The 284,859-nt window shown below is 45.6% G+C and overlaps 5 protein-coding genes and 1 long non-coding RNA gene across 17 annotated transcripts; 3 read left to right on the forward strand and 3 right to left on the reverse strand.

Annotated features, from left to right (window-relative positions):
- Window positions 1–7,198: 7,198 nt before the first annotated feature.
- Window positions 7,199–129,770, forward strand: PLEKHM3 (pleckstrin homology domain containing M3). Of its 5 annotated transcripts, none has more exons than XM_027786144.2 (11): window positions 7,199–7,314; window positions 8,135–8,395; window positions 10,101–10,219; window positions 12,515–12,696; window positions 23,564–24,424; window positions 35,451–36,386; window positions 50,466–50,611; window positions 56,704–56,897; window positions 69,070–69,133; window positions 86,489–86,646; window positions 99,012–105,667. In XM_027786144.2, exons 5-11 carry the CDS (start codon window positions 23,821–23,823, stop codon window positions 99,187–99,189), a joined length of 2,280 nt encoding a protein of 759 aa, XP_027641945.1. In that variant the 5' UTR covers window positions 7,199–7,314; window positions 8,135–8,395; window positions 10,101–10,219; window positions 12,515–12,696; window positions 23,564–23,820; the 3' UTR covers window positions 99,190–105,667. The 5 variants fall into 5 exon arrangements, 4 of the variants coding, with proteins under 4 accessions (XP_027641945.1, XP_027641944.1, XP_055669089.1 ...); XM_027786143.2 differs by having other exon boundaries at window positions 8,135–8,388; XR_008748603.1 differs by lacking the exons at window positions 7,199–7,314; window positions 8,135–8,395; window positions 10,101–10,219; window positions 12,515–12,696; window positions 99,012–105,667 and adding exons at window positions 13,197–13,459; window positions 106,474–106,602; window positions 119,151–119,333; window positions 127,969–129,770.
- Window positions 121,362–125,975, forward strand: FZD5 (frizzled class receptor 5). Its single transcript, XM_005237073.3, has one exon. The coding sequence runs from the start codon at window positions 121,470–121,472 to the stop codon at window positions 123,198–123,200; it is 1,731 nt and encodes a 576-aa protein (XP_005237130.2). The 5' UTR covers window positions 121,362–121,469; the 3' UTR covers window positions 123,201–125,975.
- CCNYL1 (cyclin Y like 1) lies at window positions 129,228–163,567 on the reverse strand. The gene is made up of 10 exons (XM_055813115.1): window positions 163,068–163,567; window positions 149,592–149,666; window positions 147,480–147,514; window positions 145,748–145,848; window positions 144,217–144,252; window positions 143,468–143,519; window positions 140,778–140,897; window positions 138,529–138,695; window positions 133,837–133,999; window positions 129,228–130,972 (listed from the first exon to the last, which is right to left on the reverse strand). The coding sequence occupies exons 1-10, from the start codon at window positions 163,300–163,302 to the stop codon at window positions 130,856–130,858; spliced, it is 1,101 nt and encodes a 366-aa protein (XP_055669090.1). The 5' UTR covers window positions 163,303–163,567; the 3' UTR covers window positions 129,228–130,855.
- A 367-nt stretch (window positions 163,568–163,934) lies between these two features.
- LOC114012060 (uncharacterized) lies at window positions 163,935–175,491 on the reverse strand. 4 transcript variants are annotated; one of them, XR_008748535.1, is made up of 4 exons: window positions 175,380–175,491; window positions 172,606–174,743; window positions 170,411–170,562; window positions 163,935–169,731 (listed from the first exon to the last, which is right to left on the reverse strand). It is a non-coding gene; the product is annotated as an uncharacterized LOC114012060 (long non-coding RNA). The 4 variants fall into 4 exon arrangements; XR_008748536.1 differs by lacking the exon at window positions 175,380–175,491 and having other exon boundaries at window positions 172,606–174,473; window positions 174,603–175,145; XR_008748534.1 differs by lacking the exon at window positions 175,380–175,491 and having other exon boundaries at window positions 172,606–172,717; window positions 173,037–175,145.
- On the forward strand, window positions 175,465–178,645 carry METTL21A (methyltransferase 21A, HSPA lysine). Of its 2 annotated transcripts, none has more exons than XM_055812855.1 (3): window positions 175,465–175,857; window positions 176,988–177,091; window positions 178,080–178,373. In XM_055812855.1, exons 1-3 carry the CDS (start codon window positions 175,711–175,713, stop codon window positions 178,231–178,233), a joined length of 405 nt encoding a protein of 134 aa, XP_055668830.1. In that variant the 5' UTR covers window positions 175,465–175,710; the 3' UTR covers window positions 178,234–178,373. The 2 variants fall into 2 exon arrangements, with proteins under 2 accessions (XP_055668830.1, XP_005237094.2); XM_005237037.3 differs by having other exon boundaries at window positions 175,567–175,857; window positions 176,988–177,099; window positions 178,167–178,645.
- A 4,159-nt stretch (window positions 178,646–182,804) lies between these two features.
- Window positions 182,805–223,672, reverse strand: CREB1 (cAMP responsive element binding protein 1). 4 transcript variants are annotated; one of them, XM_055811912.1, is made up of 9 exons: window positions 223,326–223,672; window positions 205,370–205,426; window positions 204,169–204,290; window positions 200,601–200,747; window positions 198,579–198,679; window positions 195,196–195,338; window positions 193,548–193,730; window positions 191,979–192,129; window positions 182,805–189,312 (listed from the first exon to the last, which is right to left on the reverse strand). In XM_055811912.1, the coding sequence occupies exons 3-9, from the start codon at window positions 204,280–204,282 to the stop codon at window positions 189,168–189,170; spliced, it is 984 nt and encodes a 327-aa protein (XP_055667887.1). In that variant the 5' UTR covers window positions 204,283–204,290; window positions 205,370–205,426; window positions 223,326–223,672; the 3' UTR covers window positions 182,805–189,167. The 4 variants fall into 4 exon arrangements, with proteins under 4 accessions (XP_055667887.1, XP_055667888.1, XP_055667889.1 ...); XM_055811913.1 differs by lacking the exon at window positions 205,370–205,426; XM_055811914.1 differs by lacking the exons at window positions 204,169–204,290; window positions 205,370–205,426 and having other exon boundaries at window positions 223,326–223,671.
- Window positions 223,673–284,859: the final 61,187 nt, after the last annotated feature.

Here is a 284,859-nt window from a genome sequence, read left to right on the forward strand (position 1 = left end):
AAAGCATCTCAGACTACATGAAAGGAGAATCAGAGATTCCGGTACTTGCAGTGCTACTTATTCTGCAACTTGCAGCATGGAATGAAGTCTGTGACCCTCCCAGCAAGACTGCGCCAGTTTGGGTTTAGTAGAGACACGTTTTTCTTGCACTAACAGCCTCTTCAAAACTGAAACTTTGTAGTGAGTTTAAGAGGTGCTTGATCTTTGTGGAACAATGGTAGTATGAAGGAATCCTCTTTCACTGACGGACATGTGATGTATGTCAAGGACAAGGCTTTGATATCAAAGACAGGACACCAGACATGAGTGTAGAGGAGTCCTTGGGAAGTGTCACAGACAGCTGAAACCTGCAATGCCTGCCTGGACTACAGATTGTGGCTTTTTCCTGAACAGGGGAGCAGGAACTGTCTCCCTTGACTAGTGAGCACTATTGTAAAGATTGGTGTTGCTTCTACATATTATTTTGGCTTGCAGTTTTGGTCAGCACCTATGTATAGCTGCAGATCCATTTGACCTTGCCCCTCTCTTGTCAGGAGTTTTGCCTCATTCTGTTTGACACTCTTTGCTCCCTCTGTGTTTTGAGAGAATTACTCAGCTACAGAGTGAGGCTGCCTGGGACCTTGGTACAGCACAAATACTGTAGTCAGTGGAGCATACAGGCTTTAACACATTTGTGCTTGTCACCTCCCACTTCTAAAACCATTCCCAAATGCCATGAAAAAGGTGTCGGCTGCACCTCTTCTTCTTTCCCTCAGTCTGGGAAAGGAGACTTGCCAACACACTCTAGATGTAAGATCTAAACACTAGCAGGGGGACCCCTTTCCCACTCACATAATTCACTCGAGGGACACCGTTTAGGTAGTCTTGAGGAAGGGGAGCTCTTGCACAGCCAAAAGAATCCTCTGTTTTGCTCCCAAATACTACAAAATGTAAGTAATGAGTAAAGAAAAAGTGTTTTAAAAATCCAGCCTGAATACTGTGGCCTGAGATACTCTAAAGGATTATTTCACCGCACTATTATCTAAGTTCATTGTTTTCTGTTCTCCTCTTTTTATCTCCTTGGTGACAGAGCTCTTTTTTTGCAATGAGTGCTGTGGTCTCCCTCCATAGAAATCTTTACAGCCAGAATTACCATCTTGACAGCTTACACTGTTCTCCTGTGAAAGCTGATGATGAGGGTGGACTTCTGCAATTTGTACCTGCGTTTCATGGGTAAGGATGTAAAATAAGATCCTGCCTTTTCCCTTCGTAATTCTTAGGGTGCCAGTGCTTAACTGTGTGCACACAACTAACTTCAAGGACCTTTTTTTTTCTTTTTTTTTTTTTGTCAAAAATTAAGAAAAGGTGTAGAATTCCCTCATCTTACTGATACATTTGCTTTCTGTTCCTTCAGGATGGCAAAGGTACCAACTGCATTAATCCTTTTTGATGCTAGAGGGAGCTCACGGCTTGAGCAGTCAGTGAAACACGGTATCTTGGGCAATTCTTGAGGAAACAGATGGGAAGTAAAGTGGCGCTGATGACAATAATGCACCTTTTTCCATCACTGGCAAAAGTAGAAGGACTGAGTTTATCTGCTTAGGAAATTACACATGGCTTTCAGAGACACTCAGATAATGAAATGCTGTAGCTGCAATTTCTTCTGTATCCGAGCACCTCTCTGTCATGGCTGGATTTATCTTCACAGCTTCCTCTGAGGAAATAAGCCCCCTCATACCCCTGTTAGTACCTGGCAGACTAACACAGAGAGCACTCATGGCAGTGCAGCTTTTAGACTGTACCTGCCATAGTGGCTTCAGTCCAGCATCAGTCTTGTGCCTAGGCAGGGAAGCGCTGCAGTGTCTTCTTGAGAAGTCCCGATGTGCTGCATTTCTGTGCTCAGCCAGTTCTTTGAGGCACAAATGCAGACCTGTCACAATACCTTCTCGCCCACCCTAGCAAGGCTTCAGTTGGGAGAGGCTGCTGGGTGGGCAAGGCTAAGAGATGTGTATCTTGGGCTGCTCTGTGTTGTGCCCTCTCCCCAGCTGTGGCTCAGCCAGCAGCAGTCATGGAGCTGGAGAGAGGCCACGGGGCTGAGCTGTGAGTGCCCGCTGTCTCAGAGTAGGGGGAGCTGACAGCAGGCGTTTCAAGCACATTCCCATGAGATACCATTCAGCAAACAACTGTTCAGTGGGTTTGAGAGGATGAAAGGCAAATACACCTTGGACTTAAGGTCTTCTCTGAGACAGTGAAGGCTGTGGCAACCTGGTGGGCCTAAGGCATCCCAGAAGCACCTCAATAAGATGAACAGCCAGCAGCAGGCTGTAAAGAAGGTTGTTTTCTTGCTGGCCAGAGGTGAGGAACAGCTCACCAGGTGTCTGCAGAAAGCATTAGCCAGAACAGAAGATTGGGAAAGGAAGCTGACAGGATTTGTACCATGGAAGAGTCCTACTTCGAGAAGGAAGTGTAGAGAGTAAGCAGCATGATGGTATTGCTGTGTGCAGGGATTGGATGATCAGAGAAGAGAGTGCCTGCACATGCAAACAGATGTAAGCAAACACACTGCAGATGTAGATATAGAGATACATAGATATGCACAAAGGAGTATTTCAAGGGGAATTTTTGAAAGCACCCAGGAGGAAACTTGAAAGCACAAGGTAACATCCTGAAACATGTTGGTTGACTCTTTTGCCACCTCCTTGGTTTTCTGCACTCATGATCTGTCACTGTAACAAGGTGGTTGAAATTAGCCAGCAGAAGCTGCAATCTTTGGAGGCTGAAATGCAGCCACACTTGAAATAGGCTAGCTTAAATATCTTAGTTAAGGTAACTTTGCATAATCAGAGCAAATTTAATTTACATTACATCCATTTGATTACTCAGAGTTCTTGACATGTGGACTTCTAATCCTAATGAGCTACCTGTATCCTGTTTAATGATATTTCAAAAAATTCTTACTCCTTTAGAAGTAGCTCAGGTGTCGCTGTGTTGCTCAGTGAGGTTACTGAAAGCATGAGGGCAACAGTAAGTGGACGATCATATTACTTCAATGTCTGAGGCAAAGCAAAATTAACTGTTCTGCTGAGTTTTGGCAGCCAGGGCTCCGTGTTTGTTTAGGGGCAGATCTGCCCGGGAGAGGGTAGTGATGCACAGGCACACACTCCAGCAAGGGGTGCTGGTGGCTTGTGCAAACACAGGCTCTTGATAGCCACCTCCTGCACGTACAGCTGAACTGGTTTTCTTCTCACTTGGTGTATTCTAAATATGAAGTGTTTAATGCAAGATAAACAAGTGTGATACCACTGCATGAAAAGAGTGAGGTTTCTTTGACCCTTTCCAGTTTTGGGGTGAGAAGTGTTCAGTGTCATGATTTCTTTCTTTACTTGTACATCAGCGAGGAGGGAACAGTATTCTTCTGGGGGGGCTTTCAGGTGCTGTCAGGCCAGCATTAATGTAACTGGGAGCTTTTAGCCTGCTTTTCGCCATAATAGCCATGGTGGGGAAAGTACAATATACCAGATAGGAAGGGCCATAGGGACAGGTGGATATTAGATATGACACAGAACAATCACTCAAATGCAAGTCACAGTAGGGAGATTTCAGTGGAATATTACAGCCAGAAACATGCTCTCCTGCTGGAATAGATGCTGTTCAGGAAGCCATACAAGGGGGCTCTTGCAAAGGGCTGAAGATGGGAAGGTATTACAGCATGTTGACTTCATAGATATCTGGACTACAGTTTCCCTGACGTTAAGTGCTGATGATTACTAGGATTAATAGCTCAGTCTAGTTTGTGGAATAGAAGATACTGGGACATACATGTGTGCAGAGGGCTGAAGTTTTTCTCCTTGGTATCTTGTAACACAGTTGCATAAAGCTAGATTCCTTAGGCTTTGCTCATAAGGGATGTGTTAAGTACCAAAAGATGCCATTGCTTGCTCTTATAGGTGACACTGTAGAGAATCCTCTGGACAAGGCAGTCATGTTCCTTGATCACTTAAGCGGTTCATCTCCATGAACATCAAAGGCATCATTTTTATTTTGCTAGATCCCTTGTAAATTCTGTCAGCCTTCTTTTCCCCTTCTTTTTATTTATGCTCTTAACAATAGAAGTTGAAATGAAAAAGGCTGAGACTATTATAGCACATGCTATTCAGGATTTACAAAATGGTTGATTATGTTCTTGGATGTACTGTGAACACGAGTACAATGATGGCTTTATGGAGTAAAGAGGATTTTAGCTTTTAGGACAGGATTTGTATAGGAATTGTGAGCTATGGGGAAAGTATACCTGTGGGTTACATTTATGCCCTTATTCCTCATACCACAGAGAAAAAGAGCGTTAAAGCTGCTCTAACATATCTGACTGCAGCTGCACCTGAATGGCTACAGCATCAGCCAGAGACCTCAGGAATGCAGCAGCAACAAAATCTTGCTTCTTTTCCCCCTTTGCTAATTAAATTAGCATTAAGATGAAGAGTTGCTGTAGAGGAGCACAGAGGCAGACACTGAAGGTCTGGCTGTAACTTCTGAGGGGAAAACATGACCAAGTTTCTAGCAACAACAACTAGCAATAGCCAGTTGTTAGAGACATTTTTTTAAAGTAAAATCAGCAGATCACATTTGTGAAAGCTCTGGCATCTCAGACTTCTAGAAGAGATCAGTTTCAGGTGTCTCTGTCCAAACCTTTCCAGGGGAGTCGGGGCTGGAAGTCATTGCTGTATAACATCTGTTCACTGATCTCTCCAGCTTCAGTATTGTGTTCCTACAGTATTAGTTGCCCAGCAAGAGGCTCACATAGGCTATATCTATATTGTATGCAAGCAGTGCCTGTTGAGAAATCCCTGAATTGGCTCTGCACAGTTGTGCTGCTGCAGAAGGACTGACCTAGGCTGTGGGTGCAGGATGGCTGTTAGCATGGTGCCAGAAGTAGGTAAGTGCTGCACAGCACTGAGGCGTCCGTATTACAGTCCAAAGCTGGCAGGATTTGCTCTGGCTAGAGGATCTCTGTGCTGAGCTGCCTCTCATAGTACAGATATTCCTCTTGTCTGCTGTATTAAAGGCTTCACAGGGAGAGTGAGCAATCTCCTGAGGCCAGAATCAGGTCAATGCCTCTGACTGGGAAGCTGGAGAAACCGTGGACTGCACCAAAGCAGGCCACAAAAGGCCAAGAAACCGGAGGGGGACCAGGACATGGAGAAAGATGGGCCTGGAGCAAAGGCAAAACGGGGAGTTCTTAGGCAAGTAGAGCAGAGCAAAGACATGTCAGGAAATGACAGTACTGAACACTCAGCTGCATCCCTTAAGGCTGCTTATACCCCCATACCCTTGGGAGGCTGAACACTGTGCCCTGGTGATCCCAGTCTTTGGATTGTTTGGATACAGAAGCCACATCAGACTGGTCAGGATATGAGTTCATGTCTCAGTCCCCATCAGTGTAGAGTTTAAGTGTTCTCAAATGCATCCTCATAGCAACATCTCCCATTGCAAACAGGGAGATGGAGATGTGGGGACAGAAACAGCTTGCCTAAACTCACAAACGAATCCCAGGGCGTGTCTGAGGAGTAAAGGCAGAAAGTCACCACCCTTTGCCTTTAAACATTTAAATGCCTTTAAACATTTCCAAATGGGGCTGCATGGACAGGCAAAAATGTCACACAATTGCTGCTGTCCCTCCTGTTTTCATGGGGCTTTAGCCTACTTGTCTGTTAAGCAGGTGAGTACTTCTCCCCTGTACGGCTCTTGTTGGCCAGGAGGAATGAAGAGCAGAGGGCAGGTGCAGCAAGTGCCAGCTGAGGGCATTAGAGGGAAAGGTTTTTGCTAAGCTGGCAAAGCGAGACCTGTTTTGTAGAGAAAGAAGAGCTGAAAGGATATGAAGACAAAGCAGGGAAGTGACATTGAAGTAAACCGGGATGTGTTTGCAGAGATTAATAGCTGCTTCCTGTTCCATATTTCAGTGTGTCTTCTGCTTGCAGTAGTTTACAAACATACACAAATGATTTTCTGGAAAGGCATCTTTTATTTGTCCTTACTTCTATTTGTTTTCCCCTGGGTTTCAAGGCACAGGTGCAATTGAAAAAACAGCTCAAATCTACATTAATGAGCTCAAACACAATTCAGGGCACAATCCAAAACTGCACAGCTAATGCACACCTATTCATTGTTTTAGTAGGATTCATATCAGATTTTGGTTAGATAGTTTAATTAAAGTGTGACAGGATAACAGCAGCAGAGTGAACAACCTGTGAGGAATCCACTTAGTCATTGTCTGTTAACCTCAAATGCTAGTAGAATTAATACAGAAAAAAGAAGGGAAAACTAGGGAGAAAATATCCTGGTGCTAAACTATAGGTATTAAAGAGCAAATCTAAATAAAACTGACTTGACGAGGTCCAATGTAGTCATTTGCTGCTCCCTGCAGGAGCTATACCTGAAGGAGAATACACTGGACAAACACTTGCTGACAAGGCCATGGCTGTCAGACTGAAGCTTTTGCTCCAAGACCTTGCTTGCTGTGTTCCCATCTCTTTCGTACTAGATGCCTCACCTTCAACTGTACTATTCTGGGTGAAGTTCCAAGAAATAGACCCAGCAGCCTCTCATTGCCCATCCTATCTCTGTCACTGCTACGAGCTCTCCTCCCTTCTACCACAGGACCAAGTCATTTCAGCCTGCCATGCACAAGCTGATCACTGAGTTTGCCTTCATGAGGGGGTTTCTCAAAACTCCCCTTCCTTGTGATAAATCTCTTTGTCTGCCTTGACCATTCTTCCTTTCCCATGCTACAATTGCTTTTTCTGTGGTACCTTTATCTTCTAAGCCATAACCCAACTTTTTTTTATTTTTTCTTTTTACCTCTCCATTTCCCCTTGCTTTGGATATCAACAAGATCTCAATTCTCCCTTCTGAGTCGCTATTATTTTTTGTTCAACTATCACCTTCATTTACAATAAACTGCTAGTGGCAAAGAAGGATGACATTTAGACACTTACAAAGCAAAGCCAGTCAGAGGCTGGGCCGTGTGCTCCTGGTAACCCATTGCTTTATTTATCAGTGTATTAACTCCCTCATTTAGATTGCAAAATCCATAGGCAAAAGCAGTTCCTTTGTATATGTTTAATGATTATTCTTCTAAAAAGAAAAAGAGAATATGAACAGAAACTGTGATTAACATGAAGAATGAAATGCTAGGACTTATTTTCTGTTTCAGGAGTGTGGTCCTCCAGACAGTTCAAAAGAGGGAGAAGGGATACCACTGATCTCAGAACACTGCAGCAAGACTGAATCTGGAGAAAGAACTGTATCCACATTCTGCCGTGGCAAGAATGGCCTCAGGTATTGTTATTTAATTTCCCTGTGCCTCAGCATTCTGTGTGTAAAGGGTGATTGCTCTCTCTTTGACTTGCAAGGTTGTTCTGAGATGTTTTGATCCTATAGAGATGAGTCAGAGGAGCACTTATGAAAAGTTTCTTTTGTTACAAGAGATGTAGTTACTGGTGAAATGTTGAAAGGAAAAGGCCAAAATCATGAAAATTTCAAAGCTACCAAGCCCTCAGGAAAGAAGTGTGAAATCCTGTGAGGAGTCTGTTTCTTCAAACCAGAGTCTTGTGGTTTAAGCAGTGAGGAGTTCCCACATATCTTTCTTCCTCTGTTTGGGATAAAACTTTAGCACCAGGATATTTGCTTAAGTAGAGAGGGTTGGGTGGGTGCCTGTACAGAGAAGTTTGTCATTCCATACTTCAGCTGAATAAAGCCATTTCTTATAACAAAAGAGGCAGCACTGACATTGGGTGGCTACTAGTGCAGTTTCTGAAACTGGTGACATGCACGTGCACAGGTACACAGGCACACAGGTGCTGCTTTGTCTCTGCAGTCCGTGGTCTGGCTGTACCATACAACCATCCATTGGGGTGCTTCATTTGAAGGTTAGGTAGAATAGCACAATGTCCAGGGATTGGCTTCAGTAAAAGATCTGCACAAACTCGAGGAAATAATTTCCTTTTCTTGTTCTTCAGTTTCCTCATTGGCTAGAAATGAGTCGAGCAGTTCTCGGCCTTGTACCCACACCACCTTGTACTCTGTAGTTGAAAAAGGCTATATTATTCATATAGGCATGCATCGTTACAGTTCACTGTTTGAATGCTGGCTTTTGCAGAGACCTCTTGAGACATCTTGTCTACATTTCACTGTTTAAGTGACCAGCGTGCATCTGACCCTGTACTATTGCAAACTGCCTCAGAAGTTGGCCCCGTACAACTGGTGTTTGAAGGTGGGGACAGTCTAGGAGCCCCTCAGAAGGATTCTAAAATGGTCCTGACAGCGGCTTTGAAGGATCTCAGGATGGAGGTTCATGCTGGCTTTTGTGTCACGCCATCTCTCCATCACCAGAAAAGCACCCACAGCCAGAAGGTAGGAGGTATGGCCCCATGCTAGATCCCAGCCTGCCTCCTTCAGCGGTGTGGGGAGGGGAGGCTGCTCCCGTCCTGCCTTCCCAGCAGCATCTCCCAATCACAGCTGCTGGATAACGGACAGCAGCCCCAGGTTTTGCTGCGAGAACTTAATCTGCACTGTCGTCCCTCATTACTGCCACTCAGTGCCGTTGTGTCCAGCCATGAAGGGTCACAAGATGACATGAGAGAGGTCGGGCAGGGGGTGCCTGGCAAGCACCGGGAAATATGGAAAGGCTTGAAAGAGAACAGCGACCCAAACGATGCTCCCAGCGGCTCGGTGGGGATGGGGCTGAAAGCGGCTGGGTTCGCACCAAGTTTTCCCGAAGGTCACTCTGCAATATGGTAACTCCCAGCTCGGCTGTCAGTGCCCATAAAGGCAGCTCTCCTCACAGTGCGGGGGTGGGGAAGGGAAGGAGGTTTGTTTAGAAGCATTAGTGTGCCCCTCCCCCGGCCCCATTAGTGGCCCTTATTAAACCAACACAGACAAAGAGCAAAGATGCCCTCGTTAATGGAGAGTCTGCGATAATTACTCTGCTCTGCCGCTTCTTTTGGGGCCTGAATGGCCTTTGAATAATGTTTCTCTTTCTGTGGTTGCAGACAATACCCTCGCAGACTGCTTTAAGCGGTGCCAATCCCATTAGCAGAAGAATAGCAGAGCTTTGTGGTTGTGTGAGTGTGTGTGTGCTCACGGGGAGGACTGCGGGCTGGCAGTGGGAACTGGGCTACGCTGCCCACTGCTTTCGCTCGCCTCTCTTGCCCTCCACGGCCCAAGGAAGCAAAGCAGGGAAGTACTGGGTGGAACTCCATCTCAAAAACAATCCCTGTTTAAGTAACGCCTGAGCCAGGGGGCTTGCGGGAGCCGTGTTGCGGCTCGATGCAGGAGCACAGAGACGGCACATCTGCTCACCAAAGGGGAAGAAGGGAAGAGCTGGGAGGCAGAAGCCCCTCAGGACTGAAAAAGAGGAGTGCCCCAGCCTTTCCCCATGTTCCCTGGCACGGCTCTCCCCTCACACCCACACAAGACACCAAAAGGGGATGGAGGCCCAAGGGGCTCCAAAAACAGAATCCAGCTGTGCTGCTTCTTTACAGAGAAAATGAGGTGACAGGCATCCCTCTGCATCCAGTTGATTACAGAGCATGGAAATGGCTATACTGCCCAATTTCGGGAGGGTTAATTTTGTACTGCACACCCCAAGCAGGAAGCTAATTAGTGTGTTTAATAGGTAGCTATCAGCCAAACTTGGAGGAGTTGGAATAACTCTACCTGAGCCTTTCTCTTTGATCTCCCCTTCTGCATGATAAGTGAAAATAGTGTATAGCCGGGCTGGCTGCAGTGTTTAATTTAATCATCTGATGATACTTATTTTCACAAACATGAACTCAAGGAACAATTATCGGAAAGGCTTCATCTTGTGCTGAACATGCCAGCTAACGGCCTTTCTGTGAGGTAATAGCTTCTATGTAGGGAGTCAGTAATTAAAACGTGTGAAAAAAGGCCCCTTCTTCAGAGGCAGCCGGGAAAAACAGTGGGTCTAATGCTCAGCTGGTGAGAACTGGCAAGTCTGTCAATGGCCACAATAAATGAGCATTGCTCCTTCCAGCAAAGAATGTGCCCAGAGGGTTCTTGAGAGTTTCCTATTTTGAGAAAGATGTTTGAATTCTTGTCAACAGGAGCCAAACTCAGGAATACGTGGTACAATGATCTGGTCTTTGAAAGATGATTCGGCAGGACTCATGGGAGATGTTCAGATCTAAAGGAGTGCACTCGGCCCTGCAAACTCTCCCACAAGGTAAGCAGCTAAATAGGTTTCTAGTGTTAACAGATAGAACCATTTTCTCCCTCTTTCAGTGTTAACTCTCTAGACTTCCAGAACCATGTTCAAAAAGCTAAGAAAAAGCTGACATTTGAGACATTCCAAGTAGAAGGAAGATGACTTCCTTTATGTCTTCGTCATGTGGACATATAGGGTTCAATTTGTTTAATGGTATAGTTAACCACCAGATGGCTCTATGCACTCTGTTCAGTTTTGGGCCATATGTTGATGGTTGACAAGCAAGGGGGACAAAGCTGGAAGTCAAGCTGTGCGGAAAGTTCTGTTGAATAGCCACCATCATATCTTTAATCACTATATCATGCTTGAAACAGCTTGTGATTTCATGTTGGAGGATGGTGATATGCTTAAAGAATGAAAATTGCAAAATCTGGAACTTGTATTCTTAGATAGATACAGTAATAAAAATTTCCAAAGTTCAGATTTCTTCAGAATTAGAGTGTGTTATCCTGCAGCTTTGAAGGATGATGTTGGTCATTTGTTCTTTCCACTGGCACACAGGCGGCAGGAAGAGAAGTCTCTACCAAACTAGAGGAAGAAAATGTCAAGTCACCTGTTCTCATATTGAGTTGTTTTAAGCTATGGTAGAGGGATATGTGATGAATCACAGGTACAAAAATGTGATTTAGAAAGGGGGATGGAATCTCTTCCTTCTGTCAGTAAATGGTAACAGTTGTTCATTAAGTGCTTCTCAGACAGAATAGAAAATTAGAAACTTGAATGCAAACTGTTCCCTAGCAGCCAAGCATAAGAAAGATGCGCATTAATTGCATTTTGCCTATGAAATGGAAAGTGTTACCCATCCCAGTACTTTTGCAAATGGTTTCCAGCAGGTAAGAACAGAGTGAGGAATATCTAGAGCTGGGAAAAGTGCTCTTTAGAGGGCTGGGAAGGACAAAATTAAGAGACCATCATCAGCCTCTTTCACTATGTGTTCCCCCCCTTTCCTGGGGGAACACGGTGTTTCCTGCAGACCTCCACAGTGCACAAGGCAATGCTGTGAGGATGCAGGGGGCCCCTTGGTGCTTGGTGGCCCCAGGGAAGCATCTGGCAGGACATGGAGCGCTGGCAGGAGGTGCCTTTCCTCTCTCTTGCACAGCTAAGTGCTGGGAATTGCACAATGCAAACTGTTGTAATACTTGGATGTGTTTGGCAAATGAGGTCTCAAGTAACCCCATGGAACACGGTGAGTCTGTAGGAAAGAGAAGGGTGCAGGAATAGTGCCTGACTGCACTGAATGCCTGGGACTGGACTTGGCTGCTAAGACAACTGGGATTGTTTTGGGTTCATGGCACATGGTTACTGTCCTTTCAGACTTACGGCTGCCAAGTGTCTCTGGGAGGCTGTTTTTGAGCAGAAGGGTGAGCGTTCTTGAACAAGGCTCTTCTCTTCTGTCCCCTAAAATGAAATGACATCTATGCCCTCCTGCAGCCTGAAATCACTTTTCCACTACAGGTGGAAAATTATATATGAGCCACTTCCCAGAAAATTATCAAAGTATGAGCGTAACATTAAACACAGGGAATTTCTCTTCAACACAGCAGTGAAATAAGAACCAGGAAAGGGAGGGATTTTTATACTTCTCTTTGAGCGCGGTGCACACTGCCTACCTGCTCTCCTTCCCTGACATTCCTGTTCCCACAGGGGATAGACTGGTGTGCCCGGTGCCTCCCGCATGAGTGTCTTGGGCCTGGAAGGGGAACTCGTAATTCATAGTTGGCAGAGAGGCAAAGTTCTGAAGCATCGTCAGACCCAGGAGTCCTAAAGAGCCTCTTCCCCTCTGAGGAGCCCAAGAGATAAATGTCTCAGTAGCATTTGAGAAAAGGCAGGATGACAATAAATAACATGGCAAGTGATGATACTGCCTTGTCCCTGTCCCTTGAGTGATTGCAGTGTGTACTTGTGTACTGTTGAATTAGAATAAAAACATCAATCTTTGACTCTTACCCAGTGAAGAAGCCGTTCATCTTTAGGAGGAGTGCTTGAAATGTATGGTGCTCCAGTAATATATAATTTGTAAAGGCCAAGATTACATAATTTTCAGTCAGATAAACTGTTATTTTTTTTGTGCCAAAGGCTCCCATTCATCCCTACTGTCACTGAAATGAGGTAACCCATACGAACACAACTTTGTCGGTCGTGCCAGTCGCATTTCACAGTATATGCTAAGTGGTCGGTGTGTGAATATGAGAAGAAAAACTACAGATGGAAGCTAACCTAACACATGCCTTTTGTTGTGAATCCTTTTTACAGACCCAGTTCAGCGCCGCATTTTCGTGCTGTTACATCTCAGCACTGACCTTGCCGTGCTGCTTGGAGCAGCGCCGCTGGCTCCCCTGGGTTGCGGTCAGTGGAAGGCAGCGTGGTGCCCGCGTCGTGATGCACATGTGGTGCTGCGCGGAGCCTGGCTCTGTGTGCTTGACGTCAAAATTCAGGTACATCCCGAATCCACACACGTGTATTCCTTGCTGTGAGGGCGTGCTGGGTGGTGTGCCATGCTATCCATACCAATGAAAAAACTCATTTGTAATTGTCTTGTAACTTTTTGTTTTCTTTGGGTGACAGGTTGGGCTGGAGATGGTTTTGCTGCCCTGTGGGGATCTGAATTCACACGCTGCGCTGCTCCCTGCACTGCAGCCTTTGTGTCTCGCTAAGCGTGTTTGCACTTGGGATTGTTAAAAATCCATTTAGGATTTTGCATTTTCTGCCTCTCCTTAAGTCGGGTGTCAGCTCCCTGAGAATCTCGGTTGCTTTAGATGCGTGGAAAGGTGCAATTTTACCCCTTATGTGTGTGTAGGAAAACCCGAAGATTTTGCGATTATTTATTTATTTATTTATTTATTTACGAGGAAGTAAGCAGCTGGTGGGTCACTGGGACGCGGAGCTGCTCTCCCACCGTCAGTAGCTGGCGCAAGGCCGGAGGGGCCCTGGCCGCCGCTACCGCCGCCCGGCCACCTCCGCCCGGGCCTCCCCCAGCGCCGGGGCTGCCGCCTGGGCGGGCGGCGGCGGCGGCAGGAACCTTGGTGCCGCGGAGCCGTTTCCCGCGGCGGCCGGGACGGCTTTGCGGCAGGACGCGGCCCCGCCGCCCGGCAGCGAGGAGGGGCCGCGCCGTGCCGTGCCGTGCCGTGCCGTGCCCGCGGCTCCGCTCCGCGCCGGGCCTCCTGGGAGCACCGGCAGAGCGCGGCCCCGGGGCGGCAGGTAAATACTCCCTTTGGGCTGGGGTCGGTGCGCGGCTTGCAGGGTCTGCGAGGTCCCCCGGCTCCCCCGGGGCGGGCCGCCGGGCCGGGCTGGCCGCAGCCCTCACCGCGCTGCCCACCCGCCGAGCGGGTGTGCGGGCTGCGGCGCGGCCCGGGCGCGGCCCTGGCCCTGTTTGCATTTATAGCACGGACACGTCTGTGGTCATGTGCCCGTCTGGAAAGACACGTTCCCGTGCGCAGGGAAGGGCCCTGCGCTTTGGTTCGCTGCCGCTCACCACCTCGGCGGGAATGGGGGCTGCTCCCCGCCGGTAGAGTCAAACTCCAGCATGTGTAGGCACAGCGTGCAGGCATGCCTCTCTGCTGTAATAGCTCCGAGCATGACATAATGCCGTGGTCTTCTTACATTGCAGTGAAATCGCTGCTTTTACAGAAGCAAGCACCCAAACCCAGCCAGTGGAATTAGATCATCTGGAGTCAGATAGGCCCGACAGGACAGTATCTGTATGTGGGCCGTGTGTGCTAGGTGGAGTATCAGCAGAGATGCTAGAGTCGCCGGCACTGCAAGGTAAGGGAAGGGGAAGAAGCTCGAGATTAGGTTTGTGTAAGGAATCATGACTTGCGCCTGAGCTGTTCTCTGTTCTGCAAATATGCACTTACGGCCCCAATCCTGCAAAGACGTACAGACAAATCTAATGTAGGCACTGTGTAGTCCCGCTAAGGGACTACAAAAAGGCACAGTATATTAGAATAAAAGCATCTGAATCTTAGTAGGACCAATGCTCATAGATTGAAGCAACAGTAGTTTTCATCTCACAACTTTCAAGGCTGATTTATCCAAAATGAGTGAATTAAATTTGGGATTAAAAAACCTCCAGAAGTCTAAAATATGAAATGGGGCAGTACGTAGTGGAACAAAGGATGTTAGTAGTCTACAGTAGCTAGATACATCATTCCTGCAGAACTTTATCAGAGTGAAGTCACAGTATATATTAACATTTTTCATCAGGTGTTTTGAGGTTTCTGCTGAGCCTCTGCTAACCTCTTCTGTAATGAAGTTATTGTTCAGTTTAGAAAATAGCATTTGTGCTGAGTAATCACACAACTCTAGCGGTACATGTGGTTACAACCAGCCTGTGGGGTTAGCTGCTGTGGCAGGGCTGCCAGGACCTGAGGGTTTGGGTTGCTGTGGTAGTTTGTAGAACTTCAGCATTATTTGGATCACTGCTTCCTTTCCTTTCCCTGCCCCTCTTTCCCCAATTAATTTAATGCGCCAAACCACTGTGGTCCTGGCTGTTTGAAAGACAGGAGGAGGGCTTAGTTTGAGGTTTGAAATGAGTTTGTTGTTAAACACTGTATTTCCATCAATGTCAGCGTTCAACCACTAATAGTTATGGGAAACCCAGGTCTCACTGCAGAAAGGCTTGTGCTGTCCCAGCTGAGCTCTTTGAGTACCACGGTTAGAGATGAGTTGGCTGCAGTCACAGATCAGGGCTACTCATAGCTGTGTGCTGGGCAGATTTGGATGTTGAGTATATTTTCTTATGGCCACACCATGATGTCAGGGAAGAAATGTCTCACATGTTCTTGAGGGAGATGCTGTGTTTCTTACCCTCCTTCTGGTCTCTGGGGCAATTATTAAATTGCTGTTTATATTAGCTAGTGCTTCATCTAGAAAGGTCCAAAAGTATCTTCTGAGTCCTAGTTATAAGGAGATAAATGTTGACTTCTGGCAGCCCCCGGTCTGTATGTCCTTCATTTCTTAAATGCAGCCACCTCAGGGTGCAGCAGGACATGGCTGCACACAACAGCTGAAAGCTCAGCAGCCTGATTTTCAACAGTCTCTGTAAATGGGTCCTGGAGGAGCAACATTCTCAAGAACAAAATGTGCCTTTTATTTCTGTTCGGAATGCATAGGGACAAACTGAAAATACTTTAATTTCTGATCTCTTTATTTCTAAAAAAAAAAAAAAAAAGTTAAAGTTTTTAGGGGCTGTCTGTCTTTTCCCTTCAGTGTAGTTCTAGAAAGTGTGGAGTAGGGACATACTTACAATATTTCAGTTTGCATTAGCCAGAAATGTTTATTTTTTGAAAAAAAAAAAAAAAAATTTCACCTGGCATATACAAAGTTCCCCCACATCCTAGCAGGAGACAAGCTGGTACATCATGACAGATACAATTAGAAATATTAGACTGAGCCATGTTGGTTGTTGTTTCTTGAGTGTCCAGTTCAGTCGTGTTTCCTTTTGTACTGGAGGTTTGTATCACCCGTCTTGGATACTCTGTTACCTGGCAGTCTCTGTACTACTTGTGTTGAACTTGGGAGGTAACCGGCTGTTTTGTGTTGTGTGTCTGCCTTGCAGAGCGGGGAGGAGTTCTTGTAGTCATGGGAAACATGGAAAATGCAACTTGTAGAACTTCACACAAATCTGTAGACACAAAGCAAATGAACCCAAGGATAGAGGTAATTCACTCGTGTTGTTATTTGAGGCTACAGGTATGTTTAAGACAATGCGTTCGTGCCTCAGGCCAAACCACTGCAACGCTTCATTCTGTTTGTCCATGTGGACTTACTGCCTGAAGTGGGTTTGAAGTGTTTGCATCCAGAGGATCTACAGGCGCGGTGCTAGACCTCAGGAGAGCCTCTGTTCCCCTCTGCCTGATACCCTGCCTTGTAAGGTCAGCCAGCCAACAGGGAGCACGCTCAAGGGGGTAGCCAGATTTTCGTCTCGTATAACGTACAAAGGTGCCCACATGCTGACGGGTTTGGCTGGCCTGCAGCCTGCACAGTGTGTCACCATCACCTAACTCCCCTCCAGTCAGTCTGCTTTGCTTTCTGTTCATTTCCTTGCCAAGGGTCGAGTCCCAGTCCAGATACTGAGTTTTCAAATGGTTACTCACCCACGGGAAGTGATACAGCCCATGGTTACTCGGTGGTGCTCCTCAGCCAGGAGGGATGTGTGTCAGATGGCTGCAAGGCAAAGGAGTCAGTGATAAAGATCTTGGGAGAGCTGTGTGGCAGTCAGTCTCCAGAAGAGAAAAGCTTTCTGTGGTCCATCTTCCTCTGCTGGGTCCTCCTCACCCTCTGGACTCACTTTGTTCTGGCGCAGCAGGCTGTTGTGTGCTTTCCAGCTTAGAGTTTCTTACATTTTAATTACTGTTTTCAAAGTGCAGTTAAAATTAAAGGTAACATAGTCTATAAGCACTGTTTATTATTCATTACTGTGTGCTCATCACTGGATGAGGTGTTCTTTAGCTGTGGTGTGTTAGTTGCCCACATAGGGAGGATGCCTGGGGAGCCTCCTTGTTAAAGGCACTGGGTCAGATCAGAAGCTGGGGGAAACATGTGCTTCACAGAGTGAGACTCATGTATCTTTGCTAAGGGTCTGCTTCCCCTCACAGAATATGGTGTTCTACCTCCCTGGTTTCACCTCTTTCTTCATTTCATCTTTTCTCAGTTGGTTGTTTTGTTTTCTGTAGCGTGAAAGGTCACTGCTGGCTTTTAGTTTGACTATGATTGCAGGTTAATTGTACCAAGTTAATTGCAGCTGTTCCTGCTCTTTGCCTCTCCCTGGGTCTAGCAGACAGGATGTGGGAGCTCTTCTTCACTAATAAATGTTGGTGGTTGATTTCATCCTTAAGGGCAATGAGACTGTAGCAAACAGGTGGGCTTACAACATGAAAATGGTTATGCTTACATTCAGTTATCCTCTCTAGCACCTGGCCCTATAGCCAAGCATTCCTGATGAGAAAGCTTCTTTCTTCAGTTTTTGTGAGCTTTTCCTGAATATTGTCAGTGGTTTTGTGCAGGAACATTAAACAGAAGGTATTCATGTGAGACACTTTAAAACTAGTATTTTCTGAAAATTTGAAGCAATTAATTTCTCAGTTGTGTGTGTGGGGAAGAGGCTTTTGAAGAGGGGCTTTAACAATGTGATCTAAAGATAATTATTCATGCCATGCTGAACCAACCATGGACTCACATGGCAGCCTTTTTGAAATGGTGATTCCCTGTTCCATATTAAATGTTTCTTGTAGTTTTATCTTCTTTCAAGGCACAGTAAATTTCATCCAGACATTTAAATGATGGATGTGACAACCTTGTGTGCTGTGTTGCTCACTTGGTGTACACAACAGTAGGTCACCTGGAGTTTTGGAATCACTTGGGGAGAGGGCTTGCCTTGTGCTGAGGGAACAAAATACAGCCAGGATACAAGAAAATGGGATAGTTTGTACGGGGACAGTGTGCCAGCTGATGCTTGCTCCCTGGAATTGTCCTTATGAAATTCCTAGTTATCAGTTGCCTCTCCAAATTGAGTATGAGAGGCAAGCAGGAGCGTAGCTTTCAATTGCTGCTCAAAGAACTGGCCAGTGTATGTGTGGAATTCATAACTGCTAGGAGTGTGTTTTGAACCAGGACTGGTTACATATGGATGTCATGCAGCATGATGGATCTGACCGGGGACAGTGTATGCTGAGGCTTCAACCACAGCAGCTGTAATACTGTGCTTCCTGTACAATGAAGGGAGAGAGGGCTTCTGGCTGGGGAGAGAACTAGATGCCATCATGCTTTGAAAAAGCTTCTGGTTAGAACAAGATGGAGAATGTTTGCTGAGTAGGTCTTGCTGTACTGTAAATAAATAAAGCAGCATCTGCCATCTAGTTGCAGCAAGGTGATGCTGGAAAGAGGGCACTCCACAATACCTTAAGGGCCTTGTGCTGCCACTGCCAGTTCTTCAACTACTTCTGCAAGTGTTCTGCATCAGTGATGAATAGAAGTGCATAGGCAGTGGTAAAAGGCTTTGTGTGTGACAGTCAGCCATCTGTGCATCCTCATTCTTTCTTCTACCCATTCAGGTGTGCCCAGCTGATAAATATAGCTCAACTTCTTAACTAAGAGGTAACGCCTAAGTCTTCAGTTCCATAGCTTTTTTCTGGGATTCTGCGCAGCAGAGCCTGGTTTTCAGGGACTGTCACTGACCTAAGTGTGTCCCATTTAGGTTCTGGGCAATACCTGGCTGACGTGACCGATAAAGCTAGTCAGAAATCCTTGTAGCAGCAAAACCCGTAGGCTGTGATTTTTCAGAGTACCACTGGAAGACATTCAGGTCATAGGCTGAGGTTGCTCAGGCTGACAGGCGAAAAAACTCATTAGGTACTAGCTGCTCCAGCCTCAGTGGGTTGTGCTCAAAGAGGGTATACATCGATCTTTTCTTATGACCTGTTGTTCAGACCAGGCTTGTCACAGCCCATAAACTGCACTGTAGTGGTCCAGGCCTGCAACACAACAGAAATAAAGGTCCCTGAGGCTGCTTGAATTTTTTCTGCTACCAATTTGTTGCCCAATTGAAAGAACATCCCTTTCTATTTTCTTTGTTGGCATTGGAGTTTCAGCCCACAGTTGCAATGCAGCATGAGATAAGGAGAGCTGGTTCCCACAGCAGGTTCCAGAGTGCTGAGAAGGGGATAAGGCAAGCTCTCCAGTAGCTGAGGCACCCTTGTTCTCTATTTGCATACAGGTAACTTGTAAAACTCCTCTTCTGCTCTTGAGATAAAATTCTCAGAAGCACCCAAATCTTTGCCAGGAATTTGAGCCTAAGAGTCGTTAGGAATCGGTGAGACTTGGAGGACTTTTAACATTATTATCTGCCTTTTGCTATCTTTTGCTGGCCAAGAGCTCTGATTTATGCATTTCCTCCAGAACACATTGCCTGTGAACATCATTGGTTGTTCCTTTCTAATTTTCTCTCCAAATACAAGAGAAAAGAGGGATTTCCTATTTATCTGTTGTGTATCACTCATTGTTTTATACATCTCTGTTACCCGCGTACTGAAGAGGAGGTCCTGTGAGCACCAAAACCAACAAGATTGCTTATCAAGTTGTGTGATGCCTCCTATTCCACCTTCCTGCTTTCCTCCTCTGCATTGTAGCGTTTTCATATCCATCTCACACTAACCACTTGTGCTGTGGCTAATTTGGAGAGACCCATGTGGTGACACTGACCTCCATAAGGGATCAAGTTTTGCCTGCTTCCCCCTTAGCAGGAAGGTGAGTTTGGGCCTGTTTCCTGTGCATTGATGAACAACAGTTCAAGAACTGCATCTTTAAGGATACTACTGCTTTGTCACATCTAGTTGAACTTACCCATGCAGCTTGAAAGAGAGAGAAGGAGAATAAATGGCAGATAGGCAGGATGGTGGCACAAACCCTGTTTCCTTAGGAAACTAGACTGAAAGGTGCTTCTTTTATATATACTTTCTGTATGGATTGGTGAGCTAAATGGATCTCTTCAGTCACTGGTTCCTAAACTCATGCTGGCTCTAGCTTTCTCTCCTGCCTGAGCTAGAATAACAGTCCTGAACATAGTGTGTAATCTGGGGGTATGCAGTGAGTGCCTGTAGTGGTGGTGTGAATCACCTGCAAGATTGCTTCCTACCCTTGCCTTTTCTGTGCATTTTAATTTTTGCTATGCAATGCCTGGGTATTTTCCTTGTCCCGTGGGGATCCAGAAAAGAACATCAGGAAGTTAAATGATCTCTTCCAGTGTACATGCTTTGGCATTTGTCATCCATGATTTTTCTTTGCTGTCAGACTGTGCTGAAACCTAGGTTAAGTCCCTGTGGCTTCTCTAACGGAAGTAATCTTGACTAATGACTAAACTGAACTTCTGTGATTCATGTGGTGCAGGCAGCAATCCTTGCTGTTTACCTCAGCCATGTGGGTAATATGGCCACTATAAACTCATGATAGTAAAGACTTTACTCATGTTGTAAGTGCACATTAATTACCTGACCGCTGCATGTTCATGGACGAAAGCTGTATCTGCACTAGGCAGACATACAGAAAAAGCATGTTTCTCAGCTGCTGCAATCCCTGTGCCCAGCAGTTTTTGCAAAATACAGTACACCATGTTCCTTCACCTTTTTTTCGGTAAGACTAGTTCCCAGGGGCCTGAATGAGTTGTTAGGTTTGTACTTCCCATAACAAATCCCTGCTTACAGTTGCGTATAGCTTTGGCAGTCTTTAATAGTTTGGGCTGATGCTTCTCTCTTCCTCTCCTATTCACTGCCTTAGACTGACTGTCTTTGGAAAATTTCAGGTGTTTCCAAGAAACAATGCATAAGATAATATATTTTATAGTAGTTTAAAAGGAGTTCATCCTATCCTGTTGTTTGCCTTTTTTTCCCCCTTCATGTGAAGCAAGTGATTTCCGCTCGTTTCCTTCCTGGAGGCGATTCTGATGGAGCTGTTTACTGCCATATCAAAGTTTGCTTTCATTTGGCACCAGATTAGTGCAGAAGTCTGAATTAAATTTTTGTTGAGTGCCACTGTCAGAAAATGCCAAATTGTGTTTATGGAGGATATATGATCACAGAATCCCAGTGCTAGTGGGAATTACTGGCACAATTCTTTCTTTGATCCGGGGAGGTTCTTGGCAGTATAGGAAGGGATGAGCCTGCCACCATTGAGGTCACATTTCACATCTTTATTGGGCAGGAAAAACAGAATAGTTTGGAAGGTATGAGTGCTGCAATTTGTGAGCTGTGTGATGCAGGGGCCTGTCATCTTCTCATGACCTTGTGATTCAGCATCTTACTGGATGCGAGGTCAGTTTGTAGTTCGGCATCACCACACTTGGCTGCAAGACACTGCATAGCTCCTGTCTCACAGAATCCAGAGAAACATGCGGCCACATGAAGCTTCCAGCATTTAAAAATGAACCTGTTAAATGTAAGTGCCAATTTTTTCCCCCTTGCTTTCCACCTTTCCTAATGATTTAAAGTAAAGAACAGAGCAACATTGCATCTACTACCACTGAAACGCTTCAGTGGAATGTCACAAGCCCTTCTGGAGCGATTGCTGCTCCAGTCCCTTGAGTGGGAGCAAGGCTGTATTCTTTGCCAACCCCTGTGAGGCAGCATCTTTGAGTGGGCCAGCCTGTAGCTTTCACTGTTGGTGTATGATTATGTTAGTGCTGATTTTGTTCAAATGAATGCCTGTTGCAGTTTTGCAACTTCAAAATATCATTCTTGCTTTAAAGACATGTCATAGCAGGATGTAGACTAAGTGGATGGGTTGCACCACATCATATCGCTTAGCCTGTTCCTGGAGCTCCCAAGCTCTAGGGTACCAGTGAGCAGAACGTTGTTCTGGGGTTGCTGACAGGAATGAGCTTCAAGAGTGAACTCTGTGCTGCATTAAGCTGACAATGCAGATGTGCCCAGGATGTCTTTATTTCCCACTGCTGTCAACTGACACAGTTGCACAGCTTTGCCGAGGGTCTGTTCCCATACCATTCCAATTCGAAACCACTGCAGATATGTTTTCCTCAGCCCTCTGGTTGTGGTTCTGGCTCTACCTTCAATGTCTTACTCTACATTTACTTGTTGAAAGTGATCTTAGTCCTGGTTCACCATGAGGCTACTGAAGTGAATCCTTGAAGTGAGATATGGGGAAGAAGTTCTCCGTGTAAAGGCTCAAAGTTTCCAGGGTTATTGAAAGTTATTTACTTGGAGTGCGTTTGCAGAAATCATGGTCTGAACTGCTGATGTCAAACACAACTGTGTCGTGGCTGTCCAAAACTGAAGCAGGGATGGGAAGAAGCCAGCATGTCATTACAGAGGGAATTGGTTTGTGCTACAGGATTCTGTGCCCCCTTCTTGACGGGCTGCTGGCCTCCTTACTCCTTGCTATAGGAAAAGAATGCTCATTAAACAACTTTGCTAATAGAAGTTAGGCAAATAGACTGTCCTGGATTGAAAAAAAACCCCCTTAAATAGAAGTATTATCTGTGTTTGATGATGTTTAATAGATGTTTTTTCCTGCTAAGTGTAAATCTTCATGGGTCCTGGTAGCACTTCAGCAGCGTTCACAAGCTAATGAGCTGTTAATTATCAGGCCTGCGCAGGCTAATTAGTTCTGTTAAGAGTGTATTAATCTAGGTAGAGCACTGAGCTAATGCAGCTTTGCTGCTTCTAGGATTGAGCTGATGGGGTGAAAGCTGGGATGTAGATCTCTGACTTTGGGCTTTTCTGCATGTACAGACTCCAGGTACATGATTTCTCCTAGCAGCTGTTGGAGCTGTTCTCCTGCTAGCGCAAATGTCCAGTCTCCGTGTCCCAAGAACTTGCCCACATTTCTGATTTCCCTAACTGAAACATGCCTACCATGCAGTTCCCTCAAGCATGGCAGCACTGTGGATAGAACTTCAAGAGGGTGAGGTTAGAAGGCTGCAGGCTTGGTGAGACAGAAGTCAGCAATGAGACACCCTGTTATTACACTACAAGGAACAGAAACCCCCCTTCCTTCCACCTCACAGGTGTGCGCTCAGGTGGGTCAGTACAGTTCTTCAGTAGTTCTAGCCTTAAAGCCCTTTGCTATTCTTATGTTATGTCCAGTCAGTCAACAGCTTGGAAGTAAAGATCTGCAGATTTGTGATGGTGCGGGTTATGGCATGTTTTGTTTTGCTGGTAGAATGCATGGTCTTTCTGGGGCTTAGGTTGCCATGTGGTTTCATTTAGGTTCCCAGTGATACTCTAGAGGGAAACTCTTGTGTGCAGTGCTTTGCAGCAGCCTAATAGCATTGATTTATTAGGCAAATACCACAGTTCTCTTTATGCAGACAAGTAGGCCAAGTAGCTGCTGTAGAACTCATATTGGTCTCCTAAAACTGGGAGTGCAAGCAATCTGAGAGGAGGTGGCAAACTCTCTTGAGGCAGATTGGCCTATTTTACTAACCCTTCGTTTCTCAGCCTTTTCTTACAGCCTGAAGGGAGCCTGTACTAAGCATTCCCTAGGTGACTGCATTTGTGATGTTGGCAGTGCCCCTCAGTGCAGCTTTCTAAAGCTTGGTTAACAAATGGCATCCCTTTTGTTCCCTTTACCTTGTGCCCCATCATGCTGTCTCTAAGTTCCAGTTCAAGAAGTGATAATACAGAGTTCACAGAAAGTGAACAACAGAAGCCCCAAAGGGGTTCTTCATACACAACCAGCGTGGTGTCAGATGGAGAAAGTAAAATCAAGGGGACTGTGAGAGAAGTGATGTGATTAAATGTATTTACCTGGGAAAAGGCCCTTCCTGACATGATGTTTTGCTTTGTTTTACAGGTATTCTCCGTCACTATGAGCTTATTTCATAGAGAGACTGTAGCCCGATTGATCAGTGGATAGTAAGTCTCCCATCTGAAGACGGGTTGATTTGGTTCCTTTCTACCACTAAGGATTGTGGCTGGTGAATGTATTTGCCCCACCATCTCTAAGTTGATGGTGTGCCAAGGACAGATGTCAAGCATCTCCTTCTCTGGATTTCATGTGGTGTCTTCTTAACGCATTGCGACGCCTTGGCCCCACTGGCAGCGCAGGATATGGAGGCTCTTGAAGTTGATGACATTAGCCCTGCCTTGGAAGTGACTGAAGACTTTTTCAATAGTTTTGATACTAAGCTTGAAAAGATTGTGCAGCCCTCTGAGGTCTACGGTGTACAGGAGGTGCCGGAACTGGTTGGGCACGAGGTATTTGATCAGGTAACAGGGAGCAGGAATCTGAGGAATGTCGCCTCCTTAGCCAAAAGTAGCCTCTTATGGGATCACTGCAAAAATGGCCTCTTGGAAACCAAAGCTCAAACAGTATTCCCTGCCAAAGACCAGCATGTGGTGCAGAGGGGAACAGCTGCTGACAACCTTGCTTGGGCAGGGGAAGGGGAGACCGCAGCTTTTAACATCTTCAATATCTGCCAGCGGAGGAGAGACAGGCCCCGCTCAGTGAATGACATCCTGGTGCAGAATGAGGAAGCCTCCACATTCAAACCAGGGCACAACAGGTCACGCTCTGATATCAGCCATGTAAACTGGGGAATGGTCTTCACCGGCACCTCCTTGCAGCAGCCACCTGCGCCTGGTCAGGTCAATAACTGTGCTTTGCTCTCTTACCTGGCTTTAACCAAGGGAGAGGACATTCAAGGAAATACAGGTTTGTGCTGGTGCTTTATTGTTTCTGTTGGTATGAGGACTTTCCTATATGTTTTTAATATTTATCTTGAAAGAGGAGCTGCATGTTCTAAAAAAACAAGAAACAACCCCCCCAAAAAACAACTGTGAGGTGGCTCTTAAGAGGATAGAAATCAGCATGGCTTTGTTGTCAGTGATGTAGCTCTGTCTGTTTGCCTGCCTAAGGATCAGTTTTCAAACCAGTCTTGACTTCGGTTCCTTTCATGCTTTGAAAAATGAAGCTTGTTTTACTTTTTGCTTCTATTTTGTTCAGCTTGACTCAGGAAAAAAATTATGTTTTTTTATAATTTCCTTACCTGATTTTCCCAAACTATTGGGCAAATGGCAAATCCAAAAAAAGGCAGTTTTCATAAACATTGAAGAGTGGCCATCAAAAAAAGGGCATACAAAGCTTTACTGTGAGGCCTGAGATCTCTGCTCTGTTTCTTTAAGAAATGCTGGCTATTCAGTCCATAAACAATTAACAAAAACTCAGGCATGCAATTTGTGCTTGTCAATATTAAGGCATCTCTGCCAGCTTTGTATGGGGTACAGGAAGTCTTGTTATCAGATTGAAGCAGGCGTCTCCAGTGAGCCATATGAAGCGGTGTTTCAGCGAGTGATACTTTTTCCTCTTCCTTTCCCAAGCAGTACACTGGAAGAGGTTGTGTTCAGGGCTTCGGAAACACTGACCCAGTGTCTCCATCTCCATGATTTATTTTGCAGAAGCCAAAAGTGGACTGGGCACTTACTGAAAAGAAAAGCAGTTAGTTCCACAGAGATTGTTATAATCTAAATAAAGGCAAGACTTAACAAAGGAATTTAAAAACCAAAAGGTGGTAAAAGCATGTGTGTGTGTGTGTGCGCGCTTATGGTGGAATGACTCCAGTTATGAATAGGTGGCCTGTTTAGGGTTAAAACAGGTCTTTGGGGTTAGGTTTTCCAGATAAGTCAGCTATTTTGGAGCATGGAAAGCAGGTGTCTAATTTTGGTGTTTGTGGATGTGTGTGTATATATATATACGTCACAGCACGCCCAAACTATCAAGCTGCAACAAGGTCTTTTACCATCTCATACCAACATACTCTTCACGCCAGTCCCTCTGCTGCCTTCTCCTAGTCTCTCCTCATCCAGGGCACGCTCACACTCTCTGCTTCTTCCTTGGCTGCCCAACCACTTCACAGAACCAGCCACAGATGCACCTTGCCTACATGGGCCAACCCGCTGCCCCTGAAGCCAGCCCACAGCCGTATGTTATCAATATTAATTAACCCAGGTTCCTTCCTCTACAATTCCCCCCCCTTTTTTTTTCTTTTTAACAATTCATACCTCATGTATTTACCAATCATCACAAATTTCTTACAAATAAGCTTTTCATACAGTCCTCTATAATTCCTCTACATATACACATATGTATATATGCATACACGAACCTCTGGGTGGTTGTGTTATATTGTGACGTAGTTGCCATATCCCAGAGAAGGGTGCTTTTGGTTGACAAAGGCAGGTATACCTGCTGTTGTTTTTATTAGGGAGATACACTGCTTCCCACAGAGTGCAGTCTCTGTTCTGTGTCCTTCCTGTGAAAGGGATGCAGAACAGGAACGCGCCCAGAAGCCTGGAGACAGAGCTCTCGGTTTTTGTCAGTGGTGTCCTGGGTATCTCATGGGTTTAACTTAACATGTAGCACCTTCATATGCTCACAGAAACACCAATAAAATCTAGCCATTAAAGGTCAGTATGTGTCCCTGACAGTGTTTTAAGCTTAAAACTTTTTGCCCAATTTCCCCACGCAGCCCTCAGAAAAAGATGGGGGTTCTGTAACGTACACTGTTTATGATAAGAAATACCCAAGCCATTCTGTATTTAAAGACCTGTTCATGTACTTACTCAGTTAGAGTTGTTTCAGACGGCCACTGGATCCCCAGCCTGTAAGAAGCAAGTCACCAATCCAGCGGGTATGAGCAGCAGAGTCTGAGGCCAAACTGTTCTCCCTTCTGTCAGTCCAGGGCTCAGGCAACTGCAAGAGCACATTGGGGTGCACCCTAATGTGTTGCATTTCAGTGTGGGGTGAAGCAAATTACGTTCCCCCTCTCCTTTACACACAGATGCAAGACAGTGTGATGCAGCTGTTCATAAAAGGAAGCAAAATGAAAAATGGAAACGATGATGTAGGTTTTTCTTCCCCTTCTGGCAAACAAATTTTATTAGGAACTGCAGTGCTGGGACATCATTGCTTCCAGAGTCAGGGACCGCATGCTGCAGTCTTCGTCCCCTCCTTGGGTGAGAGTCTCTGTGCTTTCAGAAGCTGGGCTGTCTGCAGTGATAATCTTCCTTCCGCCCTGGCTCCCATTTAAGCTGTTTCAGTCCACTTTGCTTAGAGGCTACAGACCACAGGGAGATGCACCAACCTTCTGGAAGCCCTAAAAGGGCCTTGCTGTGTCCAGAGTCAAGTCTGTAACAGGACTTCAAACCAGTGTCTAGAACAGTTTGATAGAAAACCTGCTGTCATGTAACCATGAGAGGAAGAGAAAAGACAAGAAACGTGCTCTGTGTACAGGTGGATCTAACCGTGGGATTCCTTAAGCTTGGTTGTATCCAGGGTTCAGTCACCCCATCGCAGTGTGCACCCAAGGCGTACTGCTTTGGTAGTAGCAGTGGAGCTCAGTTGTACTTACCCAGCCCCTCAGCAGACACTTAAACTGTTTAAATGTGGTTAATCCAATGAAGATTCAAAGAAGTTCTGTGCTCTGAAAATACGCTGTTTTAACTTGTTTCCTTAACCTGTTCTGTTTAACAGCTGCACAGGTTTTAGAAGGAAGCCATGGTATTTCTTCCCTCTGTGTTTACAGGAGAGCCTGCCATAGAGTTTGCTGCTACTGTGAGCTGAGCTGAAAAGAGAAAAGCAAGAAAGTAGGTGTTGCAGATATGTGTATCTGGAACTGGTAATTGTTTTCACAAAAGACTGAAAAATGTGTTTTAAGGTTGACTGAAAGCTGCTGCAGTGATTGAAGGGGTCATAGTGGCTGCAGCCTGTGGAGACATCCTTTTCCAGGGCTTTAATACAGATGAAATGAACGCATATGAAATACTGAGAGCAACTTCAGCCACTGCTGGTCAGGCCTCATTGCTGTAGAAGGACTTCCATCTGGAGCCTGCAGAGGTCTCCCCGTCCTCCGAGGCTGGCCAAGTTGCTGCGTAGATTAACTCTTCACAGTTTTTTTTCCTTACCTTTATTCATAGTATATTTATTACTATGAGCTTATCTGTTCCTGTTGCTTGCTTTTTTATAATACAAATAAAATGAAACTGGATCCTTCCCATGTGCTGTGAAAGAAAAGGATCTGAAAAGAAGCTGTGCCTTTTGGGGCGGTATCTCCTTAGGCCTGCTGGCAGGAACAGCTAGTGTACTAAAAGTGAACGCTGTTTGTGCCGGGGAGTAGGGTCAAGAGAAACGAACGCTGTTTGTGCTAGGGAGCGGTGTCAAGGGGGAAGTGGAGCTAGCAAAGACGGAAGTTGTACGCCTATTCAAGGCAGGCTTTTGTATTTCTGGACATGTGGCCTGGGAATCAAAGGGAGAATGCTGCATCTGTAGTATTCAGCGAAAGCTTGCTTAGATCACTAAAACACAATGTGAGCAGTTATCTTTGATAGTCATGTGGATGTTTTCATTCAAACACAGCTGCTCCCAAGATTGTGGGATGCTATAGCACTTTTCCTGGGTAGCTGTTTTGTTTGCCTGCCATGCCTGTGAGCTTGGGGAACTCTACAGCTGTCATTGTGCTGAGCACCTGCACCCTGACAAACTGACTGCAGAAGGCTGGCACCTTGTGCCTCTCTCCACAGGCAGCTATGGAGGTACCCAGCCAGCCCCACTGATTCTGGCAGTATGTTCTGCCAGGAAGCTGAGCCTACCAGATGTTTGCAACGCTATGGCATGGCAGAACAGAGATATCAGAGAAAGGTGATTGCCTTAAAACTGGCCAACAGGCCCAAATTCTATGGTCTCTGATCAAGGCCAGAATTTCACCTCTTTCTTTTGACTGACTGGTTTAAAAAAACACCTATTTCCCCCCCCTCTCTTCACAATTCTTTTATCAGTCTGGGAGCCTAGCCATCATTTGGGATACTTTAAAAGTATGACCTTGTAGTCAGTTTTTGCAGGGGATGTTTCAAGAGAGGCTTGGGACTCTCTTCATATAGCTCTTGTACATATTGCATACTTTTCTAGTGTGCTTTTATGGAGGTAAGACATCTAAATTGGTGTTCATGAGCAACACGCCACTGATTCACAGGCTGGGGACTAGGAGTGATCCTTGAGGTCTGAGGAGTTGTTTTCCAGTGTTACTTTCTCTTGTTTGAGTGACTGCACAGCTGTTATGTTGGGGTGTTCTCTTTGTTTGCCAGGTATCCTCACCTTCAGCAGCAGCAGTAGTGGTGGCTGGTACTAGCTCTGCGCCTGTGATGTTGGCTCATGCAGCATTTCGGGGTACATACCAGTGTGTGGAACAGGTTTGTGGTGGTGGGTCACAGCAGCAGACAGCAGTGCCATCAGTTGTTGCTGCTGTTGTCCTGCTCAGGGAGGAGCTGCAAAGGCAGCTAGCTGGAAGGAGGAGCTGCTGCCGAGGTGGAGGTGGCCAGAGATCCTGAGAGGTGTGAAATACCAGAGGTGTGACATGCAGCCTTCACATTTTCTCTCCAGTGATGGCCAGGTAAAGCGTAGCTCCTGACCTATCTACCAGGGAGGTTTCTGAAACCTAGTTGCCATTTGTGATTTTGCAAAACACCCCTGTAATGCTGTCCTTTTTCTGTGGTATGTAGAAGCTACATAGCCAGGGCAGACCAACAGGTCATTAATTGCCACTGGGATGGCACAACATTATAGGTCTGTGGTTGTTGTGCAGAAGATAATGGTGCTGCCATTTGAGAAGCAGATGGTGCGGAAATAACACTTCTGCACCTTCCCCTCTGGAGAGCAGGAAGCCTCAAACCACTTGGAAATAATCCCAGAGGTATCAAGCCAGTTGGAGAACTGATGCCCTTTCCTGTGGCCGATTTATTTTCAGCATTTAGAAGGTAGTCAAGAAAAAGGTAGCTGTACTGCAGAGATTTGAGGCCTTTCAAGATTTGAGGAGGCAAAAATGTTATTTAAAATAGAATACGAGTTAGATGGCCTCCACTGCAGGAGTCTGTAAGTGCCAGGCACTGTCTGTGCATCTAGCAAGAGAGAGCCCCTTCTCCCAGGAGATCACAGCTTAAATATACCACACAGTAAGGGTAAGGAGGGTGAGTAAGGACAGAGGTGAGGTGCTTTGCCGAAGATCAAATGGGAATGTAATTTGGATCACCTGACTTCAACTCATCTGCCAGATGATACTTTCCACTAACTCCCCTGGCTAATTCAGGGAGTGCAGCACTTATTCCCTGCAGGCTCACTCCTGATTTCTCTTTGGGCTTGGGCACCCTCTGAGCTGGAAGGGCCCTGGGGGCTGGCAGAGAGCAGCAGCAGGGGACTAGGCTGGACAGCTGCCCCGAGTAGAGGGAAACATGACCTACTCCACTCCCTTGCCTGGGAGGGTGCAGAGTGATGAAGAGGGGAGTGCGGTGGGAGGGGATGGGAGGGGCTCACATACAGTGGATAAATTCACAGTGCAGGAGGACTACAGTAAACAGTGCTGGTGAGTTTGGTTGTGAAGCTGTTCTGGTTGCAAGGGTTATTCTTTATGGAGGTTTTTGCTCTGGAGTTACGACACTCCATAAAGCTAATGAACAGAGTTTTCATCTCCTGGGGCAGTGCTGATTGCTTCCAGTGATGTTGTGATGACTTTCATAACTGAATTTTCTGGTTAGTTGCTATCATTCCCTTAGTGATGTCAGCTAACTCTCCTAATGTGAACTGACCCTGTTTTCTTAGCTTTGGCAGTCACTTTATACCCTTTCTTCCTTCTTTTTAAACTGAATTGAATAAATATATAAAAAAAATCAGCAAATCCATCTTTCTTTGATATTCTCACTTCTTTTGCAAGTGCTGCTTGCATCTCCTAACTGGTAGTAGGTAACCGTCTCTTTGAACTCATTATACTTTTGTCTCTGCCAGAGTTGAGTCCTGTTCTGGTTTGGTCTTGCACTTTGGATCCAACCTCCTTCTCCACTCCACTGCCCTCTTGGCACAGGCACTGTGTCAGTAGGCACAGGATGCTGGTGCATCTGCTCAGCAAACAGTATGCAAGTGTTTGACTTGCTGCAGAGGAGCAAAAAGGGTCGGATGGAGTGGCTGGGCAGCTATGGACTTCAGCAGAGTTTCCTGTATGTTCCTTGTACAATGCCACATCTGAAGGGAAAATCATAACAAATAATTTGTTCAGTTCTTTATCTGTTTAGGCAATTCATTCAGTGAGGAGCTGTTTTTTCATGAACAGCTATGCATAAATCTAAAATTAAGGGTTTGCAAGTCCAACATTATCAAAGCATGTTTTCCTTTCCCTGTGTCTAAGGAAGATGAAAAAGAGTGAATGCCCTTCTGGTGGGGAGGGGTGCTGTTTCTTTATATAAATTAATGCAAACTCCTGCCTAGTTAGAAGTCCTGTTGCTGTAGTGGTCCCTTGGAAAGAAGTAGCATTGGGAGAAGCAGCCAGTTTTGGCTTGAGGACAGCCATCTGCTGGAAATTTGTGGCTAAATGTCAATGCCGTTATTACAGTACCAAGTGGAATCGGATATACATGCCTGAAAGAGCTATACCTGCAGAGCCAGATAGGAAAATAGGTGGGAAGAAAAGACCGTATTGTTAACTAGGAGGGAAATGGATATTGTGGATCTGAGTCATACTGGCTGAGGCACAGTTTGTCCCTGATGTAGCAACCCACACCAAGGACGTGACTAGCCCAACCCAGTTTGAGAGCATTTTGGGTCGCAAAGGTGTCTGCTAAGTTCTGTGGAAATCAGAGACAAGGACTATTGACAAAAACTCTGTAACTTACACTCATCTCTTTACTAAGCATTAGAGAATCCAGAGGGGACTGCCACCTCAAGAGACAACCCCCTCAGAAACAAGGCATCTCTGCTTCAGCCCTTTTCCAGGTTACTTGTTATTATTGTCATCAGAAATGCTTCAGTAGTGGAAAACAGGGGAAGTTTTCCTGCCATACCAAGAGGGGCAGCCGGTTGTTCAGGAGCATATATCTTCTGGACGTGCTGAGACAACTCCCTCTCCTGTGGTGCTGGTCGCACCAACTGACCCCAAGTGTGGAGAGCAGTGGATGTGTGCTCGGTGCGGAGTTCCTAGCCGGGACAAGTGGGCAGCTCCCAAAGGAGAGGAGAAATGTAGGGGAAGATACTGCCCTATCCCCAGCTTCTAGATCTCTCTTTGTTTCCCTCTGCCTTCTTCCCCCTCTTCCCTTGAAATTAGAACTCCAGATGGCTCAGGTGTGGGCCATTTACTGTGATTATTTCCCTTTTTTTACTCTACTTCAATTTACTCTCCCTGTCTCTGTAGGGAGCAAAAGAGATGCAGTTTCTGTTTGGAAGGTGGATGGAGCATTTGCTTTCTAAGTGGAAAGGTATTATCTGGCACTCTGCACATTGAGGAGATAAAGGAGTAGAGGGTTGTAAGGTGTGTTTGTATGTGCAGCATATGGATTCAGCCTGTTTCTGCCAACCTCTATTGCCCAGACCTAAACAATACGAAGCATTTGAATTTTAATCAAATTGGCTGCTGGTTCTGTCCCAGTTAGAGCCAGAGCCAGTGCAGCTGATTCATGGGAGCTTGAAGGGAAGTAGTGGGGTGAAGGCGGGAGAGGGGGATGCCTCTGTGAAAAGGCAGGGAGAGATAGCCTTTCTGTAACTCAACAAAAGACAAGCAAACCTGCGTGCAGATGGAGGAGTGGCTGGGGGAAGGTTACGAGTTGTCCTATTATGGAGAAGCTTGAACTGTCATCTGTACTTGATGGAAGCGAGAGAGATTGCAGTTGGAGCTGCAGAAGGGCTGCCTCCCTGATTGGATTAATAGAAAGGGAAGATGACTCTAGAATGGCTGCCCATTATCTGCACTACAAAGGGATTAGTGTGGGTTTCAGAGAAATTAATGGCTTTTGAGTTAGCGCAGAAATACTAATGAATGTCAGGGCCAGAGATGTACAGTGAACAAAATCGGTTCTCTTTTAGTGCGTGTGAGTGCATGCGTGTGTATCTATCCATTTGGGCTATGAAAGTGGTTTTTCTCTGCCATTTTGAGTTTTAGATTAGGCTTTCAGTTTTCATATTTAGCCGAAATACTCTTGAGTAGCTTATTTGTCTGCAAGGCATAGTTATATTGATTTCTTTTCCACCTTTTCAGACCTAGTGCCACAGTAGCAATTTTTAAATTGTTGTTATGATTTTAGTCATATATGCAGGAAATCTTTGTAGGTAGAGTGCTTTGAATGTGGTGTTAAGTGCAGGCTCCATTCTGAGTATGTGGGTAATGTGGGGAAGCTGAGGCTGAGCTGGCAATGCAAAACCTGAGTGCATCCTTCTTGTTAGTGTGGATGGGTGGTAGCATCCTCCCCCTGTTTTTTTAAACCCTATAAGGTTTGCATATCCACGTTAAATATATCAAACAATTAATTCTTATGTTTGTTCATTAAGTTTAACTGAAACTTGTCTGCTTAATCTTTGTAAATCCTTAAAGTTGGTCTTCACTGAAGAGCTAGACAAAGCTTTTTATTTTTACGCTTGCTGTCCTGAATCCTCCTCCTGCCCATACACGACACTCACAACCAACTATAGCAGTGCTTTCAGCCAAGGGTGGGAGCATCTCCTTAGAATGTACATTACAGCCCAGGTTCTGCTTTCTCACCAGTTGGTGTCAGAAGCCCCTTGGACAGTAACTGAGTCCCTCAAACACTCATAGTTCCTGGCCCATTAGCTGGTGGTGGGGAAGTCCCTGGCCATGTTAGCTGGGAAGCCCAGTACAGATTGGGGATGCGGTGACTTCTTTACAGGCTCTTCTTTGGCTCTTTGTTCCAAGCTTCATCAAGCTTCTATTCTGTTAGATCTGCGCTGAATGCATCCTAGGTACACTCGGAGGTGATCATGTCTAAAACTTGTTAGAGCGTGGCCTGTTAACATGAGTAGTAATTGGTTAAGCTGAGATGCTGAAAATACTTTGTGCCTCCAGCTGTCTGCCCTATGCTCTTTCAAAGGCTGTCAGCCTGAGGGCAGAAACCACTGGTGAAACAGCTCCTGTGTTGATGTGGTTTGTAACACTGCCTGTTAAGGTCAATTGATGCTGATTTTGTTTTGACCTAATTGTGCCAGGCGGTGGATGAGGAGCTGTTCCCAGGTGGCTACCTTGCTCCTGCATCAGTAATACTGTTCTCTGAGGGAGATTGTCAACCTCTTCACTTGTGTCTGTTAATTTTGTCAGTGTTTGTAAGTGAAGCAAGTGGAACTAGAAGTCAAATGGAAGCAAAAATTTGTTCCTCAGGGCTGGGTTGTTTTGGGGTCCAAGTGTTAAAGTTGGTGTTAGAGCATAATAGTGTGAATGCCACTGAATTTATACAGAGACTGACAAAAATTGTACAGAGCCACATGTCCTGCCCAAGGTGAAAATACAGTTTGCATGTATTGATGATGGTTGAAGTGGTGCAAATCAGATTGGGGCAAATCTTGCGTGGAAACCTTTTTTAAAACTCAGAAATGCTTTAGATAATTTCTTTTAAATTCCTATCACTTTGGTGCCCAGACTGACTCATATATGGCTGGTTTTCTGGGGGTGAAGAAAATTCCCCTTGAGTTTGCTTTGTGCCAAGGTTTGTGAAAGGGTCTGAAGCACCTGAAGTGCTGAGTCACTTAGATATCTGTGTGTGGGTCTGGGAAACCTCTTGCTTCTCTTTTTTGGTCATGTCTGCTGGTCCTGACCGTGATTCCCAGAAATCAGCAAAGCTCCTCTCCAGTAAATGGAGCTGTGCAAAATGTTCTGATCCCAGGTCGTGCTGAGATGTGCTGTTGCTGGTCACAGTTCTCCATTCCCCGTGTCTTAGGTAAGTCACTGCCAGGTGCGGTGCCCAGGTGCTGGCAGCGGAGCTGTTCCAGCCAGTTCCAGTGGCCTCAATGCAGGGCACAGTTGTGGGAGCCACCAGATGGGCCTCTTTGACAGATTGCATGTCAGAAAGGACAAAGCACTGCCCAGCAGTGTGAGGAGTGAGGAAAAAAGTGTGAGAAGCAGCCCAGGGTCAGAGGAGAAGGTGCTGCAGGTACTGGGGCAGGGATTCCACTGCAGGCCCTGGGGAGACAGACCGTGGTGGAGCAGGTATCTCCTTCCAGTCCCATGTGGGACCCCATGCTGGAGGAGGTGGAGATGCCCTGAAGGAACTGTGCCCATGGAGAGCTCATGCAGGAGCAGGTTTATCCTGAAGGACTGCAGCCCTTGGAGAGGACACATCCTGGAGCAGGAGAAAAGTGTGAGGAGGAAGAAAGAGCAGCAGAGAGGAACTGACCACAACCCCCCATTCTCCTTCCCCCTGGGCTGCTGGGGACAGGGGCAAGGTAGAGGGGTTGTGTGTGAAAGCATGAAGTTGAGCCTGGGACAGAGAAGGGCAGGAGGGGAAGGTGGCATTTTAGTTTGTATGTGTTTCTCACTGTGAGATCTATTTTAGTTGGCAATAGATTACTTGATAATACTGTATTCTTTTGGACTAGATTCTGGGAGACTTGCAGTGTTGTTGCTCTGTCGCTATCCAGGATAATCTTAGAAAAATTGCTTTGCTCCTTTGTCCCTCTGTTTCCCTGTCCCCTTTTTTGTGAAGTGCTTTGGTACCTCTGGGTAAAAAAATTCTGCATTCTCTTTGTCTCAGATGTGGAGTCAGTGCTTGTATTTAATAATTATAACCTATTGTGTGAAGGCTATTTCTGTGATCCTATCCTCCAGATGTATCATGTATGGGTGGGAGAGTTGCATGAGCCGGAATGACAATTCAAAATGATTATTTAAAAAAAATTAATGATAATGTTCTCGTTTTGTTTCCTCCAGAACACAAGCCAATGTTCCCAAATATTCTGAAGAAGGGATATTTAGAAATTAGAAGAGACAATGACAGCTACTGGCAAACCTGTTACGCTGAGCTCTCCCCATACAAACTGTACCTATATTGCTTGGACAGCAGTGGCAACCAGACTCTTCCCACTGTGTATCCACTCATGCTTTTTCAAAGGGTCACTGTTAGTGGTTGCATTGAAACCAAGGTGGTGGACGCTGTCTTGTCAGACAACTCACAGCTGCAGCTGAAGGCGGAGTCCTCATGGGAGGCTTTGGACTGGGGACAGAAACTGTGGGAAGTGGTGCGTGCTTCTGTGCCTGCTTTCACAAGACAGCAGGAGAAACTGGAGAATGTGCCAAAGCCTGAAAATAACAGTGACCTTTCTCAAACCAATGGATTGTTAGAGAAGCCTATGGAACTCTTCCTATCCATGAATTTGACTGAAAACACTAAAGAGTACCAAAATATTCTCAAATCAGGGACTCTTTATAGGTTAACTGTCCAGAATAACTGGAAGGCATTTACTTTTGTCTTGAACAGGTCTTACCTCATGGCATTCCAGCCGGGTAGGCTTGATGAAGATCCTCTGCTGAGCTACAATGTCGATGTGTGCCTGTCGGTCCAGACAGATACTCAGGATGGCTGTGACTCTTGCTTTCAGGTCATTTTTCCTCAAGATGTCCTCCGCCTGCGTGCAGAGACCCGTCAGAGGGCCCAGGAGTGGATGGACGCACTGAGAGCAGCAGCCAGCACTACCAGAAGTTTAACTCAGAATCCACAGGTCACACTTAGGAACAAACCTGGAGATCGGCCCTTTGGAAATGATCTTAGAAAGAGCAAGCGCCAGTCTGTGACCACCAGCTTCCTGAGCATCCTGACCACGCTGTCTCTAGAGAGGGGGCTCACAGTTCAGAGCTTCAAGTGTGCAGGTAAGCAACCAGGTTCCTGCACCCACTCCCCTTCTGCAGTAAAAGAAAATCACTTGGAAAAGCATGTTCAGTTTTAGCAGCACACAGCCGTTCCCTGCCTCTCACTATGGCTGTAGACACTTAGGTGCGTTAGCCTTTCTTTGCTGTCTGTAAGATATGGAGGAAAAGCCTATGGGGATATTCAGGGATTCACCTGGATGATGAGTAATGCTGGAATGTTAGATCCTGCACATACAGTGCTACTGAGCCAGTGCCGCCTTACAGGGTGACCGAGCTGTTTTCTTGATTCAGGACACTGGAAAGGTGGTCCAGAATCAAAGGGATTTGAATTCTGGATACGATGCAACTTTCCAACTTTGAGCGCTTCTGTTTCGTTTTATTAGTGTGTCTCCTCTGGGTCATTTTTGGAACTCATTTTCAGCTCTGAGCCTTTTGGGGAGACTCCTCAAAGCATATATGCTTCCCTGAAACACCATCATTTGGTGATATGTGTTCTGGCACTGAGGTTCAGGCGTGAGCTCTCTGCTTGGTTCTTCCCTTGAGGCAAGGGTGAAAACAACCTTCAGCCTCAGCATCTAGTTGTAAATTTCAGTTAATTTGACTGCTGATTCTAGTCCCAGGCAAGATGAGTATTTTATCCAGTTTGGGAACTAAGTGGAAATAGAGAAAGCCCAAGTAAATGCAGTTCAGTGTCCTTTTACTTAAGCAAGGGCACTTTTGTGGAGCAAATTGGGGCACCTTGTGCCTAAACTATAGTCTCTGGCTGGCTTTAGTTATGCTCACTTAGCAACTGTCAGCTGTATCAGAAACAGCTTTTCTGGAGGGTTTTCCTCTTTTGTTATGTGAACTGTCAGGGTCCTGCCTCCTCCCTGCTCTGGCCTGGCGTAGGGGTCTGGTGTGGAGGTCTCCTGTTACTCTGGAATCACGCTCAGGGTGCGTGTGTGTGAGTATGCGTGGTGTCTGTGTGGGCTCAGGACCTAGTGGCTGGCCTGAATCCCTTCCAGGGGAGACCTGAGCCCCAGAAGTACTGGGTTGCCCTCAGAACTGGCAGTGGGTTCAGCTAGGTTCATCCCTTTCTGGTAGTCATCTGCAGGTGGTGTTCCTGCTCACCTCTGCACAGTGCATGGCACCCGCCTGGTAGCTGGAGCATCGTGAAGGCTGGCCTCACTGCAATTAATGATTTGGTCACAGTATTTTGGGCCTGTGCCTGAAATCAGTTCTGTTTTTTTACCACAGGCTCTTTGTGTGACTGCATGTCAATTTTTTCAGGGAGTAATTATGTGCCAAATTATTGCTGAAACTGAAGGTGCCTATAGGTCCTGTGGTAACTGATTACCTGAACACCACTGGACAATGGTCACTTCTTACCTTTCAAGGTAGTTGTGAGAGAGAAAACTGCAGGGAGACTCTGGGAATGGATCCAGTAAGTATCCCCAAGATGGATCCAGCCCACTGTGTTACCCAGCAGACAGCCTTGTGAAACTCAAGAGGACAGCAGAATTAATGGCTGCATTTTAAGATAACATCCCAGTTGACATTAAAATTTTATTCCTTTCTCCTAATTTCTTTTAATTCAAAGCTCAGTAGAGGAAATCTTTGTAATTTTGCTTCATCCTCTGACTGAGGTGCAGGAGAGTTTCAAATGAGCATTTCTAGTGATCTCCTCAAAAATAGGATCAGGACCTGGGATGGCAACAAAATGCATGTCTTAAATGTGGACTAGGTTTTAGTCTTGCATTATGTACTATGGGAGCAGAATTCTGTGGGAAAGGGTTCATTTCCAACCCCAAACGTGGGGTCGATGCATCTGCACTCACGTATTCCCCACAGAAATATGGTACTCTGACCGTGTGAGGCTTGCGTGGAGTCTTTTCCTGATGCATGTGAGGATTCCCAGTGCTCCTGTGGTCTTCTTTTAGTTTGCAAGACTGAACACTCGTGCAGGGAAATGCAGAGTTGTGGAGTCTGTGAGAAGCTGGCCACTGGGATTCCCCGTACCTGAGGGTGGGGGTGCACAGCATTTGCTGTAGGAGTGGACACATTGCCGTCTGCCTGAGACCCTTAAAGCTGGTCTTTGAAACTGGAACTTGTAGCTGTTAGCACATCACAAAGAAATTAATAATTGTAATTATAACTGGGAGAAACTGAGGAAACTTGTGTGGCTCAGAAAAGTTTGTGCTGAGAAGACTTCGGAGGCACACCAGCAGCTGAGAGCCCTTCCTTGTGCCTTGCTCCCTGCAGGCAGTTTGTGCTGTTCCCTGGCATGGGCTGCTGTTTAACCTAAGGGGCCTGCTGTTGGTAATTACAGCTTGCAGGCATTGAGAACTGGGTTTTCCCCAGGGCTGCTGGGAGGGGTAAGCTTGGAAAAGGATGAGGAGGGGGGAGGAAGAAAAGTTTTGCTGTGAATTCTTCAGCCATTTAGTGCAAATTCCTGTAATTACCGTCTTTGTGTCCTGTCCCAATGGCGCATAATACAGCAGAAGCCTTTCCTAATTGAGACCTTACAGGAGGTACAAATCCCTCCTTTGTTCGGCCTAACAAATTAGTGCCAGAAAGTGGCAAGGTCCGAGTGGGAATCAAAGACAAGCAACACAAAGATGGAACTTAAGGCTACAGTAATAACCCTCTCTAGTCCTGCAGGGGTGGGAGGGAAGGAAAAGTAATGACCAATGAAAAATGAAGGGTTTTTTTGTTATAAATTCCCTTGACATGACAGCACCTCAGGGCTGCTTTATTTATTTAGGAAAAGTGATTAAATAGTAATACAACAGGGCAGACCATTGTCTCTCGAGCTAGCCCCCTTCCTACAGACCCCTGCTGCCTTGGCTAATTGATTGACAATGAACCTCTGATAAAAAAGGTTGTTGGGAGGACCTGATGGGGACAGGGGTTTTTTTTATTTTATTTTCTCTTTGCAGTCTTTGTGGGGTTCTCCTCCCCGATTTTTTTTCTGTTTGAAATGCCCTCTGCAACCCCCTTTCCTTCTCTCCCTCCGTAAAAGCTTTTCAAGGGACCGCTCCCAGACACACAGCTGACACTCAAAAGCAGGTAGGGAAGAATGCGAATGTCTGTGCCTCGCTATTGACAAGTTTATCTTGGAGGCTGACTAGCACTTTTCAACTCGTGATATAAGCCAGGACGGTGGTGTCAGATGTAGTTATGGGACAGGGGGAACAAACTGTTGATGCACTGGAGTCAGAAGGGCAGCTTGAAAAAAGTTTTCTTTTGCTTGATCAGCAGATGCAAAAGCTTTTCCCCACGTTTTTAACTCTTTGTCTTGCTGTGGAGGGCAGGGCATTATTTCTCCTGATTTCCAGGAAATGAGTGAATAGGCCGCTGCTTGAACAGTGGAGAGGCTTGGTTTTTGAAAACACTTTTACCTTTGCTGCCATTATTTATATTTTTGGCAGGGAAGAGCAATACATTTTGGAACATGGGGTTAACTAGCAACTGGTAGCACTGGAATGGCAGCTGCCTTGTCCTTTGTGTGTTTGTATAACTGAAGGCTTCATCTTGCTGTTGCTGGGTACAGCTGTGTTCCTGTGGGAAGTGTTTGGGGCTCTGAGCAAGAGTGGCATTTGTGAGTGTCAGTCTGCTCAGGTGAGACTTTGGAGGGACCTACCCCTTACCTTCAAATGGATATGAAGTGAAAGTTGGTTGCAAGTCCAAGCAGGTAAATATCAGGGTTTATGATTTCTAGGAGTATGTAGGAAATGACACATGCATTATGTTAGGAGGATCTGTTGGGGGGTGTGTGCTATTTTTATGTCTTTATTTCACCTGGATAAAGGAGAAATTCCCAAATAGTTCATGTTACAAATTTGAGATGATGTGGCTTCCATCAAAACATGTTTGGTAAGCGCAGCACCTTGCAGACAGTGCTTGCTGGTTGTGAGTACTCCAGTGGCTGTCCTGTCTCCCTGTTGGGCCGGCTATGGGCTGCTGGGACAAGGTGGGCATTTCTCCTGCAGGTCTGTAAGGAGCCCTCATGTCCTCAGGTGCCCTTCACTGCTGCTGTTCCCTTGGCATGTGCCTTCACGTTTCCATAGATGGGGAAGACAAACGGCCTTTGCCCTTGCCTCCTGTTTTTGCATAGCTCCTGTTCTTTTGATGTCTGACTTCCTTTTCACCTTTTATTTTTTCTCCCCCTGTCCTATATTAAAACAAACATTTCTTCAGAGAAGTCAGTTGTGTCTGCCAGGAACTCTTGTTGCTTAGACTGCAAGTCCTAATGGATGTGGGAGTTTGTGCCTTCTGCAAAATGTGCTCTACATGCTTTTATTTGCCTGTATGGTTCCTCTTGTGGGGTGCCTTCTGTCTTCATTTCCCTGCTTTCTCCATGTCTCCTCACTTGCCAGAAGGATAAATACTGCTATTAGGGCTCCACTGGCTTAGTTGGCTGAGCTGAATGAGAAGCCGAGGTTAGTAAATGGGCTATTTCCTGAGCTTGCCGCCCTGTCAAATTGAGCAGCAGGTGGAAAGCTGCTGGCTTTCAAGGAGTCATTCTGCCTCTAGTGCCGTGATCATGTGTGTAGATGGGGAACAGCCCAGCGCAACGTGCCCAGCTCGTGCAGCCTCTGCTCTAGCTCACCTAGTCTGGAACCATCCCCTACTGCAATAAACGTAAAGTTCTTTCCTTTTTTTTTTTTTTTTTTCTTCTCCCCCCCCCCCCCTTCATGAGAAGGAAGTCTTTTCCTAATAGGTTGCAAGCCAGAAAGTGTGATTTTTTTAAAAAAAAAAAAAGGGGGAAAAATTAGCCAGGTACTATGTTGACTTGTTCAGCTTCTCGAAAAGCCATATAGTTGAAACTTCTCAAATCCAGATAGTTGAAAAGCAGGGGTGCTTCGTCCCTGAGTTTAGTAAATACAGTTTGTGAACTGTCATCACACCCAGCACCTATTGGTAGCATGTCACTGAAGTAAAAATCCTAGGGGACAAATCTTAGCAAATGTAGCACAATCATAAAATACCAGAAGGTCCTTTGGAAGGTTGTCAGCACTCTTGTCACATTTTTAGTCCCAAATAACAATTGTTGTTACCTGTCCAGGGCTTTTAGGATTGTGCTTTCTAAGTGCTATATGTATTTTGTGCTTGGTTTCATTTCAATTGATCTCTTTGTTCCAAGACTTCAGCAGCTTTTTGCCTTCCCTGTATTTGAGACTCTGTGAAGTCCCCTGGGAATGTGTTTTGCACTCTAAAGGTTTTATTGTTAAGTATCTTCGCTTTAGACCACAGTCTTCTAGTTTTGTATTTGACATTCAGGCCCAGTTTCTATTGATTCCGAAGTAAAACTTCCACTGCTGACAGTGGTATTTCTAAACTCTTACTCTTTCGTAGCTAACACCAGCTGAGCAGAAAAAACATCCTCCATGTCTAAAGTAGTATTTGGAAAATACGTGTCTAAAAAAGGCCCCTGACTTGTTGGGAGGAGTCGGGGGAAGGTTTGCAGACAAGGGTGACTTGAATTTGTGTAGCACAAAGTACTTAATTTGCAGTGGACCTACCTCTGTGTTTCAAAGGTTGCTGGTCCATGGTGCTTTGCCATGTGGCATCTTGTCTGGGGAAAGATCAGACCGCATGGTATCTCTCTTACTTGCTTGAGTTGATTAAACCTGTTATCAGCGATCACAGATGAGCATGACGTGATCACAGAAGCTATTTAATCTTCACTGGTAAGGTGAGTGAGCTCTTCAATACAGCTTTAAGATGCTTTGACTAGGGGGAATGGCAGCAAGAACTATTTTTTTTGTCTGAGCTGGTAGAAGTTAGATCCCTCACCTTCCTGGGATTTGGCCGTCACCTTTGCGGTGATGTTTTCCCCTTCATAGGATTTGGTTTGGAGTTGCCCTGCTGCTGCCCAGAAGAGCAGTTTAGATGAATGCTTGGCCAGTTCAGTGCCTGTCCTGCCTGATGTGCACTTTGCAATCCTCAGTTGGTGTTTTACTGACTTCTTTGCCTCAGCCCTTCAGTCAGAACAGCTGACACAAATGTCTTGGCTGATGAATCTACATATTCCCCCTGTCAGATTTTAAGGGTGCCTGTGCTGCCTGTATGGGGATAGGTGACCCCATTGCTCTAATCTGCCTCTGTGAACAATCTGGAAGCTTTCAGTATGTTTTTTTTTTCCTTTTTCTTTTTTTCCATCACAAATAAAATATCTGTGCTTATTTCTTTTACTGTTAAGAGCTCAGTTCTGCTGTGTGTGAGTATGTCTCTACCCTCAGTGTAGGCTCTGTGTTTGTTGTTGGCTGTGCCATGTTTCTTCCTGGCTTGTGGGTGCTAGGTGTTAGTTCCTCTGCCCCCAAAGAACTCTTGGTTGCTTGGGGGATTTTTTTGGTCCATTTATTGTGTGAAGCCAGGCTTGATGAATCTTTTGGCATAAAGTTTAAAGAAGAGAATGCCAAAACCAGGGAGTCTAAATGTCCAAGTCTCGCCTTTGTTGGGATGGAAAAAGCTACTGGAGAAAAGGAAGCATTTTCAGACCCCAAAACTCTTTAACACCTCCATCTCCAGTTCTTCTCTTGAGAACCCAGAGTTTCCTCATGAGTTGTGTTACAAGAGACAGCTTTACTTGTTGGGCTAGCATCTTTTAAATCAGTCAAGCCAGCTTTTACTAATAAAGGCCTTGCCTTTACAGAAAGGCACAGGCAGGAACTAGTTGCACACCACTTTCTGCAGTTACAATTTATACCAGGTCCCTGAGCTAGTTTGGGACATACCTGTTAATTTAGTTTCCTAGGAAACAAAGCTTATGTTATAATGCTGTTTGCTCACAGTTTTGCCCCTGCCCCATAAGATTTGAATCTACCTGACTGTTTTAACAAAATTTGGAAGAGGATAAATAGCAAAGGTTTGGGAATCTTAGAGGTTTCACAGAAGCTGGCATCATAGGGAGCCCCTCTTAATGTTGCTCTGGAAAAAAACCTGTGGTGTGCACTGTGCATTTGCTCAGCATCAGAGCATCTGTGCAGGTGTGCAGCCCTGGGAGACAAATACAGAAGGAAAATGGCTGCTTTAGGTCCACTACTGGAAAACCAGGGCATTTGTGTGTGTGTTGGCAGGGTTCCCCGCCTTCTGTTACGTCCCACAGCAGTGTATCATCAGCAAAACTATTGCATGTGGATCAGGTCAGGGGAAGTGTAAAAAGTTACAGAACAAACCACAGGCCAGCTGTGAGTCTGGCCTTCTACACTGTCACTAGACTCTGATACATAAACTGTGCTGTGTAAATCTGAACAGTGCCTGTGCCCAAGGTAGTGCTGTGGTAGTGATGTGTGACCAAGAAGAAATATAGCCAAACAGCATCGGCAAAAAATACATAACCACACTTAATGCACAGTTCTTCCTCATGTTAAAAGGAGGTACCAAACCAGCTGTGTATTCAAACAGAGACAGAGCTGATTATTTGTAAGTACATTTAATAGTTGCTGTATCAAATAAGTTAAACTTAGCAAACCAGATAGCCTTCAGTGTAGGTAAATGAGTGAGCAGTGCCAGGGATAAGTGGTCTTCAAACTAACTATGGAGCAGTAATGAAAACTGAGCTAAGCAGAGACTCTCTTTGCTAAAGGACCTGGCCACAGCTGAGGACACTGGCCCCAGTGTTTGCTCAGATCACACAGGTACCTGGTACGCTCTTTGCTGTTCTCTTGTTTACCTTATCAGTATGTAAAACCGAATAGGAGTGTAATGGACAGCAAGTTGCCCATGAGACAGCAGTATGTCCTTGTAGCCAAGAAGGCCGATGGCACCCTGGGGGGCATGAGGAGGAGCGAGGCCAGCAGGGTGAGGGAGCTGATCCTCCCCCTCTGCTCTGCCCTGGTGAGGCTCATCTGGAGCGCTGTGCCCGGTGCTGGGCTCCCCGGTTCGGGAGAGACAGGGAACTGCTGCAGAGGGGCCGGCGGAGGCTACAGAGATGGTGGGGGGAGTGGGGCATCTCCCTGGTGAGGAAAGGCTGAGGGAGCTGGGCCTGTTCAGCCTGGAGAAGAGAAGGCTGAGAGGGATCTTACCAATGTACACAAATATCTTAAGGGCGAGTGTCGGGGGGATGGGGCCGGGCTCTTTTCAGCAGTGCCCAGTGACAGGACAAGGGGCAACGGGCACAAACTGCAACACAAGAAGTTCCTCCTGAATACGGGGAAGCACTTCTTTGCCCTGAGGGTGACAGAGCGCTGGGGCTGGGACAGGCTGCCCAGGGAGGCTGTGGGGTCTCCTTCTCTGGAGACGTTAAAAACCCTCCTGGATGTGATTCTGTGCAACGTGGTGCAGGTGAACCTGCAGGGGTTGGACTAAACCATCTCCAGAGGTCCCTTCCAGCTCTGACCATTCTGTGATTCTGTAATCAACTGTAGGAATGGGAGTACCATTATTAATTATGCTCAAATTACCTACTTACTCCTAGCTGGCAGACCAAGAGCTGGCCCAGAGAGTGTGTTCAGTTCCCATTCCTGACTAAGAGCTGGCGAATTACTGAATCCTGCCAATAAGTCATTCCACAGGAGCTCCTATTCCCTGCTGTCAGGCAGCGCTTCAGAGTCTCAGCAAAGCAAAGCTGAACAGGTTTCCATTGACTCAGAACGGTTAGTCCATCCTTTGGAGTCTATTTAAAAAAAAAATAAGAAGAATCTGGGAGCTGGGGAATAGTGAGCTGTTCCTTATTTCTGGAGAAGCTGATCTAAATTATAATTAAAGTGGGATTTGTACATTGCTGCCATAAATAATGTGGGATTTGTATGTTACTTAGATAAAGTCTGTAAGAAGCTCACAAAAAAGTAGGCAAGGTAAGTAAAGTGTGGGACTTTGCTTGGAGGTTTATGAGTTTTTGATTATTTCTTTAGGAAGATAATTGCTTTGGAATAAAAGTAGTGCTGGGAAAAGGACCAAGTGTAATGCACATTCAAGCCTGGATAGGCATGAGGGGAAACTGAGCTGGTTTGTTAGTGTGTTTTCCTTGTGAGTTTGAGTTTTCCTATGGTGGAGTGAATTGGAATAGGTGCAGAAACACAAGGCCAGCAGCTGAAGTAATTCTCACCTTCTCTTTCTGATTGTGCTGAGCAGCTAGAGCAATGTTGTATGTCTGATTTAACACGCTGAAAATTCATTGCTTTGGTTCTCCTGCTTAGTCTGTTTTATGGCTTTATCAAGCTGAAAGCCTTTTGAAGTCTGTGGGTCATTTTCTTCATATTGTATGTTGTTTCTAAATGAATTAGCTTCTGAGCTAATCTGTCACAGATTTAATTATGGTACACAATCACGAGGGAGTTGCTTTTTCCTGATACTAAGCAAGGAACTTCACTGAATAAGGAGACCAGTTGTGTACTTAATTCTAATTTGGTCTTCCACTTTTTCTGTTTCACTGTGGAGCTACTCCAATCTCTTCCTACTGAAAGACTGAAGAAATAGGTATATGGATAAAAAGAGTACTTGTGTGTGTGTCTTCCTTGACCGTAAGAGTATGCAACACCCTGAAAGTGGCAGAAATGGTGTTTTCCACACTTTGCAGAAGAGGAATTGTATTCCAGTGTCATGGATTCCTCCTCCATACTATCCTCACCACCATCTTAAGTCAAGGAGAGAGACTTGTTACAACAACTTTTTAACCTAATCTTCCTGTGCTTCTTGCTTCCCAAAGTCTTAGCATTTGGAGATGAGCCTCTTGATGTTGATACTCTGCTCTGCTTACAGACATGTTGAGAGAAGTTCATCTGTACTCAGCAGCACTTTCCTGCTGCTATTTTTTCTAACCCCTATTTTCTTTGCTTGATTTCAAGGCTGTTTTGTTATATTTTCTGTGATGAAAGGTTTGAGATTACTCCTTCCCTCACTTTGCTAACAGTACACCTACAGCTACACTTATTCCCTCTGTAGCTTGCTCTATAACATTATTTAGGTAGGGATGATTTGGGATACTAGGGAAATATTGCACTATTCTCCTTGCTCTACGCTCAGGGTTTGCCAGACCTTTGTACAGATGTTATAGAAATAATATTCTGTGTGAGAGCATTAGGAATAGGTGAGAGAGGCTTGGTGAAAGTTGTGCTGTTTTTTACCCCCATCTGTGGAAGGTGCTCTCTAACCACAGGGAAGTAACAGTTTTCTCTGCAAACATGGAATGGTCCCTTTCCCCACCCTTAACTATTTATTGTGTTGTGTTACTGCCTCTGAGGTGGTCAGCTACATCTGACTATCTTGCTGGGAGGGGTGCCTAACAGTTTAAAGCCAGGAATCAGTACTAGCTTTGCTTCTGGTAAACATGATGGCAGGTTTATGTACCTGACCGTCCAGGTGCCAGATTTCCAAGAGCATTAAGCCACAAGCTATTTCTTCCTTCTCTTCTTTCTCTCTCACTCTTGCTTTCTTTTTTTCCATCTTAAAAAAAAAAAAAAAGTAGCATAAGTGGTCTATGCCACAGAAATATGTTTGTCACACTACATCGCTTTGAACTGCATAACATCAAAGAAAATCAGTGCTTTGATAACTTGATTTGAAAGGATTGTAGAAATAGCCATCATTATGAGTCACAACAGATAGGAATGGAAAAGATGGTGATTTTCAAACAGCAAAGCTTGCAAGGTAAGGGAGAATGTAAGGTAGGTGCCAGTGCTCCATTCTCATCTAAAATACAGCAACCTTGCAACTGTTTTGTAGCTTTACAGAATGTGATTTTACTTGAGGATATGGAGTGAGAAATAGTCTGTGTAAAAATGTGTTTCAGAGGAACAGGAAAACAAACATGGGCTCAGAGAAGGGCTGGGATAAGGGAGAAAGCAATGATGCTGCTTGGGTAGGAACTTCTTCCACTTTCCTCTCTTTATAAAACCACCCTTCCTGAAGGCAAGGGCATCCAGGATTGCTTGCTGAGATCCTCCTCACCCCAGAGACCTTTAGTTCTTATGGGCTGGACATAGGGAGGAGGAGGTGCACTTTGGTGCTTTGTCATTCCTCTCCTGAGGAAACTCACCCCATGGACTGGAATGAGTTTCTGGGTGCAAGAAATCAGGCCTTAAAATGATGACTTCTCAACTGCAAACGTTTTAGTTTAGGATGATGGCAATTCAAATTGGAATTTAGCTTATTCTTACCTTCAGTCTAATGGATAGGAGTTAGGGTACTGAGGCAAACTAAGCAGCCTGTGGAGTGGCAAGGAGCGCACAGTGGCAGTTAGGTGAAATCAGTGTGTCCTGTCCCCATCCCCATCCGCCAGATGAGTTGAGTGTTGGCTAGCGAGGAGTGTGGATGAAGGTTTCAGTGGCATTGAGTTAGGAAACTTCAGTCTCATTCAGACACAGCTTTACCACTAGTACTTCATCAGCTGGTCCAGTCACATTGAACTGGAGAATGCTACAAGTCACTTAGCAGTCTCTGTTTCATTCGATGTGAGGTGATGGCTGTATGTAATGAAAGCTAAAGTTGGAGCCAGTTGAGGTGTAAAGACAGATGCTTCAGTGCTTTTCAGTGATAGGGAATTCAAAGGCAACAAGTGAGGAGAAAGATTCAGACTCTTCATTTCTTTTAGCAAGGCTGGCACAGAAGAATGTGCTATACTGAGGTACTGCTAACACAAACATCCTCTCTGAGGGCTTGTTCCTGTTTAGCTTGGGAAAGAGGGATGCTCTGTTTTGTAGATCTCTTCATCTTGCTCCATGAGGAGTGGGCATACTTCTGTTTCCTTTACAGAGGGGCAAGATTTACCTCTGTTGTGCTTATAAAAACACAGGCTCCATAGCAACAGTTTGAGTACCTTCTGCAAGCATGTTCCAGTGCTACTAGTCAGATTAATTTCATGTCAGCCAAACAGGACTGGTATTTCATGTCTCTTTAGCTGATCAAAACCTTTACCTTTTATGTATGAATGCATTTTAAAAATTGAAAGAATAGTTTTATATGTACTACAGGGCACTGATACTGAGCTTACTACCAAGTATGCCTGCTGACTTCAACCATAACAGCATAGTGGAGCAGTACTGCATGGAAACACTTTTAACAGACTAGTCAGGAAACTGCCTTTTTGAAAAAAATACAGAAAAAAAGAAACAGAAAAGGAAAGACAGGAAAATGCATGCTTTGCACTGAGGGAAATACGAAGTTTTTGCCTTCTTTAAGTTCTGATCCCAAGCCACAGTCATAGATCACCTGTTTTTTTGTAACACACTGCTGAATTACCTGAATTGACTTTACCCTTATAAAAGGCATACCTGCATTCTTTCTGCCCAAAAAATGTTGCTTTCCAAAAAGTTTTGCTAAGATTTACTGTACAAGAATTATTTCTATAGTGGTAATAGTTTACAGTCATAATGTCTGGGTTTTCTGCTTGATTATTAGCTAAGGTGAGATCACATTTTTGCATTATGTACGTTGAATTATACCACTTGACATACATGCTTATACTTACGCTCTGATTTTATGGATGGTAAAGGAGAAGACACTATATGAGTAGCTCTTTCATCAGCTGACCTGTTGATATATTTGCCTTTTTCAACTGCATATCCTCACTTCAGAAAAAGGGAAGGGTGAGAGAGATGGAGACAGAACAGGTTCCACACTGATTCACTTAATAGTGTGAAATCAGTGGCCAAATGGCTCTGGAGTGTGGAAGAGGAGGAAGTGAACTAATTGTGTGGTCAGGTTATTGTAATTGTTTTGATTAGAGCAGAGGGGACATGGTAGCATCAGCTAATGGGGAGAAGGAGGAGTTTGATTAATGCCTAGAGTAGTTGAACTGTAAACTCTCCTCAAGTCAGGGTAACTTCTACTGGGGAAAAAAGATGCTCTCAGTGAGAGAAGTTACATAGTTACAATAAACAAAATCAGTTATACTGACAAAAGCAGTCAGTCAGTTGACTTCTGCCTGAAAAACTCTCTTTAACCAATACTTTTGCTGTGAAAGTGATGTACAAGGATTCCGCTAATCAGCATTACTAACCAGCTCCAGTGGAGATCGTCTGAGCATACAGCACATGCTGGAGTGGGGCTCTGGTGCTAATTGTGTCTGTAGCTGTAAATGTCATACAAGGACACTAGCATTTGAAGGAAAAGCAGAAACACTGTCATGTGTGCTGTTTCAAAGAGGTGTTAATAACCATAGATATCTCACTGTATCTTATCCAAACATTTTTAGCCTCACTTCCTGAGCAGGTTGCTTAATGGGACTGTGCTGTCTGTCTTCAACCCTCCACTCTACTATTTGAACCTGTTGGTTCGTTTTAGTCACAGTTGAGAGAAAGACAGGGGTGTCAAATATGTGGAGTTTCGATGTGTTTCGTGAAAACAGGTGGTCAGGTGAAGAAGAGCTCTGCATTAGTTCTTTCCAACTAAAGCAGCAGTTTTTGAATGCATTGTTTTATCCTAGGGACTCCACACAGGAGGGCATGGGAAGACGCAAGGGATCCAGCTGTGAAAAAAGTATCAGGCAGACCTCAGACTGTGTAAGACCCAGAGTAATCCAATTGTAAGGAAAAAACCCCAACCAACCTGCAGGAAACTGAGCTGTGTCACTACTGCTAGTCAAGGACTACTCATTCTCGATGTGACTGCTGCTCACAGTTATTATTCATGGTCTGACTGTCATTTGCCTTGGCTGTGCTAATGTGGCTGAATCCTACCTGCCAAGTCAGCATCCCTTCTGGCTGTCAGCAGGAGCTGGCTTGCATTCCTCCAAGCAGCCAGTGTTGGCCTGTTCCATTGTGGGGAAAATGGGAGCTTTCTGGAGCAAGCACACAGTACTTCCGTGGTCTGTTATTTTTTGTCTAAGCTGCAGGTCATGGTTTTCAGACAGCCATGGCTTTTAAATGCCCAGTGTCTCAGAGTTGGTCTTCTCCCTTTGTTTATTAAGAAATGCTAAGTATTCTTTGACTGCTTTCTGAACTCTCTGTCATAGATGCCCAAGTTAGTTTATGCTTGTTCAGTGCTAGTTCAAGAATACTGATATCTATTCCTCTGTTTTTTAGGGAATGAGGAATGGCGCATTGGTAAAATAAATACAATTTAAAATGGTAGAATAACTACTTTTCTTACTGCATCTGAGTGTGTACCTCTGGCATGATGTACAAATCCAGACTTTTTCCTCTCACTCTTCTCTAGGCTGTCAGCGCTCCATAGGCTTGTCCAATGGGAAAGCCAAGGTGTGCAGCTACAGTGGATGGTATTACTGCAGCACCTGCCATGTGGATGACAGCTTCCTCATCCCTGCACGACTGGTTCATAATTGGGATACTTCCAAATACAAGGTAATCTCGCTGTAGGTTGGCTTGCTAGCAAGTCAGCTGAATTGCCCTTCAGATAGAAGCACAGACATGGTAACAGGTTGAAGGTTACAGGCATTAACTGCTAATACTGTCATCTTTGTCCCTCTGGCCAGAATAAGCCATGCTCTATCAACAAGACAGATGTTTTCATCACAATTTCCTTAGCCAGGCCTACGACATTCCTCCGCAAAAGTAGCCATACTCTTTCTTGGTGACATCTTTTCCGTCATTGCTTATCTGGCTGTTCAAGAGACAGGGAGGGACAGAACACTGAAGCCTTTCTTTTAACTCTAATCTTTGCAATTATTGGGCACTTGAGGAGTACCTGTTTCATGAGTGCTAGGGACTATGGATTGCCGCTGCTTGGTGATGGAGGCTCAGTTGTGGAAATGCCCCCAGGAAACAAGCGTACCCACATGTGGTGTTTGCAAGGCCCGGTATGTCCTGTCTCTTGGCACGAACATTTCAAGCACACTCGAAGTACACTGCTATAGTACTTGTTTGGACCAGACAACCAAAAGTAACACAAAGAGAAAATTCTACAGCTGTTCACTTGCCACACAAGCAGCTTTTCTAAAACTTCCGTAATCTGCTGTTTGCTGCTGCCTTGGCTGCTGGTTACTAGATAGGGTCAACTGATTACATGCCTTAAAGCATTATGCCAGCAAACACGGTAGCAGTGTTGTTTTGCTATCTTGGGGAACATACGCTGAAACAATAACAAACTCATAAGGAATCCAGACCATGCTAGAGCTTCAGACCTAGCAGCCACTGTTAGGAGAGGCTGTTTGATGTTTTGTGTCTGTGAATATTATTATTATGGGCTATTTGAGAAGGAAAAACCACGAGTACATGCCCTATTAGAGGAAAAGCAGCTCTCTTGAAGAAGAAAATTTGTCAGATGGGGAGATTATTAAAAGGTAGCCAGAGCCTGCCATCAGGAAAATGATAGTCTGGCGCCATGAAATGCAAGATTCTTTGGAGTTACGATGTTCCTACATGTGGAGACACTCCCCCCCCCCCCCCCCCTTTTTCCTAGAAGCTAGGGATAAATATTTAAGATTTCTTTCTTTGAATGCTTTTACAAAGGACTAAACTTGCTCGCCTATGGTAGTATAGTTAGACCTGATATGGGGCAAGTGGATGGTAAGGCAAAGAGCTGTCAGTAATACTGCCGTGAAAACAAACTGTTTTGTTTTCTAAACCTGCAGGGTGAAAACTGTGGTCTATGCTCAGTTTCCTGTGGTCTTGGTATAGGCAGCTGAGGCACAAAAATAAATGGGACTTTCAAGCTTAAGCATTTATTGAAGGCTTAATCTACTGTAATCTCACTTTAATAGTGAGAATTTACTAATTTGCACTTTTTGTAAACAGGCAGAACAACTGTGATGTGGCTTGGGAGCACAAGCAGATTCTGTGCAGATACCTTACCAGTCTCTGTGCCAAAGTGCTCAGAGGGGTGGATTTAAGAAAGGAACACCATCCCTTGGGCAGAGCACTGCAGCATCCCCAGCTACTAGAGCAGAGACTAAGGCAGGGAGGGAGGGTGAAGAAGACTTCATGTGCCGCAGTGGCACTGTAACAACTGAGCTATCGGTGGTTGGTTCTCTTCAGTTCCATCCCATGCATGTATAGCATTAAAATAACAAGTAGTTCTTCTTACTTTTGTGAAACCTTTGGGGTTTCCCCCTTTCTGGTCAATTCTGCATACATATGCTTTTATTTCTGTCCCTGCTATACCTCCATAGGAACTAAGCGGCACTTTTTTGAGGCAGAACACATACTGCCTGCACTTCTACATCTGCATTTCCTTTCTCCATTTAGAGGTAAGGTCTGATACTTCTTCGGAATGGTCTAAAAGGCAGCTTAGTGCTGGCTGCTGCACTTAATAGTTACAATGAAACTACATTGAATCCTTGGTAGTGTATTGATTCAACCTGCTGATTTGGCAAAGACAGATACCTTGTCCCACTTTCTTGTGGCGAACTGTGTCCAATTCTGGGCTCACCAGTTGAGGAAAGACAGGGAACTGCTGCAGAGGGGCCAGCAGAGGGCCACAGAGATGATGGGGGGAGTGGGGCATCTCCCTGGTGAGGAAAGGCTGAGGGAGCCGGGCCTGTTCAGCCTGGAGAAGAGAAGGCTGAGAGGGATCTTACCAATGTACACAAATATCTTAAGGGCGAGTGTCGGGGGGATGGGGCCGGGCTCTTTTCAGCAGTGCCCAGTGACAGGACAAGGGGCAATGGGCACAAACTGCAACACAAGAAGTTCCTCCTGAATACGAGGAAGCACTTCTTTACCCTGAGGGTGACAGCGCTGGGACAGGCTGCCCAGGGAGGCTGTGGGGTCTCCTTCTCTGGAGACATTAAAAACCCTCCTGGATGTGATTCTGTGCAACCTGCTGTAGGTGAACCTGCTTTAGCAGGGGGTTGTTGGACCGGATGATCTCCAGAGGTCCCTTCCAACCCCGAGCATTCTGTGATCTTGGGAGTAATAATTTTCTTTGGGCTCATTTTTGAAGGAAGATCACTTTGATTTGTTAGCATTTCACCTCCTGTGATTGGCCAGCATGCCCACAGAAAGCTGTGCAGCAGCATTCCAAAATGAAGCTAAACAACAAAGCTTCTCCTAAATGCACAGCCCTGCCCCTCACAGGTACCTCAGCAATGCCTGCAAGTGGAGCTTCTCCGGTGGGGGTATTTGCTCCTGGCAAGACTCATAGCATACCCCAGAGAGGTCCTGCAGGAAATAAGCACATACCACATTTGATGGTCAGAACTGAAACAAGGCTTCAGTTTTCAAAAGCTTGTGTTTCACACAGCCTGAAACATGCCTGTCAGTCCACCAAATGGAAGCAAAGTGAATTAAGAGTTTGACAGCCTGCACTTTTTCCTGCCTGCTGCCTTTTCCCTGCATCTGCAGGGGTTTCTGGGGTCTGTCCTGCCTGTCTCTGGCACAGCAAGCAACAATAGGTACTCTACAATGTGAGCTTTTATCATGGTACAGTGTAATTGAACATGTTACATTTCTTTTCTGTTTCATGGACTCCTAGATATTTGAGCAGCTGTGGTAAACTTTCCTCAGTTAAGTAAGTTTTGCAAATGGAGAGGTTCTTGTCCACTTTTGGCAAGACGAGTCATGAAAAAACAGAAGCAGTAGAAATCTGTGGGATTGTGTCTTCCCATACCCAGGATCTTGAAAAACAACAATGCACTTAACACCTGAAAGCACATGGGTAGGAAAAGAAAAATCCCCTTGACTGCAATAAAAGCTTTTTGAAAGGACTTGGCAGTTAGGCAGGCATGTTTCTTCTGTCATAACTGAAGCAGCAGTTAAGTCCCCCAGTTCGCTTTTTTTTTTTTCTCCTGTCTTACTACTGTTCTCATACTTGTGTTTTTCTCGTGTTTGTGTGAAGGGAAAAGAAAAGAGGCAATCTTGTGAACACCCTTCCCCTTTCCTTTACTTAGACCAACTGTTTTCTCCATTTGCACGCAAAAACCAGTAAGTATTGCACTCTGGTTCAGGTGGCTTCCAGCTTGTGCAAAATGCCAGACAAACACAGAAGGAAAGGAACTCCTTGTGCCAGAAGGCTTCAAGGGAGGCTGACTTCTGATAGATTGAATTCTGAACTGTTAGGTTTTCAGCCTCTAAAAAAGAAAGGTCTGGAAATGTTAGCATCCGTCCTTGTATGACATTTCAAGCTAAAACCCTGTTGCACTTTGCATCTTCTCACTCCTTCTGGCTTGTTTAATAGGATTGTCTAATCTGTCCAGTGAAACTGGGGGACTGTGAGTACCCTAGTACATGTACTAGATTGTTGGCTGGTAGCAAGCTGAATTGTTATGGCTGCCTGACCCTTCTCATTATAAGACTGCTTCTTGTAACTTTGCTATGGTTGGCAATGTGAGTTAATGTTTTACGTGACTTGTGTGCCTGTGTCAGGCATGCAGAGTGAACCGACACCTTCCTGTCAGCCAGTGATGCTGGGCGAAGCTACTTTTCCTGCAGGTACATTGTATTGGCAAGGAGAGAGAAAGGTTTGCTTTGCTCCTCTCTCCTTAAAGGCTGCATTTACCATGCAGTGCCAGAGCTGCACAGTAATACTTTGGCATCATAGTGCACATGTATTGCAGATTCACTCAGGTGACCTCAATTCTGGCATTCTTTTGTTTCTATACTCTTAATGTTGTAGTCCCAGGAGGGTTGTCCTATACAGGGTATAAGTGTCCACAGGTGTGAGTGTAGTACTATAGAGTAATCGTCCTCTGGTTCCTGAGGCAGCAGGGCAGGTGGATGAGGAACCCATCGCTTTGGCAGGGATTTAAAGCAAGGATGTAAGACTACAAAGACATCACCTCCCACCAGGTCCTCCTGGTGGGAGGTGCTAGTCACTGTACCAAGTATTCGTGTGCCTCCTAGGGAATCAACGAATATGTGGCTTAATTTGCACATCGGTGGAAGAGGAATAATATTTACTATAGATACAGCGTTGTCAGGGGATTGCTGAGATATTACCGCTGAATAGTTTAATGATTGTAAAAACAGGTTGTTTAACTGTAGTCTCTTTTGTGCGCTGCAGTTAGCATGTCTAATAAAACATCAACATTGCTAGTGTTAGAAAACTTGACATATTTGCAGTTTGTAGAGTTTTGTTCTACAAAATCCAAGTTGCCTGTGTTGCTCCTCACACAGCATGTTACCTGTGCTTCCATTCAGTAGCACAGTTCCTTGTATGTGCATTATTAAAAAAAAAAAAAGGAGGGGTGTGGGGAGAAAAAAAGAGAAATGAGTGAGGTATTTAATACAGGTAGGTGAGATATTGAATACAGCTTCAGGGCATGGGAAACCTGTGGAGTTATGGTGTGCTGTATTTAAAATTACATGCTGTGTTACCTGTGTAGTTATTGGTGGGAAGGCTGGCTTTTGCATTATTTCTTATATTTTTATTGTGCATCGTGGAAAGGTTACACTTGGAGCTCGCTTTCCCTGCAAGTACCTAGTGACTTCTGTAACTTGTGCTGGTTTCAGAAGTGGTGCTATTTGTAAGGATGTATATTGCTTTTCCCTTCTTCCTACCTTAATGCACCGGAAGGGAAATAACATCCTAAATCTCAAGAGGCTATGGTGTGCCCTTCTCCCTTTGTTAGCCTAATTCATGCCTCCCTCAACTCAGTGTAAACACTGATTTAAAGGTCCAGGAGGACTAATTGAATTGTGGAAGGAATAGCATTTCTATAGCACAGTTTCAAGTGATTTCCAGCTCATTTCAGATAATCCCATCTTCTCTTTTCCAGCTGTGATAAAATGCAGAAATAAGGAATGAGAGGGAATTTGGCCTTCTCACCTCAGAAACAGGAGTGTCTTTTCTAGTGGGAACAAAAGTCCCATTACTTTGTCTAGGTTACAGTACCTCTTTGCAGGTGGGGGTATAACACAGCACAAATTTCTCACAGATGAAACACTGGGAGTAAGCAATACCAGTAAAATTCAACTTTATTTATCTGTATTTTTAAAAAAAACACAACAGTTTGATAGATGTGTTTCTGATTATTTTCTTTTTATATAATTTTAACCATATTTGCTGAGCATGAAACAAATGGGAGCAATACTCTACACTGGAGTTCTGTACCCTGGGATAGTACAATGTGATTGGATTTGCAGTGTTTATGTTTCCTTTTATAATGTTGTGCTTTGGCACGTAGCTAATCACTTGCTTCTTGCCAAAAAGAAAACAGCAAACAGAAAAATATTAACAGGGAATAAACTTGGTAATCAGTGTTTAGACTTGAAAAACATGTAGTAAGGATGTTAGCCTGCAGTGAAAACATGTGTGGCTGCAGATACCGCTGTACTTTGGGTAAGTAAGTAATTATCTCATACACTCAACTTGGATGGGCATGATGAAGTTTGACTTGGCTATAAGTAGAGACAGCTGGATCTCTCTCAGCTCTGTCTTCATTTGTAATTGGTAACAGAGTAAGTTTTCAGATGCAGAGAATAGCTCACATCACAGAGGGAAAGATTGCTTAGGAAGAGCTGGGAGGAAAGCCTAGCTAAACTGCTTTATTTTTCAGGTGTCAAAGCAAGCCAAAGAGTTCCTGGAATATGTTTATGAGGAGCCATTGATTGATATCCAGCAGGAAAACCCCATGTTGTACAAGCATGCTGAACCTCTGGCAACTGTTGTCCGCCTGAGACAGCAGCTAAAATCTCTCCGAGCCTATTTGTTCAGCTGCAGAGCAGCAGTGGCTGAAGATCTGCGTAGAAGGTAAGAACCACAAGGATGTAGTTTCCTTGTCACATTGCTTTTCTCTTTTTTTTTTTTTTGTCACAATCTGCTTCTGAAGGTGTGACCTTATTGTGCTTGTATCTTGTGTCTGACTTCCCTGGGCAGCTGGGTTGTCTGCTTCCAGAGAAAATGGTTTTATAGGGTTTGAATACCTGAAATTGTTCTTGGCAACTATTAGCCCAGGGGTCACACATTGTGGTAAGCATCTTTTATTCTTCCTCAGTCCTCAGGCTTCCTGGCTGTGCGTGAGTATTTTCAGTCAGGTGTAATAACTTATGCTCCCTGCCATGGCATCACAGTGTGGTAGTCACTGTTGGGACCTTTGAAACACCTCACTGTATGGCAAAGCATGAGAGAGGCCAGAGCCACCCACCTGTCCAGCACTTCTGCCCTCTTCTGTGACATGATCTCACACAAAGGCAGGGGCCAGATGTAGTCCACTGGTATGTGACCCAGCATATGATTTATGACACCAGAGCAATTGTGCTCTTGCTCAGCCACTATCCTTTCCATCCATGACATGGCTGCGCTGAGCATTTTGTTTATTGGAAAATACATGATTACAGCACAGCAGAAGATGTTTCATATAAAACAGTAGTTTTATTAAAAATGAACTTCATTTTAAAAGGGCTGTATCTTAAGTCTATCCAGCTGCTGCTGCATTTTTCTAACAAGCTAAAAATGAATAATCTTGAAACCATCAAACCACAGTTGTGACCTTAAAAAAGCCAAGTTACTTTTGTTGTGGATCTCCTCAAGAGAGGGGGAGATGTCTGTGCCCATGCTGTACTGTGAGGTGAGTGGCTTCAGGCAGACGCAGCTGACCTATGGTAAATGCATCTGTAAGCATTTGTATACCCAAGTTTGTACGTAAGACAAGACTGCAAATAGGAAAGCCTCTGCTTTGAAATTATGAGCTGCCAAAGGGCAAGAAAGCAAGTGGTAACAGTGCCTGTATTTTGAGCATGGTGGTTTTAGGGATGGGGGACCTGAATTCTCTGGGAGGGAGAGGAGGCTTGCACTAGTGCCTTTATCCCAGGTAAGGAGTGAGACAGTATGCTATTTGGTATATAACCTATGTCACTGCTTTGATGAATTACCTCTTAACAACTAAGAGAAGGATACAGCAGCAGGTTTCTGGAGAGCACTACTGAGTTCTTGTGGCAGGGACATTGTGTGTTACTATGAGTTTGTGTCTTACTATCCAGTTCCTGTTATTTGATAGGGCAGGTTACAGCATTTTAAAAACTGGGATTATTTTTCTTCTGTTCTAGAGGATGGTATTATCTTGCAGAGCTTTTTTGCTGTTCAGCTACAATAACTTTTCCTGCACCATCCTCTTCAATTGCAATAAAACTAGAAGGGGAATAAGGTTTGTGAAGGCTGCTGTTCAGAATAAATGGCAGAAAAGAAATTATGCTTTCTGATTAATGCTGAAGAAAAGAACACCCTGATTAAGATAGACAGGAGGAGGCACAAGACTGAATGGACTTGGGTAAGAAAGTGAAAGAAGAGAGATCAAAGGAGGCCTAAGTAGAGAAATGAATGGACTAGAGACAAAGGATGAGGGAAAGCCAGGAGAAGGAGGAGATTCAAAGAGAGAAGGGATCTCAGGAAATTAAGAGTTAATGAAGAAAACAGGACAAAAGGGGAGCCCCAAAACCTGCTTCCAAAAAGGACAGATGACAAGTGCTGAGAAAATGGAGAGAAGAGAGAATGGAGAAAATTTAGCACAGAAATGTGTGCCATGGTCTTCTCTTGGGGCAGGGAGGAGAGAGGAAAACCTGCCTGTATCAAAATGAAACACCCAGAATGGCAGAAGGGGAAACTGGGAAGTAGTCCAATGGTCCGTTTTCTTATCCATGAGTTCCTTCATACTGTCTTCAAGTAAAGCTCTCTGTGGTGGAGAGGAGGACCCCAGCCCAAGAAGAGTTTGGTTTTGTACTAGGGGAAGGATCTCCAGTTTGGTAGGACTTGTTAAAAGGGCTGTGAAAGCCACTGAAGGAATGTACAAAACACATCTTAGATTCTAGCTCCTTCTTGGTCTGTGAAGGCTCTGTCAGGGTGGGTTTGGTGCTCAGTTGTGCCCTCATATCTCCTCTAAGAAGTCTGCAGAGATGGAAAGGAGGCAAAGTTCTTTTCCCAGGATTTATTCCTTGCTCAAAACAGTCCCAATGGCTTTGTTTTCTGCATCTGTTATCCCCGGTGCAGACATTCACTGTCAATGTGATTGCTTTATAGATCACAGCTGAAAATTAAACAAAGAAAATACGTGATTTAAATTTCCCTTTGGCTCATCACGTGGGCAAGTTACAAAAAAAGGAGGAGTTAAAACAGTACAGTGAGACAGCATTCCTAAATTTAGTACTGTTTGCTAGTTAGAAATGAAAGACTGGGGGAGAGAATCTGGTTATCAGTCCTGCTCTAAAAACATTCTTTTTTCTGCTTGGTCTTTACCTTAGTATGTGAATGACTATTAATCACAAGAAAGTGAACACTGCATCTTGAAGACCTGTCAGACCCATATAAACAGACTGAAACAAACTGTTAATATTGCTGTCTAGGGAGAACTAAAAACAGTCTGATTAATTGTATTGGCACCTTGCTGCCTTTGGGACACTGATAGAGCCTGCCTTATTAGGGAAAAGCAGATCACTCTGAGATTTCTTTTATTAATGCTATTTGCATTATCATCATCTTTAAATCTATACCTTGCCCTTGAACCCAGATCACAAAATGAAGATGGGAATGAAGTTGGAAACTGTTGGTGTCCTCTGGGAAGACAAAACTGTTTACAGTGCTTGCAAGTCACTTTTTCTGAAGAATTCCAGATGGCTATAAACCAGGTTAGCTCAGGATCCAGTTGGCATAAATGTGGAAATGTTATTTATAATGCTTCGTGTGCATGGATTAGGTACTTGGGAACTTTGAAACTTGGCATCTAGCAGAGAACTCAGGGCTGAACCACATTGTGAACTTTGAAGAAGAAAGTGACTAAGTAGAAAGAGAGGAATTAAAAAGGAAGGAAGAAAGGAAAAGAAGTGGAAGAAATCCTGAAAGTAGCTAGAAAGCTTACAATAAAAGTGGTCTTCATCAGTTATAATGATTTATTCTCACCTATTGCTCCACTGGATTCTAAGTTCTTTTTATATTTGCAAGGAACTCCAACACGGCTGGGAGGAGAAATAAGGCCCTCCACCTGTGCGAATCAGCAGCATTCCTCTGCCATTAGCCAGCTGAGACTCCGAGCCTGTTGCTGAGCTCCCTGTTTTACCAGGGACCTTGTTACGCCCAATTTGCTGTGGCTGTCACCTCAGTATTGCAACAGACATAATTTGCCTCAGATGTCTTTACTCAACAAGTTCTTGCTTGTTTTGGTTGCCTTGCTTGTGTGGACAGGATTCAGGCAGAAATATACAAGACCAAAACCTAGAGCCAACTTAACATTAGTGCAAGTGGAGCTGTACAGGTCCCACCAAGACCTGCAGATTAGGGATGATGAATGAATGGCACAGACAAGCAGGATGGAGCCAGTAAAACTGATAGCTGGGAAAGAGTGAGAATCTCCAAGTCCATTAAATAATGAGGTTATTCTGTAAATCTGCAAGTTTTATTCTGGTTTTGCTTTTTTCCTTTTATCTCTAGACGTAAGACAGACTAACAGTGTGTCCATATGCCACAGCCTGTTTTCCTCTGTTCTTGTCATGGTTGAAGGCTTTTCAGGTCAAGGAACTGTCAGAATGATTTTTTGAGCAATCTTCAGGCACCTCCATATCTACTCTAGGGTAGGCTAACCCAAGTCAGCCTTGGAACTCTCTCTGGGCTCTCTTCTCTCTCAGCAGCTATACACCTAAACTTGGAGTTCAGGTGTTGCTAGCTCAGATATTTTAGACAGATGGCAGTGACACAAGGTAAATGTTCTGCAGCACATTCCCCTATACATTAGTGCTCATTGCAGTGCCCTCACTCTTTAAGTAAATCTTCTGAATGGTGGTGAGAAATTATATGGAAAAACTTCCATCTTGTTACTCATCTCTGTTGTCTGCCAGCTCCAGAACAGCAATACATGAATTTTACCCTAGCAAAACACCAGTGCTGCATACATTACTTAGCATCTTACAGGAAGACCAAATTAGAGCTTGCTGTTGCAGCAGGAGGTTGAACGTACACCTCCAGTGCCACAGATGTATGGTCCTGGCTGAGCCTGGCAGTCTGTCAGCATGATGCAAAACAAGCCTGAGGCTGCACCTGGAACACCGTGTTCAGTTTTGGGCTCCTCACTTCAAGAAAGACATTGAGGTGCTGGACCATGTCCAGGGACAGGCAACAAAGCTGGTGAGGGGTCTGGAGCACAAGTCGTATGAGGAGCAGCTGAGGGAACTGGGGTTGTTCAGCCTGGAGAGGAGGAGGCTCAGGGGGAACCTTACTGCTCTCTACAGCTACCTACAAGGAGGTCGTAGGCAGGTGGGGGTCGGTCTCTTCTCCTAAGTAACAAGTGATAGGGGAAGAGGAAACAGCCTCAAGTTACAGCAGGAAATGTTGAGATTGGATACTAGGAAAATTTTTTTCACTGAAAGGGTGTTCAAGCATTGAAACAGCTGCCCAGGAATCCTTGCAATTGCTTAAAAAACACACAGATGTGTTGCTTAGGGACATGGTTTAGTGATGGACCTGGCAGTGCTGGGTTAATGGTTGGACCTGATGTGTCTTTTCCAACCTGAATGATTCTAAGCCCAAATTCAGTTAACGCCGAACAACAGAGTCCTGTCATTGCCTACAGTGTGGGGCCTTAGGCATACCACTTCTGACACAGGAGCAGATGACTTTCAAAATATTTGTGTGGCAACTGGGGAGCCTGTCTAAACACATCACAGGAATCCTGATTGATCTTATGCAATCACTATACCACCAAATACCTCACGTATGTGAAGCTGGGACTATGTCATCTTTCAGACCAAGGACAAGAGAAGGTCATTAAGTCACGCTCAGACTGTCAAAGGAGACTGTTTCCTCCATTTTCTTAGCAATGCGTAGGCCATTTGGAAAGTGGAAAATCCTAAAGTGGGAGAACAAAGACATATCTCGTGAAAGCAGTAGACTGCAAAAAGAAAGTTTAAGCAGGAAAGGAACAGAAGGGTGTGGATTCATAGCACCCAGGGCTCTGAGTTAATGGCAAGACCAAGAGAAGAAGATTTGTTGCACAGGTGATTGGAAAGACTGTGAGAGAGAAACTCATTCAAAGAGGGTATCTGGCTATCCCGAGAGGATCCGGTGTTAAGACCAAACAACAACCTAAAGTGATGAAAGGTGAGAAAATAAATGCAGAGATGGCACGAGCCATTTGTTGTTTTATATAGATGCTGCATGTGTGTAGTCATTGCGGTAGCTGAAATAAAGCATGCCTGTTGATGGGGCTCTTAGAAACAGACCACCTCTTTGCACCAGCTCTTGTGTCTTTTTGAAGAAGTAGCTGTGTATGCAGGGTCCTTGCAAGTTAGCATCCTAAAAAGCGTTTGGCTAAGGCTCTAGGGGATGGAGTTAAGGTGGACTTTGAGCTTTCATTCCAACTAGGGATAACAAACCGAGCTGGAGCAGCAAGACCTGTGCCAGAGCAGCCAGGGTGGAGGCAGTGCTGCTGTCTGTTCAAGCCAAGGGATGGTTAAAAGCACAAGCCAGTGTTCTACCATGGTAAACATCCAGCTGAGGAGCATGCCAGGGTATATACAATACATTTTCCAGAGGACGGGTGGGTCTTTCAGTTCATGTTAGCATTTTCTGGTCTAGGAGCACACTTGCATCTTCTTGTCAAATAGATCAGTAATACTGGACATCTTTCAAAATGGTGGTTTCCATTCACTTTTTGAGACTAGATTGCTTTAAAAAAACATAATGATTTAAAAAGACGTTCCCATTAGATCTAGACACGATGTTAAATCTGACTTGTGCCATTTTTATCACTGTGTTTTTATATCAGAACTTCCAGCAGCAAACTGCAAGGGTTCAGAAGTGCCTGACAAAAAGAGAGCATTTTCTTACTCTTCACTTCAAGTTATAAGCTGTTTTGATTTCAAAATGAAACTGTGTGCCTCTAATTCTCTGCATCCTGCTTTTAGTAACAGCGGTACTTGATTCCTGAGTTTGATATGTAGTAATTCTTGTCTTTCACAATGTTACCGTAACCTTGCTCAAGTAACCACAGAGGAGAGTTAATGTGTACTGCATTTTAGCTGAAAGTTTATGTCCTCGTTCAGGATTGCTGGTGGATGATAAGAGTAACTGTTTTAACATAGGGGTGCTCATGGGGAATTTCATAACAACATGAAACAGTAACTTACCTGGACACGCTTGCTAATAATTCTAGCACTTAATGCGGACTGAGAATATGTGGGAATGTCTGCTCCTAGAACATAACCAGAAGAGTGTTTGTACCTCACGAATGTGAAATGGTTTACAAAAGCTTTTTTAGCCAAACCCATAGAATTAGAAAAAAATCACTAATGTGGTATAATACCACATGAATTAAATAAGTAGCGTTTTGGTTTAATTCGTTAATTTATTACTACTTTTTTGACTTCCAAGTTGTTGGGTTTCCCAAGGCTCAACTTACTCGAGTAACTTACTTCTGCTGGAAAGTTGGGGTTCTCCTCGCCCAACATACTTCTGTTGATTTCCAAGGAAATACAAAATCAAAAGCTTGACTAAAACTATAAGAATGAGCAACACTGGAAAAAATCCTACCTTTCCCCCTCGCCTCTGGTGCTGTTATCTACCTTAAATTAACAGATTCCGTGTCAAATGAATTGCAAGAGAAAACTTAGGAAGAGATGTTATGTACCCTGCTACATATATTTGGGGTAGCTGGCAGTTTGCTGATCCCCCTCCATACTTTTAAAATCAAGTAGTAACTCAGAAAGATGTGAGCTCCTGTCAGTGGGATCAGAGATCCTCTTGCCCTGTGTCTAGGGGGCGGAATAACTGTGGGAGCAGCAGTAAGCAGCATGCGCTTGCCTTCCAGCTGCTTTAGTTTGCAGCGTGGTGCAGTAGTGTAAAAGTAAATTGGTGGTGGTGTAAGTCACGGTGCCAGGGTATGAACTGTGCCGGTGCCTGGGTACCTGTGGTGCTGTGCCAGCTGTGGGTGTAGCAGCTTCCTCAGAGGGGTGGAGAGGACGTGTGAGTGTGGCTGCGTGTTAGACTGGTGCATCTGCGTCTCCCGTGAGTCAGAGCTCAGTCATACAATTCTCAGCCTGGTCAAACAAGACACTCCTGGCTGGCACATGAAATCGCGGTGCCAGCTTCCCCTCCCCGCTCCCCTCCCGTCCTAGGTTTCAACAGGCGTTTTGGTACAAAAGAGACTTGGTTGTGCCCACCTGCCAGCTAACTTGGTTTCTTTTGATTGCGCTGTAAAAAGAAGAGTTCGCTCTGCTTATCACGTTTGTACTTTGGTTATAGTGTCAGGCTTGGGCAGATTAATTGGTTGTAGCTTTAGCAGAGCTGTCAGGGTATTTAACCCATTGGAGAAAAATTACCTGAGCTGATGATGAACAGGCTTTAAATGCAGAGCAATTACTTAGTGCTAACAAAGCACCATGACTACGCACTTTGTCCACATGCAAAAAGCAAAGTCTTATCGGTGGTTCTGTTTGCAGGAGGACACTAAAAGATAACCTTTGTTTGTGCAAATACTTACTTGATAAGATCACCCGAAAGGGGATGAAATTTCTGGTTCTGTCTTGCCTGAAGGTTATGCTTCAAAGTATCAAACAAAAAGAAATAATAATCACAAACCAAGAATGCTCAGTTCTCTCTTTTAGGTGGACTGAAAGTCTCTGATGGTGAGTTTCTTCCCTGCTTGCACTGATTGCTTTATTTCTAGCACATAACAATAAAGCAATTTAGAGACCTTTAACCAACAGGACTTTGGATTTCATTGTTCACAGGAACTGGCAAAGCTGGAGGACTGGTTAGCATTGAACTTGGTTTGTTCATTGCAGGCTTAACCCTGACTGGTAGCCAGGGTTTATAGTACAGAAGCCCTGTGACTCACAACTGTTCTGTTTTGCATCGATGTTGAAACTGGTTTGGGAGTTTCCAAACTGTGAAAGCTTAGGAGGTGCTTTTAGTGGACATGCACTCGATACCATTCGCCTCTCAAGGGTCACAGGTCACATTCTGAGGCAGCAGAGGTTTGCGTTTTTACTGTGATGAGTCTTAACATCTTGTGTTTGACCTCTGTCTAGCTTGCTCCAGGTTTTTTCTGTGTTAAGATCTGACTGAAAGGACACTGTTTATTGAATGGTTTTAATAGAACAACTTTAAATAAAAAATCCAATTTGTTGTAACGCATCAATTGAAAGATTTACAAAACTGACGTCTTTCATTTTGCTTTCAAATAACTTATTAGAGATTTCCCATTTGGTGTTTGTAAAGGACCTTTATATCAAGGGAAAAATAAAATGCAAGCAGATGTTTTGGTCTTTTTGGATTAAGGCCTTCTATTAACCCAAGCACGCTCAAAGATCCATCTCGTGCAGAAAGTAAATATGTGTTTTCTAGTGAAATGTTTCTAAGTGTAGTTGTCTTAACCTGTTCTGTGGTCTGTGTCAGATTTGTAGGTATGACTGTGATTTTAGGTTGATTTGGTTGCCACGTAGTACTTCTTTGTCTGGACACTAACGCAACGGCATGGTGTTTGTGTGAGCCCATCTCGCCTGCTGAACTCTACTGACTTTGGCTTCCTTTGACCAATTTCAGTTGCAGTTGACAGAGGGCTGGAGATGGCAAAGCCATTACCTTTCTACTAATTATGCGAGAGGAAGTGTCTGGGCTGAGAAGTAAGAGGTGCTAAATTCATCCTGTGTGCCCCCTACTGAAAAATACTTTATATAAAGCCACCACCTTATTAGGTTCAAAGAACCTGTGCAGACAAGCAAGCTATTGGAAACCAGCTGTCATTCATTTTCTTGCTTGGTCTGTGTGGATTTCCTGCCCCAACTGATTTGCTTGCATTTTATCATGAGATTTTTAGAAAATGTGTTTGAATTTGACGTTCTGGTGCTGCTTATATTTTTGTTCCTCATCCAGTGACAACACTGGCAATAATGTATTTGAGAGGTGGCTTCACAAGTTACATTCAGGTAGCTGTTAAGTTTCATTTTTCCTTTCCAAATGGGACTAATAGAAGTTTTCTGGAGGTGATCTTAATTGCAGACATGCAGCACAGCAAGATGTGATTTTGAAACAGCTGCTCAGCTCACCACAGGTGTGGTGAAGGTGCATCATTTATATTTTAAGTGATCAGGGACTGAGCTGCCTACTTGAAGGTGATTTCAGTGATCTCCTACTCATGGACCTGTGTGCTCTCCACCTTTGGTGATGTGGGCAGGTGGCAAAGGGAGTGTTTTGCATCTCCACACGTATTGGGAGTCATACAGGAACTGGTCCGGTTGCTTAATAAGGAATTTGTAAATGCTGTTGAATGTGGGAGCTCTGTCTGCTCAGCTTTTTTCTCTTGCCCATCACAACCAAATTGTGGTTTTTTGAGTCAGTAGGAGGACTGCAAATCTGAAGCTGGACCATCCTTACTTACTGAGGGTTTTTTAATGTGTAGAGTTTCTATAGCAATAGAAATAAGCACTCCTGTCACTTGAGTGCCTGGTATGTGCATGTATATATGTGTCTTGCATAAGACTGGGAGGGCAGTGCCTGCTTCTGTTCCTGGAAATAGATTTGGAAGGAAGGGAGGAGTAGTGTTGGGTGCTGGCTCTGCAGGGCTGCTGCTGCAAGCTAACATACCTCAGGGAGGGGGACAGGTACAGGGAAAGAATAACTGTCGCCAGGACTTGTGCTGGCTGACACCACCTGATAAAGGAGGTCCCTCGATCATGAGTTTGCTTTTCATCTGCACACTTTTTATTAGGGGTTAGAACTTGCAGGAAATAAAATGCAATCCTTGAAGGCAGGGGAACATGATGTTAGTCATCGATATTAGTCATTGACAGTTTCTGCCTTATGGGTTATTCAGGTTATTTCCTGAAAAAGGAAATCTTTGATTAGCTAGTTATTTTCCTTAGCACTGCTGTAAGGGCATCAGCAAATAATACAGTTCCTAGCAAAGCTACCACACTGCTTAGTGCCTGCCTGTGTGATCGGGAGGAGTAATGGGGAAATTTTAATGGAAGAAATTGTATCAGAACTGAAAAATACTAATGGCTTCAAAATGCTGTTCAGAGTTGACTCCTTAGCAATCATTTTTAATAAATCATGTATGTGCAAATGAGGAATCCCAATGTCATATATTGTCTAATACCTGGAATTTGATTGTTTTCTAGTGGTCTTTAACATTGTGCCAAATGTATTACAAAGGTGTGATACAGCAGAGCCACTGAAACATGGTCACTTCTAATAGGAGCAGTGGTGTAGCCTACATAACTCAAAGCGGAAAATGCAGTATCCCAGTGAGACTGCAGCTGAGAATTAGGTGGGTAGAGCATACATGCTTGTTGAGTCAGAAGGAGCAAGGACACAGTCCTGCTCCAGAAGAGTGCCGTCAGATGGCAGTGCCCAGTTGTCAGTGCCTTGCTTGCAGGACTCTTCCCCTCCCACACCAGTAAAACTTAGATTTTTTTTTTTTCCAAACATACAAAAGGAGTATGAGACTTTGTACCACTCACCTTAATTGCAGTGAAAAGGCCAAGTCCCTGGAACACAGCTTTGAAAGCATCAGTTTAAGGTAGTTGTTTAAGACAACTGATGGACTAAAATGAAGAGAGGTACTTCCGTTATTTCTTAGATTCAGTGTTCTGTTAAAGGTTGCAGTTGGTGCTGTTATCCCTGCTGACCTGTGTTTTAGCTAATTACGTTGTCGTAGTTTCTAAAAATCTCTTTGAGTTGCTGTGTACTTTTTCATGAGTCTCATATCATGACCATGTAAGTTCACATCATCCTTTCAGTACCTTTTGGTTTTCTGAACATGTCCAGTGGTCTTTCTGTTCACTGCCGTTCAGTTCCACCATTATAAACCAGTCTTTGCCAGAGCTTTGTTCAAGCATTTAGTAATGTCAAGAATTTGATTTCTGTATTGCGTTAAAATTACATGATTGTAATGTAGGAACTGAGTTCACAATTTCTTCTCTAAGCAACAGGTAGTGTAAAATAGTTGCACCTCTTCAGATATTTGGTTGTGTTTTTTGCAGGAGTGATGCGATTCTCCACTCATCATGATGCCTTTGTGTGGTGTGACATTTGTTCTGTGTAGATAGAAAATAAAGCTGGTCAGCTAGTTGTTTCTCTGTGTGTGCACACAAAGATAGACATTTTAATTAGATGCACTTTTCGTCTTCCTGACATCTTTATGGCAGATTCGTAGGTTTTCATAAACTTTTCTTGCTAATATCTGCTTACTTTACAAGGTTCATTTTTCTCTAATGTTACTTTAACCTAGGTTTTCATTTTACTTCAAGTCACTTTAATTAGGACATCTCTTCTCTGTTCAGGTTTCTGTAATTTAGCTTTACTGAACAGGTCTGTCAGTGGATAATCAATGGTCTTGCCTGAAACCTTGGTTTATGTAAGGAAAATATACCTTTCTCAAATAAGTCATTATAAAATCTATACCAATCTATATATTTCTGTATGCAAAAGGGAACTGATGTCAGTCAGCTTTGCTGGAAGAAAAGTATCTGGAAAAAATGTATCTGCATGACATTTTCCCCAATATAGTTATTTCAGTTACGAAACCATAAATCACATCTGAAATTAACTCTTATAGCTTTCTAGCAGACCAGGAATCTTGTACTAAAAAACCTAAGAAATACTTCTGATGCGTAGTTTGAGTTACTTGGTTTTGTTACCGGATTAATTGTTTGAAGAAACACCTTCTGTCCTCAGGATGAGCTTTCAATAGCTTTAAATGTCATGGTACATGCTTACCTGATAGTTAGAGAATGACACTGGCACAGCATTCGTTCTTATTATGGAACTGTGTGCCCGTGAGGAATGCTGTAAAAGTAGCTGGTTCTTACAGGGTGACATAATTCCAGTTTCTGACAAGCTCTGTCTCTAGCGTCATTATTCTGCAGTCTTGGTGGGGAGAGGAAATCTTTTGAGTTTCCCCATCAAAAAGGCGTGACACACACTTTTTTCTCTTTTCCAGGATCTTTCCCAGAGAGTATCTTCTCCAGCAAATCCATCTTTATTCCCTTGCAGACCTTCAGCAGGTAAGTTTCTTTAACTTACACATCAAGCTTGTTCTCGTCTTCAGTGCTAACTGTACAGTCCCCCTTTTAGCTAGTAGTAGCATAAATAGCTTTACTTCCAAGCCATCTCTGTGATTTATAGTTTAATGTAAAAAGAGGTTAAATGGGGCATTAGTTAGGGTTGAGAGAGAGAAAGCCAAGAGCATCGGTGTTGAAATGGAGCTGGAAAGAGGCTGCAGAAGAAAAACGTAGTCTGCAGAGAGAACTTTGCTGTGAGGAGTTTTTCATCTGATCAATGAAGGCTCATCTAAGGCTCAGCGTACAAGTGACAAGTAGTATTTATTTCTTTGCTTGAAGGAATAGTTATTCAGGAATTTATGAGTTTGTACAGTCCTTAGGGCAACACACTTATTTACAAAATCTGCTAGGCAGTACCATAAGAGGGGGGGAAAAAAATACAAATAAAACAACAGAAAAAACTCAGCAAGCCTGCCGTACAGAGTTAAGCCATGCAATGTTACTATGGCAGATGTGACCACAGAAGAGGTAATATACCAGCAAAACATGTCCTTGCATTCATACTGATTGAACTAAACAAGCACCTTGCAGTACATCTGCCCGAACAGCAGAATTTTATTACGTACCAGATTGAACAAGAAGAAATTGGCAAAAAGAGCTGAAAAGAGAGGACAGGGAATATAAGGTGAATGTGCTGCACCACTCGGATGCACAATGGAGGGAGCAGTGAGTAAGATGTGCTAGCTGACCTGGGCATGTCTGTGTTTGCACTCTGATGCCATTGTCAGTGATGTGTAAAACACGTTATTTTAAGTTTATTCCACTGATGTTTCCCTTGTTTGGTGGTGCCTTTTCTGCAGGATAATGGGTCGCATAGTCAGTTATGGGTGTTTACACATTTAAGTTGAGGTAGTTCAGGTTCAGATGTCCCTCAGAGCTGGAGACTACAGAACTGCAGGAAACACGGAAGTCACAGGGTAGAAATGATTCCATATATAAAATAGAAAGGCCAGTCATCTGAGGTCTAAACCTGTTTGCACATCTTTTCAGCATGTTCTGCTATCTCATCTTTAATAATCAAGCCATTAAAAAAGCAAGCTACTTAACTCCAGAGCTGCAGTCTCCCTGGTGGGCCTGTCTGTTAGCCCCAGTGCTTTGTAAGCTGCTTAATCAGTTCCTAACATTGGTAGTAGATATTTTAGAAGCAATCAGCAGCTTATCAAGCACCCTGTGGGAGGGAGGGAGGCTAGAAGTCACAATTCATCCATTGATTTAGCAGTTTGCTTTCGCACGTTTCTTTGTGTTTGTGTTTGCAAGACACCTTTTCTTCCCTTGAGAGCCTCAGCCCCAAACTTATCATATTGAGAGGCTATATAGTTTCATTACTATTTCTGCTGGGGTGGGTTAAATTGCATTTACCTTTTAATCTAGTTATATCCTTGTTGTCAGCCTGGAGAGGCTTTTCCACATTTCAGAGGTTCCAAGTTTGAACTCGGATTGCCTGTTTCTGTCGAAACGGAGCCGAAGTGGAAAGGGCTTCATTGAGAAAAAGAACCCAACCACCAGAGAAACGCTAATACCCTTACAGCTCCCACCTCCCCCGTGGTTTGCCCCTTACCACTGCTTTCTCCCGATTGCTCATCATTTTCTACCAACCTGCAATTTGGGTGGTTTTTAATCCTAAAAGTTTCCCCTCCTTTTGATTCCTCTGCAGCCTATTTCCTCATATCCATGGGCTGCTGTATCCTGCTGTCCACTGTATCCTGCTGTCATGTAGATTGCATGTGTTTGGGGAATTAACTAAAAGGTTTATTAAAGATTAATGGAAAGATAAGGCATGGTGAGTGAATTAGAAAAGCAGAGAGGGGTAATCTGCAGATATAAGCAACCTTTACCCTGGTTAGTCCCAGCTCAATTCTGATTTGTTTCCTAGCCAAGTTCTCTTTAAAGGTGCTGAAAAAACATGGGTCATTTCCTACCAAGCAGGTGAGTTTCAAAAATGTGGTATGAAAGTCTGTTCTTGGGTGCAAAAAGGCTGAAATGCCTGTTTGCTGGTAGATGAAGAAGCATATAATACTATTGTAAAATGAAACCCAATTTGAATCTATTTCTAAGCTTCACAGAGCTCCATGCCTAGACCTTATGGATGTGGCAGAGTACATACTTGAGCTATCTGATGGTCTGGGGATGGATCAGTTTGGATAGGGCTCTAATGGGAAGACCTTAACTGTGAAGTTAAAAGCAGAGCGGAAGAATTTGAAAAAAATGGCCTTAATCTTGGAAACTCACCACATCATGGTGAGGTGGTGGTTTTGCTAGTTCTTCACAGATGCTTGTAGTACAGATGTGAGTAGGTCTGACCTTTAACCAAAGAGGCAGCAAGTGATCATCTTTACTTGTATGTGCATGCTTGTTTAAAATAAACACAAACGCACACACGTACCCCAGCAAGGTTTCACTGCAGACCAGGGACCCAGGGACTACAGTAAAGTTTACAGCAGGTCTGTCGATGGGCATTCCTGTTGGGTACGTATTCACAGAATCCTCTTGTTGCAGTTGTTGGAGGTGTTTAGCAGATAAGATAACTGATCAGGTGCATTCAGATTTAGGAAACAGAAACCCAAAGTGTGACAGCTTGCCTGTTCTCCCCTATTGTCTTCAATGGCTTTCCTTTTCGACCCTCCCTGGTGTCATCTACTCAGGCAGTAACCTGCCCTGTGTCACCCGTAGCACCATGCGTCTCTGTTAGCCATTTTATCCAGGGCTATTCCAATCAATTAAAGCTTTAAAGAGGAAGACCTCCGGTTGTTAGGAAGCCAGTATTCACTCCTGAAATTGCTGGTTTTAGCAGACGTAGTACACTGGAAAAATGGATTACTTTTATTTATGTGCAGTATGGTCCCTGATGATGCAGTCACAGTCCGGGGCAGCTTCACCCTAAACTTACTGGACTTATGAACTCTGCTCCCTGCAGGCATTACTAATGGACGTATCACTGGTTTTATGGACAAGTGGACACAGTTCATGCAAGTTGGAGTTAAAACCTGTCCATTCATTTTGTGTGACTATGGGGCTGCTTTTGTTGAGACTAACAGTTTTTACACTGTTAAACATTGATTTGGACAGAAACAGACTCAGACAAGACTCTTGCATTTCTTAGGAAAAGTAATTCTTGTTGTTTACATTAGAATCCATATTAATGGGAGCTTTTAAAGTAAAAGACTTGAGGAAGCTATTGTGATGAGTTCAGAATTCAGATGCTTAATCCACACAGAGTTAACTAATGTCTTGCCTGTTTTTTGTGTTAAATAGGAAGATACACAATTGTACGTAGATTATTGTAGTGATGGTCTTTACGGTGGAAACACTGTTAATCATCTCAATTATTTCATCCTGGTTATACTACCCCTAAAAGATATGTTAAAATAGAAAGGATCCACGTAACAGCAGAGATGACTGGATGTCAGGGATGTAAATTGTGAGTGAGGTACGAGATTTAAAAAGATGATGATTTGAAGACTTGTTTACACGGGAACACTTGGGGTAAAAAAACTGAAGTGACAAGATATGGGAATCTAAAATGATGAGTTGAATTACATTGAATCACTGTGTAAACACTGTTATTCAAAATATAAGCAGCTTTCATTTGGTTTATCTCCATTTACTTTGGAAGCAAAGTGAGCTAAATTGTATTAAGGCCATTTTCATTCTGAATGTGTATGTCCAACAGGGATTTAATGTAGTATAATTTATCTATTTTTACATTGTAGATAAACCAATCCATTAAAATGTAATTAAAACATCCATTTACTTCAGATCAACTTTCCTGACTATCTACCTGTAGATGAACCTACAAACAATGCGAAGAACAGTGGAGAGAAAGGATGAACAGGAGAGACCTATTCTCACAATAATATAGCGTAGGTCATACAGTGACTATGATGTGCATAAAAATCCTTAACTGAAATGCTGCTTTGCAGAGCACACAGTGAGCATGAGGAACTTAATGCCGTAGTAATATTGCTGAGGCCAGAAGTTTATCATCTTTGAGAGGATTAAATATCCATAATGAGAATGTCCACAGTTACACTATGGTAGATAAAGAGATTTTAAGGTTACAGAATAGACATATTGTTTATGGAGCGGATTAGGAAGATGTCTTCCCTATTGACAGATCAATGATTTCATCTTCCTCTGACATATACAGTACTGATCACAGTGTCTGATAGCATTTCGCACTAGATGAACAGCTGGATCTAACAGAAGCATTCCCAATAGGAAACTCCTAATGTTTCTGTTCAGGAGAAACTTTACAATGTTTTGTGCATGTAAAGTCCCCTAACAAAAATGTGGGGAATAAAAATGAACTTTCATGAAACAGAAGTTGTACTTAATTTGAGCCTAGTATATTGTTAAAGCAGGATTAGGAAGCCTTAGGAGAACAAAGAAATTGATAGGTGTTGCTCACTTTTCCAGGCTTTTAACCCATTTCGTACTATCATAATACCTCATTTTCTTTGGATTTTCCCTTTATTTTCCTAGAGTGAGGTGGAGGAGATTGGAGGTGCTCTTTCTAGGTTTTTGTATGTCCAGAATTTTAGGTTGATTTAGACAAGTTGTTTAATAAGTCCCAAACATAGCAAAGACAACAAGGACATGTGGACTTTTTTTTGCTCTTTACTTGCTGGTGTTTTCAGAAGTAAAACTTCTTTTCTGATCACTCAGTCCTCGTACAATTACTGAGAAATGCTTAGCTTAGATGTATAATGTACAGCCTAATGACTTCCAAGCCCATCAGTGGTGGTGTCCTTGTCCAGCAGCTCCTTTTTGTTGACACGTAAAAAGGATGGGATGTGGCATCCAACCCACATGCCTGTGCTGGTGAAAGATGGTTGTGTGCATGTGGCTATATTGAGTGACAAAACTGGGGTTTGGCTTACATGCTTTGCACTTGCTCTAGTTCTAGAAGTGTTACTGGGGTAGATGCGTGACAAACACCCCCCACCCCACTCCCTGCTCTTAATGGATATAGCCACAGCTGTAAAAGCATTAGCCCAAACTCAGTGATACCAATGAGGAGGTCGATTGCTCTCGTTTGCTTCATTCAGTGATTCAATATAAACTGTATCAGCTTAAACTTTTATTTACCAAAGGGGTTTACCCTTGTAGCTGTACCAGCAGATCCTTTAAGTTTAGGCAAGCCCTTTTTTGGCTTGAGGTGCAGGAGGTAGCAAATGAGAAGGAGAATGTGCTTTTTGGCAGGCCTGGCTGTGCTGAGATGGCTGAAGATTTGTCTGTCGCAGTTCTCTGTGGGAGTTCACCATGCTCAACAAGGGCAGCAAAATGCCAGGCACAGCTGTGCCGTAGCTGCCACGCTTCAGAGTTCAGTACCATAGTGAAAACATTGATTTATTCCCCAGCCTCACAAGCAAGAGTTGACACGGTATGTGTGACAGAGATGCAAGTCCTCCAGTGCGTCACTACCAGTATTCAGCTGACCATGGGTTGGAAGATGTTGCTCAGACTAGAGCTGGTTTAAAACAGTGGTGGGTTTTAACTGCCATGTCATGTCAGGGGCAGCCGCTGCTCCTAAGTATTGGGGAGGAGGTAGACAGAAACAGATGGTTGTGTGGGGAGGCGAGAGATCTACACATCGTTAATTTGCATGGTGGTCCAGTTCTTATCCTCAGGCACATGAGATCTGGACTCTTTCCCGCTCTGCTGCAGGCTTTCTCTGACACGGGACAAATAATTTTTAATGGGATTAAGGTAAAATGGGTCCTACTTTACTATGCATATGTTTAAAGTAGTCATCCTAAGCACAATTGAGTTCAAAAGGGGGAAGCCCAGCACTTTGGAGGGCTAGTCTGTCTGACCTATTTTAAATATGTTGTGTAATTACAGTACACTAAGATTTTGAGGCATTTAGATAATTCTGTGCTTGAACTGTGTAAACATGTATCTTGGACCCTAATGACATGATGCTAATAGCCATCTTTATGCCCTTCTTTTACAACCTGTGCCTGCTTGACTGTGGTAACTGTATTAGCAGAAGAGTAGTCCTAGAATGGGAGAAGCACAGTATATGCATTTCCTTAAATATTAAAAGTTCTGATAGCAAAAGATCAATTAAGCAGCTGGTATACTTTCCTGTGGCTATGGCTCCTTTATCACTCATTTCTGTCACTCCCTGGAGTTTGCTAGCACTGAGCTGTCTGTCAGCAGAACAGGAAACTTCAGGTTAGCTGATATTTCAGGTGTGTGTATAACTCCCTGAAGTGCTGACAGCTCTGCTTACAATTAGTGGTAATGGCAACGATCTTACTGGTGTTTCCTTTTTACCACAGCTTCACTGGGGAAGGGAGTTGCTGTCATTCAGAATGGCTCGTGGTCAGGCAGAGAGCGTGGCAGAGCTGGCCAGGCTCGTGGGTGAAGACCTGGCCAGGAGCATTTTGGCAAGTGGCAGCCAGGAAGACAAGTTCATCTGAGTTAGGTGTGTTAAAGTCTTGGAGACAAAGTGTGGTGATACAGCAAGATTGTTAATAGATATTTTTAAGAGCAGAACTGGTTTTTTGCACTGCTTGAAACCAGAGTTTTCAACAGGGCTTATTAAATACGTGTGGTGCTTTTCCATGTGAATGTATAATCGAGGCTGCTTGGGGTTAAGTGTGGCTTTTTAGAACGAAACTGTTTAAAACAACGCATCAGTGGTGCCAGAGGCTTGCAGGAGCTTCTAAGATGAGAGGTCCAGAGATATTTTAATTTTTTCAGCCCCTGAAAGAGGCAGTAGCAATAGAAGCTACCCCTTCTCTAGTCCTTTGTGCTAACCAGGTTTCTTCTGTTCTTTTTTGGCTGTGCGGAATGGAGGTCAGGCTTAGCAGTGTGGAAGATAGGGCTCTAACCTCGTACTTCACGTAAAATGTCTATTCAGGAGAGGCAGCTGGGCATATCTCAAGGAATAACATCCCAAGAAACCATATTTACCGAGAAACCAAAATACTGTCTCAGGGGTACCTGCTTGGATGAGAGAAGAACATTTCTTTTTTAGAGACTTTTTTGAAATACACTTTGTACTCGCAGAGTAACCCTAGCCATTTTCTTGGTATGTTGCTGTCTTGTTCTAAAATCCTTCAGAGGACTCCTCCTTAAAATGCCCTGATCCAGTCCTGTGCAAGACAGGAAATTTTCAAATTTTGTGATATCACCGTGAAATAACAACTTACGCAGTGGGCGTGTAGAGTCAGTTATCTCTGCATGCAATTGCCTGCTTAATCTTAAAAAAAAAAGACGCACATATATTAGCTCATATACTCTCTGCCTGAATGCATATTGTGTATTTGCTTGTGTGTATAGAGTCCCGTATGTTTTTAAGCTACGGCAAGCGCTTTCTGTTCTCTACCAGCCAAATTCCTGGTATTTTTTCAAGCTTGTTTGATTAAAACAGCCTTTAACCTTTGCTTGAATACCTGTTTCTTAAAACAACCTATAACTCATCCCTGCAACAGGATTAGGAGAACTTGGGGTGTGACAAAATTGACATGCAGCTGCCTTGGAAACCTTGGGGGAAGGAGAAAGGCGGTAAGGTGATTGAAACACAGTGAGTGTGAAGGCAGAAGTTGTAGGGCTGGAGCCTTGTTGCAGGGCTTGCTGGGGAGCTGGCACGAGTGATTTCCAGGCGTGTTTTTTATACTGAGACAATTCCATCTCTTTCTCACTTGTGTCAGCTTGCACCCAGAGATGTGCTGAAATTTCAGGCTCTTCTTCCTTTCCAAGGGAGGAGTGGGGGAGGGCTCGGAGAGACCTTGTCAGCCTCTCTGCCTCCTGCTGTAAATTCACTTGGGCTGTCAACAGTTTGTTCCTCTCCCCCAGCCAAGGTAAAACTCCATCTTCACCTTGCCCCCTGCCTATACGTGCTTGTCACAGATTAGCAGCATTTGCTGCTGACCTTGTTTTGTTTTTCCTCCTCTTCCCAGTGCCTGTTATAGTTAGTAGCTAATTTGTGGAATATCACTTTAGTACCAAATTAAAGTGCAACATGTTGAGTGGTCTGGTTTGGAGGGACCGCAAACAGCTCTGCTGTCAGTGTGGTCTGCCTGGTGCAAAGAAGCCAAAGGGAGCTTGTGATTTCTGTTTATTCAAATTCTCACTCATTTCTCATTTAGTTTGATTTATTTGGTGGGTGGTTTTGTGGGTTTTTTTGTTCTTTGCAATGTTTATCGCCGGGTTTCCTTTCAGGTTGTTCTCTGCCCTGGGTGAGTGATGAGTTAGCACAGCACAGTGTGTGGCTGTGTGATGTTGCTTTGCCTTGTGTCAAGGCCAGCGATGGCAAAATGGTGGCATGTATGTCAGAGCCAGTGCCTTGTGCTGATGTCAGCAGTGGATGAGTGGAGTCCCTAGCCTCACCTACTCCTGTCCACCCTGCTGCCACCCATACCATGAGCTGAACAGGCCTTTGGAACAGCCAGGGACCTGCAAAGGCTGTGAAGGGAAGAGGAGAGAGAGAGAGGATGGGGTGGTGTCACCCTTACTGTCTGGAGCTGGGGTTGTGGCCCATAGCATGGCTGTAGCAACAAAAAATGGGGCTCTTCTTGAAGTTACTGCTGTGTTCTTTTTTAATTTGTTTTACGGCAGTGCACAGTGACTGTGTGTGCATACAAATATTAAGAAATTATTCTTGCCTTAAGTCACTTGCAATTTAAATAAACAAGACAGGCAACCTGAAAGAGATGACTGGGAGTCAAAATGGAGCAAGGAAAGCTGACTGGACCAGTATATTACACAAAAGACGGGGCAGAGCTGAGATCTGATATCTACCTCCCTGGGGCTTTTACTGCATGATCATCCTGCCTCGTTCCATTTCCCTTTCCTCTGAACTAAAGATTAATTGTGCATTGAAATCATAACAAGGATTCACGGTGTTAGGAATCTGGTGAACGGAAGGGGAAAAAATCCTCAAGGAAATTAGCAGTCCATGAGCATTGTCTGTTCCCTAGAAATAAATGACTAGGAACTTCCCAGCCAGGGGAATGTGTTTTCCCTTTCTTTGCAGCTTGCATTATCCTTAGCTAAGCATATTGTGGCATGCTTGTCTCCATGTCCATGTTTTCATCACAGAAATCCTGACCCTGCTGAAATCTCTCACAGGGCAGAGATTCCATTTACCCTTTGCGCTTTAATGCCCAATTTCCATGCTTAAGGGATGTGGAAAACACTTGCTTATTCTCCACTTAGCAAACAGGTAAAGGCAACCATTGTAGCTTTCCTGCATCCTAATCTGTTCTTACTCTTCCCAGTTTGTGACAGTGATCGCTTGTGACAGAGAACAGAATGCATCAGAAAACGCATTCTGAAACAGGTTGCACAATGTAAGGATGGGAGGTAGAGTGTGAAACAAAGGTAGTTGACTGGAGCAAAAGAGGTCTGAGGCAGGAGTTAGGAACACCTTTCCAGCCATTTTGAGTGCTGGAGCATTGTGGTATCTCTGTGGTGAGAAGTTTTTAAGCAAGTCAGTCATCTGACGGCTGTGCCGCAGGGAGAGGAGTAAACTGGAGGTTTCTAGAGGTGTTTTTTCTAGCCTTATTTTCTTATATCATTGGTAGTTCTTTCAAAAGCATATTTCTCATCTGTCCTGGAGGTGAAGAAAGATTGCTGAGCGTTTAGTCCTCCTCCACAAAGTTTCCAGCAGTGGAATTTGGAGGGCAGTGAGCACAGTGGTGAATCCAAGCAGATCTGTTCAGGAGATTTGCCCTTTCATTCTGTCCAGGAAGTATGCTCTCTGTGGTACTCCGAAGTCTAGGCAAAGCTGGAGCTTTCCTCTGAGCTTCTTAGCAAAAGGCTTGGTTCAGACCAGCTGTTTCTGGAGAGGTAGAAAGAAAACAACCAGGAAGAAGAAGAAACCTTGTCTTTAGAGGATGGTGGAAGGCTGTGCACGATTATTGACTGCTCCTTCAAATAACTTCCTTCTGCCAGACGTGCTTGTGACACTAATGCCACTAATTAAAGTACTTTCTATCCCTTCAATGTATATAATTGGTGGTGGTGAATGAGCTTCATGTCTACCACCCCTTCAATTTTCTCAGTGCCTCTTGGTCTTTTCATGTCTCTTCTGCATTGCGTCAGTGCCTGCTGGCAGATTCTGTCTGTGTCTGTCTCTGAGAGAGAGCCAAGTGTGGGTCTGGCCTTGAGAAATAATCATAAATTGTGTTCTGTCAGGAGGAGAGGCCGGGACAATCCAGTTGAGATTTGAACCTGTAATTCAAGGTGTTTTAGGGATTTCATATCACTTAACCCATCCCCTCCAGGCATCACTTGTGTCTGACATGTAAATCAGACTGGAGGAATAAGTGAAACAGATCGCTCCGTGCTCCAGAAGGCTACGAAGGAAACCTGTGTCTTTAAAGAGAGTGCCTTCTAATAAATGTTATCTGCAGAGAAATACACCAGCCCCTACATAGGTAGTTAATGTTACTGCTTCAGTGTTGGCTTATAAAACAACTTTATCACCTCTGTGATGATAATGATTAACAAGCTGATTTACAAGGGTGGGGTCACAAAGCCATTTTGCAAATTTAGCTTGTCTCACAGTGGCCCTGATACAGAATCTGAGTTTTACAGTATTTTCACCACTTTACCTGGAATACGTAACCCTGGTGCGGGGGTTCTTAAAGCAGAACGGTAGCAACAGATAATCTATGAGGATGATAACCAGGGTTTCCTCCTGTGCTTCTGGTAAGGAGGAAATCACAGGTCCAGGACTGAGGATTCAGGAGAGTTGAGGACATTTCTAGCTCCCTTCTCAGTGTTTATTCCTTGGTCACTTAGACACAGTAAAGTGATGGGGTTCCTGGGCACGCTGTTACATGATGCCTGTGGTTGTTGGCTGTCCCTTGTGCCAGAGCTGGCAAAATATACAGATGTAGGTAGATTGCCTTCTTTTAGATTCTGGAGAGTTTCTCTTAAAATATTCTTCATCTGTTGATTCTCCATTCTCTTGGATCTTAATATAAGAAAAAATTATTTTTTAACAGCTTCTGTTCTTCCTTTTGTTATCATATGTTGGAAATTACTCAGACTAGTGAATTTAATCTAAATTATTTTAATGCCGAAACCCTTGATGTTGTTTAACATACCATGACACTTTTCAGAATTTGGACTTCTTAACCTTGGCAGAGGTTAAGAATCGAGCAGAACAGTGTATCTGAAAGCTCAGCAAACTGTATTCCCTTTACCGCCTGTCTGGACAGTCCTCATGTAGGTGATCAAAGGTATTTATGATCTCCATGCTATGTAAACATCTACTGCACTTTCAGAAGTTGGTAAAAATGTGCAGACAGAGCAGGAGACTTGATGGCCCTCACTCAGATTCACCATATAGACTCCTGCGGGGATGGAGGTCTTACTCTTTACCTTTTACTTGTTAGCTAGCATTGCTGATAGGAGCCCTGCCCTCAAAACAAACACTCGCTGCCCTGAGAAATGTCTGAAAACTGTACTGTTTTTTCCTCTCCTGTCCAGAAAGTTCATCATGTCTGATAGATGTCAGTGTTGATTTATGTGGTCACGATGCAAAAGTTAGGTATTTCTGTGGACGTGGTCTAATAGGTGGGTGGAAGGCTATGGAGGTGTTACTTGAAGCAATAGTGGATTACAGCTGACTCATTTTTCCTTCTGTTTCTATGCATTCCCCCTCTAGTTACCCCCAAAGCCCTTGTAATATTACCTCTTTGGGAATGACATAGTCTGAGTTTAGAGAGGACTTACATACTTACCTTGTGTCATCAATATTTGATTGCTTTTCATTGACAGTCAGAGGCTTCTGTTATGTCTTTTCTGATTTGAACAACTGTCAGGGACTGGAACAAACTCTTAACTAATTTTGTATTAGGGCTTTTTATGCCTTTTTTTTTTTTTTGGTCTTGTTCTGTTTTCCAAACAGAAAATTATCACAAGCCATTGATTTAGGTTACCATCTCTCTGGGTTAGAACTCCCAACAGAGATGAGAAGTTCTGCCACTGTTACCTTGGCCACCTTTCTGGTTTGGCTTTTAGTATGAAAACATACATATTACAACACTGCTGTCCCGTGAGACCAGTTTGTGCAACCCTCCTTCATGCTGGCAAGTATGTTCACATACAAGGAGTCTTTGTTGACTGAAAAGGGAAGACAAAGTGGCTTGACTTCTCTCTGCTGTGTGTAATGGGCTGGGGTTTTGAACCCCTTGTCTTGTGCTGCATGGGAGAAGGAGGTTTAGGGGCCAGGGCTAGGGCTGGGGAATGGGGGACCTTCAGAGGTGGGCTTCTACTAGCATTCTGCTTAGCCTGGGCAGCTTGGAAGAGGGATGGAGTCAGTACAGAGCTGTAGCACAGTGTGTTGGAGGTGAGGGGACTGCCTCTCCTCTGGTGCAGGACAGCATCGTGGGCTCAGAAATGTGTCATGAAGGTAGGGCACAGGGATACCGGTGAGAGTCCCCTGGGCAACACGTGCTGCTCCTGGAAGTTGTCTACGGGCAATGACCTGTTGTGCATACAGTGGGCCACTAAGGAGGATTCGCCTGTGGAAGGTGCTGTGATCTATGGCCTTTCCAGTTCTTGCTCTCCAGAGGCAGCTGGCTCTGAAAAGATCACTTTAAGAGAGTGAGGGAACTATGAGTAACTTCCAGTTTTTGGACAGCAGGATCAAGAAACCTCTGGGGGCCAGCAGCCCTCCTGACAAGTAGTTAAACTTTGACTGGTCACATATTGCCTTCATGATCATATTAATGTGATGTATCCAAAGAGTTTTCAACTTGTACCATAGCCCCTGCTGCCTTCCATCTTCTGTCTTCCTGCTGAATCAGGAAAAACATAGCCCAGTGCATGTGCTTTGTGTCTTCCCACCACCCAAGGCTCTTGCAGTGGTTGCCAGCATTGGCTTCTTTGCTAGCGTTTGGCAGTCCCCACGTTTCCCGCCCCCCCCCTCAGTCATACAGAGCATAATTGTTTTGTTAGATTTATATTTGCTGCCTAACTGAACAGTAGCACAAAGATATACAGAGAAGAAAATTTTATTTACCTTTACTCATAACTTTCACTTGTATGAAAAGCCTCTATTGTAGAAATCGTCTAAAATAGTTGTCCCGGCACCTCTTTGGCATGTGTTCAGATTGTGTGTATACGCTTTAGTTTCTCCCACTGCTGCAGACAAGGCTCTGCCTTCCCCTCTTGCTTGCCAATACACCTCAGCTTTCCCAAGCTGGGTGCAGGAGGCTGGGCAGCAGGGTGGGTTGCTGCCCTTGCTGGCTTTCCTGGCTTCTCCTCTCCCCTTCCTGGCACTTGCAGCTGTGCGCTGGCCGGAGGGATGCTCTCTGGATTATGGGCACGGAGGCTTCTCCATAACGCAGATTGTCCCATTTAGGGTGGGAGATAGTGGCAGTTAGTGTAAAAAGCAATGCTTGTTTTGTGGGTTTAAATAGTAAGTGCTTTGAGGGCAGGGCCTGCCTTTTATGTGTGTACATGTGGGTGTGTATTTTTATACAGTTCCTAATGCGAGACACACAGTTAGCAGCAGCAGTATGCAAAGCCATGGCTTTCTGTCCTGTGGTAGCTTAGAGAAGTCTTTTATCCAGACCCATAGAAGTGGACAGTGATTCTGATGTGAATTGCTGGGGCTATTGAGAGACACAGCTTGCTTTGGGTCTCCAAAGACAACTATCTGCCTCCCGTCGCCACCAGGCAGCATAGCCTAGTATGCTCCAGGTACAGCAGTGGTAAGCTAACTGTAAGAACATGGCCCGTGTCCAGAATCCTTTTGGGATGGGATGCTTGACCAATTCAGGAAGAGAAAGCTGCATTCCACCCTCCATCAGTTGATGACTAGGGTGCCATCATCAGTCGCCTTTCACCCTTAATATGGGGTGACAAAACGCTTGCACTACAAAGAATTCAATTAGAAAGCAGACCTTGCTCTTCATGTGTGCTGTAGGTAGGAGAGAATCTGAACTCAGAAAAATTTTAATTTAAGCTTGATGGGGTTTTTTGGTTGGTTTTTTTTTTTGGTTGGTGGGGTTTTTTTTAAGAGGCACAAATATATTTTTAAGCCTTTCTGGGTGCATGTTGAGGCTGTATTATGTTACAGGGATACATCAATGGTGAAATTTTTGGTTTCTGTTCCTTTGGCATACTCTTAACTTAATTTTCTGCTAAATTTCCACATTTCTTATGAAATGTGATGGACTGTCCTGCAACTTGTACTGTGTGATTTCACTGTTTCTCTGTTTTGTGAACTTACTTTGTAAGCAAGTAGAAATGTCCTTAGGAAAGGTTCAGGTCAAAGCTTAGGAGTGACTCCAGCAGTGAGAACAGATGTGTGCTGGGTTAGGCTGCACTGGGGGCTGTGGAGTCTCCATCTCTAAAAGGCTTTAGCAACAGATACAGCTGTAAAGAACGACACAGGTGTTACTGGCTCTGCCAAGGCTGCCTCTTCAGGTGTTGTCATCATTGTCCTGATTTGCCCCGATGTCTGGATAATGAATTACATTTGTTTAACACACTTCTACGTTTTAATCACTTGTGTTTCCTTGAAACTCAAAATCAGATTCCAGCATCAACTGGGAGAGCATCCTGGGACTCTGCCATAGTGGTTCTGGGATGTCTAAACTGACTGACCCTGCATCTCTGGCTGTTACAAGAGAGTGCTTAGTCACAGGAGAAGTTCTGACACCTTTGATTATATGTCCTATGCTTCTTTTCCCAGGCCGTAAAACACTCACTGTGGAAGTGTTATCATGAAACTCCTCTTGGGGACAGCAAGTAGAAATCTTCTTTTTGCTTGCCAGGATAAATGGAGATGAGGATTTTATTCTTGCTAACTACAAACACAAATGAGAGAAGGCTGCAGGCAAAAGTCATGTCCTGTGCGCAGCCTTGAGGTCTCTGATGAAACAAAATGACACAAAATTTACAGATGCTAAAAACAGTGATAACATCAGTTTGATGTTGCATTTTGTCTTCCTGCTATAATGCAGTAAAATGGCCTGTAATTCATGTTGCAAAATTGGCATGCATGGCTCTTTGAAGATACCATCTTCATTGTACGTCTGCAGTGGCCAGAGTTACAAGCCAACCCACTACAGTGCTACAACAAGCCGTACAAATAAATAAATAGGGACAAGTAACACCAGCTCCTCAGGGGCAGCTGCCCACTCTCAATCTGTCTTGCTTAGGTTGTGAGCTCTTCAGCATAGGGAAACTTTTGTGCCCTGTACAGACTTAAATTCGCCCCTGGTGCTTAGGAAGGTAATATATTATGTTAATTTTATTTATTACATTATATAAAATGTGATTTTAATTCAGAGATTTAACTTTTAAGTCCTTGCTGATAGTGACATTAGTACAGACTTAAAAGTGTTACTTTGCAGCTCTGTTGTCAGACTGGCATTTTAAGTTGAGCTCTTGCAGTCTGTCAGAGGTGGTTGCTGTAGCATGAAAATGCTTTGGAAAATATGTATGTATATTGTGGGTTATTTATTATCTTTGTATGTGTATTTCATCTGTAACTGCTAAATGGCTTTTTGGAGGGTGATTGTAGCTGTGTCACTAGCTGAGTGGCTTCACTGTTTCTTTCCTCCTGATTATTGAGTACTGTCAGCTCTTGTGTCTCTGCCCTGCTCCCAACTTGTTTGGCTTTCAGACCCTCTGTAACTCTGGAGTCTGCAAGCAGAAAGTTTCTCCCTTTAAAATGAAAAACAAAACACAGCCTAGGGGAGCTAAACTAACTTCTGACCATCTGTTAGAAGGTTAGTAACATCATTACCTTGAACTATACCTTCATTTCATATTTCATGCAGCAGCTTCTCTGCATTGTTTATGTTCTAGTTGAAGGGGATCTTCCTATACCAGGATGCAATAGGAACGTCATTTTTCCTCTAACATGAGCAGATGTCCTATCTGCAGTACTAGCAATAACATTGCCGCTTCCTGTTGTTGCAGATGTTGGTAGCCGGCTGGAGCTGAAAGCGAAAGAGAGGGCACATTTCAGCTCATGCATTCAATGCCATCAATGCTATCTATGCACCTCCTTTTCCACATGTACTCTTCAGCAGCCTGTCTCGGCTAGCAGGCAGGAAGTTGCCCTGGAACACAAATTTATTTCCTTTCTACTTTACATAGGGGAGGAGTGCTTCCAGTATCTCTGTTGTTCTTCTCTCCCTTGACCTTTGGTTTCTCTAGATTGGTTTACATTAAACCCAAATCACAAGTGGTATGTTACGGTGTTTAGGGAAGGGATGCCTGAAGCGAATCTGGCACACAGTTAAGTACGAATCTCCTCCCTTTTAGGATTCAGGGCACAGCCCTGTGCAAGTCCTCCTCAATCAGCAATTATGGCATTCTTTTTCCTTTTTATAGAGGTCACTATCAAATCCCATGACACATTTTTATCACTAATCTGGCAGGCTGCCATTCAGACCACAGGAAGCTCTGGAGAGAAGAATATACACTTAGGGCCTTATTCCATCTTCATTATTCCCTACACCAGCAGAATTCCTTAAAGTCTCTGGAAGTTTGATCTGAATGGAAACTATTTTGCCTGAATAGCACCCCTTATGGAGGCATTGTCACCGAGTCAGAAATTTAGATGAGTGTTGTGGCTAGCAGTTTAATCTATACTGCATGGCTGTTTTTTCACAACAGTACAGGGAGTGCTAATCACTTCTAATGGTCTAGCAGGATTGTCTGGCAGCGAGGGACTTCTCGATTTTGAGAGCTGGACACTGAAGGAAAAAACCCCAGTTCCTATTCAAGACTTTATCTGAGAATTTATTCATTTTGGCAATGAGGGGAATATTGTATTTTAATGGTTTTCAATGGGAAACACAACCTCACTAAAGGAGGAAAACCAGGGTTCCATTCACACAAAATACGCAAAAAAACCTTGCACTTTGGAAGAAAAGGAACAAAGACAAAGCTTTGATTTGTGCATAAAAAATAACAAGTGAAAATCATAAATGTAAGGCAGTATCTATAACTATCAGATGATAATATGGGAGGCTTAAACTCTTTTCTGATCTGCTTTTTTGTGCCTTAGTAAATGAATGCATTGTTGTACTTAAAATTACTACTAATCTTGTATGTTACTGCCATATAGAGACTTACAGAGAGATAGTAACTTAGTTTTTACATTTACATCATTGTCAATTCATTGGCTACTATTATCACTTGTGATTTCATGGAGCTGTAATTGCTGAGATGTAACTTTTCAGTTGTTTTAACCAGCAGCACTTAGCTGCATTTCTGTATTAATAAATACTGTCTCCGTCCTTCAGGGAGTTCTAGTCTTTCGGGGTTTTTTTGAGTTCATTCAATATTGTCTTCTCGTTTCAGGTTATTGAAGGAAAACTGGCTCCTTTCTTGGGGAAGGTGATCAAGTTTGCCACCTCTCATGTATACAGCTGTAGCCTTTGTAGTCAAAAGGGCTTCATCTGTGAGATTTGCAACAATGGAGAAATACTTTACCCCTTTGAGGACATGTCTACAAGCAGGTACTGTAATGTCAGTCTTACATTTGACTTGCATATCATATTCTTGCGGATTCTCAGCCTTGTATGCTCTTACTTAAATAACTAGGGACTGGATCTCACCCATGCACATTTCTGGGCAGCTACACTAGATTACAGGTCCAGGGAGGCCACCACAAGCAGACTTGGAAATAGATGGGAAGAGCTACTTCCCAAACTCTGTAAATCTCAGAACAGCTGTTCAGAAAGGGAAGAGTCCCCAGCAGCATCACACTGTGATTTATCCAAAGCTCCTCTGAGTTTGAAAGGTGTCTTGAAAAGCCAGATGAATTCTCTGGGGTGATCACAGACATCTTTCTGGACGTCACTGAGCCCATGATGTGCTGGGATTGTCCATTATAAAAAAAATAACCATCTATTCTGAAGTGTTTTCCCCATGAAATGTTATGGCTAGTTCTCTGTTTTTCTGTGTGCATACTCCTCTGTTGCCTGTGTGTACAAGATTTTATTTTTTTTTAAATGACTTTGCTTTTCTCAGGTGGCTACATAATAAGTATAAGCATATGCCAGTCCTAAGCTAAACAAAAGAACATTTCATATTATATGGAGTACTGGATGCCAGATCAGGGACAGGAGTTGCATGGAAAACCTAGTAGCAAAATGCAGGAAACCAGAGCAGACTTGGCAACACAGAAGTGTTACTGCTGTTTTTCAGAAATGTCTTGGATTTTGAATAAAGGAGATTTTAAAAATATTTTCTTTTAACTCAACAGAAAGACAGTATGTCTGACAGCACAGCCTTCCTCCTTAGAAAAGTACTTTTTTGGCTGTTTCAAATACAGTAATTTTAATTTGTTCTCCAAAGTGTTCCATTGAAGGGGAAAAAAAATGAAGAGCCACCTTTGGAAACAATCAGGACCAGCCTGTTAAAAGGGCTTCATTAAGAATCTGATTCCCTTGCATGCACAAAGATGTTAAATTACAAGCAACCAGGGACTAGTCTTTGGGGATTTTCAGCCTGACCTATTTCAAAGGCTGTTTGTGCATTCTTTCTCCAGACTTTCATTCTAAAAGATGCATTGACAAAGAGGTGGACATAAGCTAAACAAGGTGTGCAGCTGAGCTCTATAAATGGCTTTCAAGAAAGAATGTACCTAGGGTGCATGGTGAGATAGGCTGAGTTAAAAAGAGAAAGACTAAGATGACATAAAACATACAATGTCTGTTGAGGCTGTGTAAGAGGTGACTGAAGATATTCCTGAAAGATTGATGAGAAGGTGTAAGAGCATTTGGGAAGACAGGTTTACTTGAAATCTGTGTGCATTTGATTTGTCTGGGGGATTTTTGGTCACAAAACCATTGTTGGATGTATATTGTTCCCCCGCCCTTCAGCTGAGATCAGGCATACCTCGCAATTACAGAGTTTAAAACCTTCTGGAATCAAGTAGTATTTGTCAGCAGTTCAGTGAAAGCCAAAAGAAGCTGCTCTGGCTCCTCATTTTATGTGAATTAGAAACCAGAAGGACTTCTGTTCATGTTTTACAAATGTGAAGTTGTGGTTGATGTCATGCCAAAGACAGTGGTCTTTGCTAATGATTTTAATTAGAACACGATCAACATGAGAGGTCCTCCAATATTTTTCCTTTTAACTTTGTCAGAGGTCGTTCTGCTTACTCCTTTTGTACTCCTTATCACTAAATCTTGCTTTTATCCCCAGAATTTTCCATTTCCCTTCCTAGTTAGTTTTCTCATCTCATTACTGCTCATGTGTGTGCATGTACCTCTGAAACTAACCAGATTATTTCAGTTCCGTATTTTTGCTCTTGTCCACCTTCAGACTGTAGGCAAGTCATGCCAACAGAGGAGCTCTTATATGTTTTACTGTGCAGCTTCATCAGCTGCAAAGCAGTGAGGGAGAAGGCAGGCTAGAGGGGGTTTGTGTTTTTTCCGTCTCTTACAGTTGAGAGATTTCTGAGGTAGGTGTGCTGACCACTACAGCGACAAGGGTAAGCTGAGGTGAAATAATGTACAGAGTAACCTGTGGCAGATGGACTGGCAAGTCACGAAACGTTCGTGTGAAGACTTGCAATTACACCTGAAATTTCTGATGACGTGTTCAGCTTTCCCTGTTTGTTAAGTGTCATACAGAGCTCTGAGTGAACAGTTAGCTGAGATTTGGGATTTAGTTGTACTGTTCTGAGTCCACAGTGTGCAGTGAGAATTGACTACAGTTCACTTTCACCATCCTGGTTTTCTGGAGTTGGTGTCTACAACATAATATTCACATTTTATACTCAGTACTGGACTGTCAGGTACCTTGGCTGTAGCTGCTGAGTTTGGGAGGGAGGAGCAGCTGAGCTCTGAAGACCATGTTTTCCTTCTTGCTTTTGAATGTTGCTCATTGGCTTTTGAGCATGCTACTAATTCTGCCAGCAAATTGTGCTGTTAGGTTAGAAATATTCAAAAGTGGGTGTATGACAGCTTTTGCAAACTTCATCTCTCTGTTGAAATGTTTGAAAAGTGGTCTGTTTGCATGTGTGTGGGTGGTGGTGGGGTGTGTTGAGCTGGCATTTGTTTTTCTGGCTACCTCCCTGACCTTTCTTGCTCTTTGGAAAGAAGAGTGACAGCTGTCAGAGGGCACAATTCCGAGGTGATTCTCAGCTGGCTGTTACTTTTCCATCTTCATGGTCTCTTAGGACAGCTTTGAGGTGAAGAGATTGTTTCTCTCTAAAACATTCTCAGCAGTTTCTGGAGCAATCTTCAGTAGGAATTCATGAAGGATGGATCTTCTTTGGATAGATACAGCTGAGAGAAAAGCAGGGCCCCTCTCGAGGGCTGGAGTTTCTCTTTGGTCAGGTTATTTGCTTGAGAATCATTTTTGTCAGTCCTTGAGCAAACAGAGTGAATACCTGGGTTATGCACTCCTCAGGGTTTGAATACACATATATTACATACCCTTCTCTCACTAATCAGCATGACACATTCCTTTGTTGGCAAACGGTTCCAAAACAAACACAATCAGTTCACTTAATTAGCGGGTCTGTGGGCTGTGCTTGGCAGGCTCTTTACATCCTGCTGAACAATACAGCACAACCGTTTTCTGCCTTGAGTGTAAGAGTGGGCTCACAAAGTCATAAGCTTTCTAATGATATTTCCTTTCTGTGGCTTTTCTTGGGAGGTGGCCATTCTGCACAGAGCGTAATGAAAGCTGTGATTCAGTAGTTAAACAATTTCTAAAAATTGTCCCATCCTTTTGGGTGCCTCTTCCAGTCAGTCTGATTCCTCTGCCCCCCATTTCCCTCTTTTCTGTCTTCACCATATTTATATAACAATTCATCAGGATTCTTTCTAAATGTCACAATTTCAGCATCTTTTTGAAGGCCTTTAAATAATGAGGACTATATTTAAATCCTCCTGAGTTAATTGCAGTTTCATGGAGCAAATTGCCAGCTAACGTAAATTTGCACAGCTCTGCCTTTGCTGGAGCTCTGGCAACTTAACCTGAGCATCTACCTCCTGTTTTATTTATTGGACCAAATTCGCCCTGGGCTTAAATTTAGTAAATAATCATACAAAATTACCCTATTATATCACTAATTTTATTTTTACAACTGTTGTGAAATATTTAAATATCCCTGGTTATGAATTGACTTGTTAGACCTATTCTTGTCCATTTGTTAGCAGCCAGGCTATGCTCTTCAAGTTATTCTGATATTGCTTATTTTTCATTACCATGGTGAAAAGTTTTTATTCCTTTCTCCTAAAATTAAAAACAAACAAACAACAGAGGTGAAAAGAAAATTCCCGTGTAGTGATACTGCTGTCTGTAGCATGTGGTTGTGTTTGTTCTATAACCTAGAACAATATTTAACAAGTTTTAAAACTTAAGCAATAATGAGGAAAAATACCATTGGAACAATAATAGATTATTCATTAGAAAGAGTTTTGTGACCAGTTAGATAATTAAGTAATTATAGCTGTGTTTAAGATTGATATATGCTACCCAGTTAATAAAGTTTTGGTCTTGCCTGTGTGTCAGCATCCTAGGGACTCCTTTCACAGGCAGTTTGTTGTGTTTTGCTGGTAAAGCTACTTACTTGTGATTTAGTCAATTCGTTGCCTTTTATGTGGTGACTGTCGATGTATGTGAACCCTGGAGAGTTGCTCTTTTGTGTTCATATGCATTTATCAAGGCTAATCTGTTTTCACTTTGCAAAGTTAATTTGTTCTACAGATCAGTTAAGGCATGTAGACCTTTTAAGATACAAACCAGAAGACCCAATTTTAAAAATAGATGTGCCACAGAACAGGCTTGACTATATCAATCAGCTTGGATGCCTCTATAATCTTCGGCCACCATCCTGATAAGACCTATGAATGTACTTAACTTTACACATAGCAAGAAGTCTTACTAAAGGCTCTGAGGCAGCGCTTAGCTCTATGCGCGTGCCGAAGTCTTTGCAAGATTACAGCTCACTGTGTTATGGATGTTGTGTCACTGGACAAAACCAGCTATTTGATACTTTGGGAGAATGTTAAAGATAGATATTAGGTGGAGAGACTGAAATACGTAGTGCAGAGCATTTCCAGGAATTACCTTGGCACAGGTCAAAGGCATCACTCAAAGTACATTGTTTTCCCTCTTGCTCTGATAAGTTCATTTTATACTAGACATCCGTTTCCCAAGCCCAGTTTACCTGAGCTGTGCTAGAAGTTTAGTACTTAATTTTTGAAAGAGCTTAGCTTATCGGGTGTTGATAGTTGGTTCAAAGCACCCTGAAGTGATCTGCTCAGCACTTTCTTTAAAGAAACTTACTAAGTAGGTGTTAGGTTCTCTCGATAATTTAATTTCATCTGAATCTGTCAAAACTGGTCAAAATCTTCTGGCCCAGATCTTCTGATTTTTGTCTGTGCAGGCTAGTGCAGTAGTGTTACCTAGAACACATAAAAAGAAAGAGATAAAATATACTGGCTTTTTCATCAAGCATTGTATTTTAGAACTGAATTAGCTTTATAGGTTGTTTTTATCTGCTTCATTTCAGAGTGGTATTAACTAGAATATTCATGGTAAAGGCAGATTCCTATTTCAAGTAGGAAGGTCTCTGCAGTGCTGCCTTGTACTGCTGGCTGAACGAGGCAGCCGTCTCGCTTCCAGTTTCTTCTTTGCAGCTCTCTGCTCAGCCTTCTTCCTCACTTTAGATATTTCCAACTTGCCAGTCAAGACCTCTTAGTTCTTCCTTCTCCTTCCTCATGCAAATTCCCCTTCTAAGACAGACTTAGCCTATAAAAGCCAACACTGCCAGCTCTAAGCACTCAGAAATTCTACGATTACCTTAAGAATCTTTTTGTTTCTGTACTTACTTTATTTTTTTAAATGTTAAGCTGTTTTTTTCCATCTTGGGTCCATATAGGCATGTCTTCAACGCTATGGCAGAGCTCTGAAGTCCAGATGCCTTTACCTTTCTGTTTTAATAAATGTAATCACAGGATTTCCAGACTTGAGACTTACAGAAAAAAGCAAAATTGTAAACTCATGCAGTCAAATGACAACAGTTGAGGGCAGTATGTTAATATTACTGTTAATAATATGCCTTAATCTTTGCTTTTAGGTCTTCAACCACTACTTTGTGAATACAGTTAATTAATAATAAGACAGGTGGAGGGGCGAAGTCCAGTTCATGCTGTTGCAGCTAGCAGAGGCAGAGGATATGTGTCTGAGCAATGTAAACACTTGAATATCTGTGGCATCTCAGCCTCACCAGTGGTTTGCGAGTAGCGGATCTGCCAGGGCTCTTCCCCTTTCCAAAGTAACCTAGCTCCACTCACTACAGTGTAATCATGAGTTTCAGATCAAATTTTTTAATACTGATTTTAGTATTTATATATTTATATATATAAAAATAGAATATATTTAGTATTATATTGTGAACTGCTGTGTACAGGCCACGTTACATGGCTTGGGATCTCTGAACATAGACAACTTGCGAGGTGCAGTGCTGAGGTTGACAGTCAGTCCTTAGTTCTGCTGGAGGCAAGTATGAAAATATACATAGATAAGTGTAGCATAAATCCCTGCAGCCGAAGCTGGGGGGAAGCTGAGGACATGCATCCCTCCTTAATCAGGAGCGACAGAGCTCTGTGAAGAGGGGTCTGGGAGCTGCAAGATCCCTTGGCTCCTGCTTGACCCCACTGCTGTGCTCCGGTGTGGTAATTCAGCCTGCGTACACAACCGTCACAGGAGGAGGATAGCAGGTGGTTAAATCAAGCTGTTCTTGTTCAACCCTGGCCTGTAATGAATTGTTCTCTGAGCACCCAAACTAAAGCCCTGCTCTGTGATTTCTCTGGGTCTAGCAATGGAGGAGCTGATACTGAGGCTCCCCCCGCCACTGGTGGAGCACTGGGGGTTTTCTCTCCCTTCCCGTGAGCAGCCCTCTTTTCCCCTCATTTGTGAGGCTTTAATATCGCTGACCACTTTGCACATCTGTTGGCTGCAGTCCACCTCAGCAGTGGGTGCTGGCACAACAGGACTTGGGGCAAGAGATGGCTCAGACGAAGAGGCACCCAGTAGCAAGCCCTGGGTGGCTGAGCCAGGATAGAGGCTTATTCATTCATCCTCCCCACCCTGCCTGGGGTGCTTCTCTAGCAGCTCAGTCTAACCCATGCTGGGTAAAAAGGAGCAGAGCCTGGGCTGGCAGTTTTCATGCAGGGACACCAGATAGTGTGTCCTTTGGCTACCCCGGGTGGCATTAGTAGAGCAGCAGTGGTAGCGTTGGTCACAGACATCAGGCTGTGTTTGGGCTTGTCCCCTAGAGGTGCAAACCATGGGTGATCTACCTGGTGAGTCCCATCAGCGCAGGCTGGCAGTTGCTGTACAACCCTTGCTAGCTGCCGCCTGTAACCAGCTCACCCCTCAGCTCAGTTCCCCCAGCACACAAGCTGGGCTGTTACAGTTGTTATTTCTGCTGTTTGTGTACCCTCAGGGGCCAGGACCCAACCATGCCATTGTAAATGAGGAGCAACTTCAAGCTGTGCTGGCATGTCAAGGGTAACCCCCATCTGATGAGCAGGTATAAGGAAAGGAAGACTCTGATTATGTTTTGAATCACTGCTGGCTCCCTGAACACTGAATTAATCATTTAGAGGGAATTTCAGATGTAAAGATTTGAGGGGCTGGATATTGAGCACTGTTCTGGTTTTGTTTGGCCTGGGTTTTTTTTTTCCTCTTCAGAGGCAAATTTTTCAAAAGCAAGTCTGAAGTATTAACAGTTTTTAAGTACGGTGTTTAAAAAAACCTACTGTATCTGGTAAAGACCGTGTGGCATACAAGGCATTGTCTTAACAAGCTCCTTCTAGGGACAAATCATTGTCATATTAGTGCCAACTTTCTTCCATTCATCTACTACATGGGCGTCCCTCCCTAGGCAGGTTCCTTGCTTTGGTTCCTAGGCAACTGTAATAATAATGCTGCACGTGTGTGTCAAGCATTGATTGCCCTTGGGGCTTTTTTTGTGTTGTAAGTGAACACAGGCTAGTCCATTTTCCTTGTCTTTGTGTTCTGCTAGTCTCTAAGAGTTTTGAAGGGCACATCTGTGATATTCACAGCTGAACAATTCAGAAATACTTGCAGACATGCACATGTGCATAGCATGGGAAGGTGATCATGCTGGAATCCCTAGGCAAGGCTTACTTCAGCTGCTGTGGTTTGCTCTTTGGGGTTTTTTGATAGCCAAGTTACAGGTGGCTTGGTATTTTGGATGCTTGGTGAATGTATAGCATCACCTAAAGAAAACATAACAAACAACCATGTTTTATCTTGGGTTTACTCTGCATGGAGGGAAAGAAAAAACCCCGAAGAGTTCTAGTCGATGAAGGGTTCAGCCCTAAATCAAATCCTTACTGAAATTCCCTTCAACGGACTACTCATTTGAGCAAATGTGTGCAAGGTCTGGTAAAAAGGAAGTGGTTTTTTTAAATGAAAAAATGAAACTCAGCATATAAAATTGTAAGAGAAAGGATGGTGGGTGAATATGGCACTGAGTGAGACAGGGGAGCTCTGTGCCCCTCTCAGCTTTTCTAAGAGCTTCTGGCTGACCTTGAGCAAGTGAGTTCATCTTTTTTCCCATTTGTGAGGTGGGAATGGTGGTATACCTGTCATCCACCACTTGTTCATTTTGGGGACAAACAGTATAACCATGACTTGTTAGATTCCCTGCCTGGTGGTTGGAAGCTGGCTGGGTACAGCCCATGTGTGTGGTACTGAAGCTGTCCTAGTACACCCTGCTAGTCCCAGTGGCTTCATCCCAACATGGTCACGCTGGTCAGTCTGTCAACATGTGAGGTACCTAGGAGACAAATAAAACTGTCTTTTAGGTGACATCCTGGACCACCAGTTGATCATCCCTGGTTTATTTTGTCTACTTAAGGTGGAAGGTCTTTGAGGCCTCTTTGTTGTTACACCCTCTCTTTGGGCATCTGCTCTTACCCGTGGCACCTAAACGGTGGTGCAGTACAGAAGAGAAATACAAGTTGTCAGTTGGTTGTGCAGAATCTAGAATTACTTGAGCCATAAGCCTGTGAAATACACTTGGGAAGCATGAAAAAGAATTTGCCAGAATTTACAATTTACCAAATGCTGGTATGTATGTGTTTCAAATGCTCAGACTTAATGGGAGACACTAACATCGGCACTTCCTCAGCATACAAGGAATGATTTTTATGCTTTTAATGTAGACAGGCTTTTCTTTTGTAACTAGTAATAATAAGAACATTGTAGTGCCTGGCTGGCTGTGGAGAGCTTTGCCCTTTCTTGCACTTTCCAGTGTAATAGAAATTATTCAGAGAATTGAATAATTCTCTGCATTTTTGTTACTCTGGTGTTCAAACAAGTAAAACATCCTTAAAACACTCCCTATAGTCTCAACAGAAATAGAGTTAATCAGGAAAGAAAAAAAGGGAGAAAACACTGAACCGGAGAGGAAGCTATTTCAGATGCCTTCTTAGAAGGCTGAAAGTCTGTGTGAAAACAACATGCAATGTTCACCAATTCTTCAAATAATGTTTGAAAAATAGCAAGATGCTGTTAATGTGCAGTATCGCAATGTTATTCATTAAAGAAGGAAACATGAAAGGCCTGAATGGCTGTGGGCTCATCAGCTTATTATCAGTGGTGTATAGAAGTCTCACAAAAGATGCAGGGACTTTTTGGCCTCTAACCAAAGAAGAAGTCAGAATTCAGATATAGTACCTGAACTGTGAATTACCTATGACAACAACAAGGGTTAAGGAAAAGATAGCCGAGTGTAGTGAACTATTACATGGACCTTTTTTAGACCCGTGAAATGTATTTTTTCTCCAGAGAAATAAAAGCAGTTTGGAATACTGAGGCTTGAAAACAATAGTAAAGAAAAACTGTGAAACTCACATATGGAGATAAAATTACATGTCAGGATTAAATACACAGCAGTCTGTTCATAATATTCCATGAAGGAATATGATTTTGGTGGGGTTTTTGGTATCACATCTCTGGTAACATTCTAAATATAATGGAAAATTTCTTGCAGTGACATTAAGAATGGTCAACCAGTTGACATTTCCAGGGTCTGTTAAGAATGACTGTGTTTGACATGATGAAAAGCAAAGCTGTAGAAGGCTTGGAGTAGTATAGCTCCATCACTTCAAAGGGAGTAACTTACCACTTGCACAAAGGCAGAGCAAAATCAGCATTGCTCCCCTGGGCTGGTGACTGAGTTTCTTTAGCAATGAGGGTTGCAAGCATGTGGTGAAGGCTGACACAGGTATCCTCTCTACCTGTCCTTACGGGGAGCAAGAGGCAGCTTTGTTCTCCAGCTTGGAGCACTGTTCTTCCAGGCTGTGTTTTGTTGTCATCTGCACCCTGCAGATGGGGCTGAGAAGTATATCAGCCTTCACTGGAGAAGGCAGAAAATAGGTCTTCAGAGTGGCAGGCAGGCAGAGGTGGTGGCACCAGAATGGACTGGCAGTGGTCACAGTGGCTGCCAGTTCAGTGCACTGTGAGACCTGGAGCTGGCTGTTCGTGCTGCCTCTGGTTAGTGCCCGACAGTGTGGGGTCCTGGTCAGAGCTTCAGCTGTTGCACTAGCTCTTATAATTAACAGCACAGACGTTTCTTCTTGCTCTTTTTGTTCTGAGCAGTGTGAGAAAACTTTGTTAATTCTGCTGCTAAGCTTATTTCTGAAAAATGAATCCACATTAATTTAAACACCATCAATCTTACTTTTTTCTGTGCTGATGGCCTTTGACTGGAGAAGGCAGGTGTGCTGGCTCCTCTCTCATCCTGCTCCATCAATTTCAGCAACAATTTCTGAGAGGTTTTGTCACCACCATGCACGCTGTGGAGAAATATTGAGCGAGTGTAGGGAGTGGCAGTGCAAGAGCGCAAAATTACACTCCTCATCAATCATTCCCTCTAGCAGCGTCCAGGGCACTGCAAATTGCTGACTAACAAGGGAGAATTAGCTTGATAAAATCGCCATTAGTGTCAGTTCAGAATGATGTAAAGTTTTAAAGACATTGCTATCCTTTCTTTCTCTCCCTCATCCATTAGTGTGTCTGTTCTTGGAGATCCCAATCCAGCAAAGCACGTAAGCACATACTTAATTATAGGCAGATCAGTAATCCCAAGGAAATCACTGGGATATGAGTCTTAAGCATGTGTTTATGTGCTTCACTGGATCAGGGCCATAACACACACTCTGAGTACAGAAATGATAAATATCTGTGTCAGCCAGTTTCTTGATTCAAAACCAGATTTAGACTTACTAGTGGGACTTAAAAATATGATGATCAAGTTTTATTGCAAGAGAGCATAGATGTTAGTAGATATACAACATTATACTTAGTTTTACCAGTTTATGCTAGCTAGAAATGTGTCCCTCTAAAATTCTGCATAGCCTTCTCAAAGCCCTGCAGTTACTAAAATCTAGACCATGGTTGGGCTTTTGCATAAAACTTAAAGTGCAGCTACACCAGGAACAGGATCGGGAGTATTTTAAAAGTTACGGGTGAGATGCAGATGCAACCTAATATAACAGGTTGTGTTAGCTTATGGACTTCTCTCAGTACTGCCAGACAGCATGCCAGGTACTACAGTTTGCCTTAGGGCTTCTCAGTGTTTGGGGTTTATTTCTTCATGTTTTCAATTTTTCTTCACAGTCTTGAGGACAAGAATCTTGTTTCCGAGAGGGAAAAAAAACCACACAAAAAAAGCTTAAAGCAAACAGACAAAACCCCACTAATGATAACAATGGGTACTTGGATTCTTATATAGTCATTTGACTACAATAGCTGCAAAAAAGGAAAAAAGCAAGGCATTTCAAGACCCCCCAGAATCACTAGGGTGACCAATGCCCCTCATTTGTATTACAGAATTGCTTTAAATTTTGGTGTTTTGTTGCTTTCATTATTTGATTATCCCACTGGAATCTAAGACTTTGCACGTCTTTCATCCTTTTTATTTTTTTCATCTGGTTACAAAGCTGTAGTGACTTAACTCATCATTACAGACAGTTACGTGCGTTGAAAGGCTGAGAATATCCAACTGTTTAGTTGTAGCCCGCTCCATGATCACCAGATGTTTCATTGCTCCACAGCCATCTGGAACTGCTGGGGCTTGATCTGCTGTGACATTACATCCATTGCCTCAGAGTGCCCCAAAAGTAATCTAGTCATCTTGTTTGAGCATTTGATTTTTTTGAAGTCATAATATCACATTTGAGAACAGAATAGCACAGCTTTGAATGCCAGGAGCTGTAATTGTGTTGATCTAGTCTGATCTTCCACAGGACGCAGAGCAGAAAATATCGCATACCTCTGGTTCATATTTTGCTTTGTGGAATGACTTCTTCTCCTGCTGTTGAAGTGGACTGTACTTTACTCTTTCCAGAACAGCTGACCACTGGAACTTCAATCGGGAAAATGTCATATCTTGGCTGTTACAGACGCTGGAATATTCTTAATGGAAATGAATATTGTTGCTCTTCATTTACAAACCAAAGCAGCAAACTTGTCTTTCATAAAACAAAATTGATGTCTATTCCGTGATAGACCTGAATACTAGTTAATAAGAAGATAAGTGTTAATCCTTCTAAAAATTTCTGTCTGAAGTGCTGGGCCAGATTCTCAGCAACTAACTGCAAATGGATGCAAGTCAATTTTTGTGGTCCTGAGCAGCTTTAAACCAGCAGAGGTGTGGGCAAGACGGTGTCTTTTGCAACTCCACTCTTTTGAAACATAATGCTCTTTGAGCTACCAGAACTGTCTGAAGGAATGTCCACTGCCCACAATCCATGTGAAGTCCATTGCATGCTCTGGTCCTATTTTGTCATTCAATTTTGACACTAATTTGTGTTTGCAGGTGTGAAAGCTGTGGTGCTGTCTTCCACTCTGAGTGTAAAGTGAAGGCTGTGCCATGCCCCAGGTGTGTCCGTAAAGAATTGCAGAAGAAGCAGAAATCCTTCTGGAGGCGACTGAATATGGATGAAAACTTCGAAGAGTCTTGCAACATGTTTGAGTTGTCTTATCAGAACACATGAATTTCTTAAGGCAGTAGCCAGTCTGAAGAGAATCCCTTTCCCAGCTGCCAGTTCAAGCAGCTTCTCAGCTTAGCCAGGCAGAAGTCTTTTTGCAAAATATTATCTGACCTTCTTCATCTGTGAATAGCAGCTGCCAAAGTGGCCATAAAGCCTTGATGGCTTTGAAATACCAATGGCTGAACTGCATTTTGCGTTGAAGTCCAGCCTCTAGCTGTCATACAAAATGTGGTTTACTTGAAATGCTTTAGGTCTAGCTAATTAGGCACCCAACTTTTTCTTTTCCACCTCTGGAGAAGATTTTTCATCAAGGCAGTAAATACTTGCTGCCCTGACCACATTATTTTTTATGTTGTTCATTTAGAATTGATGAATCATCTACTTATTTATGTGTATTATTTATTTATTATTAGCCTCGGCAGAGGTTCTGGTGAGGTGTTTCACAGAACCCAACAGGGCAGGAATGATTTTAAACCCACCTGCTCCTGATGTGAACACATGGTTCCATTTCCTCGTGTTTCCAGAGAACTGTTTTTAAAGGATCAGTGCATTTACCTGTCACTTCTCCTTGAGGAAAGAAGAGTATCTCCCATCAAACCTTATTTGGGGTGCTTGCAAACATAAGATGCAGAATAATGTTTCAGCTCTGTTTATATATTTATAACCACCCCAGTGAATTATTCCATATGCAGATAAGCAGGGGACTTGCTACTGTTTATGTTCAGGCTGGGTATATCGGTTAAGCTCTGTCACTGAAGTCCGCTGAGTTTTACACTGGTTATTCTCGACCTGTGTGAGGCCACATCCTCATCTCCAGTAACATGTTGTTTTCTGACTTCCTGCTAGTCTCGTGTTTTAAGACATTTTAAGTGTCCACATTGGTTTTGTTTTTATTTCATGAAGTTTACTTTAAATGTTTCTCTAACCTGAACCTGTTAGACTGATAGCCAGGAAAGTGGTCTTGCCCACGTTGGTGAGAAAATGCCTCCAAAACTGTGAAACACTAGTCTGCTGTGTTCATCTGCAACTTGTGTCCTGTGTTCTCTGCGAGCACTAAGGGATTTTATACTTCTGTAGTGACTTCCATGGTGGAAAGCGAAGTTCCTCAAGATACGATTCTGCTCCACACACCTGGAACACAGGGAAGTATTAAACATGGTGAATTACATATATTGTGAAAGGGGAGTACATGATGGATTTAACTGAGGAGATGTGTCATCACTGGCGGTGTGTTTAATTCATTTTGGCTTCGTCTCCGGTAAGCACTTAAGAGATTGTCCCTCCAGCCCACATTCTTAACTCTTTTCTCCAGACCCTGCAGTAATATGTGTACTACATAGATATGAAAGTGTTCACATATATATACACACAGACACACACATACACCTATGTACAGAAAGCAAATATTGTTTCAGGAGAAAAAAGCCAGTTGCATGTGTATTTTTCCTCTCCTCTCACATAGGTTTATGAAAATGCAAAATACTGATCTTGGCTTCCTATATAATCTGCAGGCTGTTGTATTCAAGGCAGAAAGCAGTCTTGGTCATTGAAGCGCCTCACTAATTGCTGAAGTATTTTAAATAAAAGAACAGGAATACGTCATGCTTATGTTAAAAGGTAGAATGCTACAATGAATTGCCTTGTACTGGAGTGTAAGTGGTTACCTTTCCTAGCTTCCAGTCAAGGAAAGTAGCTTAATCTGAGCTTTCTTGATTTTGAGTGCAACTACTGTCTCTCTCTATACATATTTATATAAAAGCATGTTTATATCTGTATACATTAGACAACCAGTGCCTTTCTTTTCCAGAAGTCCTTCTCTCAGTGGGATTCTTTGGAAGGAAGTGAGGGTTTTTCCATGTTCTTGGCAAAGTAGTATAGGGATTCCCATATTTAATAAACCTAGTGAATCATGCACCTTTGTCACTTCCCCTACATGGCAGTGTCTGTCTCAGCTCACTATTCCTCATGTGAAAAGCGTTGCTTTTGGCTATCATCCTTAAAGATGTGATGTTCCTTGCAAGTCCATTCCCACGTGAAGAATTCCCTGCATGTTCACAATGCAAACACTAGGGAAGTATTGTGGAATTAGTCATGCAAACAGGAACTGCAGTGGTACTGGCTGAATGAACAGTATGCTCCTGGGGTTTTCAGCATGCGTTACTACTAGTCCTGTGGCAAAGCCAGTAGTTCTGAAACTGTCAGAATCTAGCAGGTACTATTTTAACTTAGATCTAGACATAATGGTAGACCATTAAAGAAAAAAGGGCGGTGTTCTTCATATCATCATGCTCTGGTGTTTAAGATCCCTTACAATGCTGGTCATGTCCAGCTCAGTTTAGAGAACGCTGCTTATGTGCACTGTCAAAAACCCTACGGAGTCAGGGAATCAAGGTTTAGACATTGCAAACTACGACTTTGACAGATGTCCTGATCTCCGAAGTACCAGTCGTGTGTGGGTAGTTAGATATCCTAGCTGATTCTGGAATAACAACATAGACAGCATTGGAGTTACTCTGGGTTTGTGCAGGTATTACAGAGCAGTTTCTTTGCTGATGGAGAGGAGAGGGGGAAAAGAAAAAAAAGAAGGAAAAAAAAAAAAAAGAGTATGATGTCAGTAAAACTACTGGAATAATTAGTCATGGGTCTGGAACCACTACCATTACTAACGGCAAAGAGCAGAAGGGTGTTGTTACAATATACTGGCAGCACCCAAAGCTTTATGTAAAAGAATGCTGTACAATACAGGTCAAACTCACTTCTTTAAAATCCAATGTTGTGGTAAAAAAGCCAGTTTCTAAAATGGATACATGTTCATTTCTACTTTGGAAAAGTAATACAGCTTTTCACAGTAGCTATAGGAGCAGACTGTGATGTGGAAGATGCTTTCCTCTCAGGGATGCCTAGCTCCTGTTCAAAAAAAGTTACTCTGTATGAACAGTTAAGATAAAGTCTTCTGTCGCTGCCTTTCGTAAGCATAATGAAAGGCTTGAGCCTCGCCTCAGAAGGTGCCGATGCAGTAGGAACAAGCCCTATTCATTTTTCAGGACTGCAAGGCAAAAGAGTAAACTGAAACTATTGCTCACATTACTAGCTCAGAAGACCCAAGTCTAACAGGACAGTTTTCCTGCAAGAGCCATCTGCTAGAAGGGGACTCAGTCTGGGGTCCTGTAGAGACGGTCTGGGTGTCAGACAGCACTGTACCCCTGGGTGGTTGCCTCTGCTGTACTGACAGTGCTGTATGCTGGTCCCCATTTAGATTCTTTTCCCAACCTGCAGCCCATAGCCTGCACATGGCTCTGCTCTGCAGACTTCTGGGTGGGCATCGGCTGGCAAAGTACCTGCGGTCTTTCCGGATTGCACAGCTCTCTCCACCCCCCATCCCCAGGTGAAGTTACATCTTGTCCTACCCACACATGCAATAAATTTTAACAACAGCTTTTAATTGTGCATCAGGAATAAAATGTGCTGTTTGTCTCCTTCACAGAGGAGGTGCTTTCATAGCTGATGGGGGAGGGATTGATCTGTACATCCGGGTACTGCTTTTGCTTGTACAGAACTTGTAATCGGTGTAGAAGTAGGGTACTTCACCGCAATGGACTATAGCCTAACTCTACAACTACTTAGAAATGTCTCATCTCAGTTTAGTTAGATACATATTGTTTTAATCTAGGACACTGTAGCGATCCTTATTCAAGTCTCTTTTCCTCTTTACCATGACCCTGTAGCTTTCCTTTAATGGGAAGAAAGACCTACCTAGGGGATGGAAATTGCACTTCTTTTTTATATTACCAACCTATAAAAGAGGAATTTGGCTCTCTTACGTAGAAATCTTTTTATTGCTTTTTTGGGCCTGTCTTAGGTGATAAAAAATGATGGGTTTGTGATGAGACACAACATTGTGGCTGGCACATACCAATATGAGCTCATTGCTGGGATGATAGGAATTGGCAGCTGTGAGGCTTTCCTAGGTAAGTGGGAGAAGGTACTTTTTGGTGAGGAACTGGTTTTTCACAATACTCCACAAGCTCTCGTGGCCCTGTTAGGAGTAAATCATCAGGGTACCTCTAGGGCTCCTCTTGTCAAAGCTTCTCTTAATATCAGGATACTGTGTGTATTATAATGGATTGATGATAATGTCCTGAAGACTTTAAAAAAAAAAAAAAAAAAAGCAGGGGGTATTTATTAAACAATGAAGTGGGGAAGCTGCACACTTGTATTATGCTTTTTCCCTGTAGCAGCAGAAGCCACTGAGTTTCCCAGGCTTCCCAAGGTCACGGCCTGGATTGCAACTGACTGTTGGTCTGTAGAAAAGAAATGTAATTGAGTAATCACCATAATCTTCTCTCTATTTTCCTGCTGCAAGCCAGTCCACCCTCTCTCTCTCACTGCCCCTTCCCTGTCTTTGCTCACAGTGCTGAGCCTACAGCTGGACTTTGAGCTTCATAGCTCATGGCGTTGCTTTTGAACCAGTCGAGTCTGATCATTCTCTCCTTTGTAATTTGCCCTCCAGTTTTCCCTTCCCAGTAGGAGTGCCTTACAGTACTGTATATTAGTGTCTATCTTCCTGGTTTGGATTTCCTGATTGAATCTGCTGTTCGATTAACTTGTAGGCTTGAACTGAAACTCTCCTGTGGCTGCGCATGCTCTTTTGCAGAGGCAGCTGAGTAAATTGGTTTGCTTGTTCTCCCTTCATGAAGTGAGCTCTACAGGCTGCATGTACCAGCTCTGAAGACACCAAGCGACATGGAAACCCCTCACTTTTGCTCAATTTGGTGCCTTAAATTTTCAAAAGTGAAGTATTTTGTCAGGAATGCTCTGCCGTGATGCAGTGTGTTTGGCATTGGAGCTCGAAACCCTTGCTCATGGAGTTTCTGTCTTGCTAAGAGGGGTGACCATAAAATGTGTTTACTGTCTATGCTTTGAGAGGGAAATATGAGAAAGGGTGGCATGGAGATTGTGTTGGGTTTTATTACCTATATTTTGGAGACTAGCTGGGCTTCTTTTCAGCCAGAAATGTGATGGTGCTTATGTGAGACCTTCAGGACCTGCGCATATGCAATAATGGCAAGCACTAGGCATTAAAATAGGGTTGGGTCACATGCAATTGTGCTCCTTCTGGGACCGCTGGCCCAGACCGCGCCGCATGGCAAGGGCCTCCCATAGGCACCCCCTACCCGCATGCACAGCGGGGTCCAGCGCTGAGGAGTGAGGGCATTTCCTCAAAGCTTCATTTTGATGCAGCCTGGTTCCCTGAAGGTTAACCTAGTGAGCGTCTGGTCAGCCTCACCTTGGAGAGAGGGTTAACCTACTTAAATTTTAGCATTATTTGCTAAAGTATGTGGCTAACTCTTCCAGTATGTATCAGCCCTGAACACGTGTCCATACTGACTGTGATCTTTTAAGTCCACGTTTGACACCAGTAGCAGGATCCCATTTGACATGGCAGTGCTGTTGCTGCATTTTAGCAGTGTTGTGAGGAGACAGCCCGGATGGTAATGTGCAAAGTCCTCCTTTATTTGAAAACCCTGGTGTGCACACACTGGCTTGGGTCATATCTTAAAATGCCAACTTCGTCCAAATTCCTTAGGGTGGCTGCTAATCCCAGTCACAGAGATGCCACTTGTGGGCAGCATCCGAGAAGTCCAGGCCTGGAAAGCTGTCAGCTCTCTAGGAGCAAAGTCTATTAGGCCTCATCTAATTGCACAAATGTCAGCGGCTCATTTATTTATTTGTGTCTAACGCACATGTTAAACCAGTATAAATCCTTGAATACACAGCGTTGTTTTGGTGGAAAAAGAAATCGTTACATTTTGCTGATGCACTTGTCTACAAAGTTGATCTTACTTAAACTGAAGTGTACTTTGGGCCTGATTTTTAATGGCATTGACACGTGTGACATCTGGTTAGCTTATACAGTCCCTTCTATACTTGAGCTAAGCAAGAGTAAGAACTAATGAGCAAAACATGTCTTTGAAGAGTTTTAAGTGATAAAGGCAGCTTCCAAATCAACTTTAGTTCAGCCAAGGCAGGTAGAAGCCGGGCACGGGCAGCAGAGCGCAGTGGCTGGTGCTGGCCCTGGCAGCCTGGGCGTTCCTTCCTGCCAGAGCACCAGCTCACCTGCAGCATTTGTGATGGATTTAGCATCACTGGCAGCGCACCCTGAGTTTTTGGAAAACCATTACATGTGGTGCCACTATTAACCTATTGGCAACATCATTATGTGTGTTTCATTGTTCTTGTGTTTACATTGTTTGGTTGGTTTTTTACTCTTGACAAGGATTTTTTTAAATTATCTGCAACTACTAGGCAATAGCCTTAATTTATTATTGATGTGTAATAATGCTATAATTTAAATTCAGTGAGTTGAATTGCTTGTCGACACTTGAGCGGGGTTTATTTGGGTTCACTTGTGATGGCATTAGTGCACCAGTCCCTCCCTCGTGTATAAAGGCAACTCTCAATAAACACTAAAAAAATGTTACTCGTCCTTTTTGATTTGCCTTCTGGTGGGTACTGCACCACGGGTAGGACAAGCTTTGAAAGAGTGCTAGTTTCCTGCTGGTGAAAGTCTTCCAAATCCAAGCAAATTATGATATTTACAGTTCCTGAGTCTGAGCTGGGAGGTCTTTGGAAATACGGTTAGTGACTGCATCAAGCTTTGTGGGTTTGGATTCCCAGTTAAATCTCTTGTGTTTCTTGAAAGCCACGGATACCTGAATTTTTAATGGTGCTGACCCCCAACAGCTTCCAGGGGAGCTTACTGGGAGCTGTTGTTGTTGGGCACCTCTGGATACAGGGCTCCTGGGAGGCACATGGGAGGCACAGGGAGGCAGCTCCCCACTGCGTGGCTGTCACATGGACCTCTGCCAGAAGGGTCCAAGCTCAAGGCCTGGAATCCCAAGTAAGGGAGGCATCTCCCAGCTGGACTGAAGGGACCACTGAAGGGCTGGAAGGGCAGGGGTTTGCCCATGTTGTAAGGGCTGTCTGACTAGCGGGTGTTGAGCAGGCATGATTCCTGCTCTTCTGGGCTGCTTCTTCCAGTGCACCAGCTGAGGAGCTTCCACAGCTCCAGGGAGCTGTGGATTTGGTGACTGTAAGGATCACAGTGCTGAGCTGTGGTGGAGCTCATGGACCTAAACCCCCGGCTTGAGGGCCCCCAGAGAAATCCACACCTAGCCCCATGCTCTTGTGGCTTTCAAGGAGAAAGACACATGCCTTTCCTCACTGTCTTGCCCCTCCTCAGAAAGACCAGAAGTCCACCAGGAATGTCAATCCTCTCTCCTGCAGGAACCTTTGGACTTCATCCCTGTGATGAAATCAGCTACAAGCAAGGAGTTAATATATGACAGGGACCACACAAGCTGCACAAGAAAACCACGTGCAAGACCTTCTCTTCCTTCTTATTTGCTTTACAAGGTGAGCAAATTCTGTTATGACAGGTCCTCCCCCTTTCACTGCCACATCCCATCCTCACTTCACCCTGTTAGAGATGGTGGGAAAAAGCATCGGCACAGAGCAGAGACCGTGGGGCCTAGGGAGCCCTGGGAGAAGCACTTTGGTTGGGATTTTTTCTGTCCTCTGGTGGCTGTATTTACAACCTCTTCTCTCCTCCTTGCCCCTTCCCAGCCTCCCTGCTGTGCTCTGTTACAGTGTATGAACCCTCACTGAAATGAGCTGCTGAAAGGACATCCTCCAGTAGCTGTCATGGGCAGCTTGGGGCTGGAGTCTCAAGCAGTATTTCTTTTGGTTCCAGTCAGGAACTAAAGTGGTGGGATTTTTCTCCCTGTTGTACATTGTCATTACGTGAAAGCTGTACCCTCCAGTGAGGTGTAGCTCTGCCAATAAAACCTTTCATTGGCAGCTCTGTTCTCCTGCACATGCACCCCCAAAAGCCATGCTTTTTGGGTTATGTTAACCATTTCTGTTAATTTATTAGCTAGCTTTTCACGCAGCAGGCCACAGAAAATACCAGTCAGACCATGAATTGCATTGTCCCCTCCAGGTCCCTTGGGAAACAGTGGCAAAGTGGCATTCATTTCTGATGCTGAGCAAGGGACACAGACTGGCCACCTTGTGCTCTTCATGGTTGATACTCCTCATGCTGGTGGGGCAAAACAGTGTTTTATAACCATATAAGCTTATGTGTTTGGGGATATTAGATCATGGGCAAATCTTATAACCCCTTAGGTCCAACAGCCAGTCTGTTGGATTTTGTACTTACATTTTCTTGTTGCATGTTAAATGCCTTACAATACATTGAGCCAGAAGAGCTGATCACCGCCTATGGCCAAGTCCCATGAGTGGTATTATGGTTCATGTTGCCTAAGCCTGCTAAGACAAGCTCCAGCACTTCTCTTAAAAGGTCAGGACAGTTCCTTTTTAAAAAGTTACCTTTCTAGCTCTTAGACCAAAATTAACTTTGCTTTAATATGGGGAGGTGGCCGGTTTTCTAAAAGGTGGCAGAACTGGAATGCAGCTCTTCTTCTGGGAATAAGTGACAGTGTCCTCAAGCTTGTGAAGTCCTGAGGACACTGTCTAAAATAAATGAAATGGTACAAGCTCCTTGTCCAGAACTATTCTCTAGGCTGGCTGAAGGAAGTAATTTTTTTTTTCTTTCGACTTTTCCATAACATGTATGATACAATCCCAATTACGCTACAGTAATAGATTAACTCAATTGAAGCTAGCTTCCTCCTCCTTTCCTTAGGGACAGAGAGGGACCTTCCAGGTCTGAGGCTTACCATACTTTTTCAGTGAAAGGCATGCTGAGGGCAAACAAAAATATTCTGGGAGTGTGTGTACATAGCTCTGGACTGTCTTTTTGAAATAGTTCTTGTTTAACTAAATACTCTCCCAACTAGTGGTCCCATCTAGAGGCCTGATTATTACCACTATGAGAAGGTGGTGAAAAGCATCTCAGATAATCAGGTGTCACAAGTAAAACCAGACAAAGCCTCCAAGGCAGGCAGGAGTAAATTCCAACCGTTTTCAGCATAGACAAATTGGCACTGAGGCTGTAAACTTGCTCAGAAGTCAGTCTGCCGTTTATAGTAAGTGACTTTTGATTTTCTGTAATTGAGCTCAAGGCATTAGCCTCAGATATTAAAAATGAAGTTGTGAGGCTCATCTGGAAAGCAGAGAAGTCAGATAAGAGCTGGTGTTAAGGCCTGAACTTTCATTGACTTGAAAGTTTCCAGGTGTTTATCATGTAGGTACAATATAGTGTATTTAGCAGGGAATAAGAAGGAAATGTTAGCAAAGTTAAGTATTGTTTAAAAAGAAGAAAATGAAGTCACTGAGTCTGCGTAAGAAAGCAATAGAGTAATCAGTGTGCATGGAGCAGCTCAGTCCAAAGTACTTTCCTAGCACTAAAGATTATAAATTAATCTCATTTGTGACTGATGCTGCAGGCAGGTACCTAAAGTGCAACAACTAAGTCATGAAACATGATGAGTGTCTAGTGGCTCTCCACTGACTTGGTGTCTTGCCTTGCAAGTAATCCTGATTTCTGAGAGCAGGGGGTACAGACTCACACAGGACCAAGGTTAGAGTGGAAAAACAGACCCAGCACCATTCTGTCTTCAGACACAATTGCTTGTGACACTGGTGGATGTTGTTTGTTGTGTACACATTGCAAAACGTCCTGTTCTGGCTTGGACTCTGCACTTCTGAAGAGTGCTCGTCTCTGATTTAACAGACAGCGTGATCGATCCTTCAAGCAGGTTCAAGCTCAGCTAACTCCAATGGAAGCTGCAGTTTGTGAAAGAACCAGAGCTGGGCTCTCAGTGTTTAGAGACATGAGCTGTAGCAGTGTGTAAGATCGGCCGATTCCTTGTAAAATGCGTGTGCATCTAGCGCAGACTTAACCCTGGGTGATAACAGGTAAAAGAGGGCGAAGGCATAATAAAATGTGGGTCTCTACTGTAGGTATTTACACAGTATTGACATTGTTAGCTGTGCTTAGAGATTTATGTCAAGTGTAACTGTACTGTCATAAAACAATAAAGTACTTCTGTGAAGGGCTTAGGGCAAAGGGGAGGCAGAGAAGTCTCACTATATAAGGCCCTCCTCCAGCACCCCTGGTAATCCATGGGAATGTTTCCATAGCTGTCAGCAGGAGCTGTGTGGAGGCCTGCTAGGGGAGGGCAAGCAGAAGCAGCACGTTTACTATGTTTAGAGTAGGTAACTAGTGATTTTGTCTTGGGGGAGATATTGCCACCACCAAAATTTAGGAGCCTAACACAGATGACAAGTCCACCTTGCAGTCAGCAGAGAGATGAGGGTTCCTCCCAGGCAGCAGGGATATATCTGAACTGTATTGTCCTCTGGTGTTTCATAGAAATGCTGACAAGGGCCCATAAAAGCTGAGAGAAGACATTAAGAAAAATTCTGGGCTCAGGGTGGTCGTGAGGTGAAAAGAGCAAGAGCCCAGTGTCCCAGGGTTTCTGCACAGTGTACCCTGGGCTCGGCACACTTTCAGCTCTAGGCTGTTGCAGCTTCACTTCTCACACTGGGCTCACAGTAGGCTTCCCCTCAACATTTTGGCTGCAGGACCAGACTTTGCAGCTGAGCTCAGTGTTTATATGTAGTGGACGAAACTGAAATGCCAGTCCCAATCAGTCAGAGCACCAGGGAGTTTAGATCCAGGCACAGTGCCTGCCTGTCCATGGCTCTGTGGCTCCTTTGTCCTCAGTTTGTCCTCCATGCTCATTGTCTCTGGTCTTCATGAGGTTATGGCAAGATTTCTTCTCCAAGCCAAGCCGATACATGGGACCTGCTAGTCTTGCTGCAGAGAGGTATTGCTCTTCCACTAGAGGTGATTCCTATGTAGTTGTTCCCTGGTTAGATGACACTGCATGGGAGGGTGTTTTCCTGCTTCTTTCCAGACGCAGGAGGTAATTATTTTCCATCAAAGCATTTAGCAGAAGTATTCCCCACCGTAGCAGTCCCACAGCGGTCCTGCCATGGATAGAGAGTTGCCTGCTTCCTGACCCTGCTCTGGACAATGCTGCTCAGAAATCAGCCAGCTTCAAAAAAAAAGAAGCATCTCTGTGGAGAAGAGACATTTCAGAGCCCTTCGTAAATCCAAGCGTTGCTGCCAGCCTGGCTTGCTTTGCTTTTCGTGTCAGGAACCAGAGTGCTCCACACCTGCTGGTCTTCGCTGTTCTCTGCGGGAGCTGATATGGGCTGTTTGGAAAACAGGTGGGTAGGTGTTGAGCGCTTCAGTGTTTGATTCCATGTCTCTCAGCTGTCTGAAATAATTTTGAGCCTAGGCAACTGGATGAGCCTTCCATACTTCCTTCCCAGAAGCGTTGCCTATGCCGTTTCCTGTCCCAGGCTGGATCTTAAAAGCTGATGAGTAGAGCTGAAATCTGTCCCTCACTTGTCAGATACATCAGCCTCTAAACTCCAGGGGTAACTTCACACTGGGGCAGCCCTCACAGTGCATGAGCTCACTCCAGCCCATGTGTGAGACTGGGTTGGTCCCTCCCTCTGAGTCCTGGGAGGTGTCACAGTGGCAATAAACAGCCTCATTCCCATGTCATCTGTTGTCCCTTTCAGTCCTCCAGTCCTCCGCTCAGCTGGTGCTGGAGATGTGGCCCAGTGTGTTCCCCTACTCCCAACAGCACCGCAGGCTCCTACTCCACAGGACCGCCACTGTAGGATACCCTGTCCTTGCGCCCCACTATCCTTGTGCAGAAAAAGGGTATTTTAAGCTCAGTTCAATAAGAGGTGAGCACTTTCTCTTGCATCTGTACCCAGAGCAGAGTGCCACAGCACCAGCATCCCCTTGGGCTTTGTGTGTGATCTTTTCCCATGAAATCTCAGTGGTGTCCTCATCACATGAGCTCTTCAGCCTCTGGGATGGTGAGACAGCTTGGGAGATTGAGATGATCCTTTCAGTTTGCACATCTCTTGCTCTGCATAGCCAGCCGTTAAAACTATTCACTTTACCCTTCTGTGTAGGAATTTGTGGGGGACCTTGGAGCAGATCGCTAGGGACTGGCAGGGGCTTGCGTGCAGAAGAGATGTGGAGCAGAGTGTGTTTCTTGCTTCTCGCACTGCGCTTCTTTTTATTGACCTGCCTTGCTGATTGGAAAAGACCCATGTCCCCCCCACAGCCCCCTCTTCCTCCCCAGCCGCACAATTGTCACTGCCAATTAGTGCATTGTTAGGGCACACAATGGCGCTGTGGCCACTGGAATGGGCTGCTTTTGTGCATCTCCAGTCGGCTGTAGGGGCAGTCAAGATTCATTTAGGGCCTTACACAACATGGACAGAAAATACTATCAGAAAAGCAAAAGGGGGAAAGAAAAAGGGAGGGGGGGAGAGAGAGGCAGCAAGAGGAGGAGGGGGTGAAGCCTGCTATTCAGGGGTTAGCCCAGCCGCATGAAAGGCCCAAGAAGCAGTGCCACATTGAAGACGCCCCTTGGAACACAAAAAGGAACCAGGGCTTAATAGTAATTAGTGGGCAAACTGCAAAGAGCGCGGTGGCTCGCCAGTGAATTGTTCCTGCACTTGCTGCCACCGCTGCCCCTTCCCCCTTCCCTCCGTCTCTGGCCGGGAGGGGAGCAGCTCCGGGGTGGGAATTAGCAGCCCTCTGCTACCCACCACGCTCCGGGGAGGCCTCATCTAGCTCTTTTTGTGGCAGGTAAATTGGATTTCATTCTCTAAAGCTTGTAGCCGATTACAGGAGGTACTTTGCAGCCAGAGCAGGGCACAGGGATATGGTTTTGGGGCCAGCACTGTACCTGTGCCAAGGACCTGTAAAGCAGCCCGGTCCCTTTTGGCAGCCCGGCACGGTTTGCCTCACGGCTAGGCTGCATTTGCCCATGGCCTGTCCCTCTTCCCCCGGCAGAGCCTTGGGGGTCACTGCTGTGGTTCCCTTCTGCTTCCGTTGTTCCCCTCTTTGCTCATAACACAATCAACTGTACAGGTTTTTATGATCTGTTTAGGGAGAAGCCTGATAGCAGCTTTGTCAGATTAGAAGCTGTGAGGAATCTGCTCAGGCTGAAGACCAAACCTTGCCCTTGCTTCTCCACGGAAGACTGCACAGCGCAAAGAGCGCTTGCATCCACCCCTTTGCCCTCATTTCTGTGCCAGCTGTCAGTCATGCTAAGGCCTTCATTGGTATGTACAGAGTTTCTTAAAGCACGTTTTGGCCCAGCACCGCTGGGGCTTGTCTTGGGTAGTTGCATGAGTGTGCAGCAGAGTACATTTAATCTCTACTTCTGTGGAGATCAGCTTGTTGCTGTTATCAGGCTCAGCTCAGCTCCTGAACTGCTCGTACTAGGTTTAGTAAGGAGCTCCTGTGCCCAGCAGAGTTAGCTGGGTCTCAGGAATATGCCACGTTAAAAGGTCCATAAGGCAGGTTTGACGTCACATAAATGTGCTTAAGTAATGAGGAGAAATTCAGGGCGTCTTAGCCCAAATGGAAAGTACACAGAGACACAAAATTATGAATCATTCCTTTTACGTTGTCAGGGAATCTAATTAAAATCTGTGGAAGAAAGCTGCAGGGCCTGGTGGTTAGTTTGCTGGCTCTTCTCAGCTAATGGATGTGCATTTCAGCTATCCTTGGATACAGGGGTGCTGGAACAGGTGCTGATCTCAAGCACAACCACACACAACGCCACAAACTTAGACTGGGCTCTTGTGGATTCAGCTCAGTACAAATCAGACCAGACACCAACTGATCAAATTTAGTAGTCTCTGCTGGAAACGTTTGCAAACATGAAAGCGATACACGCACATGCACACACACACATACGGTTCTGAACCACCGTCTCTCTTCTGCTAGAGACTGAAAATACCTTCTCATTTCCTCTGTTAGCTACAGGTGCAGCAGAGAGTTCCTCTAAGATACACGGGCAAGCTTAGGAAATGCAGTTGCTGCTCCAGTACCAGTCTTTTTCCACCACCTGGAAGCCACAGCTGCTCTGTATATCTATATAAAATACATTTGATTGTATTAGAACAGCGACAATAAGATTCACAACCAAGACTTTTGGTCTGTCCAGAATCCCATCACGGGTTTCACACGAGGCTGAGGGCAGCACAGCGGGCATCAAGGGCTCGGCTGGCGTTGCTGGGATGGCTCCCACAATGCAAACACCATCAGGGAGCTCACGGCGTACGTGTCTCACAGATAGAGCTAGTTGAAGGCGCTGTCTCACAACACAGAACGTGTCTGTCTCTCACCAGCCACAACACATCCTCTCTCTACTAATTAGCAACATCCCTGGCAGAGCCTCAGCTGAAAGGATTACGCTCTGTTCTCACCTTGCCCTCTCCCTTCCTCCCCCAAAGAGGAATGTTTAGTCCTGTCGGGATGCAGCCTGGCTGGCCCAGGTAAGGGGTCGGCCCGTGCCCCTCCAGACAGCCCCTCTACCAGCAACAGATTTTGTCCCCGGGACAATCAGTCTGGCCCTGAGTGACGGCCACACAGCATCGCATCCCTGCAGCGTAGTGCCGGGGGTTGTCAGCCTAATGTGCTCTAGTGGAACGGAAACAGAGAGCAGCATCTGCAGCAGGAGCCAGAATAGTCTTTTTCCAGCTCAGGAGGGAAGGGTTGATTTCCCAGCTCTGTGTGGCCAGAAGGGCGAGTCACAGAACTGCAAAAGCATGGAGAGTTGCCTGTCCTTTCTCCCATTTTTGGGGTTCCTTGGCTGCTGGGCCCAAGAGCTCTTTGTACAGCAGGTACATTCAGCACCTAGCACAGTGAGAGGCAAATAATGATGTCGCGTGGTGGAAACTTGCACAGCAGTTTCTCTGAGTGCACCCAGTGGGGTCCTGCCTGCCTCGTGACAGAGTAACAGCTGGGGGTCTGGCAGTGCCAGCCTGTGGGAGGCATGGAGAAGGGCTCAGCCGCTCCCTTGTCCCAAATAGCGGAATGGTTAATTTCATCAGCATAAGGGAAATACATAGTGAATTCTGCTGCAGCTGAACAGACTTCTCTAAGCAAAAAGCTGAACCAAGCTACTCCACCATTTTCATGCCGTAAGGAAGGTGGTGGCCTGTGTGAACCCCATCTTTGCAGTGGTTATGCTGCCTTTTTTGTCAGCTTGTTGCTTATATAAAATCTATTTGATTGTGTCAGTTTGGTAAAAAAAGCCTGTAAGAGGACTGCACAACCTGGTCATCAAAGACTTTTGACAACCCTGTGCTAGCACTTGTGGAAGGATTGAAAATACTTCGGAGCACTTTCTTGCATCCCCAGGGTGAATCCCAAGCAGGGTAACATCGTGTGCTGCATGGTGCTGCACATGGTAGTGAGCTACAGGATTTAGAGAATGAATTCCTTCTTTTGCCCAGCAAATCTCTTGATGTGCTCCAATTCTGTAACACTAGTCCCTGCTAAAGCTGTTGCCATTTAAGATTGAGCTCTGTGGGTCACTTGCATGTATTAATTTTTCACATCTAACTAATGCCTAAATGTGAACGTTGTTAGCGACATCCTTTCCAAAATCACTTTGACCTGTGTATTACGTTACCCCGTGAATGACTTGCAGAAGGAAGTAATCAAAACATGTATAGTTCCAGCTAGTGCTAATTGCCTTTTCATCTGTTTCTGTCCCTTTTTACTTGTGTCCAATAAATGTTGATAAGGCAGGGATTTAAATCTGTACTTCAACATAATTTGGTTCATTTAATGGGAATGACATGACTCACTAAGGCTTAGCTCCAAATATTCCTCCAGCCCTGTGTCAAGCACTTCAAGGATGTCAGAAGCAGATATGGAGAATCTGAAGTGCCTGGTCTTAGCAAGAATGCCTGAAAGGTCAGGGAGGGGACGTTGTTTCAGGAGGTGTCTCCTGAAAGGCCTGGGTACGTACTGGTTCAGGAAAACACGTGTATTGCATATGAACTTTCCAAGGGTACCGCAGATGAGTATGCATACAGGATAAAACTTGCAAATGTGTGATTTTTGATTGCCTCTGATCTTGGGTGGGCAATGTGGCGTGTTATAAAGGAGGGCCTGTAGCAATGTCTGGAAATAAAGATCTCTTAAGATTTCCTCAAGAGGTCCAAAATTGCTGCATCTGGAAAATTTTGATCACAGCATCTTGAGAGGTTAGTGAAGAAATGCAAAGTGGTTTATGCCTTTGAAACCTATTTTGACTGTATGAAACCTCATATTTTCAGAAAAGGTGAGACTGAACTTGAGCTATTCTGAATGCAGACTGAAGTCACTCCTAACAGCAACAGTTGTTATCATATGTTTTTCACCAAGTGACAGAATTTTAAGCCCAGGAGAGACCAGCCATATCCACAGATGTTCATACCAACAGCAGAAGGCCAGGAGAGAGCAGCCATAACCGCAGGTGTTCATCCCAATAGCCATTTCTTTGTAAGGTGCGGATTTAGCAGACAGCAAGTTTCTTGGGAACATTTCTATTGACTGACCAATTCTCTCTGAAAGCCAGGCAGGATCTAAGGGACAAGTGCTCACTGGGCTGTTTCCTGGCTGAATTCTGCCCAATTTCCCAGCAAGCTCCTGGCACCCCAGGACCTCCCCCATCCTGTGCTCCCACAGCATTCCCAGGCAGGGGGCTTCTAGGACTTCATGTTGTGACAGGAAAGCTCCTAGCTTTTCCTGATGCTGCAGAATTTCTCAGAAGTACGGGCAGCTCACCCTGTTTGGCACAAACTGGTTTGTTGTACATTGGGTTTTAATGTTGGGATTTTCCACAAAACAGAAATCGCAAGTTTCAGCCAGCTTCCGTCCAGGCTGCCGAACTGTTTTCTCCAGGGGATCTTGCCCATTGGCGGTTACAAACTTGCCTTCTAACTCCAAAGTATTTGCTATGTTTTCAGCCAGAGGTTCCTCTAACCTGTCTCTCCCTTTGCTGCATTAGAAAATGGCTTAGTGCTTTTGTCCCCAGAAATAAAGGACTGCAGCTGTAATGGATATTATTTTAATGTTGGTGTAAACCAAGCAAATAGAAACAAGCTTCCAAAGGTTGTGACCTGAGGCAGGGCAGGGAAAGCATTGTGCCAAAGCTGAACTGCTTGGAGTAGTTTTACCCTGAAGGTGTCTTACAGCTAAGGAGAGGGCAGGAAAGGGAAATTCCTGTTAAGAGATGGCACTGATCAGAACAGCATTGGTCTGAAGATACGCAGTAATTAGTCTATATTATTATTATTTCATAGAGACATTTGATAGCTCCCATGTATGAGTTGGGGTTTTGTTTTATTCACGTGGTCAGAGTCAAAGCTGGTGTAAGCCAGCACTGACCTTGGCCAGGCAGTGCAGCTGTGCTCCTTCGTGCCTGCTGAGGAGCCTGGCCAGGGGTCAGGCTACAGGGAAGAGGTGATGGTCCCACCTCACATGCACACGGAGGGTTTATGGTGGAAACCACAGCTTCACGGCTGTTAAGGTCACCTTTGCTGGACATTCAGTTCAGACAAGGCAAAACTTGGATGGTTCATGGGAAATGCCCTGCTCTCTCAGCTGGGAAATGGCCTGAGTGCTCAGACCACTGGAGTGGCAAGCACTGGCCCCTTGGTCATGAAAATACCTCAGATTTCATGCTTCAAGGTTGATCATTTGGCAGCTTTCCTGAGAGCTCAGTTCACTTACAGCTGTAAGCATACAAATGCATGTGTGGTATAATCACCCTGCTTGGAAATCCCAGTGGAGCAAAGTATTTAACTCTGAAAAATACTTGGGAGTAAATTCTTTGCAATGTATAGAGCAGCAAGCATTTCAGAAGCAATCTAACTGTGTATTTAAACAGTCATTACTACCTTCTGGGCAAATAACACGTTTTGAAAATGGTCTCTATACACAATAGACGCTAACAGAATAAATCCTAATTGCTCTGAAGGACCCATTAGGCTCTATCAGGTCAATACATGGTGGAGGTTTTTGAAAGTCACTCACCCTGTTGTTACATAAGCCACAACTTGAAAGTCCATAAATAAGTATTTGCCCAATGAAGAGTGAGGGCTTTGCCAGGGCCATACTAATTTATCATGTCAACTTAACTATGGGGACTGGTCGTTTTTTGCCAAGGGCCCATGTGTAAAAAAAAAAAAAAAAAAAAAAAAAGTTAAAAGCACGACATGATGTGTTTCAAAAACTGCATATCTGAAAAGTTTCAGGCTGCACTATGCCCCCCAACAAAGTCAAATTGAAGTTCACTGCTACCTCCTCATCTCAGCATTTTGTGAATCACAGCAAGATTTAACGGTCAGCTGCAGCTGTGGTGCTGATGGCCAGGCGGTGGCATGGCAGGACCCTTCCTCACCCCCACCGACCCTCCTGTGCCTTTGAACTGGGGCCCTGACCCTGCTTCTGCCTTCTGCGTGCTGCAGTGGTGGCACCTTGGGACAGGAGCACCCCTTCGGAGTACCAACTGTGCCTCACAGAAGGGATCCCAGTGCCTGGGGAGACTAATGCAAACTAATTATGTAGATTTTACGTTCATTTGTATGTACAGATATTGTTAAGTAATTATTGGTGGGTCTGGGAAGATGAGTTTCAAATGCAGCCGCTCTTCCTGGTTTTACTTTAGTCTTACTTACCTGAACATCTGGTAGCAGTTTACAAACTGTGGTGCTTGTGTCAAGTGTTGCTGAAGGCTCTGGCACTGTTAGAAATCGTGTTTTGCATTAATTCACTCAGAAGCCGTCTAGTTCCATGTAGGTTTTTGAAGATAACTACGGTTTGGCATGGTTTTATTTTCCTGTGATGGGTCAAGGTGCGTAATTGTACAGGCCGATGTAAAAGCAAACAGTATTGATGTAGGTTAGGATTTTCAAGAGAATTTCAACAAGGCATCCATGGTAAAAAGCATCCAACTGATTTAAATTGGAATTCCTGTCCCCAGCCCACTGCTTTTAAATCATTTGGGCACATGAGAAAATGTTTCCCCCTGCTGCAGTTTCACTTCGGTAGGATTCAGGTGCCAGGGTCCCTTCTGCACGTGCTGGCAGTGGTTGTCATTCTGCTCTGCCTGCTGGCAAAGGGCTCAGAGCCCCTCCCCCCCAGTCTCCCTACCTGCTGGGTCTTTTCTGCCTGCGGGGCAGCAAGGACCTTGGTCTCTTACTTCAGAGCCTTCCTCCAGGTCCAGTTACCACCATCAGTCTTGGTGCACAGGTGTGCGGTGCTGGCAGCCTGCAGCCTTGCAGCTTTTGGGTGGGAAGGCAAATGCTTGGCACAGGTGGAGGCGGACAGCGCGCCCGTCCTGGTGCAGCATGCAGCCATGTCCAGTGCGTAAGGGAAACATCAGTCTCCTTTTTATACCAGTACACGGGGTCTGCTGTGCTGGAGCTGCCTGGGGGCCGCATCGTGATAGCGAGCATGACAGCAGTCTATCTCTGCAACCACGGCAGGCAGTAACGCACAGCCTTGCCAGTCTTGTGCTGCTGCAAACCACTTTGTGGTCCCCAGCACCCCCTCAGTCAAACTGTTTGTAATCAGGGGTCACTGATAATTTGAGCAGAGCCTGAGCTAGCACAGCCTCCAGCTGGTGACTGGCAGGCTGCCCACCAGCACCAGGAGCCCACTGTCACCTGTGCTGGGCCCCCACCGCTCCCTTCCTGGGAGCCAGACACTTTGTCAGTGGTGCAGACAAAGCCAGGATTTGCCGCTGGAAGAAGGGTCGAGGGCCAGGGATGGCGTGCTGGTCCTACAACAAGAGGGGCAGGAGGTTCCTGCCCTGCTTTGGTACAGGCAAAGCCAAGAGCGAGATCAGTACTCCCCCGGCTTTGTCCCTGCCCAGAGCCTGGGCTGAAAAGCTCTTTGCAAAAGTCTGCTGAATAGTCTAACAAGGGCAAGGGCAACAGCTAGTCTTTACAAAGGAAGCTCACTTAGTCCTTTTCTAAAGTCTTTTAAAAGTCACAGTATCCTTCACAAAGGCAATTTTTTCCAGGTAAACAGTACAGGCTGACAATAAAGCAGTGACAGAACCAAATACAGAAATATTTACCATGTTGTTACTTTATTCTTCTACCAGGAACTGCAGCATCCCAGCTGAAAATGCCTCAACAGGTGGAAGTTATGTCCATGAGGACACATATATTGTCAACACCTGCCCATCTCTTCTGGGATGGAGCCACCGGCAGGGACTGGTTGGGCTGTTAAGCAGATCTGTCTGCCATGGTGGAGCTTTACGAACACCTCTGCATATGGATTAAAGGTAAAATGATTTCCTAATAATTTGTAGAGTTTTTTAACAACAATAGCAAGTTCTTAGGGGTGGGAAACACTTTCTCTTTTTTCTCCAGGGTTTGGCACGGTAGGTTTTGTGCAGGCACAGCTTCTGTCACTAATAGTGCTGGATGCACATAAAGCACTGTACTCTCATACTGTACTGTAGAGATGAATAACAAGCTGTTCTGGTTGCTCTGCTACATATTCATAAAAAACAAAAAGGAAACAGAAGCACAGAGCAAGCCAACAGATGTCTACCTGGCTCTTAATTGGATTTTATGTGTCCCCAGCGTAGCAAATAGAGCATTATTTACAGCCAGGCTCTAAGAATTAGATACATCTGGAGGAGTGGTGAAACCTGAACCAGACTATGGGAGTTGGTAGGTTAACTGAAATGAAGAGCTGCCCCATTTTCCCCTTCTTATCTTCTCCCTTCCCACCTATGTACTGGTTCTCCGTTGTGTGTTGAATCAAACCAAGATACTGCCCAAGGGAATGCTTATAAAAATGAAAAATGCCAGCAAAAAAGGAGAATTTCTAGTCTTGTGGAGCTTCATCAGCATTTTCTAATTGTACAGCAATGATGATAATAAAAAGGCTGCCCTCTGCTCTCAGCTATAATTTGGATAATCAACTGAAAGCCGTAATGAAACTGTCTGTGATTGCTTTCTGCTGGACTGCTAGTTCACAGAAGCTCATTGTTGGGCAGAATTAAAAGTTATGACTCCTGCTACAGGGATACACCACTGTGTTCCAAAGGAACATGTGACTTTGTAATTCTCTTCTGTATGGCTTTATTACAGGCAAACCTTGCATAAAGCAAAGAGGTATAGAGAGTTAAGCTTTTGTTTCTTTGCCTGTTTTCTAGAAAGTTGTTCAGTGTCAGAGCTGGCAGTACCAGATAGCGTGTGCGCCTGGCCGGGGGCACTTGCAGGCACATCGGATTTGGGGTGGTCTCTGGCCTTAGGGTGCATGTGGCCTTGGGGCACGCTGCCCGCAGCACAGGAGCCGCAGGGCAGCAGGCGAGGGCAAGGCGGGAGCCAAGCCGTGCTACGGGTCGCGCTTTGGGTCGTTGCCCCAAGGGCCGCGGGTGCGGCGAGGGGCAGTTCGGGTGTGTGAGGTGCTGGGCACAGGCGCTCGCCAGCGCCAGGCCGCAGAGCGACCGTGCCGGGCCGCGGCTGCGCCTTGGCTAGTCGGGCCGGTGCTGGAGGCGAGTGCCGCGGCCCTGGCCGCCCTTCCACCCGCGCCCCGGGCGGCGCAGGGCTGGGGAGCCGCCTGCCTCCCGGGCCGGAGCGAGAGCGCTGCCGCAGCGGGCCTGGCCCCAGCTCCTCGCCGCGCCCCGGGCGCCACCCGGGCTGGGCGCTCAGATCCGCGCTGCCGAGCCCGGGCGGCCGAGCGCAGCCGCGACCGGACCCGCCCGCCCCGGGGCGCTGGGACGGGACCGCGGCCCCGGGCAAGCGCCGGCCTCGCTCGTTCGCGCGGCGCCCGGCGGGAGAGAGGGGGCGGCGGGCGGGCCGGCCGGGGCCCCTCCCGCGGAGGCTCAGTTGGCCGGGAGCGCCGCCCTGCCCGGCGGCCGCGGAGCTGGCAGCGGCGGGAGGTGCTGCCGCCACCCCTGTGCCGGGGCCGGGGCCCGGCTGCCGGAGCAGGGCGGCCGCGGGGCGGGACCCCTGCCCGCCCCAGGGTCGCCCCCTTTGCCCCGCACGCCGTTGCGTCCCGCGGGGGGCCGGAGGAGGAGGGGTGCGAAGCGGCGGCCGCCCTGTCCCGCTCTGCTCTTCCCGCCGCCGCCGGGGGGCCGGGGGCCGGCACGGCGTGGGCCGCGGTTCGGCGCCGCCGTCCCTTCTCGCCGGGCCGGAGCCGCCCCCGGCAGGCGGGGCGCCGCCTGGCTCGGCCGAGGGGCGGCCGCGGGGAGCCCCGGCGGGGGCGGGGCTGAGGGCGGGGCGCAGGCGGGGGGCGGGCCGGGGGCGGGGCGCGGGCGCGGCGCGGCGGGAGAGCGCCCGCCCGCCCCAGAGCGCAGGTGGCGGCGGCGGCGGCGGTCCCGGTCCCGGCGGGCCCCCGCTCCCGGCGCGGCGGCGGTGGCGGCGGGCGCCCGGGGCATGCGGCAGCGGTAGGACGCGCGGCGGCGATGGGCGGCCGGGGGCTGCCGGTGCCGCTGCTGCTGGGGCTGCCGCTGCTGCTGGGGCTGCCGGCGGCGGGGCGCGCCGCTTCCAAGGCGCTGGTGTGCCAGGAGATCACGGTGCCGATGTGCAAGGGCATCGGCTACAACCTCACCTACATGCCCAACCAGTTCAACCACGACACGCAGGATGAGGCCGGGCTGGAGGTGCACCAGTTCTGGCCGCTGGTGGAGATCCAGTGCTCCCCGGACCTGCGCTTCTTCCTCTGCAGCATGTACACCCCCATCTGCCTGCCCGACTACACCAAGCCGCTGCCCCCCTGCCGCTCTGTCTGCGAGCGGGCCAAGGCGGGCTGCTCGCCCATCATGCAGCAGTATGGCTTCGCCTGGCCCGAGAGGATGAGCTGCGATAGCCTGCCGGTGCTGGGGGACACCGAGGTGCTCTGCATGGGTTACAACCGCACGGAAGCCACCACCCTGCCGCCTTTCTTTGGGAAGCCCACACGCCCTGCCAGGGACGCAGCCAAAAACCTGACGCCGCTCGATGGGCAGCGCCCCTCCGGGCTGGACTGCGGCCGGACTTGCAAGTGCAAAGCGCCCCTTATCCCCATCTCCAAGGAGTCTCATCCGCTGTACAACCGCGTCCGGACTGGGCAGGTACCCAACTGCGCCATCCCCTGCTACCAGCCCTACTTCACCCAGGACGAGAAGACCTTCGCCACCTTCTGGATCGGCCTCTGGTCCATCCTCTGCTTCATCTCCACCTCCACCACCGTCGCCACCTTCCTCATCGACATGGAGCGCTTCAAGTACCCTGAGCGCCCCATCATCTTTCTTTCTGCTTGCTACCTCTTCGTCTCCGTGGGCTACATTGTGCGGCTGGTGGCAGGGCACGCCAACGTGGCTTGCAACCCAGAGCACCACCACATCCACTATGAGACCACGGGCCCGGCTCTCTGCACGGTGGTTTTCCTTCTCCTCTACTTCTTTGGCATGGCCAGCTCCATCTGGTGGGTCATCCTGTCCCTCACCTGGTTCCTGGCAGCCGGCATGAAGTGGGGCAACGAGGCCATTGCTAGCTACGCGCAGTACTTCCACCTGGCCGCTTGGCTTATCCCCAGTGCCAAATCCATCGCTGTACTGGCGCTCAGCTCTGTGGACGGTGACCCAGTGGCCGGGGTCTGTTATGTGGGCAACCAGAGCCTGGAGAACCTGCGGGGCTTTGTGCTGGCACCACTGGTGGTTTACCTCTTCACCGGCAGCCTCTTCCTGCTGGCCGGCTTCATCTCGCTCTTTCGCATCCGCAGTGTGATCAAGCAGGGCGGCACCAAGACCGACAAGCTGGAGAAGCTGATGATCCGCATCGGCATCTTCACCGTGCTCTACACCGTGCCTGCCACAATCGTCATCGCCTGCTACATCTACGAGCAGCACAACCGGGAGGCGTGGGAGCAGGCACAGAACTGCTCCTGCCCGGGGGACCCCCACCGCCCCAAGCCTGACTACGCTGTCTTCATGCTCAAGTACTTCATGTGCCTTGTGGTGGGCATCACCTCTGGCGTCTGGATCTGGTCTGGCAAGACACTCGAGTCCTGGAGGCGCTTCACAGCCCGCTGCTGCCGGGCCAGGAAGCCTGCGGGTGCCTCCATGTACGGCGAGACCAGCCCGGCACTGGCGGGCAGGACGGTGCTGCCCAGCATGGCCTCCTACCACAAGCAGGTCCCGCTGTCCCATGTGTGACCGGAGGGAGCCTCGGTGACCCCAGCCACAGGGAGGAGAGGGTTGCAAAGACCCTGGGCCACAGAAGAAGGGGTGGCAGCTGGGCCACCCCCAGCATCCTCAGCCCCACTGTGGTGGTGCTGCCCGGGACTGAGCATGTGTGCCCATTGGGGTATGGAGCGGCCGCAGCCCCAGGCAGGGCAGGGAGAGGTGCTGCCAACAATGTGGGAGCAGAGAGACAGGGATGCCTGGAGCCTGGCAATACTGTGTGTGCTCCATTTGGGGTCCCACACCCTGTTTGGGGTCCTAGGGTGCTGCTGCCTGCAGGCCAGTCAGGTGGCAGGTAGCCTGTGAGCTCTGATTTGTGTCCTACGATGAGCCTCTGGGCAGGTTCTGCTGGTGCCAGGGTGAAGGGGAGAGCTGCAGCAGGTAGGGTGGGTGGTGGCCCCCAATCCCGGCTAGTACTCCGGCACTGCCACCGAGCCACTTGCTGGAGCCCACGGGGTGCGAGGGAGCTGGGGAGAGCTGGCAGCTGGGGCTCCCTCCCTGCCGTGCTGCACCTGAGCCCCTGGGCACAGCTACGTGTTGCGGGGGACAGGGCTGGGGGCCCCCAGATGTGACGCTGCTGCTGGCCCCACTCGGATGGCAGCCCGCTGAGCCGCGGGGAGGGAGCTGCGTGGGCCAGGGGCTTCGTGGGCAGCAGCAGTGTGGGAGGAACGGGCTGCAGAGGGGAACGGCCACCCAGCCCTCGAGGCAGGCAGGGAGAGGGTCCCAGCTGTCCTCAGCACAGGCGGGGACTAGGTAACCCCAGAGGTCCCCCCTCTCCCCTGGGCAGCACGTGCTGCTCTCCCCGGGCAGGGGGCTGAGCAGAGGCCGGTGCTGGTGGGGCTCAGTTCTGCGGTGCTGACGCCTGGGTCTGTGCATGGGCAGCTGCTCCACTGCCCACCCCGGAGAGCCTGGGGGCTGCGCGGGTGACGAGGCTGCCGTCCCAGCGCGGGGTTCACAAGGAGCCCTGGGCACCGCTGGCAGTGGCAGCGACAGCGCTGGGAACGGGTCGATGCTGCTCTGCACCTCTTGCCTCTGCAGCCTGGTGAGCTGCTTACGTCTGCCTTGCGCCGTGCAGGTTACCTGGGGTGAGATGGGCAGCCCCGGCACTGCCTGCCAGCCTGCTGGCTGCGGCACAGCGTGGCACAACCAGGGCTAAAAGGGTGGTTGCACAACTGCAGCAGGTAGTGTGGGCATGGGGGGGGCGGTGGTTCTGTGCCAGGCAGCAGTCTGTCTCTCCTGGGGAGTGGCTGGATATTCCAGCTATCCAGCTTCAACACTTCTTGCTGCTTTTTTCAAAGCTGTGCCTCTGTCGGAGATAGTGTGGGATTTGCAGGATTTGAGAGTGAGCAGTTAATTTAGGAAAACTTAGCAGAACGCTCGTACTGCCTTTCCTCCAGCTTCCCAAGCCTTTTCCCTTCCCTGTGTCAGACAGCAGCAGCGCACCGACAGAACCGGTGCCTGGCATTAAGCGGTGGTGACAGCTGGGTTTCAATAAGTAGAATGATGCTGAGAAGGGGGGTGGCTGTTGTCAACTTCATGGAACGCAGCAAGGGCAAGGGGCTCCGGCTGTGGCACAGGGTGGCGAGAGGTGGCTTGTGAAAGCACCCGCGCTTGGTTTTGGTTTTTTTGGGGTTTTTTGGGGTTTTTTTTCCCCTTTCCCCTGCCCTAAGTGGTGATCCACCCAGCCATTACTTGAGTCATTTTTTTTGCCTGCCTTCAAGTGTGGCACCGTGACCCAGCTGCTCAAGCGCTGGAGAACAGCTGCTGGCTTTGCTCCCACTGGACTGCAAGGATCCCAGGTTGTTCTCAACACCCTTGGACCACTTCAGTCAAGAAGGTTTCCACCTCGTTTTAAAACCAAATCCAGGGAAGCGGGGCAATGCTCGAGAGGCACATGTACTGATAAAGCTACTCCCAAGGTACCACATGAGTGTCTGGGGGGTTCCGGGCAGAGCAGCAGTGCAGGGGATGAGGGCTCGGCAGGGGCTGCCCAGCCGCACAGACCAGCACTCTTGCGACAGAGCGCTCGCTCCCTCCCTCCAGCGTGTTTGCTGTACTTCATTGTGGACAGAATTGCACCGTGTTGTGTTACAAACTGTGAATAGTTGTATTATAGCCCAGGTTGTACATACAGAAGCCGTAGTGACCTTTGATATGGGTTTGGGACAGGTGTGTTCTCGGCAGCAGGGCAGGTCAGGTGCAGAGATGCTGTGGGCAGTCTTGGGTTATGATCCGGGGTGTTAAATAACTCCAGCCTGCCCAATCTATGCCTTGCTGGACTCCTCTCTTTCTATAGTGCCTTTTGTAGATACAGCTAAACACACATCATGCAATACAATGAACAAAACCATGTCAAAGGTGGTGTTTTGTTGTTTTTGTTTTTTTCCAAAGTGCAACTGACTGTGTAAAGCCTTTTTTTTTTTTTTGTAAAAAAAAAAATATCCAAGATTAGCTACAAATCATTGCCTATTGAAAAATGCAAGAGCGTTTTCAGCTTTGATCTAATGGTAGGTTAATACAATCAACGTGTTTGAGCCTGGCTTCTCAGCAACAGGTGGCAGGAGGGGGAAGGCGCCGTTGCTGGGTGCCCTGTATGCTGTAGCCAATTTACATGTTGGGTTTTGCCTCTTCCGTTACTGATGCTGTTCAACATTGTTTAAATAACTGTACTATATTTTGTGAAAAGCTGAAGAAATTTTATTCAAAGAGAAGTATCAAGATTAGTTATTTATGAGGACAAAAACCACCCCCCCCGTGTGTTGTTTTCTTTGCTTCTGCTTCTGTTAGAATATTAATTACCGTAAAAACTTAATTGCGGGAGGACGGGGAGGCATGTGCAGGGGGGCAGTGCAGAGCTCTAGCTCCCTAGGGATCGTGGGGGACCAGCGAGTTCTGCATGGCGCCGGAATAGCATTTCTGTGTGCACGAGCCCACATGGCGCTGCCCTCGGCATGGGGATGCCACACTGTGGCCCAGCCCAGCACGGTGCTGCGTGCCATGGCCCATGTGCATGCAGCCTCTGTGCTGAGCTGGGTTTAATCCTCAGGGGCTGCCGTGCCGCACGCTGCTGCCCGTGTGCCCGTGACCTCTCTGACAGCGTGTCTCCTTGTCAGGCCAAGGTCGTGCCTTGCTCGTAGAAGGGGGTTAACTATCAACTTTTATTGGTGTTCTGCAGCTTGCGCAGTACCAGTCCCTTGCCCTGTGCTGGAACTGGGCCCTGAAGAAGTGCCCTTTGATACTTTTGAGGCTGAGCAGGTGACAGCTCTTAGCCAAGCAGGACACTGCACGCAGATTTGAGTGTCCCTGTTGCCATCTGCTGTGAGCTCGCTCATGCTGGGAGGAGCACGTAGTTGAGGAAGGACAGCAGGGGGTTAAGGCTGGCTCCATGGTGACTAATGGTGCAGGACTCTGCTATCTAGTTAGGTGTGTAGGCACACACTGGGACCCACTAGATAGGATCTCCTACCTGGAAGCAGTATTCCAGCACCCAGAGATAAACCTGACAGCTGCACTGACTGACTCACCTGATTCCTCAGTGCTGGGTGATCCCCCCCATGCTGTCAGGGGCCACCCCACGTGCAGGGCAGCGGTTATGGGCTATGGAGGGGACATGTGCCATCTCAGCATGAGGCTCTTGCTGATGGAGCTGAGGACACTTGCCGCCTGCCTCTGGAAGCAACTCCAGCACCTCGCTGGCAGCCTTGTTGCCATCCTCGCCCCTCAGCAAGCTGCTGTGTCCTCGGCTCCGCAGTAAGTAGGAGCTGAGCAGAACTGCTGCCCACTGCCTACCTGGAGCTGCTGTTTTGGAGTAAGGGAACTACTCATGCTGCTCCATGTCCCGTTTGGGCAGCTTAGGCCATCCTCGAGGTAGTCACTGGCTGCCTGGGGGTTGAACAGTGCAACTGCAGCTGTTTCAGGCTGGGTGGCATGGGGACAGTGTCTGACAGCATGGGGACCATATGGCTTCTCAAACAGGTTTTAATATCACAGAGCAGAAGCCGAAGTGGTTGCGTCACCCTAAAAAAAATGCCTTGTCCACAGAGGCAGCCTGAGACTTTTCTAATCCTATGCCAAACAAGCCCGTGTTCAGCCAGGTAAATACTCTCTCCCTGGCTAGTCAGCGAGGGGCTGGGGGGTGTGGGTTAGTAAGTGCGCTGCAGTCACGTTGGCAGCACCCTGTGTGTAATTCACTGTATCCTGTCAAGCAGCTTACTTCGTGCAAGTGTAGTTTTCCCAGGTAACGTTATGGAAAGCCAGCCCTACCTAATGCTGCTGCGCTGTGGGAAATGCCCGTGCAGAGTGGGGGCAGCAGCCTGCCCGGGGCTGAGCTCTGAACACACCAGCTCACCCTGCCCCGCGCATGCCGGCCAACCCCCTCCGCAACCTCTTGCCTCAACTGCTTTTCTGTCCCCTTCGCTTGCTCAGGTTATGTTTGACGCCCTATGCTCTTATCCAGAAGCACCAGCCTTGACATTTATTCCATCCCTGGAGTGCCTGTCCTCTTAACTGCCAAACCCACGCTGAAGTAGTTCTCATAAAATTTCCTTAGAAACAAAATACACAGTCCCTGTACACAGAGGGAAGGGGCTGCTGGAGGCCAAGGGCATCACGTAGCTCACAGACAGGTCCCTGGTGGCTTCCTGCCCCTGCTGACCGCTGACACACGGTGCTCGCGTTGTTCTTGGTGGTGCTCGCCTTACTCTTGCTGGGCTGTAACATTAGCTATTGTCTCTGCAAACAGTATTTACTGCCAGATGGGGCATGCTGCCCTGGAGCTGAATGCAGGCAGAGGTCGCCTCAACATCGATTAACTAGGATTCAGCTGCCGGGTTAAGAGACACAAGGTACGCTGAGCCTGTAGCTGGTTGCTCTTCCCTGGGAGCAGAGGTAGGTAACAATCTCGGTAATTACAATACTCAAGCTATGATTGTAATTTTTCTTTTGCCTTTTTGAGAGAAGTGCTGCTAATGTATAAATACTACTGAGAGTTACAGGGAATCTCCCCCTCCCCCAGTTCATCTTCCGGCAGAACCACCTAAATATAATTTCTTCCAAAACGTTATCGCCGCTCATCCCTTCAGAAGGGAGCTGTATCTTTTTTATTGTTTACTTAAGAAATCCACTAGCTGTGTTTTCCAGAATCCAACTCTTTCAGGGGAGCCAGAACATTGAATTAAACGGAATTGCTCTTTTTTTCTCTCCTTTAAGAAGTTGAGCCCTGCTTAGCATCTGCTGAACAGATCAAAATCCTATTGACAATGTGCTCTGGGCTATGCTACAGTAAAACTAAAGCCAGTTAAGGCTGGGGACAAAATTAAGTTCAGAGCAGCAGTCTCCTGCAGGATGCACTGCAGAAGCAGCCATCAGCTTGAGCTGTCACTCTCCTGCCATCCAGGCCAGCAGCAAAAGCCTCTATCTCATTTGGCAAAAGAGGTAAATGACTGCCCCATGCCAGCCCACAGCGAAATGCATCAGACCCATCACACAAAGCTGAGGGCGCCTGGCAGTGCAAAGGGAAGAAAAGCTCTTTAGCAATTAGGTCAGGAGTCAATCCTGGAGTTGGTCGCTTGTAGCTTCCGATTTAGTGCTCCTCAAGGGAGGGCTCAAAAACCATAAAATCGCCTCCAGTGAGACTGGTCCTACTTAAAGGACATTTCAGTGCAAAGAAACTGTCAGTGATAGTCCTTTGAGCAGCCCCAGTCAAATTCTAAATCCAAATGCTGTGGGAATAGCCAGGCAGCTCCGCAGGTCCCTACCCCACCTTCAGCTGAAGCCGTGCCCCTGCCCCAGCCACCGACCGAGCGGCTCTCTGTCGCAGCTGCCCCCTGACTCTGCTGCTGGCTCCCCAGACATTCACAAGTCACCGATAAAATGAAGGCGAGGGGCCTTAATGCACACCACTGGGGGTTTTTCACACTTGAGAGGAGCTGCCCAGCACCAGATACTCATGATGGGGAATTAAATCAGACAGCTGTACAGAACACACAATTCACCTTTAACTTTAATTAAAATAGAGTTTATTAGCTTTTCTTTTAATACAAACATGAGAAAGGAAAACCACCTGAAGATGTAGCATTGTTTTCAAAATTGAATTGTGATCAATACCTGAAGTGCCAAGTTCCATGGATTTGGGAGCCAGGGGCTGACACGTTTGCATACCGCAAAAGGCTGTATGCATCATTTTAACAGCTGAGCGCAGCCGAACTGATGGCTACGCTCAGAGCGCCCCACTCGCAAAGGCATATGGACTGGCTGTTCAGTGTAAGTGTCTGGGCCTTGGCTGGAAAAGGAAGTGCACAAAACCCGCGCCGTTCGGGGGGAGGTCTGCTCCTAGGACAAACCGCCTAGAATCTATTTGGATCCAAGAAGGGAAGATACCACAAAGACTTGTAACAGGAATAGTCTAATAATACTTATCCTGTTTAGAGTTCAGTTTCAGAGCCTGAAAGTAAGCTCCATTCCAAAGTCTCAGAAAGAACAAAACCCAAGCTTGTAGAGCAGTTGCACAAGGTAAAATTCACTTTGCAAAGAAAAAAAAAAACACCTGGGTTTTGTAGAAAGCTTTTTGATAATTTTCAATTGAACACAATATTTGTCAATCTACCTTGTCAGGTAGCCCAGGATTCTCAAAACTCATTACTGTCTCATTATGAATGTAAATCCCTCCCAGGAAACAAAAACCCCAAGGAAGCCAGATGGATGCACAATATCAGCTTTAGGAACTCTACTGTATATAGCACAAGAGATCTGCAGTAGAACTCAGAGAAGCAGTGCTGCACACATGCCATTCACCACTGGATCGCTACACTGTTGGGGATGGTGATGATGTTTCCAGACCAACTTTCTCATTCAATGCCTCAGAAAAATATACAGATTGCATCTCTTCCAGAGCAATATAAGTATTAGAAAATGAGAGAAGCACCATAACTCACAAGAAATGCAGCATGGACCCTATACATTTTAACAATACATAAAACCGTGTCTCTGCCCCCAGTCAAAACATTCAAAGTCTTTTGACAATCTCTACTGAGTGGAGTTGTGGGCGCAGAGTTGGAATTCCTTCCTGCTGGGCAGCTTCTTGGTTATGAACAGATCACCAATAATAGCAGCTTTTAGTAGCCAAACCAGGGAAAAGCCGTCAACACGTGTCTATGCTACTGTTTTCAGCTCCAGAGTGGCTTTATACTTTTAAGAGTCCCATGTTCTGTTTTGTTTTTGTTAACACTGCATTGACCCGAAATACATATGCAGCGAGACTCTGGATGACAGGGGAGAGGAGGGAAGAACATTGTAACTATAGTCACGTGGTTAGTGTTTAAATTCTAAAATTGAAAACTACTTATTATTAAAAACCTCAAGAGTTCACAGCTATAGGCCTACATAGTAAGCAAACATCTGTGGGGGAGAGAAGGAGAGAAGTTTGTTTTTGCACCTCTGGATACATTAGAAGGAGGAGAGAGTTGATGTGACAAAGGTCTTGTCTTTTGCACCAAGTATGCTCCTCGAGCTCTGGGCTCTCTCCTCCTCGTGCTGGAAGACACCATCACCTCTGGCTTGTGCGCGTGGAGTGGTGGTATTCCTCCAATTCATATGGATGCTGGTTCGTGGTGCTGCACCCTTCTCTCTCCTCAGGAGAGGATGGCATTAGAACGGCGGATGCCAACTAAGTTATCAGCACTGAAAGATCGTCTCATAGCAGCTTTTGACAAGTCTTTGTATTTGTCTTCACACAGCCGGGAGATAGCCTGGATACCATGTTGAGATACAAAATGAAAAGTACGCGTTAGAAAAGCCTGAACGTTCCAAGGAAGCATTTACAAGCGTAATGCCAACAGCGCAGCTGCTCTGCAGCAGTGACGCCACTAGCTTTTTTACCTAGAAAGATAGTAAATAAGAACTACTTTGGAGGGAAAATATTAAAGGGGTCTGTCCCCATGCTAACAGCAACGCCACCCGTCAGGAAGGAGGACATGAAGAAGGTGAGTGGTTTCCATATCCAAGTATCTTTGTTCTTTTACCAGTCCCACCATCTAATGGAGGACTTGGACCCATTTCAGATGTATGAGTTTGTGGAAGTTATGTTCAAAATTGCACCTAGTAGTTAGGTCTGGTGCACACAGCAGCACAAAAAATTTATTTTAACAGTAGAAAAATGCACGCAGCCATTTCTATGAGAGAAAAGGTGTCCCTTGGACACCTTGCCCTCAGCCACAAAGTGCAAGCAGGCCTAGGAAACGAAGTTCTACTAGGATGTCTGTTTGACCTTTACCTTCTCTACACCTTTTTGCCCCCAACATGTCCTTCCTGGGATCACTCACATGATCAGGTTCCTAAAGAGGTCCAAGAAGGAAGGGCAGCCCACTGCTGGATGGCACGGCAATGCCCATGGCACTTTAATACAGCTATTCAATATCAGCACATGTGGGCAACTTAGTATTTAACTGCTTTTTCATGCATTTATTGGCCTGCCTCTGCTCTGCTGATCTAGCTAGTCAAGCAGCCTTTATTCTGGTGCAGCTATTCCAGTAATAAGCCTAATTATTTAAATCCTACTAACACACGATTGTCTAGAAAACAGTGTGTCCTCCCCTGCAACACCTATTGCTGACTGGAGCCTTCAGGCATTATCAACGCAAATAAATAAGGATACCTGTAATAAAAGGCTGAACTGAATTTCAGTCCTGAACATTTACTTCCATTAATAATTTACCACCTATCACCAGATGATCTTTCGGAGTCCTGTGCTCAGCTACAAGCCTACACCTTCCCTTTAAGGCAGCACCCATTCAGCACAGCCCAGTGTTCTGGAAGTTCAAAAGGTGAAAAGCACTCTGAGCATGAATAAACTTCTAAGTGTATTTTAAAATAATTATTTACATTTATTTCTGCCGACCTTCTGGAAGCATGCATTTGGCTCAAAAGTGGCATTCTTTGAGACACTGGCTGCATGAGCTCCTGGTGCAAGACCAGACAGACTCTCCATCCTGTTTTAACACTAGCACATCAATCATAAAGCAACCTGTGTTGACGTATTTAGCCCCAGTCACCCATATGGTGTAAATCAGTTTTCAGTCCCTGGAATACTAATTTGCTGCTTCATACAGGCTCCTGTCAACTGCTCCATGTGCTTCTAACCAAAACGTAGAATTAAATATTTTAGCGAATGGTTTAAATATTTATCATGTTTTAGAATTAAATCCAAAATGTCCTATATACATGCATTAGTAAGTGCATTATGGCAAATCACATACTGTACTGAAAATTACTCTGGTTTTAAATACCAAGCCCCCAAATACTAGCAAAGAACAAACAAACCAGGCTCACAACCTGTAAATCATCTACTTATGCCAGGGCACTGAGCAGTTCAGTAAACAATTTCCTGTGGAATATGAACTGCCCTACAACCACATTTACAATTAGTGACAGTATTAGGCTAAAGTGCAAGTAACAAGGGTGAGACAAAGCAGAAAAGTTGCATTGCTTAACTTTAAATAGTGGAATTCATACGCGTATCATACCTGTCATTCCAAAGGACCAGGAAGGATCCCACTTATTCCCAAAGTTCAGCCACTTCTGGGATGAAATAGAAAACCCCACCCTGGCACTTGGCAGAATTATTGGGGATGGGCAACAGAACACTATAAGCCAAGGATACCGTAGCACCCGCTCTCTGAAAGGCGCTACGGTACCGGTGTACACAGGGCCTGCAGTAATGCCTTTGTTGAAAGGTCAACAAAACAACATGCAGAGTCATCAATTAAACCTGGACAGATGAAAGGTTGCATTGAGCCAACAAGAAGTTTTGCCTGGGAACCCAGGTAATTTAGGTATTTTTCAAAATGTCTTATGTATCTCCAGCAACTAGGAAGACCGACTCCACAAAAGTTCCGAGTTATTTTAAAACGAGCCTTCATACCAGAGGCGGCTGCAGGGACTCACAGGGGGGCTGCTCTCCTATTGAGCAGAAAGGGCCAGTAATCTGTATTTACACTCATCTGGGCATTCTAAAGGACTCCTAAGAAGCGGCTATACCAGAAGTTTATCTTAAAGCAGCGTTTCTCTGGGAAGGTGAGGTTCTAAAAGTTGTGAAAAGAAACATTACTATTGCTGCAGCTGTCCCCAGACAAATGGTTTGTTACACCATGACAGCAGTAAGAGTGCTTCCCCCAAATCTGAAAGCAGCTGTGCGGTGGGATGCAGTGGGAAACCTTCAGCTGGTAGTATTTAGAAAGGTCCAAGTGTGACTGTCTCTAGGTGCTTGGAATACAGACTGTGGCCAGGGAAGGACAGACAATCCATTACATATGACACTAATCCTTTCAATCTTAAGCAGCCTAGCTGAGCTACAGTTCCCAAAATAACTTCCATTTTATTTTGTGATCTGTTAGACTTCCGTAATCTCTGTCCCTTCCTTTCCTTGGAATACTAGCTTAGCCTAGGCATGGTTTTAGAAGTGCTAACTGTAGTTATAAAGGGGTTAAATTACCCCATAATACACTAATCTAAAAGCTTTTTAGTTTTCCTAACCACCACTTAACATGATTAGCAACAGATGCTCTTACTACAGGTACAGGCACAGTCCCCTGCTCAGCCAGTCTCAGACCATTACCTCCAGTTTCTGTGCTCTCTCTTTACTGAGAGGCTCCAGCAGAAAGCTCAGGTTATTGTCATCTGCTAGGGAGCGAAGATCGAAGTAGTATTTGGCGTAAACACTGGCAGGAACATTGATATTAAACTGCAGTAGCTCCAAGAAGTGTCTTTCCATCTCGTTCCTAGGAGGCATAAGGGACAGAAGACAAAGGAAAAAAAAGATTGTTTTAGCTGGCTGAAAGCACTGAAGAGACCTTAAGCCTGTTTTTAAAAGCAGCAACTTGGAAACAGTCATCCAGAGCTCTGTATTACTGGGTTTGAGAGACGGGTCCTTCGCCAGTGCTCAAAACAAGGTGCAGCTTTTGAGTCCTGGCACCTCCAGCTCGGAGGGGACGGTAGCACGCCCTGCCGCGCACTCGCCGGGCCGACCGGGGAGGTTCATTCTTCAGAGTTCCATTAGTGCAGCTGTACAATTCATGCGCCATTCTCACTCTGTACGGCCCCACACTATAGTGATCAGATGAAAGGAATGATGTATGCTGTTTATTAGCTCTGAAGAACTTGCAGACATTTTCACCGGGCTGATAACAGGAAGGGGGTTTATTGAAGTAGAGGCGGACTAACAAAAGGAGTAGGCAGATCACCACGGCAACAAATGGATCTATGAAGAGCTGCTGCTATTATCTCACAGAAAAAAGCCTCTTGAAGCAACATGGATTCATCTCCAATAAATAAATAAATAAGCAGCATTAGGTGGGAGATGGAATTCTCTCCTCAATAGCATTAGGCAGGATAACAAAGTACTATGTCAAAGGGCACTGTCCAGTTTTTACTCGCTCGTCTAATTTCACCGGGCAAAACGTTTGGAGGAGAGTAAGGAGAGCACTGTGACATGAAAAAGGCTGCTTCAGCTACTGTACCATGGTCAGCTAAATCAGAGATGTTCTACAGAGGACAAACAATGCTTTACAAATTAACCTATAATAAACTGGTGGTACCCAAACCAAGCAATTCAGTTCAACACTAACTCAACGATTGTTCCTACCGGTAGCTGACTTGTCTCAACAGAACTGAGCAGCTGTATGGGCCAAGTGTGAATACACCAGAAAGTAAGCTGCACAAATTCAGTACCAAGGCTGTTCTTGCTTTTGGGGGGCTTTTGAAATTGATGTTTTACCTATCAGGGGGTGGTGGTGGTGGGATATAAATCAAGGAATCATCTAGGTTGTATCCTGTGTTGGATGGCAGGTCTCAGTATGAATAGCAGCTTTGTGCTTCTTTCTAGCATAGTGGACTTGAGTGTCATTGAACCTAGTGCCAAAATTAATTTCCTGTTCATATGGTCATAAGCCTATAGAAATGTAAATCAGATAATGTTTTGATGATCAGCTGATCAGAGCTTGATTTACCCTGTGAATAAATGCTCTTCACTGCCCCTTTTGTACTCACTAGGCTAATACATTTTAATTCTGTAAAAATACAATTCTTCATTGGATTAACAAGTCTATTAACGGTGGTTTAAAACCTGGGAAAGGATAATGCCTGTGTGTTTTCTGTGCCTTATTTACAAATATAGGTAGCCAAAAGAACGAACAGCATGTGTCCCCTTACAAGCAATCATAGCAAGATTAGCAGCTGCACAGTTAATTTTTCAGTGATTATGGATTCACTCTCATCAAAACAAGCAAGTTTTGACAAAGGATGACTCCCAAATACCAATTTAATTTCCTTTGATTTTTTCCCCATTAGAAATAAGTAAAACAAAACCAGACACCCCCCAAAAGCCAAAACAAAACCCCCTTTCAGTAAAAAAACCCGCCTTTGCTTTGGTCAAATAAGAAAGGGCTTGTGATAGAAAAAAACAAGACGAACACTTTAACCTATGTTGAGTAGGAAGAAGCTAAGGCAAATGAACTCATCTGCTAGTGACAAGGCCTGGATCGCGTATCCTTTAACAAACTTTAACCCACTGGCAGTTTCTGTGAGAACCGCACGGCTCGCACCGCTCACAGAGCTGTGAGGTGGCGCTGCCAAGCAAGTGTCTTTGAGCAGTAAGGACAGCGTGTTTGGTGGGGACGAGGTGCACCTACCCTGCCTTCTGGAGAGGTGTCTGGCTCGTACACATACACACACACACAGATTTGCAAATTGGGTGAACTAAACCAGACAGAAAACCTTTTGCCAGTTCCAGCGTGGTGTAACTCTTATGCTTGGTTTGCAGTGGCTCAACAAGAGTATCCATCAGGTTAGCAAGAGCATTCCAGGTATGTAGAGCCAGGAGGAAAATTCACAGGAAGTTCACAAACAAAACGTGCCACCAGTCCTTGTGGACAAGCCTTTACTGCACAGGAATGGCCCGCCCAGGGAGCGATACCCAGTACAGCCCTGCCGAGCAATCTTCAGCTGGGAAGCTGCTGGGGTTTGGGGTGGATTTTTTGGCAGTGTTGCAAAGTCCCCAGCACTAGAATGCAGACAGGCCTGAAATCCTTTGCCAGTTGTTTCCTCGCAGTAACACCTGTATTCTAATACCATCAAATGACTAGTTTAAAAAACTACTGAAACTACTAAGGCTGACAATTAACTGTAGTACCAACTATTAATTGAAAGTAGACTTAAAAACGGAAACCTCAGTTTTGCTGAGTCTTTTAAGCAGTTTTCCAAGGTCCTGATCATGGTGATGTTACCCAGCCCAGGAGCAGCGAGGTCTGCCCAAATGCAGCACTGCAGGGCCTGGGAGGACAGCCCCGGGCCACAGTCAGAAAGGGGTTGTACAACTTCTGCCCATACCTAAATTCAAAAGTCGAAGTCATTTCAAATGAGATAGGATTACAAATATCCCGTCTTCAAATTGGAGGGAAAAATAAGCCTAAATTCAGTCTATTTTCCTTACCACCATCACTGCTTTGAAAATCTAAGTACTGACAGCTTCAGGAGACCCAGCACTGGCAATACAGAATAAACATCCTGCTTGTTACGGATACTTTCAGTGCTATCAATTTGATTTGTCCCAAATAGGGCTAGAAGAGGAGACATCAAAAAGAGCAAGATGTACACTCCAGCACTCCTAGCATTGCTGACCCCACTTCAGCCATCTCATAGTTATGCCTCAAGTATGTTCCTCAGAGAGATGAGCACTCTGAGCCAGGCTGAGTGAAGATGTACATTGTATAAAATCACTAATTATGCTTTCCTGAAAGCAGAGCTGGCACAGCCCTGCATTTGGAGACAAAGAACTCCCAGGCAAGGGGTGTGTATGAAACACGGTACTATGCTTGCTGTTTGTGGTGTGACATAACTTTTGTAACAAAAACTGGTTTGGGGCAGACAACTCCCCCATTTTCAGAAATTCCAACCCCCACCTAGAAGGAAGAAAACTGGACATTCCTCCTCCTAAAGAGTCCCAGATAAATAATTACTTACTGTATTTTAAACATTAGCTTTAGGCTGAATCCAGGGAAGAGCGCTGGGGGCAAGAAGAGAGTCTCTACACGGGTAGCCTCTCAGTGCTGCGTGCAAACCTCTGCCACCTCAGTCTGCTCCACTACTAGGACTGATGGTTACTGCACAGGCCTGGACACGTGCTCGGTTACAGCACAGCAGCATGATAAAACTCAAACACACACAAAACACGTCATGAAGCTTATTAAGGCCAGAAAACCTGGCTTGGTATTAAGCTAGCCTTCTGGCATTTCTACCGCTGTGATAATAAGAGAAATAGGGGGACAAGCTAGCAAATAGAATTAAAACAATAACGTTGACATCTCAAAGGTGTTGGAGATGATAGAACTTTGCAAGAAGGAATTTAACAGAAAGTCTAATGGGCCAAATCCACTCCACATAAACACGCCTCCAGCCTGTAGTACGAGCCTGGAGCCACAAGGATGAACATCCTCCGAAACTGCAGGGCTTAAAGCTGAGTGCACCAATCAAAAAACAGCAGATTCAAAGAACTTCTGAAAAACTAAAATCTACATCTGAGACAAGACTAGGTACAAGGAACAGCCTTACAGAAACAAGCAGTAGTAAAATGGAGGAGTTTGTTCTCAGCACTGTAGACAAGTCTAAGAATTCACCCAAAGAGGATGAGCTGTAGCAGCAGCTGGATGTAACACATGCAACCACAGGTACCAACACAAACACCACCTGTCTGCCAGCCGCAGTGGCTAGGAATTCAAACCTTGGGATATATTTAGGCCTTAAGCGGATACAAATGCAGACACATAAGTCACAAGTTACAGCTTACCTTGCAATTTTTCAAATTCTAAAACAGAAAAGGTAGGGAACAAATTTAGTTCACTTGGTTTTTTTCTTCCCAAAAAGACTTTTGATAAGACTATAAATTGGGCACTTGCGTTACACCAAATCAAAAAGTTAATGGAAACAAGAAGCCAGTCCCATGGTTCATCACTGGGGGAAAGAAAGTAAAGAAAACTAACTTTGAAGTTACTCACCCAAGTCATTAGAAATATTAATACAGATTTGTCTCAAAGTAGGATTATCCAAAGTTTCCTAGGTTAAAAAACAGAACGAGGCTGGACACCAGATATACATCATATACATATACCATCGCACCAGACAGACATTTTGTCAGTGTGATCACAAAGACTGCTGTTCCAAAAAACAAACCAAACAAAAAAATCCAAACAAACAAAAAAAGACACCACACAAAACACACCCCACCACTGTAGATTAGCCAAACCATGCAACTTACATGTCCTCAACAGTAATGTCCTTCAGTATTTGGCAATAATCCACATTCCACACAGCCTGATCATCCCAGACTTTAGAAGCCAGCAGAATAGCTCCTAGGACTATCCTCTTCCAGTTACTAGGGCATATGTCAATCTCTGCATAGGTTAAAAGCCTTTCCAAATAAACCTACAAAAAGAAAAAAACCAAACCAATTTTATATGTGTAATTAAGACCAGGAGCCAAGTTCTGAGCAGCAAGCCTGCCATTCCAATATGACTGTTTTATCCCATTACCGCTAAGTGTGTCAAAGTAAGTATTGGTGATTACTGTTTACGCTTTAGAATCCAAGCTGTCAGGAGTTACAGGTTCCAGGTTTTTTGTTATAGCACAAGACCTATAACACCAAGGTATACAATAAAGACACTGGAGAATCAGTTTTGAGCAGCGAGCACTGCTGTTTCAGGGAGACACTGCTAGAGTTCTTTCCATCAACGAGTCCAGGCAGTCACTGACAGGTTCTCATGAGGGCTTGTCTGGGACAGCACATCACTCAGCATCATGCGAGCCTTTCATCACCGTTAGGGTTCAGCACTTGTAGCCTAACAGGAAGCCTTCAGCACTTCCTGCACATCACCTGCAATGTGATCTCTACTCACAGGACAATGTTGTGTTAATTGCCATCTTTCCACAGTGAAAGGCGTTATACTGCTATTTCTGCTTCACTCTGTGAACAGACTTCAGTCCTTCACCTACAACAGTGTCATCCTCTGCTTTTACCTACATCACCAGCTGCTGAGATAGTGAGATACCCTTGTCCAAAGCGTGTCTTGGTCTTTTACTCATTTCTCCCATGTAATCTCCAAGCAGCCCAAAGATGTTGAATCGGTCTCTTCCTTAAAAGTTTTCTATTTCACACTCCTATAATAATTCACATACGAAGTAAGCTGCACTTTCAAATTTGAATATAGATTGTTTTTAATGTTCTAGTCCCTCAATTAAGTCCAAGGTCCTAATGAAACCTCAGAAACTAGTGGGTGCAGGAAGCCATTGTACAGGTCTAAGGGCAGGATCACGTCTTTATTACTAGGGTCTCCCCACATTTTCTTCCCATCCTGTGCTTGTAGCCGTCAAGCAGACTGAAGGTGTTCCTATTATAACAGAGCCATCTAGTGGTAAAATCCGCTTAAAAACCTCTCTTTTTTTAACTACTTCAGCGACTAGGATCGCCCAGGGTTAGCGATCATCTTTGTCTGTCAAAATTACCTGCATGTCTTTGGAAAAGCAAAAACCTCAAACTACTTGCAGAGTTTCAACAGCTCTAACTATCTGGCCTTTTTAATTATTTCCTTATTAAAGAGAGTCTTTCAAGCTCAGTTTGCTTAATTACCACATTGTCTTTTGGTGAGAGTTCTCTTCTGTACTCCTTTCAAACTGTTTTTCAGCAAGAAGCCACAACGAAGACTGAAATCTAGTATGCAACAAAGTGCAGTTTAAAAGATTGTCTAATGGCGCAGTTATATCGGTTGTGGGTTTTCTTTCCTTTCCTGTACATATACATATGCATATATGTGTGTGTGCACATGGTATCATCATCACTTTTTTATATCCATCTTGCTTTCTGAAATCAAACAACAAACTGTAATGAGATTATTTTCTTACTGTTGTTCTTCTGTTCCAAATACATAATGTTCCATGTCACCTGGGGAAAAGTTGTAGCCTCTTTGGTTTAATGAAAGTTTCATAGAAAGGCAGCAATGATTGGAGGACATAATAGTGAGAAAGTTCATCTCCTGGAGTTCCTACAGTATTGATCCTCAACCACTTAGGCGGTGTTACTTGCACTGTTCTGGCTAATGTGAACCCAAAACTTCCCACTTTCCCCTCCACACAACTGAAATGGAAGATGTCTTCATGTCCGATCTTATTATACCCCACTGTTTACAGCATCCGGCTGTTCTGCCTTTCTCAAACTTCTTCAGAGAGTTACATATTATGAAACAAAGAGAGTTTGACTGATAATTATCTAATTAAGCATTACATATTCATATGTAGAAAAGGTAAGTTCCTTTTTAGTTATCCACTTTGTGACTACTTAGAAATCTTCTCTAATGAACTCACTTGTACAGGGTCTTCATTATTAACAAGGTTTAATGAGATACTGTAACTATTTTAATGTCAGTTCAGCCCAGTTCATTCATTGAGGGAAGGGGAAAAAAAAGGGAAAAAAATTTTGAAAGCTGAAGTTTCAGTAATCAGGCCATCTCTTACCAGTGTCACTATTGCACATTCAGCTGTCAGTTGTGCAGCACTGAAGAGCGTCCGAACAAACCGGTAGATGTGCTTGTGATCAGGGTCATGCTTGTAGTAGTCATCTGGAACTTCCTCCCGCTGAAAGAAAGTTCTTTGAATTACTGAAAATCTGTCTTACTTAATACAGACTTTAAAGAACAGCCACACATGGTTGTTTCTTCTCACCGAGCAGAAGTGCATACAACCCTTCCCTGTCACAGAGACAGAACAAAATTACATACTGAAAGAAGGAAGCAGCCTTGCAAAATTACGAATATTCCAAACAAACGCAATAGCTTAACTGGTATCTTTGTTTTGAACACTGTTGGATCGGTAAGGCTAACGGGAAAGAGCATGAACTACCATCATTATTACAGGTGCTAACTGTTGTCCACCCAACATTTTATAGACTAAAAGAGATTTTAAAAAAAGGTTTCTCCCTACAAGAAAAATCAGATACATACAGATCAGAGAAACACTGGCTTTTCAAAAGGGAAAATTAAGAGACTTCACGAGATTCCCCTTCCAGCTGAGGAAGAGCTGAAAAACTCAGGTCAGTAATTCTGTCACGGGTAGAACTGGAAGGTAACTTACGTTACACTGGCCTCATAGGACTTGTTCTTGAGAGATTCCAGAAAGACAAAAAAGCTAACGAACAACTAGATTTAAGTTTGGCAGGATGCTAACTATTTCTAGACACAAGGGAGAAGAAAAGCTTAGAAATAAACAGTCTGTAAAAGAAATCCTAAAATAAGCATTTGAAAATTCTGACCATGTCCCCCCAAGACATTCTGATATTCAGCACTCTTCCTGGAGGGATGAGTTCCAACTTTACACACTGGTTCTGCAAGACCGATATTGAATAGGTTTCTGTCCACAGTCCAAGCTAGACCTATAGTACAGTAAAGATACCAGATGAGAACAGCATAGCTGCTTGGCATTAACGAAGCAGTCATAATGGAAGCAAAGCAGCAAGCATTTTCATGTGGTCCTGTAGCTTAAAGCAGCCAGGTGGCCGTGTCAAGTACAATGAAGGGGAAGTGAACTCTGTATTCTCCACACAGCCAGTGGAGGTTACCTCTTCCAGGTGGGCAGGCAACATTAAGAGTAACATGAGCAGGACTCCCCTTGTGTAATTCCTGCAGTACGAGCAGTACAAAAGCACATCTGGAAGTACATTTCTGCTCACTGGAACTGAGGAGGAAAGGACTGAGACTGGTACGTATGACTGAGCCTGCAATGCTGCTAACTAAGTTTGTTACTTCTGCTGTTAGGGTCAGTAGAGCCTGGATTTGGACTCCTTGTGACTGAATCTTTAGAAGACAAGGTGTTCAGAGACCTCTTCCAGCAAATTAACCTTTATCAAGGAACAGTAGGTACCTAGCCAAAACCCCACTGCTATTGATACTAACAAGCCATTTGTGTCTTTCCACTCAGAAGTATGACATACAGCCATTAGTGTATTTCTGTCTGTATACTGCAGTAAAACAGAAGAAACCTTTAAGTGTTCCCTAAAGGGCACAATGATTCTCCTCTATTCATACACATTAACTAGGAGGTAGGCTATATGAAAGGATCAAAAGATGTCAGGTTGCCAAATAAAGAAAAGAAATTGTCTGATGAAGTGGAATTCATCTTACATAAATCATTTTCAGTGTAAAACAACTGATTCAGGTAGTTAAATCAGCAGAAAAGTCTGGTCCAAAACTGAAGTGCCATCATCCATACAAGAAATCTTCTGTATAGCTCTTCTCCTGAAGTTCATTATTTTTATGGACTAAAGGATTGTATTTATTCAAGTGTACAAAAAAAAGTAGCACAATGGGTCATGTTTAGGGATGAAACTCTAAAAAAACCTTAAAATACTTAATTGTTTATTAAAAACTGTTTATTAACAAGCCAAATCTGCAAGACAGATGAAGCTGCATTCACTCAGGTAAGTCCCAGAGCAAACTCAACTTTTAAAGCCACTAGAGCTTTGCTAAATTTACTTCAAATGAAAAGTAACACATTTCAAATGAAAAACAAAGGGAGTGATTCTGTAGGACAGTCATTAAGCTCAAACTGGACATAAAAAGCACACACTCCACTCCTGAGCTTGCCTTTGCCTAAAAAGATGTACCAGGACAGTCATGTTACAATCACATGCTGAAAACTCCTAGCTGTTACTGCAAGCAGCATTAAGCACATCGGCTTTAAAATGTGCTTTTCAGGTTTTTTTAAAAGACCAAACACACTGTCTCGTGCTTTGTGTGACACTTCATGTATTATGTTCTCCTGTTTGTAGCCATTGAAAAGGTTAGGCACATACCTACTAACTATGTTTTCCTAAATAAATAGGAAAGACTTTTAAGGTAATGTTAAAGAGGGGAAGACAGACAAAGTTCAGATATGAAATATGCAAGGATCAGCACATGCTTGCTTTCTATTTGGATTCAAAGCATAGAAAACCAAACATACTTTGCAACATGCAGAAAGACTGGGTTCTGTTCACGATCTAGCTGATAGCGAAAGTCCAGAGGAGACCGTTTACACTGTATGTTATATGTAAGATACAATTTAAAATCAATTTTCTTGTGACCTGCTGCTAAGATATTTTTATGATTTATACAATACAAACCAAGATGTTAAACTCTCTTCAATTCAGAGAATCAAAAAGTTACACTTACTGTGAGAGGATGAGATTTTTCATCAAAAATATCCAATGATCTGTCGGAATCTCTACAAAGTAAAATTCTCTGGTTTAGCAAAAGGAGTTAGTTGCTAATGCTGTGCTCCACTAAAAAGTACTATTCATTAAAAAGAATAAACGCACATATTTTATAGTTCAGCTTTTCCTAGAATATGGTATGAAGTTATATTGTATTTTCCCAAAGCATTTAATGATGAGATCTTACAACTGAGTATTAAAGCTAAACCAATAATAGCTATCCATGTTCTCATATTATGCTTAGTACAGTTCTCCCTTAAAATGTGAAACCATCTCATTAATAGCGTTTATTTCAAAAAGGCAACTGTAATTTTGAAGCATATGCTGCAACTAGCTGTCATGGCAAGGGTTATTTGTACATGGGACAGAGTGTTCCTTCAACCATCAAAAATAATCTGTTCCTCTGTATTCAGGTAAAGCTAAACAAAGTCCAAAGGCTGACTTGCGATGAGTTAAGTGTATTTTCCTTACTCCCTCTTTTGAATTTTTATGCTTCGCTCTCAATGAAGCACATGCCATTGGACAGTGGTATTACTGACCTTCCACATCATCTTCAGAGAGGGTACAAGGAGGAAGCAGATACAGCATAAACTTCCAGATTTTTCAGCTCCTTTAAGTTATCCTAGCTGTTACTGAAGTGACCAAGATCATATCCTTGGCTCAAAAAGAAAGTTGTTATATTTCAGAAAGAAGAGAAAGTTCACTCACCTGTTCTTTATATGGTAGAATATTGCTAATGTTACACTAAAAAAAGAGAAGAATAAAAAGAAAGACTTAATAAAGCATATTCTGTGAACACTCTTCCACTACAAAAGCTGTTGTTCAGGGCAAGATGTTCAGAATCCATTACGTACTGGCTTCCTCTCACGTTCTCAAGTACTCTGTCTCATTTCTAATGTTTACCTGCCTGAAGATAAACTGGCCAAAGCAAATTTGCTACCCAAACTACTTTGACAATCATTGTACAGATACTTTTGCCACAAAATGTTATGCTGCATTTTAAACTCACACTTTCATTGCCTAATTAGGTGACATTTATTGCAAATGTGGACTATTCACAACTAAAATACAATAAAAGTTCTACTTGATGTCACATACGCTGTTGTAGATATTCTGCTATTTTAACTCTGTATCTCTGGCTGTCTTAATTTAGGACCTGTCTTCCAAAAAAAGAAAGAGAATATTAATGAAGATTATGTTATACTAGCATAATCCAAGAAGGGGAGAACAGATCTCAGTCTCCGCTCAGTCAAGTAAGGCAATAGATTTCATATTGACACTCATCTACGATGGCCAAATTTCAGATCCTTTACTGGCAGTGACAACAGGAACGCTGCCATTACAGGAATTCATCACAGGCAAGCTCTGATCTGTTGCCAGCTGTACACCACTTCAAAATGGCACAAGCACTGTCTTTTAGGTTCTTTCTTCTCTAGAAAAGGAGGGACATGCCAGATACCTTTGTTTGAAACCAAATTTGAAAGCGACAGGTTAACTTGGACATTTCCAAACTCTACTAAACTGTTAAAGCAGTAAAGTCTTCTGGGCCTGAAGCTACTTTGCCTTCCGTTCCCTTCAAGCACAGTAAAACACTCTTCTCCGTTCTCGGCTGGTATCATCGACAAGCAAAAAACTGTCTGTGTGGTGCCCAGAACAACAGGTCAAGTAGCCATTTCCATTGGAGAACCAAGACAACTAAAAAATTATCAAACTCTCCTACCTGAAATAACAAGACGAAGTGGAAAGCCTAGAACCAAACCGCAAGCCAGCAACATGTGTTATCCACGACTAGAGGGCAGACTGATACCACTGCAAGCAGCAACCAGTCCTGCAAACTTCTCCTGCAACTCCATACGAAGTCCATTTCAAGTTTTCCCAGATGGAGTTTCTGGATTTGGCTTTCAGTGTGAAGCCTTTGAGCTCCCCACCCCAACACACATCTTTAAACCCAAAATGCTGACACGCTTCGCTGCCTCAGATTCTCAAGTGCACAATGGCAACTACTTTGAGCTACAACAGTATATTAGCTCTGTAATGGGAAAAAACCAAAATGCAGCTCACTTCTGCAGTCATAATTAGCCAGACCTCTACACCCCTTCCACGACCACCCTGAATAAGCAGTGCTGTGCTCCTCCCATTCAAGTCTGTAACTGGTGTTGTAACAGACAAGACCACCACAAAATCCCAAATAAACCCTGCAATGCTGCTCAGCCTCTTGTTGATGACAAATGGTTCTTACCACTTTATTGTGCTTCTAAGGTTGGGTTGACTGACGGTGCTGTCATCTATAAATATTGTTGAGCAGGAGCTGTATTTTTTCGTAAGCTGCCCAGGAGAAACCTTTGGGGGGGGGGAAGAACAGAAAAAAATTCAAAGAAGAGGGATTCTGTAAGTTTTGGTTTACCACACTGAATCCTGGCTTTACTCAAGTAGTTACTGCAGAGGAGGTCTTTGTAGATGAGTGCTCCTGCTATGTAAGCTGCCCTATAGCTATCAAGTTCCTGAGGATACCCTTTGTGTACGATAAGTTTATAAATCATCCCTTGTAATATACAACGTGATGGTTTTAGGTAGGTAATTTTCAGCAGAAATAGCTGCAGGTAAAGCAGCAAGTCCTCTGATTTGCTTAGTTCTCTTCCATTCCGTTCTTGCCAGTTCAGGTCTCAGTCTTCCCTCTCTGTGATGTACTTTATTACTGTGACTCCATAATAATCTTGTCCTTTCTTTTACATCCTATACCTTTACATTTTCTGGTTATTCAATATCACTGCCTGCAGAGAAAATTTTGCATTTGGGGTTTTGTCTTGTTATATTTCAGAAAAAAAGAAGCCTCTTCCTGACGTTGCTCATTTCTCCCATGTATTGTTTAGCATCTGGAAATAAAAGTGTTACTATTATCCTTACTTTTACTCTTTAGAGCTAGCAGTATGTTCCATGATCTCTCCTAATCCTGTAGACTTGATGAGCTAGGACATCATAATTGAGGGAAGAGTTTTAATCAAGCAATTCAGGATTCATTAGTTTTTGCCAGAATCTTTTTAAATGCCTTGTCTAAAAACTTGAAAGTCTTCCATATGACAGTGTTGGCACCCTTCACCATGCAATGGCTGCCCGGGAATATCTCCCATTCCAGCTGAAGTTTGCCAGCAAAAATAATCCAATCATGCTTCAGCTTGCTGCTGGCAGACTGAAGCTGGAATAGAGTGAGTGAAAGAAAAAGTGAAGAAAAAGAAAGAGCAAAAAAGAACCACCCCCCATAATCATACTAAATACAACAGACTTGAAGTATCATTCTCTTACCAGTAACTTATCAGTAGACACTTCACTATACAGTATTTTTTAAGCTTTGTATTAGTAACTTCCATTCTTAGCTTCACTAATCAATGATTTTTTATCCACTTATTAATGACACTACATCTTTTCTGTATTTTTTTTTTGTTAAGTGAGGGGTCAAAACCAACTAATATTTGGAGAAGAAGCTTAGAGCGTATTTTCAGATTGTAAAACTAATGGACTATCACTTGTTTCTCATGCTGCTGCTGCTGTTTGCTCATCATTCCCTTTTCATGCTGGATACATTTCTTACAGTAAGTCCTGCAGTGATGCTCAAACAGCAAGTCATTTAAGACTTATCTCCACTGATAAGTTAAGCCAGTTTTATTTCTATTTAAAAAAAAACGTAGTGAGATTGACTTATGTTTTCTCCTCTACTGCTCTGAAAACTCAAAACTGTTACAAGAAAAAATCCGTTCTTATGCTTTTTGACATCAGCCATTCTATACTCTGCCATACTGTGCCTGTTTATTTTTTTTTAAAGACAGGCAATGATAATTCAGGGGCTTTTTGCTAAGGAGGGTTTGGAACATGTGTAGGACTATACACCTAGCACTACTACAGTTGTCTCTTGAATTTGTCTGTGTCCTAATATGCTTGTATTATCTATATAGCACAGTAGGAATTTGTTTACTTACGTGATTGATGTGGTTACTCTTCCTCTTCTCTCGCACTAGAAAGAAGGAGAGAACGTGAACTGGAAGTTTTCTAAAATACAATTCCAATTTATGTTCAATAAAGTCATTCTATTAACCTAGTCTTCTGAAGCACGTAAGTATTAAAGGTTTCAAATTTGACTTTAGATGTCTGGAAAATTAGTTGGAGGAAAAAAAACACTGAGTTTTATCAAGCTAGTAAACTACATATTACTTCCAACTATCCACATACACATTTAGGAACTGCTTCTACTCATCACACTAATGGGAAAACATCTCAGCTTTTAAAAGATGCTGTGCATCACAAAAAAATGGATGATTTCAGATAGTTCAAATGTCCAACATCCAACAGCAACCACTTAGCAATCAGAAGTAAAAACATCACACACTGAACCTGCCAAAGACACACAAGGAGGAAGCTCACTTCCCAGCACTACCTATGTGTTCTCTCTCCTCCTATTAAGTATCTTTTTACCTTCTGCAGAAGATGCTGGCACAAGCCATGCCTATTTATCGTATAGCTGCAACCATGTTGTTTGATCATTTTAAACTACATCAGCCTTTCAACAAAGGTTGCAAGGTTTAACTTCCAGCTGTAAGGGTAGCAGTAAAATAGTGCTGTTAGAGGAGAGCTGAGAGTTGCATACATGCAGAAAGCTGTACAAACGTGATCAGCCTGGACAGGTGACTTCTCCAAAGTTTTGACTTCAGAACATTACCACTTGTTAGCAGGACACAGTCTCTAATGTATTTAGAAAAATTAACAATTGGAAGAGATTATCCACATTTTTTTTGGTCTTTTTGCATAAATCAAAACTTGTCATCCTGATAATATATCAATAAAAGAACTTAAAGATATTAATTCTACTAGTTCTATGGAGGGTTAACCAAAGAAGATCCAGTGAAATTCGAAAATAAATTATTATGCCTGACTTGTCCATAAAAACACCCTCTAAAAATCAATTCATCCAGCTAATACAAACTTCAGAGAATAGTTTAGTAGTTGTTATGTCACCTAGCAGACCATTCTTCCATATGAACACGGGTGTATACATTACATTAAATTTGAAGAATACCAAATCATGTTTTAAAAGCAATACTACCCCCAAGATGGATGTCCATGTAGTTTGAATGTTACTTGCAGCAAGGCTGAAAGGCTGCACAGCGAAGCTGCACTATGAGCTATGCACAAGAACTATGTCAACTTACTAACTGCAACTTCAGCAGTGGTCACCTAACAGGCGTTTGAAATGTGCAGGTCAGATCCTCTGTTTGAGGACTGGCCTTGGAGGCATCAACAAAAGAGACTTACACTTCCTTGGTATCATCGCTTTGGGAGAATCATGCTAGTGCTTGTTTCCACTGCTCACAGGTCATCTGAGCATTGCAAAGTTGATACAACTGACAATTTTACTTCTTGCCATAAGACTCTGAATAGCAGGACTGCAACTGACAGATCTGTCAAAATAATTCTACTTTTCCGTGATAAAGCTATGCCAAGGTAGAAGACACATGGCAGCTTTCCATCAACACATCCAATCTCAAGTGCAACACTGTTTTAGAAAAAACAGCGAAGAAAAAACTTCTTCCAACAAGAACCAACTATAAAAGGAACAGAAGCATTTTTAAAAGAATATCTGAAAACCCTTTTTAGTTGCAACTTCAAAATTTACCATTGTCAGAATTCTTTTCTATTTGTACAATATGGAAACGCCTCCACTTTTTAACAAGCTATAGTATTGTTCACAATTGACTTGATTAAGTAAGCAAGGGATCTGCAAAGAAACATCCTTTAACTTTTTTTTAAAATACTTTTTAATTTAATTTGAAACAGTCCTTGGTCATAAAAAAAGCCCACCACTGCTTGAAGCTTGAACTAACACTCGTGAAGAAAGGCATGCTGCTTCAGACTATTGGGATCCAGACTCTGAAATCTCCTGGTATTTGAGCATTTCTGTGTAAACATGCAAATTATTAATTTCTATGCTTTGAAAGAATTGAAGCAATTTAAGTGTTCCCAAGCTGTATAATTAAAATAGTTATTTTTCCAGGTTTCCTCCTGCCTTTTTTTAAAATGGAAAAAATTTAGCTTACCATCTGTTTGAGACTTGCTCAGGAAAATTGTGCTTGCTCTGGGATGATCAGATGGATTAGATTCCAAGGCTAAATCTGAAACAGAAAGGACAAAAAAAGGAGACACCTTTAACAGAAGATGATTACTTGATTACTGCAACAATTCCCACCCAGCCTTAACAAGCTCAAGCACAGTGATGGAGACAAGACCAGAATGGGCTGCCTCTCTAAAGCAAACCCTTACTTTTGCCATGATAAATAAAAACCTGACATCTTCCTTTCTGGGGAAAAAAAAACAAACACAAAAACAAACAAACAAACAAAAAAAGCCTGTGGACTTATTCCTATTGCCATGAAGCTCTGAAGTAGCTTATAGTTTCCATCAACACAAAATCTGGAAAAGGAGATCTTAGAAAACAAAAAACATCTTCAAAAGTCAGTACACACTCCTGCATGCTAGGGTAGCTGGATGTGGAGCCTGTGCTCAGTAGAGGGCAGAAAGCTAGAACTTTATCAAGAGCATAATTTAAAACAAAACAAAACAAAAACACACAGACAGAAAGAAAAAAAAGAAGAAAAAAAGAGGACGCTGCTGATCTTTCACTCTATGCTTTAGGTACCCAATATGGCAGGAAACAATCTCTGCGGTCTTATAAAAGGACCTAATAAGTAACTTTTACAGTGCTGATAAATACCAAAACATGGGTCTTACACTATTCTATTATTTTGGAATTTCAAGAAAAACTCTCTACAACTAGTATGTAATTATTGAAGAACAAAATGACTGCTTTAATCCTTTGCCACAATGAACAAGTGATGACATTAATGAGGATGTTATTACCCCCTTAGATTAAGATGGGACTGATTACTAAAAAGTTTGTTGATGAAACTGTAAACATCACGATGAAATTTTGAGCTGCATTAGCTCTGACAGAAGAAACAGCTGTTCTGAGGAAGTCACACTACAGACACACTGACTTAAGCAAACTTACGAACAGAACAATCTGTGATCCTGTACATCCTGGAAAGAGCAAATTTGCATTCTGATCTTCCTGCGTGCTACTTACGCCACGCTAACCACAAAAGCATGCAAGCTCACAAACTTGCACATTAGTGTTTAAGGTGCTACAGCAATGCAGTTGCCACACCCTTAAGAATCACCATCAACTTTTAATTAAAACAAAACAAAACCCCATAAACTTAAGAGAATTTTATGCACTCAACCAATAGAACTCTGGTTAAATAGTAGCCGAAGTACGCACAAACTGTCTTGGTGCTGGAAATCTTAACTATGCAAATGTTTTGTGCTGCACCTAACTCACAGTACAGCCACAGCCCTCATGCGTTGGCGAGTGGACGTAATTGCAGAAGTGTGTGTGTCCCCAAGACGTCCCATTCCAGATTCCCACTGGTACACAACACTGGTATCCAGACCTCTGTTTTCCAAGTACTTGGTGTACAACATAACTGGCCTTAGACAAACGCTACTGCTCAAACACTGGTCCAGGATGCAGAACACTGTAATTTTGAATCTGTACTGTGTAAGGTAGCCAACATCTATCTAGAAAAACTGTTCAGTTGTTCACGTTTGCCCCCTCTCAAAAACGGCCAGTCAGCTATGAAAGCAGACCATCTCAAGCAGTTTTTAAAAGCTAACCTACAAAACCAGTATTTCTGTTTTCACCTTACCGTGCTCATTCATGGTACACAGTGAACAGATACCTGAATTTAATCATGTAGTTCTAGTCTGAGTAGTCCTGGTTTAGAAACCCTAGAATGGAATTCGTGTTACAGCTCATACCTGAGGTACCACAAAGACGCATTTGATTCTGGAAAAAAACAAATCAGCATGCAGTAGTATGCCATACTGGCACATTTTAAATATTTGTATAAATATTTATATATTGTATAAATATTGTACAAACGTATATAAATATGTTTGTAACGTCTCAACAAAATAGTGTTAACTGTTGTTTCAAATTTGTCCACAATGTTGACAAGTTCTGATTTAGCAAAAAAACCACCAACCAAACCACCCAACAAACTTTGACAAAGACCAAGGAATTCACTAATAATGGCAAATATTAAACAACTTTTTAGATTTGAGAAAGGAGTGATTAAGAAATGGCAATATTTTACTGGTCTGACAAATAAGTACATCAACAGGCAGAACAAGACTAAAATATGCAGATCTAAAATAGTGATTAGCAAGTTAGGATGCAAACAGAGCAAACTACTCAGAATTTATTCACTTACAGTTCAGCAGCAACTTTTAGAACGAGTCAGTCAGGTTAGAAGTGACCTCAGGAAGCCTCCCATACAACCTCTTCTCTGAAAACAGGGTCAGCTATGAGGTATAATTACGCTGCTGAAGGCTTTATCCAGCCGAGTCTTTAAAACCTCCAATAAGGGTCCACAGAACCCGATCACCTTTCCCACCGAGGGGGGACTAATGCCTACGAGGCTACGGGGCTCGCTCCGTAGGGAAGAGCATGTAGGCCTGTAGGAGACTTGTCTGATATTCAGGGGGAGGCAGCACGGGCAAAGACAAGCACAGGCCAACAGAAGGAAAGGGGCTGCTGACTTCATTAACTCCTAACACAGTGCTTTCCGTTTCTCCTTGTTCAATTTCATTGGGTTCCTGTTGGCCCAGCCCTCCAGCCCACCTAGGCCCCCCTGGACAAGCAGTCTCCAGCGTACTGACTGTTGCCCTGTTGGGTGTCATCTGCAATTTGGGCACACTCCATTGCCTCCTCCAGGTCACCGACAAATTAACGTTAGACAGGTGCTTTTCTCCCCAAGGAAGAGACAGTACGGGATAATGCCCATCCTGCCCTCACCCTCTAAAAAAAAAATAAAATACACCAAAATCTTGACTTCCCCAAGGTTTTGATTTACTTTGCAATGATATGACTTGCTAAAGCCCACTTCTTACAGTTTCTGCCTTTTCTTGTGCTCTGCTAGTCCCTATATCCACGCTGCTTAGACATTCGAAATCAGGTCTAGGGCTAAAAGCACTACAAGAGTTAAAACACCTGCACTGCAAATGCAGCCAACTCTCATCCCAGACAAGAAGGGTCTAAGACCTGCAGCACTGCAGGATGCACAAAGGCACACAATACTGACATGGCCACGCAAGTCAAACTTGTCCCCCTGAACCCAAGTAGACCCACACATCTGAGGAGAGGAAAAACAGTGAAGTCCACAGTGCCTCTGCCAGACACAAGATGCTTTCTGCTGGACAAAGTCCCGTGTATCAGTACTCATAGCACACTAATCCACAGATTATACAACCAGAGTTACGGTACTAATGAAGTCTAAGACACATTGTGCAGGCCCCAGTAAAAAACCCCACAAAAAGTGATCAAGACTAATTGTAGCTAGGTTTCTTAGCCCAGAATAACGTGGCATTAGCAGAAACAGTACATCTGCTTTTGTCTTGCAAGACACTGCAAGGAAAGAAAGATGCATTTAGTAGCCCACTTCACTGTAGCTTTCCTCTTCTAAGCAGCCAGAGAATTTTAACCGTCTCTTCTGTGCTGTTCTCCCTGGACAATGCTTTTTCCCAAGCAATGGAAAAATCAGTCACACAATTTGCTCTTTCTAAACTGCCAGCATTGCTCATGAAATACCAAAAAGCAACAGCAATACAGCTAATGAAGGAAGCATAAGGCAAGAGGCAGGTAAGGATGTGAAAAGAGGCAAAATGTGACGGGAAACACGGCTAAAGGAAAGCCAGCGGAAGAGATAAATCTGCCTGCAAACAATCTGACTCACAACCAAGCATAACTCTTAATACTTCATCCTGGTAGAACTTGTAAGTCCAAACCCAAGATACCTAGCCCTGAAAATAAGGGTCTTGATTAGGATCTACATCACAAGATGCATGACAAAAAGCTCAAGCTTCACAGAAAGTTAAAAGAAAAAGAAAGAAACATGATATGCCACAAGATGAACGAAATAACGAGAATTAAAACATGCAGAAACAAGAATGAGAAATGAGAGAAGCAACAAGAAGATACAAAGAGCAAGAAAACAACTCCAAAAGATTTTTGTTCTAGAGGCTATTGACTCAATAGAAGTCAAAACACATTTTCTGTTGGACCCTCACACTTAGTGATGAAGAGGTGAGAAGGGAAGATTTCCACCAGAAATTAAGCCTGCGGGAACAGCGCAGTAACACTGCCACGCTACAACAGCCCTCCACCTCTCCGAGAGCTACATATTAAACACAGCTTTTCCCTTTATTTCGCTGCATCTCTCAGTGCCGTTTACTCACGTGGCACTACCAAGCTTGTCTGATCAACCCTGTCTCCAACTGGAGCACAGAGAAGCCTGAACTTGCTTCCCCCTCTCAGCATTCTCATTTTAAAGAATCCCTTGCAGCTTGCTTGCCCTTCAGACAATCTCAGCTACCTCTGCTACTGCTGTGTGCTCAGCGCGCTGGTAAGAGCATGTGGTCCCCCACAGGGCAGATCACATTACTTCTAAAAGCAAACCTCTGCCCCTAGCTCAAGCTCTTACGTCCTTCCCTCAACACAAAATCCGCATTAAGACTTTACTTTTATTCATCTATGCCATATAAGAATGCGTGTGGGTATTATGCATTTATAATGCTACCTATTTATCTACTGTTTTACACCCCTCCACGAGTGATTTCTAACGATTAAGAACACATGTTACACACTGCATCACACTACATATATCATTTCACGAATAAAGCTGACAGTCAAAGATGTCACTGTTATTAAGTAGCAGCCCTTTGAAAACTTCACTACTTTAGAACACTCTGTTATTGCGGTCCCTTTGTTCATTTTAGCCACATCCTCTGCTTTACTAGACAGCAGTAACATTTGGATACACCACATATTTAAAGCATTAAAACATTATATCATCTCTTTGCCATAAATAGTTTCTTCCCTTGCTCACTGGGTTACCAGCTTTGATTAATGTTTGAGTCTCCCTTGTATTTCATTAGCTTACAGTGTGGAAGATGCAAGTTGCTTAAAAGCTCCCAATAAAGATTTAAAAATTAAAAGAAATTAGACTAACAAATTTGCCAATGCATTTCAGAAATGTTATTCCTAACAATAACTTCATATAAAATTATTTGTCCTTTAAATTATGCTATCCTATTTCTACTACCAAAAACTTTCCTAAAAGTTACAACTCTGGTTTCCAAATTCAACCTGCTTCATTTCCTCCTCACCAGCCACAGTGAGCGCACCACAGCACCCAGCACACAGGTTGTTCTCCATTTGCCTTCTCCTGTTATGTCCCCAGTTACACACGGGTTAGTCTATCCTTTAAACACACCATGGGTGGCTCCTTCCCCAAATTTGGACAGAATGAAAGAACTTTGATCTCCTGATTATTCACCTTTAACAATTTACATCTCTTCCATAATGGGATGGACTCAAAAGATACAAAACTTGCTCCGTTTTCCTAACTAAAACAAGCAAATCTGAATACATAAAGGTGTATAAATATATACCTATATATACACATAATTAAGTGCTTTCAAACACAACCAGTTCTCAGAAAGGAACCCTATTTTGAGGGAGAATCTTGGTGAAAAGTGTCTTGACCAACACTTGCATATGCATAGGCCCCTTAAAAACACTCTAGCTCCACAGGGGAAATGAACTCTTTATACAGAGAGAAAACCAACTAAACCCAGCCCACACAGGTGGCCTTTGTTCACACAAAGAGGGACTATTTAGGTTGAAAGAGACCTCTTGAGATCACCTAAATCCAACCCCTGCTCCAGCAGGGCCAGCTAGCGCAGTGTGTCCAGGACTCTCTCCGTCAGGTTTTGACTGTCTCCTCAGACAGAGACTTCACAAGCTCTGTGGGTGGGCAACCTGTGCCAGTGTTTGACCACTCTCATTGTTAAATGATTATTTCTAAAGATCGTGACTTTACACAATACACACAGAAAGCTAGTTAAGATCTGTCAGTTGTTCTTTATAGCGCTACTTTGAGAACACAGCAATATCATTACCAATACCTGGCACATATCTAAGCGGACTATGATGTTTCAGAAGGCTGCAGAAATTACTTCAATATACAACAAGCTCTCTTAATTAAAAGGGAATTATTTGTTCTTTTACACCACACTCCTAAGTTGTGCTGGTGCAACAAGAAACTGACACAGTAAGCATTTCAGATAGAAAGCAGAAGTGTAAACCATCTATTAAATACTGTGGGCTAGACAGGGTTTAAGTTCTATATTAATTTCTACAGTTTAGGAAAATCAATACAATATTAGTGTTCTTGCATTTCTTAAAAGTGTAGGAGAATCCACACCACTATCATTGACCTCCACAACAAATCCCAACATGATCTTGTTGCACTTGGTTCACAGGCCCTGTTGGGGAAACACGACAGATCTGTTCCACCGCACACAACAGCTAGCCTTTTTGGGACTGAACAAGGTCAAGTGGGCTTCTGTGGCTTTCATGATGTACCTGCCAGGGTTAGAATCCCTTCTACACATTTTAGCTAGACTGAACAGCAGGATGTCAGGAGTGCCCCAAATTCCACAGTGAAGGCAAGGACCAGTTATAAGGGAAGAGAACTAGGTGCCCCTACAATTTTATCTTGGAACTAGAAGGAAAACAGCAGTTCACAAGATAGACTTTTAAAGTAACAAACGTTTCTGTGCTGCATTTAACATAGGACCTTTTAAAAAGGTAAGAGAAAGAACTGGTCCCATGCTGTCCACTTTTTATTCCCCACATAGACCTTCACACAGAACACAATTCACTACCATCAGAAGCTAAAGCAGAACTCCACGGCTCTAATTTTTTAGTTAAGCCAAAAAAAAATTTTCTAACACGTTACATATCAACCAAATCTTATAATCCCAGATCGATGCTGATAACTGCAAGTGTAAGGAAAGCCTTTCCCATAACTCCTCACATGCGCTCTGCCTTACTTATCACAAGACATGGTTCAGAAAGAAAAACAGGTGAGTACCATAAATTTCAGTCTCATCTAGTGTCTGCAGGTAACCAAAATAAGATGCACTGTACTGTGTGCAAGGTGTCATATGCCACCTGATGGGATGGCATATGTTGTGGTTTTTCTGCTCTTCCAATTGTTTGCATTAATGCAAACTTGAAATCAAGTTTGAGCTTTTATGAAAGTTAACAGTGTCATCAAGTTTTGTGCCATTTTAGGCATAAGTTCAAACACAGTGGCTTTGTGTGTTCCCAGCTTACCTGCAGTTTGTTCTATAAAAGAAAAATAACTATCTGCATAACAAAACATGTTCAACCGTTTTAAAGATTTTTTTTTTTTATGTCTTTGAGAGACAATAATTAGAGTCTGCTTGGCATGTTTGATGACTTTTCACACTGGAAAAAACCCAACCACCATGTTTGATTCCTGCAATGATGCAAGACCCTTTCAGAACTCCAAGTTGTGTTCTGTTGCTCCAGAAGCAAAGCCGCTTTTTATTTATTTATTTTTTTAAAAACGACACAGCTCAAACATGCAGAACGCTACCTGGTTGACAGTGGGATTTTTGTGTAAGTTGTTAAGGTAACCCTGATATTTGCATCACCTGCAAGTATGATCTTCAGTTTTACTCATCTGGCTTTACTACACATTTAAATAAATAGTGCCAAGCTTTTTAAGCCAGTTGCGTACTTGTTTGTCCCTTCAAGTCAAAACATTGAGAGTTTTCCTCTTTAAACATTACTTTTCTAGTGAGTGAAATAAAAGTGGGCATTCAAACTCCAGCTGTAATGAAGAAAACCCAAAGAGAACAGAAATCTCAAGATGAGCTAATTGGCAAGGATCTACAGATCCACGGCTGGGGTTCTTAATGTTTGGTAGAATTTTCCTCCTGCATCTCAGAGTCACTTCTTCCTGTATGTGGAAGAAATGTTGTTAGAAACCTTCATTTAATATATAATGCAAATCTGGGAGGAGTAGGTTTTTGTGTTTTGTTGGCTTGTGCAAGAGTTTGTTCCCCTGTTAGTCAGCTTTTCAGTATGACCTCACCGCCCTGATCACACTCGAGAGCAGATACTTCTAGCCACAAAAATTCTATTGCTTTACAACATCTACCCTGACAGGTAGGGGAGGGAAGAGCAATTCTCCTAAAGCAAGCCAGAAAAGGAAAGGACCCTAGAGATAAGTTACATGGAAACAGTAAAAAAAAAAAAAAAAAAAAAAAAAGTCAAGATGAAAAAATTCAGTTTCCTTAGTTCCACAAGTTTCATCAAACCGCTCAGGTTAGCCATATTATTTCCTTTCAGTTATTTCCCATTTTATGAAAATCTCAAGTTGTCATAGCTGTTGTACTGAACGTCTGAAGAAACACTCACCAAAACAAATCTGTTTCCCTCCATGTGAGCTTCATGTATATATGTTCCATATCAACTGTTCTTAAAAACCCAAGGCTTACACAAACTTGCTCACTGCAGAAGTCTCCAAAATTCAGTGAAGAGAGAAAAGGATAGAGGATTCCCTAGCTGTCAGCAGTACCCAAGCATAAGAACAGAAATACAGATATTGTACTATGGCAATGATTTCTTTTATTTCCACTTCCCAAATTTTTAGATCAATTTCATCATTGTTTCTAAACGACTTAGTGATTCTGTCATTTCCACTACAGGCACTTCAAAGATCATTTCATAAAGGCCCTGACACTAGGCATCTTAAGCCAACAACATGGTAGAGTCAATTCCTTCACGTTTGGTCACGATCACGTATTATTTGTAGCTGCTACAAATACCTTTCTAATTCCTAGCCAGTTATAGGAAAAGAGATATTGAGAGTTCTGGGAAAGAGCAGCGAGGGTAAGTTCAGTGAGAGACTCTGCAAATACAAGGAAAAAAACGAGGAGGAGCACCAGAAAAGGGACATCAGTTGATTTTCACCCCCAATTTCATGTTTGACTAACTAGACTACGGTATTTGCCAGCCTATGCAGCCACAGATCTTCCAACAGAGAGGCACAAAAAACAGCATGAGATGGTTAAGCTTTTCCTGTGCTGAAAACCGTTGGCATCAAAAAGCTGACTCCTTGCATCAAAGTGTTAATCTATTATTATTATTATTTAACTTACTAACATTTTAACCAGGATTTTTTTTTAAAAAAAAACCAAAAACGGGAGAAAAAAACACCTCCACCCACATGCCTGAAGTAAGCTGACATTATGTAAGAGAGGAGCAAATGAACAGTATTTAGACCTTCTGCAAGGAGGTTCATAGACAACCAGCTGGTGAAATCAGATCACAAATACCTGTTTGTATTCAACACTGTTTAGTAACTGCGGCATGCAGGCAACTTGAAGCTTGCCCCTTTCAGCATGGCACAGCCTCTAGAGAGCCAGGGGGCTGCTGAAGAAAGAAAATCAGACACACAGGTGCTTGAAGAGTTATTCTAGACACTAGTCTGCCTGAGCCTGTTCAGGTAAATCTCACTGCATTCTCTATTAACTCTCCTCTTCAAAATCCCCTTCCATTTGGCCTCCCATCTACCCTCTGTGTGATGACTGTATCCCACCCAGCACCTCTCCTGATCCCATCTGCTGTTCTCTCTCATGCCTGATTGTCTCTTCCCTTGTCATTCTTCACCACCCACCCACCCTCAAGTTCTCCAGGTAAAGGTACCAGGTCATTTTGTCCCACCAGTTCAGCAGGTCAACAATTTTCCCCTTGGCTCATGTGAACCTGGCAAACCTCTGCCAAAACTGCTGAACTCAGTACACAACAGAGGTGGAGGGAGATAATGTTCTCAAGTACAAGCGAGAAAAATCTGCCAAGCGAGGCCTTGTTCTAGTTTTATCCAAGGATCAAAGAACTTATGAAAAATTAGATCTATGTTTAAACATCGGGATCTGGCAAGAAAGTGTCAGCCACAGGAAGTTCTCCCCCAAATAACTAAAAAAAAAAAAAAAAAAAAAATTAGAGTAAAAAAGAAGCCCAAAATAAAAATGAGCAAGCACTCATCGTGGGCGTGGGGGTGGGTGATGACTGGGACACACAACACCCAAACAAAAAATCCAAGGAAAAAACAACCCCATCGTCCCCCAGTAATCAACGCAGCCCATATGGCACATTAGGATCAAAGAGCTGCCATTTCTACAACTAGGTAGGAAAGCCTTTTTGGTCAATTCAAACTGCTTCAGACTACTGCTTGCATGCCGAGAGAAGAAACACAATGCTCAGCTAAGCAGTCAACTAGCAGCTTTAGGTTCATTTTAGCTTTCAATATTTAACATTAACAGTAGGCATGAACCTATGTGGAAGAAATTATCATTTTCAATGTTATGTTTATTCCCATTTACTTAATACAACCCGGCTTAGCATATCAAACCACAAATGCAGGCTTATTTCTCACTCTGAAAAAGCACGCACTGAACAGGTTATGGCTTAGGATCTTGAGAACCACAAAACACAAAGTCATCCTTTAAATTCCCTCTTAGCAGTGGATCTGACAATCCCTTCCCATTTGAATTAACTTTTGCTGAAACATTACACTTTCAGTTTCACAGCATGTTTTATCTCCATCCCACTTACCACTGCTTTTTTGTCTTACATAAACACCACTTCATAATCTCCCCATTTTAAGAAAGTGAGATTTTTCTGGTTTAATTCTGATCTGATACAGACAATCTAAGCAGTGCTGACCAGAAAGCAGTACCCCTGTTAAGTAGTGTGCTGGAGAAGCTATAGAATAATCCTCATCTAACAGCATAGACCTGCGAGAACCACATTCCACTTGCTACAAAAAAAGAGGAAGGCAAAACAATATGAAGCACAAAGTTGGTAACTTCTGCGTTCCTGATACAACCTAAACATTCAATTTTAGCAAAACAAGTGCAAAAGTATTAAGATAGACTTAAGAACAACAAAAACACTTAGACAGAAATTTAAGGAATGGGGAGCATCTCCATCACATTTGGATGCTAGCTTTCTGATATATTTAGCTGTGTTCTTAGAAACTCCTAGAACTGAGCAGCATGGAACAAAAATAGCCAAGATGATCTTGACTTCCCCCCCCCCCCCAGCTTTCTCTCTTTTCCCCCCTGCCAAAGCATTCAAGAAAAGGCCAGTCAGTAGATTCCCAGACTTCTGTTACTGACAAAACTGGCATCTTAGCTAACCTATGATATTACACATTAATAGATTTTGGAAGTAATATTTATCCCTCAAATGAAACTGCTGGACTACTTACCACTATAGCAACGAACTAACGCTCTGTAGTAGTCCCAGCACAGAAGCATGTAGGCTGCCTGCATGGTTTAGGTATGCTGACAGCCTTTATAACCTAGAGTTAAGAGGGGTAAGCATAGCTATCTGGTATATGCAAGTGCTGCGTTTACAGATTTATTATTTTCACGGAAGGTCTTAAACAGCAGTATCACTTAAAATTTCATTGTCGTATCTGTTTCATAACACTTGATTTCAGACTTCACAAATAATGCTTTACGTTTTGAAGTTAACTACTTTTTCAATCCTACCCAGGTAGTGCTTTATAATTTTCAAAAATGCACACGAGAAGTTTTACTTCTAATATTGACCATCCAGAGCTGCATCATCATAAAGATATCAAACTTCAATACTTTTTGCAGCCCCAGTCATACCAATCTGAAAACTTGGTATATAGACAAATAGCATCTATCATTTGTAGCAGACCTACTTCCGAGGGCACGCAACAGTGAACGACATACCACTGTAAAATGGATCTTTAAGATCACCTAATTATGCAATTCTAATTATTAGGATTACCTCCTGCCTCAAGACTAAAGTGTCCATAGCCACAAAAGTAACATTTGTTATAGACAGCTACCATCTTATCCTCAGACACTTTCACTCGTGTCTGCAAATTCAAAAAATTAAATACTTCCCTACTTCAAGGCCGGTTCCGACATTTGGATGAATTCACAACTAAGCCCAGTTACTTAGCACTGCTGACATGATCACATACTAAAGATCCAAACAAATACAACCCTTATTCCTGAGCAGATTTATTTAGCTTAGGCATTTTTCCTTGGCTTATTAGAAACTTTAGAGAGTTTAGCTCCTCCTCCCTTAACGAGTCTGGGAGAGCTGAGAGATTTCTCTATTATCTTCCCACAAACATTTTTATTTCTCCTAGATGGCAAATATAATTTCTCCTACTGCAGAACTGCATAGTTGTCTCAAAGGAGATCCAAAGGGCTGGCTGTTCCATCTCGCTTCTGTAACAGCTGCACCATATGGTGCTGTGCAAAACCATGCAAGTTTAATAATTTCATTTCTGAAGGTTTCCCCACACTCTCCTGCAGCTAGTTTCTCGCTGACAGCCATTTTTTTTCCCTTAAGACGAGTACGGAGGGTCAGCGATAATTGTTACTGTGTGCACTGTACATAAAAGATGTCAGACAGTTTATCTTTTGTCGACTGAATGTATTTCATATAGGTGTGGTTATAATTAGGAGGAGGAATAGCAAGGCGTTTGTTAATTAAACTAAGTTTTGAACATCATAAGCTATTACCCCGTGCTGCATGCTTACGGTGTCAAGCGAACACCCAGAGCGGAGCACCCCTAACCTGGCAGACGTTGTCTCGGTAACCCTCACCGCAGCACAAACCTGCAAGCTCTTCCTAGGCATGCCTGGGAAGGAGACGCGTTACAGAGGGGTCCGTGACACCAGTGCTCCAGGTGTAACTGGAAGGAATCGGAACAGCAAACACCTACTTTCCCATGAGCTCAAGGAACGCAAATCAGGCACACGCCAAGAGCTAGGCGAAGGGACCTCGGTGGAACGAGCCCGCAGCTATAACCCAACACCCTGCACTGGCAGATGACAAGTTACCCACGTCCAGCCACAATGATGTCATATGCACACGATCTTTGTAATTCCTAATTCCCCGATTCCCCACACACCCTCTTCCTTCCTCCTGTTCAACAGACTGGATATGCACCAGCTTCTGCGAACCGCCCGGACGCTACGACCGAGTCACGGCTCCATCGTTACGGAGAAACGCGCAGCCGGGCTCGCGCCTCGGCCGGGCGCCCGGGGGCTCCCCCCGACCCCCCTCCGCAGCGGGCCGGGAGCGGCCAGCGGGGCACTCCCGGGCAGGGCACCCGGCCGCCCCCCCCGCCCTCGGCCGGTTACTCGTGAAGCGGCCGCGCCGGCCCCGCGGCTCGTCCCTCGGGGTGCCGGACCCCCGCCTGGCGGCGGCGCGGCCGCGGGGAGCCCGGGGCTGTCAGGGCCGTGAGAGCCGCGGGGAACTTTGCCGGGAGGCGGCAGGCCAGGCCCCCCGGGGCTCGCACGCTGCCCCCGCCGCCGGGACAAAGGGGGCGCGCTGCGGGCGGCGAGGCGCCGCGCCCCGGGTTGCCGGTGTCCCCCGCCCCCGGGCGCCCACCCGCCGCGGAGCGGGGCGGCGGCACCACGGAGGCAGCCGCCGGCGGGGCGGGGGTGCGGTGCCCGGCGCTCCCCGCCGCCCGCCCGCCGGGCCCCGGCGCTCGCCCCCCGCCGCCGCCGCTCACCATCCGGGAACTCCCGGTCGCTGATGTGCTGGAGGTGGGGGCCGCCGCCGCCGGGATCCGAGTCCCCCGACTCGGCCTCCGCCGATCCCGAGCCGGCGCCGCCGCCGCCCGCCGCCGCCTGGTACGCGTCCGCCCAGCGGTCGGGCCCCGGAGCTGCCCCGGCGCCGCCGCCGCGGGCCCGGCTGAGCTTGGGGCTGGCGTCCGGGGATACGCAGCAGGTGACGGTGTTGCCCATGGAGCCCGGAGCTCCCCCGCCGGGCCCCGGCTACGCGGCTGCCGGGCTGGGGCGGGGGAGGGGGAGCCGAGGCGCCGGGCGGAGGGCGGGAGGGAGGGACGGAGGGCGGGAGGAGGGCGGGGCGCGCCTCAGCGCCGCATCACCGTCGCCTCCGCCTCCGCCCCGGCCGGGCGCGGCCCCCGCCCGCCCCAACGGCCGCGCGAGCCCCGCCGCCGCCTCCTGCGCGCGGCGAGCAACGGACCTCGCGCGAGCGGGCCCCTTCCCCCGGGCCGGGGGAGGGGCGGGGGGAGGGGCGGCTCCGCCTCGCTCCCACCCAATCGCCTCCCGCCGGGACGCCGCGTGACGCGGCTCCGCCAATGGGCGCGGGGATCGTCACGCGGCGCCCGCCGCGCCCTTCCGGGCCCGCCCCTATCCTGCCCCGTGCGCACACGCACACGCAGCGCCGGCCGCGCCCCCGCCCCGCCCCCTGGCGGGGCCACGCGCCTGCCCCGCCCGCGGCGCGCCTGGCTCCCGCGGCCCGGCCGCGCACGTGCTGCCGCCGCGCTGCCGCCGCCGCCGTAGTTGTAATAGTGCGATCGTAAAAAACCGACTGTGCAGTGACAGAAAGCAATAAATCGAGTAACCGGGTAATAGGCTCATGTATTAGCCAATGGCAGTGTTGTCTCACCTTACCGGGGGTTTGAAAGGCCGCTGGGCGCTTGGCTGGGCCGGCGGTCACAGCGGCCGCCCAGGACCCCTGTGGCCGGTGCTGGTGACTTTGCAGTGAGGCCCCTCGAGCAGCTGGGAGCAAGCGAGGCCGTGTCCAGCTGCTGGCTGACAGCCTGCCGCTCGCCGTGGTGCAGGGCCGGTGCGCGTGGCCGGGCAGGAAGCGTTACACGTGGCCGCCGGCATCCCCAGGGGTTCTGCCTCGCTGTGTTGGAGGTCTGCGGCAGCTGTGTGTTCCCATGGTGTGTGTGTCTCAGCTACCTGCGAGGCTTCTCAGAGGGCTGGAACGCTCAAACACACTCCAGGGAACGATGGATTAGGGGGCAAGGCACCCACAGCAACCAGGGGCCCCGATAAGAACGAGCGTACCCCGTCCTGCGGTGGGTCGTCACCTCACCGCCCCTACAGAACTTCAGCCCTGGCCCCTGATGAGAAGACGGCTCTGCAGAAACCTTAAGAACATACAGAAGTATTACTGAAGGCTGCCATCGTGCTGGCAGTTATTCCGGACGTAGGTGGGCTCAGGGGGTTACTCCATTTTGTGGGACAAATCCCAGCGTCTCTCCCACGTGGTCAGGGACCACAGACAGTTTTCAGGCAGAACCGCCCCTTGCTTCTTCGGCAACAGCAAGTCACAGATACTGCATTTCTAGAATCTGTACAACGTAATCCCAGGCACAAAAAAGGGGAGGGGGGGACTAAACGATTTATAGTCTTATATGAGGATTATGCCCTCACACTGATGAATTATACTTGTTCACTTGCCAGCAAGTTCTCTAAACTGTGTTAGTGAAGCCTTTTCGCAGCCCGCTGACGATTTGTAAGGCTTTGCTACTCCCGGCCTCGCCGTGGGTTACAGGAGCGCCTCACCGAGGCTTTGATTTTGGTGCTTTTGGAACCACTTCAGCCCCACATCCCTCCACAGCTGCTGTGCTCTGCTGGGAAAGACGCAGGACAGCAGGTCGTAGTCCCAGGTCTAGGAAGGATGGGGACTAAACCACCAGGTGGGACAGGAGACTTGCCCAAGCCAGGGAGGGGAAAAAGCGTCTTCTTGCAAAAGAGCCGTTCAGAAACTGGAGTTTTCTTCACTCTCTTGTTGTATCCACTGATGTTTGGCGAGGATAGTGAGGGAAGAGAAGAAAGCTGGAGGAAAAGCTGGTGTGGTTTAGTGAAGCAATTAATTCTCGAGCAAGAATAACAGCTGGCTTGCATCTGTGCTATTTAATATTGCAGCCAGAGTAACTCACCCTCTTACACCAGAAAAGCAATACCCTTACTCATTTGCACCTGGATGTCTCTATTTTAAGAAGTGGCGGCAGCTGGGTGAGCTGCTCCCCTGCTGCGCTGCTGGCCCGTCCAGCAGCTCATGGCTGACGGAGGTGACCGTGCTCCACCTGGAGCGCGGGTAGGGCCAGGGGCAAATCCGCACACCTCAGCCAGGCAGCCACAGCGCCAAATGTGTTTCTTAAACCTTATCTATCCTGCTCCTTGCAGCCGTGCCAGCACGTGTGGTGGGGCTGCCCAGCTTTGGTGGAGGGAGATACAACCGCAGCAAGTGCCTGTTGGGATCCCAGCAGCAAGCTGGGACCTCTGCTAAGTCTGGGCTTCGGAGCAGCCTCGGGGAGCCCTTTGCCAAAGCTGCGGGTTTGGGGGGTGGAAAATCCTTGTTCAAGGGTGAAGAAGAAGTAAGCAACAGTGATTCACTAGGCAGCTGAGCACGGGGACCCAGTTGTTGAGGGCAACAGCCAAAACCCCACGTACTTGTCCTGTTATAGGAAAAATGCTGGGAGCTTGGAGTGGCTGGAGTACGTGACGTGTCTCACTGCTATTTGGGCGTGAAGGTTTTGGTTCCTCTGCCTGCCAGAGGCTGGATTTTCCCGTGGGTCTCATACTTGTTCTCAGTGTGTAATGCCGCAAAGGGGAAGAGACGAGGGCTGTTCTTCCCCCACACTAGCGCTGCTGTAGAGTATCAGGATTTATACAAGCATACAGAGGGAGGAAAGAAACCAGTAGTCTGTTTCCCTGTGTAGCCTTATTCATGTAGGTCTTAAGCAAGAGGAAGCTCACTTTAATCCCTGGAAATCACAGAAAGAGCAAACTGCCCTACCACCCCATCGTTCCAGGAGAATTTAAGCTTCCGCTTCCACATACCTCGGTATGCCAGTAAAGAGTATTTTTCTGTATCTGTGCGTGTTTCCCTGTAGCTGCAGTAATGAAGAATATTAATTTCCCCCCTCCATTTTGGCAAAGTAACTCCTGAAATCTTAATACAGAACTGATTTATCAGGATAATATGACTAAACCTGTTGCTGTGTGTATTTTCTGCAGAACCAGGAATCCTGTTAATAGATACAGCCTGAGCAACACCCTGCAGAGATGAAACACATTATCTTTCATTTATGCAGCTTAGCACTCCATTGACTTACTGCTATAGCAATATACTGAGTACCATCTATCACGATTTATTACCGGTCCTGGTTCTCCTCCTATTTTCTGTCTTGTCTTTCTACTGTTTTGCTTGATTTACCCCAGTGAATCATCAGGCAGTTTCCATTATAAAAAAATCAATTACTTTGATGTACAATGGGCAGCACGTATCTAGTTCCACATTTTGCATGATATGTAGGCATTTTGGATGGCAGATCTTGGCAATAATGAATGCGTAAGCTGAAAATAGCTTACTACGAACCACTGAGGTTCAACCCCTTTTTCTCCTGCTCTGGGAAGAGAGGTCTGTGCCATGGGACGCCGAGTTACTGCCTGTTCTCTCTCAGCAGGGCATCCAGCGGGCTGTAACTCTCGCTCACGCACAGACACCAAACACCATGGTTTTACTGTTTTCCACCCTGCTTGAAGTGTTTCCCACTGGTTGCAGCGTTCATCCCCCCACCTGGTTTCAGGGCTGTCCTGGTTCACCAGGGCTGTGGCCAGGGTAGGGCAATTCCCAGTGCAGATGGCGGTGCAGGAGGGCGAGTCAGTGTTATTGAGCTCTCCTGATTACAGGGCTGGCCCATAAAGATTAGCGAGTCCTATTGCAGAGTAGCAATAATGATGTCCCAGGTAATGGGGGAGAATTGCTGCTATTCCCAGGGAGTAGCTGAGGCCAGTCCCACTGATAGCAGCGTGCCATTTCTGCACCTCACTTGGGAAGGACACTCCAGCTTCAAGGTGTACCGGCTGAAAACCACCATCAAGGAGAGGCTGGCAAGTTGATGGAAATGGGGTTTATCGGTGTATTTGCTTGCTTGCTTCAAGCCAGAGGCAGACACTTGGGCAGAAGCCTGATGACGAGCTACAGCCTAATCTGAACGGGGCTCACACCTGCGTGTTTGCAGAAAAACTTCAAACAAATCGGAAAGAACTTGTGTCACCCTCTGCACTGGGCAAGCACTTCTTAAAATGGTGAAAGCTTTTTCTTATGGGATGAGAAAACAGTTTATTGCTCAGCTGTAAGTGCATGCAGTATTAGTAGTTTGGATTAGTGCTGAGCATTCATGCTCAATTTACCTCTTAGGAATTACATTTAGTTTCATTTCAACGCTGCCTGAGCGCAGCATTCAGCCAGGATAACTCAGGCAAGGAGGGCACAGACCAAAGTTCTGGAATTCAGGCAGGTGTGAGCCCCAAATTAAGGCATTCTGGGTTTTTTTTTTTGTTTTCTCTTCTCCTGTTTCAGTTGCGTGCCTAGCAGGTTTCAGTTGCTCATTACAGCAAAGAAGGACCAGCTCTCAGCGCTGTCCTGAAGGTTGGTACATAAAAATAAAGTGCCCTGATGTGCTTGCCAGGCTCTGAGCACAGAGCAGGGTGATGCAGCAGGAACTGTGACTGCACTACAGCTAGAGGCCATGTGCTGTGCCTAGCTCAGCTCGGGGAGAGCATCCCCTCTTCTGCCTGGCAGCTACTCCCCGCCGAGACAGCCATGCCTTAATGTGAAAAAGGCAAACCTTTCCTGGTGAGTGGGTTACAGCAGGTTTTCTTGCAAGGTGTCTCCCAGCTGAGCCACGATGGGCAGACCAGGGATTTGCAGTGCCCAGAGCACGGATGGATACTGTCGGGGCAGGGACACAGGCCCTATAGCTGCCAGGGGTGAGATGCACCTCTCTAGAAACCAAGGACAGAAGTAACTTCAGCAGGGTCCCTCAGTCTGTTCCTTAAAAGCACACTGCATCTTTCTGCCAAGGAATAGAGAGGAACAGAGCAGCTTTTGACTTGTTTTGACATTGTCGGTTTGTTCTCCTCGCCCAACCCCGAATCTTGGTTTTATGAAGATAAAAAGTAATTCTCTTGCATTAGTGTTCACAAAGAAAATGTGACCTAAATGTAACCTACAAAGGAATAGCTCAAGGGTACTGACTGCCGAATGGATTCCTGCAGGTGTTAATGCCAGCACGGATGGGAGTTTATAAATGTGACACTTAATGTCACTATTCCCTAAAGAGTCCAAGTTTGTTTTACAGGCCATCATTCCTCCACCAAGTGACAGCTCCTGTTTAACTTTTAATAATGCATGGTGGGGAGAGAGTACGTTTGCTTTAATTTTCACTAAAGGGAAGGCAACTTTGCAAAATGTGGGAAAGGAATCCTAATTTAAGCCCTCTAGGGAAGTTGCTCTAATCACCAGGAGAACTCCACACAGCCTTTAAGGCAGGCAAGGCGGGGTCCTGAAACAAAACCTAATTCAGATCGAGATGACAGCCAAAGGAGGAGCAGTTTATATTCCCAAGATCGGGAGATGAGAAAGTCCTATGATTTATCCTGAAAATACAAAGGGCCAGATTCACTCCTGATGTGAGTCCAATGAGGTCAAAGGATCTGCACCAGTGAGGAAGGTAGCCTGACAACTGCTGAATGCAGCTTCTGAGCTGTAAGCTTAACTGTATGTATAATTATTTGCAGGGTGCATAATAAATGAAGACTGCTAGGCTTGACAGGACTAATATTAGTGCTACCAGCTGTGTTTTGGCTTGTGGGCTTATAGAGGAAGGTAATTCGCTTTACTTGGCCCATTTGCCCCATATATGTGAGCCGCTGTCTGCTTGTGTTCAAAGGAACTCCACTTCTCAGACAAGTCTTTACACTTCCTGCCATGGTTACTTGTAGGTAGAGTTGTGCATGTTTTTATTTAACTCCCTCTCTGAAAGCTTAGTGCTTGCGTTCATAACCACACGACCCTGTAGTCCTTTGCTTCATGATGCAAAACCAGGCTTCCCTTCATCTGCGAGCAGCAGTATCCCTGAGAGGAGACATCTGAAACCATAGTTACCAGCTCCTATCTCAGTAACAACTTTTGAAAAATTCCTAATCCAAGGGTATGTTCTTGCCCACACCAACTGCAACAAGAAGCTGAGTCTCTCCTAAAATGCTTGACATTAAATTGTAGGCTTCTCCGTAAGCCATCCAGCTTCACAGTCACCACCAGTCCCAGAAACACAGAAAGGCTCCTTGCAAACCTCGGTTGTGCTTCACTGGGCCAAGGGTCTCAAATCCTGTAAATTCTGCTGTTATCTTCACCTTGACTTAGTACTGCACATGCCTTTCCAAGGCCATGTGCCTCCTTGCTTGTCTGCAGGGCGATAAACAGCAGCTCTGGGATGTGTTTTGTTCAATTTCTCCCTTCTTAGAAAGTGTCCCAGCTGCAGGAGGCGTGCTTTCTGATCTTACTCTCAAGCAGTCCACGGATAACTTGGAGAAGAGCCAGGACACTGTCTTTTCCTGGAAATGTAGCTGCAGGAAGAATGAATCACCAGGTTGAACCTGTATAACCAACTGAAAACAAAAGCTCAGACTTCTGTGTCTCACTGTTGCAAATAATGGGGGGAAAAATAGGCATCCTGTTTTGAAGTCCACTACCAGCTGACAGGACAAAAATACTGCATGCGTGATTGTCTTTTGAAGCTGACAAGTAACATAAGACTATGGCCATTTAAGGGGAAAAGCCTGAAGCAAAACAGCAGTCAAGGAAAGAGAAAATTCCAGTGGTCTGGGGGGAAAAAAAGTAACTGGAGAGGTTGTTCAGAACACACAAGGTGGATTTTTAGTAGCTCTAAATTTTCACGCTTTTAAATTTTCCTTACCACCCTTGGCTGGTGGTGAATATGTGCAAACCAAGGCCAGGAGACTGTGTTTCATAGCATAAGGACAGACTTCAGTGCTGGTATCATTGATTAAATCTTTTTGTCTCTGCAGCAACCTAAGATGTCATTACAGGCAATGCAGAGGCTTCTTGGCTAGCACGCAAGCATCTGGAGCACTGCAGGGATACCAACAGCACGCCCATACGGGAGTTAATGTTTCTTTACCGTAGCTTCTTTTTTCTGGTCCTACTTTCATTTTGTCTTAAGGTAAAATAAAACCAGCTTCACAGTTATCAAAGGCTCAGATAGAGTTAATGGAGACTTAGTACCTGATAAGAGAATTCAAGATGTGCTCAAGCCAAGGAAGATGGAGGTCTGCAAAGCTGTACTTTGTGTGCTCTGGGGCAGAGGGCTGGCAGTACTGTTTTGATGTCCCAAGTGTTAGAAATAGCTGTTACTGCGGGTCATGGATACAAATTTCCTATGAGGAAAAGGAAAAGGCTTTCCAGTATTTTAACACAAACGTTAACATGGATGTGTGACTTCATCCAGAAAAGTCAAATTGCATGCATAAGCCCTGCAAGTAAGTTTGTTTAGGGCAAACTTCTGAAGGTTTTAATTCCAACCCTGGGCCACCAAGGCCTGGAATGTGGCTTTGAGGAGCCCTTCCTGTTAGCTTTAAGGCACTTGAAATTGCTTAGTCTTGACTCTTTCTTCTTCTCCATTGTCTGAAGGATTTTCTTTCCATGGAGTGAAGAAGAGAAACACTGCCAATACCATTACAAGTAACACTAAAATCCCCACATTTTTCCTAATCTTGGATTCTTCTTGGTCTTAAAAGGGTAACCTCTGCACTGAGGCAGATGCTTCTGCATCTATGTGAATGCTATAGCTGTTGTCTCCCTGTCCATATAATTGTTTTTAGATTGTTATGAATTAGCTGTTGTTAACTAGTTTTAAGTTAATACAGTGCCTTGCTTGCATTCTAATTTCCTCTTCGATTACATAATACTGTACCTATAGAGCACAGCAGAAATGTGGCCACCTAACGTGAAGCCTCTAGATCCATGCTCAGACCTCATAAAAAGGATCTTTTTTTGCAGCATTTCCCCCCGCCCCACTATCCCACATGCCAGACACACATTACCCTGGCCTACAACCGTCAGGCAGCTGCAGCGAGCACAGAAGCTGCTGGCAGAGGAGGGAAATCACAGCACTGCTCTGCCATTTCCCCACCACAGCCCTGCCTGCGCTCACAGGAGCACTGCTGGAGCAGCCCTTCCCAGCGTGCGCCGATGCCTGCTGGCATGTCAGTCTCACTCAGGTGGGTTCGGGGCTCTCCCATCACAAGATCCAACATGTGGCATCTCATGGCCTGGAAGTCCAGAAGCTGGAGCTGTGGGTAAGGCTGTAAGTCTGTGAACATCTGCAAGTGCAGTGGAAGTGGAGGAGGTTTCCAGCAAATGAAGCGCAGCTGGAACTGCAGTGGTTGCTTGCGAAGAAGAGCTTACTCACTTTGCTTTTTGTTCCTTAATTAAAACTTCAGAATAATGTCAGCTTTCAGACCTGCAAGGACTTTGAGAGATCAGTCACATAATGCCGCTAAATGCTAAGTGATCTTTCTGTAACGGCATTATAATAAATGTGGTGATTATGTTTGACAGTTTATCAAGATGTGAGGTTGAAGGCGTGAATGTAGTATTATTGATGGGAACTATTCCCCCTTCAGAGGGTCCAGCAACTTCAGCTCAAGCACTTATGAAATTATACATCTTCATATTTTTGATCATTACTTCCATTGCTTAATGTAACTCTCTGTGTAAAGGAAATGACATGCTAGATCAGACTATACACTTATTTCAATATTTAACTTTTTTTGCAAGGACCTTGCTGAAGCAGCAAGTTAAAAGGTCTACTGATAATCCGTCAGCTTCTGCAGAAACTTAAGTTTTTATTTTTAATTCACCCCATTGATTTCAAAGATGATCCAGATCAGTTCAAGCTGAGGCTATCTTGATTCTGCAACTGCAAGCTGTCAGCAGCCAAATTAATCTCTGGTTTATTCCCTTTGTATTTAACAGCAAGTGGTTCACCGCCCTATCTATCTCACGGGTGTGGAGAATCTGGAAGCTACTGGTGAAGATGAAAATGTAAAAATTTTAAAATAATTTCACTGTTAGTCACTTGAACGGCCACGGATACATAGGGAGAAAGGCTGCTCTATTTTCTGGGTTTTCCTCCAAGCTTTGCGTTAGTTCATGTTTGTTTGGTTGATGAAAGCTCTTGGCAAAATAGGTATCTGTCCAAACTTTACTTCAAAGGCAGTTTTTGTATTTCAGTGGAATGAGAACCAGAAGTAGCTGCTATTTATTTAGAGAGGAAAGGATTAAACATGTACGACCAGAAGTTTCTACACAAATGTAGAACAGAACCATTTGGAATAAGGCGTTGCTGTCAGAGGGTTATCAACAACACAGGCTTCTAGATAGAGTTTTAAAAAAAATCAGATTGTTTCTATTTATACCTGCCTTTGCCTTGGTAACCAGAGACTGCGTGAGGGCTGCAGTGTTTTCCCCACATCATGGGTGGCTCCAAAATCCATGCGCAGCCATGCGGCACATGCAGCGTCTGCAGAACTATCAAAAGAACTGTCACTTTCATTTTAAATATTAAGCGGGAAAGAGAAGATTTCAGTAAGGAAGGTATATTAGTATAGCTTCAAAATAATTGGTAGTAATTTCTGCCTCATCTACTTGATTCTTTGATCTTCTAAGTATTACAAGGACCATTGCTCTTGAACAATTTTTCTTAATTACCCCAAGCAGCTCACCTGCATCTGAGGTAGGAGGATTTACTTATAATTGGACACATTTTGCCTGCTCTATCAAGTAGTTGAATGAGATAAGAATGGACTTCAGTCAGTGTTTCTTTATACTTTAACTCATTCTTGCTTACCTTAAAATCAGCTATTTCCTACTTTGCAAGTTTATCTGTAGCTTAGGTGTCCTAGCTTTCTGCAGTATTTAGAAGCTGAACCAGGCTACATTCTTGCGACTTTACTGTTGTGCTAAGCTCCAGCCCTGCTGGGAGAAAAAGCATTTCAGTTCTGGGCAGCTGTTTTAGCCAGAATCCTTTGTTGTTGCGTTTTCCTTATCTTTTTACTGTCAGGAAGAGTGGAAGAAACCAAGTTTCCTTCTCTGCTGCTATAACGCCCAGGTATTGTATCTTCGTAGAAACGGGATATGGAAAGAGAAAAAGGTAAGTATAGGCTTAGAATGAATACGGGGAATCAGGGCCCTTACTGAATTTCTGGTGGACTCACTTCCCTTTTAATAGCTTCACTCTCCAGTTACGATCTGGAAAGTAATTTCTGATCTCCTATTTAGGCTCATGGAAGTCAGAGCCAAAGTAACATCAGGGAGGAAGAAGGGGAAGTACTTCTGGGAAGCAGAGCAGGAATGGTAGAGAACCTGCTGGGCTCCAAAGACATTCAGGGATATCTGACTTAAAAAACAATGTTCTCGGGATAAAAGCACTTGCTGCATTATCATCTTTGGGAACAAATGTATGAATTTTCACATACAGTCTTTTTCCACTCTGGTTGCTATTCAGCCAGACCCATGGTCTTATGAAATACTGCAGGGGAAGAAAAGTGATCTAGGGGAGGGAAAAAGGAGGCAGCTGGGAGCACTGGAGCCCTGCCACACTCCTCCATGTGTTGGTTGGAGATCCCAGGGCTGGCATGTGTTGTGGGAGGTGGAGGCAAAAGCTTTGTGCCATTTGGGAGTTTCCCTCCATTTGCCTGATGATGCAGTTTAGGCACAGCATTAAGCGATTCAAAAACTCATCCAAGCAGAGTTCTCATTTCAAGTGTAATCACTCTCATTGCTTTTCCCACACTGCCTATATAAATACTTGAAAAAAATAATTGAGGTAATAGCACAAGTAGTTTCAACCTCTCGAAGGCAGGAGTAATGGCAAGGGACCAGTACTTTAGGACATAAAACCACAGTAAGCTGAATCATCGTACCCGCTCTGGCACATTTTTGAGGAGAAGTCTGAGTTGCCATAAGACAAGTATGAACTGGTTTGGAGCAAGTGAAATTCTGGTTTCCATTCCCCTAAAGTAGCAGAACCCTAAAAACAGGCTTTAGTTCCTGCTACCCCTGTGCAGCCTGTAACGCTTCTCCACAAAGACTTTCGTGACTCTTGAGCCACTGTTGAAATCAACAGCTTTCAGACGTACCTACATTCGCTTTTGCCTGCCAGCCAGATTTGCTGCTCCTGGTGGGAGAGTGGGGATGTTTTCTGGAGCCGGTTAAGCTCCCCAACTCTGAGGGCCAGCCTTGCCCTGTTCATGGTGACACTGGGCGCTGCCAAGCTGCACAGGCACTGGAGATGGGTGCAGAGAAGGCATGCTGCTCGCCTTCCCCGCTCCCCTGAGCGTGGCCCTTTGCACACTCAGTCCTTCCCAGGGGCTGAGGAGCATGGCTGGAGGTCCTGCGCCTTTTTGTGGAGTACCTGCGGCTGTGCCTCCAGGCAGCCAGAGCGCAAGCGCAGCCAGGACGCTTCCCCAGCTTTCCCGTGGCCTTTAGCAGTCTTTGGAGCAAGTTCAAGTAACTGGAGATGGAGACACACAAAGGAGAAGCGCACTGTGTTGTTCTGCCAAACAAGAGATTAAACAGGGCCAAAGGTGAGGAGAAGCCCATGCACAAACAGCGCCGTGGGAGCGCTGCACCACACCACCAGCCCAGAGCCGCTGTGGCTTCCCCGTCCCAGCCAGGGCTCTGAGCGAGCCGCACAAGCAGCGCAGCGTCCCCGCGGTGGGTGCCCCGCTGCCGGGGCTGCTCCCAGGCCGGCGGCAGGCGCCTGCGGAGGCCATGTCCGGCGGGCTGGACAAGTGCCTTTGCGCTGAGTTCCAGAAGCGCCTGGAACAGACGCCATGAGCCAGAGGCACGGAGAGGCCGCGCCGCAGCCGGCACCGTCCCACAGGGCGTCTCGCACCCCGCTCTGGAAACGGAGAAGCCCCCGGCCCCAGCGGGAGCCGCGCAGGGCCACTGCCCGCCGGGATGCCCCCTGCCCGCCGGGGCCGGCCGCAGGCACCGTCCTCAGGCACGGTCCTCGCTCGGCCTGCGGCTTCCCGGTGCCGTACGCCCGCGGCCAGCCCCCGGTGGCCGCCACCAGCCGCGGGCCGCCGGCACCGCCCCGCAGCCAGCCGTGCCTGGCGTCCCGCCTTGCGCCCCCCGCCCCTCTGCCGCGGCTGAGGGACAGGAGCGCCCCGCTGAGCCCCGGCCTCACCACTCTTCACCCGGGGTTTTCTGGCCCCGGCGCCCTAACCCAGCCGGGCGCCCCCCGGGCGGGCGGCCCCGGCCTGCCACGCGTGGAGCGGCGGGGCGGGCCTGGCGGCGAGGGGCCGGGCCCAGGCGCTGCGGGAGCCGGGCCCTTCCCGCCGGCGGCCGCGGGCCTCCCCCTGCCCTCGGCCCGGCCCGGGGCGGCGCGGCGGCGGGCAGGCGGCGCTGGGGAGGGCCCTGCCCGCCGGGCGCGGAGGCCGCGGGAGCGGTGAGGCCGCGGGGCTGTGGCTGCGGCCGCCGGGCCCCGCCGCGCCTCGGAGGCGGTCGCCGCCGGCGGGATGGCCCTTGTGCCCTACGAGGAGGGAGCTGGCTGGGGAGCGCGGCAGCTGCACAGCCCCTCGGCCACCCACCGCTTCGCCAGCCGCACCATCCGCCTCAGGCAGGACTGGCGGCGGCTGGGGGTGGCGGCCGTGGTCTGGGATGCGGTAGGTGGCGGCGCCGGGCGGGGTGTTCCGTGCTTGGTGTCCTCGGGTGGCACTTGCCCGAGCTTCCAGAGTCACCTGAGAAACTATTTAGCATTGAGTTGCCAAGGGAAGGCTTTTTTCCTGTAAGGTTGGGTTTTTTTTTGTGTGGGTTTTTTTGTTTGTTTGCTTTTATAATAAAAAAAGTTAAACTCTTAACTTACCTTTGATTTCCCTCATAAGAGATCCTGGAGGACTTGCAAGGGAAAGGGGCCACCTTAAACTCTGCACGGCCAGTGCCGAACACAGGCCATACCCTAGAGAACTCGCAGAGCTCTCACCGTTTCCGACCTGACACGCTTCAGAGCACGCCCGGCCCTGCTGCCTGTGGTGCTAAGGGCTGCTGGCAGCATTTCACTTGTCCTGGGGATGAGGATCCTGCCAGCCAAGGGGGTCTGTGGCGGGCCTGAGGTGGTGGGGTGGGCACAGTACCACTGCAGGAATCCAAGGCCATCCCATCGGTCTGCATTGGCTCACACACAGATGGCACTTTTGCCGCTAGTTTTGAAGAACAAGTGTTGCAATTTTAGCAAACTCCTCAAATGAACTGCTGCATCAGCTCTGACAGATCTTGCTATGGAGAGAGCTCCTGATCAAGACTTCTGTAGAATGTAACACATTACATACAATCAGATAAACGTGTTATCACTTTGCTTTCTGTATGTCCTTCCTGACAGCATGCCAGCCTTGTGCAGAAGCCTTTTGAAATACCACACAAGATACTATGAAACCTTATCCTGGACTTTTGCAATACTGTGATCGTTCATCAGTGTTTGACACCTCCCAGCTTTTCCTTTCCAAATGCAACTCCTTCTGCCTCATGTTAGTTTTGGGGATTCATGAAGCAGTGTTACTACAGCTGAGTTGTGGCCTCCGTGGTACTTTTTTCCTTTTGCCTGCAAGAGTCTTCCATAAAACTCATAAAAAGACCGCATGTGCACACAGGAGGCAGAGAAGGGCTGAACAAAGACTTGGTGCAGACCTGAAGTGCCTGACCCTTCCCATAACCTTCTCTCTCAGTGTAAATCAGAAATCTTGTGTTCAGTATGACTGAAATGAGCCCTGTGCTTAATTGCCTTTGTCTCTTGGTTTAGGCTGTTGTCCTGTGTACTTATCTGGAGATGGGAGGCATCGATGTCAGGGATCGGTCTGTGATTGAGCTGGGAGCTGGAACCGGATTGGTGGGAATAGTGGCCACGTTATTAGGTAAGGGCCTCTTTTGTTTGCTTGTTTAAAGTGGTTTACAACTGTAGTAAAACTAGCACTTTTACATCCACATGCCTGGTATAGAAGTTAGCACCAAAGCTACATATGTGAACTGTGATGTTTCCTGTCTGAGTCATCTTCCTTTCTTGTTAGACTTGAGAGCCTGCTGCGTTATTTATTGTAGTGATGGTGCCACTGCAGTTTACTTTATGACGGGACCCTGTTAAGGCTGACGCCTGTTACCATGGTACTCAGCTCAGCACCATTCAGTCCTGCAGCTATTCTCCCCCAAGGAGCAACTGCTGTGCTTGCCATCTTCCACTTCTCCTCATACACAGCACAGATAAAAGCTACAGACAGAAATCACTTTCTGAGCTTGTGTAGGCCTTGTTAGCCTATCTTGCAGACAGGGAAGCCAGAGTCTGGAGAAATGAAGTGATTTGCCTGTGATCTGTCTGTGGCTGAAGCAGGGATTGTTGAATTTGTTGAATATGTTGAATTTGTGCTAACTGTCCCAGGTTAACTTTGTAATTCAAAGCTCTAGTGGCTGTGGAAGGTGTCTAGTGTCTACTGAAATAATAAAACCAAAGCAGTTTGAGAAAATACAATCATGCCATGCAAAATCACACAGGCATAACTTTTGCTGTGAAAGAGGCTTTCTAGCTGCCTCTCTTCTACTGAAGAAATAGGGAATTTGAGCAGGTTAGTTCTAACAATCCATGTAACTTATTCTGTTGTCACCTGTGGAAAGGCAGAAAGTAACTCCTCTAATTTCATGCACTAAGAAAAAGCTCTGGAAAACACTTTCTGTTTCCCACCCAACTTAATCTTCATGTGGAGTACACTTTATATTCTTAAGTGACTGGTGAAGGGTGGGATGTATATAGATAGTGGGCTTTTTACTTGTTTAGTCCTTTTGTTTGTTTGTTTTAAATCAGGCAGCTCAGGGGAGTTGTTAATGTTTGACAGGAACTGAGGAGCCTGCTTGACTTAGAGCATTGTATTCCAAATGCTGTATTTATGGACACTGACTATTTGTCTAAGACATATACTCCTGTACCGCTTAGGTGCTCATGTTACCATCACAGACAGGGCGGCAGCACTGGAGTTTCTGGAGTCAAATGTACAGGCTAACTTACCCTCTGAACTACGTCCGAGAGCTGTGGTGAAGGAGCTGACCTGGGGAAAAGACCTGGCTAACTTCCCTCCAGGAACGTTTGACTTCATCCTGGGTGCAGACATCGTTTATCTGGAAGAAACCTTTGCAGAACTGCTTCAGACGCTGGAGCACCTGTGCTCAGCTCAAACTGTGATTCTTCTTTCCTGTCGTATCCGCTATGAACGGGATCACAAGTTCTTAAAGATGCTGAGAAGCCGTTTCTCTGTATATGAGGTCCACTATGATTCCAGTAAAGATGTTCATATCTACAAAGCACAGCAGGGTAGTTGCAAGGATGACTTTTGACTCTATGCTTTGTTAGTAAACCACTGATGCTGTTCAGTCCTCCCCTTGTTTTACTCAATACACTTGTTCCTAAGCATATAATTGCAGTTGTGTTATTTCACTGGCTTCTTATTGTGATGATCTTGTCTGATCACTTGGTCTGATACAGCAAGCATTGTACTTAAGTTCTGCATATTGAACCCCTGCCTCATTTCTCAGTAGAGTTGTATAGGGTCTTCCACTGACTTTTTATCAAATATCATTTTTGAAACTGATTTAATTTGCAGAAATCTCAAGGCATCAAAAATGTCATCAAAAGGTCTGTTGTTTAAAATCAAACCACGCTTAAATTTCTGTGGGAAACTTAAAAGTAGATTAGAGTGGTGGTTTTTTTTCCCCTTATCACATCCTTAACTTCAGAAAAGTAAAAGTGGATGAAATATAAGCTAAGACTCCAGCTTTAAATGCTTTAACTCTTCATGCCTTCTGCATCTTAAAAGTTGTGGTAAAAGAAGCTACTTAAAGGGCAAACCAACAAAGGCAGGTGCTATAAAGTTGTCCTGTTGCCATCACTGCTGAATTGAAGAGGCATAGGGAAACAGAACAAGATCTGGGCTTGGGGTGGGATGGGGTGTAGGTTCAGAATCAATACTGCAGTGTAAGCCAACTTACAAGTCAGTGGTGTTTTTACCTGACTTGCAAGCGTGGAGGCTATGCCTGCAGTACCGATGCAGTCGTGGTTTTTGGGCTGTCCCTAACAAGGTAACTTTCCCTTGCACAGATAGGGGCTCCCTGGAGCAGATACACATGTACATTTGCCACCAGGGAAAGTGCAACAAGGAGACTCAAACTGTTCCTTAAATATCAAAACAGTCCTTGTCTCTCACAGTACTACTTTCTGCCTTTGTGGCTCACTCCGAGAGCTGTTATTTGGGAGAGGAGGGTACTGCCACAAAGTCTTTGTAGCTGCGTGAGTACTTATTCTCATCTTACTTGGGACCTGAGGCCAGTGTCTAGATTTCAGCATGCTCTCTGTGCACAGTAGTGGTTAGACGCTGTTCTAAGTAACTGAATTCATACCTTGAGCTTGTAAAAACAACTCTGGGTATTTATCCCATGAGATCCTAAGTGAAAAATGCTGCAGCCTGGAATCTGGCTCGCACCAGCAGCAGCCTTCCTTCTCTTTCTAGTGGTGGAAGAATGAAACTGGTGAAAACAATGTGATAACAGAAGACAGCTATGCTTCTAAATGCAGGAATTGCTGTAGTACTTTTTTTTGGTGGATGTGGAACTTTTTTTTTCTTTAAACAACTTACAAAGCCCCAGGTCAGGTTCAGGCTCTAGGTGTGTGCATGTCATTGGCACTGGCAACAGGAAACACCAGCAGCTGCTTCAGCTCATGGATGTTAAGAGTTCTTTTTTACTTCTGCTTCCATCAAACTTCCTAACAAACTTTCCATGTGTCTTTTCCAAGATGCATGGGGTACACGGTCCAGAAGTGATGTGCAGGCTGTAATCTGGAAACGACACATTTATCACTACAGCTCTCATGAAGGAGGCCCGAAGGTCTTGTGCCTCATGCCTGGTGCGCCTCTTGTGTGTTTTCAGCTCAGTTCCTTGCTTGGCTCTGGACTCGGCCTGAGAGTTGCTGCTCTAAAACGCTTGCTTACAACAGTATCCTCAGAAGCCACATGGTGTCACTAAAACAGTACTTAGGCAGCTGGCTGGGAATTTGCAGTCTGAAACGAGAGCTGAAGTCTCTTTGAGGGAAGGAAGACAGCACCTTTAGTTAAAAAACAGAACACAGTGTGAGCTTTAACGTGCTAGACATGGCTTTTTCTGTCCTATGAACTGGGTGAACAACGGTTGAAAAAAAATTAGGAGTAGGACTTTCTCTACAGTCTAGTTTTTGCAGTATGGCTGTAAATTCTCACCACTCCTCTTCCTTTTCCTCCCCACTGGTGTTCCCTTGTCTCTGAGCTTGGCTGTGGTCACTGTATGTTAGGCTACTCCAGGGCTGGAGCTGGCAGAACGCAGTGTGCTGGTGGTTGGGCTTGTGAGCGCGTGTGACTTGGTCCGTGGGGAGAACCTGCTACCTGGCTGTCCTCAGCCCTTGCAAGAGGCTGCAGCTTGCAGTACTGACAGCCTTAGCAGCTTGCACTGTTGTCAGTAGGAACATGCTTAAAAAGCCTGCTTAAACAGCACAGAATAAAGCCCGGTGTAATATAGACTAAAGCCTAGTGCAGAAACCTAGGCACTTTTAAGAAGGGGGCTTTGCTCCAGGCCTTGCTTTGATGATAGGGAAAGTTTTGTACTTTTAAAACAAATCAGTTTAATTGCACTTAATGGTTTAGCAGCTTTCAGCATCTGTTTTCCCATTGCTGCTGTTACAGCCCATAGCGTTCCTCTGAGAGCAGGCACCTGCTAGAAGAGACCAGGCTTGGCTTCTTTTGCTGTGTTGCTGTTGCAGCAAGCCGTATGCTAGCCTGGAGGGTATGTTTGAAGGCTGAAGCAAATGCTACTGCTCCTAAGTAAATACTTGTGGCAAAAAGCGTGAGGTGACACCAGCAGCTCAGGTGAGTGCCTTGCCCCTGACCTGCAGAGCTGAGTTCTGGGTGGCCCCTCCCCACCTCAGCAAGTGGCAAACCCTCAAGGGGGACACCTTTTCCTCCGACTGCTGTTGGGGTGCGGGCGCTCCTTTAGATTTATGAGACCAGACCCAGGAATATTGTGCTTAGTCCACCACTACAAGCACATTTGTTCTGGTTGCTCTTTAAACTAGTGTTCAGGGGCAGGCATCAACCATGAGAACGTAACTGCTGAAACCTGCAGCCCATTCCTGCTGGGTAGCACTAACAGGGAGATGTTGGGAGTGAACCATACCTCCACGATGACACCTGTGAACTCTGGTGTCTGGAGCCTTTGGTCCCAGGTGAGCTTCTGCTCTAGTATGAGATGAAGCACGGTAGTGCTTCAGCAGCTGCTTGGCAGTTACGCTGACACCCTGCCCAAGTGCTTTCTGTCACCCTGTTCATCTCAGCACTGGAGCAGTCGGTGTGATTCTCCTTGGAGTGGTTCCATTGCATTGGTCCTGTTTTGTAACAGATGATGTGAACTCAGCTGTAGGGAGGATGTGTTTGGGCATGGGTCCCCGAGTAGTGGGGCAATGCATAAATTGTCTCTTGAGAAATAAAATACCCTAGGGAGAGGATCCAAGTCACAGGGAAGTGACCAGATAAGACATGAACATGCTGTGAGATTGTGAAACCATCCCTGAAACATGCCACTCTGCAAGGGAACAAACTTTTCTAAAATGTCATTGCAGCTAAAGTCATGTTTGATTAAGACACAGGGTATGAAATTCAGCTCTGCATCTTAGGGACAAAGAGCTTCAAGGTGCAGCAGTGTCAGAAGAATCAGGTTTGCCAGCTGACCTACTGACTGCACAGGGACCTGTGCTACCAAATTCTTTTCCGTGCAAAATTCAAGCCAAACTGCATTTTTGTCTCACAGACTAACCCCTGTTTGGGATTCTCCCTCATTACCGAGATGCAGATTTTTCTGAGCAATACGTGAATGGCATTATGAAAGCGCTCAGCTGTGAAAACCACAAAATCCCAGCCATAATGAGCTGACCTTACTGCTTCCCCTTCATTTCACTGGAGGTGTGTTTACCTCAGCGCTGAATTTGTTCTTCTGGCTTCCATCCCGGTGTTTGGATCCAGCCTTGCAGATTACATAATAGGGTTGTGATCCTTGCAGTGTTTGCTGCCTTCTGTTCTGCTCTGTTATTAACATCCGTAGTACATGGTTTACAGGAATGCTTAGAAGTGAGAAAGCATATTTAAACTGCAAAAGGGAAAAGTCTTTCACACATTATTGAACAAGAGAACTAACTGCCACCAGAATGGGTCCTGAAAAGCAGGTTTAAAAAAATTAGAAGTGGAAGAAAAACTTTGTTTTTCAGGACTTAACCTCTCCCTAATCTAATTCACTTTAATTAAGATTAAAAAAGCCTTCCCTTTGGGGAAAACATCTCATGAATACTTACAGCAGGCCACAGATCATGAGAGGACACCATAGTCTGCTTAAAATACACCTTTTCCCATATTCCTATCTAGCTACCATCTGCCACTAAATTAGTGTAAATGGAACATCCTGCTTAAAAAAGAGACTTTGTAGAGTTTTTAAAAGCATGTTTATGTGACTGCACATAAATGTTTGTGTAAAAAGGGAGTTATGACAGTTTATACCACAAAGGTTACAGTAAGAAAAATCACTTCTTTATGACAGTAATTCACAAATTCACAAGAATCACTTTAATATACAAAGCAATTACTACCATTCTGAAACACAAAGCAGCTAATATGTACATAGTGTTAATAAAATGCATTATAACCCAGTACAATTTTTTTTTAAAACACAGAAAAAGCACAAAAAAATAAGTAAAAAAAACCCAAAACACAACGGGGATGTTTCTAGATTTTTTGGGAGATGTTCTCCCCCAATAATGGATTTTCGTTTAGTCTTTTAACTTCCACAAGTATGTGGGAGTCGAGCTCAAATACCCTGTTCTGTGCTGACATGGTTTGGGTAAAGAATCAGAAATGCAGATGAGGTGAACTTTCTCTTTCCAGCTTACATTACAAAGGGAGAATAATAACCCTTGTTCTGGAAGCTTCCCTGAAAAACGTTGTCCCAGAACAATTTCAAATTATAAATCCAGACTAGAACCAACTCAGTTTTCAAGTGAACAACCAATCTGTGGACAAGTCTGTGGAAGGGTTGGCTGTCAACTAACCCGTCTTCTTGCCCTGTTCCCCATCCCATCCCTAGAAGCCCATACAAGCAGCACCATTTCAGATCTCATACAAACTTGAAGTTCTAGAATTTTTTAAAATTAATGTTTTAATATAAATAAATGTCATTACACACACACAAAATGGAGTGGCACCTGGATAAAACACAACTTGTGGAGAGCATCTGAACATCCCTAGTTCTTAAAAGCGGCCATTTCCAGAAAGCTAACTGGCTCGAGGCCTTCCTTCCCCACGCTCTCGCTCAGCTATCCCCTAATTTAAAGAAATACATAGACAAGGCCGAGACTGCATGAACCAACTGCTCCGGAGTCGTGAGTACAGTACTGGGTCAGCTTATGAACTGCGCCAGCCGTGGGTCACGACAGCCTGCCCCTGGCCCTCTCCCTGCCAGCACACAGCTCCTGAGCACAGCTGGCTTCTGCCTCTGGCTGGCGACAGCGTGACCTGAACCCATCACGCCGCAAGCCACAAACTGCACTTGCGGCACCAGAACGCGAACAGGTCACCCTTTTCAATCTGTGCTACACAAACTAGCCCAAGCAAGTCTGTTTGCGGGCCAGAACTGAAATACTTAAAAAAAAACAACAACATTCCAAGGCAAAACACTTGAAATTCAAACCCTCTTTACCAACTGGATCTGGTCCCTTTTCCCCAAAGATGTAGATTTAAGCCATATCCATCCACAGACCTGAACCTGTCACAAGCACACAGCAGACTGGATTTCAGCACCCCGTTTCTCTCCATCAGTCTGGCTTCTCCCAGACCAACTGAGGTTCATGATACATTCAGGTTTCTGCAAAATCAGTGTCTTTTACAGCTAGCAAATCCAAAAGCTCAGGGAAATGAGTTCCCAGGCACAGTACAGAGAACCATCAATGTACTGTATGCTTTTAAAACCTGCCCACAGTGACAGATTCCAGGGCTATAGCTAAATTATCATTGTTCCTGCAAAAGAAAGGTGGTTGTGCTTTTTTTTTACCTTTTAAAGCAGGGTGACACATTGTCAATGTACCTTTCCTTCCTGGTGTCAAAGAACTGGAAAACCTTCTGATTTATTTTCTTGGAATGCAGCTTTTACAGTCTGCAGCCAAATCTTAAATTAAGAAAAGGGAAATCAAGCAGCTGAAAAATAGTTTAGCTTTCCTCCCAAATTAACCTCCCTTTCCCCACTTGGGATCACTGAACTAGTTCTATTCTAAAAATAATTTCACATCCATCCTGTAATACTGCTCTGAGACACCACACAACTTTAATTCTTTCCAGTCTTCAGTACTGCCAGTTCAGATCTCCTGCCATTTTGAAGTAACGCCTGCTGGACGCCAGGTGCTAATCAGCAAGTTAAATTTGCGACGGAGTCAACTGCTGTGAGGAGTGAATTGTGTGCAGGCAGCAGGATTACAACAATTGTCTCAGGAAGCTTCTCAAGCAAACCCAATTGCTCTTAATTTGTTTTGTTCTGCATGTTTTTTTTTTTTAAAAGTGCACATTTTAATTAAACATTTACAAAGAATATAGTGTAACAAAAATAAATACATGACCTTTTGGTTAGATCATTGGCAAATGTTACATCACTAACCAGCTTCAGGGTGAAAAAATGACAATAAAAATAGGGTCTTGGAAAACCAATGAAATCCGCTATGAATCATCATAGATCTGCAACCACTGATACTGAGCCTGCTTTGATGGGGAGACCTGTCTTCACTTCAACCCAGAAAAAGCACTGGCTGTCTGTCATAAATTAAAAAAACATAAAATAAAAAAGCAGTGGCCAGTTTTTGCTAACAGATGCCTACCTGCAGCTGCAGTCTACTGGAAGCCCAGATTTAAAAAAACAACTGTAGTACAAATTTAGATCAGAAACTATCAGGGCTGTTTTTCCTTATTAAATCTAACTTTTTTTTTTTTCCTGAGCCTCTTCATGATTCTAAACACCCCACCAGTTTTCTGATCTACGTACAAGTACCAGAGAAGACAGTGGTCTACAACGCAAATGCCAACTACAGAACAGCCAGAACCTACAGGTGTCTGTACAGTCCTGATGAGCATGACAGGCTAAAATTGTGCTTTCAGATTACAAGCGATGGTGCTGGCAACTACCTGATGCTGGTGAAATCACTGCTTAAATAAAGATGCATCACCACTACCCCAGGAGGAAAACAGAAGTCTTATCAGTGGTTCCTTTAGAAAATAACACCTTAACAACCACTCCAATTGTTTTGCCTTTGATATATAGCTGCCGAAGAGAAAAAGCACAAAAGTGAATTATTCTAGGTGGTGGTGGTTGTTGTAAAACAACTGTTTACATAATTTCAAAAATCTCCATCAATAAAAAAAAAACCCCACAAAATCAAACCTCTACAAAAGCCATGAAAGATGAAATAAAATTCTTGAAAATGGATAACTGAGAAACAGCACAAAACAAATCAGTAATAAGCACTAGAATAATGCAGCCCAGAACTACTGGGGTGGGGGGAAGCTTTCACACACACGCACGCATCCACACACACCCAGACACACACAGACAAGTAAAAATTTTTTCTGACCTCCATATACTATAATACTCAGCATTCCTGACTTAAAAGCTCTCAGAGCTGTAGATTATATACTGTGTGTATATATATATATGTACATATATTATACATATGTATTTTCCAAGAATATCTAAATTAAAAGAGCACCTCTGACAATATCTTAACTGCCTGATCGGTGCTGTTGTTTTGCAAAATAATGACATTACAAAAATTATATTTCAAATCAATTCTTGTTTATTATGAACATAATGGATCTAGCCCTTTCTAACCCTCTCTTCAGGTCAAACAGGCTATCAATTCTTGAAAACTCACAACCGTGAGATATAAAACTAACCCTCCCTCCCCCCTGCCAGCATAATTTTCGTCCTAGTTCCAAACGTCCTTAGTTTATAGAAGCTGATTACCCCAACCTCACTACTTGGTAAATAACATACGAATGGATTCCTGTGTCATACTCTTTCCCTTTTTGGGTCAATATGAATGGTAAAGCATGTATGGGAAACCCTAGCCAGCCCTGTACTTGGTCCAATACATTTTTAATTATTGTCATTTCAGATTTCCATTAAGTCCCTAAATCCTCAGTGCAGCATAAATAAAAATAAAAGATTCTTGCAGATCCCTATGTACTTTAAAATAACGTTCTTAGTGAAACATTAGTTGCTAATGAGGTCTAGATTAATAACGCTACAGACTACTTGCAGACCATGCACAGACAAACCAGCAACACAGTTCTCTCACTGCCACACAAATTTGCACCAACCCTGTTTTAGAAGAATCCCATCCAGGTACCAGTTTAAGCTTCCTGGTCCATTCAGCTCCCAGGCTTTGTGCTGAGTGACTCTCAGCAAGCGCTGGACAGTGCTCATTACCCACTAGAAAGAGCTCTCAGAACACAATTAGCCCCATTCAGGTTCACTGCAAAAACTCAAGTTTTTGCAGATAGGTGGTTCTACAAAAGAAACAGCCTTAATGTAGGAATGTACAGCCTTTGCCGTGTTTCTCAAAGCTGGGGGAACCATTCCGTGTAACTGTAAATGAGGCTATCATGAGCTTCATGTTTTACAAGAATGACTCCTGTGTTGTCAACAGTTCTACTCTAGCACTAGTTCTGAAAACTGGTTACCATTGTATTTGTATTCTCTGACCTTTAAGAATCAGACGATAAAAGCATCGCTGAGAATTTAGGGTCTTCTTTAAATTTGCACTGCTAAACTAATAAATTCATCTTCCAATAAATAAAACATGAAAATCAATTCTCTATGGCAGATAAAAATAGCCCATTAATAAACCCCCTCAAAACGTGTGAAAATGAATTCTTTCGTAATTCTGATACTTCTGTTCTCTTCTTGAAATACAAATGTAATTTGAAATTATTGACAGATTTAATAATAACGCTCTAAGTTTAACCCTGCTCCTTTTAAAGTCTCTTGGAAACTGAATGCCCTCTCAAATGAGAAAACTAAAACTTTTAATACTGCTTAACTGTTTGAGACTCAACTGCCCCGAGACTTCAAAATGTTCCTCTTGTAACGTCACATTGATTGTATAACCTTTTAGAAGCTCATGTTTGAAATTTATCTTAAAAACAGATAAGAGTGAATGGGAAAAAAAAAATTAGCTAATACTTTGCTGCGCAAGGCATTAGTACAGACCAGAGCCTTATTCATATGTCTATATATGAAAGTTTGACCAGAAGCACAAAGTAAACTCACTCCATTGAATGACCCAAGTTAATGTATCAAGAGACTGGCTCCAGAGGGCCAGTAAACAAACTGCACATGATACTTTTTAACACATGCTTTTTGACAACTTCTTGACATTCTTTTTTGGTTCTTTTTAAGCATGATTCTTTTGAAGTCCTAATGCTTAGCACAGAGTTGTTTTTAAACACAAACTACCTTTTTTTAACAATGTAAATCTGGGAAAGATCACATTTCCTCAGCGCACACAAAAAATCTGATCTTGCAAACATCTGAGGCACATGAGTAATTCTACTCACAGGAATAAATTACTTGGTAAATCTGACCCTTTACATGAAAAAATCCTCCAAATAAATTAAGACTTTAGCTAGCCTGGCCAGGTTCAACTAATACTGTCCCTTGCAAAGCAGAAACTGGAGTATTTATGTTTGAAGTCCTCTTCAATGTTTGAGGTTGTCCTGGTAGTTTTCATACTGCAATTCAATTTATGTATAGAAGGCAGCCTCAAAGTTTGAAAAAGAATCTAGCAAACCAGGCTGATGTTTTCATTGGGTACAGTAATTTCCATTACATAGACAGTGGTAGGGAAACAGAAATAACCTCATTGCTTGAGAGCACGTGGGACACAGACTATAGTATCATCAGGGAGTATGTATGTGGAGTTGGCCACGCTTCAACTGCTTAGTTGTTCTGCACACAAATTGGTAGTGCTTTCATGTTACCCTTGCTCACTATGCGACCGTTTTTGAAATGTCACTATTGTACCTTTTTTATTCTGAATTCCTTTCCCATCCAAATACCATTTCCCAACGAGTATCTTATGAAGCTGATGTTTGCTTTTTGTGCATTCAGAATGCTGAGCACACTTGCACACATAAGCTTCAAGAAGCAACAACTGACCAGTGAAGCTCATTTCAATGCATTTGTTTCTGAGGTATGGAGAAGTTTTCACTAGCCTAGGAGGGTTTAGCACAGATTACAGATCAAAACCCCTCCTGGGCTAGTTTGAAAAAGGTATGTTATCTCCACACCAAGAACGTGACTGTGAAGCGCTGTTCATTTGGCATTCTGCTTAGCCGTGTATTTTTATAGTTCATAATGAATATGTGAAACCAATTTGGCAACCATTGCTTCTTCATTGCACCATGCATGCTCCACGTATGTGGCCCACAGTTCTCCGGACCAAGAGGCTGGGGTGGTTCTGTCTCTAAGGCAATGGAAAGAGCTCAGCACAAATTCTTGAAATCATTACAGAAGGACCCTCCCCACAGTAACTTCCCAAGGGACCACTGTTACTCCTTGAAGAGGATGGGGAGACAAGAAAGAAGCCTGTTCTTCTTCACGCTGAGATCAATGATGAAAATAATCTTGTAGGGGGAGAAGTGGAGGCAAGTACTTGAACATTCACAGTTTGATGCAAAGCACAGATGAAGTATATTCTGTAGTTGCTTCAGGCAGTTTTGCGCATAGAAAAAAAGAAATGTTTAGAAAATAAAAAGTTTATTTTGTCTTTCTGGGTATAGCCAGAACCAGTCTCTATCCCACCTGGACAAGTGAAAATGGGAATCCAAAATTAATCTGATTTGTGGCAGTAAAGGTCCTTAAGTGCTTTCAACTCCTCAATCAGTGTCTTGTTTTGGTTTTCAAGCACAGCCACTCGATTTTCTAGACATTTCACATACTCCTTTTTCTTCCTGCGACATTCACGTGCTGCCTCTCTGCAAAGCAAAAAAGGCCATTCAAATCCAGAACGATCACTTGCAGACATGGGCTACTTAACTGTTCAGGTCAAATCTTTACCTAGTACTGCCATTTTTAGAATATGTAGGTATCGAAGCTGTACTTTGAGCATTCATGTATTTGCTCTTAAGCAATACTTTCAATTTATTAATAATGCTTGCATCACTGCAATAATATAAACAACTCAGAAAAATCACAAAATAAACAGTCACTAGCAACCACATCATTCTTTAGTCCTTGTCTGCTGTGCCAAGAGCATGGCAGTATTAATGTGCTGAAGCAGATCTGAAGACAGTTAAACTTCTAAGGCTTGCTTGTAAAGACCGAGCTGCCTGTAAGTAACTTGGTAACATACAAACACCATCAATGAAAAATACCTGAAACATGTTACTACGCTGCTGAGCATCCTGATGGCAGTAACACCAAGGCAGAAGCTATCCTGCGCAGCAGCAGTAATGGTACGAATGTGCAAAGTAAGCACAAGGCTAAATGTTGCAGGTGGATGGGAGTTCAGGCAGAGGGCTCTCCTGCAATGCAGCTTGTCAAAGCAGCACACCACAGACACGTGTAAGTAATGCACACGCTTGTTTGCCCAGGCCTTTAAGCACAAAGCAGAGCAGCTTCGAAAGGAGAGCTGAAGTGTCTCTTCATTGCAAATACTACACATATTGGTGATACAATCAGTGTTCTGGGAAATGAGAGGACAAAACTGAACTCAGTTCCTTTGCTTATCAGATATGCAGTAGTTGTAGTACTAGGTAAAAAAGAATGTCTGTTCCAGGACTTACCTAGTAAGAAGACTCTAAAAGTAGTTTTTTAAATCCATCCCACAAACGAGAGAGGATGAAGAAAACCTAGTTTGTAAACCCTGAAAGGACTCAGGTATCCATTTGTCACTCCTACAAATACAATTTCACATGCTTGCTACACCTCAGTGGGCCATGTGCAGTATTAAGAATTTAATGAATTCTGGGCTGTTACTTGTATCACCAAACTATTAAGTACTACTGGATCAGGAAGTGCCTTCCGCTGAAAATTACAAACCTGTCTTCTTGGGTGACAACTTTTTCTTTCTTTTTGTGATTTTGTGCCAGCCTGGGCAGTATATTAAGCCACCGCAAGTCTGCGTGCCTTAGTTATTCATTATGAACAGCTCCAGCTATACTGAATTACAAGAGAGCTTTTAAAATGTAAAATTTACACAGAAAATTTGCACAATAATATCTATGAATATTTACGCTATAATCCTCCAGTAAGTACACCTCACCATCTGCCTGCCTCTATCCCTTTCCCTGCTTTGCTATGGAGCCTAGATTTGAAATATCTATTAAGCAGGCAGGCTAGAAGCACCACATGCAACATGATACTGTTGAAAAAGCTGTCAATTTAACTCAAGTGGGGGTAATTCCCCATTGTTTTTCTTGGCTTTCCCAAACACAAAAGCTTTCTTTTACTGGAATAAGACTGCTGACTAAATGAGGGGATTCAGAACGCCAATTAATTTTCTTCTCAAATGCAGAGCCTGAAAGGGTGACATCTACTATTCACTGACATCAGAAAAATATATAAAAAGGGAGATGGGTGACATTCTATACAAAAACCTTTTTAAAAAGTGAAGTCAGCTGTTCAGCATTATTTACTTCATTAAATAAATTTACTCCTCAGATAAGCATTGGGTCTGCTCATGTAACTTTCTACTGTGTTCACAGCTCAGCCATCTACAGAAGATCAATGCACCTGTACAACGTAACAGTTTTTTCAGACTGACAGATAAGTAAAGGGTGCTTTCATGGGGCTCCCCCTGCTCAGACGGGAGGGAAGCGCTGCTGCTGCTCTCCCAGTGCCGCAGTGTAACGTAATGCACAGGCTCCCATCTGTGGCCTGGGGATGGAGTTCAAACTTGGTGTGATGGGTCAGCTCAGGCCCACCCCTTCCCCCGCCCACAGCAGTAGGCTTAAGGAACATCACGCCCAACTTCTCTCTGCTGCTCCCTTCCCTCACTGCCTCCACCAAGTCCCACCTCAGCAGGCTTGGCTGTTCCTCCTCACACACTAAATCCTACAGGGTCAAGTCTACCCCCCACCTCCTCTCTCAGTTCCTCTGCTGCCACTACTGGCTCCACAAGAACTCAAAAGGAGTAGCTGCTCATTTGGCCTTTCCTTGAGTCTTTCTGTCTCTGGAGGATAAAACCCAAAGGGCAAGCAGCTAAAGAGAACAAGTGAGACAATCAAGAAAGCACTTGTAAAGAGCGCAGGTGGGCCAGCAGCAAGGAGAATACATGCAGAAGGCTAAGGTAAAGAATCCGGGAAATGAAACTACACAAATGTATTAACTGAAAAAAATCAACTCACCTTGGTGTTTGCAAGAACATACCTACAGTCATACAAGTCTCTCACCAATTACTTTTCTCCTTACGGCAACAAATTCATACACCTCACAGAATGAGTCTGACACCTTTACTTAAGGTTTCATAGTCACAATACATGGCATTAGCAGATGTGCTTCTTTGCTTTGCATCTTTAAACAAAGGCAAATTCTACAGAAGCATTTCATAACATGACTAAGAAAGATCAGGATTCTTAGTGCTTAACACTCTAGTCCTATGCAGAGCTGACTGGAAAAAAAATTATCTAAATATACATGCCTGTTCTTCATTAGACGCACTTCCCTCTTCCGTGCGGCCTCTTCTGCTGGCTGGGTTGGAAGTGCTGGGGATGACGCCATGACTACGCCTGGTGCAATGGTGCTGGTAGGGGCCGTGCGAATCTGGTAGGTCTGCACATCTCCTGAGGCAGCTGAAAGACACAGGGGAACATGATGTCACTCTGATGACAGCAACATTAAATGTGGTGCAAAAAGCACCTTGTCGTCTAGCTAACTATGTACTCTGGGGTACAGTACCGGAGGGATGACCATCATCTGGGTCATCACTGCTGTCTCAGTCTTAGTTTATTAACGTATGCAAGGTTTGGGGCATTCCTGTTGAAGGAGTCTTCACTTGCGCTTGATAACTGGATTTTGTCTTGCTGTATTGCTATGCTTCTTTCTCCCTTAGTATCTTCCTTTTTACTTCCCTGTTTTTTGGGCAGCTTTAAGAAGACGAAGGATGGGGCAGACAGTTATTTCTAGCTATGCTCCAAATGTTGGTCTACAAAAGGAGAAACTGCATGTTTAAGTATTTGGTACAGAAAAAAGGGTGTAGAAAAGTAGCATTTACTCCAACAAGAGAGAGACAGCGCAAACTAGACACTCAACTTCACTGCTTCTCTAGAATGAACAAGGTCTTGGTTTCTTTTGTTTGTTTGTTGTAATCTAGAAGTGTGTTATATTTGCCTGAGCTCATAAGAAAATATAGTGCCACCTAAAGAAATCACACATCCTTAAGAACACTAAACCCAGAAGATCAATGCAACAATAGTATTTTTCTCGACTGTAGTTTCACTGATGCCCAGAGACCTCTTCGCTGGGTTAACTTTCAAATAACCTGCTTTACAATCATAAAAGCAGGGGTACACTTTTCTGTTATTTTTCATAATTTTTAATACCCCCCTCCCATTTTTGATAAACCAAAATATGTATTTTAATACAATAACCCCCCCCCAACTTACTTAGTCAAAGTAGCCCTGCTTGCTCTAAGTGGAGGGCTAAGACCAAACGATCTCTTAAGGCACTTCCCTAAATTACTTTATGGTTCTAAGACTCAATGATTAAGTACTTGGTGACTAGTTACAAAAGCTGCAATAGGGAGAAATTATGACTTGCAATTGAAAGGAGGGAAAAATTACTAATAAAGAGTCCTGAAAGAATCAAACAACCCTCCTCCCTAACTTTAATGCTTCGCTTTAAATTTACTGTTGTTGCAGATGACTATCTAGGAGAACTCAGAACTCTGAAGTAGTATCAGCTTTTGCAGAACATACCAATAAAAAAAATCATGTGGACAAAATACAGGAAATATAGCATTGAAAACCAAAAATCAATATATTGTTTTAAGAAGTAAGCCCAAAATACCCACAGTTTTATCAATCTGAAAGGAAAGGCTCTCAGAAAATGCAACAAATAGCTTTGTCCAGAATTTCCTTTAATCATTTTGGAGACTTATTTGTGCCAAATCTGTTAATTGCTTCCTGACACATTTGAAGGAGTTAGGTTTGCAGCTTATATCTGCACGGAGAAAATGTTATACAGAATGACTGTTTGTGATGTTTCTCACCTTGTACAACAACTTGATTGCTGGGTACAAGTATCTGTTGTCCATCTGTGGTCTGTGCATATTGTAAAATGGTGGTGCCAGGTTGGGTTGCAGCTGCGTTGGTCATAGTCAATGTCTGGAGACCTTGTACTCCATCTGTGCCGTTGTTAGACAACTGTATTGCTCCTCCTTGGGTAATAGCAACTGAAGACGAAAAAAATGGAGACAGCATTTTAGACACTAATTTACTCATTAACTTACAGTATTAAACCTAGGTATGGAAGAATACTGATCTCAGTTAAATCCCTTGAGCCCTTATACACCCTCAAATCAGACACGTGACTTTAGTGTACATTAAAGAAATCATGCTTTCAAAGTAAGTTTTCAAGTTTTCATGAGACCCATTGCAGGGGGGGCAGGTGGGTGGCAAAAACCACAGCCTAAAACACAATTTAGTTTCTCTGATAAAACAGCGTCACACAGAAGAACTACCATCCTCCCCCAGGAATACTTTTTGTTAGTTAAGATTTTCTTCTTGGTTGGTTTAGATCTTTTCCTCAGTCCCTTCTTTTTTCTTCTCATCTGAAATTCCTCTCCTCTTCCATGCTTTATGCCCTTCAGTCTCCTCTGCTGCTATTGCTATCCATCTTGTGTTTCACTTTCTTCTTGCTTTGGCTTTTTTTTCTTCTGATTGTATCCCCCCTTCTCTACAACTTCCTCAGCACCTTCCTAGCAGTGTTTTCATTCATAAAGGTCCAGTATCACACTTTTTTTTCCTTCAAGCGGTCTTACTTTGCTGGATATTTTTCCTTTCCTCAATCCTGCCATCCAGGTGAACTGAGACATCACCCCTCATTTGTGATTCCACAGAATTTCACTGTGTTCCTATATACAGACACATCAGAATCTCAAGTATCTGCACAAGCAGTTATTTTACAGTTATGGCAGGAAAGCAGAGTTAACGACATCAGTTTGTTACCTAAAATTAGGTAAGATATTAGGCAAAGTGGCCGAGTAGTAACCAGAGATACAAAATTTTCAAGAGATGTTAATAGAAAGATGTAAACAAGTAGTCCTTTCTCATTTTTGTATATTTAATACTGTGTGTGTTTGTGTGAGACAGCATGTGAATTCTAGCTTTACTGCTGTATACTCAATCCTTTAAATCAAAGGACTACATCTATAAAATCTTATGAATAAAGAAAACATGGACACATATATTTATTACGCATTTTACATAAGGTTGATGAAGTTCTTATTTTTTCAGGACTTTCTAAAAACGTATTTGCAGACTGTAATATTTTCTCTATTGATGAGGTTACAATTTTGTGAATCAGCATTAATAATCTGCCAGGAAAAAAAGAAACTTCTGTATTACCTCATCTGGTTCCTGAAGTGAAAAAGTTTATAACAGCATTATGGTTAGTTTATATTTTGCCTCAGGATGCATTAGCTGCACTAACTGGCAAGCAGTCCCAGGAATGTTAATTGAACACTTCAAATACTTACAATAAGAATGTGTTTAAAAGGCATGGTTATCAAACAGTCAAATTAAAGTAATCTTATTTTCATCTCCTGCTTTGTCCTAGTCCAAACAGTTACAGAAACAATAGTTCTTCATCTTCTCATCCCCACTTACTAGCACCACTGAGAAATTCAGACTACATACTGTACTGCCCACTGCTGGTTTGGTAAATGGGAGTTGGCACCGTAACAGTGGCGATGGCAGGTGCTGCTGTTTCCTCTTCAGACTTTTCTTCTTCAATCCTTGGCACTCCTGGGGCGTCTGAGGACAAGTCATTCAAAATTTTTCTGGCAAAGACAGTGTGTTGTAGAGATTTTAATAAAAATCGAGAAAAAAAAAAAAAGTCTATTTGATACATAATGCTGGATAAAACTGAAAAGTGCAGTAAGCCAGCAAGGAAAATATGGGTGCAGAATAAAAAACTCGCACTATCTTCAAACTCTTATTGGAGAGGATTGTTCAAAGTGCCATGCACAGACGGGCAAGGGAGCCAGTACAGAACAGCTGTGCTTATCAAAACACAAGATACAGGTGCTTCTCAACAGGTTCTTCTCAATGCAAGATACAGCTATTACAACCTTCCCTTTTTCTTAAAAACATGTTTCTTTCTCTCTCATCCATTTTTACTTGTTTCCTGCTTTTAGCCACATGAAGATTTGAAGAAAGCAAAGTATGTAAAAACCTGTCTCCTCACTTACATTAGGGGAACTGCTCCATCTCAGAGACCATAAAGACCTCAGCCAGACAGCTGAGTATAAAGGCAGACAGCACAAATGCTTGTAAAGAGCAACCAGCTTATAACGTAACACCTGCCCAGGAGGCAACACTGAGTGCTTGAGTAAAGTCACAGTTACATTTACAGGTGCCCTGCCTGAGAAAGCTGTGAGATTAGCATGGGTAAAGGAAAGAACAGTTCGTTTAATTACTTCCATGGGTTAATTATCCAAAGCCAAAACTAACATCACGGCTACAGGTCCCCACTGAACATGACTGTAAGACTGACCACAGCAGTTACTGCAATCAGCATCGTTTAGACCAAACACTGTCCCTCAGAAGACTGTCAAGCTCTTTTCACTGCTGGCTTAGTCTGTCACTGCAAAACACTACTTAGAACAACATTTTTTGTAATTCTGTGTTTTCCTGTGGACTCTCATTGCAACTCAAAGTGTGAAGCAAACACAGCTGTAGACCCCAAGCTCCAAGACAATACTCATTTCTTAAATAAGGCTCCTAAAGCTTTGGGAGCCAGAACATCTGTATGGTGCTGTTTGGGGAGAGCAGTCACTCTGCTGAGCAACTTGACAAACAGAGCTTTGCTGTTGCTGTTTTGATTCTGTGTGCATGCAAGAACCCCGGCATGTGAGGAGCAGCTGAGGGAACTGAGGCTGTTTATTCCGGAGAAAAGGAAGCTCAGGAGGGACCTTGAGGAGGCTCAGGGGAGACGTTATTGTTCTCTCCAACTACCTGACAGGAGGCTGTAGGCAGGTGGGGTCAGTCTCTTCTTCCAGATAACAAGCAACAGGGCAAGAGGAAACAGCCTCAAGTACACCAGGGGAGGTTGAGATTGGATATTAGGGAAAAACTGTTCACGGAAAGGGTGATCAAGCATTGGAACAGCTGTCCAGGGAGGTGGTAGAATCATCATCCCTGGGGGTGTTTAAAAAACATGTAGACGTGGTGCTTAGGGATGTGGTTTAGTGATGGACTTGGCAGTCCTGGATTAACAGTTGGACTTGATGATCTCAAAGGCCTTTTCCAACCTACATGATTCTATGATTGCACAAGCCCTTCACTGTGCCAAGCACTACTTGGACAAATAAAAAATTCCCATCCAGAGAGTGTGCAACCTAGGTGCTAGACCAAAAAATCTGGAGGACAGAACAGCTGAAAATATGGACAGAGCAGGGAGGATGAGGAACAAAACCGAAGCAGCTCAAGATACAAAAGAAGAAACCACAGCTCATCACTTTTTAAGCTCATGTCAGATACGATCTGGTGGTTAAAACCTATCCTTGCCATCATAAAGATGGATTTAAGATAGGAGGTAAGGTGGCAGCTTTACAAATATAGGAGCTATGAACTGACATGGAGAACATCAAAGTGGAGTTTCTGAGGAAGAGATACAGCTTTCAGTTCTGTGAACTTGTCTGCACCTATCTTGCCTCTGTAAGCAGTTACAGCAGGTTGAATAATGCCGACCAGGAATTCACTAAACACATCAGTATGGCTCAGCCTTTCTGACATGACCCCTACACAGGCCCAGAGTCTGAGCTACGTATACAGGTTTTACAATTACAATGTTTTGCTGAGTTAACAGGATCTGCTTTGAGGACAGAGGCTGTGGTGTGGCAACAGTGCATGCAAAGGAGTCCACTCAATGAGAAATGAGCATGCACAAGTACCCTCTTCTTAATTTTGCTGCTTGGTTACTTAGCTCTGTTGTCTCATGATAAACATGTACAGTAAAAGCAAGTGTCTCACTGGTGAAGCAGACTGCAAGAAAGTCTGTGGCAGCCTTGAAGTCAGCAACACTGCTCCTCACAAATAAAAGCATCTTCCCAGATCTATTATGGCTAGGGTTCTTCAACAGTGATTTTGACTATCTTCAGCAGAACGGCCTTGAAGGCTGCTGGAGAAGGTAAAAAATAATCTGCAAGTACTAAAAAAAACCCCGTTGAGATATGCTCAGGCCTACAGTCTCCCTCTGTATAAGGCTATGCTCATAAAGAAAAAAGGAGTGTCTGAGTTTTCTGAAGCAGGAGGAATGCACAGGTCGCTTAAAATCTGATGAACTCCAGAGCTGTTCCTTAATACTATTTAGCATGTATTAAGAATGAAAAGTGAGATTTAGTACAGCCAGGAAAAGATGTACAAGGGCTTAATTAATAAAGTAACATATGACTAACACCATGTGAAGGGGCATACCTCAGTTGCTCTTACCGCAGAAGTACTTGCCATGACAACTAAAGGTACTAGATGCCTATCACTACATTCAACTCCTACCCTGACTAGTTAAACTGTAAACACAACCAATTTTGCTCAAGCAGAAATTCTCTCTGAGCCACAGAACACCACGTGTTTATTGAAAATCTCACAGGAGAAAGGAATTAAGTTTTATTGCTGCTAGCATTTCAACAATAATGAAAAACAACACAGTTGATTTTTTGCAGAATACCAATTATATAGAAGCCACTTTCTTGCAAAGCTTCAGTGTCTCCCATGTATTAAGTATCCATTAAAGCTATCTCCAAGGCACCTAGCACAATAATACTGCAATGTTTCACAAATATGGCACTCAGCTTATCCTCAGCTCACTTCGGTCTTAACAAAGTGTAACAGCTGAGGTTTCTTCCTCCTCCTCCTCCTATCTGGTTCTCTCTTTACATCCTATTCCATGGGAAGTCATCGTAGAAGAGAGATTTCAGTTAAACGGTAAATCTAAAAATAACTATACAATCACACTGTCTCCCTCCCCATGTGAAGAACCCACCCATCAAGCAAAATGCTTCTGCTTTTAACCTCCATACCTGTAGGAGGGTCGTCTGGAAAGTATTTCTCTTCGTTTCTGTGAGTCTGTGACACTGTCTACTGATTCCTGTGAATCTTCACTTTCTGCTATAGTGGAGATCTGTAAATAAGAACAGCAATAAAACTTAACAAGACACTTCCAATGTCTTTATTTTCAGGAAATGCTGACATCCTGTGAAACACGCTACAACCCAAGTATTCTACAGTGCTTCTGCCTAAGCAATGAACAGAAAGGGCAGGCTGTTTAGTAACAGATCCAGTGAAGAATGATCATGGTGAGTTATCTACCTGTGAGAATGTCCTTTATAATTTAAATACTCCAATAAGAAAATATAAACAGTAGTTCTACACACTTTTTGCTTTCCACGATCCCCTGTTTCCACTCATTTTAAGAAAACAAAGATTTTTTTTTTTTTAAGTAAAATTTAGGGAGAGAATAACTAAAACCAAACTAAGATAGAAACATTCAGAAACTAACAAAATAGTGAAGCTGAGAAACAGCAGTTTGTAAGTAATTAGGTATAGAGAGACTGCCTTTTGGCAGGAAGGGGGGATTGTCAGAAAAATGTCATACGTGATGATGCTAAGAAAAGACAAAGGTTTATGAAGGAAAACGGAAATGTTTACATCAATCATATTTGAATAATTTTAGATTTGAAGTGTGCCAAAAATTTTAAAACATCTCCAATACATAAAAGCAGAGACTGTTTTCCTAAAGACTATAGTCACATATGTGACAAATACACAAAAGCTAACAATAGTTAGTGAATCGTAAAATGCCTGTGTGAGAAACATAGCTCACAGCCTGACATTTTATGCACTGTAGGGAAGATTCCTAAAGGCTCAAAAAGCTGGCTGGTGCCCAAATGTCACAGTTACCAGATAGGGGGCCTGAACATGTCCAGGGCTGACTGTGAACTACCAGGTTTTCAATATCCAAACAGGCTGGCTTTGCACTGAGCCAGGTGAATTCCACGCATGGTTTCATTGTCAGTCTTCCACCTCTGGGCTAGTAACTTGCTCATCTCCAATGAACTAAAACTCTAAACTTTTGATTCCAGTAGCTGAGGAGGGTAGAGCCTGCCACAAACTCAGCACTAAAGCTGACAAGGAGTAAACAAAGATGATTATCAGAATGGCCTAGTTTTAAATTATGCATGCTTTAGTATTTTTTAAAATAATATCCAGCTAAGTATCTGTATCAAATGTCTACTTTTAATGTTTACATTTTAAATTAAACTTTTGAGTTCAGTGCAATAAGAGCAAAGAAATGAGGTACAGTCCTTGCCCTGTGTAGCTGCTGTATGCCAAGCAATTTCTCTTTCTGCGTTCAGTAACACTGAGCTTAAAGTGGTTCAAAAAACCCAAAAGTTACAGGTTTCAAAGGTTTCAGACTACTTGTCTTCAAGCTACCTCATCATATCACATTACCTGTCTTACTTTACAGAAGAGAAAATGATAAAGCTTTACAAAGCAAACAATATTCAACAGGCAAATTTTAAAACCATTTTTATGAGAGGACTGATAGGTTTATTTTAAGGACTATTAATGTACAGACATCTGTTCTATAAACCAATGCAAATATTTTCTCAATAGCAAAGACTCTCATCCCAGAATATCAGTCTCATTACTGATTAAAGATTACATTATAAAAAAAGAAATCTTTTTTGTTGACTTCAGAACAGCATGAACTCTTACTCAATAAAGATGTATGAAAATATAGAAGAGAGAAAAAGTAGAGTAATACTGTAAGAAAAACCATGAAGCTGTTAAACTCACCAACAACATTCTAGCCGGAGATGAAACTCAGCAATGTTTGAAAGTGAAAAGTGGTTAAACCAGAACAGGAAAAAAAAAACAGTCACAGAGTAGCAAATACTGTACAGATTTTGCCTTCAACATGCTCTTAAAGTTTATATAAGCAAAATCACAATCCAGGACACAAACACATTAGAAACCAGTGAACTGGCAGGACTATCACAAGGCCCAATTCACATATGAGGAATTTCTTCAGTCAGTACCTGAACTGTCTGGACCTGTGGAGACTGAATAACTGACGGCTGGGCAGCCTGAATTACTCCATGCACTTGAACTGTCTGCCCATTGGGCAGCTGAACTAAGGTCACCGTGGGTGCAGAAGACGTTGCGTGAGCTGCTGGCATAGATACCTGCAAAGAAGAGACAGTGAGCGTAAATTAGGTTATTGCAAAATCTTATTTCACTACCAAGAACGCTTTCTGGTGAAAGAATTAAGTCTCTTCTAGAGCCCAATTAGATGACCCAAATGTTACAGTGTAATACAAAACCCCCTGACCTGCCTAAGCCCAACATCTGACCTACTTTACAAATTAATCTAATGCAGAATTTCTGCAGGCTCAAAACATTGCTTGTAAAACCACTGACAAGAATGAGAAAAACACAACTACCTCTATTTTGAGGTAACCTAATAAAAACACATTATTACCTTTCGCCTACTTCAGTTAGATACTGATAGGACTTGGGTGTACTCCTACGGACGCTGCTGAGTCAAAGGCAGAAACATATGGGAGTGCAGCTATTTTTGTTCTCACTCAAGAAAATGCGAAGTGTTTGCCAGATGTAAGAAGTTAAATTTTTTAGGGAGCCATAGCTTTCAGACTTTCTAGACACAAACCGTATTAAGTAGCTGGCACAGTCCATTTAAGTGAGGAAAACTGACCATGTCTTCAGACACAAAACTTGTGGGTTTGCAGTGAAAACAAATGGTTTGTAGGCAGTTACTGTGATTCAGTGTAACGGGTCAACAGAAACCCTAGCCTTAAAGTTATTTCTGAGGAAAAATTGCCCACATTTTAAACCTTCAGTTCCTAAATGACTTTGTTTCTCCAGCATAGGCCTGGAGGCATAGTGGCTATGCCAACAGGGAAACGCTGAAGACTGCAGCACAGTTGGTACCACTGCATACATAGCCACGCATGTTCTGCGCAGGGGCTCCGAGGACAGCGACATCCATACTGAGCTGTTCAAATCACGCAGAGAAGGCTCACTCTGGCAAGTCACAAGAACTATTATGGGCGGCTAAAGGATGCTAGGTGGCTGGGCAGGTGCCCCAGTGTGCATCCAGAACGCAGCAGCTGTACGATGACACGATGCATGTGTTCGTGGCTGGGGGGCTCCTGACAGGTAGGAGGGTGCCAGGGCTGCTGCACCTGTGTACATGGCCCTCCGTCTGCACCTGACTTGCACCATCATAGCCCTCAGGGGAGGACTGCAGGCAAGTGTGAGCTGCTCTGGCAGACCTTAGGCAGGTCTTCTAGACACCCAGCTTCTGAAAATTTAACAATCCTCTGGTGTTCAACGGCATTTTCAAGAAATTTGATCCATGTAGCTACAATGCCAGAAGGGGCTGCACTGCTGTCCTATCTAATCTCAAAGAGCGTCTGTGTACTGGACGCAGAAGTAAATCCTCTGCTGTCCCTGTGAGCACGTGGTTCTCAGAAAGCTGCAATAGCTGATCTCTGAATTTCCATAAACATCCACTGCTTACAAGGGAACCTTGCTTAACAACAAAAATAAAGGGAATTACATGTAGACCTCTCTCCTCCACATATGTCTCTCCCAAATCCACAAATCTGTGTTTGCCTTTACCTTCCTTTTTCAGGAAAACAGCTGCAGCATTACACGGTGGTACTTAACTCACATCTGAGAGAAACCCGGGCTGAGATTAACATGCGCGCACTTCCCTCTGGCAAATGATATTCCTTTACCAAGCAACCTTTTTAATAATGCATGTCTGACTAAACAGTCCCTGGCAATGACAGCAAAGCTGATCAACTGGAGGCCACTCTGTGGTCGGATTAAGCCAACAGCAGAGTGTAACTTCCGCAGATGTCTCTGACTCATACCTTGTGGAACTGGAACGAGTTTCCTTTTGACTCTGAAAACTACCCTGAACTCAGTAAAAATGCAGCAATTAAACTAAGCTTACAAGAGGGGTGACCTTACAAGAGATAATGAAAGAACTAAATTGACATAATTAGTTATTTAGATTTGTCTAAGCCTCCGAGGACACTCCCTAATGCCAAACACTGCCACTTCATGTATCAAAAATATCGTAATAATGTAACACCAATGTGAACAAGGCAAAGAATTATGTTTAGACTGTTACATCAGCTTCACAAGGAATATAAAGCCAGGGGAACAGCTAAGGTGCAAATAATACAGTGAATGACAACAGAGGAAATCAGGAAAAACATAACATCATTCTTTGTGGTTCACATGGATTTTAACCATAGCTGTACAGATTTTTCTTACTTGGAAAAATTCTCATTCGAGTACCAGGGTAATTTTGCCCGAGTAAACTGCATTCAACCCACTACATACTTGTAAATTCAGCTGCCTGGAGGTTAGTATGTTAACACAAGAATTTAAAACATTCTTGCTTCTCTGGACTAAATCTTAATGCATAGCAAGCGAGAAGCAGTTTACTGGTTTTGCAAGAGTAATAAACTACTTCCACCCAGTTCACACTGAAGTGTTATTCGCACCACCTACATCCTGTGCCTAAGTTAGACAGTGAGAACACTGCCCAAAGAGGCAAGCTGGTGCAGGGCAGCTGGTGGCCTGTAAATTCACACTACAGCTTCACTCAACAAAATCACCCTGTGCATTTTAACAGCTCCAACCCCTATACTATCACTTGAATGGAAGTATAATAGCTCTGGTTTACCGAAAGGTGCAATGACTTTAATAATTTATAAAATGCTAAGTGATTTAACACTTGTGCCACTTACAAGACACTCAATTCCCCAAACTCCCGAGATATAAAAAACCTGTTTGTTCTTAGTGGACTGCAAACAGTTTTAAAATTAAATGGTTACAGAAGAGAGATGAACAAATTCTGTACTCATTTACACAATGGAGTTGCTTCTGCCAACCATCACTGTATCCAGGAATGAAACCAGGTTCCAAAATTAGAGATGTAGCTGGGATTGCATTTCTTGTCTCTCCAAAATAACTGGAGGATAATAAACGATCTACTACTGTCTCTCTAAACAGCCAACAATTCTGTGAAATTCTGGTGACAACAGGATAACATGAGCTGTCAAATGCCAGCTTGTTCCACTTGATTATAATGTTTATAATACTAATCCTTTCTGGTAAGATGCTGTATTTGCTGCATTATTTATCTATATTTTTGGTTTCTTCTCTTCAGAATTAAACTGACTGCTATAGACAAGTTTCTAACAAAAAGCATAACAGCAAAACAATCCAGTCAATATGAAAAAGACAGTAAATTACATGTTTTGAAAAAAATACCTTTCAGTGTATGGTTGTGGTAAAGAATGCTAGAAATATTTTCATTCATTATTCTATTAACATTACAGTTTACACACATACAGTTCTTCAGGACTAAAACCAGCCTAGTGTGATGGGAAGTTAAAAATCTCTACTGCTTTAAAAATGTGAAGACAAATATTAAAGGAACTATACATTGCACCTGTTTCAGAATCATATCAATGGAACCTTCTCTCAGGCCCATGAGCAGACATTAACCCTTTTAAAAAAATTATCCAATAGGTAAAACTATTACACCGTATGATTTTATACCTGGGCTAACGTTGCAATCTGTGGTTGTGCCTGTACTGTCATCTGTTGGGTTTCTGCCTCTGTAACGGCTGCATCTCCACTCTGCTGGTTCTCTGCTCCAGATTCCATGGTCATTTAGTTACCTACAATCACAATATTTGTCGTAAGTCTGGGTTGGTATGCAAGTCCATTATTCTTGGTGGATCTGGTAGCAATCACTGCAGCTGAGTTCCCATTACTACATACTGTTTTCATTTGCTTATTAAACTGTTGCCAAACTATTAGCATTCAGGCAAATGTTTTTCATGCCAGGTGTCTGCCTCTCAGGTTGATTTTTCTGTGTGTAATGTTTCTGAAAAACAGGCCCAGTCTCCTCCAATAATGAGATCAGAAAAAATGCATTTTGCTCATCTTAAAAAAATTGCTTGAGCAATCGGACTATGATGATCTAGTACCCCCGGAATTTGGAATAACAACCGGCAGTCTGTCAGGAAGGGTGCTCCTTCAGTGCCAAGGTGACAAGATGCCCTGCTACAGCCCTCCCTCTCCCCCGCAACTGCAGTTTGCAGATAACCAATAGCAATTGCTTCTGTGTTGGGCATTTAGTTTTCAGTCTTCTTCTGTCTGAACTAAATATGCAACATCTCCATGCAAATTCTTTCCACAACCAGACTGTGTACAGCCCTATGTCACAGCAACTTAGTCTTCTCTACTCAGCAGTTTTAAAGTCAGTATACGTAAATGATGGAAGCCATTTCTACTTGAACCTTACTGCAAATAGATGTTTTTGTATTTAGAGGTACATAGTAGTTTGTCATGACCTAGGTTTTCTATCATATATAGCTCCTAATACACTTATATTTCTAAGCAATAACTGAGCAAGCTGAGATCACCATAACACAAAACTCTATAAAAAAAGAGGTTGCATAACTTCCAAAACCATGCATGTAGGCAGAGTGCAATGAATGTTAAATCCTGCACTGATCTGCAAAAATTACTTTTCAGATCTTCTCTAAATACTGGTATGGAAAGATTTAATATATAAAAAATTACTTCAAAATACAAGGAAATGCTCCCAATGGTGATACAGCAATACCATTGTATTATACAGAACTCCAAATATCAAATACTAAGAATGTCCATAGCCACAATATTTATTCTGTGTCCCACCCTGTGCTGCCCAACCTACTCAGGCCTCTGGCTACCCTAGGGCAGCACATACCTGTCTTCAGCGCTGGAGCAAAACAACCAGTAAAGCATTTCTGCTTTGGGGAAGAGCCTGCAGGCAGAGGATGCTCAGATCAGAAGAAAGGTGGAAAGAAGGAGAAATGCGCCTCTCCTTGCTAAACTTCACTGCCACCACCACCACCACCCCCACCACCCCCCCCCCTCGCCCCTCCCCGGGAAAAGACTTAGAAGTGTCAATACAGGTGGTAGTACCATGACCACATTCAAGACATTTCATTTTAAACACAAAGTCAGGGAAACTTCCATTTCGGTGCAGACTATACTACAGTATTACAGGAAACAGAATACTCTTTGGAGATGTGTTGCCTAAAGCAGTAGAGTCACACTTCAATCCAGAGTATAATGTGGAATTCTGTCTTACAGTAAACGATCACTAATCAAAAAAAGATAAAACAGCATTTCAAAGCAGTAGCTGCATCTCACGTCAAAAGAAAGCAAGTCAATATATACAAATCAAAGTCCGTATGTTTAGTATTGAAAGTCACTGTTCAAATGAGCGTGTGTGTGTGTGAACAGTGAAATGTTTAAGTACCAAATATTTAGTTCCAACACAATTTTAAAAATTCTTAGGAAATGAAAAGAAGGAAAAGAATTAAACCTGATTTTCCTTAAAAACAGTGACATACAATTTAGAAATTTTTGGAAAAAGTAATTAAAATTCCTCTAAGCACCTGGGATTTTGTTATGCCTCTCCCTGTTGCCATGATTTTTGTCCCACATAAACTAGGTATTAGTCTGACAAATGCTCACAGATAAACAATACTCTACCTCTATGCATATACTGGTAAACTGGCCATGAAAGAAATTAATTGTAAACTCACTGCATTTTAAGTAGTCTAGATGTTACTATTTTTATAAGAGTTTCAAGAACAGCCTGCGTCCCCCCCTTCTTTCCTACTGTACCAAATCTCTGTGCTGCATTTCATCTCCCAGAAAGCACAAAAGAAAACCCATGCACTATTACTATTTGCAATATATATTACCAAACAGTTCTTAAAGACTTCATTAATGACAGCAGTTTAAGTGGCTTTCTATCAGAACTTTAACACACCAGTTGTACTGTAACAGTCTTAGTCTCCTATTATACATCAAATTTTTGAGCATTCCACATTTTCACAAGTGCAAACTACAAACCAGACTACTGTAGGTTTCTTCGATTTTTATAATTTTTAAAGAGATATCTGGTTTTATCACTTTTTTGCAACTATCAGCCAGTTTGGTCGAAGGTAAGAAAATCAACAACTTTTTCCCAATTCCGATGCATGTATCATGGTGACTCCAGCCAAAACACTACCTCATCGGAACCATTTGAGGAGCAGATCTTTCGCAACATCTCCCAGCCAAGTATCTGAAAAGAACTTTAAAAACAATTCCCCAGCTACAAATTCGAGTATGTTTCAAAACTAATAATGCTTTTGTTTGCTGATAGAAACCATTACTCCAGTATGGAGTCAGTTGCTATACAAATGGAATTAGAGATAGATGAAATGTGCAAGTGAGAAGTCTCTTGAATCAGGTATTTAGCAATGTTTGCAAAGGTAGATGTTGCCAAATTCCTGCTGATAAATGCAGTATTTTCCTAGGAAGACTTTCCAATTCTCTCACACGCTATTCAGCAAAGGACCTCTGGTTTTACAAGCTTGGTTTACACACTTGCATCATCTTTTGCATATCCAATCAGCAAAAACATTAGCATTTTGGGGTGCTCCCTCCTCTACAGCACCAAAATGTCGGCAATCAAATTCTTAACGTGACTTGCAAACACCTAAAGGGAACCTCCTCATAATGTACAGTAAGCACCAAACAATGCAGGAAGCTGCCTGCAAGATTTACACCTTAACACATGCAGTTTAAATGAGTGTCCAACATTACTTGTAGTTTTTGGATAAGCTCTTAGTCTCGTGTTATTCACAAGTTCTAAGTACTCTTGAATTTGGTTCCATTTACCTTGCACTTACAGATCACATTATTTGTATTCTAACACCTTCACTACTACCTTTTACGGTAACTTGTGAGGAAAAGAAAGAATCAATTTTTTAGCATCACAACATCATATTCCAGATACAATGATTACTACATTGTTTTATTTTTAACTTTAACAGTACAGTATGATTAAGATTGCCAAGATATATAAGAGCAGGCACCTAGAACATAAATACTTAGTAAATTGTGTGTTCAGATTAAGACCAGGATGGCTGAAATTAAGGCTGTCAATTCCTATTAGTTCTTGTAATTTACAATGTAACAGATGAAATGATGTTTGGTTTGAAACCTTAACCTCCCCACACCTACAAATGAATGCCAATCTTTCTACCTCCTTTCTAAGCTCTCATATACCCCTAGACTAGACAAACTTCGCTGACCAGTACCGCTGTGGGTCCTCAAGCCCACCCCACCGCACCATCCTTTTGCTCCTCCTGCCCTGTTCACAGTGGCCCACCCTGCTCCCAGGCACTGATTTCCCTGGCAGCCACCACACCTCGACATCTCGAAGGGAAGCAGGGATCTGAAAGTGTCCCAGTGGGGAACATGTGTCCAAGGCAGGGAGCGCATACAGGAGCAGAGGGAGCACACCTTCTTCTCATCCCTCCCTGCTTCCAGGTTACTTTCCATCTTGTCAGGAGAGTACCTGTACTCCCACTTTGAGGAAAAATAAATAACTGCTGTAGGTCATCTTGAACCAAGTATTCTAAATGAAACTAACTGAACAGTTAGCTGTTAACAACCAGAGTTGGAAAACCAGAGTATGCTTGCCTAAAGCAACTCGGCTATGAACTCTGAACACAGGTTAAGAGAGCTGATGAGATCACCTGGTTAGAGATGGTTTAACTCATGACTTCTATGTAATACACATTTTTCTTTATTAGTTCAAAGCAGCTATTATTATACTTACTAATACTTTCTTAATAATGTGCTTACTAATGATTTGAAACTCTGAAGGTGAAAAGCCAAAAAGCTAAACATTCAGCTGACACCCAGTAATTTGTTTTAGCCAAATCAGGACTGGGAGAAAGAAGTTCAGTGGAAGACAACTAACTATACTAGCTCAATTTACACCATGATAGCTGAAGACAGATGCTAATAAACACAAACAGTTGCAGATTGCAGGGAAATGGAACGGCACACTGTAGAAAAATCTGAATAAATCTGTCTTGTTAGTTGTGTAAACTTGGAAAGGGGGCCTGGGCATTACTACAGATAGTTCACTTCAGATTTCTGCTTAACATGCATCCATGGTAAGAAAAGCTGAAGTGGTACACTGCAACAGTAATAAGAGACAGGGTAATGTTTAAAAATTTTGTTTGTATAGATGGACCCTATACATCAGCTGGATGACAGTACAGACATTAGGAGCCATCTTCAAAATGAGTTCTGTGGAACCTGGGTGTGCAGAGAAAGCAAAAATTTGGGGCAATGAAAATCTGCTGTATGAAGAGACCAGATAGAAATACAATACTTACTCCAAAGAGAAAAATGCTTCAAACAATAAAAAATAATTTATATTGGTAACAGGGTATGTAAACTTGAAACATTCACTGTCTGATTATAAGAACAGCAAAGATGAAAGGTGACAAATTTAAAAGTATGAAAATGAAAACTTACAAATATGTATTAAATATTATGAAAACTGATACTTTATGTACTGCAAAATAGAGCACTGATGCTGCTGCTGCTAAGCAAGTTATCAGGATTCAAACAGGTGTTAAGACATGCACATGGATAACAATACCCAAGAATATCCCAAATTATGGTTATTTCATACCAAAAAAAGTGCAGATCTGAAAGGAAGACAAATCATCATGAGTCAGGATTTAAATCAATCTCTAATCCTTAAAAACGCAAATGAATGCCCCAAAGCTTTCTGTGCTTTTCAGTCGTACAGCTGGCACAGTAAAACATACTACCTCTCCCTGCAAGCCTTCCTTTTCTGTCTTTAGTGATATGGTGACAATTCAGTTATCAGTTAATGCTTACACTGACAGTTATTGGCCATACAACATAACTACACCTTGAGGCAACACAGTTCGCTTTACACCTCAGACGTACTGCCACAGCCCGCTCACAAGCGAGCACAGCTTTACCAAGTGACACACTTTAAAGTCTCCTTCTCTTCCATAGCTAGATACAAATTCTGGTTTTATTTTATTGAATTACACACCCAGGTTTTGAAGAACAACATGACAGCCTCCAAAAACAGTGCAGAGCAGAGACCCAACAAACTTACGCCCACCTGGAGACCAACTTGTGCAACATCCTCAGACATTCACCAGCCGTCACCTGCAGCCACATCAGGTTCCCGATCCAGTTCAATACTCAGCCACCCAGCTGCTTATGGCAGCGAAGGACTGGGGCAGCAAGGGGGCTGAGGGAAGGGAAATGGAGGCAATGCCTGCTTCTCAAGCCCTGTATTCGGCTTTATTCATAGCAGGCATGCCAGTACAATTGTGCAGGAAGCAAATACAGCTCCACGGTCCAAAGTTCCAGGAATCTGACTCACTCTATATTTACTACGTGTGGCTTTATAAAGCCACAGATCCACCATGAAAGGACTGAAAGGGTCATCAAACCCCACTCGTGTGCTATTATTTGTTTTCACCTTTCCAGTGTAAGTACCGAGAACATTCACATGAAATCTGAAACATTTCCACTGTTACCTTGTAGCATCTGCAGCCCTTTCAGCTGCAGCTCAACAGCCACTTTATGAACTCCATTCAATGGCTGCCAGACTGAAAACATTGAGCGAAAAATAATTTTATTTACAGCTAACACATGGGACTTCAAATAACCAGTAATAAATGCTCAAAAGGACAAGACAGGCCCATAATTATCTCTCTCTGTCGCTAACGACTACAGTGGGTTGGCACAGGAGCTGCAATTTATGTCAGAGCTTCTCTGTCATCCCAAGCTGGCACTGCCCCTGCCGCTGCACCCTGGGTATTTGCTCCTCCTGCCCTCTCCTCCGGGTGACAGGACTGTGCATCACACTGTGAACACAACCTACGTTTGCTGCTTTGTCTTAAATCTACCTTTTACCACTTCTCTGAACGAGTCACCACATAGACACTCAATGATCATGCCAGCTTCTGGGTCACGGCTGGGCAAGGGCCTGGCAAACCGAGTGGAAGTGGAAGTAAAAGAATGGCCTCGACAACCAACTCCACTGAAAACATCAAAAATGGGGAAGAGTATTTGCAGAGATTATTTGCATTCACACACAGCAATCTGCCAGGCAAACCGAAGAATAAAAAGCTGGAAAAATTCTTCTTGTCACTGAAGTTGAAGTATTTGATCTTGAACTTCCAAGAAAAACTGAATCTCACTGTAAAGAGATCTTGCACAAAGCAGAATCAGACCATCACCTGAGTGTAATACCTCTAGTCCCACTTCTGTCTCCACCAAGATGACACTCTGAGAAGTTTCTGACAACTCTTTGCTGACTGAATACATGGTGTAACAGCCAATGCAAGAAAGGCAAATGATGTAGTATTTTCATACAGATCACAGAAGAAATGCAACCAGGAGCCTTGATTATGTGTGAGAAACTTTTCTGGCTCATGACTTTTCCAACAAAACTTCTAGTGCAGTTGTAGCTGTACTTCCAAAGTCAGTGAAAATTTCTCATACTTAACAGATTCAGGTATGTAAATGACTAAAGTACCGGAACAAATCAGTTGTGTTGCATGCTCAATCTCCCTTTCACTAAAGAAAAAGCAGTAGCACATTTTAAAACAAGGGCTGAAGACCAAACACCTGATCTCACAGCTACAGCAGGGAGCACCCAAATCAGTGATCATGTCTAGATACTGTCTTCTGTTAGCGTAACACAAGAAAGCTGATATTTATCACGTAGATGGTGAATCAGTATGCACAGGTAAGGTGTGCAAGTGAAAGTTGCTTATAAACACTTCACTGATTGATTTTTCTGATTTGACTCCACGCTCTTGCCATTTTACTAGTATCTAGTGTTTCTGCCCTCAAGCTTTTTAAGAGATTGTGACAACAATTAACTACAAATTATTTCTTGCATCACAGATTCTATGAACAAATACAAGAGCATCCAAAAAGTACTTGCTACACGCACATTATTTAAATCATGTTTAATCTATGCTGCCTTTTCTTGCTCAATATAGAATTAAGGAACCTAACTGAACTACAACCTTTCCTTTTGAGACTGTGAACTGGGCACTAAAAGTAAAGGTGAAGCCAGCTTAGAAAGAACAAAACTACTTATTTTAATTCTACTGATAATATGTATTTACAAACCCCACCTTTTCCCTAACTTTATCTAATAGTTGGGATAGGTCTTATGTGAATACACCAGTTCTGCAAAGGGGCTGAGTGGATAGACCAGAGGAATCATCTCCTAAGGCGTTAACAATGAAAAGCAAACAAATGCCTCTCCACTGTCTTACCCCCTTCCATTCAGAAATTCCCCCAAAATACTGTCAGACTTCACTTAGACAAAACAAAATGTCAAAACAAATCCAGGAAAGGTTATAAAATCATTGGGTAACTACTACTATGATTACTGAAAACCGATTCTATAAATACATTCTAATTATAAATGCTCTGTCTTCATACTGAATGCACTTACAGTATTAAAAGACTAATTCACATACTTTACACCTGTGATCCTTAACATAGGACAGAATTATTGTAACTACTTATAAACACCTGTAGTGAATACGTGTAGTAAAACCCAGACCAAAACAAAAAAGCTGAAAGATATCTGCAAACTGAATTTGAGAGAAACCAGGTATTTTAAGGATGTCCTGGGCAGTATCTACAATCAGTTCACGAGGACTTAATGAGAACTTGCTCATTTCTGAGAATTCAGCACATTTTGTAGTTCTTACACACTTGTTGCCAATACCATATTTATGCACAGTATTTACATACAAAGTGACCACACTTTACTACAGCTTACCATCTGTTCTCCAACATTATTTTTAGAACATAAAAAGCACCTAGTTTTCAATCTATGCTGATTTCTTGCAACTCCTAGTAACTGTAGAAAGAAGTTTTCCTTTCACGAAAATGAAACCATGTGAAATTGTCAAAATAAGTGCCTCTCTTCTCCACGTATCTGCTGAAAGCACTGCGGCTCACTTTGCAATGTGTAGCTGCTGGTTACTTAACAAAAATTATCAGAACAGCATATCTGAACAGTGTAATTTGTGTGCAGACATCTTAAACACCACATAAAATACAGGCAGCAAATGATTTTTCATAATGGCAACCGGGAGCTAACGTTCCCACTGATACACGATGAACTCCAGAAACAAGCTCTTTGCAGTTGGAACAGGCCTAGCAAATAATCAGCATAGCCACACATGACGAGGTTTAATTTTTGGCCCTTGTCAAACTCCCCTTTTGCTTTTGACTTAAACAGCAGCAAGTGGAGAACTGAGGAATGAATGACTGCATGAGACCTGAAGCTGACCTCTCAGCACAACTGACTGCACTGACATGAAGCCAGCCACTTCTCATACTTGCACTTCTAACTTCAATGCTAAACTGTGACTACACACTAGTCTGATGGCAGTATTTAATAAAATAGGAAGATATGATTACATCGGTACTAAGATTAGTGAAGTATCTTTGTCTGTCTGTCTGTTTGTCTGTTTCTCCAAAAGAGGAGCCCCTGTGATGCTGCTAGGTGCTGCAGTTCACCAGCAGTGTTGACTTCTGCAAACAGCAGGTACCTCACGCTGCAAGGTGGGGACGACACCTGCTCAGCCTGTGGTGAAAGCTTGCTGGACATGAACCAGCACTCATCTAAAAGCCATGGGGTGTATTAACGCAGCCTGAACCTAAGTGATGCAAGTACAGCAATGGGTACGATAAACATCTCTGTTCTGCTCATGAGGCCCTGTGCCCAAGCTGGTACACCCTACCTCTTAGTACAGGTAGTTAGCTTGGGCTCAGCGCCATGCTAAAGCAGCGACATGACCCCTGTGTAAGAAGGTAGGTTGAACCTGGCTGGCACAGTGAGCAAATGAGAAACAGTGCTCTGGTGCCACCCAGCTATCTACGTATGCCAAATAATTTATCCTGCTGCGCTGGTCAACAAGCAGAGCCTTTTGGGCCACCTCCTTTCATAACAAACACTGGCTTGTGAAGGTGTTCAAGCAGAAGAACTAAGGCAGTCCAGAGTGACAGAAAGGAGAGCTGATTCTGCAAGCAGACAGAGACCTTCTCCTTCTTCAGTGACAAGAAGAAAATGGGAGATGATGGTGGAAAAGAGGACTGTGTCCCTACCACCAATGGAAGTGTTCGGAGCAGAAAATTATGCCAAGTTAGCCAGGTTAAGACCCATCTAAGAAGGTGCGTATTTTCCTTTTTTCCACTAGGTAGACCTGTCAGGACTTGAGGTTTCCACTTTACCTGCCACAGCAATTCAGACAGATCATACTTGTTCTCCTCCACATGAGTTTCTGCCTCTTACTGTCTTTCACTGCCCCATCATTCATTCTGGCAGAATAAGAACCACCTAAATGCTGCAAGACGTATTTGACAATGGCTTGACATGTTCTAAGGATCTCTGTCCACATGACAAGCAACCTTTAAACATCCCACGTCAGAGGCATCAGCTGGAGGAACTGCTGCAATCCCAAACCTCTGGCAGCATGCAACTCTGTAGGGAGAGACTCTACAAATACTCATATTTAAAAAAAATTGCTAACTCTGAGGTGGGGAAACTACTAAAACTTGTTCTCAGCAAACTGCAGGAGCCATGACTAACTGCTCAACAGAGCCGGTCTCATAGAAAGAGTGAAGTAGGACTATGATGTTGTTAAGATGAAGGTATTTTTCAAAAGTGTCTCCTGCATAGGATTTGCTCTATATATGTGGTACAGATTCATGCAGTCTTGATCACTGGGTACATGACAAATGCTTAAGTGAACAAAGCTAAAGCTACTCTGAAATTATATAGAAGATTATCCAGCTCTCTTTTGGTGCTCAGAGCAAATCAGGAACAACTTATTAAAACCTAAAAACAACTGCATTACACAGATTCACATCAGTCTGGTTAACCTGAGTGCTCCAAGCCCAAGGGACAAGAATACAACATACAGTAATCTTACACCTGTAACAGAGAAAGGAATTACCTCCATACAGGTGTTTCCTTAATTGTAACAATTTAAATTACCTACCAGGTATGATTTAATGGAAGCACATGCAGGAATGTGCTAAAGACAGATAAGCATATAAGCATGTTTATTATTACCTGAGATCTTTCTATTCCAAAATAATGTTTCCACAGTCTCTGTTAATTTTACAGTGTGAAAATATTAACAGATGCATCACATTTATCAGAACAGCATAAGAATAGACTGAAGGTTCTTAAAGATTACACTGATTAAAGATGACACTCTAATGCATTATGAATTAAAAATATATTCTGAAATTTAATTTTCTGGAAAGTCCCAGAAATTCAGGGGACTCTCCCATGAATAAAGTAAATGTTTCCTTTTCCATTCTATAAAGAGGAGGCTAACTGTCAGGAGGTAAAGTTTTCTGTTTGGTCAAATTAGATATCTGAATGTCATCATCCATTTGGTTTGTTCATGTAAAAATTAAAAAAAAAAAGCCTGAGATTTAAACACTGTGGGTCACCTCAGCAAAATACTGCAGATCAAAAAGGGTCTGACGCTGGAATCCCAAAGTGATACAGTTCACACTTGTTTTTATACCATTCTTCTGTTTCAGAAAGCTACCAAATCAGTTAAGAAATTCAGGATAGGCATGGAGTTTCAGGTATTATTAGCAGCGTAGTTAAACTTGACAAGAGAATTTTAGGTAGAATTTGTGTCTGTGCTGAGATTCTGTCTGTCGGTGAGAAGGGACAGCTCCACTGCTAGCATTTCTAACCCACCTCTGAATGACAGTGACTAAAGGATTAATTAATTAAAAAATGCCATTTCATGTATTTACGCTGCAAGCTTTATAGGCATAAACTATTAAAACAAACATTGTTCATTCTGTTTGATGCTTGGAACATACGTAGTATTTTTAGAGTTCAACCCATAGTATAAGAGCTCGAAGTTATATAACTTGGTAAACATTGGAAATTCTTAATTAAAAAAACCTCAACACTTCTAGTGAGTTCAGAAAGAAACCACAACAAAATAGATGTTTCAGATCAATACTTTCACTGTTTTATTGATTATCTTTAGAAATGGTCATCTGAAAGTAAGATAGACTGAACTATTTATACAAAGCTGACATTTACCACTTATAAAGTCAAATGCCTGAAATTCAAAATAACCTGTATCTGTACAAACAACATATTTCTGTTATGGTTTAATCGCTTTGTTTCTTTCTTAACAGGCAATATAGACTATTTTTTTGCTTCAACTGTCTCAAGTAAGTGAAAACCTTTGAATTTTTTCTGCAGTTGGGAGTGCTACCGTAGAGTATGCCCAGGTATGCACAAGAAAAACGGCACTTCCTTACAAACCTTGCCCTTGTCCAACTCTTGAATGCATCCTATTCACAAAATTTATTGCAACATTAAACCCAAAAGATTTGAGGCTTAAGCCACAGCTCAGACTTAGATATATTTTATATCCTAAAATTGCTCTGGCTTTACTGGTCATATTGAAATCACTGTTGCTTGGCCAATTAGTCTTGAAGCAACAGCAGGCACATCTTGCTTAACACACCAAAATTAAATCTATGACTAGCCCTCTCCCTAAAAACCAACTGAAACAGAAGTTTGTAGTAAATGCTACAAATTTTGTAGTAAAATAATTTTGACTAATGTTACCAACTGAGTGGATTCTGATTTATTTTCATGTATTTTCATATTTGTCTGGACAGTGCAGGAGAGCTTCTTAAATGAGAAAGACCTCTCATATACCTGCCAGGCAGACCTACTCTGCATAAGTATCACCTCCAGCACAATTTATCTTGGTTCTCAAATACTTAATCGGAGTTTAAGACCTGCATTACCTGTGGGCAACACACCTGTCTCCATGGAACAGAGATGTGACTTGCTGGTAACACTGAAGGGCAGAATGATGACCCTGAATAAGCAACGGGAGCCAGTGATGAACCAGAAACAGCCAGAGAAAGAAACAGAATCCATGTTTTGCATCAGTGTGTTGCACACAAAAGAAACCCCCCATTTTGCCCACTGCAGCTACAGTCTTACAAGCATTTCTGCTGGCAGCACTGCCAGCTCAGGCTCTGCTTTTCTCTGGATTCCCTCTTACGCATACCTTTACAGCTGCCTCTGAGGCTGTGCAGTAAATGGGACTGTGCAACTAATTTGCCCTACAGATAGACCAGAAAAGACAACTTATTTTTATCCTGGACCAGTTCTCTGATCCAGTTCATGTCACTGCCTCACAGACAACCATACTGATGCTACTGGCACAGGAGCTGGAACAGGGAAGGTGGAGCAGAGCCTACCCTGCTGCAGCCAGGCCCGCCAATGAAAGCAAGGTAGATCAAATCATGGGGTACAAGTGTCATAAGACTGTGGGAAGTTAACAAAGATGCTGAAGAAAAGAAAACATCTATATTCTGTGATTTGATTATGATGATTTGATTTGATGATGACTCCACTTAAAGAGTGGGAGGCTGGAAACAGGATGATTCTTTTTTACAGAGTCAACATTAGCTTTCTGAGGATTGGGCAGAGAGATGCATTTTTCAAACAGCCATATCGCTGACAAAGCAGTTGTCTGCAGCAGGTAACATACTTCTTCCTCTACCCATCCCAGGATAATGTGCATTGATTATACACTCCAAATTTTCATGCTAGTAGTTTCAGCCACAATTATTATTTTAAAATCAGGAAGACAGGCCTGTTTACAGTTTACAGTAAAAGGGAAACTAACACGAGCTCACCACCCACACGCCTTGGGCCAACTGACAGCATTTCCACCACCGGGTTGGATCTGGACCCCTTCTGGAGCTTCATTTTTCAACTTGGGCTTGGTTAAAGAAATGTTACGTATAATTCTCCCCACCTGACAAGGCTTCTCATAAAGAAAAGGACCCAGGAGTTACACTGATCCAACCTCTTGAGAGGACCCAAACCTGCCTCTGGTAAGGAGTAGCCAATTTAATCACACAGCTGTCACCAGGTTTTCAAGAGGGAAACTTCCCCTCCCTGGTTTTTTTTTTCCTTCAACTGAGACACTGTGTTCTAGCTTTCCCAGCTGTGACAAACTGATGTGGCTCTCATCACCATGGACAGAGCCTTTCTCTTCCTTCTTTCACTGTGGATCATGGATGCGCTGCAGTTCCCCAAGATGGGTTTGATGACCCAGCTTTTTGATGCTGAAGGAAGTTGCGTCCCCCTCCACCCTCTCCATATACTCCCCCCGCGAACTTGCACCAGTGCTGGTGCTTACAGCATCTCAATCACCAACCAATTCAGCTCACTCACAGAGGAGACAACTAACCTAACAAAAAAGCACAGTTTTCTCCTGGGTTAGTGATTTGAACTGGCTCATTAGACCTTACATACAATCAACACTACAGCCAATGTAAGGGATGGCTGAATACCATACAGCCAGGAGGAGGCCAGCAGGAAGGGGTATGATGTCTGTCTCCTGAGAGACACACACGGTTTACCAGCTCAGATGAAACCACAGCAACAGACTTGTTCTGTTGGTATTATGCTGCGGCATTAGTACACAGTGCCCTTTTCCACATCTTCCCTCCCTTGGTATCACCCAGAATTTTCCTATCAGCACAAGAGAGAAAGATTTGGACGACCTTCACGAAGACAGGCAGGGGTCCTACTTTTACAGTAACACCCTAGGCTTTCTTTTTTAAGAGAAAGCTCTCTGCAATCTACAAAGGCATAAATTTACAAACCCTGCTCATATTGCATGTCACTTGGAGGAATGGACAGGCACCAGCAGAGTCTGAGGCCGGGCCAGCTACAGAGAGCCAGAAGAAGAGTCATCAGAAAAAGGCAAGAAAATAATGTTTGCCATCCATTATTCCATGGGGTATGAAAGATAAGCTAAATGAGAAAAGATTTTACATTCAAGCCCTAGGAAAGGTGCAAGGGAAAGCAAAATTCAATTGATACTGCAACAGCAGTAGTGAACAAGAGAAAAGTAAGGGTAGCACCTATCAGAAAAGTGCATGCTATTATTGGAACCAAAATGTCACAGGAGGCTGCAGAGTTGCTGGAGAAATGATTAAGAAGTTGTGGCAAAAAGCTGCAGAGAACAGCAACAGGAGGTTAGAAGTTAGAACAAAACACATGAGAACAGGACTGAGGAAATGAACATGACAGACGTTAAAAAAAAAACACACAAAAGGTATTTAAGCCAAGTAAATAAGTAGCACAATGAACAGTATGTATACATGATATTAAAGTTTGGGAAAGGCTGCTGCTCATGTTCATTTGCTCCCATTTAGCGCACATGAAAACTTAAACTTAGCTAAATGATCCAGGGCTGCAGCAAGAAGAACCACAACAGGACCTATGTCATCCAGCTTAGTTATAAACACAGCGATAATTTAATTTTTTTTTACGTAGGCTGCATTTTCTTGTTTAGCAGCACTGCTGTTTGAGCTGCCCTCATCTTTCTGCTCATTCCAGCCCCATTCCTTCCCCTGATTATGCTGGTACAGCTACTGTGCAGCCATGCAGCAACCAGGGGAGGGAATGATCCAGGTGACAAATAATCAGGCTCCCCAGCCCTCACCCTGCTGGACTGTTTCCCGTCAGGCCTGCCATGCAGTAGCCCAAACATCTGTACTGGTGCAATGGAGAAGACATGAACAAATCACCAGACATGGAGTATGCTTCAGCCAATATTACTGTCAAAAAAAGGTGTGTGGCACTATGGTTTCAGTCCATCAGGCAGTAGACAAACTTCAGAAATTCTTGGATTTCTCAGGTTAGGTTGGGGTTTTTCTTGAGTCTGCTCAAGAAAAGAACCTGATCTTTCCTAAGTTTAGAAAGCTATCTGAAAAAGTTTCTGCCAAAAGAGGAAAATATGACCCAGCTTTACAGTTCTTCTAAATGAAGGGAAAAAAAAATTGCCAATAACCTCACTGACCAAACAAGCTATCACTGGAACAACACTTAGAGGATCAGAGATTTTTACAATCACTTGAACTCTCCCCTCCAACGTGTGAAAACATCAAGGGCAGACATTTTTTTCAGCTTCCTGCATGAAGGTAGCTTCAAAATAGTTCATTATAATGCTTCCTGCAGCTCTGCCTAAAGTAGCTAGCACAGTCTCATGTCAGAGATTGACTGAAATGCAATGAAAACCAAAACAGCAACTGTCAGGACTCTCCTGTCTTTCAAAATACTTTTCCATCTTTCACCTAATGGCCTTGATTTATGACAAACATCAAATCTCACAATACTCTCAGGAGAAAAAAAAGGTATGCTTATTATCTTAAGCAGTAAAAGAAACACTGTACCTATGCACTTTGCTCAAAATCACTGACCTAACAAGCATCAGTGCTGCTTTAAACTTGTATGTATGTTTATGTTTTACATATATATAAAACATATACCTTGATCCAAATAGGAACACACTTCCTCCAAATTTCTACCCTCTTTCCTTTACGTGGTTCCTCCACCACCTAGTTTCCTATTCTGTCCACTTTGCATGGGATATTCTAAATCCAGCACTGCCAGAGAAAAACAGGAGCAGCACAGAATGAGAAAACCCTTGTCTGTTTTCAAATGCTTTTTTACCTAGAAGACCAACTAGACCCCGGCACATCTTCATCTCCTGTACAGCTGAAAGGCTATTTTAGAAACATGGAAAAATGGAAGGTGCCGTATTTGTTCTCACTCACCTTCTTAATTGCGGTACAACCAAGCAATCTAAAAATTGTGAAGAAGAAAAGAGTTATCAATGCCTTCATGCTGAGTGGTGTACAAAGGTAACTGCAGATTGCTCAGGTTTTCATAAGTACCATGAAATATGATCACACAGACTGCAGATGAGGCAACACAATTTTTGATTCAGAGAAGAATCACTGCCTTGTCACGAAACTAACTGTACGCAGGTAGGGCACCAGAGGGCTCAAACTGAATTCAGCAGGGTTGTTCCTGTGGATGAGGATTGCTGTCATGTCCCATGAAAGTAACCTTAGATTAGCGGCAGAAAGCTAGCACGGCCTTCTCACTGCACAAAAGCCTTGAGAAGTGTGACATGAGTAACTGATCTCGACTTGCTTCCAGAGATCCCAAAATAGAGGTGAAGTGTGAATATCCCATTTGTTTCAAAAGGGTGTCATCAGAAACCCCTCGTCAGGACCTTGTCTGCTATCAAAATCTGCACCTACAGAGCTGTTGCTGCACTTCGGCAAGAAGAGGTCATTTGCTTCTTACTGCAGCAGAACAGCTACTTTCCAGAATATGATCAGCTACTACAGAGTATTTTATATTTGACATCAGTACCAGCAATAGCTACGCTGGTGTAGGCTTCCAGGAAATAGATAGATTGATGACTTGACAGTCTAAATGAGATGCTTCTAAATTTTCTGTATCAGCAGACCCCTCTCCCCTTTCAGACCTTCGGTTTGTTGGTTTTTGCGTTTTTTTTTCACCCAGTGTAGCAGACACCCTTATGGCCGGAAGTATAGAAGGGAAAAAAAAAATATAGAGATCAGCTGCAGACAATTTACTGCACATTTAGACACAAAGCTGAGAGTACTAATCTAAAAACTGATGTTCTATCAATGAAACTTAAGCATTAAAAATGATTACACTCTTCTTTCCTACATGCAAATATTTCATTTTGGGTCACCTGTAAGTGATGCTTAGCAAATACACAACCACCTCCCTGTTCCCTTTTCTCTCTGATCTGTGAGGATACATAGCTGGTAAGGAAATAGAACTGTATCAGAAAATACGGATCTGAAAGTCTTCCCCTCTATTATGAAATAGAATAAAATAAAATGCTGTGTTTTAAAGCTACAAAAAACATGCAAGAATTTACTGTCATTTTTGTATTTAAAATAAAGTGCATATTCCATTGAACCAAGAATGAATGAAATACACCAACTACTACACTCTCTTTAATCACTAATAGCAGCTACATTGCTTACTGAAGTCCTCAGATGCCTATTAATCAACTACAACTTTAGAAAACCTCTTCTCATGTTGGTATTACTCTGAAGTGATGTGGAGCACCTTTGGCCTTTACTTCAAAAGAACTGGTGGAAGTGTCAGAAAATGGAAATTCACATACAAGGAAGGACAGGCCTATCTACACATGTGAATCACAAATATACGTCTTGAATAAAAACTTATGTCAGTGACTTCACACTTTAAAAAAAACAACACATTTGTTGATACAGGGAAAGGGAACAAGTAGAATCTCAAGATTCCTGTATTCTGAAATAGTGTTCAGTGGTCACAAGGGACTGAACAGAGATATCCGATATTCCTAAGTAAGTCTCTAGTCCTTTATTTAAGAAATAGGAAACTTGCTTCTAACCGCAGGGCTGGGGCTGGGGAGGGGGGGGAAATATTCATGACAGGTGTTATTCCAGCAGCAGATTACGTGCAGACACTTCAACATTTAAGAGGGAGAACAAAATAAAATTAAGAAAAGCCCCCAGCTTTCTGGGAAGAAAAGTCATATGGCCAACGAAATTTTGGTATCCTTCCACACGTTCGAGAGGTGCTAACAATCTTTGGTTAAAAGGTTTTTTAAGACTGCCACATCGTTTTTACTTATTACTATACCCAAAAAAGCAGATATGCAGGTTCTGACAGTAGAAATGAAGCCAAAACAACGGCTTCTCTCCTAGGCAATGGAAGGGGGAAAAAAAGCCCCACGGCTGCGGCAGGACCAGGCCGGTGGAAGCCGGCAGCCGAGCTGACATTTGCTGCTAAAGCCGGGATAGAGGTCAAATCCTGCCGGCTGCGCAGCACCCGGGAGCCCGTGCAAGACCGGCAAAAGTAAATCCCAAACCGAGATTTACCAGCCGCGGCCGGGCTCGAGCTCACCGTGGGTTAAAAATACCGCCGGGAAAGCAGCAAGGCTGCTGGGGTCGGCACCGCCGTTCCCGGTAAGTGCACCGGGCTGAAGGCGCTCCCCTCCGAGCGGCCGGCGGAGCGCGGCGTGGCTGACCGGGCGCCCCGGCCCCTCCGCAGCCGCCCGGCGCGGCGGCCCTGCCCCGCGCTGCAAATGAAAGCAAACCACCAGACCGAGCGCCGGCCCGAGCGTCCATGCAGATTTTATTAAAAACTTCTCGTTACAGAGCCTGGGAGCGTGTTACAGAGCCTAGGAGCGCCCCACGCACTCGCTTCCACCACGGCAAGAGTCTGTTTATTTATTTATACAGCGCATTCGGGTCACCGGGGAAGCGAAACCGGCCGGGCGCGGAGCGGCGGGCGCGGGGGGCCGGGGCGGCCCCGCAGGAGGGCTGCCCGCCCGCCCCGCCGCCGCGGCGGCCGGCCCCGGAGCCCGGTGGGGCCGCGCCGGCCGGGAGGCCGCGCCCGGGGCCGCCGCCGAGCCAGGCGGGCAGCGTCGGGGGGAGGCCGCGGGGCGCACACGGAGGGCGGCGCGGGGAGGGGGCGCGGGTGGGTGCCGGCCACCCCCCGCCTCCGCCGCTCCCCCCTCGTCGTCTTCCTCCGCCGCCTCCTCCTGGGGCCGGGGGGCGCGATCCCCCTTCCCCGCCGCGGTGAGCGCCGCCGCTGGCTGCCGCCAGAGTCGCCGCCGCCGCCGCCCGGCCGTGGCGGCCGCCGCCGCCGCCGGGGCCGGCTCCCATCCGCCATTATCCTTTGTTCGCGGCGCGGCGGCGGCGGGGATGTTGCAGGGCTCGGCTCCATCTTTAAAGCGGGCGCCCCTCCCGCGGGCGGTGCAAGGCCGGGCCCCCGCGTCCTGCCGCCCGGCGGCTCCCCTGGTCCCCGCCGGGCTCCATTTCCTTCCCTCCCCCCCGCCCCTGTTTGCTGGGCGCCTTCCTCCTCTTACCGGTTACCAGGCTGCTCCGTCACTGCTTTCGTTCGCGCCTAGGATCTCGCCGCAGTTTTATTCTCTCCCCCACGTAACACACCGCGTCAAACTACACCTCCGCCGCGTCACTCACACACACACAGGCGCTCCCAGCCCGGCGACAGGCAGGCAGCGGCCGACTGAGGAGCGCCAGCCAGGGAGCAAGCGCCGAGCGCGCCGCGGCCCGCACGGAAAACGCCGAGCGCTCACGGAAAACGCCGAGCGCCCGGCAGGCGGCGGGAACGGCCGAGCGCGCGGCCGGCCCCCGCGGAAAGAGCCGAGCGACCGCGGAAACGAACGAAGCGCCCCGGAGGGGCGGCGGAAAGAGCCGAGCGGCCCCGCGAAGGCGCGAACGGCGTTTCCGCCCGGGGCGGCCCGCGCGGAAAGCACCGAGCAGGGCTGCGGGGGGGCGCGCGCTCCCGCCGGGCGCGGCAGCCGAGCCGAGGAGGCCGGAAAGCCGCGAGCGCTCACGGAAATGGCTGAGCCGCGCGGGAGGCCGAGCGCGGGCCCGTCTGCCCCAGGGACGCCCCCCGCCCCGGGGGCGCCGGCCCTTCCGAGCTCGCCGTGCGCGTCCGGGCGCACGGACTGGCACCCCGGGAGACGTGCCGCCCTCCCGGGTCCCCTCCCCGGGTGCCCCGCTGCCGGGCCGCCTGGGGAAGGGGGCTTCCTCAGGCCCCCGGTTCCCACCCCTCGAGCCAAGCGTCCCTGGTCTTCGCAGGCCCAACATGGTGGGTGACAAGCCATCCTGCCCTTCCTCGCTGCCTTCCGGCAGCCGGGCATCCCCACCACCCCCTCCCTACGGGGGGAAGCGCTCATCTCCTTCAGGTGGCTCCTCCAAACCTTCCTCCATTGCCTGGTTTTCCCTCCGGGGCTCGACTCCGGTCCTGCGCCCGGCCCTTGCTGGCCCTGCGACCAGCCCTGGCAGCCCAGAACCAGACCCGGGGTGCCTGCTGCTCCATCGCCACGCAAGTATCCCTGTGACATCCCGCAGCCCTGAGCAACAGGCCTCCACCAGCGCTGAGGGGACAAGCCTGCATTGGCACTGACGCTGTAACACCGGCGTTTTCGGAGCGGCTGTGGCCGAGGCGGCAGGCTGCACCATGGCGCCGGCCCCATGCCTCGCCACCTCTCCGCAGGGACAGGTGTCACGGCCGGGAAGGGGATGAGATGCGGGTTTGTATCTCATCATTGAAGAGGAGCAGCTGCATTCTGTGGCCCTTGACCCCATCGGCAGTGCCCGTGTGGTGTCTGTCGCTGGGGATTTTGGACGCTGGGTAGGTGGACTTTTCCTAGTGGAGGTTTTTCAGCATTGATGCTGCCGTGGAGCTGCAGCGGGGCCAGGCCAGCCCCGGCTCCGCCGCTTCCCACACACACACAGGTGATCACATCCACCTGACCATCCACCCTGAAGAATGAACTGCTGGAACTACAACCAGATAAAAACTATAGAAAGCCTTGGAGAAGCTACTTTTCGTTTCACAAAACCTCAAGATGGCACTACACAACAAGATTTGAAGCTCCAAATGTGGTTCGTCTTTGCAGCCACATGGCACAGCCACCCAGCGATCCTACCTGCTGCCAGGCCACCGTGCAGTCCGGTGATACTGGTGTGTGGTTTACATTAGTTTTCCTCTTGTCAAGCCCTGTTTTCTCAAGAAGGTCGAACTGATTTTACTCACTCTGAGTTTCATCTGTTATCCTATATCCTAAATCTGGGTTCTTCACCCGGTGTGCAAGAGCTGATGCACATGGAGCCAATATGCTTGTTTAATGGCAGGCCTGGACGGAGGTGGGTACTAGGAGGTAACCCTGCAAAGCCAGCACACCTCCTAACGCACAGTAAAACTTCTTGTACACTTTGAACAATTGTTTACAATTATCTTTAGTTTAGGCACACTTCATTTTCATCATTTCTTACAAGCCTCCTCTCCACGTAAAGGTACACAGGGCATGTTCTGTGGGGAGAGGGCTTTGTTGGTAGGGGGCTTGCTTTGCTCCAGGGTGGATCTTTTAGTATGCTAGTTAGGATAGTTCACACATAGCTCAAACAATTTTTTGTTTAGTCTCTTAACCGTTTGGTTCTCCTTGAGCTTAGCTTGATAACTCTTAACTTGATGTATTTATGGTGTCTCTCCTTCTCCCAAAGCTGTGTTCTGTTAACTGTTGGTATTCTTTCTTTTTTTTTTTCTTCACTATAGATTTTTACATTTTTTCACTCTCTCTTTCTTTTTAAAGTAAATACTTCTTACATCAAATCCCCCATTTGTGATGGTATAAGGGAATAATTTGTATTTTTCCCTTATATTAGTCTCATCTTTTCATAAATTGGTTCACACAAGATCAAACAACATCTCTGTGTACATTGAATTAATACATATATACTTGTCATATATTAGAACTCTTGCAATCACGATGCGTATCACTTTATCCATGAACTTAAATGACCTAAGAGGTCAGCCATTTCTACGTTTCAACAAAGCCAAGAGAAGTGTCATTCTTTTGTATCTCATGTAAAATTTTAGGGTTTTTTCAAATCTCGTTAAGGTCGGTAGATATTCTATCCCTTCGGTACACATACACTCCCCTTAGATGCTAACAGCATGTCAGTCTAATTTACCTGCTCCTTTTGGGGCTGGGAGATCTGGGGTAGTTACTTCCCATCCCTGTTCTTCTATCCTTTGGCTTGTATTAAAGGACATAATGCTCCATAATTCTCCCCAAGATACATTAGAAAGGTATTCCTCTTTCCAAGGCTTCTGGGAAGTGTGTGCAGATCCAGCAATTGGTTCTGTTTGCTGTATGTATTGTTACCTGTACTAGTTAAAAAATGCCTACTTTTCTCCCAAAGGTCTTTAATGGCTGCTTCTCCCAGGTCCTATCACTATAAATAAGCAAAGGATAGCAATTTGTAGTACCATTTCTCATTGCAAGAAAATTAATATTTTTCTGGATGCACTCTACTGCTACTACTACTACTACTACTACTACTACTATTCTTTTTTATGTTGTATTACTATTATTAGCATGCAATAATACAAAATTAATCCTTAAGCGCGATCTAATTCAAGACATGGTTTTCCAGAATCCTTTGTGGAGCTCACCCAAATACAGTAAATTTTAATGTACAGTCCCCAGTTTGTTCAGTGGTCCACTGTTTTGTTATAGGTGCTTTTTTCCTCTGGGTGTAAGGTATCCAGGAGTTGACTTCTCATTTCACTACTCTGTAGACAGTCATTAAAACAGTATATGTTTCCTTACCCTTTTCTTTTAGTGGTTCATTTTTCCAACTTTTGAGGTGAACCAAATCTGCTGGTTGAAACTGATGTACTGGTGAATCTGAAGGCAAAGGAGCTCTTTGATTTACTTATCTATTTAAGGAGGGTGGCAGAGAGATTAAGCATCTCCTTAATATTTCTTCACCTTTAATATGCATTTGGCCCTCTTTTGTAGTTAGGCTATTAATTGGATATGCTTTCCCATACAAAATTTCAAATGGGCTTACCCCTTTCTTTGTTCTAGGGGCAATCCTAATTCTCCTCAGGCCACAGGTAATACCTCAATCCATTTCATATGAATTTCCTGGCACGATTTTGTTATTTGTCTCTTATTTGTTTGATTCATCCTTTCTATTTTCCTGCTAGATTGTGGTCTCTAAGGGGTGTGCAAATCCCATTTAAACTGGAGGAATTTGAACACTCCTTGGACTATCTCTGCGACAAAATGAAGTCCGTTATCAGAGGACAATCCTTGTGGAATCCCAAATCTAGGAATTATTTCTTTTACTATTACCTTAGTGACTTCTCTTGCCCGATTGGTATGGCAAAGGAAAGCTTCTGGCCGTCCTGAAAAGGTACCTACTGAAAGAAGCAACTACTTATACTGATTACACCTCATTAACTCAGAAAAATCTATTTGCCAGTGTTCCCCAGGAGCAACTCTTCTTTCCACACCTCCTGCTGGTGGTTGCTTTTGGATTTTAAGATTATTCATACAGCATGTCTGACACTTCTTCACAGTGATGTCCGCAAGGGTCTGCATTTTGGTGATACTGCATATCTTTTGATACTGGCTACTAAGGCTTCTGTTCCCAAATGGGTTTCATTATGCATTTTCTGCATGTTTCTCCATCATTCTTATTGATATTAATATTTGATGGTCAGGTATCACCCACCATCCTTCGGAATTTTTGGAACATTTTAGTATTTCAGCCAATTTATCTTCCTTTTCTGTATACTCTGGTAACTCCAAACCCATTTTTCTTTTGGGTATCGGTGCTCCTAGTCTTGACTCATTTATTGATTCCCTTCTTGCTGCTGCATCTGCTTATCTGTTTCCCAAGATTAGGTTCTTGTTCTGTCAGGGGCAATAGGGTAGCAGGGTTCAGGGAGATTACTGTTTTAAGATTAGTGTCATCTTGTTCAAGCAACTCTGCTTGGTATCTCACTAGTTGACTAGGATAGATCCAGAGATGTTCTTTCTGTTCTAGAATGGCTGTTACTGCATGGGGCACTAGGACAGTTATTGGTTGTTCTAAAGTTGGTTTTCAGTTATCAGTGTTGTGGCAGCTACAGCTCTAGGCAAGCAGGCCAGCCTTTACTTACTTCATTTAATTGTTTAGAAAAGTAAGCGACAATCACCAGGCAGCTGAGTTAACACTCCCAATGCTAACTGCTGTCTTTCATGTACATAGAGTTGAAAAGGCTTATTCATGTTAGGTAAGCCTAAAGCTGGAGCTTCCATCAATTTTCTTTTTATTTCATATTGAAGTAAAGTAATATCGGGGTATTTACCTTGCCATGGCTCCAGCTCCTTTGCCAATACATTACCAAACAGAGCGGGGCTGTTCTTGACACCTTGCGGGATCATGGTCCGGCATAACTGCACTTTTCTTCTGGTGCTTGGGTTCTCCCATTCAAAGGCAGAGAGAGTTTGACTCTGCTCAGCAACAGGTATGCAGAAGAAAGCATCTTTCAGATCCAGAACTGTGAAATAAACATGTCTTTTTTATTGTGGCTACAAGCATATATGGATTTGGCACCACAGGATGAACATCCACAGTGATCCCGTCTATTTCCCTTAAATCTTGGACCAGCCCGTACTCATGAGTCTTGGGCTTCTTTACAGGTTAAATATGGGAGTATTAGTCAGACTGGAATTCTCGCAACAGTCCATGTTCTAGGAAGGTGTAATTATTGGTTCCAACCCTTTCATAGCTTCCATTTTGATAGGGCATTTATTGTCTTTTCCTTACCGATTTTACCTCAGGTTTCAACTCAGTTTCAATAGGAGACATATTATTTGCTCTTCCTGATTTCTTAGATGCCCAAACCATGGGAATTACTGCATTCAGTACCCCGTCCAGGATGTTGTCCTCAGGCTCCTCAAAAGTTTTATCTGTCAGCAAGCAAATTTGTGCTTTCCATGCCTCATCAGGTGGGATGTGGACCTGTACAGAATTTTCAGAGAAAGTTATGTGAGCGTTCCGTTTGCATAATAATTCTCATCCTAGTAGAGGGAGGGGGGATTCTGGCATATACAGAAATTTATGAGTTAATTTAGGATTTCCAATTGTGCATTCCATAGGTTTTAAGAAAGGCTGTATTGCTTGTTTTCCTGTTGCCCCAACAATTGGGATTGTCACTTTACTTAAAGGCCCTTTACAACTAGTAATTACAGAATAAGTTGCTCCGCTATCTAAGCCAATGGACTTTCTTTAGGACCCTGTTTTCCAAAAGCTAGTACATTCCGTGAGTTTTCCCGACAAGAGCTGACAGATTGCTTCCAGTTCCATAAATCAGAGGTAGCAAACGGCGCATGTACAAAAACTGGTAAGCCCTTCACCCCCACTGCTTGTCTCAGATCAGGCCTGCTGGAAGCAGGACTAAAGTTTTCGTCACCCATCTGGATTTTTGGTTTTCTCTTTTTCCTTTTTCTTTTTTTTTTTTCTTTTTTTTCCTTCTTTTCAGAAGTATCTGATGATTTTTCCTGGATTTGTACCATATAGGGATAGGACTGTGGGCACCAGCAAGTGTACATCATCTGGTTCCTCCCCCCCTACAATATACAGTCCCATTCTTTTTGCCTCCACATGCACTCTCTTTTCTAGCACATACAGCATGAACACATCTCCCCTCACTTTACACTTTTTCTGAATACATGGGTCTCTATATGAAGGCATCAGTATAAAGCACCTCATTCCACTGCCCCAACTGGCAACAAAACAGCATCAGTTGTAATACAGTATTAAATTGTAAAGACCCCTTTTCTGGCTACTGTTCACCATCACCCAATTTATAATTTGGCCTCTAGTTGTTACAACAGCATTGTCAGTTTTCTTTAGTTAAGGGTTCCCCTCCAAACTTATTCCAGTGTTTCAGGATGCATCCCAGAGGAGCGCACAAGGAAACTTCTTTGGAAGTAGCCATACCCATATTACACTTAATTCCGCTTAACCCAAAGTTTCATATGCTCAGCTCTGATCCTCTCTGTCAGCAAAGACAAGGTATTTACCCCTTTCCTTGTCACACGTCTGTGTGTTGAAACTTACAACCTTTAATCCTACTGCTGCAAACATTCTGAGCACGACTTAGGCAGAGGAATAATAGCGGCTGCTTACCAATTCCACGATCCTGTCCCCCCCATAAAAATATCTCTAAGGGTGTTGCACCTTTGAGCTGCCTACCACCCCACAGCTGAGATGGGCCAGAGGAGTCCCCAATCAACAGGGTGGTGCATGCTGGAGTCCTGCTTGGTCCATGTTCTGCTGGTCAGGGATGGCAGGATGATCCGGGCAAGGCCTTATGGCAGTCCCATCCAGGTGGCCAAAACTCTTATCCCAAATCCAGGTTCTTCACCCAGTGTGCAAGAGCCGATGCACAGCATCAGTGTGCAAGAGCCGAGATGCTTGTTTAATGGCAGGCCTGGGCAGAGGTGGAACACATAGCTGAACTTCTCGTACACTTCAAACAATTGTTTACAATTACGTGTAGACTTAATTCTCACTGGTTCTTACAAGCCTCGTCTCCATTTAAAGGTACAGTGTCCTTTTTTTTCACTGCGCATGTTCTGTGGGGAGGGGGCTTTGTTGGTTGGGGGCTCTCTTTGCTCGAGGGTGGATCTTTTAGTATGCTAATTAGCATAGTTCACATATAGTTCAAATAATTTTCTGTTTAGTCTCATTAACCATTTGGTTCTCCTTGAGCTTATCTTGCTGTGTCCCAGCTTGACATATTTATGGTGTCTATTCCTTCTCCCAAGGCCATGTTTTGTTAACTGTTTATAAGGATTTAACTAACATCCTCTGTTTTCCGATTCTTTTCTTGTTTTTCACTATAGATATTTAGATTTTTTCCCTTCCTTTTTTAAAGTAAATAATTCTTATATCATAACTCCATCAAAAATTACAAAAGACAGTGAGCAATTCTGGGTTTACTTTGCCTTTGATTTTGTTGATTACAGTTATTCTAAAATAAACTGAAACAATCCACCTTTGATGCTTTTTAGAAAAAAAGGCAGCTGAAGTTAAACAGATAAAATGTTGTTTTATTGACGACACATACTATGGCTTGGGCCGCAGCACATTTTCTGCTTCTGCTGTGCTTTTTCCCTCTGTCCTGATTGTGGACAGAAGTTCCAAGGTTGCAGCACAGCGTAGCCTTGGGAGCTACCCTCCTCATGCCTGCTTCTCCCCCTGGGTGTTATGGACCTGTGCTGTGCCTTTGGCTCATGCCCAATCCTGTCTGCAGTGTACAGCTGACATAATTTTTGGAAATTATTTTTTCTTTTTAGAGTCTGCTAGGATATGTGAGCTCGACCCACTAAATAAGTCATTTGCAACCCCTATTGGGAGCAGAATTTTTCTGCCATTTAAAGCTTCTGAGACAGGTGAGAAATCTAAAATCAGTGTTTCTAATTTGGTCTATTCATTGATAGCGAATGGAAATACTTCCACTCCAAATTACTGGTAGACATGCGAAAGGCTTGTCTCACAATCATGCCCTTCTCATTTCATTCCAGTACTGAGGTAGCAGGTTGTTTCTGACAGTTTTGATATTTGAACTCTAGACCCATTGCACAGCAGTTTGATATTTTAATGTGTGTGTCATAAAGTGTCTTCTATGCATTTTGTTACAAAATCAGATTAGGTAATTAAAAAATACGATTTAATTCAGCTAAACCATGGACATTTTGCTGTGTGGATTTTAAAGTTTTCTAAAACTCCTGCTTTTCAAGGAGGGGTTCCGAGATCGAAGTGTAAGGATTCAGCCTTTGTGCTATTCTTAGGAGGTGTAAACTACTTTCTGTGAGAAAATATTTATAATGAGCAGAACAAATGTAGCTATCTGAGTGTCTCCTGTTTGAGTCATGGATTTCTTTACCTTTTTTGCCATCCTTCTCTTTCCCTTTGTGTTAATATTTGTGTTGCATCAGCTTCTTTTATCCCCCAAATGACCATAATCGCATACATTCTCCACCTGTGCATGTTTCCCAGAACTGTATTGCTCACCCTTGTTCAGCAAATCTGAAGAATCACAGCAATAAGCCTTTAAGGGAATAAACTCTTTGTCCTCAAAAAGCAACTAAAATGCTCTAACCAGATCTCAGCAAATGGCTCCTACCAGAAACCTGGGCAACACTTGCAACCTGAGTGATGAGGGTGCTGCTGGTGGTACTGAATTACCTGGTCCCCCAGACCAGCCAGGACTGCCCTTAGGTAGCTAGGTGCCTCCTTGCATGGCTCTGATCCTGCTGCCCATTTAGGGCTAGTACTGTGGCTCTCTGCTGATTCTTGCCAGCCCTGCTCTCACTCACAGCTCTCTGGCCAGCTCCTTAGCACTTCTCTGAAAGTCTGGCAGATCACTGATGAGTTTGCAAAGGGCATCTTGCGGTGGTGGGTACTTCTCTGCCAGCCAGCGTAGGCTCCCCATATAACAGACAACTCAAGAGAGCAATTTATCTCTCAGACTAAAACAGATGCCTCGGATAGGCCAGATGCCTGAAGCGATTTGAGATTACACCCAATGTTGCGTGTCTTTGGTATCTTCATCTCTTGCCCCATTGCTGAGGTTTAGACCGTACACAGATGGGAGCTGGATTCATCCCTAATTCATGCTGGCACAGTGGCAGGGCTGGGTGAACATCTCATACACAACTGCTGTGAAACCTTCTGAGCAGCTGCTTTGTACATTCCTCCTTCCTTTACAGGTTTTACGGGTTTTCTTGGTTTGGTTTGGTTTGGTTTGGTTTTTTTGCCTCACATTACATCTGAGCAAAATCGGGACAAAGCAAAACTGGAACTTCTTTGGGAGTGAGACTGAAGGTCTGCGCTGCAAAGCCTCTTTCCCTCACTGACATCTACATGTTCCTTTCACTGTTGCCTCTTGAGGAATCTGTGGAAAATGGGATAGTAATGATGTGCCAATTACCCACAAAGTCCAACAGGGAGAGCCTGACTTGGGGAGTGAACTGAATGCTCAGCAGTTTTCTTCTTCATCAGTAAAAGTTTGCTTGATGATGAGTGAAACCAGCAAGATTAATTACTTTTTCTTACAATTAAGCCTCAGAGGCAAATTCATTAGCTTTGCAGCTTCCAGGTTGGTTACCCTGGGCAGTGGACTCCTTGCATACAGCATTGCAGGTTGATTGCCCACGGCCCAGGGCTCATAGAGGCTAACGGGTAACTTATAGATCAAGAAAGATTCACGCTTGGCTGTAAGGCGTGGCAGAGCCACAATGCATACGAAGCACTCTGGAGCAGTGGACACTGCTGACACTGGTAGCATGCACAATAATATTTATTGTGGAAACACAGACAGACATGCATTTTCGGCTTACACACAGCTGTAAAGACAGCAACACAAAAGTGTTTTTTACAGCCACCTCTGGGAATGATTTATGACAAAATAATCTTTCAGCATCAAACGCTCACTGACACTTTCTAGAGCACCAGTGTGGTCTTGCAGTGCAGGGACACAGAGGGTGTGTGTGACATTAAGCACAAGTATTGCTGGGGAGAAAAGAAGGCAGGGTCTGCTCTGGGGCTTTACAGCTACTGTCACTAATGGGTATTCCCCCAAGGAAAGAGAGTATTTGCAAATAATAAATGTGGAAGGGGGCAGATTGATTACGTAGACAGTTAGTAAAGTATCCAGCACTTTTCAGTGGAAGGAGTATTGCATTGCACTTTCTATTCTATACAAATAGAGCAACTGATTTAAAAGCAGATGTAGTGGAAGGTAGGGGTGTCACCATACCCCTGTGATGGGTGGCCATTCGGTAGCACAGGCAAAGCACTGAACTGATTATCACTTTCTGAGGAGAAGACGAAGATGAAGAGGTGTTACGCTGAAACCCAATGAGAAAGGCATGTCAGTCCTCCATTTCAGTCTCTACTTCTGAGACAGATGGAGGCTCAACTTCAAACTCTTGTACAAAGCAGTCTTTTGTCATTTCATATCCTCCCAGGACCAACTGAAACTGCTTACTCATCAGGATAAGGAGAAACCCCTACAGGTTTAATATCTGCCACAGAGAACAAGATTCACTGGACTCCCTGAGCACTTTGTTAGAGAAGTAGTTCTAAATTCACAGTTAACTCAGAACAAAGTAACCAAAAATAGAAATGGTTTTTCAACATCATCCCACTTAAAGTTAATGAACTGCAGCTCAGGTCTGCCCTCACTGCTCTTGGACATTCATCATTGCTAAAAGTAATAAATCTTCCTGGCCAAATACAGGCTTTACAAGCAGGCAGATTGCATGCTCAATTAGTCTAAGGAAATTGGTCACTTTGCTTAACCCCTGCTGTTTGAAATATGGAGCCCCGCTGCCGTACCATCCCGCTGGAGCAGGATCCGTTTCTTCCATTGAAGGAGCAGCCAGGGAGGGGAAATCCTCTGTTCCGAGCATGCCGTGCCTCACCTTGTGTGGAGCAGAGGAGCTTCCCGGCTCACAGGCTGCCACAGCAGGATTTGCCTGCTCCGGCCGGCGTAGCAATTAATTTCTGATCCCCAAACACTTCTAGTTACATTCTCTGCTAAATAACTCAATTATCAAATTGAATTGAATTATCAAATATCATCCCCCCCAGAAGCAGAAGGGATATTTCAAGGGCAGGAGCGCAGGAGTAGATGAACACAACTAGCTTTTTAATGCTGTGTGCTGTGTTTTCTAAGCCTAGCCAGTAAAATAAATCTTCTGGCTCCCCGAGCACGCTAGCAAGCTCAGCCTAGCCCACTGTCTGAACAACTCCGTGCAGACTGGGGAGAAGCCTAGGCTTTCTCTTCAGTCCATGAAAAATGCCTCTTGAAAGTAATTTTCTTGCCACTATAGCTTCACTTTTCTTTGTCTTCCTCATGAAGTTGGATTTCTTCTCACTTTGCTTGACTCCTGCTTAACCCTTGCTTAACCATTTCTGGGTTTGGTTACTTTGTTCTGAGTTAACTGTGAATTTAGATCAAATTCTCCACACAGTGTCTTCTCATCACAGAGATACCCTGGCTCACATAGTTCCAGTGCCTTCTGGGGGGCCCCACTCTTTATCCAAAGATAAATGATTGTGTTCCCACTAAACTCCCTTCCTGCCGGGCTGCCTCCTTTGTCCCTACCTCTGTCCCCTCCATGACTTGGCGAAGGTGTGACAGCCTCAGCGCTGCAGTGCAAGCTCAGCTGCGGCTTCTCAGACTCACTCCTCTGTGCTTCTTTCCCTGCTTTGGGATTGACAGATGATGGCCCTGCAGAAGCTTGGTTATTGCTGTTATTCCAACTTATGGCAAGTTCCTCGTGTGCCAGATGTCAGCAAAACTGCTCTGGGCTGAGCCTCTAAAGGTTACACAAGCTTTGAAGTGCATCTTGTGTTTTCACGTGACAGACTGTCACACAGAAGGGACAACTAAAATGAATTGCTGACCAGGGAGGGGCTTAGACATACCATAAATACCTGGTTATGCTCCAAATGATGGTGACCTTTTTTCTTCTCTGTTAAACTCTTATCACATACCTCAGAAACCTTCTGTTGTTTTAAAAGTTACAAAAAGTGATGACTGATACTATTAGAGCTCATTAAAGTAGCAGACATGGCAAATACAATATGAATGGGATACTGACCTGGCGTAGATAGGTGCTGCAAGTACACCCGGGATCCTGCATGCCATGAAGCAACTGCTGTCATGAGGCCACATCGGCCCTACGTGTTAGGGAGAAGGAGTGTGGGCTTCCCAGTAACCCACCAGTGGGAGAGCTTTTCCTTTCAAATGGGAATGGGATGTCACCTGCCGCACATGAAGGAAAAAGCTGTTGGATGAGGCACAGTGGAAGTCAAAGCTGAAACAAAAACCCAAACCCAACCCAGTAACTGCTGTCAGAATGAATTGGGGGGCAGGGGGGGAAATGGTTAGGGAATAATTATTGGAAAAACCCTTGGCTTTGGCCCTGAGTGCCCACATTTCAGCTGAGGGTGGCTGCTAGGGCCATTTTTGTCTACATTCTACATTGCTCTGGTAAATACCCCCTTTCTATCAGCACAGCCTGCTGGTTTCGAGTCAGTTCCTATCATATAGAAAGTATTATTTAGACTGACTTTCATACCTCAAAAAAATGAATCCTACACCTCCCTAGCTGCCTTTCCTCCATGCAAGAATCTAGAAAACACTAATCTGGTGAATAATTTTGGTGGTGGCAGAAAGAGGAGAGCCTGCGTGTGGTGCTCAGTTTCAGGGTCACTATCTCACTGTCTTGGTTTAACAAATGTCTGCGTATGTTCAACAGCTCCAAATTTTAGCACATCCGTTTACTATGAAGTCAGGTTGCAGGAGTTGTGGGGAGGAGGGGGAGGTTGTTTGGAACAGAAAAAACAGTGGAAACTCTTAAAAAGTAGCACAGGTCAATCTGAAGCAAAATGCAGACAAGAAAGAGGGTGGGTGGAAGAGAGGAACGATTACCATTAGCCTTCTTTGGTTTCTATCACAGGCGTGTGCTATCCATTACTAATTTAGCTGCATGAGGGAGCCACGATTTCTTTAAAACATGCCAGGACTCCGGTCTGTCTCTCAGCCTGTAATATCATCCAAACAACAAATTGGGTCCCAGCTGGGCTGTGTTTATCAGCTTAAAAAGAACTGATTTTCTTTTCCCCAGTCAGGAGGAAAGCGTTGTCTGACAGCACGAACCAAGATCAATGCTCTGTCTCAAACTCCCTGCAAATGAGCAATTTCAACCATTTGGCTGTCCAGGTATGGATTTTGGCCCTGCAGGCTTTAACTGTGCCCTGTAACTGGTGACACATCCCCACCGTCCATCCCCATCATCGATCCTCATCCCCATTGTCCATCCCACCTGCAGGGTCCTTCATCACTTTTTATCCACCACCACCACCACCTGCACAACTAATTAGACTTTGACCTCTCTGCCCAGATGCACTAGCTTAAGGGAAAATGACTCTATGCTGATTTGAATCACACTTAAACCTTGTTTCAAATAACTAGGTTTAGCTTTTTTTGTACTTGTTCTTGCCTGTTGTCTTTCAGATTGGTTTTCATGGCCTGCTAACTATTAAAGCACAGTGATTTGTACAATACTTCCACTAGCCTTGCTATTATGTGTAGGTAAGAATGAGATACTGTATCTAATCACAAGTATTTATTTATCCAATTATATAACATATTTACTTGTGTGGCTATATAACATATAATTTAATTTGTTCTATGAAAATAGTGAGCCTTCCTTACTAGATTTGTGTCAAACCATCTGAACATAAATTGGAATTCAAATAAAAAATCACATTACTTTAAAGTATTCTTATTTAACTATTGATAAAATAGCTCAGATGGGCACAGTGCAAATGACAGTAAAATTGGCGTTTACAACAGACCTATTAGACAGAAGGGAATTGGACTGAGAAAAACAAATCGATTTTTTTCTACACCATGCCTGATATAAAAACTGTGCATAAAGAAGGGATCTAGTCATTTAAAAAATCTTGGTCAGTTAATTGGGGAACAAATGTTTGCTTTCTCCCTCTGTCTCTCTCCCTGGGGGGGATGTCCCGGGGGAAGGTGAGGGCTGCGGTGGGAAGTGACCTCCAGCCCTCCCCAAGGCTCCTGTCTGACCTGGTGCCCCCTCTTTGGTATTATGGCCCTCAGTCCCACTGAAGTGACCCCCACACGCCACTGCTGGGAACATGCTCAGCAGCATTTTCAGTGTTGCCCAGGGTCTCCTGATGCTGCAATGTGCACCCGCCTTGTTGGCTGCTCCCAGCGAGCCCCAGTGAGCTGCTGCTGAGGGCTGGGGAAACAGCCCTGGGACCGTCTGCATGAAAGTCTGCACAAGAAATTAGTGTTTGAAGAGCAGTTCCTCATCTGCAGCTTAAAGCATCCTTTTTTTTGGAAAGCCCCTGTTCTTACAGCCGTGGAAGTGGACGCTCCCCTCCTGTTCTGCTGTTCCCCCTAACCCCGAGGGCTACAGATGTGCCATGTTTCCGACCCACAGCCATGACCAGCAGCCCCAGGATGCTCATGGTTCCCAGACAAGGCAGCAGCCCATGGTAAAGCTTTCTGCAGGCAGCTGGCTGGCCTGCGCCGTCCTCTCTGTGGGTTTGTATCCGCTGGATGATTTTTGGGTTGGAGAGCAGCGAGCTTCATGGCGTGCTCCCCCTGGCCGGGCAGCAGGCAGCCCGCACACACGAGCTGTGACGCTGGCCCTGCCCGCAGGAAAACGGGCAGCTATTGACTGCAGATCTCTTTGGCAAGATAACTAAAAGGATAGGGAAAAGGCAAAGCCAAGCATTTGGCTGAGTTTAGGCTCTTCTGTGCCTTTTCAAGCACAATAAAATTAACAGTATTGTCTCTGTGTGTGTGCTAGCACTTGTGGAAGGCTAATGGTGCCAAAACAGCAAAAGAAAACAAGAACAGGTTTGGGAAGACAGCAGGGTGTTATCCATAGAAGAGAAGATTTGTGATTTAATTTGAATAGCATCATGCCGGAAAGACTCTGCCCTGGATGAAGAGCAAGTTACCATGAGAGAGGAACTCTCCTGCCCATTTCTATCTGTAGGAAGAGATTAAGGATGACAGCGGCAAGGATGCTGTGGGAGACCAGCCCATGGGGACCTGAGGCTGCTTAGCGTAATTTCCTCACTTTTATCTGGCTTTGGACATGGGTGATCTATAGCCCTCCACCCATCAGACCTATCTCAATCTGCCAAATACATTCAGCTCTTCTGGCAGCATAAGCAAGCAGATAAAACCAATGGTAAGACCCATGGCAACAGTTTGCTTTCATTCACGGATGCTTTTAGCAGAGAAGGAACAAACTGGACACTGTCTATCCAGGTTTCTCACTGAAATTTGGAGTTTTCAGTCAACCACATCTGGATGAATCTGCATTTCTTCAAAACAGAAACGCAGTAGGAGCTTTGCAGTTTGCGAAGCCATAGACAGATATGATCTCCCTCCTGATGTCTCCCACCGCAGATTCTCATGGCTGACATGAGACCCACCCTGAGTTACAGCAGTTTTTGTGCTCCTGAGCACCAGATTTCATCCTCCTCTCATTCTCTGGGCTTGCCTTTACCGCCACTTCCATTGTGGCTATAACATCAACATGTCAAACAAGAAGGTGGGATAAATATCTCAAAGCTGCTTTTGGCTTCAAGGCTTGGCAGCCCTTACGATTACTGTGATTTGTGTGGAACGGGAGGGGTCATGAGCTATACAGTGAGAGTGCAACGCAACACAGCACAATTTCAGTGCCAAATTTTCATGGGCTGGCTGACACAAATATCTCAGCAAGGCAGAAGGGTGAGAGCCACAGAAACCCAAAAATGCAAGAGAAAGCACCATGATACAGCACTAACTCCTGTTTAACAGAAACATGCTGTTTCTGTAAGCACAGCACTGGAGCTTTATTAGAGGGTGCCAACCCCAGTCCAGCAGGAATAACCTCGAGTTAAACAGCTGTGAAGTCCAGATAACCTGGGGTTAGCTTCATCTGCAGAGGGTGCCGGGCTGGATGCCGGTTACTTAACCAAGTTCAAATTCAGATGACGGTGTCTGCTCTGTTACGCCAGCTCACTTGAACTACCCCATGACAGACACTGTGAGGGGGAAGGAATGTTCTTCCCAGCACTGATTTCTTTGCACTGGATCCCCGCTTGCTAAGGATGCCTCACCCAGGTATGCAGCCATGAGCCTGTCAGCGCTTTGGAGCGGTGTCTGCCATGCCTACGGCAGCTCAGCTGCCAAAAATCCTGATAATAGTGTTCTTTGATCATTTCTTTCCCCATCATTCCTCTCACGTCATCTCTGCAGGGAGGCATCTCAAGTGATGAAAGGTTTGTAGGGAGAGGTGATATTTCTGATCTGAATAAAGCATGCAGTTGGAAAAACGGGGTGGACTTCGGGCCAGGCCCTTCTCCATGCTGCTGTGCAGCGTGGGACAGGGGTGGCTGCTGCGATGCCTGCAGAACACCAGCAGTGCCGAAACTTCTACTGCTTTTACTGCAGCAGCAGGTCCGATGGAGGGTATCACCTTTCCCTGCAGATCTGGTCTTGCTTTTGGGAGGGCAGGAGTGGGGTTGCATGGCAAGGTTTTGGTACTGGGGGAGCTGCAGAGGTGGCTCCTGTGAGAAACTGCTAGAAGCTTCGCCCGTGTCCAGTGGAGCCACTGCCAGCTGGCCTCAAGACGGTGGGCCACAGTGGGCCGAGGCCGAGCCCATCAGTGACGGTGGTAGCACCTCTGGAATAATGTATTTAAGAAGGGGTAAAAGGACCCTGCTGTGCAACAGCAGCCAGGAGAGAGAGTGAGACTGTGTGAGAGCAACGGCCCTGCAGCCCCCCAGGTCAGTGCAGAAGGAGGGGCAGGAGGGGCTCCAGGTGCCAGAGCAGAGATTCCCCTGCAGCCCCTGGTGAAGCCCACCTAAGGCAGGCTGTCCCCCTGCAGCCCAGGGAGGTCCACGGTGGAGCAGATACCCACCTGCTGCCCAAGGAGGACCCCACACCAGAGCAAGTGGATGCCCGAAGGAGGCTGTGATCCCGTGGGAAGCCCATGCTGGAGCAGGCTCCTGGCAGGACCCATGAACCCATGAGGAGAGGAGCCCAGGCTGGAGCAGATTTGCTGGTGAGACTTGTGACTCCTCGGGGGACCCACGCTGGAGCAGTCTGTTCCTGAGGGGCTGCACCCTGTGGAAAGAACATGTGGAAAGGGCCACACTGGAGCAGTTTGTGGAGGATTGTCTCCCATGGAAGGGACCACACGCTGGAGCAAGGGGAGAATGTGAGGAGGAAGGAGCAGCAGAAACAACATGGGATGGACTGACCACAGTCCCCATTCCCTGTCCCCTCTGCTGCTCAGTGGGGAGGAGGCAGAGAAATAGGGAGTGAAGCTGAGCCCAGAAAGAAGGGAGAGGTGGGGGGAAGGTTTGGTTTTATTTCTCGTTACTCTACTCTGATTTGATTGGAAATAAATTAAACTGATTTCCCCAAGTCGAGTCTGTTTTGCCCATGATGGTAAATGGTGAATGATCTCCCTGTCCTTATTCTGAGCCATGAGCTTTTCGTCGTATTTTTCTCCCCCGTCCAGCTGAGGAGGGGAATGATAGAGTGGCTTGCTGGGCACCTGGTGTCCAGCTAGGGTCAACCCATCACAGAAAGACAGAGCCCAGGCAGAGGCAGGACCCTGCTTCCCCGGCCCTTCCCACAGCCACCCCCATTCCTAGGCTGGAGGAGCCTGGCTGGGGGCTCGGGGGGCCGGGGCACACCTTCTGCTGGGGGCTCTGTGCCTGGGCACTCTGCCCTGCTCCCCCTTGAAACACCCACGGGAATGCCATGCCCAGTGCTGAGCTGCCACCCTGCTGGGGCACTAGCATGATCTCCCCTCCCAGCACCACAAGACAGCTTCTGGGAGAACAAGATTGTTATTTTGTTTTCTCCTTTTAAATCTTCCAAACAAGACCTTATGTGCAACCTAAGCAAAAGTCCTGAAGCTGCAGCTAGCAGAGAAAAGAGCTGTAATGACTGTGGATGTTTAATGGCAGATTGTAAATGACTGGTGATGTGTCAGCTGGAGGTCTTCAGCAGAGCAAGACTTGATCTCGATGGGTAGCTGCCACCCATTATCTGCAATGAAATAAATGGAAATACTTCTGTGTCTTTGCTTGATGCCTTTTTTATGTTCCAGGTTTGGAGATTTTCCTTGTTCCTGTGAAGCAGACTGTGCTGACAAAAAGGAGAATGGCTTGCAGCCGGCCTCTGTGAGGTGCCCCAAGCTGCTAGCGCAGCCTGAATGCCCCCAGGCTGCTTTCGGGGCTTGGTCTCACTGGGTGCCTGCTGCCCTGCTTCCACTGCAGTCAGGAAAGGTGAGACCCTAAAGACAGAGGAAAGCTCCTTCACCTCTTGCGCCTTCCTAACTAACTCCCTGTGCAGACGGTACTGTCCCGGGGGATAGCGCTGGCCGATGGTCTGCTTCAGCCAAACACGGGTACTGGCAACAGCATCTGCTGCAGCCTCGGTCAGACCAAGTCATCTCTGTTCCCTTTATTTGCCTTCCTACCTGGGACCTTATCCACCAAGATTTGTGCCCATTAAAGAAAAGAGTAATTTCTTACTGTGTGTTTCCTCTTACACAGTCTGTGGAGTCACACAAACAGTGCGTTTTCTGACCAGGTCAAGAAAAAAGATGTAGTTCAGATCAGCCCAGATCGTTTGGCTGGTACAGACCCTCATGGCTTAGAGTTATTTCACCCTTTCTAAAAAAAACCCATCAATGTCCAATGCTACAACAAAAAAATCTGTTTTGAAGAAAACCAAAAATATTTTGGTGCTTTCCCATTTGCTCTGTCACTGTGAATCCTCTATAAGAATCCTGCGAACATCTTGGGACTTTTAACACTTATTTCTTGGGTGCTGATTTTGGGATGGTGTTAGCCCGGCGCTCCCTGGCTCGGCCACCAGTGCCTGCTCCTGGCACATTGCTGGGCGCTCTTCCCGGGCACAGCCAGGGTGGGATCTGCCCGTGGGAGGTTTTGAGGGGCTGTGGGTTACCCCAGCCCGGCTGCCCCTGCGCAGCCCCGCGCACATGCATTATCAGGGCAGAGCTGAAGATGGCAGCAGGAATTTGGTTTCCCTTCCCGTATTTTGTCTCCTTGGAAGCACATCTGCGAGAGGGGCTGCTGCGGAGTGCGAATGGGGCTGTGAAACGGGTTTAATTATGCCGCTCATGGGGTCACTGTGGAGAAAGATGAACTTTTCTCCTCTTGCATTTAACCCTATTTCATGCATAAAGAACACTGAAGAAACCCAGAGATCTCCGTGTGGGTCTTGAACAAAAGGTGAGGCCTTTTGTTGGGATCCTCCACCTGGTGTGGGGACCGCAGGCTGTACCCACAGTCCCACTAGCTGCCGGCTTGCCTGCGCTCCCGGCCAGGGTGACATCTCCATGCTGCCTCTGATGGCTTTTGGGAATGGACACCACGCAGGTTTGCAGTGCACAGCTAGAAAAAGAAAAATAATTTTGAGATGAATACGCATTTTGCATGCCAGATGCCTGGCTTACAGGGGCTGATTGCTGAGAGGCTGGCTGCGGGTGGCTGGGGAGGGGGCACTGCCAAGAGCCCCGTGTGCTGGGGGTTTGCCCGCTCTACCAAAGGGGGGTCGTGGCATGAGATCTGCCTGTTTGATAGCAGCAGGCAAGGGAGGGATGCCTGGTGCTCTGCCAAGTATGCAGTCGTGAGCACTTGACTCTCAAGCCAACGAGAGAGAGGCCAAGGAAGACAGCAGGAACTTTATTCTGCATCTTAATTTATAGATGTTTCCTTAATCCTCTCACAGACCTCATCTGTTTGAGAAATCAGGTTCATATGTCATCTGTAATGTCTCCTTCCAGACAGATAGCACCACAGCATCTGCAATTTCCATAAGTGTGTTGCACTTTGAAGACAGAGATACACGGGACACTTCAGCATAGCTTTTAAGTGCCGCAGGATTTGCCTCATCAACATGAAGGTCTATTCGTTGTTCAGTGCACAGCAGTATTAGTTTCAAGTCGCTCAGATGCATCAAGAGCAGAAGAGCCCATTGCCCTGGCAAGCCACTGTCAGCTGATGCATTGCCCAGATCCTCATTTAGAAGGCAGGAATTGAGAGGAGGCCTCAAAAAAAGAAAAAAAAAAGCCAAAAAAAAAAAAAAGCCCAAAAAAGTACAACCCTATAAACTTTACATAATTTCCTAGGTTTCATTCATTTTGCTGTAATTTTACACACGTCTTCACATTAAGTGCTTATATTGTCAGAGGAGCACTCAGGATAAGTAATGTCACTCAGTGAGTCACAAATGGAAGTCATGTCGGCTGGCATTGCAAAATGGATCTATAACTGGCTTTTTGTCCCTCAATTTGAGATGGTCTAATTCGATTTCTGTGATTTACGGCTATGAGGAGGATGCTCACTGTCCTCCTGGTCCCTCTGTGTGCTTGGGCTCGACGCCTTCCCCTCTTCTGACTACCCGGGGGTTGGCCGGTGATTAGTCTTTGCGAGGGTGGTGCACGTATGTCCTGCCGAAACCAATTTGTGTACCAGTAAGTGGAAGAAGGAATATTTTTACCTGTCCTTGCTGACATCCCAGGATAACAAGTATCATTCATGCCAGTCCTGAATTCAGAGATCATGGTGAAACTGCATTTGTAAGAAAAATGAGCGAGGCGTTTGGGATGAGTTATGGAGACCTGCGAGAATTTACCACTGCGACACGGAGCTGCCGGTGACAGCGGCCGTGCCTGGTGCCAGCTGCTTGAAGGGCTCCTCTCTGCATGTTTATTTACTCACTGTAGCTCTGACACAAAACCTCCCGCATTGGTGGGTTTCCATGGGTTGCAGTGGGCTTCGGATGGAAGCTGTGACACATAAAAATAAATTGTCTATAAAATCACACCAGCTACTACTTGGGCAAGGAAAGAATCGGTGCTTAATGTACTATGTCTGATTTAGCAAAAGAGGTGTTGCCTCTCAGTATCAAATACGATTGAGATAACCACGCACGTGTGGCAGAGGGCCAACACATTCATCCTTGTGGACCTGGTGTGTTCAGGTCCCCGCAGCCCGGTGGGGCTCGCCTGCTCTCACTGGCAGTAGAGAGGCAGCGGTCGCTGATGAACCCTTGTGGACCTGAAAGCTGAGGCTCTTCCCAGCTCACCCCAACTAGAAGTCAGAGCATCATCAAAGTACGAAACCCGCTGGCTTTAACAGCAAATGCTCCCCCATGCCTGAGCCTGTCACCGCACCGTCCCTTCCTCTGGAGCGAAGCGGCAAGCCCCCGGCTCCCAGGCTGGGTGGCCATCGCAGGGCTGAGTGGTGGCCACTGGTGGGCTGTGTGTTGGTCTGGTGTGCGGGCAGGGGGGCCAGCTGCAGGCTGTGTGTCAGTCTGGTGTGTGCAGGGGGGCCAGCCGCAGGCAGGCGGGAGCTCTGCTCGCCTGGGCACGTCTGTAAGTTGCACACAGCTACAGGCATGCACAGGCGTGCAGGCACGCACCGCTCCACCAGCCTGACCCCAGCTGACAGCATGGTGGGAGCAAATCCTCCTGCTGATCTAGAGCTTCTCTTCGCCCTCTCTGGTGCTGCCCTGCCGTAGGGTGCGGGTATGAGCTGCTGTGGGGTCCCAGCGGTGGCAGTTTTGGCATGCAAGGAGCTCCTAGAGCTGCCAGGGTGGAAGGCGCCCTATGAAAGAACAGATGATCACCCCTCATCTTGCTCAGCTCACAGACGCTCGGGTCACTAGTTCCGTGAACAGCCCCAGGCAAGCTCCGTCCTGACCTTGTGAGCCACGATTTTGGGAAGAAAACACCGAGCAAAATCTGTGCACCCTGTGCCCTGGCCACCCATCGGGCCCCCGTGCCATGCTCCCCTAAAAGCTGAGAAAAACTTACTACTGGCTGCCAGCTTGGCAGGACAGCCAGACTCCTGCCATGACCCTGGTGGGTCGCTCGTGGCTTCCCAGCACCCTCTTGCCTTGCTGCATCATTCTCAAGTCATGAATATATGTATTAACTCCAGAATTGTCTTAAGCAAACATTTATCTTGCAAAGCAATGGCCGTTGTTAAAGACTCCGGGGATGGATGTTTAGGAAAACGAGCCCATTTGAGTGCGGTGCTGGAAATGAGGATGTTCTCAATAATTTTTTCCTCAGGTTAACAGTTTCCAAATAAGCAGGTGAAATGGTCTGAGGTGATTAAAGCAATAGAGAAGATTAGTTTTGTTATATATAATCACCTTTGCTTCTCTTTTATGTGTGGAGTGATTTTCTCAGCAGGATGTGTTATCTATTTTAGGGAACGCTAGCCTTTTTCCTTTTTACCTTTTTAAAAAATGTAAATCAGCTTTTTAATCTTTTTGTGTCGATTTGATAGACGGCAATAGCAACTCTGTTTGGTAGTAGTTTCCCCCTTCCCCAAGTACTTCTTTGCCTTTAATTGCCTTAATTGTTCTAATTTGAATAAATCTGGGATCACACCTTGGCTTGTGGAAATTTGTGGAGGACCTGCAGTGTCCTGCCAGGAGCCGCTCCTGCAGACCCCTGTCAGCTCCAGGCAGCCAGAGGGTACAAAAGCCGGAGCTCCTCTCGGATGGGTTACGGCTTCACCTCAGCTCTGTTTCACTCCTGCTCCTGCAGGGAGTGGGCACCTCCTCCTTCCCCCTGGCTGTCCCCATCTTCTCAAAGAGATGAAGTTTTGTGTTGAATGAGGCAACTCCCAGAATACACGTGTGGGTTTTTTCATCAATAAAACTTTTTCCAGAGGTAGATGCGGTGCTGGGACTCTCACTTCTGCAGGATTTCCTCTCCCTGTGCCCTAGAGGAACTCACTGATTTAAAATCCTTATTTTAAGTGGTGCAAAGCAGCAGCAGCCTCTTTCAACAGCACTTGGCTCCGCTGCCCTCAGCCCTCTCCCCACCTTGGGGGTAGGACGCGGCTGCCTGTACGGGGCCACTCCTGTCCAAACCCCTGCACTGCCGGCTGTCTCAAGGACCTGTGGATGCGGAGCTGCCGCTCCCCTTCGGATTACAGCCAGAAAGAAGGAAAAGTTGTAATTTGGCATCCTCATGCATTTTATTGGTGAGCCGAGATAATTTCACCCTGGTAAAATACGTCTCTCCAACAATCCCCGAGCCTCAGTGGGGCATCCTTGCTGAAAGACACAATGTAGAGAAATGCCTCCATCAATATGGGATGCGTTCATGATGGCACATGAGCTGATACAGCCTGTCAGGTACACGACAGGGTGGAGAAGAACCTGAGAAATTATTTCATATAGACCACTTGGAAAACAGTCCCTGGAGCAGCCCGGATGAGAAGGGCTCCCTTGGGAGAGCTGGGTAAAGAATATTCATCTGTCAGGGATGTCTTGAGGAGAAGGTGGAGATGGCCCCAGCCCTAACAGAGGGACCTGCGGACAGGGATGTATCCCTACGTGTGGGATGCTGCCCACACTGGGAAGCTCCGAAATCAAGGAAGAGGTAGAGAGGGAATTTATTTCCAAGGAAATTGTGCCCAGAAGGCACAGGGCAGCCCAGCAAGTCGGTCATCCTCACTCATCCCAACCCAAGAGCTGCCAGGGTGGAGGGGGGATGCTCTTTTGATTAAGCTGCCACAGAGGCACTTGCCAGCTCTGGGGTCACTGCCTGCTTTTATAGAAAAGTTAAGTGTTATTGGGAAATAAAGAAGGAAAATGCTAGATGATTATCAGGGAGGAAAAAAGGTTACAGTAAAAAAGGGAATTAAGAGGAGAATAACAAGTTGACCATTATTAGGGAGGGAGATGCAAAGAGATAAGGGGTGGGGGTGGGGGAACAAACATCTAGTACAGTATATTAGACTTCAGCGCGGATGTAAGTATAAAATGCTCCACAAGTCCTGTAATTGAGAAAATCCATCAAATGTCCTGACAGCTGTTCCAGCATTTCCAGAAGCGATAAAACTTGAATTTATTTCACTTCTGGAAAGGGGGCAGTATCACCTTCTGGCGGCTTTAATGAAATGCCATAAAATTTGAGGAAAAACTGTGCTGTAAAGTAATAAAAAAGGGCAGTCAGCAGTGGGTTGTTTGCTGAAATGCTGTTGGAGGGGCTGCGGCAGGGCTGACCTGCCCCAAGAGCCACGGCACCCACCGCGCAGCCCCAGCCCCAGCCCCGCGGCTGGCGTGCCCGCAGGCGGCCAGGGCAGAGCCGGCACGGCGGGGGCTTGGCCCGGGCTGGGGGGCACGGAGCCCACGGGGCATCCAGCCCGTGCCAAGGCGCAGGCAGGGCTGTAGGAGACCTGGAAGAGGCTCATGCGGCTCCCACGCGCAGCCAGCCCGTGCTGGCACCCCTGCTCGGAGCAGAGGGCTGCAAAGTGTGGCCACCGAGGATATGGTTTTAATTTGGGTTTTTTTGTTTAACTGTAGCGTTGGGTGACAGGAGGAAAGGTCATCACTGCAGAATGTCTCCCCTCACGCGGGAGCTGCTAAGCGGTGAGCTTGTTTTCCTATTTAATTTGTTAATTGAAACTAAATTTGTAATACAACATTTAACTTATTCCAGACTCTGTAATTTAGCCCTAATTTGTTGGCAGGAGAGCATACCTTTCGCATACATTTTTCTTTCTGGCTCACCGTCATCTCTCACATAATTGCTGAGACGGTTTCCTTCCATTGCCTAATTTTGTGTAAATGCCGCAGGCACCCTGGGATCCAGCATTACTACCCCCAGCTGGCAAATATTATGGATCTAGGTAATATGTTTAAACAAGAGTGGGAGGAGACATCTAAAAATAGAAGAGAGGGAAGGAGCGGCACTGGCCGTGAGCGGGGAGCCCCCTCCTCCCCCCCGCTGCTGGCAGGTGCTGGGAGCTGGGGTTACTGGTGACACCTCGCTTCCCCGGAGTGACACAAGGGGAAAGCGGCCGTGAAAGCAGTGCAAGGGCCACCAGTTTGCTCCCAATTAGTGCTTAGTAATGTGAACTCCTCCGTGCCAGACAAAAAGCTTGGGGTGAGGCCACAGGGACGATGTGGCTAACACGTGTCCCAGCCACCACAACCAGTAGGACACTCCGTAACGCTGGTCTGGGCTCCATCACCCCCAGTGCCGCTGACTGTGGCTGTGGCCGCTGCTGCATTTCTGCCAGCATCGCTCGCTCTCGGACACCTCCTGTGATTGATGACCTTTTTTGGGAGTAACTGGGACAGCTGTACAGGGTGAGAAGTCCATACTTTGGTCCGACTGCGGTTTCCAGCAGCTTGGCTGGAGGATGAACTACGGGAGTCACGTGGGAGTGGGAGACTGCAGGAGGGGGCTCAAAGCGAGGAAGCATCTAATGGCCAGAGTGCACGAGGGGGGGCTGCTCGTGCTTTGCAGCACGCCAAATGCTCCCCACTGCCAACCAGAAAATAAAGGAAGACAAAAAAGGATGGTCTGTGAAAGGACTGTGAAATTCCTAAGCGGGCTTGTCTTTTCACACACACCGGTGCATACTGGCCAGATCAGAGAGGCTGAGCCCTGCTGATAACCTGCGTGCTTTATTCCGTGTTCTCTCCGCTGCTTGCAGAGGTGTTGAAATGAGCAAGGGAAACAACAGCTCCAGCCCACAACGAGAATCCCGACGGGCGACAGGCAGCCCATGGCCCCAGCTCTCTCGCCGCGCACTAAAAGCCGCGCACTGTGTGAGGGGGACCAGGGCTGGCCCACGGCATCCGACCGGGCGTCACAGCTGCTGCCTGGATTGCTCGTGGAGAAGAGCTGTTTCCACAATAAGTACTCCGAGGCAGCCCATGACTTCCCGCGGGAGTTATTTGAGTGTAAGGGGGGATTTCTCCAGACTTCCGTGACGGTGCATTAGGGGCTGATAATAAAACACCCTTGGGCGTGAGCGGGGCAGAGCTCACCCCCTTCGGCGAGGGACGGCGCTGGCGTGGCACCGCACCAGGGGAAAATCTGGCTCCTGCCCAGCCGTGGGAAGGATCCTTCTGATTAACCCAAAGTCCAGATTTCTGCGTGAAGGTTCCCATGGCAACCGGGCTGCAAAGATTAAATATTTAAAAATATGGAAGCGATGCTGGCGTGCGAAGCAAATGCAAGAACTTTGGGACAAGCGGCATCTCCGTGCTCCATCCATGCGGCTGGGTTGTGGCCCACGCTGGTGTTTTGCAGCCCTGCCACTACCACCAAGGCTTCCACAGGCTGGGAGCAGCCTCCCTGCCCATCACCCTGCCTGCTGGCATCTGTGGGACATTTCTCCCCTTTCCACATGATTTTCCACAACAGAAACTGCAGGGCATGAGGCTGGCCACTCCTGGCAATTGCTCCTGTGGCTACCAGTACTCCTTAGCAAACGAGTGGGTGGGGAATGCAGTTTAAGTGAAAACCGAACGTTCCCCAGGCCAATGCCCAGTGAAATGTTATTTGTGGAGAACTTCAAAGCCATTCCCAGTAATGTGGGGTGGGGGGAGCCAACCAAAGAGCACTGCTGTTCATTTTACAACTGCTGGAAAGTGCAGTTTAGTGAAAAGCAAATGCTCTGTGGGAAGCGATCACTTTAATAATATTTTGATGGAAAGTTTTGAATCCACTAGACATGAGTAATCTGTTTTGACCTCCTTCTTTTGCTTCTGACATGCTGCTTTACCTGAAGTGCATCGCTCTGGTGGCGCTGGCACTGCTCGCTGCAGTAAGCTCACTCCAGCTCCAGCGGTACCCATCCTACAGCAAACCAAAAAAATACCGCTTACAGCAATGCAGGATCTTCACCAGGATTGCACATTTCAAGCTTAAGGTGGTCACCTCTTTTCCCACCCATCATAATTGGTTGGTACAGCGACTGAGTAATAGCAGTAATACTAAAGAAAGGTGGTGCCGGCATCCGGGCATCCGCAGAGAGGTACAGATGGCCTCTCCAGACACAGCGGAGCTTTAACGGCATCACAGTTTCAGCTCCCATCTCTGGAAAAGAGATATCTAATTTCTGAAATCACTGGAAAGTTAGGGAAGTTGAGTTTTTAATGGCACCCACCATACCTATATCCATGTTTAACATTTCAGCCTTGTCTCTAAGGTAAAGTGAGGCTCATTAGAGCCCTTTTCTAATTAGCTGCTGCAAACAGATTTTCTTTTATAAATGCCTGAATGTAAAGTTATTTGTGTACCTAATTTCTTTTTTATGTTACATTTATTTTTAAGTGTAATTCACTACGGCTTAACATTTGTAATTCTTGCAGGGGCATTACAACCAACGATGCACATTTATTACAACCCCTTCAATTGCTACATTTTATTTCCATATGCTTTTGAATTGCTATTGAGCTTGTTTTGTGTTCTTCCCATCGTTAAAGTGTATTTTTTTATTGTACATAAATGGTAAATAATTGATACCTGCCATATGGTGCTAATCATCCTGCCAGCCCTATGTCTCCACCCTGTCCTTTCATTCTTTGCTAACTCTCCCCCATCAGCTTCTCTCCTTTCTTTCCCAGTTTTCTCCACAACTTCACCCCTTTGCACTCCAGAGGTGCGCTTGCAGTGATGCAGTGCTGAGAAACGCACTGCCCTTCACCTCCACTCAGCCCAAACCCTCCTCTTCCTCCCTGACACCTTTCAGGGGAGGTGATCTGCCCGGGAATGCTCATCCTGCCCCCTCTCCCCAAGGCCCCCTCATCCCCACAGTCCCATCACCCCACTCATCCCAACTGGTCCTATCACCCAGGGACCAGAGCCCACTCTGCCCCAACACCTCTGGGCTTTGCTGCACGACTCCTGCTGTGCCTTGTTACTCTTGCAAGGGCAGCACCCTTGCCAGCTTTTCCTCCTGTGTTAGCAGTGTGTACAGACATACGAGATACGAACACTGAGCCGCAGGGCTGAGCTTCTCTCAGTATAGACTGTGCTGGAAAAAAGTAGCCAGGGCATTACGGTAGTTAATGGCAGCAAACCTCAAGTGCTGGCAGCTCCAGAGAGAAGCAATGAGCTAGAAGCCACGGTGACATGACCACCTCCTGCCCTGTCAGGGAACAAAACAGAGTCCCTCCAACCCCTGAGGTTGCTCAGCAGTGAGTTACGTGGGCTACATAGGCTAAAAAACACATTTGCAAGTATCTGGTTGCCAAAGCCAAAGCAGGGAAAGCCCGGAGCTCCCTACAACCAGAGCAGGCTTTCCATGAGCACAGAAATGTCTTTCTCTTAGCCTGAATTAAATCTTTCTAGACATAAAAAAACCACCCTTGGAGACAGATCCTTGGGATGGAGAATTTCTGTCTAAATGGTTAAAAGGTCAGGTTGCTGAACTGTGAGTGACCAAAAGCAAGGTTTTGTAATGGGAAGTGCTGGGGAACATTAGTAGCCAGCATTATTACCAGTCCAGCCAACAATAAAAGCTTGTGCTGCGCAGATATGTGACCATCCGTGCTGAGCTAATTGTTGATAAAATCCTCGGAGTTATAATTAGCCCCGGTGGGACTCCTCATGCTGCTAAACTGAAGCGCATGCCCCCCTGTTTGCAGGGGGGAGCTGCAGGGCAGGGTGGTGGCCCAGCGTCCCCAGGGCGCAGGGTGGGACCGGTTGGTGCAGACCCTGTGGGGCAGCACCAGCCTTGGAGGAGGGGAGGATGGGGATGCTTGGCAGGGTTGGGAATAAACGAGCCAGGGCTTCACTCTGTCCCCTCTTTCCCACCTTTCCACGTGATGGCCAAAATGGGCTGTTATATGACAGTTTTGCCATTCTGCCCTTGCCAGAGCACAAGCCCTCCCACTGCCTTTAGAGCCTGCAGGACAAGGTTCTGGGATGCTGTGCCGGTCCATCTGCCCATCTGTCTGTCCTGAGAGCACTGTATGCTGGGCACAGCTGTGCAACTGCTCCTCTCTGCTCTGGGCAGCATCGTGGATGCAGATGTGTGGCTACATGTGGTGCCCAACCCCTCCAGCAGCCCTGGCACAGCCCTGGCAGTGTCCCTGGGGATGGAGCAGCCATGGCCTCAGTTCCCCGGTGGGGCAGGTACCAATGGCACTTCTGTGGATGATGGGCTTTTTGCCTCTCCCTCCATGCATACGTGTGGGCAAGCTGGGCTGATCTCCCTGCAAAACCAAAGTCTGCACGGCCGTGGCAGGTGCCAGCCTGGGGGAGCACCAGGGGATGGGGCTCTGCGGTGGCAAAGAGGGGCAGCAAAGGAGACATGGGTGGGAGGGAGGAGGTGCGAGGAGAGCAGTGGGATGTGGCAGAAGAAGGGGACAAAGGTGCGGAAGGTGTGTGTGCCAGTGCTGGGGCTCAGGTAACCCGAGTTCTGCGAAGGGGAGGTTGCTGCTGGCCGTGGGTCGGAGGCAGTGATGTTTGCCTCTGAATATTGATGAAAGATAGTTCTAGGAGATGGGAATTAGCTGAAGGCTAAAGGCATCCCTCCTGATGGACTGATGTCTGCAGCGTGTTTAGTAATGAACCCGAGCTCCCTTCCCTACGGCCTGTGTTGTAGTGCACAGGGAACAGCCCTACTGGATGTGCCTTGAGCAACTAATTCCCAGAGAGATGCAGATGGCCTTTGCTCTGTCCTGAAACCCCCTTTTTGGCAATCTTGCTTCACCGGGGGACTCACTGATCAATAATTAAAACAAGGGATAATTAAAAACTCATGAAAACCTTCTCTGAGACCCCAAAGTGAAATATATCAGCTTCTCCACTAGCTACACTGCTTGTCCTGATTTTGCAACTCTCCCAAGCATGGTGATCCGACCGTGACATCTTGCTGCTGCGGAAAGCCGGAGATGACAGCCTCTGGGAGCAGCAGTCGCCAGCAGCTCCCTCTGGGGCTCTGATGCATTTCCAGCATCGGTTGCATCATTTGCAGTGTGGCTGCATGCAGGGGTGTGCTCACGTGTGTGCTTGCCAGCTTTTGTTTGGAAGACAGGGCAGTTTTAGCTACTGGCATCCAGCAGAAACTGGAGGCCCTGGGTCCCCTTGCAGCTGAGCAAAGCACCCCCCAGATATGAGCAAGTAAATGTGACCGTAAGAGTTCAAAGTCTACTGAAATCCCACCATGAGGGAGGAAGACTAAAGGTGTTTTACCTGTTTGCTGCCAGGTAAAAGGTGACTGTTGTAAGAATTGAACCTGTGAGCTGGGCGGTTTTTTGTGCATTAATAAATCTAGGGGTGATAATAAAATGGCAGTTTTCCTACAGAAAACACAAACTTTTCCCAGGCACCTAAATGTTAAAACACGTCGAGCAGACTTTGAACCTGGAGTGCCGCCCGCTCCCTCTGGCAAAGCTGAGCCCCTCTGCCTAGGGACACTTTCCTGGGTACATTCAGGCCTCTGAAACACTCCAGCTAAATGGCATTTGTTAGCTTGAGGGAATGTCTTTAGAGAAAAAAGCAGTGTGCTGGAACCAGGTGCCACCAACGTGTGATTAATAGCGAGTGGTGGGGTCTGCACTCGCCAGTGGGGGGACAGAAATGCTCTTTCCCTCCCAGATGTCTTTGGCACAAGCCTTGGCAGCTCTTTCTAAGCTTTTCCTGAAAACTAGCTGTCTTGTGGGACTAAAAACCGCTGCTGCATCAACAGCTGCGCTTAGGGGAGCAGGTGAGACGCAGCCCTGACATTTCCAGTCTGTCCAAGCAAGACAGCTCCTGACCTTAGCTTTGCCTGGATGCTAATGCTGCCACCAGACCACATACCCCACATCCCCCGGCACACAGGGGAGCAAGATGCAGGGCAAGGGGGCTTCCACCCTCCTCCATCCACCTGGCCACAAGCCCACCCCCGCAGGTCCCTGCCATGGGAACCCGGGTCCCCGGGGACACATCTGTGCTGCCCTGCAGCCTCCGCATCCCTGCAGGCCACGAGCATCCGAGGAGATGGCTGCTGCTGCCAAGGCTGTCAGTGCCCAGAGCTGGCACCGCGGCCGTAGACGCGTCCAAATCCTCCCACGCTGCCAGCAAGGCGGCGAGGCTGGCAGCGGTACCCGCCGGCTTCGTGCGCGCCGCCACGGCGTTCGCGGGGGAAGAGCCTGGTGGCTCCCAGGCCTGAAATTTCTCACTCGTGTCTGATGGGCTAATTATTATTGATTGACATTTTTGGAGTTTTCAGGGCACTTTGGGGGAAGAGCAGAGTGTGGGAAGAGGAATATGTTGACAACTTTTTCACATAATCCTTTCCAGCCCCCTCATTTTTCAGTCAGCCATGGAACGTATCCAAATATCTGGGATTTTAATGAAATTAAAAGCAAGCAGACCCAAAAAACCTTTGAAAAGCACAAGAAAAAACAAATGGCAGTTTCCCTCCTCTCCAGCCCCTGTGCCACATGGTGGGGATGGACATCCGAGGGGGCCTGGTGGTGATGCGGGGAGGCTGCCTTGGCCCTTGCTCCTGGCCCCACACCAGGGCAGCTCTCCCAGCCCCGTGGTGCCCTGTGGCCAACCTGCTTGGGTGGTCAAGTGGCATTTGGTGTGAGCACCTTCCCCTCCCTCCATGGCCTGCTACCAGGTCCTGCAAGAAGGAGCATTTATATGACTGTCCTCTGCGCACACCAAGAGATGCACGGCATCCTCAGTCCTTTTACAAGGGAGGGTAGTGGTGGTTTTGGTCCAGCATCCCTATGCACTGAGCTGTCTTAAGCAAGGTTTTGAGAGCCACAGCTGCTGGTGTGTATTTATCCTAAGCCCTGAGTGAAACCCCACTGGGAGCTGCACCTCAGCACATGCTGTTCAGGATCCCCAGAAGGCTTCAAGCAGGTTTATTGCAGGAAAAAAAAAGCTCTTTGTATTAATAAGTAACAATCTACTTTAGCTTAACTGAACCGAAGCAAGCAATTTGTATTGCACGTGCTATAACGATGCAGATAAAAGTGGTTACAAGGGACAAATGATTGCATACTGGATGCATGAGCATCGACACGTGCTACATCTACCTCAGCGGCTCTAAATGCATTCGCACAAGTTTAACCGTCGCTGCTGGAGGTAACTCTCAGATTATATTGTGTACAATGCAAATCAGTGTACAGTAAATACCTAATTAGCAAGCTGGATTTTAAAGTGGCATCAAATTTTCCTTGGAAATGGCAACCCAAACTGCCTGCGTGGCTGGGAGGCATCACTGCACCCTCACTGCCACGACTGCTGGTGCTGGGCAGAGCCGGCACGGCAATATCTCCGAAAGCCGCTCCCACTGCATGTTAATACTGCTAAGGTACAATCCAGACACAGCTGGAGCTCTGGCTCCTACGAGATATTCAAACCTCAGCCTGCAAACACATACTCTTTGTATTTTCCCCGGGCAGCTTGCTTAGCCTTTAGGCTTCCTGGGTTTTGAATTGACTCTGCCTTTTGAGTGGGAGTTTTAAGAAAAAAAACCCAGCAGGTTGAAAGCAAAGGACCCGGCTGTGCTGACTAACCATTTTGATTTAAGGCGAATGTGGGAAATACCACGGGGAGAAGCGAAGCCTCCGCTTTGTGAGCGGCGCATCGGCAGTCAGCAGCGCCCGCTTAAAATGGATCCCAATACCTGCCGTCCTCAGTTTAAGATTATTAATGTTACTTAACCTAAACAAGACCGGACAGGAGGATTTTCCCCCAGCATGGATTAGTAAGTCAGGAGAAAAACGAAATTCAGCAGAAATCCTCTTAGTAATTTTTATCAGGGGTAGATTTTCACATCTGAATCTCAGCTGCCAATTTGCATGGATAATCTCAGATTAGCTTTACTCTGCCGTTCACTTATTTGTTCCCCCCTCCTAAATAAGCACACTTTTGCAGTGACAAAGGAGACAAACAATTCTTTAGGAGAACGGCTGTGACACCTAAATAATAATGTTAAGAAAGTCCATCTAAAAACGAGCAGCTCGGCACTTTTGGCTCCCCCCTCCTCACCATGCATTATTCATAGTAGACAACAGGACCGAATGTGTACGCTCCCTGTGCAATTACCAGGAGAACATATTCAAAGACATATGCTAGTGCTTCTTAGTGAAAGGAGATGTGCAAGCACCCATTATTTACTAGGCACTGTTACAAAATCTGCAAGTTTGACTCCAAGGTTGCAGCTTAATTGACTCCCCCTGGTAGCTCTTGTCATCCATCTAATTCAAGCCACGCAAAAGCCTGGCTGTTGTTTTGTGTGCGTAAAATACACTGGCTGCTTTGGCACATGCTGGTGAAAAAAATGTGGTTTGCATCAATTAACCTTTTTTCTAGCAAGGAGAGTGGCTGAATGACAGGGCATCTGAGAAGTATGTGAAACTTCAGCACTTCACTCAAAGCAAATCATCACTGAGGTCGTCTGTGTTATCATCATGGCTGCCTTTGGCCCTGCTCCTCCTGAGCACAGAAGCCTCGATAAGGATCATCTGCTCAGTTTATTGCCTTCTTGATCTAATAAATATATTTCCTGTGAGAAAACCCTTCTGTGGGATTTATTTAAATCAGCCTCCCAAAATTCATCTCTGCAAACTTCCTTCCTCTTCCTCCCACACTGGTTTTCTCTGCGTGCCATAAGCTGTAAGGATCCGTGCAGTGATTCCTTTCTGTATCCCCTTCCCAGGCAGGCAGTAACCTCTGTGCACATGGAAATAATTTTCCTCTGATCACCCAGACCAGTCTAGCTCTTCTCCCCAACATGCATCCCCTGGCAACGCGTGCCCCTTTAGAAATGACGCACAGAGGGGCGGTGGGATAGAGGCACCACCAAAAGCACCAGAGCAGGGTACCTTACTCTGTCCCCTGTCACAGCCCAGATGAAGAGACGTGCAGTCATTTATTGTCAGCAGAGGTGTTTGACACGGGTTGTACAACCACTGCCGGAACAAAGAGCCATGAGAGGGAGGGGGAGGCTGGCAGATAACTAATGGGGGTAAAAGTCACCTCCCCCAGTGCCTCAAAGCTTTGGTTTGCGGGCTCTGAACGTTCCCAGGAAGCTGCCCCATGCCCCAGGGCTGCCGTGGGTGGGGGTGAGGGCTGCACCCCACCGGGCACCAGACCCCTCCTGCCCCAGCTGGCGATGGGGGGGTGACCAGTCAGCGATGCCCGGGCACAGGCACAGCCTGTCCCGAAGCGCATTGCTTTGGCACTGACCCACCAGCTGGGCAGGAGCTTGCGGGGCGTGGGTGGGTTGATATTAATAAACAGGGATGGCAAAACTTCCCTGGTAGGGGACTGGTGCTGACAGGCATCACTGAAACGAAAGAGAGCAGCCAAGTTATTGTAGGGCAGCTGCCTGTGCTGGGTGCTGGTGTGCTTTAGGCAGCTACTCCAGCCGGGAAAGGGCTCTGCAGCAGCGCAAGGATCAGACCTGACCGGGATGGGCTTTCCCATGTGCCGCTGAGGGATGTGCCGTGGCATCTCGAGGCTGGGAGCTGCAGCAGGGCCAGCAGCAAAGCGCACCATGTTTCACTGCTGCACCTTGCCGTAATTTACCCACAGCTTGTCTCCCCTTTGTCCCCCTGTTCAGTCTCACACCAAATGGAGTTTCCCCCAGGGCTGCCGTCTGCCAGGGAAGCCGTTCGCTGGTGGTGCCATCCCTGGTGGTGCCATCCACTGGCGATGCCAGTGCGGCAGAGGCCAGGCAGCACACAGCACCTGGCTGTCTCCACGCAGGACTCTGGAAAAAAGCAGCAGCAGACGATGTGCTGAGGATGTGCGGGCATGGGAATGCAGCACCTCTTTCCTTTCCAAGTGGGAATGCCCCAAGAAAAGAAGGTCAACAGTCATACCAAGGTTTGGGATGACAGTATCATACTGTTCCCTAACTAGTCAAATAAACATAAGAATCTGTATGGAAGCGCTCATCCTAATTTTGAATAAGTACAAGATCAATTAATTAGGCATGTTTTGGAGAACTTGTGTGAAATATATACACTTTTTTTACGCAGCCCTGTTCTGCAGCTCTTTGGGAGGTACAGCATCGCTTCCAGCTTGCCTAGACTGGGAGGAGCGACAGAAGTGACGATCTGGTGGGCTTTCCACGTAAATCCTTAATGTAGATGTGCTGCAGCACCGCAAAAGGGAATTGACTTCACTGCAAATGAAGGAAGGCCTTAAGTGCTTTGTTGAACAGCAGCCGAGCTCTTTGGTAATGAACAACAGTGACAAAAGAAATAAAGAAGCAAGCCGTGATAGCCTGATGTGGTTGCAGTGGAGTAGCTGTTCCGACGGTTGCTGGCGTGTGAGATGACAAGTGAATACAATCTATCTCTGCACATTGCTGCAGTCTTTCACCAGAGGCTACTTTAAAAACCTTGAAGACTTGGCAATTAAGAGGACCTCTAATTGAAACAGAACAACACTAGCATTTTAATTGCCATGCGGCTCCCCTCCAGAGCATCGTGGTCTAGCAGAAATCCAAGATTTCTACAAGCAGGTTTAAAAACAGGTTTTTCAAATCTTACAGAAGCCACACCATGCATGTACTTTGCCTCAAGAGTGGTTTGTGTCCATGGGGAAGGGATTAATTACTTCACAACACCAGGGCCACAGGTAGGGGTAGAAAAGACATGCTGCTGCAACGGGTGACACTTGCCCTGGAAACTGTCACGCTGGAGTACATGGAAACCAACTCCAAGCGGTGGGCAATTTAAAATGCATTAACATGCTCTGAAGCCCAGAGCTGAGCCTTCTTAAAACAAACCACTGGGTGCTAATGATTAGTGGCTGGACAGGGGCAGGGAAAACCCACCGGTGTTGCACAAACTGGGATGATGTTGCTCTGATGTGCCCTGTGGAGGTGTTGCAGAAGTTCAAGTTGTATCAAAGAACTGAACAGAACCAGTGTTCGGATATTCCTCCCCATTACCCTTCGGTTCGGTGGCACCGACACAGAGGTCGTCAAGGAAGGGGCATTCATTTCTCCTACAGCTGGGAAGATGCTTAGGGTGATAGTAAATGGGATTACAGCAGCAGCCTCACTCCAGCACAGAGCAACAGTAACACTGCGTGGACATGGACCCTTCGAGGGAAGGAGGGAGATGCTGGGCGTGCTGGGAGCCGTGGCAGCATCCCCTGTGGTGGGTGCCAGGGCCCGTGCTGGGCAGGAGCTGCTGGCATATGCATGTTGTAATATATTAATACACTTTTATAATTCCTTTCATTTCTGAGAGTCCCAAGACATGCCACAGCAGATAATCCTGCTGATTAGCCAAATCAAAGCTTTGTGAGCAAAACCTGCACACTATTCAGGGAGCTGCACAATATGAAATCGATGTATTGAAAAAGCACTCTCCACGGCAAGTGCTGCTCGTTCACAGCCCCCGTCCACTTCCCATTTCAAGGTAAGTGACATCGAAAGAATGGTCGTGGTGTTGTTTTCCATTGCTAATTATCTGCTGGTCCTGGACTGGATGGCACTCGAGACATAAAAGATGCCATCTCTTTCCCAGGGAGATGAGAACCAATGCACAGAGGGAAAACCAAGGCCAGGAGACGAAGTTTCTGCTGCGCAGTCTGTGCCAGACACCAAACCTGGGCTGAAGCTGCAAATGGGTTTTAGGAACAAGTCTGCAAAAAATGGTGAGCAGGTGCCTGGCACGCGCAGGAGAGGAAACACAGAACAACGGATGAAGAATAAAGTTTTTTTCCTCTACCCAAAGCAGTATCCGGAATCTTAATCTAAAATCTGAAGCCAAACCCCATGCTGGGAGCTTGGGGTTCACCCCTTATTTTTGCAGAAAATCCCAACATCAGGTGCTCCCGCCTGCAGTTGGTTTCCACTGCATGTTTCAAAACCAGGTCCTGGTCCTGCTCGAGGGGAAGCAGGCAGCAAGGGCGATGCCGGGGGAGCAGCATCCCCAGGCAGGACCCCTGACAGCCTCCCCTTTTCAGCACTCAGGGAGGGACACCACTAGCACCCTTGTTTTCATCCCCCTGGCCCTGGCAGCACCGCAGCAGCCTGATGCTCTGCCGTGGGCAGGGCTACCTACCTATTAGATAATTGACCGTATCCCCTGCCAAGGCAGGAGGCAGTCTCCTGACAGAGGCTGTAACAGATATTAAACGTACTGCTCTTGATCTCAGCAAAAAAAGGCCACTGGAGTAATTTTTTTTTAACCCGCTAAGTAAAAGCTTTCTAGCTAATATTAATAGGTTTTATCTGATGGAAATGGTACATTCATCATAGAAGGGCTTTTCTTTTTTTTTTCTCTCCCATTAAACTTTCGAAGAAATGTTTTAATTTTTTTAAGCTGTCATTGATTTTTTTTGTAAGCAAAAATGGACATGTTCAAGCAGAAAAAAAATCCATTTCATTGCAAACCAATCTTCATTTAGGAAAAGATTTCAACATACAATTTCCAATTTGGTGTCATCGCATCCTCCTTGTCCCACTATTACGCAGGTCAAATTACACAGGAGATTGATAAAAGTACAAAAAACTTGTTTTAGCGGTAATTGGAACTTTTATATTTATTTCCAGACAGTTTTGCCTTGCCGCTTTCCTCTTTTTCCATCAGCCCAAGAGACTAACAGCCCTAGGTAGCCGCATGTTCATGCCAAGCCCATCCCAGGGAGGTTTGTCCCTCTCCCTATTCCCATTTCTAAACGACCTTCTCAACCAGACACGGAGTAAGACCCACATTCAGGTCAGCAGGCACCAGCACCAGCACCACGGGTGACAGCCAGCAAGTAATGCCCCTGTTAAAACCAGTCCCCTTGCTGAAATGCTCCTTGTCCCATGCTCCCAAGAGCCTTGGTGCCCTCAGCTCCCACCTGCCCGGCCGGGGTTGTGCAAGGTGAGGAGTGGGACAGGGGGCAGTGGGCAACAGACCTCCAGCAGGGTCCTGCTCTCTCCAGCATGGAAACACGGGGTCACCAGCATGGCAAGCTGCTCTGTTTGCCCAGATAATGTCACCTGCCAGGCTTTCGGACATTGCAACAGCCCCTTGGTGCCAGTAAATACTGGCATTGCCAGCGCTGCCAACACTGCACCTTTGAGCCCCGCGTGCCTTGTGGCCTCATTAGCCCCAAATTACGTACATCCAGGGCCATGCACCAGCCAGCTACCCCCTGCCAGCTCAGCACCTCTACCTGCAGCCTCGGGTGTATTTTGCAGTTGTCTCCGTTTGGTACAAACTGAAGGAAAAGAGGGAAAAGGTGAAAAGCAAGGAAACGGTCTCCCGCATTGTTCTGTCTCCAAAGGAGGGAGGGAAGCTGCTGCTACAGCCCGCAGGGGCACCGTCTGCCGTGAGTCAGCAACCAGCCAGATTTACTGCCAATTGATTAAATTAACATTTGTTATAAGCCAGGGAAGGGAGGAAGGGGGGGGGAGAAATCCTCTTCACAGCTCTTGAATTATTTATGCCCTGGAAGCCTCCATGCGGTGCTCAGGGCAGGCAGCAGCGACTCAAGGGTGGTACAGGGTGTGCAAGATGCACCGCTCCAGAAGGCATTTTCCTCACTTTCTTTTGGCTATTAGCTCTGTCTTCGCAATAAAGGCGTAACGGATGGTAGTAAAGCACCGCTGTACTTCTGATGCCCTCCAATAAGTCTTCGCTGACTGGTGCAGGAGCAAGGGCAGGTTTACGTGGACAGGGGCAGGCAGGACTGGCTTTGCTCTGCTCCCCTGGCAGGGAGCCAGGAACGGGAAAAAAAAAAAACCAAACCAAGTTGAATTCCCACCAATTAGATGTGATATTTTTTTCCTAGGTGCTGATAATGAATCTGGATGGAGTCAGCTGGATGCTCTTAGATCTCAGCGAAACCTGCTCCCACGTGCAGTGCATGTGATGCGAGGCGCTCGGTTTGGGACTGGGCTCGTGTCGCTCCACAGGGGCTGTCTGGGCTCAGCGTGTGCCTGGCGGGGACAGGCAGAAAACGTGGTGGCACTGCTGAGAGACATGTTACATGGGCAACGCCGGAGTGGGCTGGACCTGCCAGGAGAAAACATCCACGCAAATCTGGGTACACAAGTTGCCAAGCCAGTGAGGAGCGGGAGCTTTCGTTCTTGTGGCTCACGTTAGGTTTTGGAGGCAGCCAGCCCTGATGCAAGACCACAGCCTTGACCACGGTGGCCATCTATCTGCAGAGTTGGCAGCTGGCCCAAGTGACAAATAAGGCAACTCTTCCCTTTCTCCTACAGCCCCATATCCTCACGCAAACACCGTCAGGATGCGTTCCCTTTCCGCTGGCTGACCTGCTGTATGGGGATGATGCCATCAGCCCCTCAAGCCCCCGTGGAGTGACAGGTGAGAAGTGCACTCCCTGCAGGGATGGGGACACACGGGGGGACAGGATAGCAGAGGAAGGAAAGGAAAAGCCACCAAGGTGCGAGGGCAGCAGCAGGGGTGACCCCAGGAGCAGTGCCACCCCCTGTCCTCACCAAGCCTTCCCGAAGCCCAGCCATTGTGCCTTCACAGGGTCTCACCCCACAGCCCGTGCTGGCACATGGGGGCTCCCTGGCCCCCCATAGCTCTGCACAGTGTCCCCCACCCTCCTGAGCCCCAGGCTGCCGTGCAGCTCCCTGGCATCAGCAGGGCAGCCAGCGCGCCTGTACTAGGGAATAAATTTAGGTATTTAAATTTCTCGTTACAGTCTGCCATCAAATATTCATAGTAATAGATAAACGAGGAGAGGAGGGGCAAGCCTATTGCACAAGGGCTGAAAAGGGAAATAACTTTTTACAACCAGCCAATTAAGTTATAAATCCGGATACATCCAGGATTTATTTAACACGAGCTCTGGATGAGAGCATGCTGCAGTCGCTGGGGGAAGCTGCAGCTGCGAGCAAGGGCAGGAGGTGTGCAGTTTGTCCAGCCCTGGAACGAGAGCTGGAGGAGGTGGTAAGAGGAGTGGGTGGTCAATGAGGAGGGGACCCTGGTGTTGGGGGTATGGGAAGAAGTCAGCAAGGAAATCGAGGAAAGGCCCCCCCGCACCACCTGTGAGGGGATACAGGAGTGCATGGCGGGGGGGGTGGCAGCAGGGCTGATGCCCAGTGAGCCAGAGCACCATGCAGGTCTCTCTCCTCTCACTGCCCAGCTTCGTCCAGCCTGCAGGATGCTGTCAACCTACCTGCTGGGATTTAAGCTGAGGGCTCTGGTTGCTACCACAGCACAAGATGAAGAAGGTAGCAAAAGCTGAGAGGTGGGCTCAGGCCACTGAGCACCTTTCCACAGGTGCCTGAAGGGCCATTGCCCGAGGACCATTTCCCACCACCATCTGCTGGGAGGCAATAGGTCTCTCTCCCCAATTCCTGCTGTGAGAAACAGCCCTGCTGTCCCAGTTTGCAATGATGTGGCTTGAAATATTGCAAGAAAAAAACCGCATCCTTGACATGAAGGGATGAGATGTGGCACTAGGGAGGGACCATGTCCCGGTTTTGACTGGGATACAGTTAATTTTCTTCTTAGTAGCTGGTACAATGCTGTGTTTTGCATTTAGTATGTGAATAATGTTGATAACACACTGATTTTTTAGTTGTGGCTAAGTAGGGCTTACCTTAAGTCAAGGACTTTTCAGTTCCCCGTGCTCTGCCAGTGAGGAGGTGCACAAGGAGCTGGGAGGGAGGCAGAGCCAGGACAGCTGGCCCCAGCTAGCCACAGGGATATTCCACACCACAGAACGTCATGCTCAGTATATAATGTGGGGGCAGCTGGCCAGGAGGGGCTGACGGCTGCTCGGGGACTGGCTGGGCATCGGTCAGTGTGTGGTGAGCAATTGTATTGTGCTCTTTTGTTTTTCTTGGGTTTTATCCCTCTCTCCCTCTTCACTACCTCCCTTTTCATTACTACTACCACTACTACTACTACTGTTACTGCTACTACTACTACAATTATTATTATTATTTTAATTATTATTGTTATTATTATTATTATCCTTATTATTATAATATTTTACTCTATTTCAATTATCAAACTGTTCTTATCTCAACCCATGGGTTTTACCTTTTTTCCCCATTTTTCTCCCGGTCCCCCCAGAGGAGGGGAGGAGTGAGTGAGTGGCTGGTACTTAGTACCCAGCTGGAATTAAACCACTACAGACCACACCTGCTGGCACCAGCCATAAGATGCCTGGGCAGCCCCGCTGGTCCCAACTGCACCATGGGGATGGTTTGGGTTTTCCTTGCCCTCCAAGCGGCTGCTCAGTCTGAGCTCAGCCTCCAGTGCCTGGCGAGACGCGGGCGAGGAGCTGTTTCAGCAAATTTCAGTTTCAGAGAGCAGGCGGCGCGCAGAGGGAGCTGCCTGCTGCCCTGCTTGCTGAACCGCTGGCAGGCACAGGTGCCCAGCAGGCTCACAGCAGCCCCAGAGGTCATCAGCAGATTTTCCCCATCACTGATAGGAAAGGGGGTGGGGGGTGGGAAGGCTGTTGTCTTGTTGCACACCCCTTCCCCAGAGCCCTCTCCCCATCCCTGCTTTCCCCCAGTGGCTATGCCTGCTGTGGGGGCACCGCCTGGTGCAGGAGTTCCGCAGCAAGGGGGGTGTCTTTGCAAAGCTTATTTCTGTGCAAGGATTTTCTCTCAGCCAGGCCAGGATTTTCCTAACCCCCAAAGGCCCAGCACCGTAAAGGTCAGGGCATATCTCAGCAGAGCAGCGCATCCGGCACGACGAGCGGATGCCTGGACCCCTCTCCCAGGAGCCGGTGCAGATTCCCAGACAATATCACTTTATGAAGCTCCAGGTTTTCTGCATCCCAGGGAGCAGAGCTGTCAGGGAGGGCCAGAGGCATGCCAAAGGGAGTTTGGTCGCTGATGAAGTTTCCAGTCATATTCTATTTTAATGCTGAGATCCTCCATTTGTTCAATTCTTAAAGGAGACCCACAAAGGAAAGCACAATTTGGGCTCATGCCCAGTGTTTGCTTCCCTGTGCTGAATAAAAAGACCTGGAAGTAGGTATTTTTATAAAGCTACTTTTTGGCATTGGAAATGTGGATCCTTGCTCTACCTCAAGACTCTGGGGAGGCAAAAGGACTCGCATATGGTGCGGTTACAGAAATGATAATGATGTGAGCTGAGCTGCTGAGAGGTGACTGGAGCAGGCTGTTTGCTGTCCAGTGTTTCTGTTTGTTTTGTTATTAACATTACTTAATTTCAATGACCAACTGACATTTTAGATAAAAAGCCCTTACTAAAGCCTCAGCATCATTCCCCCTGCTATGGTATACTTTCTGTGGCCTCATCCTCCATCTGCTTCTGCAAAACATAGACTATCACGTCCATCAGCTAAAACAGCAAACAGGAAAAATCTTTTAGGAAATATATTTTAGGAAAACAGCTTTTCCCCTTCCAGGACTTTTGTCATACAGAAAAGATACCTACAAGACAGCAATCTAAATAGGGAAACCCCAGTCCCAGGCCCCAGGTGCCCCCAGGCTGCCCTGGCTGCACAGGGCTCTTTGCTCTTCCACAAGCCGTGGGCGAAGGTGAGTGCTGTCCCCCCGTGAACACATCCCTTCCTCAGCACAGCCACCCCCTGCATGCCATTTTGGGGCAGGATTCGTGCTTGTCCCCCTATGGGAGTCCACTGCTGCGAAGCCTGTACATCTTTGTGCCAGCTTTTGTCTCAATCTGTGTGCATGTCTTTGGAGCTGCATCCCTGTCACCTCTGCACGGACACCCCCACCCCTCTCCTCCTTATTTCCAGAGTCACTATTAACAGCTGGGGTCATTGCTGACCCCGGGCATGTGCCTATACAGCTGACAGTAAAAAACACTCAGGGAATTTAACCACTAATAGAAGACCACTCCCCATGGGGCTGACACCACTCTCCAACGCATTGAGGTTTTCCTTGTCATGCCCCTGCCTTTTCCAGTCCGTGCTGCTGGGCCAAGGCTCCTGCAGCCCTTGGCTCAGGGTGGAGCGTGCCAGGGGCTGGCAGGCAGGAGGGCAGTGGTGCAGGGCTGGGGACGCTGCTGCAGCTCTGCCTCTGCTGAGTCACGGCCGCCGGACGCTCTGCAAGTCCCTCTGTTTCCTACGCCGCTGGAAAGGTACCAAAAGCATTAGCATTGCGAGCCCAATCTCTGCAAGATAAGACAGCCTGATCCTCACGGTAGCTCCTGTTGCTGCCCATGGTTCCCTTCCCTGTGTCCTCCAGCCACCCGTCTTGCCCTGGTCAGGCAGACTCCCTTCTGTGCGCGCTGCATGCCCCATGTTGAAAGCAATATGTTTGGGCCTTCTCCAAAAAAAGCCTCCAGACCTGGTAAGCTGCTGCCATAGCTTATTTACAGGCTGCTGCTCCCACCCCCCCCCCCCGTGCCTCTGTCCTCCCGCAAGCACAGTGATGGCTCCCGCCTTTCTGCCCCATCCCATGGCACTGCCCAGCTGTGGGCATCACTATGTCCATGCAAGGGCCAGACAGACGCCAAAGTGGCCTTCAGCAATATGACAGACTCAGATGCTGGCCCTTTGTCAACACTTGCAAGCACAGGGGAGGCGAAGGCTGGGAGGTACTGGCCTGCCCTGCACCCTGGGAGGCTCACAGCCCATGAGCTCTCCTTCCCTTCAGCCACAGACAACTGATTTTTGGGCCCTGTGCCTCCATTTCCCTGCCTGGGACCCAGACATGCATCCCTTTCTCTCCAGGCTGCTGTGACAATGGCTGTGTTTAAAGACTGAGGTTCCTGGACACTATAGCAACGGGGCCATACAAATACTTAGGGCTGAGCCACTCTTTGTTTGGGGTTTCTGGAGCTCTGGTATGACTGATGAGCTCTCACCAGACCAAAACCATCTTAAGCAGTCTCTGCCGGGGCCAGGCTCCTCTTGACGTCAGTAGGATTTGGACCAGGGCCCATCTTTCAGAGGAGGCGAAGCCAAAGCTGCTTTTAAACCATGCTGCTTCTGCTGACGGCAGTGAGGATGGAGCGGGGTGCAGGTCCACAGTGGCCCCGGCAGGGCCCTCCAGGGATACAGCTCAACCAGATCCACTCACTTTGGCTGGCTGGTCCCATCCACCTTGTTGCCCCTGAGACCTCAGGGCTCCTGGTGTGGGCAGCGGCCCTGCTGTGCTCCCTGGCCTGAGAGCCCCAGCTGTTGCATGGGAAGATGGGGCTTCCTCTACTCAGCTCCTCAAGCAACACCCATCATCCTTTCACATCTTCCTTCCCAGCAAGGTTTCCTGAGGGGACAATGTTATTGCTACCAGGATCTGTGGACACCTGGGGACTGAGGGGACCAGTTCTGGTTGACATTTGTACTGTGGGAGAAGCTGGAGAGACTGATCACAAAACCCCATCATCCCAAAGATGTCTCAAAGGCAATACTGCAAATGCCAAATAACCAGGAGTTCAGGTTGTCCCAGGGGGTCTCCCCTCCCTTTTGGGCATCTCAGCATCTCCCTCCCAGGCTGGGTCCTTACTGCACCGTCAGAGACAAGGTGAAGGTCTGCAGAATAAAAGCAATTCCTTCATGGCCCATCACGTCTCCTCCCCAGCTTGCCCTCCCTGTGCCCTGGGGATCCTGCCTCCGGCTCCTGCTCTCCCATTTTTGGTTTATACAGGGGCCTCTCCGGGCTCTCCCTCACCCAGAGGCTCCCGGGGCCATCGGGCCACCAGCCAGTCCCCTGGGCTGCCAGAGGGGCAGCGGGTGTCTGGGAAGGGCCCCAGGCTGCAGCGGGGAGCCCAGCACCAGGTCCATGGGAAGGGAGCACTCCTCTCCCAGCAAGGCAGCATCCCCAAAGAGGCGTGTGTCCATATTCCCAGTGCTCACTTTTGCTGTCCCCAAGCAGCAGGACTGCCTGTCCCCCAGTCCCGAGGTGCTGGGGCTCAGAGCACCCCGGTCCCCCATCACCTGGGCAGACACCATGCCAGCCGCAGTGTGCAAGGGGCCCGTGCCGCCCCTCTGCCCTGGCTGTCTTCCCCTGGGAAGGAGGGCACGATGGCAGGGGAAGGGGGCAGGGGGGCATGAGATGCCCATCCAAAGACAGGATCCAGCCAGGACAGGCGCTCGGAGCTGCGCTTCAGGCATGCTCCCCATGCCCGGGGACAGGCAGAGCCTTGCTGAGGCTCCAGCCCCGCTGCTCCAGACACCCCGCATGAACCGGCGCTTGCCAGCGGCAGAGCTCATCTGGGCACGGGTTCCCAGCACACACTGCCCAGGCTGCCGGCTTCGGCTCTGGGCTTGCCACCTGCCCGGGGTCCTGCTCCGGGCTGGAGGGTCCTGGGCAGGACGGCAGTGTAATTAACTGCTAATCTTCCTCCTCCCTGGATTTGTTCATCTCCGCCAAGTCTCCCTGCTGCTGCTTCCAGGCATTTCATTGTCTGCCGGCTCCTTCCTGCTCACCGGCTTCTGTCCCAGGGCTGCTCTCCGAATCCACCAAAGCTGCTTCTTGGGTCTTACACTAATTTTAAGAAAGGTTCTTCCTTACCCTGGCGATTTTGCTAGTGTCTCTGTCAAAGCTGCCTTTGAGAGCTTTGCTACTCGTGCTCACTAATAGTTTAGTGTTTGGGTTCTGCATGGCTTCCTACTGTTCTGGCTCCACCGGTCTCCCTCTTGCTTCACTCATCTTCTTCCTCACACAGGTTGGGAGCAGGAGCCAGTTAATATTTGATTTCCCTCCTGACTGCTGTGTCTGGGAGGCATCGGGGGATCAGCTACAGCCACCCAAGGAGGGAGCAGGAGCCCCCCTAGAGCTACTCGCAGCCCTCCCAGATGTCTCACTTTGCTGCCTTTGTGCCTCATTATGCCCCATCCCCTCATCCCTCCCCACACCCACCCCCTGAAGGTCTGTTCTCCCTGTTGATAATCCATTATCTACATTTAATGCCTCGCTGACGTCCTCCCCTTTGTCTGATGGTGAAACCCTGACCAGATGTGAAGCTTCTTCTGTTACTAATGGCAAATCCTTTTGCAATAGCAGGTTGGAAAATGGGGAAACTGTTTTCATGAAATAAAAATTGAAACACTGGACTCATTTTCATTCTGTGGGCCTCACAAAGGAACAGGTTTTGTTTGGCATTATTTCTGCCTTTTTACAGAAAATCACTCCTTAGAACTGTGGCTCAGAAGATGGGTTTGGATTGTCAGCACTCGTGCTGCTAAGCCTCTCCTTTCCTGTTCTGGTGTAGTTACTATGGCTCTCATGGTCCACTTGCCTCTGATAAAAAAAAATATATATAAAAAATGCAAATGTTCTGTTATGTGTTCAGACCTCAGAAAACTGAGGTCACCAGTAACACTTCCAGAAACACGTCTGCCCTCTGTGCGTGCTGAGCATGCCTGTGTGGATGTGTAGATGGGCTCCAGGAAGGGGGTGAAGTGCGGCTCAGAGGAAGGTCTCCCGTTAACCCTCAAACTGTGTTTTTATCATTTGGCATCATTCCCAGAGTCCTTCTGCAAACTTTCTTGCTGCTATAGTAAGGCGCTAGGCTGTCCCATAGTGCCACCCCCATGCAAAGTCACCCTCATCCAAACTACTACTAAAATACAGCAGCACTGGCTGCTACGGAGCAGCAGAGCTTTACAGCAGCAGCAGAGCTGCGGTACCCAAACAAAGCCCTTGAGAGCCTGCAGACGGATCCATGCCACACCGGAGCAGCATCTGAATGGAGACCCTCAAGCTGGAGGGATGCAGCTAAGGCATCAGCACGTGCCCCTTTCTGGTGAGCCACCACTAGCACAGCACTTTGGCCTTGCATTTGGGCTGTGTGTGCTGGGATCTGCATTGTCTTTTTTTTGCTGAGACAGGTGGTAAGAGGAGATCCTGGACCACAGGAACCCCAAGCACTGCCAGCAAGCTGGGAGAGAACTGTCCTCCTGACCAAATGCTTATTCCCATCACTACAGATGCGCCTGTCTATGTTTTTCCTTCAGATGCAAGCATTCATTTTTGCAGCTAGTCAGAAATTCACTGACAAATACCAGCCTGAAATGTTTCATCTCCTGTTCAATGAACTGTCACTGAACCAAAAAAAAAAGGATCCACAAGGACATGCCTGGGCTCCTGGTGGGTCTGCCCAGAGCCAGGATTTGAGGAGCCTCCCAGATTCAGTCATGACATTCTTCCAGTTGAGGGGAAATCTAGCTAGTGTTTGTTTCAGCCTAATTCAGAAGGATTTTTTGCTCTTAATTTCTGGACGCAACAGCATACCCTGTGAACTGGAAAGCCTGTGCACCAGCAAAGCTGTGTGTTAGACCCATGGAGGTTCTTGTGTCTCGTCACTTGGGATGAAGAAGTCGATGAACTCATCTGACACCCCAAAGAGCTGAAATGATAAACAGAACATGCAAACCACAGACATGCAGGCAGCGTGAACACTGACGCTGCCCAAGAGATTCAAGCAGGAGCTGGTGCAGCAAAGGCGCCAGGTTGTGACTATGAAGATGTCCTAGGGCAAGAAGAGCAGGCAGACAGAAAAGCTGTGAGGGACAGCTGCGGGGAAGCACGAGAGCAAACTGGCAAAGTGGGCTGAGGAAAAGAGAAGAGAGGGAGAGGTGGGGGGCCACACACCAGCAAAACCAGCCTTGGAGTCAAAAGCAAAGACATTTTTCCCAACGCAATTTTTCCCAGGTGCAAGGAAACATTTCTTTGTGAAGGTAGAGGTCGGCAGCAGATGTGTTTCCCCTCACCACTGCTTTCTCTTTCCAGGGCTGGGAGCCGACCAGGCACCGCCTTTGGTGCTCCCCAGCACCACCAAGGAGACACGGCCATACAAAGAGAGACGGACTTCAGTGAAGCCATGGTTCACTGCCCCCCCCAGCTAAACACTTTTGACCTGGGAGGAAAAAACGCTGGGAATGGTGACAGCACCTTTGCCTGGCTTTTACCCTGAAGCTGAAGGCAACAGCAACTAATGCAGTGATGGGAACAACCAGGGCAGCCCCTCCTTTGCCTGCCATCCCTTCAGTCCCCTCACCTTGGCTCACAGCTGTGTTTTGCCCTTAACAGCAGGGCTGGTGGGTCTCACAAGGGCAGACAGGCGCTGCTGGCTGCACAGTGTCAGCAGGAGATGCTCTTTGCTCCACTCATTTTTTTTTCCTTCCCGTGGTTTGTTCGTCGTTTTTTTTTTCCCTGGAAGCTTTTGCTGCGGAGGTGCCCTCCCAGTCAACTGGAGCAGAGCCATCCTGCATGCAGCAGTGCCACCAGCTCAGGGCACACACTGGGCATTGCTCCACCACTGCAGAGTGAAATAAAAGTAGGGCAGGAAAGTAGGTTTGACAGAGCCAAGGACTGGACTTGTCACCTCATTTGCCATCGCTCTGGGAACCAAAACCTGCCAGCGCCAGCCAGCAAGTGGGACAGGCAGCTGCCGGCATGCCAGGCAGAGCGAGCAGCCCGTGCCCTCCCGAAGCCATGGCACTGTACGCAGCCTTGCTCTGCACCTGCCTCTGGCAAAGGCTGAAGATCTCCGTGGGGATGATTCAGGTCTTGCAGGTTCCCCAGCCACCGGCTGCACTCGCCTGATTGATAACTGAAGCAAACGCCAGAGGCCAGGGTGAAGGCACTAATTGCAAATACCCACTGCTTCCACTGGAGTGGCAGGACAGTGCTCTGCCAGCCAGCGCGGTGCCTACCCTCGCTGCAGGGGTCTGCCACCGGCACAGAAACCACCGCATGGGGCCCCCAAATACTTGACTTTGCCTTAACTTTGTGAGCCAGAAAATCACCCCCCATGCTGCTGCCTGCTGCAGCAGAAGGTGTGCTTCTTTGTTTAAGACGTTTTCTAATGGACGTGCTGCAGAGCCACCACATGCGTTTTTGCGATGCCCACTCCAAAAGTCCTCAGAACATTTGGGCACCCTGGTGCACTGACCTCTGGGATGGGACTAGACTCCAGGTCAGGGCAGCAGGAAGGATTTCTAATGGCCGAGGCAGAAGGGCTCGTGCTGGCACGCAGCAGCTTTCTGGGAAGCTGCCTGTGATAAACCCCATGTAAGGGTGGGAAGATTCAGGGCTTGCGACCTCCAAAGCAACTCAGCCCACAGAGACCATGGCTGTATTTTGGCAAGCAGATCCCTTCCGCCTGAGGTGGGGGTGGCAGCGGCTGGGGCTGGGCAGACAGGAGCAGGATGAAGCCCTCACTCCCCACAGCAGCTGGGGCAGGCAGCCCAAGAAACAGGGATGTAACCGGCACCTATTGCAACCCCTGTCCCTGGCTGCCCCTCTGCCTGCGCGTCCCCCTGCGCAGCTGCTGGTGCAACTTTTCAGGGGCTAAAACCAGTGCTGCTCCCTCCTCGCTCCCAGCTAATTGCTTTAATGCATCCCGAGGTGCTTGCCCTGCCTCCCTCCCACCAGTGGCTCATCATTTATTCACAGGGCTGAAACACCCCGAGCAGCATCCCGCTGGCCGTCACGCTGCAGGGGGCTGATGCGGGGCGGCTGGCCGGCCACGGAGAAGAATGACATCATTTTCATGTTGGAAGCCAGGCGCGCAGGGCTGGGGGAAAGGCTTAGCCCACTTATCTTCCGACATACACCTACAATTTTCCCTTTCAATCTCCTTCCAATCTGGCTACTCCCACGTGAGTTACTAATATAGGACACGCAACGGGGCTTCTCCCCGCCTGGCCTAACTTCATCTATTTGACTAATTAGCTTGGTTTCGCTGAGGGGGTGTGGGGGTAGAGAGGGGGAGAAGGGATGAAAAGGGAGGGGGGGGGATCTTGTCCGAAATCCATCCATTGCTCCATCTTCCCTAACCCCTACGCTGGGCAAGCTGAGCACAGCTCCACTGACATTGGCTGGCAGGACCCGCTGCGGGGCTGGTGCTCGGTGGCTCTAACGCCACAGCCAATGCCCTGCAAAACCCTGGGGCACACTGGTCCCTTCCCACCTGCCCTGCCAAAATACCTGCTCACAGCAGCAGCCCCACAGGTGCTGGGGCAATATTGCCCCTGCCCAGGGGAAACGAGAGTCCCCAGCTGGCTGGCAAGGCAGGGTGGGAGGGGAGAGGGGCAAGCAGCGGAGGGGTTACTAATTTGTTTTCCGCCTGCCCCGTCCTGCAGCAGGTCCGGGACAGACAGGGTGTTTGGGGGACACCTCTCCCTGGGAGGGAGTCCCTGACCTCCCAGCGCTGGGACCCACCAGCACCGTAACTACCTGCAGCCGGACCCATGGCATGTGAGAAGCTTTACGAGCTGTTTGGCGGGGAATGAGTGGTTAATTACCATGTGCCACCGCTGTTAACCTCTGCAAATAAGTCTAATTATCACAGATTAATGAACAGAGCCCAGGCACATCCGAGGAGCTGTCGCTGAGGCTCTTTCCGGGGCCACATTTCATTATCTTTCCGAGAGACGCCATCCTGCCTCCCCCACTGCCCCCCCGCAGCCATGCACCCTACTGATGCTCCAGCTGGTCCCTGAAGAAACGCAGCCCCACAGCTCCTGCACTGCTGCAGCAGCAGAGGAACCCCGAGGGGTGCGCCAGGGAAGGCATGAAATCGGGGTCCCTGACAACTCACAGACCTCATCACACAGACATCAGCATCCTACAGGGATGCTCACACATCAGGGCCATCTCCTCACACAGGGTTGTGCCTACCCCAGAGGCTCTAGTTTTGCAGGTAAAAAATCATACAAGATCATCCAGTCTCATCTGAGAAATGAAATAAAATAAAATAAAATAAAATAAAATAGAATAGAATAAAATAAATTAGAATAAAATAAAATAGAATAAAATAAAATACCTAAAGCATGTCATTAGCTCTTGTGGTTGCAGGGAAAAGCTTGAGTGAATCTCACTGGCTGAGAAAGCAAAGGAAAAAGAAACCACAGTTACTGATTATTTTTTTAAAAAGCCCACTCCTTCACCCTCACCACCTTACGAGAGCCCGTGGCTGGGCAGAGGGGAGCCCTGGCACCCACCGTGGGATGGACAGCAGCATAGGCAGCCACCTCGCCAGGCACAGCTGTGGGACCAGGCTGAAGATGGCAGGAATGGCAGGAGGCTGGGGATGGTACAGGATGCAGCCTCAAAGCAAGGAACATTAATAAATGATATGATTTTATGATCACGTCAGGAAAGCTTACACTTCCAGCATTAAAATAAATAATGAAATTTCTCTTTTTTTTAGCTATTCTGTCTCATTTTCAGCACTTGCTGAATGGCTGATGCTTTGCTATGGTTACTTACCCAGCACTCAAGAGCATCCTTTCAGATTTTAACCAATTAGCCCATGCTCACTTCGACGAGCACTGCTACAACACATGCACATGACTGCCGTACTGAGGCTCACATGCCAGCAAATCAATAGGGCTTTTTTTCACTACCCTGCCTGAATTTAAGAAGTTGCTAGCCCTGACTTTACATGGTTTGATGCTGGGAGGGGTTTGCCAGTGGAGGAAGGAAATTCTCACACGGGGATGTGCTACCTTTGCAACTTGTGTCTTGGTTGCAAAGACCCACCCTTGGCTACATCAGGATCAAATGTGTCCCATTGCCTGTCTCGTGGTGGTTTCGCTGCCAAGCAGCACAAACGCGTCCCCGGCTCTGACACGCTGTCATGGGGAGAAAACCAGCAGATGCAGAGGAAGCTGAATGGGCAAATGAATGTTAAAATAATTGGAGCTACCATTTCAGACTTGATGAATATGTTGCTCAAATTACAGCTCTGCCTTGAAAACAAAACAAAACAAAAGCCCCAATGAATGTAACATTAATTTAATAATAGTGCAACTTGTAAATAATGTAACACTCATTTAAATGGTTGCTCATGCAAGATCTCTTGAGAGGAGAGTAAGGGACTTTATAATGTTGGAGCCGGGATGACACATGTTCCGTAAAACGCGATGTTTTATTCATCAGCTCCCCCCCCAAAGCTGGCAGGGTAGTGGGGTTGGGGTGGAGGTGCTTGCAGGCAGCCCCCAGCCCTGTCACTGGCCGTACATATGCCCCCTCCTCCTCACCAGTCTCTTGGCTTCCCCCAGCACTGTCCCACCTTGTGCCTGGGCACTAGCAGCTCCTCCGGGGCTTCGCCAGCCCACAGCCCATCTCCCCCATCCTGCAGACATCTGCGACACCCACATATCTCAGGCACCTGTCCTCCCTTCGCTGCAGCATTCATTTAAATGTTCTCTTAACCCTCTACCATGAGGTGGAATTAAATTAACAGATGCAGTCCAGGGCCAAGCCAGTAATCACCATCAAACCCAGAGAAAACCAAAGCAGAGATACCCAATTCGACTCTTTGTCCCTTCCATTTTTTTAAGTTGCCCTTTTCCCCCCTCTTTTTACTGCTGTGAGAGCCTATTACCAGTGTCTACAACTTCCTTTCACCAAGGACCTCTGGGTTTTTCCCTGCTTGCTTCCTCTGCTTTATTTATTGACATATTCAATAATTCAGAGAAATCTTATTTTAAATGCACAGGGCAGAACTCGCCCCCAGGTTTAAAAAACAAATCCTGTCACGTTTGGCAAACAGCTGCATACAGAAGGCAGACATCAAACATATATATCCAAATACGTAAATTCAAAGAATCAATAGATACAGCATATTCTTTATTTTCATTCTTCATCCAGAAATAAAAGCTTGTGTATAACATTATCATAATATTGCCGTATTGATTTCCTTGCAGTAAGGAGCATCCTACAAGATGTGCCCCAGGAATAAGCTTTCCTCCTGGAGTGAAGGTCAGCTTGCTGCCACAGGGACTATTCTTACATGACCAAAAATGCTTGATGGAGAGCTGATTTGCAGGGCTGGGCTCTAACCCAGCACAACCACTCTTCCTGCTCCTCCTCGACCCAGGAGGCACCCAAGAGCCAACTAAGGGAAGCCCTTACACATGGGGCTTTCAGAGCGAGTCCCATGGCACCTAAATGCTCCCCCAGCAAAGACCTGGGGTCTGAGCTGGTGACGCGAGGGCTGAAGCCTGCAGATTGGCACCCGCCATTCTTTTGCCCCCCCCGTCTATATTGATCCTGTGCACTACATTTATTCTGCTCCAACATGCTATTTGGAAGGTTACCTCTCCTCTTTCACAACCTGTACTAGACTTATTTTTCGCTTCTCTGGTGCCCACCACATTACACAACCTCACAGCTGACCAGTGCTCCCCAGCCATCACCTGCCATGTAACTGCCCAGGTTTGTTTGTTGATAATTGAGAAAGAAATGTAAACGCACTGCGATGATTAAGATATACACAGCTGGTGTCACCAGAAACAGGAAAAAGGAGCAAACAGAGAGCATGTATGAGAGAAGCCCGTGCTGTTTCATACTGACTTATCCAGGACCATTAGCCTCCTGATGATGCCAAAGGCAAAGAGGCTGCATCGCAAAACCGCTGGGCTGTGCCTCTGGGATTTCTTCATGCATTATCATTTTCATCTTGCTGCTGTTGGTTATAAAATAAATGTGTACATCGATACAGCAGTGGCAAGCAAGCATCTGTTTTGAAAAGACACTGGCATTGTCTTATAAATGTCAGCAGCTGAACAGCAGTGGGCTGTGTCACCTGCTACCGCTTCTATTGCTTCCCTTTTATTAAAAATACATATTGACAATAAAAGCTGCAGCTAAAAAAAAAAAAAAAAAAGCCGCTCCCTCCCCAGAAGAAAGACCTTGCTCTGCTCTTCTTGAAAAATCTTTAAACATGTGCCCTGCGAAATGACCTTACACATCTTCTCCCCTCCTGTGAATGCCATTGAAGTACGCTTTGAAAATCAGGCAGTAAAAAGTGAGGCTCCTATAAGCGGTTTAATAGCGGTGCTTCTCGCAGCCACTGCAGCAGCAAACGTTTTGAGCTTTCTACGATACTGCATTTTGTCCAACCTGCCCTGCTCCCGGCCAGGCAGTGCCATGCATGCACGTGTGGTCAGTGCCCACAGCTGCACGGCACATGGCCCCCAGCTCTGTCCCTGCAAGCGCTGCAGGGGCGCTGGGTGCGCATGGGGCTCGTGCCACAGGTGGCCGGGATGGACACAGTCCGACACCAATGCCTGATGCTTCTTGCTGAAATCCAGGGGCACTGAGCGTGGAGGGCTTTACTACCATGGCAGGCAGGAGCCAGGCTGGAGCTGCTCCCAAAGGCTTCTGCTTAATGCTCTGGGTGCAGGTAGTAAGGAGAGGTCAGAAGCAGTGCAGATCTGGAGGGGATTTATCACAGCTGACTGGAGCACTGTGGACGGCACTGCTATAATTTTACTATGATATCAGCTTAAATTATTTTTTTCCTTTTTGGTAGATGGATTAACTCTTAATTGAGAATGATTTGTAAAAGTGGCAACGCCTTTCCTTTCTAAGTAATACAGGAGAGAGAATTTAGAAAAGTGTCCCATGAAAGCAAACGGGCTTTATTTCAACAGTCCTGGCTAAAACCTCACTGTTTGAGTTCCTGACTCTTTTTTTACTGCTCTCCTTCACCAGGCATCTCAAGGAAAAAAGAGCAGCGACGTTTTAGGAGGGTGACTTACTGTACACAGCCCACTGGGTGCTTCAGACTGTCACACATATTGTGGGCTTGCCATGGAGATGCTGTTAAACAGATAATAGTGATGCCTGCAGTTCACATCCTTTACACCTCTGTATCAGGGAACCAGAAAGGTGCAAGTCCCGACACCTTCACAGAAACCCCAAAGAAAATACATTATTCAGGAACACGAGCATGTGAACACCACCACATAAATGTCAATCACTGCGCACCCTAAACATCGGCCATTTGTAAACTATCTGACTGCAAGTCAAATTGTTTTATGGTTAGAGGAGCATTTAATATACTATGAACAGTTTAAAGTTAGCATTTCATATTCAGAGTGATTAATGGCACCATATTGTATTTCAATTACTATGAGATACTTCCCTGTAATAAACGATGACAATAATATTCACATTAAGTCAATAAAAAGCATCTTCAAAGTGTGATGTATAAATGCCATTATCGCAGCCCAATGTGAAAGCATCATACAACAAGTTAGCAACACTGATAACAGAAACCCTAGCACCCAAAGGTAGGTGTTCATGTGAGGCAGAGGTACTGCCCTCTTGCTCGGGAAGCGGTACCAGCTTCTCCACTACTTCTAGGTAAAACTTCATAAACTCCAGCCTGGGAGCTGATGAGATGGGGACTGCAAGCATGGACATCCTACGGCCAATTCCTAGGCACTACTGCTGATAAGAGCTACACAACAGGCCACACCAAAGCCTTTCATGTTCTCTTCTTCCACGTGAAACCTCATTAACTGAGATGGGAAATTATTTTTGCGCATACTGTTTTAACCTGCTTGCTTTCTTTTTAATTGCTAGCACTGATTAAACTTGAGTACCCTACAGACTAGAAACAGCTGCCTTCCACAGTCTCACACCTAGAATATAGTTGCATTCCCCATCAAGAAGTGGAAAAATGGGGGGGAGAGGGGAATTCAAACCAAGAAAATATTTCATTTCAATGAACAGCGAATTGTTATGCCTCGTCATTTAATTTAATTTTGTTTCATTTGACTAAAATAAAAAGACACTTGGCTTAGATGTCAAAACACAAAAGCATATCTAAAAATTGAGATACAGTATTAAATATCATCTTGAAAAAGATGTTAAATTAATAACTGCTATGAACAGTGTATTTATAGCTAGCAGAAAATATAGTAAAATGAGAAGGTGGAAGTAAAACATTTTTGCATCATGGAAATGACAACTCTGTCTGTCAAAACAAGACATTTCACCATTATCAAAACAAAACAGAAAAGCCCAAATGATTCACTTTGACTTTCCTGTTGAAATTTATGTCCAGATTGGCACATCCTCACAAAATGCCTCAATTTCAAAAAAAGCTGCATGTTCTTCAGACGAGAATTCACTTCTGCTGGAGACCCTTGCAGCTGCTCCTGCTGAAAGGCTTGGGAGAGCAGGTTCCTCTGGTCACACCTGGCACCACTGTCCCTCTGGTTAAGGATCTGGACTCCTTGCCTGAGACCCACACACTCCCTCTGACCAGTGGAGGCTGGACTCAACAGTCCCCATTTCTAAGGTAAAACATAAGTGATCTCGTCTCCCTGCTCCAGAAAAGGCAAGGCTCACCCTTTTGGTACTACCACAGAGAAGCAACGGGCAATAATATTCACATTAAGTCAATAACACTGGTATTTCACAAAACTCTACAAGATTTTTTTTTTTTTTTAAAAAAGAGCAGAGATACAGAAAATAAAACTTTTGTTTTGCAAGTCAGTTTTAACCCACCTGATGTGGAGATTGCAGGAGAGTGAGGAGATCTTGCAGGGAACCATTATCCATAGATCACTGCCTGGGCAGACCATAATGTAACGGCCTCTCCCAAGATATTAGAGGCAACCGTTTCAATAAGCATTTTTCCTGCAATGGATTGCAAGACAAATGGTGATGCCCCTCCAGACTCCCACCGGTCTAGCAGGGAGGACACGGTCCTTGGGCAGCAGGCCCTGAGGGGACAGGAGCCCCTGGCCCCACTGTGGTGGCCTGGATGGTGAGGATCGTGATGGTGCTTGTCGCACAGGCTGGGCCTCGCCTTCCGGGGCTTCCCCATGCAGCTGTACCCATGGTGGCTGGTGCCCTTTTCAGGCTGGGTGGCTGTAGGGGCCCACCACGGCCATGGGCATGTTGCTTCTGCAGTCCTGCATGGAGATGCCTCCACCAACATGCTCTGCAAAGCACTGCTGAGCTACCCGGTACCCTGCACCACAGCCACACAACTGCGGCCCTGCGCTCCAGACTGCCTCTGCACCATTTTATAAATCCCTGACTTTATGACCAGTGGCTTTTATTAAAACAAACACTTAGACCCAGCTAGAGACCCCAGCACTGCCTCCTGGTGCCACAGCAACCAAGGTCTGTGTTGGTCCTGCACAGGCACACGGGGTGTCCAAATGGGTTAAGCTGAGGACAGGCTGTATTGAAACTCTCCCATGATGCCTGCTCATTTGGGGGCTTGGAGGATCTTCACCCAGTTTCCTGCAGCTAGAGAGTGCTACACCTGGGGACATGCACCGTGACAGCCATAAGGATCATCTCACCACAGTAACGTCAATGTAATTTTATCAACTGTCTCCTCTGCTCTGAACAAGAAAAATACTAGCTGCTTCAACAAGCCCGTATTTAAGGTTTTGTTTCCAAAGATTGCTTTATTTTGTATTCCTGTGGAAATTACCGGTAGAAAACAAAGAAACTTCCATAGTTTATCAGTCCTAATCCAATTAATGCTAATAACATAGGTCACTAATAATACTAAGTAGCTCTCTTCCAACACAAATCAGACTTGTACTGCTTATTGTACAGCTGAGAGATGGAGGCAGATGTAGCAGTAAATCGCAAGCTGAGTCTCCAGGTCAAACCAGGCCATGCTCTGCCCCTCACTTTTGGAGTTTCATATTATTCATTTCTTTGAGACATGTGTTCTTACTTAAGCCAATGGGAAATTTGCCACTGACTTCAAAGGAACCCGGAGCGAGCTCCCGCAGCAGTCGCTCTCCTTACGAAGATGGACTGTGCATCCCCAGTTTTGCCACAGCACGAGCAATCCCACCAGCTTATAAAGTCACGGTCCCATTTAAAACACAAGTGCTGGGTGAAAGTTTTGGTAGGAATGCTCTGCTGACCTTCATCATGGCAACTTATGAAAAAAACACCCAAATTTGTGCAGAATACAGCAAATAGGTTCATAAAAATTATTAAAAAAATATACATGCGTACTGTAGTGGCTCTGCCCAGAAAGGGGTTTAGTCATTGTTTCTCAGGGTGCTCTCTGCAGCAAGACTACATGCTTGAAAAATGCAAGAGGGCAGGGGTTCAGCTCCCACAGTCAGCCTGCCCGGGTGGCCCCTGGTGAGCTGGGGTCTACCTAGAGTGCAGGAGCCAAAGGATGGGAGGTTTGTGGCCAGGAGTTTTCCTTCTCATCTGAACAGAAGAGGGCTCATTCCCCAGCAGAGCTGACAGCAAGGGCAAGGCAGTGTTGTACATCACCTGTCCAGGCCATGCAAGCCCTTGCGACTCCCCTGTCAAAAAACCAGTAATGCCTTTGTGCATTGTCATGGAGAAAAACTGATGTCAGAGACCAAGGCAGATGCTGGCCCACACACCTGCTTCCAAGAATTTGCAAGAGTTTTGGAAGAGACATGTGTCTCCCTCTTTCTTTGTTCCTCCAAGGCTTCACCTGTCTCTCAACTCCTGGTTTCAGAAATCAGCAGGGATCCATCAGACACAACAGGCACCTGCCTTCTGCTTGGCAAAGCTCTGTCAGGAATGATGACACCCAGTACCTCTACCATCGGCCACCCACAAACCAGGTCTCAAGGCAGGGTGTTGCAGAACAACACTTAGATCTTCTTAGCTGCCACTTGGCACTTGTGTGACCTCTTAATTTCTTTCTTCAGAAAGAACAACCTCCCAGTTCACCTCTGCAGGCAACCTCCACTTTATAAAATTATTCGCCCCCAAACCTTGTAAAAAATCCTGTAACATTCCCCGCGGCTTTAATAGCAATAACACTGTTGGCAGGAGTTGCTATGGGTAGAAAGGGTAGGGATGACAAGCTGCTGGCCGCCCTGCTAAGCGCTGCCCCAGCGGAAAGCACAGCTCAGTAGAGCTCCCTTGACTCCCAAATTGAGGTGGGCAGCTAGGAGTCTTCTCAAGCTACCAAGGGCTCGGAGGGAGCGGATATGACAGTCACAGGCCAATCCCTGCACATTAATGTGCAATTTCAGAGGAGATGGGTTTTATTCTGGGTTCTAACTTGCTTTGTGGCTTTGAGCTAAGCTTTATCTCTTTCACATTTAACCCATGAGCTTTTGTGTCGTGCAACCAACACCTCAAGATTAATGGAGCACTCTTGGTGCTAATGCCCTTCTACCAGCAGCTAGGTATCCTTCTGACCCAGTGATGCAGTGTGCAACACGAGCTGAACAGGTATGAGATGCTCTGCCGAGTGCTGCTCATGCTATAGACAGAGCCAGGTACACCCTCAAGGGGAATCAAAGCCAAAGAACAAAGACTGTGTGGGAGAGAGGCCCCAAAGACTGACTGCCCCTCTTGAACAACATTCATTTTCCTTCAGCAGTCCACAGTTGCCCAACAGACAAGGGCTGAGGCCCCAGGAGAGCTCAGTGGTGAGCTATTTTGTTTTTTACAGCCTATGTCTGCAGGGCTTAGTTCAAAGGTCTGTCTTCAAGCAGGGTGAGGGCTTAAGAGAGAGAGAAGCCCTAGAGGTGCAGCCAGCATTGGCATGGGAACAGCAGTCCCCAAAGAGATGCTCTGTAGAGGGGGAAATGCTGTGATACCCAGGTGATGTCCCTGTGTCATGCCAGCAGAGCAAGCAGAGCCCAACTGATAAACCAGAGCAGGGACTCTGGCCTGCGGCTGAGTTGGCTCCAGTCTCTTTGTATGAAGCCTGGCCACTGCTGTGTGGTATGTGTGTGCTTGTGCCAAGCCAGGTATTTTATTCTTCATGCATCTCTGCTGGGGAACCTGAAAAGCTGGCCAGCAGGCAAGCAGCACAGCCAGGACACACACATGCACCCATCATGACTTGTTCTGACAAGTGAGCTCAGAGCCTCAGCTTGCTTCCCTGCACTCCATCATTTCCTTATTAATTCACACATCTGTACCTGACTGTGAGAGCCATGTCTTCAGCAGCTTCTCATAAGTAACAGGACTAACAGAGAACCCCCAAGACGATGTGAAAACAGCACAGCGAGAGAGTCTTGCAGCTTCCAGCTGAAGACAGGCTTAGCTTTCAATGCATTGCATTTCCTTCATCTGTGAAAAATTGAGGGAGAAAAACCCAGCAGCGCTGCTCTAACCCCTGCTTTCTGGAGAGCCCTCTCCTTCCCACAGGTACCAAGTGCTGTTGGTGTTTGCTGTGCTGCTGCAGAAGAGCCACACACAGCAAGTCCTCTTTGTTGCGTGTGCTACCTGTGCTGCGATGCCATCTCTTCTTAAAAGGACTCTTGCTGGCTAAAGCCAAAACAAACCAACACTTTGCCCAGAGTAACGTGTGTAATAACACAAGCCAGTCCCCAGTTACCATCTGCTGAACTATGCCAATATTCTCCTATTTTATTGTAAGGTTTCCTATAAATTACCCAAGTGCAATCCAACTCAGTCATTAAAAGGCCACTAATCCAGAGATGCAGAACACAAATGTGTATTTATCATGTCTGCTGACAGCAGCACAGCATCTCTCAAGGCTGCTGGGACCCCCCTTCCCAGGCCACCCTCCAGCAGCATTGATGCACTGCTAGTGACAGCAGCCCAGAAAGATCTACAAAGTGGACACTTTGTGTGGAAGCCCTAAGAGTCCAGCCTGAGCCCAAGACTCAGAGGTCTTCCTTGCAGCTCATCATTATTTATTATTTGTACTGTAGAAGTACCTGAGAGCCTACTAATATGATCAGAGACTGTTTATGTCAGATGCTGAACACCAACAGAATAGCAATGATAACTGCCCTTGCCAAGAGGTTCAGAAACGTACAGATCACTTTGGGCAGAAGGGAGGACTCAAAAGACAGCAGAGGGAGCGCTTAGATCCAGGTGGGTTCAGAGCTCTCAGTGGGGCCCAAAGGAAATGGCGTGTCCCACTGGTAACACTGGGGTTGTACCTGTGTGCTTCTGGAAGCTTTGACCCATCACCATACTGCTCTGGGTGTAACTGCAGTGCTTTCCAGGACAGCACTGCTTTGTGTTCTGGCTTTGAAAACTGGGAGACAGAGATCGATCCTAATGCAAACAGCCACAGCCATAAGGTAAAAAATGATTGCAAGAAATATGAAAACCCTAGAGCACGTGAACAAACCACAGCAGATAAAGACTCCTTCCCCAAAGTGAAAACTCAGTCCTGTTACATGCTGTGTGTGCTCGGTGCCTTTTCAGGACATGGGGTCAAAAGCCTCCAGGTCAGATCAGGATCAGGCCTGTTCAGCTCTGATTTCTAAATTTCCCTTGAAGCATCAGGCTTTGTTTTTTGTCTCAGCCCTGAGAACTCAGCTGGCTAACGTTGCTGCTTCAGGAATGGCATGTCCTGCTTTCCCACCAAACATCTTCTCCGTCTGGCCAGCAATCAACTTGCAAAGTCCACTGAGACTTTCGGATGCCCTGAGCTATGATTATGGGTTAAACCTATTCATCTGTAATCCTGGAGGGTGCTCATTAGCTGCCCTGCAATTAAACCCATTGCAATGTCCACAGGGCATTGATTTGAAAGGGAAAGGGAGCCAAATGGTGCCTGTTTTTAGGAAGGAGGGGAGGCACAGGAACCTGCTGTGCCACACTCTGGTGTCCGTTTCCATCACTGCGGATCTGGGGAGCAGCTTGTGACTCACAGGAGGCCAGGAGGCACCTCCACCCACGCAGGCCCAGCATGGAGATCCTACCACACAGCGTGTCCCATCCAGGCAGAGCCAAGTGCCAGTGAGGGTGATGGCTGAGAGCTACAGCCATGCTGCTCCCCAGTTCGGAGACAGGAAGGGAAACCACCTCTGTCCCCTGTGCCCTTGGGATGCTGCTCGTGGGCTGCACCTGCCACAAGAAAGCATGAAACACTGAACTACCCTCCAGGTCACTGAAATGCTGCTGCACAGGGATGTGAGAAGGATGTGGGGCCAACAGTAGAGGCCTTTCTTCAGGAAACTGAGGTCTGAGGAGGAGGTACGTGGTTGGGAGGGTGAGAGGTATCCAGCTGGAGGGGCAACAGGGGATGTTCAGGGCCTGCAG

The sequence above is a fragment of the Falco peregrinus genome, chromosome 8, assembly GCF_023634155.1.
Source record: "Falco peregrinus isolate bFalPer1 chromosome 8, bFalPer1.pri, whole genome shotgun sequence".
Taxonomy (NCBI): Eukaryota; Metazoa; Chordata; class Aves; order Falconiformes; family Falconidae; genus Falco; species Falco peregrinus.

Coding starts and splice junctions, on each gene's coding strand:
- PLEKHM3 (XM_027786144.2), top strand. CDS start 23,821: ATGGAGGCTCTTGAAGTTGATGACATTAGCCCTGCCTTGGAAGTGACT. Junction 24,425..35,450: donor GGACATTCAAGGAAATACAG/GTTTGTGCTGGT, acceptor TGTTTCCTCCAG/AACACAAGCCAATGTTCCCA. Junction 36,387..50,465: donor TCAGAGCTTCAAGTGTGCAG/GTAAGCAACCAG, acceptor ACTCTTCTCTAG/GCTGTCAGCGCTCCATAGGC.
- FZD5 (XM_005237073.3), top strand. CDS start 121,470: ATGGGCGGCCGGGGGCTGCCGGTGCCGCTGCTGCTGGGGCTGCCGCTG.
- CCNYL1 (XM_055813115.1), bottom strand. CDS start 163,302: ATGGGCAACACCGTCACCTGCTGCGTATCCCCGGACGCCAGCCCCAAG. Junction 149,667..163,067: donor CGACCGGGAGTTCCCGGATG/GTGAGCGGCGGC, acceptor TTTCTGTTTCAG/ATTTAGCCTTGGAATCTAAT. Junction 147,515..149,591: donor GAGCAAGTCTCAAACAGATG/GTAAGCTAAATT, acceptor CCTTCTTTCTAG/TGCGAGAGAAGAGGAAGAGT.
- METTL21A (XM_005237037.3), top strand. CDS start 175,711: ATGGCCCTTGTGCCCTACGAGGAGGGAGCTGGCTGGGGAGCGCGGCAG. Junction 175,858..176,987: donor CGGCCGTGGTCTGGGATGCG/GTAGGTGGCGGC, acceptor CTCTTGGTTTAG/GCTGTTGTCCTGTGTACTTA. Junction 177,100..178,166: donor AATAGTGGCCACGTTATTAG/GTAAGGGCCTCT, acceptor TGTACCGCTTAG/GTGCTCATGTTACCATCACA.
- CREB1 (XM_055811913.1), bottom strand. CDS start 204,282: ATGACCATGGAATCTGGAGCAGAGAACCAGCAGAGTGGAGATGCAGCC. Junction 195,339..198,578: donor TCCAGACGACCCTCCTACAG/GTATGGAGGTTA, acceptor TGTCTTTGCCAG/AAAAATTTTGAATGACTTGT. Junction 193,731..195,195: donor AACCAGCAGTGGGCAGTACA/GTATGTAGTCTG, acceptor TTTCGTCTTCAG/TTGCTATTACCCAAGGAGGA.